Genomic DNA, 274,905 nt, shown 5'->3' on the forward strand with positions numbered 1-274,905 from the left:
AAAGTGTAGTAATTAATATAAACAAATGAACTGTCCCAAATTCTTTGGGTTCAAGAAGGACTTGGTTTCTTGAATTGCACGAAATGTAAATATGGACAGTACAGAGTGTTTGAAGAAGCTAAGCAACTGCTGGCGAAAGAACTCCTTCGATTGATTTTGTATCTTTTCTTTTTGTGCTGTTTGTTCCTATGTTGGCTGTGAGATCCTTTCCCGATTTAGCCGGCTCAAATTCACTTGTTGTAAGCGTTGCCTCAAATTGAAACCTACGAACCTTGCTGAAGGATATAAAAGAGACAGTAAAACCCGGGGCATCCGTGGCGCTGGCGGTGACCGGGCTACGTTGAAATTTAAAGCGCCTTCAGACACGTACGCTTTGAAAAGTTTCGTCCTGACCCCCACCATTGGATGTAGATCAAAAGGCATTAATGCGTTGGCTGGCTGTCTGCTCGGTTCTGAGAGTCGGTGCTCTAAGGTAGGGACTGTTTTGCACATTAGCGGTAACAATTTTAAGCTAATTTCGCATGTGAAACAGGTAGGAAGCGCATACGCGATGGTTTTTCACCCGTTTTCGGGGGAGCAAACGACTCGCGCAATTATTTCTCGACTATTTTATTTGATTGTGTGTGCGTGTGTATCTGTGTGAGGTTACGTGGCTGGCATTTAGTTCGTTTGATCAAAGCCTCGGCATACCAATCAAACAAATTGAATTGAGATCGATTTTTGCTTGGGAACATTTTCAGTTTAGTTAAACGTTTGCAGTCTTTGAGAAAGTGGAGGTCAACAGAAATATATATTAAAAAACATTTATTGGGTAAATCAAACGTCAATTGTTCTAAAATTTTCTAGTGTACCGAAGTCTGTTAATAGCGCAACCTTCAGGTTGATCCATTCTTCCAGTCATAATTGATAGCAAAAAGCAGCCAAAGAAATTATACTCAAAGACGCAGTGCTGTCGTTCTTTGCAAAATATGAAAAAGGACAGAACTTAGTCAAACCATGGCCCACATTGCTGATGACATGCACCACATTGACTAACCTCATTCAGCGGACATTACTCATGTCCCACGCGCCTGTTCATATTTGCCATTTGTCGTGCCACATTCCGAGGCAGCAGCTAGAGCCAGAGCCGGAGCCGGAGCCGCAGCCGTGTTGATCATTGTCATTGCTTGGCCCAAATGCACAGTGCGCATTAATCAGAGAAGGAATCTGCTCCATCTTCTGGCAGCAAATTAGTTAAAAGCCAAATGCAAATGCCGCGCAGGAGCAGAGGAACGGTGCAGGCAGGGAAGAGATAGTTAACAAACTGACAGCTGACTTGCCTAATTAGAAGCCAAGTGAAATAAAAATATTACACATACGCCATGCATGTCATGTTTCACTTTTTAATTTACGCCCCGGTTGTGGCTATAGATGGGATAGTGGTAAGGGAAGGGGAAGGGAAGAGAAAGGGGTAGCTATGGCGCTTGCTGCGGAGGCCCCAGCTCGACTCGACTCTTGGCTGCATTTCAATTGACATGGCGAACGGCAGCGGGAAAAAAATACTGTCGCTTGTTGCTGCCGCAGATGTTCTTGCTGCTGTTGTAATGCGCATTCGAAATGAGCACACGCATAAGAATTGGGGCCACATTAATACACACACACAAGCACACACAAATACACGCCCGAAGTGGGTGGAGTGATAAGGGGTAGGCGGTAGGGATATGGGGGAATGTTAATTTAGAGCCCCATCCAAAAACAGCAAAATGCAGATTCAAATGTGCATGCAAGAGTCCTGAGCCGAGCGCAGGCGACCATGCCAAACCGAGCCTGGGGAGCTGCCCGTTCAGAATCAGAACCAGAACCCAGGCCAGGCCCCAAACTCGAAACTAAAACTGCAAACCAAACCAACCACGAAAACCTGCCATGCAGGATGCTAGATGCTGGATGTTGGATGCTCCATCCTATATGTTGGCTCTGACAAAGCCCCACGCCCTCTCATCCAGCTGGAGGCCTCATCAGCATCATCGTCAGCCTCGTCAGCGTCATCATTATGGGCAGCGCTGCTGTAACTCTTTTCAAATAATAATTAACAATTTATTCCCCAAACAGAGCAGAGCGCACGCTCCCACTCCCACCACCATACCACCGCCATACCACACATAGGGACACGCACATTGGAGTGTGTGAATGATGCTGTCAACGTTAGTCATATCATTAGAGGCAACGTGTTGCTAGCTTTTTGAGGCTTTTCAGGGAGAGCGAGAGCTTGAGGGAAATCATGCCAATGATGCACTGCAAGAAAATTTCTAAGATTCTCTGACACATTTTACTATGGGATTAAATTGTAACTCAATTAGATCTGAGATCTTCAGTACGGAGTAGGACCATTAGTCGCAGACTAAATGAAGTTGTTAACTGACTTTTGCCAGACGGTTCGGTGATTTTGTCAGGTGTAAATAATATATTTACACTGACATGCCTGCCACTGCCACACTCTAGCACTGCTGTCTCTACGAGTATACGTACTCGTATTCCAGCAGGCGTTTCTTTCGTGTGTTTTTTTCAGCTATCGTGGCTGACATTTTGTTTGTAGGCGCTCAAAAGTACGAAACTATATTTGTGTTTTTGCGGTTTCCCTTTGTATTTATGCACTGCACACATCAACACACCAACACACACACACATGAACACTGACAGACTGCCATTGAGTAGAGTCAAATGCATGTGCAGAACATTCCACATCATGTCAAGCGGAAGTGAGTGTCTTTCATTTTTGTTTTCCCTCACCCTCAGCCAGCGCACTCAGCCTCTGCCCGTCCTCAGCCAGGCCGCGACGGATCCTTCCCTCCCTATGCATCCCTATCCATCCCTGGCTGTTTCTCTAGCCCTCCATGTTTGTTCTTTATTCCGCCGCTCTTATGGCTGGGACGCTTACTGTTAATTAAAAATGGGCGCCAAGGAACAGGCAAGGCAAGGCAGGCACTGGAAGGGGCAGAGTGTGAGAGCGAGGGCGAGGCCGCACAGGGCATCGCTGGGCTGGGGCTGGCAGCAACAGTAGCGCCAGATGAACGCATCGTATGAGTATTTTAATTAGTTTGCATAATTATGTTCGCTCCCTGGCCCATGCCCTCACACACCACCGCCCACCTATAGACCCTTGGTGGCCACAACACAAAGTTACAAATTCCTTTTCATTCTTTTCATTTCCTGCCGCCAGAGGAGCTCCCTCTCCAGATTCGTTTTATGAAGGTTTAACAACTTTTTGATACAAATTTGGCTGCCTTACTGCTCGCCTGCATGCCTATGCCAGCCTGCATCTGCGAGATTTCGTTGATTTTTGTAGTCCAAGGACACACAAGGATTGTGGGCGTCAGTATTTTTGCAGATGTGAGAGTTTGAGGGGCTGTAAAACCTCGCCTTTTATTGGTAAAGACATTGAAATTTGTGATCAGTCAAATAGTCAGTGCCCGAACGAAACCTAGCTGCCAGATTCATGATTGTTTGACACTCTGGAATATTAAGTGCGACACTCGACTTGTGAAACATCAAACCGAAAACCATGATTAAAAAAAATTCAATAGTGTCCGTTTAAATCTAACTCAAGAGGAATTTGCAGAAGAAAACGAAAGAAGACATGCCCATCTTGCATATTTTCGTAAATGTAGACTTGAATTGTGCCGCTTTCGAATGCGATTCCGCAAACGCCTACAAATATCTTCATCTTCATCAAATATCGGTTCATTGGCATAAGCTGCGCTGGTGCCAAGGTGAAATTGAAAACTTTGACTCATCCGACAGAGCCATTGTATTCGTTTCTCTATGGAAATACAATCCAATGAAAACATTTCATGGCGAATACACAAAATTAAAGCTATGTATAAGGTAACGGCACCAAATTCACCACCGAGCGGGCGCTTTGTTACACCACTTAACAAAGATCATATATTCCTTCAGATCTTTTTCGTTGGTGATAAGGCAATTGAACTAGATAAGTGCTGTGCACTGAACGTGAGATGATAGAACGATTGTAAAATTGTTTAAAGCCGCTTTGGATACAATGCATTCTGATGACCAGAGCAGACAAAAGACCCGCTGGAGGCCATGGAAGACAATTCAATGATCCAACTATCAATGAAATCCCACTGGTATTTGTTGACGAGAATGTGAAATGTCGCGATATTCTTCTCAGGTGCCTCGAGATGGTGGACAATTGCAACGCGTGTACGAGATTCTTCGGTTATATCGTGTCGTGGAGAGGATGGCTATCACTTCAATATAAAGATGGTCAATCCAACGACAGGTTTGTTTACAAGTCATCCCTTCTTGGACATTACAATATATCCGTGTTTTATTATAGCTCTGGAGTTGTTGCTCTGAATTGCTGCATAAGAATTAAGAGATGCCTTAAGCAAATCTTGTTAATTTTTAGTATTCACTTTCGAAAGCATGTGAGTGGTTTTGTTTTTTTTTTTAGTGAAAAATTAAACAAAAGGATATCTTTTTTAAATAAAGTTCAGATAACCTTTCGACAACTCCAGCAAGTGATTAATTAAGTCTCTTATCGCCAACCATCTTGGCCATACTTTATTAAAACTTCGCAGAGTTTTTCAGCTGTGCAACGACAATTTAATTTGCCATGAATACCCGTTCCCATATTGTCTGATTTCCTCTCATAGATAAACAAATAAATTAAGCGCTCATTTTTTGTATGTATATTTTTAGCAAATTTTTTCTGCACTGCGAAATGCACAAAAGTTATGAATAAGGGGGTTTCTGTAATCGGCCTGGTGGCATATTTAATAATTTCAATTGCCCGCACATTTGATATAGGAAATCTTTATAATGCATGGGCTTATTCATAAAAGCATATGCCCGCCCTCTTTTTACACATGAACTGTCAAAGTGGAGAGGAAAAAACCAAAATTAACATGGAAAAATAGAAAACAATTGACAGAAAACACATAAAATTATTATAAACAGTCGGGCACAAAGCTACAAAAGTAAGAAATTATATTAAATACCATTAAAACATTTGCAGTAACAGAATAAAAATCGAAAAAATGTAGTCTGAACATTTTAGCAATTAACATTCGCCAACAGATTACCCGATAAAGCGAGCATAAATAATTCAGATCCTGTCTGTAGGCGGAACCCGATTTAGGAGGCATGAACCGTGCTTGTGTGTATGTAACACATAATTAATAGAGCATAAAGAATGACAACAAAATGCCTTTGACAAATTATTCAAATTGCGGCTAAAATATTCGAAAAAAAAAAATGCCATGCGCAATCCGAAATGGCAAAGAATATGATGGTGGAATTATTGGTGGAAAAATAATATTTGCTGAAATGATCATGGGAAAAGGGAGCGCGTGTCCTCCTATCTCAATCAGTTGATAATTTATCAAATGTCGGAATTGATTGCCACTTCAGATAGATGTTCTCCTCTGCGCAGGGTCAAGTATTGCATATATTTACGGTCTAACAGCTACATATTCTGGTAACTTTGATATTGAATTCGTATAAACAGATATAAGAAGCTGTGGCTCAGACATCGATATTGTTTTTTTCGCTTGCATATCAGTTTCAATATGTTAGTCAGCTTGGCTTTCTTTTACACTTTTCAGATACAATTTTGCTGGCTGGCTGCGTGTTTTAAAACATAAATTTGTCACGAATAATGTCTCAGTGCTTCGACTAACAGCTGGGATATGTGTCTTGTGACGGCTACTTACGCTAATTTTTCGATCAGGGACAGAGAACGATTAACCCATTTTGGACCATTAGGTATTTAAATACAGTCATGAAAATTTTGCCTCATGTTTTCACAAACCGAATATGTCGCAAACAAACTTTGTGCGGAGCGAGCCTTTTCTGCGCTTATATTAAGCCTAAGACTAAGAATTAAGACTAAGATATTATATATTATGTGCAGGAATTCCCAATAAAAATCCATAGCTCCTAAGCTATTTAATATAAAATAAATCGGTTTTTACAAAAAGATGAAAGAAAAATAAATATGTTTTTTAAGCAAAAAATGTTTTAAAAAAATTCTTAATAAGCGAAACTAACTAAAATAACTTCATATATTTTCACTCCACGAAAGTCGAGTAAACGACATTGAGTGCAGGACAAGATTATAATTCTTTTCTAAATCTACATCTATGTTGTAATACCTTGCAAACTGGAATCTACAAATTATTAGGGAAAGAGGAGAGCAAAGAAGCCTCTTACGTCGACTTTGTTTGAAATTTTTTCCATGCGAACTGATTGCCGCCAACTGAATCAAATGGCAATATAATCATTGTGAGGAGGATGAAGAATAAAGTGCTATCTTTTATTGTTTTTTTTTTTTGTCGCTGTATTTTCCTTTATCTCATATTTTTCCCGTTTTAAGATTATTTTTCAAATTTGTCAAAACATAAACAGAATTTTTTTTATTGGCTTAAAATAACCAGTTTACTACATTTTTAACAAAGCTTTTATACTCGACCCAATCAATTTAATTTCTTTGCCAGTAGTTAGCTAAGGTCGCCAGCTTACCATAGATATGATATGTTCGCATATTATCACAAGTTATGAGTAAATAGCAAAATGTTGGCTACACCCGAACCATTTCACTTACTATTCGATAGTACATACCTCAGATAATATAGAAAACACATTTACTTGAAAAAATGACTTCCACTTCGAAAGAGCACATGGAAAATTGCAATAATCCTTAAAACTGGAGCTACCATATGTCAGGTTCGATAGCCGATAGGTTAGGCAAAAAAAAATTTTTTGAATTTTACTGTAGTGCGTAGCGATTTCGCAATGAATTTTGCGTGTGACTTCTGCCTTAGGATATATGAAATATCGTATAGTAGAAATCTAATTAAGTACATACAAAGATGCACACCCCAAACAAACCAGCGGACATACAGGTGAGCTATTAGGAACTAAGCCTTACCAAGTAGGCGTTCTGCAGCTGGCTACTATAACTAGGGCGAATTGGCTGGAATGGCCAGTATCGACTTGTGGATTTGCCTAAAGTATATGTATAAATAATATTTATATATATAATATATTAAATGTTCGTATGTGTTAGTGGGTCTTGAATTTGTGTGAGTTAGATGCCGCTATTGCTGGACTTTTTGTCGATAACTGTGTCGATAACTGGGCCGCTATTGAGGATGTTGGTAGGAGTCCAAATCCTGATTTTTTTATTGTGCTTTTTATTGGTGACTCTAAGTAAGACATATATGGGATTGATGGACTTCACAAAGTCATGCGAAAAATTAAGGCATGGTTGAGGGAATATTGTAATTTTAGGGTGTATAATTGCAGCTTGTGCTGGAGGAATGCCTAAATGGAACAGGATCGGAACAATAAAGATTTTCAGTGACCATTGGAATCCAAGTGCCATTCAATTTGGGCAGAATCCGAGCCCATTCCTGTTCCAGCCAATAAGATTTCGCCAAAAATTTGTCGTGTTTGGAGTCTGGCGTTTCCACAAATGTTTTTCAATTCGTCAAATTATTTCATTTTTTCCTGAATTTATCATCAAAAGAACATAATACATTTTTTGATATCATATTCATATAATTAAAATACCATTTTTTTCCATGTCACACTTTTTCCATGTTCATTTTAGTAATTTGACCAAACAAAGGAAAAAAATTGAGTAAAGTTATAAAAACGATTTATTCAACAAAAACTAAATTTCCCCAATGGTTATTTTGTTTTCTTTTAACCATTATTTCAGAATTTTTGTTTCAAATTATAAAATAATTAATATCTGGTGGTATATTTGACCCTATTCTTGAAAAAATAGAATTTTCCCCAATTCAACCATAGTTTTTGGCTTCCATTTTCCTTTTTTGGCAGTCATATCATTCTCTATCGGATTAAGGACTAAGGATAATTTCTTCATACTTTTTTTTTACTTACTGTACCTTTACTCATTATTAATGATTCAGTTTTATATTAAGATATGCATCCCCATATTATAATAAAAGGCGAATGCCTTATGGTGGCAATGCAAAAATTTTCGGAATAGTAAGTATTCCCCTCTTCTGCGGCGAACTGTGCGGGAACCATCCAATGAGATTAAATTTGGACTCAACCGAGAATATGATTCGTGACCACTCAGATTCAACCCAATTTTATTTTGTTGTACGCCAATTTAAGCTAGCTTTCTTAATTCAACTAGAAGTGACTTTTTGGCAGGTGTCCTTGCCATACATCCCATCTCCTTTATACGATCCTGAGTCTCGTTTAATAATAAGATTGGTACCACATAATATTAATTCATTACTAATTTAAAAAAAGTCTGAATTATATTCAATTTGGTATTAGTTTACAAGAGACAAACTAACTTGTTGGAAATTCATGAATTATTTGGTTCTAAAACGTTGTTTTCCTACTTAATTTAATTTGTTCCTCCGCTGGATCAAAAATACAAAAAGAGCGTTATAAAAGTGTGATTTAAAAACGAATTTATTCTAAGTATATTTCTATGATATAACAAAAAAATTAGTATTAGCTGTTGTTTGCAATCGACTTGGCGAAAAATAGATAAAATTACAAGAGAAGTAAAAAAAAAGGATATGGTTTTTCAGTGCCCCAAAGTTAGTGCATAGGACACCTAAATCTTGATGAAAAGTATGTATGCACCGACTGCTTTTAAATATAATTAAGGATGAAAGACCTGCTTTTCCCATAATGTCTCAATCTTGTCTCACCAACCCTCTAATTAGTTTTACTTAAACCTGTTGGAATATGACCATAGGCAAAACATTGTCAATTTAAACAAAAATGAGCCAACAAACCAAAATAAAAAAAGAGGGGACGTTGTGAGTTGCTGCTGCGACCGCAACTCTAGATATTCGATACATAGTCAGTATGGGTACATTGAATAACAACACCAGCCTTTGGCGAAAAATCGGCAAGTGTGTCAACCGTTGTGATGAATTTGTTCGATCTTTCCAATTGATTGAAATTTGACAAATTTATGGCAACAACAAACTCGTTTCCCAATACAATACAAAATTGAACGACTCACAAGATAAATGAAGTGTCGAGAATAGAAAATATAAGAAAATAGAAATTGAATACGTTTACCACAAAACCATTTCATATTTTCTTAGTTTTTGAGTATTGACAATATCAAATTCCATTGTCATTGCTGTGGGTCCGCGGATGGGTGGACGGAGAAGATGGTGGGTGATATGCGTGCTTGACACTGAAATAGTCAGCTCTTTGATCTTGATGACATCGACAGGGATGTGGATGTCGCTTTCGATGATGATGATGACATTGCGCAATTTCTCACCAGCAATTTTAACATCATCAATTTTTTGTTGTACGTCCTTTTGTTGAGAATGGTTTTTGTTGCCTTAGAACCTGCGTATGTATTTGTCCACCCTGTATGGAAAATAAAAAGACAATAAGTGGATGCATGAGAGCATCAAATATGTGTGACTTTGCGGAAAATGGGACAAATATGACAAACTTGGAACAAAATTTAAGCAAATGTGTCGAAAACTATGTTCCTTTATATTTTATTCAAATGTGATCACAATTTATGAGTGGATGGGTTGATTAAAACCACTTGTTGAAATTGGGTTGTTTATATGAATGTGTCGGAGATGCATGAGAAAGAAGGAGAAAGAGATGTATAGCATTAAGAAACGGTGACACTAAAGAAAGAATACGCTGTAGAGTTGTGTCTGTTATGCTTTCAATTCGTGTTTTGCTGAGAGCGAGGCTGGAGAGCGAGAGAGAGTCGTCTCGGCCCAGTGTGGCGCGGTGTTGTTGTATTTGAGAGAGCGAAATCAAAAAGGAATTGCGGAAGGAGAGCAAGTGAATCTGGCAATGCTGTGTCGAGCAATGCGAGAGCTGAGAGAGGCAGAGACAAGAATGTGCTCGGCAGTTAGCTCATGGAGAGACAACACCGCGACTCACTGCGCACGAGGCTAAAACGAAATGCAAGAAGAAGAAGAGCCCCCAGTCTCTCAGCCACCGACATATGCATTAGATCAAGTGTATATTATTAATAAATATAATGCAAAATTAATGAAAACATGATACTTTTTTGAAGATCTACAATAATACTACACATGTATTCTGTTAGTATTCTATTTAGTTTCTGGGGATGGCATTCTGAGAAAACATAGATTTTAGTGAATATCCAACTGGCTTTCTAACCATTGCTGAATCCCTTTCTTTTTATATTTTTACCAGATACCCGAAATACTTTAGATCTACTACTTCTCTTTATCGTGATCTACAGGAAGGTACATCCGGTTATGTGCGGGTGTACTGAACAGTTTCCTTTCATAGTTATCAGATGCCGTATTACGAGTTTGTGCACCACCACCTTGCTGGGCCAAAGCAACTTGCCACTCGCATAAAAGTGTGCAACATATTTGCAGTTTGTTGCAAAAGGCAGCCCATGATGACGGTGAAGACGTCGACGTTTGTGCAGAGTTGCGCTGCTCTGCGCTGCGCTCTTCTGCGTTGAGTGAATAAAGCAAGATGCTGATGAAGAAGAAGCGTACTTGGTGCAGGCGAGGGGGACGGGGAGGAGGTGGAAAAGTTTCCAGTTTCGAGTTTCACTTTCGTGCCCAAGTGATTTGTGTGAAGGTGTGTGTTCGCTTGAGGTGTACATAACAGTTAAGTAATGTCTTAAAACTTTAACCATGAACAAGGTAAGAGCATCCGCGAACCAAACTGGCCCAATCATACCCCATCCTCCCACACACACACACACACAACAAATGTGCAAATTATGCAGCCTCTGGGAAAATGCTTCGATGGGTGGGCGTGGGCCTAGCCTAAGCTACTTTTACCACAAACTTTATTAGTTGGCCTCACCTTTTTGGCTTTGCTTTATACCTTTTGCACAGCCATACCCCAGACCCCACTACCATACAAAAAAGTTCCCCGACTCAACCTTTACCCCGCTTAGCGGAGCAAAGTTTAATCAATTTTCTAGCGTGGCCGCAGTGCACTTTAAATATTTTATACTCTGCATATAGTCGATGAAAATTAACCAAGGAGCCGCCTTTTTTGTGCCATCAACTTGTAATTAGCCAACAAAGTACTTAATTTTTGTCGACTTTTCTTGCTCGCATTGAATGGAAAAAGTCCTTTTCCTTTAGAAAAAATATTTCAATACCGAAAAACCGAAGTTTTATTTAACCATTGGCTTTACGAAAGTTTACAGACAAGAGAAGAAAAGTTGTTCATTTTTGCGGGTTCATTAAAGGAAAAGAATGGAATGGCAGTGGATGCAGTTGGGGAAGTGAATGATACTTGTCTAAGCGGTAAAACAGTTGCAGATGAACGGTTTCTTTGATCGGTAAGATATTCGACTTAAGGTGATAGAAATTGAAAGCATTTCTTTCGCCCGCTATAGGATGACAGTTTTTAATACTATTGGATAAACACTATCTCCTGATTTATGCATTCCTAATTTTAGTTCTCGTTTATTACAAGACTTCATTCTCGCCGTCATTGCCATTACCAATATAAAAAACGTTGCTTCGTGAGATAACTTTGACATGGTACAAAATCAAGTGAACCACCAAAAACATAAATTATCCCAGGTAAAAATTGTTTGGTAATCACCAAAACATTATGCTGTTTGAAATTTCTCCATTATTCCTCTTTACTAAAAAAAAAAAGAAAATATTTCTGTAATATGTAGCTTTCACCAATTCGGCGCTAAAATTCTCAAAGTCTTACAATTTTCATGGGTATTTAAGTACGCATTGACCCTTAATGTGTTAAATAAACCAATGCGATCAGCTCATATATAATAGGGAGAATATAGAGTCGAATTTTTCTGTAACTTATTCTACTTGTTAGACGTGCATTGCTATTGTTTCGATTAAATTTGAAATTTTGGCGTTCTAAAACGAACGAAACAATTTTCAGAAAAAGTGATACTTTACTCACGGTTGGATGATGGCGCGACCACAGATCATTTTTATTTTCTTTCACAATTCACATTACTTTGTCATTTGTCACTGGCCGCGAAATGTAAGGAATGTAAAAATACGAAAATTTTTCAAGTAGCTGGCCTCGATTTTGTAGTAGCCAGCACAAAATATAGGGAATTGGTTATCTTCTTTCGTCTCGTGAGACCCCCTAGTGATATTTCGAACGATCAAGCTTTAGCCGCTCTTAAGGTTGGATCAAAGCCTTAGCCGCTCTTAAGTCCGAACGCCCACGAACACATACAAGCGACGGACAGTGGGAAGCATAGACGGCAATCGTACGATTGCACAGTTAAGCTATGCTGTGCATTAGACGATCGTTGTATGCTGCTGCGAATGTTCTGGATCATACGATTGCACAGTTAGTAAAAAGCTCAAAAGCTCTGCTGCACTGGCTACTCAGTCCATCGTCTATTACTGCTTTGAACAATATAAGAAAGTTGATCGATCTGTAAAGACGTGATAATTTCCGAGTGCGAGCAACATACATATTGCACACACATATATATAGTGCTATCCGGAAAATATATATATTTCCACAAATATATGCTGGAAGCATATAGTTACAAGTGCCGTACAGTTCAGTGGTCAGTGAATGACAAGAATTTAGTGCAGATATATTTGGGAAAAGAGGTACGTTTTCATATTAGTGCCGTGCACGTGCTGACATAACCTATGTTGCAGGGAGGTGTACCTAAGCTGCCCCATCGCGGTATAGTCTCGAGAAGACTACCCTGGGAGCTGGCTTAGGCGAACATTTGTCGAGGTTTCTCCAACTCCATCCATAATTCATCTTTTCTGGACCTTATATTGCCACCAAGTCGGAATCTCCAAAGATCCAAGTGGAACAGATCAGCCTTAATCGCCAAGAATATTTAGTGCTGCTCAGACATAAATAACTAAATACAAGCTTGGCGGAAGATTCGTCAGTACGGCCCGGAACCATATACATCGCACCTGTTGACCTCTAACCAACTTCAGGCGGTCAACAGTCTACAAAGCAGCAGCACAGGATCGAGTTTTGTCCAATTTACATTTAATTCATTATCAAGTTCCAACGCATAAACATCAGCAGTTTAACGTAATGTAACTGAAACTTTATTAACACCCCTCTTTGATGTTACGCGCGTACATACCTACATACATATGTGCATATGCACACTAAATTGTCTTCGTTTGCTACCTTTTGGTTCAATTTTCGCGATAGAGCATAACAATTAAATTTCTGTCTGTATTATGAAAACCAAAACAACTGACTGATGACTATGCGACGGTGTTTGTAGCGTAATTGTATTGTATGCATTATATATTTATGATTTCCATATTTTAAACAGCTGCGGTCAACATCTACGACATCATTGGGCCCAACGATCAGCGTAAGACAATAACGCCGGAGTGAGTAATTATGTACAGCAAAAAGTAGTTTGGTCAAAAGAGCCTATTAACTTGAAAGTGTAGATATGCATACAGTGTATAATGATTCAAACCCGTCTGCTCAGTGTGTATAATGCACCCCAGTCTGATCTAGCTTTTGTTTACGATTTCGATTCTTATTCTCTCGTTTATATATATATATATATCTATACCCTAATGGTTTTCATGCTTTAAAATAATGAATTTATAACTAAACTTATATGATAATTAGGATTAAGGAAATATTACCCACAAATTAGAAGCTAAGTCAATTGTTGTGTTTCTACAACTGCAACGTAATGAATATTGAAATTGAAGTCTCACATTATATTAAAATATGAATCTTTTTGGATTGAAATGAATCTTTAAAATCATAAAAATGGCCTGTCGAGTATCCGTGCCAGGATCTTATAAAATGTGGTAAACCTTAGTAAAGGATTGATCAAGGGACAATGCAAGAACTCGAACGCAATGTCATGGTAGGGAGGGTACAGAAGAGAGGGACAATCAACACCTAGGTTCTCTCTAAATAGAAATGGTTCAGTAGGGCTTTTTTTTTGGCGTGTCGGCGCTATCAGTATTTCAGTTTCCTTTGTTTTATATAATCACTTATAGTTCCCGTAAAGTGCACTAATTAAATGTAGTGGAGTACGATAGTACAATTAGGCGAGGAAGAACCCCGACCATCCGGCGAGCTAGACCCGAGCCTAGCAAGAGTGCACACGACCAACCCTATTTGTACGCCGTCCTTAAGTCAGTCATGGTCATCTGCTGATACCGAGGGCCTATATATCTGTTTACATATATATATATTTAAACTCTGGTACTCTACACATTTATGGCGCCCAACGTGGGGCCAGGCAACTTGCCTTAGAATCTAAAACCAATTCAGAGCCGATATTAAAATTTGGATTTATAGTGTCTTACTATATAGGCCGTTTATTTTAATAAGACAAGCAAATCTTGCCTTGGTTCTCCAAGCTCAACCGGTAATACATCAAAATTTCAACGACACATTTTCTTTTGCAAAATATTGCACAAAGGTTAAAGATTTCAAAATTTATACTTTGACTCGGTTTTCGGATTTAGCAACTGCAATTCATTTTATTTCGGATTGGTTGACCAAAACAGACCTACAGTATCGAATTGTGAGTATCAGAGACAGTTATGCAATATCATACAGTGATCAGAATAAACAGGAATTGTTTTAGGATTTAGCGGTTCCAATTCAGTTTATTTTGGATTGATCGACCAAAGCAAACCTGCTTTTTCACTTTAGGCATCTTGAGTTATTCGGATTTACAATTTTATATTGCCAAATCGCGATAGTTGTCCAATGATTCAGTGCACGAGGTCATTAACTGATAATTAGTCCATATTAACGAAAATAGAAAAGCCTACTGAAACCAAATAGATATTTCGTAAGTATTCTGGCATGTGGGAAAGACAGACATTATTATTACAATTAATACCTTCTTATATAATTTTTTTTATTATTTTTTTTTCTTTAATTCCTTAAATATTGTCTGATATACAATGGCTGTAAGGCGAAGTACAGATGACATAACAACTGCGTTGCAGGAAGCAGAACCATTTTGTGGAATTTGCAACGAAGTATTGGGAACTAGTGAGATTATAGCCAACACCCCGTGTAGACACAAATTCCATAAACTTTGTATTTTGGAACAGATTAGGACAAACCCAAAATGTCCCACCTGTTCATTAGATTGTTCTGCTCTGGCACTAACATTCTCTAACAACCCGTTGTTAGCCGAGCTTAACGCCGAAGGAACACGACCAACTAGTGCTAACGAATCTTTTAGCACAATAGACGGAACGTCTAATCGACCTAAAAAGGGCCAAAAGTTTATTAGAAGGGGTATGAATACGAGAGCAACTCAACGATCCAGGTTAGATCGCTCACTAACAGAAACTGAAACCAACAACACAACCCTTCCAATAACCTCTCAAGTGGAAATCGCTAACTACGTCCAGTCTGCGGTAAGCATTCAACAGGCTCAGTTAATGGAACAACTAACTTCATTTTTAAGCAAAACAATTGAATCTTCGATTCAAAGTCAATTAGCGTCACTCCAGCTGACGCAACCAGAACATATCTCTCCCGATGTTTCCGGTGACAATAACATTAACCAAACAAATAACGTGGGTATCGGTCAAGCACGAGATAGTCACGCAGAAGTTCTTTTAGATTTTTCAAGAGCGAGTGCAAATCGAAGTAATTCGAGCTCACACGTAGCACCAGCAAAAGTTTCCAGTATAATGCAGAATTGGCGCATTAAATTCGATGGTTCAAAAACTTGCATGAGGATGGATGAGTTTATTTATCGAGTACGTTCTCTAACGCAACAAAATCTTTATAACAATTATCAATTGCTTTGTGATCACTTGTATCTTTTATTCGCGGGAAAAGCTAGTGATTGGTACTGGAAATTCCATCGAAATTACCCAAACTTTAATTGGGATACGTTTTGTGTAGAGTTTAGAAGAAGATTTGAAGATGTTGAGACCGACTATGATATCTGGGAAAAGATTAGGAAAAGTCGTCAGGGCGAAAACGAATCCTTCGATGACTTTCAATATGCTATCGAAGATCTCGTGGATAGGCTTCATAATTCGGTTACAGAAGAAGATGTTGTGAATCTACTTATTAGAAATTCCAAGCCCACTCTTCACCACGAGCTTCTTCACTTAAAGATTGCCAATAGATCGTTATTACGACGAGAGGTACGTAAGCACGAGCAGTTTTATAACGATATAAGATCGGTCAAGCAAAGGACTCTTCGCTCATACGTATCGGAATTGTCAGGTCCAGACGATAGCGAGCAGCTATTCGATGACTTGGTCGAGCATAATGAAGTGTGTCAAATACAACGTCGTACTTCACAGTCAGTTCCAACTTGCTGGAACTGTGACAACAAAGGTCATAAATTTGACGATTGTGTAGGTCCTCGTAAGATCTTTTGCTACGGGTGTGGAACAAAAGATACTTACAAACCGGTATGTCCCAAATGTAACCCTCCGGGAAACCGGCAGAAGGATGTGTTAAACAACAACAAGCAGACACATCCTTAGAAAAAAGTTTGCAAGAATCACCTACTAGTTTAACGAACGACCAAAGTTTAAGGGAGCCTAAGATCAGCTCACAAACAGTAGAGGAAACCCTGCCTACGGCATATCATTTTTCATTTACTCCTTTACCTAAAAGGGAAACAGGATTGCTCATAGTTGTTGATCACAATACTAAGTTCCATTTTCTGTGTCCCTTGAAGAAATTTACAGCCCCTAAGATCTGTGAATATCTGGAAGGGTCTCTCTTTTATACATTTGGGGTGCCAGAAGTCATCTTGTCAGACAATGGATCCCAATTTAAATCTAGCTACTTTCAGGCATTTTTAAATAGCTTCGGTATAACACAAAAATGCACAGCTATTTATTCACCGCAAGCGAATGCCAGCGAGCGACTGAACAGATCCGTGATAGCTGCGATACGAGCTTATATCGGTAACGAACATTCCAATTGGGACTGTAACCTAAATGCCATTAGTGGTTCATTGAGATCTACCTTACATAGGAGTACAGGGTATTCTCCATATTTTCTGGCATTTGGTCAAAACATGATGTTGAATGGGAAGGATTACGCACTCTTGCGTAAACTAGACCTTTTGAACGACGATACTAGAATGGAGAACCCCGATTCCTTGCAGCTAATCCGGCAACAGGCTAAAGCGAATGTCAATAAGGCACACGAAGAAAATTCGCATAGTTACAATTTGCGCTGCCGTGATACACAATTAAAGATTGGAGATTTGGTATATGCTAGAAATTTCACACAAAGTAGTGCTATAAAAAAAGTTTAGTTCTAAACTAGCCCCTGTGTTCATTCCCGCTCAGGTAATTAAAAAGCGAAGTCCGTACTATTACGAATTGGTCGATGGGAACAAGAAATATCTCGGCGTGTATCATCTGAAAGACATTCAAATCAGGAAATAATCTCTCCTAATCAAGTTCTTCAGATAATTATTCGTCGAGCAGGTCTTGTATAATTATCTGTGGTGTAGTAGCCAGCACAAAATATAGGGAATTGGTTATCTTCTTTCGTCTCGTGAGACCCCCTAGTGATATTTCGAACGATCAAGCTTTAGCCGCTCTTAAGGTTGGATCAAAGCCTTAGCCGCTCTTAAGTCCGAACGCCCACGAACACATACAAGCGACGGACAGTGGGAAGCATAGACGGCAATCGTACGATTGCACAGTTAAGCTATGCTGTGCATTAGACGATCGTTGTATGCTGCTGCGAATGTTCTGGATCATACGATTGCACAGTTAGTAAAAAGCTCAAAAGCTCTGCTGCACTGGCTACTCAGTCCATCGTCTATTACTGCTTTGAACAATATAAGAAAGTTGATCGATCTGTAAAGACGTGATAATTTCCGAGTGCGAGCAACATACATATTGCACACACATATATATAGTGCTATCCGGAAAATATATATATTTCCACAAATATATGCTGGAAGCATATAGTTACAAGTGCCGTACAGTTCAGTGGTCAGTGAATGACAAGAATTTAGTGCAGATATATTTGGGAAAAGAGGTACGTTTTCATATTAGTGCCGTGCACGTGCTGACATAACCTATGTTGCAGGGAGGTGTACCTAAGCTGCCCCATCGCGGTATAGTCTCGAGAAGACTACCCTGGGAGCTGGCTTAGGCGAACAGTTGTCGAGGTTTCTCCAACTCCATCCATAATTCATCTTTTCTGGACCTTATATTGCCACCAAGTCGGAATCTCCAAAGATCCAAGTGGAACAGATCAGCCTTAATCGCCAAGAATATTTAGTGCTGCTCAGACATAAATAACTAAATACAAGCTTGGCGGAAGATTCGTCAGTACGGCCCGGAACCATATACATCGCACCTGTTGACCTCTAACCAACTTCAGGCGGTCAACAGTCTACAAAGCAGCAGCACAGGATCGAGTTTTGTCCAATTTACATTTAATTCATTATCAAGTTCCAACGCATAAACATCAGCAGTTTAACGTAATGTAACTGAAACTTTATTAACACCCCTCTTTGATGTTACGCGCGTACATACCTACATACATATGTGCATATGCACACTAAATTGTCTTCGTTTGCTACCTTTTGGTTCAATTTTCGCGATAGAGCATAACAATTAAATTTCTGTCTGTATTATGAAAACCAAAACAACTGACTGATGACTATGCGACGGTGTTTGTAGCGTAATTGTATTGTATGCATTATATATTTATGATTTCCATATTTTAAACAGCTGCGGTCAACATCTACGACATCATTGGGCCCAACGATCAGCGTAAGACAATAACGCCGGAGTGAGTAATTATGTACAGCAAAAAGTAGTTTGGTCAAAAGAGCCTATTAACTTGAAAGTGTAGATATGCATACAGTGTATAATGATTCAAACCCGTCTGCTCAGTGTGTATAATGCACCCCAGTCTGATCTAGCTTTTGTTTACGATTTCGATTCTTATTCTCTCGTTTATATATATATATATATCTATACCCTAATGGTTTTCATGCTTTAAAATAATGAATTTATAACTAAACTTATATGATAATTAGGATTAAGGAAATATTACCCACAAATTAGAAGCTAAGTCAATTGTTGTGTTTCTACAACTGCAACGTAATGAATATTGAAATTGAAGTCTCACATTATATTAAAATATGAATCTTTTTGGATTGAAATGAATCTTTAAAATCATAAAAATGGCCTGTCGAGTATGCGTGCCAGGATCTTATAAAATGTGGTAAACCTTAGTAAAGGATTGATCAAGGGACAATGCAAGAACTCGAACGCAATGTCATGGTAGGGAGGGTACAGAAGAGAGGGACAATCAACACCTAGGTTCTCTCTAAATAGAAATGGTTCAGTAGGGCTTTTTTTTTGGCGTGTCGGCGCTATCAGTATTTCAGTTTCCTTTGTTTTATATAATCACTTATAGTTCCCGTAAAGTGCACTAATTAAATGTAGTGGAGTACGATAGTACAATTAGGCGAGGAAGAACCCCGACCATCCGGCGAGCTAGACCCGAGCCTAGCAAGAGTGCACACGACCAACCCTATTTGTACGCCGTCCTTAAGTCAGTCATGGTCATCTGCTGATACCGAGGGCCTATATATCTGTTTACATATATATATATTTAAACTCTGGTACACTACAATTTTTCAAGGAGTTATTCCCCACTGGTAGTCCCTTTTCGCTGCGCACACAGACGAAAAAAAGTCGGAAAATGGAAAAAGGAAACAACTTTTGTTATAAAGCGTGTCCTGTGGCAAATTCCGTTCGCCTTCCACACACAGAGACACACATACACACACCCGTAATTGCAGTGTCTTCTTCTCGTTCTGTGGCATGGCTTCAGCTGTCAATTTTTTTGTTCTTTTTCCGTGTTCCGCTTTCAACGAATTAAATGGCATGAAATTAAAAGTTACTGCGAGAATTTTGTGCTGCATTTGCAGGAAAACGTGAGAAATTATAAGTACAAAAGCGTGGGAATGAAAAGGGAAGCGCGAAAACATGCCAAGCAAAAAAGGAATCAAAAGGGAAAGAAAGGAATGATAAAATATGAAAGAAAGCCCGAGAACGAGCGCCAGCCCCAGCCCCATGACCGTGCGCGTGTCCGGGTGGGTGGATGGTGAAACAGTTGAAAGACAACAGGCAAATCTACTTAAATATCCAGGCGAATAGTAAGCCTTTCTCTTTTTTTCCATTCTTTATGAATTACTCTCGCTCTCTGTCCTCTCTGTCTTTTGGCCCCCCATTCCCATTCGCTCTTCTGTTGGGATTTCTTTTGTCCCTTGGTTAAGTCCGTTTTGTATTTTGCTGGCCCCACGTTTGTACATTATGCAAGTTATTTTCGCAACCTTGTGGAAAAATATGAAATCAGCGAAATATATTTATGACTTATTTTGTTAGAAGGACAAAGAAGCGGACTTGTCCCAGAGAGACAACCAGAGAAACCGAGAAAATGAAAGTTGATGGAGTTTGGCTTAGCAAATGAAAGAGAAATCCGGGGCCAGGAGTGGAGTGGATTGTTTGAGATTAAGATACTTCAAATATTTTTTCTAGCCTTCGGTCTATGAGTGAGCAAAGAGATAGAATAACTCGTATAAGATACAGTGGAGAGGTTTTCGGGAATGATACGTTTTCGAGTCTATTGAAATGGGACTACAGGAACTAGTTTCTAAATTCTAAATTTTTGTATCCTTAACAATCTTCCATCCCTTTTCCTGTTCTTTTGTTTGTTTCTTTTCTGCCTTGGCTGTATGTGGAGCAACCCGAAAACAATTTATGTGTGTCAATGCGGGTCAGGGCAGTCGTGTTTTTTTTGTTGCTCTATACTTTGAGCCCGATCTTTGGCCGCTAAATGCTATCTGCCTTAGAACGTCTTTGGTTTTAATGCCTCTCATATTTCTGGAATTGGTTTTCAGCGTTCTGTTGATTCTAATACTCTCACAGTTAGGGTAGTCTTTTTTGTGCGAAAGTTTTCAGGATTTGAGACCCCACATTGTGGCCGTGGAACCTAGGTTTGAATCCTGGTGACGGCAATACTGAAATGCAAACATGCATTGTCATGGAGTCGGGTTTTCTCCTAAATCTGTTTTCTTTTTTTGTTAAATATAATTTTCCTGATGATCCAGATGAAACCTAAATGAGAACACCGAGCACTTTATTTCATTTCGAATAGTTTCGTTTCATAATTCAGATATAAAATTAGATACAGCATACCCAGTTTTTGTGACTTTTTCGGCAAAAGTTAAGCATGGACTCTGGATTTACGACTAGTCATACCGAATCCGATGTATATGAAAACAAATATTCAAGAGATGAGGAGAATATGGAAAAATTTTATGCAACTGTTGGGAATATATCCAGAAACATGCGTAAGGGAGATTGGACATATTTGCAACGCCATCCGGAAATTCGAGCCATAATACGTACCATAATAACTGAGGCCATTGAGAAGAAACCCAGCAATATTTTTCAATTTGCAGCTAATCTATTTCAGTGCAATAATGAATTGGAATTAGTGCGAAAGGTTGGTTTGTCATTTATAGTTTCGATAAATTTATAATAACGTCAAGTTATTTCCAGATTAACAAGCAACTGAAATTGGTTAACCAACAGTTGAGGGGGGGAAACTGGGGACCGGCTGATGGGGAAATGTTATTTACAGAGTCCAGTGATGTTTTTACAGAATTGAAAGCCGAGTGCAAGTCCAACTTCTTGAATCAAACAGTTGAACCGCAAATGAAAGAGACCCGAGACCCCGTGGGTCCAGAAAACTTTAAGCCCAGTTGTCCAGAAAATCCGGAGACCGAATGTTAACGCTTACAAAATAATATATCAAGCATTTCGACATTAAACCGCTCTTCTCTACCAATACTAATAGGCCGCCAGTGATGCTAGAGCCGGGACACGGCGTGCTGCCCTTTTGCGCCCCATACCCATACCATCAGACAGTTCATTTCGCATAATATTAATTGAGCAGTGTTTAAAAACTTATAAGTAGATATAAACATCCCCGAGTATTTTCGCTGTCGTACCCAATGTAGTAAAACGAAGGGCAATTTTAAATTTAGCGACTAGTACAGTTCTCCGGAGGTATGCGATATTTTGTAATAACGTGAAATGTATGGAAATAGATAATATAATCCACATTGGAGCGATTGTTAATTGTAAAAAGGGTACTAAGAACTTCGTTCTGCGGACTCGTTCATCTCTTTTTCCACTTTTTCGATTTGCTTGTTTTGACTCTCCGTGTGTGGGAGAGAGGCTGGATACAAATTTGTTCAATCATTTACTGATAGATTTTCGTTGCTGGTAGTGGTGCTTTGCTCTACTGCCGCTGGTGTTGGAGCTTTATTGCTGGGGGACATGGACCTGCCATATATGTATGTAGTTTAAAGCGTAGTAAATATTTGCGCTACAACAATGTTTGCACTCGGTTGGAAATTTGCAACCATTTTTTATGAACCCAAAACCCCCGCAGTTTTTGTGAATCCTTTGCTTGAAGCCGAAACGGAACGGGTGGAATGATTTTGATTTTTGTTGGTGTGGGTTTATTTATTATTTTATAGCTAGATTGTGACGTGGATTTAGTGGAGCGATATTTGGTTTAGCCCGCTAAACAAATATTGCATGAGAGCCGCGAATGTTTTCTGCAAAAGTAATTGCACCCAATCGCATATGGAATATTTACGATTCGAAATGTCAGAGTTAAAGTTTCAGACCGACCCTGCCCCCGCCCCTACCACGACGCACAGTGCACACAGTTTAATTGAGTTGGTCCCGGGTGGAGTGGGAAGGGGAGGAGAAGCCTTGGACCGGACTTAATTGAATTTTCGCTAATCCAATAGATTAAGGAGCAGCAGCAGCAAGACTGCTCCCACTGCTCCATCTTCTCCCTCTCCTGCAGTGCTGACCCTGCCCTGCGCCTCTGTTGGCTGTAATGCAATGCAAAAACAATAACAAAATTATGCTGGCCAACAGCAGGGGCAGCTGACAAGGCTAAGCCTCGTCCCAGCGGGTCTAGGAAGATGACCTCAAAAGTGCAGCCAAAGTATCGCCAAGAAAGGGACAAGTCCCAGAGCCACAGCCCTCTGCACTCTGTACAGGCCTGGGACCCGTCTCCAAGGATGGCAACAGTGTCTTTGCAAGGGCATAGTTTTCTTTCATCTTTCAATCCTCATTGTTTGCGAACATTTTTTTCTTGAATATTTCAGCATTCCTCGGAATTTAATTAGCCCGGCCCGGACCTGGACCCCACTAAGTGTGCCCTATGCTGAATTTAAATCATGCATAAATTAGCAAATTTTCCGCACACACAATTTCCGAGCGAGTCACATTTGCTTAGCGCATTTTCGGGGGCTATAACTAATTATATGTTGACATGACATTTATTTGACTTGCATAAATTAGGCAATTAGTTGATGAACGATGAACGTTAATTAAGTTTCTGGAAAAGCGCTAAGCCAGGTGTTGAGCTGTGGGCGGGAGGAACAGCAAGATAAGTACGGTTAACAAAAAGGAAAGTGCGAGGAAAATTTTAGGAAAATACGAGTACTTTTATCGATGTGTTTGAGTATGTCTTTGAGAGACATTAGTGTCTCGCAAAAGGATGTCCAAACTATTTTTATTGTCAGAGTTGCTCTCTTACCTCTTAGTTGAGGTATTTCTATAAGGTATTGATATTTAGAATACAAGAACTGTTCTCATGAAGACTACTATAATGTTATTCAATATTACAACTATGTGTACATATTAGATCTTAAATGTACGTTACATGCATGTAATATATATCTAGAATCAGTCTTCATCTGCCCCAAAAGCTTTCTTGCCTCATTCTGCTCATCTCAGAGGATCTACCCTTCATCTGAAGGGTATCAAAGCTGAACGAATGACTTAGGGGAGACAAATATAATTAAAGAATAAGTAGATAGGTTATACTTTTAGATAGAAATTTCGAGAGTATGAGAACGATGCAACTGTTTCGCGTACATTTTATCGTCTTCTCTCGGCGAAAAGGTGAATGACGCTGGACATAGAATATTTTCGACACATTGTGGCATCGTCTGTGGCAGGGTCCCACACTGACCTCTCTTTTTTTCGACTCTGTCGCGTGGCGTATACGCAATAAAGGAATGGTAGCCAAAAGCCCGGCCAAATGATGGGTTGAGTGCAGCCGACGGTTCCCCACTGCAGTTGGGCGACGCTTGTCATCATTAGATTAGAGTGCAACCAACAGAGAGAAAGAGAGAGCAACAGATATGTAGAATGAGAGGGAAGTTGCACACATACACAAGCGCATACAAAAGGGACAGAGACAGAGAGACAAAAATTAAACTATGGGGCGTTGCCTTGTTAGGATGTGCGTTAAATTGTAAAACAACAGAGCGGAGTGAGGAGTGGGAGTGGGGGCATGTGGGTGTGTGGGTGTGTGGGTGTGTCAGTGGTGGCAATGTGTACTACAGGACTGCACCCATCTGGCCAGTGTTATCCTGGCTGTCATGCTGTGGCCAGCTCTCGTTTATTTTGCGTATTAGACGCTGCTATTTTGTGCTTATTGTTCCCAGTCATTCTCCTGCCCCACCCATTCGCCGTCTATCTCTCTACCCCTATCTATGTAGCTTCCCCTACCCACTGTATTTCGATTTCTCTGTCTGTCCGTCTGTTTGTCCGCTTGTCTGGATGTCGCTACTTTAGCACCCATTCCGTGTCCTGTTATTTTTCGCTTGTTTGGTTTCTTTGGTGTCCCATTGTCAGCTCATTTGTAATTTTTGGCACAACGATTTCAAATTAAGCAACCGGAAATGAGCTGACATTTTGTATTGCTGCTGCTTCTGCCGCTTCTGCTGCTCTTGCCGCTTCTGCTGCTGTTCGTTTCCATTTCGTTCCACGCTTCTGTCGTTTGCCAGCTTAAGGGCACTTTTGTGGCATATCATCATCATTGAGTTGTCCTTTAAGGACACACACACATTCACCAGCTCTGAGAGAGATCTGCATTCAAGTTGTCTTGTCTATTATTATGACAATATTAATATTTACATTTTACAGTTATTGTCTAGCCAGAGCATCCTTTTCCACACACCACAAACTATCCATCTCTCGCTCTCCTTCCCCTCTCCCCTCCCTCTCCCTCTCTACTCCCGTCACTTCTTCTCTTTTTCCCTCACATGGTACACATGTATCCTTTCTCCGCTCTCCGTTCTACTCTATTCTATTCTGTTTTGTTTTGCCGCATGCCGTGCCTGCTGGCTCGTATGCATTTGGTGTTTTCTTGTATATTGCTCTATGCTACACCCGCTGCCATTTCTGCCTCTCTTCGCCACTCCACTTTATCGTCTTGTTTGTTCTTGTCAATATGGCTTCCATTTTGTATGTTGTGCATTACTTCCGTTAGATGTTAACCACTTTATCCCTTGTCCATTAAATCATGTTTCTTTGTGGCTTGTTCCCGTCACAATTCAACTTCTGTACGTTCTCGTATCGTCAGATGGCACATGAAATCTTCAAAGAACAGTTCTGCAAAGTGTGGCTGTTAACAAAGCTGTTAACTTCCTCAATCGTGCTCACATTTTTCCCATATTTCCCTCTGTTGACTTAACATTTCCCTCAGTCGCTTAACATTTCGAAGTGGAGAGCTTTTGCCTCAGTTATTCTCAGTCAGTTACATATTTCCCAGCAACACAGCAGCACTTCGGCTCGACTTTCGTTAAGTGGCGAGTGCCCTCTCACTGGCAGCTCCACCCGATGGCAGCCGAATCCTTCGGACTCTGGCAGCCTCCTGCTGCCGGCGACATCATCGTCGTACTGCTGCTGCTGCTGCTGCTGGGACTCCGGCTAGGGCCGACAGCTTCCTGCCGCTGATGCTTCAGTTACGTTGATAATGTCAAATCGCTTGGTTCGCTGTGCTGCTGCCTGCGCTGCCGTTGCTGACACCGCTCACGAGGACTACGACCACGACCAGTGCCAGGAGAAGGTCCAGGACGACTATTACTACGACAACAACGGTAGAGACACGGGCTTGGGCCACGAGGACGATGGCGACGACGGCCAACGAGTAAATAAATTAAGCGACGAGCAACAGCAAAGTAAATAATACGAGCAGCAGAAAACAAAGCAAACCAAATGAATTAGCAATACACAAAAAGTTGGCTATCTAAATACGAAAAGCAAACACACAGCACACTTGCAACTGCAACTCCAACTGCCGGCTAAAACGTAAAATGTAAAACGTAAAAAGTGTCAGAATTTGTGAAAATTAATATTTCACCAGAGATTTGAGTGCTTGAGTGCAAACAAACAAAACAAACCGAAAAATACCGAACAAAAACACAGAACAAACCAAACAGCAAACACATAACAGAGAACAGAGAACACAGAAGCTGAAGCCGAAGCCGAAACAGGACAAACTTTTCGGTTTACAAAAGTTTTATTTTACACACTTTTTTCACCCAGTTCCCGTGCTCGCGTAAAATTATGAAAAATATGTGAAAAATGTGCAGAATCCACAAAATACTCGTACAAGAAGAGCAGCAACAAAGGCGACACAAACAGCAACAACAAGAACATTAGCTGGGAGCCCGCCCCTGACATAGGTCAAGCCACTCCGAGCCGGAGAGGCACGAGGCATTTTTTCTGGTCTGTCCCGGAATCCCCTGACGTTTCTTTTCCACTCTGTGCGCGCCAGTGCCAGTGCCGGTGTTCGTGACTGTGTGCGGGAGAAGTAGTGCGGGAGTCCCTGTAACGTGCTAAAATTAGCTAATTTATTGCTCAGACTACAACAATCACAGCAATCACAACCAACCCAACAACAAGAAACCAACAGAAACAGAAACAACAAACGCTTGGCAGTCATAACATTTGCCGTGGCTGCTGGTGCAGGCCCCAAAGGTAAGTGGAAATGCTACTTGGCTGAGATTCTGTTTCCTTTACAAGGAAACCTAGTTGAAAGTTTGGGGCTGAACGGGGTGAAGTGATACTGCGTGAAGTGTAATGATAGTATCTGAATTGTTTGAAAAAATATAGATATGAATTACGCATTGCATTACTAACTAAAGCACTAATCACTCTCAAAAGACTAAGAGAGTGTATTTGTACTTTCATAAAGTATGTCTACAGAAATATTTGGTAAATATACAGTATAAATACAGACTAATGTTGGTAAATAACTTTCTGGATATGATTATTAACCATCAATAAAGCAAACAATTAAGTGTGTCTGCAAGTAAACAGAGTAATTTTACTACCTACACTGATTCGTTAGCCAAGTAAATAATTGAAATTATTAATAATTGGCTGTAATCTGTTCAATTAATTCGTGTTGATACCATATTGAAATTTGTTGTAATCGACACTTTCAATTTAAATTTGGGAAACTGAAATTTCACTCATTTTTTTTTCGAACCTTAGAACCTTGATTCCTTTCACAATATTCACGCCTCCCTTTCTAGACCAAGAGAAAAAAATCCTGAGCCCCGAATAGTTACACTAAGATTCTAATATTAATGCAATTATATTCGCCCCGAGAGTGGTAATATTAGAATGGAAATGTTTCCACTTGAATTTTGATATAAACATGCAAATATTTGATCTAAATATATTTCATACTTAAATTAGATAAACTTCCTACAAATTGAATATAAAACATTTGATAAAACGTTTTTATATTCAGATTAAGTTTTTATATTTAAGTCAAAGTGAATTCTGTTTAACTTCACTATGTTTGTATCTGAAAACCGTATACGTAATTTGAATAAGGATGTGTTTCGCTCAGTTTATTTCTTACTTAATCCAATTGTGGCAGATCTACCCATTGCTCAATTAAATGAAGGATTCTGGCACAGGCCTTTTCACACTCTTCTAGACTGGGGTACACCTGAGGATAGCAATTGTCTCCCGGTCGTAGGGCCAAACATTTGTCATAGGCAAAATAAAATTGTTGATTTTTCACATCATAGCTGTGACAATTTTGAACTGCCGAAGCAGTCAAAGGCATAAAGCAAAAACATTCATTGCATTCGTAGAGGCCAGCAGCTGCAATTGATTGAAATCGGACTCGGAAAATTGTCAGATACGAATTATGTTTTTCCAAAATTTACCCAATTCCAGTAGAATCAGCAGAGCTGGAAGCAGTAAATCAGACATTGCACGTCAGCAAATGGGAGCCACTAACGAAACAAAATTTAATTGGTAATCTCATTAGCGAAGCTGAATTGAAAGTCGTTAGTCATGCTCTGGCGCTTTTCCCCATCGGACGCTTTCAATTCGGTTCTGTCTCCCAAGGCATCAAAATGAGAAAATCTATTCCGTAAGTTTTGTATTTATTAGTTTTGAGCTAAGTCATTTTATACTAATATGGAGTTCAGTATATTAGCTCTTCTTATTTTATGGGAAACCAGCTCTACAAATCAATTGAAGGCTGAATTTCCCTTTATGGAAAGGGGCATCGGATGTGCCCGAATCAATAAGACAGTTCCCGCTGTAAGTTATATCTTCAACACGACTAGCAGAATAATTCATTTAACTTTTGGTCAGCCCCACTTGGGCAGTGAGCTGTGGATCATTACCAGATGGATGGAAAACCAAAAAATGAAACCATTTAGATGCTTTCAGGACGATTATCCACCAGACATACCTGTAGCCACCCATCAAAGCGTTTTTCTGGGCACTGACAATGTCACCTTTGCAGTGCATTTGATTTGTTTAGACGGAGTTTCCTCGGAACAAAAAGATGACAAACATTATTGTAAGTTTCCGATGGAAGAAGAAATATTTGATTGCTTATCAAATTTTGCTTAGATTTGGTTCAAACATACTCAACAAAGAAAAAGCCTGTACAGTCCACTATGGAGGCGATAAGGAAGATCCACGAGGCTCACGGTCTACGAATAAAATGGCTAAGAGGATGCAATTAAAAGTAAATACAATTGATTTATTTTTGAGCTGTCGTCGCCATTTGTGGCATTAATAATAAAAATATTTACCTGCAATTGAGATGGAATGTGCCGAAAGCGCCGAAAAGCGCTCCACAATCCAACTTCAACGATATGATACAGAAAACTGCGACTAATTTTCATATGTCACTACGCTTTTCCAGCACGCCGTGTTCTAAAAAAGTGTGTTCAATTGAACTGTCGCCTTCAGCTCACTTGTATCTAAAAACTTTAAAACCTATGACCTACATCAGTACATCGCGTAACCACAAAGATTGGAATATTTTCACACGGATATTTTTTTTGTTTTTAAAACAGTTTTTTGTAGTCTTTTCCGACGCAAAACCAAAACAAGCTATTTTCAGATTTTCCCCGTTTTTCCCCGCTTTTGTGTTGTTTTCATTCGAGCCAACCAACGTAAAGTTTTTCATGTGCACTGTTTTTTGAGTTCTGTTTTCTCGCTGGCTAACAAAAGTTCGAATGTTAAATGATTTTCAGGGCGGAACTTTGGCATCCCTGAAAATGGAACCGAGCCATTTGTTAGGCTGTCAGGCAACAAAAGAACACGCAAAAAATGACCATCTCCGCGTGACACGTGAATTTATTGCATTCAAAAATATGAAAAGTTTCATCAAAAGTGCAACAACAGCTAGGACAACCATGACGAGCGGGCGTGGGCAGAGCAGCAGGAATTGAGTTGTCGCCTCTGCCATCCCTAGTAGAAGGGTCCAAAGCAGCCACACTCGAAGCAGCAGCCGCACCTGTCGGGCACGAAGTAGAAGGGCGGGGCACAGTTGCAGGTGCAGCTGCCGTTGCAGTTCATGCACTTCATGCACGGCAGGACGGGTCCGACGGGACCACTGGTCAGGGCGTATGAGATCATGGCACACGGCTGTTGGCAACAGCAGCCTCCGCAGGGTCCGCAAGGGCCGCAGGGTCCACAGGGTCCACATCCTCCGCAGGGTCCACAGGGTCCGCAGCCTCCGCAGGGTCCACAGGGTCCGCAGCCTCCGCAGGGTCCACAGGGTCCGCAGCCTCCGCAGGGTCCACAGCCTCCGCAGGGTCCACAGCCTCCGCAGGGTCCACAGGGTTCGCAAGGGCCGCAGGGTCCGCTACAGCAGGGCTTGCACGGCGCACGGCATTTAGGGGGCGGACAGCTCATCGCAAATGTTGAGTTTTTCAGTGACTGATAGAAGGACCACCTGCAACCTGCTGCTTGCTCGTTTGCAAAAGACTTGGCGCAAAAAATGTGCTAAATATGCCGGGATAATTGGAAGGATTTCGGTCCGGTCTCAATTCCCCAATGTGGCAGATAAAGCACCTTTTTTTCGCTTCGTTTTTGCAAAATCCCTTCCAGAATTTATCAATAGTTTCCCAATAAGGTGTTGTGGCAAATGAAAGTGAGAAAAAAAGCAAGGCCCATTCGAGGGGAACCCGAAATTCACATTAAAATTAAGACTCAATATTGCCAGCCAGCGGAACAATTAAATTTCATTTTAAATTCTATTTACCCTGTGGTCCCATTTTTGGCTTATGCAGGATATGAATATCTTAACCAAAGCCACACGCATCCGCCGTACCTCAGTCGTACGTACGTTTATTTGCAGTAAACGATGCGTGGCATGGTGTGGCCGGGTACTCTAGTCCCCTATCGTCCCAGCCCAGTGGTATTCGGTCACTGTGGCTAATGTAATTGATTGTCTGGGGATGGGACTGGGGCTGGGGCTGGCTGGACAGGGACTAGAGCTGAGTGTGTGGCAGATAGGAGTACGTACAGAAAAAAAAACGTTGTTCACGGTTCGTTATGTGTGTGAGAGATATTTGCATGCCAAACAGTGGGTTACATTCGAGAGATTTGGATTTCATGGAGTCATCCAGGCACGGGATAGCCAAAGGTTTAATGAAGAAGTTAAAATTGATTAATTCATCGAAGTTTATAAAAGAATAGTGTATTTTAGATGGTAGAGATACATCTTCATATGCTCCCCTGTATGTCTCACTGTAATTTCTGTGTCACTAATCCCCCGGCCACTTCGTTCCTCTTTTGGCCAGACCTACGAAACGTTTTCCGACCCCTGAAGGGCGGCGTCGACCAGACTGTCCACAGCTGTCAAAGTGAAAGCCCCGAGCGCCTTCACTTCCCATTTCAGTTCGTTTCCTACCTCAGACCTAGTTAGACCTCAGCTCTCGATTTTGTGCTATCTCCCGGCGGTAACGCGAAAAAATACAGTAAAAAAACCGTAAAGCTCCAAGATGTGTGGTGGCTGGGCCTGTTCTTCCTACGGACTTGCCTGCTGCAATGGTCCGTTGTCGACACTTCGCTTCACGGGACGGTGCCTAACCCCTACGCCTTGCGGAGCCTGCGACAGCTGTTCGGCCTCTTGCGGAGGCGGATGCTGTGGCGGCGGGTGCTGTGGAGGCGGATGCTGCTGGTAGAGTTTTCTCGGTATCGAATGGTAAGCAGTTAGCATCAGAGAAATGATCCCCTGTTGGTCATTCCTATCCTAATTTCTACATCATCCAATAGGCCTTGGATATGCATTCTATCAACCATTCTATAAAAACGATGACGACTGATTCTCAGACTCAATCCAGTCGTTGTTATCAAAACATCTAGCGTCCTTTACTTGGTAAGATTTCACAAAGTTTTCCAGCAAAAAAAAATTCCTCATTGAGACGTCTCTCGCCTTAGTTCCGTTCTCAACTCCATTGCCAAGATGTGTGGGGGCTGGGCCTGTGCCTCGTACGATTTAGCCTGCAACAATCCGCCTCTGTCTACAGTGCGATTCACCGGCAGAGACCTAGTGCCCACACCTTGCGGGCCCTTCGACAAGTGTTGGGTGCGTGACACCAGTCGCCAGAACTCCAACAACTGCTATGTGCCACACAACATAGCTCCTCCCTGTCCCCCAGAGCACGGAGGACCGAAAAAGGAACCGCAAATATCCGAGTGCAAGTGAAGGACTTGAGAAAAAATAAATTTACGTATCCATAGCCCAAACATTATGAAATAAATTTTCAAGTACACTTTGTTGTGTTTTTATTTTGGAAAAATTATCCAGTCCGATCAGGTGCATGGCCATGAGAGCGATGGAGGTTTAAGGATGACAAGGAACTAAGATTCATTCTTCTCGACAGGAACCATATCCTTCATGGGGCTGTCCTTGAAGACTTGGAAAGCTTTAGTCCTGAAGACTAACGATATAAAATGTCAGATGCTTAATATCCAACTGATAAAGAAGAAATTGAGATATTTTCAATACATTATTGTTTATTGTAACAGCAACCAAAACTTCGCTCCTCTAATTGTGCGAGGTGTTTCGGCAACAGTTTGGTCTGAGACGAGATTCCTTCTACTCCGCTCCGCTTAGAGTCTCAGTAGTAGGGCCCAAAGCATCCCCATTCACAGCAGCTACAGCAGCGGTTGGGCGGGCAGGTCCAGGGTCCGCAGGGAGGGCAGGGGCCACAGCAGCAGTTGGTGTATTTCATTGCGGGTAGGGCGGGGCCCACTGGACCGTAGGCCAGGGCGTACGAAACCGAACCACAGGCAGTATTACACATCTTGCAGGAACGGAGGAAACTGTAAAAAAAGATTAACTGATTCACGAATAATTTTCAGAAATGTCAAATTTACACTTTGCCGTTTGCTAGAGATCTTTCGAAAAGATTCCAAAGTTTTTGGAGCGAAGAATTTGTTTTGCTTTTGTTTTTTACACGAAAATTTAGGAGATGTGTACGGCACAAGAGACTAAACTAGAATGAGAATATTCTACACACATCTGATGTACGTTTATGGGATTCCATCCAAAGGCACACTTGATGTCGAAAATTTTAAATTTTAAAACAAAAAGAGGATCCGGAAAAGTGGGAGCTGCCTTAAATATCGATCAATGTCAAGCTCTTGCTGTTGTTTTTGTTTTTGTTGTGGTTGCTGGTGCTCAGCTCATGGCGGAGTACGAATTTCACACATCAACAATTTAACATCGGAGCGACCGACAAATACAAAAAAATTGAATTTTTCTAACGACAAAACAGCAGCGCAACAGTTTCGCCCCTCTGGCAAAAATAAGAAATCATTGAAACATGTCTAAAAAGAGGGAAAAATAAGTACTGCGGAGACACCAGCAAAATGGGTGAGGAAGGGTGAACTGGATGCCAAAGGATTTTCGCAGGACCTGCTCTAAACTGGGGAAAAGTCGATGTCGAGTCGAGGCAGACATGAAAGTCTATTAGACTCAACGAAGCAACCTTAACGTCATTTTCCAGCTTCCTTCGGTTTCGTTTAGAGGGAGGTACATGTCAATGTGTGTGTGTGAGTGCGGGACAGGATATAGGACCTCTGTGTGTCTGTGTGGGTGCTGTGATTCACAAAAGCTGACAAGCTCATCGATCCCTGAACATTAGCTAAACATAAATTACACAGATGGCTGCACAACAATTGAGGCGTTTATTATAATGTGTGTTCACACTTGAGGCTTTCAAAAGATGCATTCAAGGCGATGGCAGGAGATGTGGAGACCTAGCAAAAGACACAAGTGAAAGAGGTGGTAGATTTATCTTTAGGAAACGAAAAATATTAATATAAATTAGGGTCTTGGCATCACGGAGCCAGCCTTCGTTCTGGCAAGAGAATTTTTGCTTAATTCTCATTTGTCTAGATAATTAATTGCAGAAATTTGAGGAGTAATACAGATAGAAATCTGTGTGCTATAATTAATTGAAAGTTTGTATCAAAATCTGAATTATGTTGCATAAATTAATAACAATTAAAAGGGACAAATTGATGAAACTCAAACCTGGAATAAGGTTGTCTTTTCTATTCAAATGATGTTCTGGGTGTTCAGCGAAATATATTTAGAATCTCTTCTTGTTATTATTAACTCAGTGTTGAGAAGTTAAATGTTTGCCATGTTATGCACCGCATTATTTATTCATACTACTTTCTTAAAAAGCACTACGCATCGATTTAGCGAAACAACTCGACTTAACAGACCTTTTCTATCTATAAAGACAAAAGACCGGAGACCCCCGGCATGCTAAAAACTATTGCAAAACTCATTTATAGACGAAAAAAAGGAGCGAAACTTGAAGACTGCAATTGAGTACGCCCCCCTCCTGTTTCTATAAGAAACAACACCCCACTTAAGATAATCTCATTGGTGGCATGCCAAAAAGTTTCCCCCACACCCCTCCTCTTCACTCGCACACAGCACATAAAAATGTCACCGCAAAACAAAAAAAAGAAAGCGGAAGGCAAAAAGAAAAACAGCAAAGCAAACAAGCAAGTGGAGAGGCTTCAACTAAAAAAGGTATTTCCTTTTAAATCAAATACAAAAATTGCTGCTGGGATTCCATTCCTCTGCTCGGAGTTCGCTTCCACCTCTCCCTCTCCGAACCCCTCTGTCCATCCCAACCTGGCTCTCTCGTCCTGGCCTTTTTACAAGTGGACACGATGGGCACTTCATTTCACTCCAAAAACATATTGAGCCGGGGCCTCTTGAGTGTGCGCCAAGAGATAAGCGCAATTATATGGCTTCAAGTGGCAGACCAGGACACGACTGGGGCACCGCAGAGACCACGGACAGCCACGGAGGTCGCACAGTAAACTGTATAAATTAGGTGAAAAAGAAAAAGGAACGTAACGTAACTTATGTGACACGGCCTTCATTGAGACAAATGTTGGGTCTTTAAGTGCATTTTTTCCGTTTCTTCAAGCACTTTAAACTTATATATTACAGATACATACTACGTACACATACTCGTCTCGTATTGAAAATATATACGGTATACAAAAGATGTGGAAAATTTCTCTGAACTTTGGCATCTCACATTTGTTCTCTCGTTCGGTCAAGTGCTCGTTATGGGCAATTTTTGTCCAACTGCTTTTTGTGGCCTTTTGTTTCGGCGGTACCTTCTTTTTTGTTGACCACATGCTGAGTGTGGGTCCTGGCCCGTGGGCGAGGCGAGGCACCCGTTGTGTGGGCCTCATTTTGAAGTGGCTTTGTGGCCGATCTCAAAAGAGAAAACTTGTCAAGCATCGGTTTTTGGGGAAATGCTCACAAGTGACCATTGAAAAGTTTACACGATGAAGATGTCAATATGTAAGAAATGTCTTCGAGTGATGCTTATTATAGCTTGCGGAAACTTTTTGCGAAAATTCTGCCTAGGGGACAAAAAATACCAAGTGCATATTATAAAAACATATGTGTACGAGTTAACTGTCAGTGAAGGAATAAATTGATTCCTTTAAATATAAAACTGTTATCAAGAATTTATAAAATGAAAAAACATAAAAGAAAAGCACCACGGCGCTTAGACGATGATTCGGATGGAGTTTTTTTGGTGAGCTATGCTGGTTTCCTTGATTTGGCCTTCCGGCTCCGGAAATTTGTAAATGACGACCCGCCGTTTGAGCTTTATCCCATTTTTTTGGGTAGTCGACCGAAAATTTCTTCGATAATTGATCAATTGATTCTCTAAGCTCGTTGATGCTCGGGCCGTAAGCACTTCACAATGTTTTGCTCTAGCAATCCCTTTGGCAGGTTTCTTGTCCGCTAAGCAACACTTATTGGCTTGCACCCATTTTTTCAAGAGACCAACAAATATTTATATGCACACACACGACGATAAATTAAAAGTGCAATGACAACACCTCAAGAGAAACGAAACCCTTAACATATTTGAGTAAATTCACAACCAGGTATCGAACTTCGAGAACTATAAAAACTACTTTTATTTATTTATTTATTTTTAGTCAGCTATTGCATAGCTGTCAACAAACACAACTCATAATACTCAGATCATTAGTACCGTTGTTTTCGCTTCACAAAATCATACGAAAATCGTCAGTACAAAAATTTGTTCTTATTTATTAGTTTTCCATTATGGGTACAGCTAAGGGGATCTTCAAAAAGACAGCAAGCAAGTCTCTTCTTATGTATCGAAAACAAAAATACGCCCGCACCACTAATAATGGATTCCTCAACTTTCTGAGGGAATTCAAAACAAAATACGTCGGTCTCCACCCCAACATAATGGTGCAGTATGGAGCGCTGTCATGGAGAACAATGCCTGCCAAACAAAAGCTTAAGTACAAAAATTTGACAATAACTAACAAGATTAGAGCTTACTGGAGGTATCTGCGGGCGTCTAAGATGAAGGTTGATAGTCGCTGGTCGCTGAAAAATCCTTGATTTGAAAGAAGTGTAGTGTTTTTTAGAGTTACAATTTTGAGTGTTTGATTTTGGATTTTATTTTTGAAAACTGTTCGTCAAGTTGGCATACAATAAAAGCTTCGAGTGAAATGGAATCCTATCCTACAAAAATGTATGTGGGGGGTGCCCATAACTAGAGCGCGCCCACAACCAGTAAAATTCCCCTAATCACAAAATGATACAAGAAATTACGTATTATTGTGAACCAATTACGTTGCTCCGAATTGAGTGTGCGAATTGGTTTCAGAAAGAGAGTTGAATTTGGATCCGTGCCGAAGAGCATGCTTCTAGTGGTTTCTCAATTTCAAGTAGTGGAACGACCTATGTTTGATTTTGAGCGCATTACAATGTGGACATTCTGTGGCCATGGAATCAACCAGCATTTTCGGATGAGCGGAATATTCAATATGCTAGACGAGTAAACGAAGCCGATTTAAATGCTCGGTGTACTTTTGGCTTCGTCAACAATTTTGTTTTGCATCAGTTCGAATTGTCGTTCTTAATTTCGTCTATCTCGTGCCTCTTGTGATTTAGATTTCCACAACCTCGACATGCTCACAAGCACATTTTCGTTAAGGAAAGGTGAAAAGTAGTTATAGCCTATGAGCATATTTAGTAAAAAAAAAAAGGCACCCTGGCACGAGTTTTTTTATATATTAGATAATACTCATTCATTATAATGAATTAAAACGCAATATCCCGCAAATTCGTATTTATTTCTAAATTTCTTGTGTTTCTTTTTTTTCTTCTATATTTCAAGCACAAAGTATACAAAGTCATCCTTTTTGTATCCCTACGAGACAATTGTTCAACAACAACCCATATATAACCTTAGTTGACATGGCTCAACCGAATTATTGAAATGGGTAAAGAAATGCCGGATTTAGCAGCGTCTCAAATCGCAAACAAACACTCTCCTCTCTCTCTTTTTTAGCCACTTAATCTCCCAGATACTCTCAGGCACTCGCACGCACAGACACCCAGTGCACATTCTGTAGAGAAACTCGAGTTTTGACTCTGGGTAAAAATTATGCGTATTGCAAAAATGTCCATCCTTCTCCCAATACCAAAGCTACGTCCCCTCCATAGATTACTCCTTTTGATGCGGCTGCTTCTCTGAAAATTTGACTACCCTGTAGTCATAGATCTTTGGAGTAGGTATTTTTGCTTTCCAATTTTCAGAGAAAAAAACTCTTCCTTTATCATTCCGTTGGAATTGTTGAATTTATAGGGCCCACTACAACTTACATTTCAGTACAAAGAAATTCGTCTTAGACCACAAACTGCAAACTGAAGCCGCAGCATTACAGATTCCAGAATATACAAAATATTAAAAGAAAGAAATTATAACAAATATAATCCGTACAGTTTTTTGATTCCTGAAAATGAGAGTGTAGGGTGTTCCATAGTCGAGATATCGCCTACACCATTCAAGTTATTTTTGCAGTCTTCGTTTTCTATTTGAAGTACAAAATATTTTTCGTTTATTTGCGCAACGTTCCCCATACCTTCGTACACACAACTTTTCTTCGTCCTGGCCCATTCCTCTCCTTCGTTTTTCCCTCCTTGTCGACTACTTGGCACTGGCGTGGTCTGCTGGATGGAGCTTCTACCACTGCTCCTTAGAGCCACTGCTTTTTGGTAAGTTCTTCTCGGTTGGGTTTTCTGGATTTCTGCTCGTGCTCGTGCAATTTTTTTCTTCTGTGCGTTCTGCCAGGCGGCGTCAAACGTCGGGCGGCGCCAACGCCAACGCCAGCGCCAGTACCCATGTGCGTGGGTGCGTATGAGTGATTCTTTTCCTCCTTGTTGCCTCCTCGGCTCATTCATTCCTTCATTCATTTTGTTCGTCTTGGGTTTGGTAAATGCTGCGAAACATAAAACATCAAATGTAAATTGAAAGTCGTTCGTGTGTGAAACTGAATGTGTCATCAGTTGAAGCGTTTATCATTTTTTTACTGCTTTTCGTATTCGTTTTTAGCTTCATCTGCCGCAGACCCAGACCCAGACCCAGACCCAGGCCCTGGTCCAACCCCAGTTCCAGAACCACTTTCTTAGGGGAGGCTTGCTTTAAGAAGTTTAGATTTTATTTGCAGGGGTGTCAAGTTGCCTTTAAACGATTCTGGGGGGTTCTCGGCGGGGCTAAGTTGTTTGCCAGCCAAAGGAGAGACTCCATTTTTGGTTCGGTCTGGTTGGGGCATTGACTGCGCAATGTTTTGTAAAATCTTTTATTTCCGTCTCAAAGACACGGCACATGTGTTGGCTGGGGCATCATATTTCTCGTATTTATTGTTCGCGTTTGTTGCTTCCATGCAAATATGAATCCAAATTACGTTGGGCATGAATAACTCAACAGAACGAATAACATGAGCCCGAAGTCATAAGGAAAGAGGTACTAACATATCCCCAAGTGGTATTATTGATCCGATTGATTGGTTCAAGGGGGAACAATAGCTGAGGGTATACATTTAAAATAAGAATAGTTGAGTCAAAATTAACTCCATTGGGTCCTTGAGAGTCTTTCTTAACGAGCTTCAAACGATTGAAAGCTTAATTTGTATGCAGATTAAAGATACAGATTGCTGAAGCTACGCAAGAAAATATTCAATAAATACCCCACACAAAATACTTCATAGATTATATTTCATCCAACACTAAACTATTCATCAGCGTTGCCAAACAGAAGATGTAATAATATTAAAGTTCAAGGTCAAGCTATAGTTGTGGCTTAAATTTATATTAAAAAGATTTTTACCATGCGAGACTCTTTTTAATATACTCATGGAAATATTTATTCCATGCGTTCCTACTTGTATTTATAGGTGAATTCGTTAATTTAGAAATATCGTTTATTTGAATTTTAATACGCATGTGCAACCAATTACAGTCACCATCTAAGGAATAACCACATACACCCCCTTCCATAACTATAATCTAGCTATTCAAGACGATGTTTTTTTACAATAAAACTAGTTCCGATCCTAACAGCCACTCCAAAAGCTTCAATGAGCAGCTATTGCTATTGATTGCAGCTGGTCAAATTCTGATCAACATTAAAATCACACATTGGGTAGCATGTCACAGGTCCCATGCAAATGTCGCAGAAGACAGTTTTCTCTAACGGAAAAATTATTCAAAGCATTCTTGATTTTTTAGTCTAGGCATGAAATTCACATAACTAATTCATTATTTATCGGCACCAGTATCTCAGTGCTTGTTATGATTGCCCTTTTAGTATTTATATTATTTAATCTATTCCAGTAATATTTACAGCTTTACCACGTGCCGTCAATTCGATGCTATAAGCATTTAGTAACACATCATTTCATGTGCAATAATTTGATCTTCAATTTATATGCATACGCAACCATGGGGAAAACCCTATTTGAGAGAAGTCCCCCTCTCAGAGAAAAGATATCAAAATAATAAAGGAATATAAAAGTAAGCTGAGCTAGTTTTTTTAGTTGTAAAACAATGTTACTAATTATTTACAATTTAATTGAAAATTACAAAATAATGGGAGTTTTTTCTGCTTGCTTGTTGCTCCAGGTTCGGGGTTTCTCTGGGGTATTTTCTATGCAAATGTCAAGCTCAAACAGAATAGGAGGGGAAACTGCAGCTGCAACAACATTTAGGACAACAACGACATCTGCCAGATGCCAACGAGAGAGCAGAGCTGTGGTTGCCTTCAGTCAAGTGGGGCTTGTTGTTGCTGCTGTTTTTTCGGCCGGGTGGCACTAACTTCATGTCAATCCTTTTGTGGCTTGCCAGTCGTTTAATTTGAATTTAAAATGTTATCCCGCCAAATGCAATAGACCCGCCCGCCCCTTTCTCACTGTACCACCATCTCTCTCAATCAAACTGTGTGGCACTCATTTTCCACTTATTTACAATTACCACATTTTATTATCCCCTTTGCTATCCGGTCCCCTCCCCTACTCTCACCACCCGACCCATCCGAATTGCATTTAACATTTCGCCATTTTATTTATACTCCCGTTTATATTTGTCACACTTTTGTCTTTGTTTTTGGCACCGTTTCCCCTTTTTCGTACAATTTTAACTGCATTTTTGTATGTCTGTCAAATCCCACACAGTTGCCCACACAGTTTTCCACCCAGTTTTTCCGACCCTCAACCTCCGAAACCCAGCTGCCCTTCACCGGTGGGCCAGACCTTGCAGATTTTGATTGTATTTTTGTTTATTTTGTTGCAATTTTAATTACTTTAATGAAAGTTTTAATTGCGAAATAGCAAAAACGCACCGAACGAGTGAGACAGCGCACGAAAAGAAAGACTCAGAGATGGTGAGAGAGAGTGAAAGAGAGGGGTACAGACCCAAGAAAGGAAGAGGAGAGGAGACGAGTGGAACCTGTAATGAGTTTTTGCGGTCTAAGAAAGGTTGGCAGCTGCACGACAACGATGACATGAGAACACTGAAAACTGTTTTCAATGTTGCTGCTGCTGCTGCTTGCCTGGAAAATTTCTATTTCAGGTATGTGCCAGGAATGCTGGGAGTCGCAGAGAGGTGGGGTTACGGGTAGAAGTGAACAATGAACGGCAATGGTCTGATTGATCAATGGTAATGAGAGCTCGCATAGAGAGTCAATTTGTACAGAATCAGGAAACAAAGTCACTCGGATTATAAGGCACACTTGGTAATAAGGGAGATGCCTTCACTGCATGGGAAATAATCAAAGCAGTCACAGTCCCAGGAAGTTACTGGTAAGCTGGGTTGACTTTCCCAGAGTACAGTTCTATTTCTAGGCAAATAATAGATTTCAATGATGTATGCTTCTGTGCTTTGGCAGAGAGGCAAAGCGGCTATTGGGGCATTTAAACGCCCTTTTAAACGGTAAAGATCACTGTAAGCTTACCGGTATCAAAGTCACCGCAAAATAAATCACAGTAAGTCACTCTGGTGACCGAAAGTCAACATCTTTAGCTTCCTGCTCATTAGCATTCGTAATCCGAGGGGAACTCTTTGATCCGGTCGTAATTGCAGTTGGTGGTTGCATTCAGACGCACATTTGCATATATATGTACATATATTTTCGTATATGTATACTCCTAAAGTACTTTATATGCCCCATACATACATACATATATGCCCCACAAGATTTCTCTCTTGACCCACAAAACGAGGCAAGCAAAACGGCACAAAAATGCATGTCATACGAGGTCTCGTTTACAACTCCATTGCCAGGCACAGGCACCGGGACCGCACCGAAGTTTAAATAAAATATGCAAACAATTGAGAAGCCACAAGGTATGGACAAAATGAAATAAGTGAGCCGTATCCAGTAGAGTAGAGTAATAGAAAAGAAAAATAGAACCGAAATAGAAATAGAATGGAAATCAGAGACGAGTTGGTAACTGGCAATGCCAATGATGCAGAGCATAAAAGATACAAATGTATCTCCTGTTAGGATAGGAAGAGGGGAACTTTTTCTCCACTTTACAATACATTACGTATGGCATAATAGAATCGTTGGTTCATATAACAAATGTAGCACATTTCACATTTCTTTTCAGAGATTACCGCACGCTGGATACAATGTCTTCGTTCAGCTATTGATAAATCTGTCTAGCTTAAGATTATGCTTTTTGCTATTTTGTCAATTGTTTATAAACAATATATATATATATATATATATAGAGTGCCTCTTCATTGGAAATTAATAATGGCAATTGCTTACGTAGCTTAATGCCAATTGCAATCGTTGAGTACCGGATGCAGAAATAGAATTTAAAAAATAAATAAATAAACAGTTGCAGCGCAACTGTCTCTTTGAACGCTATTAATGCTAACTAAATGTCCTTTTAGTGAATTTCAAGATGAAGTTTAAACCCTTTGTTGATATTGCGAGCAGGGTACTTTAGTGTCGCAATGCCTCAGGTAAATTAAACATTATTGGTACTTACATACCCACAACATCCCTTCCCCTAGAAACGTTTGCCCCTGGATTCTTCCGTTAGATAATTTTGGTATAAGACATTTCCAAGTTCTTTTTCGTTCCTTTTTTTATAGTTTTTCCAGAGCATCGTTAAAAGCATTCGCTGTCGCTGTCGGCAGTGGCCCATAAAATGCATTAATGCTTTGCATGCTGTGCCCCAAAAGTCCAAGTAAATATATACATATACATATACAGATATATTTAAATGTACATATGTACGTATGTATGTATATAGAGACGGAAAAATAAAAAGAGATACGCAAAATTGCATTTTTGGCAACAAGATTTTAATTGCATTTTGTATGTGCTCATTACCTTAAATGGAGAGTAAGAGAGAGGGCAATTCTACTTCCAGCTTCCTTCTCTGGCTCTGCCATACTTCGCTTCTCCTCTCCCCCTGGGTCCATGTAGCCATCTCTTTCACTGTTTGGCATTGGTAGCCGTTTTAATGCCAAACTTGGCAAACTTATTTGGAAAGCGACAACTTCCTACCGAAAAAAATTCAATAAAAATGTTTCAATCGAAGCTTCGACCACCAGATACCCTCTACTGATGCTGCTACTGATTGTAATTTTACAAATTAAGATGTTATAAAGAATATAACTGGTATTTTCTAGTTATATCTTATTTGTTTTATTTGATGTTTAGACCTTAAAGATCGCAACAATTTACATTTATAAAATCAGAGTACACCCTTTTACCAAAAAATGGCTGGGTATACAAAAAAAAGCCAAAAAAAGGAACAAATTACAACCAGGCCATATTTAAATATACAAAAAAATCTGTGAGAAGGAACAACAAGAAAGAAGATTCCGCACACATCTGTGTGAGTGTTTGCACTCATGTGTGTGATGGTGTACGAATATCCATGTGTGTGTGTGTCACTTTTGTTTCAAATGAGTGGCAAAGTGGCAAAACGAAATGAGAACCAAGAGCAAAGAGAATACGAGCATGGCCAAAAGTAAAGAGCCCACCAAAGAGAAGAAAAGGAAAACAAAAGCAAAAGAAGAAAGAAAGAAGTTTTAACGACAAAAACAAACAGGGAGAAAGGGGAATGGCTGTGGCCCATGTGTGAGTGTATCTATGTAAATGTCTGTGGGTGTGTGCTTTTTATTTAAATGAAAAATAATTAAACTGTGGATTGAAGACTCTTTTTTTTGTTCACCCTCCTTTTTTGGGCGTAACGGAAAGACAATTAGGAAATGGTCGTTTAAGCAGACGCAGTGGGTAGGGTGGTGGAAGGGTGGGCTAGTGGATCACTCGTACGAGTTGGTGGGGTGGAAGGGGGAGGGGGGGAGATGGGGATGAGTGAAATGCGTAGTTCTATCGGAGTGGAACTAAGAAGATTCCACCACCCCTCCACCGCCACCCCAATGGACTCTGGTCGACTTGCCTCTTTACGATTATTCCTCTATCCATTCACTTATTTTCTCTGTTCATTTCGCGTCTTTCTTGGCAGTTAATACTATTATTTTTTTCATCTGTGCAGTGCAACACACACGCGGATTAGTGTTGAAATTAAATCGATTTATAGTACATCCTCGTGTGTCTGTGTATGTGTTTTTATATCTGTGTTTGAAGCCATTTTTTAATTAAAGTGCAGCCGTTAATTGCATTAATCACTGTATTTTCTATGGGCGTCAGTGAGTGGAAGCGGAATCAGTGCGGAACGAAACGCATCGCTCTGGGGAGGGGGAAGCGACCCTCAATAGAATATTCAAATGATGGTTGCTTTATTATTTAATGTGCCATCAGAAACCAACGAAAGTTAGTGCGGGTATTTTGTTATTCAATATAAATAAGTATATCCATGCTTGGAAAATAAAACTAAAATCAATACAATAAAATTATATTTATATAATGACAATCGTTGCATAAAATAGTTATAAGGACTAGTACAAGCAGTGATTGTCATTATATAAACATACATACTACTAGAGATTATGTTGTGGATACGTGAACACACGAATTCCTCTCCAAGCAGTGAATATTCCATTAAAAAACGACCCAAAAATCGAATTTCCTGTCAAACTATAGATTGTTATGCCACAATTCAAATGTTCTTATAATTACAGCTCCACTCCAGGACGCTGAGTAGCCAGACTGGACGTCACTGAAGGAGGCAGATAGAAACCAAATACAATTGACATTTATTGGCCAATATATATTTATAAGGCCCGAACGGAAGTGGCCGAAAACCCCGAAAGGAGCGAGAGAATAGCCACACAGACTGGAGACTGGCTATAAGAGAGGAGCAAAGATACGAAAAATATATATTTCAATGCTGTCGAAGCTGCATAAAAACTGTCCAACGACAGGCCAAGGGGCAGCTCCTCCTCCACGCCACATGCAAATGTCCGCAAGGAGAGCAGCAGCGAGTGGGAAGCGGACGGCCACGATGCCGTCGCACCGACAACAAACTGGGCGGGGCTGCATCTGCTGGCTGGCCGTGATCGGACTTCTCGTGCTGGTTCCTGGTAAGTGAATTATATCCCAATCGGGAATGGGCCAAACAATGGGTCATTGGGCATTAGGCATGGGGCATGAGGCATGGGGCATGAGGCATGGGGCATGAGGCATGGGGAATTCTAAATCTCGGCTTATTCGGATGGCACAAAGTCCATGGGTGTAATAGGCGGACAAAAACGTTGATGAAATACTATCAAAACTTGGCCAAAGCCTCAAAATATAAATGACACTGACGGCCGACGGCGACTGAGAGCCCTTGGGCCCACTCCCCACTCTTGGATGATTCCGGGCCTTGGCGATAATTAATTTTTAAGCCGCGCAAAATGAAGCGCGGACAAGTGGCAGGAACGGGTGGCAAGGAATACTGGTGGCAGGGACAAGGGATAGGGACAGGGACATGGGCGGAAGGGAAAATCAATCGTTCGTAAAATAAACAAATCTTATTTTTCCGCAAACATTATTTCTCATCAACGGAGTGGAGCGGGATGCGGGCGCGGACGCGGGGGAGACATCTGCAATAATGGTAGCAGAGCATTGATGACAACAACATTTTTCATAAATGCGCGCATTCATCTGCATGAAACGATGACCAGGAGGGGGTGGTTGTCTCCAGGGGGAGGTATGGTGGGGCTATGGGCGCCTGCAGTGGGTGTTGATGCCAAGAAAGTCGTTGAATATTGCGAGGTTTGCTCAATTAATACGGGAGAAATACGAATACAAATACATTTTTATTTTAATTTTAAATTTCAAAAAATTCAGATACAAATTCTTCAACCCTAATTTGTCAATACCATAGATTCAAACCTAAAAATATGTACGCACTAAGCAGCTTTGGAGTATCTCATTAATGGAAAATGATTGATCGCCCATCGAAGAGCTCGAGCTGCAAAATTGATACGAGTAGAAGGATTATATATTTAATTTCCTAGCAACTGATTGGCAAACCCTCGCCTTAGAACTCAACAGTCTCGAATCATTGCGATTTCCTTCCACTCCACTCCAATCCAGAGACAGAGACAGAGACAGAGAGCCCTGCTCTAGCCCATTATCCACCCGAAAACGAAACCAAAATGATGATGTTGCAAAAGAAACTACGATACTAAATATCCATCCAATGCTTCAGACTGCCATTTTTGCTTTCCCATTCCTTCGAGTGATTTTGTCTGCTTTTTGCCTTTGTTTTGGCCCTGGCCAAAAGGCGCGAGTGGGACAATGTGCAAACAAGCAAAGCGAAAAGGCAACTTGACGGAATGGGTGGGGGTGGATATTTATGTATAAATATAGATATATACGCGTATAAACAACGAAAGCAATTGCTGCCTAGAGACAGAGAATATTTCATAATTTTTTGCGTGATAAAGTCGCATTTGTTGGGATTAAATGAGATTTTCTTGCAATTACCGAATGCGTGGGCTGGCTGGCAGAACTTTTATTTATTTTGGTCTTCTCTTCTGCTCTTCAGCTCTTCCGTCTGTGTGCTATATAGTAATTTGTTCTGCAATCCCCGAGTACTCATCGAAATTACAATTTCTGTCGGTTAGCAGCTTAGCCGAAAAGCATTCTTGTTGATATTGATTTGAAACTTTGGGCCTGGGCTTCGGAATGGCAATGCGAATACGAGTACGAATACGAATACGAATTGGAATTGGAAGAGTTTCGAGGCAAAAAAGTTGCCTTTTCAATTTCGCCACACAATGCGATCGATACTTTCTAATTTATGCTAAACACAAACAATGCAGATACGTATGCGGGGCCAGAGAAAGTGCTCTCCCTGACCATCCCATCCTTTTGGGAGCCGAACAATAAGCAATGCAATGCCTTGCATGTGGGGTCCTTCTAATACTCATACAAAGCCCAGCTCATCTCCTCCCAAAAAGCAAACTTTTCCATCTAACTTCGGCCTTACCCCAAAAAACATGCAACATGTTGTGTTGGCGCCCTCTCCTATCCTCTCGGCTCTCTCTTCGCTCCTACCACTTGATTTTGGCAAAACAAAAGCAAAAATTGGCTATATCCTTCAATATGGGCTGCTGCTGCTGCTGCCTGGAAAAAGTTTGTTCTTTGCGGGAACTTCAATCACAATGGCTGGCAGCAGCCCTGGCCGAGATGCGTTTTCAATTTTCCCGAATGCGCAAAAGTCAGTTAGCCTTCTCGACTGCACCTTCCCTATCATCATTATCAACGTCATCATCATCATCATCATCATGTTCTTAGCCCACATCACACAAACGCCGTGGTGTGCAAGAGCTTTACATGCCTGATGCTGCTACCAGGGGGCTTCTGTTAAGCATCTCCTATACGGGTACAGACACACTCACACACTCTATCTCTCTCTTTCCCTCTCTCCCGTATTTCTTCCCTTCGCACACACTTCACTTTGCATATCACATGAACTTGCACTTTGCAATTTTTCCTTTTTTGGGCCAAGACAGGTGGGTTGTTGGTGGCTGTGGGGTGAGTGTTGAATCGTCTTTGTCTAGCAGACATTTACCGTTTACTGTTTTGACATTCCAACTTGGCTGCAATGCAGGCAGGCGAGTGACGTGCCTTTTGTCAGCATCCAACCATTGTGTGAGGAGTGCGGTTGATGTCAGTCAGTTTGTCGAAATTCCCATGTAATGGCGCCCTAAGCAGGGTGAGAAAGTGCGGCGGAGACACAGACAGAAACAGAGACAGGGACAGATAAAAGGAGTAGAAGAGAGCGAGAGATAGGTATACCAGCAGAAAATATTCTTTTATAAGCCAGTGGCTAATATGGTTCGGTAAAGGGTTTCGTATTCCTTGCAGCAGGCTTAATTGCAAGGAGAGTGTCATGAATGAAGCCAAATATGAAATTAACTTCGAAAAGCCGGGATTGGAGCCAAGCTACTAGTCAAGGTCAAGTCGATTTTAAGAGCGTGTTAATTGAAGTGATCGCTCAGTTGATTGGATAACAACTCATTCGTTGAAAAATAAGCATTCCAATTTCATTTTTGTGCTCTGCCTATATCCAAAGTATCTTTATATCTGCACACTTTACGTATCTAGATCATTTGATCAAACAGATAAGTTCCGTGGTACACATTCAAGGACTATCAAGGACTCAAAAAAATCACTCTCTGCGCTAAGTATTCGTGGATCAATAAACATAATCTATCACCCTATTTTTAAGTCCCTGGCAGCCTCTGACGTAAAGACTTACTTAATTTAGAAAGTAATCCGTTTATTCATATCTCTAAAGTTGCCTTCATATGATCATCTTGCGAATATAAGGAATACTATATTTTCGACACATGTATTCTATCGCATTCGTAAAGGCCAATTTGCAAAAACTTCCCTATAGGTAATACCCTTTACATCCAAAAGAATTCAATTAAACAGTCTGCATGTCTCACAGCAAAATGAAATCCACCGCAATTGGATAGCAGATCTCTCGTACACAATTGAAAATTAATATGCCAGCTCTCGTTTTGTAATCCCATAATATGTATCAACTATTAAGTGGCCTAGGCACGTCACACCACGCTGAGCTGCACTTAAAACGTTTTATTAAAAAATAAAAACAGAAAAAATTGTGCAAAATTTGCATTTCATTTGCAGCATATGTATGCTCGTACAAGTGAAGAAAAATTACCTTAAAATACAATTTGATATACCTCTGTGTATGTGAATGTGTAGAGGTAGTATTTGTAAGAGGAGCGGTGGTGAGAGGATAAAGGCTTATGAAATATCATCAAAAAGATGTGAAAAACTGGCTTAAAATCTCATATAAACTGCCAGACAGACCAACAACAGCAATAACATAAAAAATAGTTGACAACAACACGCCAGCAGAAACTACAATGAAACAGCAACAAGATGGTCAATGTACCCGTATAATTGTATTGTAAATTGTATGCTTCTCTATATACTCTTTCAGAGGATATTCGTGACTTTCCCCTGGTTCCGGCAGAGCAGAGAAGAAATCATTTCTGATCACATTATATTATATAATCTTAGGCAAAATCAATATATAAAATTAAAGATCTTTTTGACTGAGAAATAGAGGGGGATTCAGAGAATCTGCCAGTATCGGAGCTCTTCATCATACGGGTTCCAAATTTCTTATACAAGTGCTGAAAATATTTAAGCAAATATCTATTCAATCATCAATAATTATCATTGGATCGATGGATCTGCAAGGGTATTTAAAGGTTCGGTCACCGAAACTCACTCTCCTTTCCTCGTTTTTTGGGCTATGAAATATGAGTCAAGTTTTCAATGCATGCCGGATGCATTCATTATACCGCTGACGAGACTTCCCGAGAGAAAGAGAGAGACAGTAAGAAGTGTGAGGGAGAAGCACACATGTTTGCCATTATGCAGTCCGATGTGCGTGTGTTCGGGAGGGGGATTTTCTTTGAGTTTTTTTTACATATATGACAAATGCATTGCACTCACAAAATGCACATACACCCACGGACACAGTCACAATCTTTATGATCTCATGCATATGTATGCGTTTATAAATGCCACTATACTGAGACAGATACAGATGCTATAGTAAAAAAGATAGAGAGAGACAGAGACAGACGGATAGAGAGAGAAAGAGATAGGGACAGAGACGGAGCTAACATTACTTTAAACCAAAATGGCGGTCGCTTTTGTGTTGGGCGATAAAAATCCTGTGGACCCAACATCCTGGCGAAAAGTATATTTTATGTAGTGAAAAGTTTGTTCTCGGCCAGTAGCACAAAAAATTTGAAAAATATTAAAAAATAAATACCAAAAAGGATTAAATAAAAATGAATGCACTGCTGTTGACCGTCTCGACTAGCGAACACACTATGATACTAGTAGCTGGTGTCATGGTTTTAATGGTTATTTCGTGGATCATGTATAGAGAAATCCGAATAGACACTTAACAAAAACGATTTCCATTATTTTCAATAAATGGAGCATAAGTAAGCCTTATATTATTTACCATCTTCAAAGCATTACTTCTTGTAGCCCTTTCGAAATTATACTAAATGAAAATTTAAGCAGAATAGAGCATACCGTCAGGTGCACAACCGAATCAAATCGATTCTGATCTGTTTTCCAAAAATTAAATGAGATTTGCCAGTGAAACAAATGGTATCCCATTCATTCGGGGATTGCAATAAAATAATGCATTGCATTCTCACAGGAGCGGGGAAGTCGGAAATTGAAGAGCGGAAAGAGCAAAAAAAGGTGTCGACAATGCCAAGTCACGAAAGGAGAGACGGCACTTTGCAAAAAGGCGTTTGCTAATTTTCTAAGACATCAATTCGAGGGGAGCGATGGAAGTACGTGTGACAATGTCTGGCTCTGGTTCTGTCCCCGACCTTCCACTTCTACCACCCCCATTCGAGGCTCTTTTTTTGCGCTGATTTTAGCACGCACACATTTTGCATACTGATCAGCAATCAGTGGCAACAATTCAGGGAGTTTGGGGGCTTCAGGGCGACCTACGTAGGAAGTGTCGAGTTCAAATTAAAATTCCACTTTGGCATTTGGGGAATTCAATTATTTTTGTGTGCCACTCCCTTGACTTTAGCGTCCTCTTCTGGTCATGCAAGCTGACAGTTTGTCTTCTTCCGTTGACCACGAATAACTAGGAAGTACTCGAGGCCCCCTTCCACGATTTTAACAAATAAATACCAAAGCATCTCTTACACATGCCCAGATTTATTGCCTCCCATTCCACCGATGACGATGCCGATGTCGATGCCAATTGTCGGGCAATGCAATCAGCGTGTTTATTGATTTGGAAAATTAAATATTTTTCCTTGATTACTCAGAGCACAGATGCAAAAAAGAAGTGGAAAAGCGTTTGACAAAAGGCGCGGAGCGGCGCGGCGCGGCCTATGCCCATAAATTACCCAATCCGATTTGCCATTGTACCCAGTACTTCGTTGCTTTATGAAACTTCCGGATGCCCTTAGAAACCATTTTAATTAGTTCAAAGTGGAGGGGTCTTATTTATGTCAAACTAAAAGAGGTTCGTGGCCGGAGAGGGTGAGTGATGGAGGGCCTAGGTGTGTGGTGTATGGGGGCACAGCATGGCCACATTGTTATTGTTTCCGTATAGCGTTCCGCTAAAAGCAAAAACATGTCGAGACAGAGCACAACAGAGAGGCAAAGAGGAGAGAAGACGAAAAAATATTGTAGGAATTTCGCTTGCTTAACGGAAATGTATAAATTGCATTTTGCGCCATGGCAAAGGGGCCTTAATGCGTGGCAGGTGGAGAGGGAGTGGGAGTGGGAGGAGAGAGTTGGGCTTGGCTGAAACTATAGCAGGTGCATCTGGAGGAATGTTGTGCTAAATTTTAACCACTACATACTGTCACACACAGACACAGACCTGGAGCTCCAGGATCCACGGAATTGGCGACAAAAGTGTCGCTGGCAATTTGAGTAGAAGAAGCGGTATTCAAGCGTTTTCGTTTTCAAATTTTTAGCTGAAAAATATTGAAATAAACGATTTATACATATATTTAAATTGAGAATCTTATACGTTCATTGAGTTCAAGATATTTCAGATTGAACAAAGCGCACTCTAAGAGACTGACAATTAATTTAGAATTTAATTCTCTGAATTTTTTGTATCGTAATAATCATTCACCCAGAATCCCTTTTCGAACTAACTTCGAAATTTCAGAGCTCTCTCAAATTTGTAATGTCGGGTGTCAGGTGGTAAACGCTATACAGTCACACACATGCAGGCAGCCACCGCATAAAGGCAAAAAAAGAAATAAAAATGAAAGAAGGAGATGGGAAAAAGATGGAAAGTGTTAGAGCATTTTAGCTCTTCGTCTCGCTCAGCACACAATTCGCAGACATTTTTCACCGCCATTCTCTCACATCTTTTTCGGCGGGGGAAAAGCACTTTGCACTAATGCACCTGAAAATTTAAAACATGTCATAACATAAACATTTATCCCTGCGGCAACCATCATCAGCGGCAGGAAAAGGATGTTAAATCTTGCATTAAACTTAAAGTTTCTCGATTACATCTCAAATGGGTTGAAAATGCAATGAGAACTTATTAGCATTTGCAGCAGACCATTCTCGATCTGATTAGTTCGCTTTCTCGTGGGAAGCGCACAAGAAATTAAGGACCTGGGAGCAATGAATGGAAAATCAGTGTCCTCAAGAAGAGTTGGGGGTATTTGGGGGCATGCATTTGTCTGCTGCAATATTCTTTGCTGCATATTCTCGTCCTGGTTGTAGGCCTCAAAAAACAAATGAAATATCTAAGAAAAAATTCGGGTAATCCCCAACATAAATGTATTCCACTGAATGTACTTGTAAAATACATAAAAATCCTCAGTAATCCAAACAAAGACTCGGCAACGCTCTACATTTCATAAGTAAGTAATTCTGAAAATTATGCATTTGATTCTCTATTAAAATCAGGCAAAAGCAAAAACCGAGGGGGAGTTGCCATAAAATGCTTTAAAATTTGCGCTAATTGATTTTCTCAGCAAATAATAAACACTTCTCCCACCCCACATCCACGTCCTTAATATTGTCTCCTCCTGCTGCCTTGGCCGAAAACAAATGGAATAGAGAAAACGAAGAACCCCCGAAATGCTCATAAATTCCCCAACGCCTCTAAAAAACAAACGAAAAATGTATTTAAGTGGCTCACAGAATGCTCTCGATTTTGGGGACTGGTGTGTGTGTGTGTGTTTGTATGGCTGGGCAAATATTTAATTTATTTCAATTTCACTTTTAATTTAGGCACTAATCTAGGCAATTTGTACACTTACACGCCATTAAGCGAGACATGGAAGGAGAAATTAGCGGAGATCGCGGAACCAAAACCATAATTAAAATACACTTTCCATGGACATCCAGGACAATGGAAGTAGTCCGGTAACAAGAAGCTATAGAAGTGAAGTTTAACATGGAAAGAAGATATAGCCGATCCATTCAACCTTTAATATATGTTTCAGTATTTATTGGTGTAAAAGAACTTGGTGGAAAGAACGTGAAAAGATCCAGATATCTTAAATTTATTGCAAATAATAAATTGAATTCTCAAATTCAAAATATTGTGTGCTAGTAACCAAAGCCTCAGCCTTACAAATTTGATTAGCCAGCCAATGTACCCTCTGCATATTAGACGTTTATCCCCTGGAGTGGATAAATAAGCAGCAGGCCCAAAGGAGAGACAGTCGACGCCTTGGTCCATCGCCTCCCAAGAAGCGAACATCATCTCCTGGACCATAAAATGCTCACGGAATATTTATTTGTTTTCATTTATTTTCAATAATTTCGAATTTCCATTACATTAGTTTCGGTTGCTTTTTTTCTTCGCTGCTTTCCCTTATGATGTCCTTTATGCCTCCGCACGAAAACAAACAAATTTCTGGAGATTTGGGGGAGCCGCCCCACCGCATCCAGCGGCACCGTCGACAAATTCTTGCTTTGATTACTAAACTAAATTTCACCCCGAAAAAGTTGCTACAAATATAAAATAAATGCCATCGGTCTGTGCCGGTCCGTGGTGGTCCTCCCCCACAACAGGCCAGAAGGCAAAAACTTTTCTCATTTCTACATCCACGGGCCACATCGATACTCGAAAAGAAGCAACGGCTGCTGGATTCTCTTCTCCCAGGAATCCTTGGCTACTTTTCGATATGTTCTGTTCGCTGCTGGCCACCAGAAACCCTCGTACACAAATCCGAGTGACATTTGGCACTTGCACCGAACAAATTTACACATCTTTTGAGTTGTTTTCGGGTTTCGTCTCATTCTTTCGCCTTTTACAGCTTCTTCTTGTTTCTTTCTTCTTCTGAGTTGCTTTTGTCGCATGGCTTCCGTTTCCTGTTCATTTGCTCACATTTGGCATGTCAGATGTGAAAATTTTTTTAATAAAACTGTCAACAGTTGATGTAGATTAAGAAATTATGGCAGTTCGCAGAAAGTTTTCTCGCATTCGGATGTTTCGGATGTTCGGTTTGTTTTTGGGGGGTAGAGAATCAATCAGCGACAAAGTTCTTGACTCAATGAACTAATAATGTGAGTGCGTCGCCATATTCGAATCATCTCTTTTGCTCCGCTTTAAGATTGTCATACCATAAATTCAAATGAAGTTCTCTTCTGCCCGGTCTCACCTCCTGTTTTTGTCGAGATATGCCACTGGGCACAGAAAACGCAAATCTACGGGGCCACTTATTGCATTTTGATGAGAATCCGATTTGGATTTCTTTGAATTTGCCTACCAGAACAGTTCCACCTCCCAGCTCCCAGTTCCCAGCTCAAAGCAGCCCAAGTTTATTGCCTCTCTATTCAGCTGCCAGGCTTCAGGATGTGCCTTGTCCAGCTGCAGTTTCAGTGCCCATCCTTCCTTACCACACTGTCCGACCATTCCTTTCCTGTCATTGCTACCTCTTCTCCACCACCTCCTCCTCTGGCTCGATTTTGCAGGCGATTGCGTCAAAATCATGCATAACTGCATTTTAAAATTACTATGAATGGGGACATGGTGTGGTCCTTCAGTGTGTGGTTAGCCTATCGTTTATCACCCTTCTGGTTGGATCCAGAGACTGGGAAGGTATTCGCAGGAGGAGTGCATTAGGTGGTCAACGCAAACATTGGATGAATTACGAGCCCTAGAATGTTTGCTGGCCGAACTGGCATGTGAGACATTCATTGAAATTAAAAACTCAAGTTGGTTTGTCTCTCTCCCTCTCCCTTACAACTTCCGGTTATTCCTAGTAATTAGTTTATACGAAATATCGATGCTTAATCTGACCAAATTGAAGGAGACAGGGATGTTCATTGTAGCTAGGGTATGCTTTATTATAAATTTTACTTTTCCACTTCCATTTTGTTCAATGCCCAGCCAAACTATCTCCGATTTGGCGCGATTTCCCGCACTGCTCATCGTAATCAGATTTCCACCAAAATATGCCTAATGCCAAAATAAAGACTCGTCTGACGCGGAGCCACTCGTGGATAACAGATACCCGACAGACGATACAGTTAAAGCTTTTCCTGCTTATCAAAACCGAATTACAAATCCCCCACGAACCAAAAGAATGGTGGGAGGACGGACAGACCCAAGGGCATAAGCCTGCAGAGAACAATGGGATGATTGAAAGGGCAAAGCCAAAGTCTTTTATCAAATGAATGTTCCATAATAAATGCGAACAAGACAAATGTGAGCAAAGGAAACCGAATCGCCGAAGCCTTCTTGTTCTTGTTGACTTTAAGTTAGACAACTGTACGGGCGGACGGATAGATGGACGGATGGGTCTGAAGGACAGTGCAAATCTCAGTCACTTGAACATAATCACGGCCCGAGCTAAGGCAACAAGACAAATAACACAGAGCGGGAACAGGACCAGGACCAGGAACAGAAACAGAAAAAAAAGCTAACAAACTAATAGACAGAAGGACACACTTCTTGTTGTTGGCTGACTATTGATAAGCATCGAATTCATTAATTTATATGTTCGATGAGTATCAGGCGCAGAATCACACAAGCAGAAGCCGAAAGGAGTCTGCCCCCTTCGTCAGGATAGCTTTGTAATGCGAAACTAAGTGATTTGAGTCAGACATGTGTATATGTGGGAGTGTGAGGGTTAGAGGAGTATCTGTGTCTATGGTGTGATGCGGTGTGGCTTTGGTGTGTGTATGTCTTGTTGGTGTGTGCGTGTCTATATATCTTCATTACAAATCCTAGCTGGCTTTTGCCTTGCGGATTTCAAATGAAATGTTCTGCCTGGTCTCTAAAGCTTCCATCCCATTCCCCCTTTGATAGTACAGTGGGACAATATACAGCAAGAAACCCATGCTTCATATCGTAATATTCCTAACGACTTATGGACTCCTATCTGAACAAATTAGTCAAGATAAAACCCTTTCACCATCCTTAGTCACATGTGCCAATTGCAATGAACCACTGTGCAGCAGCTCCCCTCTCGACAGTCTTTATGGCCAGTGCAGGGCTGCCTTAGACAGCTGCCTTTGCTTTGCTTTGGGGTCGGTCCCTCTGTAGCTTGACTTAAGTAGTAAATTCAATCAATTTGGACGAGGCACAACACACAGACACACCGACACTCCGACGCACCGACACACAGGCACACATATCCCATGGCACAAGACAAAGAAAGAAATCTCCTTCCGAGGGACAGAGAACAATAAAATCTCAACTTAAATATGTCACAGCAATTAATACAAAAGCAGACCCAGAACCCAACCAAACCAGAGCCCAAAATGCCAAGAGTGTAGAACAAGGACAATGGGTGGAACTGGTGTCAAAAGGTCTTGGAAATGAAAGTGAACTACTCGTAGTACAGGAAAATGCTGTAGGCCTAGTTGTGGTTGTCATGTGGGATGCGCTGTGTGGGGCCGACAAATGCGTCGAATGCGTAATAATGTCCAAGCCACATTTCCTTCTTCTCAGAGAAAGGTACTCACAGCAAAGCTGTACAAAATTTTGCATTTGACAGCTCATTTGTGGATTTCTTTCTTTGAAATTTACGATTTGCTTTTTGATAAATGCGTAAATGGTCAACTCAGCTTCAGCCCAAACCCCGGGGTCAGATGATATATGGCCAATCGATGATCCAAGTCAAACAAAAACCAAAACATTTACACAATTAGAAAATAGCCTTGGCCGCCAATAAATCAACCATATTTACATATATCAACGAGAGCCCAGTCCAAACAAAATAGTAATGTTATAAATCAAGTCGCTACAATCAATTAAAATGGGAAAACAAGGCAAGGCCATGCCAAGCTTGTGGTTTCTGCCGGCTCCTGGTCCTTGGCTTGGAAAAAGGATTCAGCTATGACAGAGACATGCAAAGTTTTGTGCTGAATTTTGATTTGAAATGTTAATGGAATGCAAAGTGAGATGGAAATCAATATGTAGGTTATTATGAGATTAAAATTGTCTGACATATACAAAAGATAGAACTGTAGTGGAAAGTGCATGAGATTGTTCTTGCTATCGATAATAGTTTCACATATGTATATTCTATATCTTAATCTGATTATTCACTCTGTAACATCTGAATATCCCCAACTCACCTGTAAACTTTATAATGTTAACGTCAAACAATCAACTTTACCCAACGAGCAATCAATAATCCCAAAAGATGCTCTATTTGAGTGGCGTTAGGAAAATATACAACATGCCTGAACAAAAAAGGTATTCGAAGGTACGAGTATCGTATCTATCTATCTGTCTGTCTGTTCCTGCCCTCATCATACATTTCCCCAGATTATAGTGTCCACAGATCCGAAAGATGCCAGCATGTCAAGTAGCAGCAGAAGCAGCAGCAGAAGCAAAAACAATGATAGCAAGGTGCTATAAAATGGCAGACAGCATCTCAAATTGCAGCCAGAACTTGGCATTAGGAGAGGCGTAGACTTCTCCCCCCACCACTCGGCAACATTGTTTTGTAATTTATTTTGTTTCAGACAGTTTTCCATACCGAACCGAAAGCTAACCGAAATCAACTTGCTACTTATGCGTCGTCATTGCATAAACAAGACGCTCCTCTCCAGCAGCAGCAGCAGCAGGTTTCTGGTTTCGTTTCCTGCTTCTTCGTTTCGTTTTTTTGAAAAATTGCAGCATTACGTGCCACAGGAGTTCTACAGTTCTGAGCACTGAGGTCCACTCCCACTTCGCATGCTAGGCATGCACCAGTCTCCTGGGCACTGTTCCGCTGCCGGACTAAAGATAAATTGATATTTTGGGACTCTGGCAACCTGATATTTACCTCTGTTCCAGTTTTCTTTTTTCAGCTTTTTGGTTTTTTGGTTAGGCAATACGCAAATGGGTAAACTGTCCATTAAAAAAGGAGCAGTAACAATATCGACGGGGACAAAAAGGTGGACAGCCGACAGGAAAAAGTTGCAGTCCTTTATTGTTCATTGTCGGCCATGGAGCGGAGTTCTCTATCAGAATGCCTTAATTAAGAACGCTCAGTCTGGCCAAAGAGTCAGACTTCGTTTCGATTTTTAACAGCACAGCTGTTACCAAAAGACCAGCCCCACCCCCACCCCCATCCCCATCCGCATCCCCATTCCAATCCCCACTTCATCCTGTCATCCTTTAGGGCTAGGGGTAGCAGAACAAAAAATGGAAGCCAACAATTTTCAGTTCACAGTTAAAAGCACAACAGAATACGATGCGACGCGACGGACAGAAGGTCCAGAAGGGAGTGCCTGGGACACGTTATTGGAAAAACACCGAAAATTGGTTTGTTTGACGTCCCAATGTCTGGGCAAGTAACAGAGCATATACCTATATGAATATATGTATATATAGCATACATCGCATATAGTTACCGTCATTGTAAAAACTCTCGGATGGCCACAGAAATGGTTCAGAAATGGAGAAAGAATCATTGACGGGAACCAGAAGAGCCACCAGAAGAGCGGGCCACCACCGATAGACAGCCAATCATGGCTTTTATACGCGCTCTTTTGTTAATAACTTTGTGGCAGTCCAGTCACAGTTTACGATTTCCATTTTACACAATTCAGTAACGAACTCTGACACAAAATTTAAAATTTAATCAGAGGAGGGAAAACTTTTTAATAGACAAGAGCGCAAGTTTTGGTAGCCAACTAAAAATATTTTCATGGCAATAAAAAGGTTGAAGAAGTTATAAATTTAATGCAGTCAATGAGAAGTAGTTATTATTTTTATAATCGCGAAGGAAAAAGGAACAGACCTTAGATGCATAACCGCAAAAGATGTCATCAGTATTGACCTTTACCTTGGGTATTTTATTTCTTTTCTTTCTCTTTTTTTTAAGAGAGATGGAGAATACTTTCAGTCGAGGCATGGTTGAGTAGTTCCTATTGGTGTTTAGTGAACATTTTAAGGAACGTTTTAAGAACTACCACTCACTTACTAGGCCATGTAAAAAGTACATTCCAACAAATTGATTTTGTATCATTGAAATGAAATTATTTCTGAAGATGGTTTTATTACGGCCTGACACTCCTTTTTCACTAAGTAGACACACATTTGAAGCTCCAATCTCCAGTCTCCGAAAAATGTCATGCCCATGTCCAATCTCTGCAAACATTTGAAAAAGTGGTTAGCAGTTGTTGAAGAATCCATGGGATCCCACTTGCAATACGAATTCTAAAAGTGCATATGGAAGAAATCGTTTTTCGCAGCAAATATTTACAAGAAATATGAGTTTTAATTTATGCAAAAGTCGAGGGGTGTGGGTCGGGATGGTATGGGGATGGTGATGAGGATGGGGGCCAAACAAATCGATCCATCACCTGCAATTGCAGCTGGCCATGCAAGATTTCTGGTAACGGAAACCGAGCGGGGAAAGGCAAAAAGTATATTTGTATCTATGCATTTTGCATGCGGGCTTTCAGCAACTGTTGTCTGTCAGGTGGTGGACACACTCTCGCACACACACATGGGAGCACAGTCAGAGACAGACCGTTTATGTCTATATTTGCCACGTTGCACACCCCAAGCCCTGTCCACTTGTCATCCAGACCACTCCACTCTACTGCACTCCCCACGACAGGCGGAATAAAATGGGAGAACAAACAGAAACATTTTTAACTGAGAACCAATTGTGTTGGGTCACCAGGGAGTGAATGGGTATACGAAAATGTCACACCAAGTCAGACTACAAAAAATATACTCGTACATGTGTCAAGAGCGACAGGAATATCATGCACAAATGGAGATCTTGTACCAGACATAGCTATGAACTGAAATGGCTGCAGATCGTAATGAACGAACAGAATGTTTTAATATAAACATATTCCATTATATGTTGAATTATTTCGGCGATCCTCTCAGTTTCCGGCATACCCTTTCACATGCAATAAGTAGACAAAGACCTCTCAAAGTTTTACAAAAAAGTTCCCAATGACAGAAGAGCGTTAAGGCCTTCCGAAGCCATTGCCTCATCCGTAGCTCCCATCGTCCAGCGCCTGGCTCCTTGCTCGCTCATTGCATATCAATGGAAATGAGTTTTTCCCGAAAGTTCTTTGCGACCGATGAAGTGCTCCTGGGGGTGGGGGGTCGAACTTTGGGTCTTGTTGTTGCCATGTGCGATGGTGCTTCTGGCGACGCTTTGGCGGTCGCCTACAAATACAGGCACACTCGGAGGGCGACACACAGACACTCATGCAAAACCCAAATGAATGCCATGCACAGAGTCCTTACGTCTATACCCTGGCCTGCTTTTGTAGTCGCTCGCTCCAAACACCCGACCACCCAACCACCCCCAACCATCCATCCGCTCCGTGGCCGCCCTCTTGCTCTGGTCCTGGAGATGACATGTCAAATGCATGACCAAATAGTCTTTGAATTTTTCTTTTGCTCTCTCTTTGTTTGACAGGCTTTCCCTGAATTTCCTTTTATCATATTTTTCAACACATCATATCGTAGATATAGATTTCTTTCTGATTTGTCATTAAAGATCATTTATTCTGCTGTTTCTCTTTCAGTTTTTTTTTACACTCGCATTATGATAAGTTGTTGCCTGGTTTTCGTTGCTTGTGGTTTGATAAATGGGAAAATAATGAAGCATCCAGCCACATGGGGAAAACATTCGTCATAAGGAGAAATATTACTTTTAATAAATTCATACAAATAGGTATTACTAAATAATTTTAAGCTAGACTTAGCTCAGGAGCCCTTAAGTGGACTTCGAACTAAAAGATATAACTGACTTAATTATCAATAAATAGAAAAGCTGATATTATAGTGATACTTTATAGTCCCTACAACCGAAATTTTTCAGCATGCCAGTATTCATGTGGGATCGATTCGAATCCCTATCCGCATTTCAAATAACCAATTTGTAATATTAAAACATTTACAATTTCAGGAAGTATCTTTGACATAGATGATCCAATATTTCCCAACATATCCTTTTCGTTCACACATTCAATCCTGTTGTACGGGTATTTTCCAGTACCGAAACACTCCCTCCTATGATTGCCCCCAATGCATAAAGGAAAAACATGACAACGAACAAGTGTCATGAGAAAAATTGCACAGATTTTCATTTAACATAATTCCAAAAAAAATATAGGCAAACCTGAATAGCGAAAACCATGCAAAATACAACAAAAAACGTATTTTGGTTCGAAAAAACCAGACCAAACACAACAAAAAAGGGCATTTTGGAGGGCTGGAAAAGAGCGGGTATTGTCAGGGCTCGAATTCAATACAATAATAATAAAATTTGTATGCAAAATAGGCGTTGAATGCATGCAAAGATTGCAGGGGAGGACACGGTCCCGATACAATGGTTCTGTGGGTTGGTGGCTACGACTGATGCCGATTTACATATACAAATATGCAGGAGAGAGAGTGCTGCTGTTATTGGGGGTTGGCGGTGCAGGCGTGCAGGCGTGCGGGTCGGGATGATGCCTCCCCTTGTTGAAAAATCGTAATCAAAAATTGCGCAATAATTTGCATGTTTATTTAATAGCCCCAGCACAGAGCGGTTCGCCTCCGCCCACCCAAAAACACACATCCCCCATTTTGAAAAGCACCACAAAGTGCCATTTTCCTTTGTGTGTGTGAGTGAATTGCATGTGCGAGTATCTGTGTTAGTGCTTCGCAGTGCAGTGACAAACATTTTTGGGCATGCAGCAAACTGCGAAAATCTGTTTTGGTTTTCCCTGTATGGGAGTGTGGGTGGCTGGGTCGCCTATTTTCGGCTACCCTCATCTCTAAGCCTTGCCCTCGCCCTCGCCCTTGGCTTCACCCGCCCTCTCTGGATACTCATTATGTGAGTGTTTTTTCCAACTTTATTCCATAATGAAATCGTCTGCGGGCTGAGCTTTTGCATCTGTGTTTGTTTTTGCATTGCGGCGCAGAGACCGAAAAGTTTGCGGCACAGTTTTATGACACTCCAAAAACAAAATACATACAACCATAACATTAAAAAAAAAGCCAAAACCAAAAAAATAAAAGAAAAGCCCAAATTAGCGGACAATTTTCAAGTTGGCGGTTCTGCGTTTTGGGAGTTTTTGATTTTGATTTTGATTCTGAATATCATATTATCAAATTCGCTTTAAATGTGCGACTCTCTTAGGATGCTCCAATAGCATAAACATGAACATTATTTGTCTGAAGATTATAAATTTCAATAATTTATGACACAGCTTAAATTAATAATCTGGAACAAACCTAAATTAGAAATGCCAATTATTTATCTATTAAAGCCGAATTAACAATGAATGATTTTATTTCAAAATTGCCCATTTTCTAAATAGAAATTAAACACAACATTTTTCCAACCCTCATAAAAGTGTTCAAAAAATCGAAATCAAGCCCCCTGCACTGTTCAAAAAATGAAAGAAAATATTGGCCCATAGTCATATACGAGCTCGCACACACTAGAGCTGGGCAAACAGAGCACAATATTTTGACTGTTTCGTAATTTATTTGACATATTTATGAGGTTCATAAATACAGATACATATAAAAATGCGTTTATTTCTATTTGGCGATTTTTTAGTTTTTATGGCAAGCAAATAAAAAAGGAACAAACAAAAAGCAGCAAAAAATCAGCATCAAAAATGTATTTATACGTGCAAGTTTGGACTACTTCCAAGTCCAGGGAGCGTGTTACACAACAACACCAGCAACACACAGAGTAGACTCCTCTTTCTGGCTGTTGCCTGGTCAAAGTTCCAATATCGAAACATAAAACATTTTTATGTAATGATTTCCCTCCCTCACCATCACTGCTTTCTGGCTGCTCCTTTTGGCGGGTCAGCTGCCCGAACTATTGACAGCTGATGATAAAAAATGGTTTAAAAATAAACCAAAAATATGGAAAAACATGGCCAGAAAGAGGGCGGGAGAAATGGGCCCCAGCCAGCGTGTGGTTCCAGTGGGAGGGCGGAAAAATGGTTAGATACGTTTAGTTTCAAAAAAATAAGACTTACACTGCCTTCATTTCGTGACTAGACTTTGACAAGTGGCTATTGGACCCATCGAAAATGACTTTGGGCTAAGGTTCAATGGACTTAAGAGTGTCTTAGTCAACGACATATAGGCAATGATGATCATACCTATCCTTATAAACGTAAGAAATCCATCACACAATATGGTACATCGGTTTTCGGGTTTGATCATCATTCGTATGGCGTATTCATTTATAAAGATTTCTCAAAATCTCCTCCCCCTTTGGAAGAAAATGTATTTGAAATAAGGCAACAGTCCCGCATTCAATATACCGAATTTATTCTCAATTGGTCCATTACAGCCCCTCCAGCCGATCCCTTCCATTTGAGTCCATCCCGACACATCCACTCACGCATTAAACATTTTTCGCCTTTACACTTTTAATTTATGTATTTACTTTTGGATTATTTGCTTTTCCTGCCGTTCTCCGCCTTGCAGACTGTGTACTGTGTTTTCGTATGCCTACCACCTGCGGCATTTTCGCTCACCGAGACAGAGGCTCTTATTGAAATTCCAAAGTTGAAATGACTGCAAAACGAGAAAGGCATGGGAAAGGTGGTGATGGTGATGGTGATGGTGATGGTCGAGGTCTGGCTACATGTTGACAGCCATGTCAGTTACAACTCCCATCGTCGTCATCGTCATCGCCATCGTCATCAGTTGGTTGCTGCTTTCCCGTTCTGCCTCCCTTTCTGGTCGAGTTCTGTGGTCGCGTCTTGGTCTGGAGTCTGCTTTGAGTCTGGCCTCTGCATATACATATATTTATATACATTTTTTGAAGGGCCTCGCATTGAGCGTGGCAATGGACCACTTACGAGGCAACTTGGTGGAGACCTTCTTTTGACACCCTCCCATTCCCAATTCCCAGCTCCAGCTACAATCCCTACTGAATGTTTATCTGGGATGTCTGCCCAAGCACTTTGTTTGGCTGCTTAACTTTTGATCAGTTTTTAATATAAGTTAATGTGCACAAATTAAATGCATTTTGTCTGAAAAGTTTTATTGCAAATATTTACTCTGGCGTAGGTCAGTGGCTTCGCCAAAAACGAAATCAAAACAACGAAATAATGCCAGTAAATCAGAGCATTAGATATTTAAATAAGCGGGCATTAACTGGATAAAAATCCGAAATTCAGAACACTAACTAGTAGAAATGAACACTATGTTGGTATTGTTATTTTCGCTCGCAGAAAATACAATTTTAATTTAAACAAAAATCCATTTTGGTGAACACACAAGTGATTTCCAATAATTATCCAAAACTCAAACTGATTTTAATAGAAATTCGCAAATTAAGAAATTATCCTACATCAATCTAGAAAAAACCAGCCAGAACGTTGGCGTTGAGGTATACTTACACGACATATGGGGTATTTTACTAGAATAGAGTCAGCCCTGAAGAGAGAGAATCGAAGAGATGGGGAGCGATACTCTCTTTGTGAGAGAGTTGTGCTGGTCCAAGAATCTATGTACTTTATAATAAATACTGACTCCCCGAATACATCGTGAATAGAAAATGTTGCGGAGAAATTTGAGGAGGAGATCTTAAAATACTTTAACATCGATATAGAGAGATACTTAAAGATACTTAAACTCCAAGAACTGTAGGGGCTATACAAGAGCAACAAACTCCTAATCTTCGCTTGCTGGCGGCATTACTGGGACTTATCAAAGTCATGGCAACGTTTTTGCCGTATGAAAGAAATACAAATAAAAAGTGCAACAAGGTTACGAAAAGCTTTCGATGCAAGGACAGGGAGAGCAACAAAAAAATGAGAGAAACCTATCCTTACCTACAATATAACTTAACTGCCAGGCAAGGGAGTACGCGTATGATAAGACTGGTCATTCCCATCGCCCATGGCCTGACTGTGGTGACCCTCTCTGTCACCCTTTGCCCAATAGACTCCACTTTATTTCAGTTCTGCTGGAGTTGGGGTTGGGGTTGGGCATCCCTCTAGCTAAATGGTGAACCATTAAAAGTGGACATTTGTAAACATAAACTGACAGATAAATACCGAAAGCAGACATGGAACTTTACCTGGCCGCATCACCTGCTCACCTCCCGGATCCCTGGGATGGTGAATAATACGAAGAGTTTCCCCTGCTACTGCTATTTTCATTTTCAGTGGTTTACATTACACTCGCAGTGGGGACGGGACACACATCTATGTATGTACGTAGAGAAAACCGTTAAAATACTTATCAAACGTAGATTGTAAAAGTTTTTTATAACAAAATAAAATGCCATGGACATGGTTGTTGTTCTTGCTGGGGTTCTTTGCTGGAATGGAATGGAGTGTAGGGCTTCGAATTGGGAGGTCAACAACAATGCTAAACAACAATGTGCAGCTGAAGGACAATTTTTTTCCACCTTCTGGTCCCTAGTCCTTCGCATCATTGCGATAAATGCAGCCACATCGAGTGGGGGGGGCAGAGCTGGGGCAGAAAATGTACAACAAAATGCTCGCTCGTTATATGGGTCAATACGGGAAACAAAAGCATTGGGCAAAGGTAGATCCGAAAAAAAAAAAAAAAAACGCAACAAAACCTGAAAAAATCATGGCATTGAAGAAAATTTCAGCAAAAAATAGTTTCAAAGAATCTTGGGGGTTCGATGGCGAACTTACCTATAAACGGAATTCGAAAGAACTAATAAGAATAAGAAAGAGTGAATAAAATGTTTAAATGCTCCTGGATCGAATCAATGCAACCTTGATGCCAGTCGAATGGCACGGCTTTAAAATTAATCAAAGATCGCTCACTAAACGATTATAACAACCAAATAAATTTTTTTATCGAGATATTGCTTCATCATGCCGCGCTCAAACACCCTGAGCGGAGCATCCGAATGAGCGGTGAAAACCCAGAGAAAAACAAAAGGAAAAACGAGAAATAGAGGGAACTAGATGACCAGTTCGGCTGGCACTTTGTTGCAACATTTTGTGTTGTCATATGAAGCATTGGCGAACGGAGCGGAACGGAACGGGGCACAACAACGGAAGCCGGCGGTCGGGTCAGATGCTTGCTCGCTTTTCAAAGGTATGGTTGGAATAGTAGTTAGCATCCAATTGGATTCATGTGGAGGTAGAGGCGGATGTGAAGGCGGACAGGTTGGGTGGGTGAAGGTGGGGTAGTGGTGGCGGTGTAGAAAGGTCAATTTTCTAATCAGGACAGTGGCTGGGGACTCTCGCTCTCCCCTTCGGTTAAGGTCAATTTTGTTATTGTACCATCACGAAATTGGTTCGGTAGAAAATAATAACAATACGCCACTAATTGAAATGTGGAATGTTTTGTCCAGTGGAGATTCACGATTTTATTTACTCTACCTGACAATACCAGATTTTGGAATAGTCCAAGCCGACTGTGGAGTGAATTTTCACAATTTCCTTGATGACGGAATGCTTAAGACTCTGCTTTTTTGTATACACCACAGTCTCAACTGAAAAATTGTGTCTTCGATTACTGAACTGAGCAGGGAGATGTCCACCTACTTCTGGGGTACTTTCCGGTATCGAGGCAGACATATTCCACCACATAGTTCTTGTCGTCAGTTCCAATAATTACCGAAAGCCTGTGCCTGTTCGACCTTCGTTTGATCGTGTCTGGATAATGGGACTTCTGACATACCCCCAGGTGGATGGGCACTGGATACCAAACGGCATACGTCACCAAGTTGCCTTTCAATTTCGTCTGCACGGATGGGGAAAATAATGGTTTTGGTTTACGAATTTCTTCAGCCGACTTGGTTGCAAACCTACACTGGGAATGGTTTTATTTGGCGTGTGGCAGATGGCTTCATTGCTTGGAAGAGCTAGGAGGATTATAACTGCTGCAAAACTGATTAAAATGGTTGAAGTATTAGGAAATTTATTTGAACCACCTACTTGAGCGTCATTACCGTTTGTCCCATAGGGAAAAAAAATCTGTCATAATATAGGAAAAGGTATTCTTATTTTCTATGGAAATTGAGGGGAAACAAATGGAAAATTCAGCTTGAAATTAAAATCTCATGCTGTCCAGCCTTGCTTTGACAATATTCAATCTTATGTATAGACTAGCTTCCCTGTGTGCCCGCGTCGCCAGAGGGGGACGGCGAGGACTCAAAACTCTTTTATGTAGTGGAGAGATTCTACGATTTGTAAAATTGCGTTTAAGAAACGATAGATTCATCTTTTTGAAGCATCACAAGAATCATCTGCCTTATAAGTACGAGTGTCTTTAACTTACAGTGTAACTCATTTTATTTGCAGATTTTATTGCGGCACTCAAGGATGTCTCCGTAATGATACCACAGGCAGTGAAACGTGGCAGTAATGCCTTGTTCACGTGTAATTATGATATGGAAAACGATACTCTATATTCGGTGAAATGGTATAAGGGTAAGCGTGAGTTTTATCGCTACACGCCCAAGGAGAATCCGGCCATGAAGGTCTTCGCCATGACAAGTGGTCTCAATGTTGAGGTGAGTACCACATGGAACACATCCCCCATGCATCCCTCTCTATCTCCATAAAGAGCACATGTTACTGCAGATGCGTGTAAATTATATCCATAATGGCTGATTGCCAGTCAACTGCCTCTCCCACCCTCGCACCCACTGCCATAACAGCATTTTCCCTTACTTTTTGCCCACTGCTCGCTGTAATTATGCCAGTCCATCCGTAGACGAATCCGTTAAAAGTTGTTGGGCGTGGCCAATTAGTCGCGCTTGCAATTGACTTGCGGCTCATTAAAAAACAATATATACAGATTGCATAAAGGACCAGCGACAAATATGGAAGAAGACCAAGAAGTGAGGGCTAAAAGACCCCACTTCAAGATACCCTGGCAGATTTGTGAAATGAACTCGTTTTTTCAAGTGTTGAGTTGGGAGAAGATTAATATTATCAATTTCGGAAATCCTTCCGCACAATTCCCCTACATTCAGATCCAAAGAATTGCACAGCATTTTAATTGTGAGTTGATTGATAAATATTCATATATCTTTTATAGACTCAGACATTCATTATTTCATGTTGTGTGCGCTACCCTCTGCTAGGGTATAATGAGAGAGTTTTTAAGTTTAATTATTATTATTACGTGGAAATGCACACGAGCCAATTAGGTATCGGTGCCAGCAAATTGGGTTAAACAGCCGAACGAACTTCAGCGAGTGATCCCGCTCCCGCTCCGCCCACACTAGCTGCTCTCATGCAAGTGTGACATATATGCCGCCATATTAAACCCCATGTTAAATGCAATTTATTAAATTTGATTTTCATTAAGTGAATTGCCATATGAGGTTTCATCATTTTCCACGGCAAAGATTAAACTCCAAGTACGAAATATTCCAATTGAGTATATGAGCAACTATTCCAGTGCTCAAGTGGATGAAGATTAAGCCCAACACAAATTGTGGGCAAGCGCATAATCAAAATGAATATGATAATGGCTTCGAGTCAAGCGAGGAATGTAAGGAATATTTAAAATAGTTTTGCGAGAAAGTATCACCTTCTGCAAAAGGTTCGATCTTCTTCTATCAATTAATCAATTTGTTGGGATACATTTTTCGTAAGTGTTAGATCCATGGAAGAGCTATTCGAAATGTAAAAGACCATTTTCTGAAGAGGATTAAGCCCTTCGACCGTGGAATAGCCCCACTCATGACCACGAGTCAAATCACTTTGAGTCAAAGCAAATCTTAATCAAAGGCAGACGACCCCTTCAGCCTTAAATTCAACTCTTCACCTTTATACCCTCAATTTGCAGTCACTTTTCATCAGCCAGGCAGGACCTCTCCTCCACCCTGCCCCTCCTACTCGCTGTTCACTTTGCCATTCATAACCAAGACGAAATTCTTTTTTCTTTCGTTCCTTTTCACTTTTGCCTTGGCAGGTGGGTTATATTCAATTTCTATGCACCGCGTCCAGCCAATTTTCGCCCAACTAATTTTTATTACGTTCTTCATTTCCTTTCACGTACCTTTCTTTGCCGTACCTCCACCACTTTCTTTGACCCTTCTTTCTCTCTCTCTCTCTCTTCCTCTTACTCTCTTTTCCCATACAGCGCAACCTTTCGAATCAAAGTCATGTCGTGCTGCAGTCGGTGCCGTTGAATATTTCGGGCAAATTTACATGCGAAATATCCGTTGAGGCGCCCACATTCCAAACCGCCATGGTGTCCGGCGAAATGGAGGTGGTTGGTAAGTAAAAAAAGCCCCTTCCCATACACCCATAAAGGGATATGCAATCAAAATATGTATAGGGTTAAAAAGTGCAAAAAGGAGCCAGAAAGAGAAGGGAACCAGAAATTGCGGCCGTGGCAAGCAAATTAATTAGAACAAACGTGTTGGAACCTGGCACTGGGTGGCTTCAGTTTCGGTTCTCTCCTCTTTTGGCGCCAAAAGCAAATTTTACATTTCCGTTCCTTGTCTCACTCCCCACTCTCTCGAACACTCTTTGCAGAGCTACCGGAAGAGCACACCGTGGTCACCGGGATACAGGCGCGCTATCGCATTGGCGATTTGGTCGATGGCAATTGCTCAATTAAATACTCGAAACCGGCTGCTAATTTGACATGGACTATTAATGGTATTGTGGTAAGTTTTGGTTTCGTTTACCACTGCTATCCGGACGGCTAGCTGGACACGCCTATTTCGCCCATTATCTTCAATTAGACGGCAAAGGAAAGTGAGCGTGCGGGCGGGCCAACGGGTTGATCGGTTTCAATTGATAGCTGGCAGTTTTTCAATTAGTCATTGGCCAAAGAGGGGGCCAAATTGCTGTGTGCCGACACTTTGGTTGGAGCTCGCATTCGATTGGGGTATGAATGTACGGGTAAAACTCGTTAAACAGTACTTGCATGTAAGACAGTGTGAAAGATTGATGGACTGAACGGGAGGTTACTGGAATGTGTAACTGAACTATATATTTTTATTATTTGTAATGTACTATTGTGACGTAAAATGTGGTCATGTTACAAGTTTACCTTAATTTATTAATGAAAATATTCTATGAATAACTATATTAAACCTAATGCTTTTGTGGTGTCAGGGGGAAGTTCTAGCATTTAAAGACATGATTGTTCTTCTTTCTAATAAAAGTATTAAATACTAGGCGACAAACACTCGTTTAGCTTGATAAGTTTTGATATATTTGTCTTTTGATCCCTTGCGAATTTTGTTCGGCTCAATCCACTTGTAGTCCTCCCTATTTTACTCGATCATCAATCGATCAATTTCAAGAAGCCTGAAAAATGTACTTACATGAAAGTTGGAGCATTGCTTTCCCCATCTTCTAGCGTTTAGTGTGTGATTTTTCATTTCTCGTTTGTTGCACACTTTTTGGCACCTGTGTGAGTGTGTGTTTGTGGGTGTTTTAATTCTTCCTCCTCGTCTTCTGCAACATTTTTATTTGCCTAGACTCATGCCCCTCTCTCTGCCGCCCTCTAGCTGTCTCTCCACACTCAGATATATATATTTTTTGATAGGCCGTCAGTTTTTATGCCTTTCGCCTTTGGTGCGCTGGATGTTTTATGGCCGCAACCACAGCCGTCGACTCCAAACGGAGGTCACACTGCCTCCTGCCAGTCCTCGCCCAGCTGCTGTCAGGCCGCTTCGCATGATTGCGCACAGGTGTCCGCAGAGGAGAGGAGTGTCCATGGAGTGGCTGTTGCTGGGGCTGGGGATCGGGGAGCCTGGTGCAGAAAAGGCTGACATGTCCCGGCATTTTGCGTTTGGTTTTTCAAGAAACGTTTAGGTTGTCAGCTAGTTTTTCCTTTGCGTTTCGTTTCGTTTTTATGGGACAGAGCTGTGAAGTTCCTCCACCGGGGGCATTACGAGCTCCCCAGACTTTCGGCTGCGGGAAGTGTTATTGTTGCCCCTACTGGGGGGAAGAGGGAGAGGAACGACGAGGGTTGGCTGGCAGCTGGAGTATAGTAAATGCGTTGTCAATGTCAAAACCCCACCTCCAGTCATAACTCATATTTGTGGCCTCTCTCTGTGTGTGTTTTGGGAGAGTTGGTTGGGTTTGCCGATTGAGTCGAACGACTCCATAGAAAACGAACATCTGAGTTCAAGATCTGAGGCCGTAAACAAAGTATTCTAGTCGAACAAATTTGCATTTGATTTAATTGATTGCTTTATGTATGAATCCATTTAAGTGTCAGACAGAAGAACATATAGGCATATTTTATAAAACACATAGTATTTTCTGTGTACGACAGTCTCCGAGAACTAGGCGCCCACCAAGATGGAATACACTGCTCATTATGGTTTCTTCACAAAATAAAAAAAAAATTTATATATATTTTTTGTTTAAGCTAAAAACAATGTTTACCAAAAATTTTAGACCATTTTTGTTAGCCATGGAAACGAATACTCGCAAAATATTTTAGTCAGAAACGTCAAAAACGTCTCAACTTCAATTTAAGATTTAATCATTATCAAAACAAGCAGTCAGCTAAAAAATAGATATACAAACATATGTGTTTACATATGTATGTTTATGATAAAAATGCAGAGAAAACTAACACAAACAACACTTAAGTGTTTCCTACACCATGCAGTGGGTGCGGCCACTTGATCTTTTAGCTAACGAGCGCATTTCAACAGGAGCACCGCTCTCCCCTCTACCCTCTCTCCGTTCCCTCGTCCCCAACAGGCCATCATGTGTGCTGTCAGTTGTGGGTGGATGGTTGGGTGGATAGATGGGTGGATGGATGGCTAGGTGGCTGGTCGGGTCAGGCAACGGTATCTGCAGAGGCACTTCTAACTAAACTCACCGCAAACAAAGTGGCCTCGTCTTCAGCACAGCTCTGCCATGTCCTTTGGCGCCTTACCATCATGGTGTATCACACCATCATCATCATCGTCCTTCCATCGCCATAGTTCTGGGCTCTCTGCTCTAGTTAATCACTCAAGCGTAAATCTATTCATCATTCATAAGTTATAAATTTGCCTGTGCTGTGGCATGGTTCCCTTTCTTTTTTGGGCGGGAGGAATGAGTAGAAGTGTCAGCTTTTGGGATAGTTCTTCCTTTCATATTGTGGGGCACAGCACACTTCATTGGCGGTCGGTCGCACTATCGAAGAGGCGGCTGCAGCTGTCCCATTGATAAATATTTATAAATTGATTTTGTTGGAAATTGGAGCATCTGCACGTTTGAATCGCACTTGACATTCTTCTCCTTGTGTTTGTGCTTTCACATAGGTGCCACCGCATCACATCAAGACGTATCAGATTGAGAAACAGGAGAATACCACACTGGAATCGGTTACAAGTGCCATACATTTCATGGTCACCACTCAGCACTTTCTCAAGGGCCAGATGAGGGTAAGAGCGAGACCCAAGCAAGACACATTCCCCAATTGGTTCTGTTCAGACTCTAATAAAGTTTCTTCCTCTCTGGTTGTTAGCTCAAGTGCACGGCCAATATCTTTGACATCTTCAAGGAGGAAATGGAGAGCGTTATTGAGGAGGACAGACCCAGGATAATGGCCTCCGGCAGGTCGTACGATATCAACAACTATCCGCTCGATGAGCATACGAATGGCGAGAGAGGCTTCGAGGATCACAATGAATCATATTTGACATACTATTCGGGTAAGTAGTCGAATAATTAACAATAATTGATCCAACAAAATAATAACTTATACGAGTAAATGGTCCATTGACTAAATTCAATAATTTACTCATTTTCCTTGCAATTTGGGTTGAAAGAGATTCCTTTGTGGCCTATCTTTTAGTTATTACGTTTGACTGGAATTGAATATGATTTTATTGTACGATCTTGTGATTTGATCTTGACGGTTCTGACTTCAGAAGAAGTACGAAGAAGTTGTTCAAACTTTCGGCCAGATTCATGAAACCTAGGGGACTATCTTTCATCTAAATAGATCATAGATGGCATAAACCAATTCATATGTAAATACTATTTAAGCATTTTGAAAGTTCATGTTATTTATTCCCTAGCTTATAAGACGATAAGTGTTGCGAAAGCATTAATATAACAGGTGCAATGCTGTCTTATCCTCACAAAAGGCATACCTAATCGGCCAATCGTCCTTTTTGGTTGCAGGTGAAAATGGGGACTTCTCTAGTTTTTTAAATATTTGTAATTTTAAGATTTAAAACCAAATGATATCTGATGAATATATTATTTCCCCGTGCACCTTAATCTCTTTCATCGAACGTTTCCATTACACGAGAGTCTTTGCACTGTTGAATTTCACCAAATTTCAGTAGTAAACATTGAGAATACATCGCAAATTCAGTTGCACCACAAAAAAGCAAGACAGCCTCAAGTATTCACCCAGACGGTGGCTCGAGTGGGTTCGTGTGTGTGTGTATTTGTGTGTTAAAAATGCATTTGCATAAAGTTCGGAACGGAGTACAAACTGGAACCGGGACATCCAATCTCCCCAGTCCATCTGCATCGGTGCTCCGCTCTGGCTCTGGAGTTCTCTTCGGGCGCTGCGTTTGAAAGAATTTTGCACACTCGTTTACGCCCCGAGTCCATGGCGCTGCCATCAGTCGCAAACTGAACTCAATTTTAAATACAATTTTCAGCTCAATGCGTTTACATTCATGTTATTCTTGGTGTTGATGCTTGGTGTTAAGTAAATGTTGCCTCAAGTAAGTGGCAACACTTCTCCCAGCCTCTGCAAGGGAAAGCGCAAAGGAAAAATGCGGAAAAACAGGAAGAGCGGAAAATCCTTTGGCGCACACTCCACACTCCGCACATCTGTGCCGCGGGCCCCAATCATCGGTTCCGTCCCGCACAGTCTGCCACAATTCCGCGACAATCTTTCATGTCTAAACTTAGTTTATACCAATTTGATTTGCCCACCATTTGATTCGATAAGCCTGCTCCGCCTCAGTGGCTTCCTCCGGTGCGGTGGCAGCCCGTAAAATGTTTATGCTGCACAATTTTATTTACATAATTTATATTGTGTGCCCTACAACGACAAAATGCAGGCACTCCACCAAGTTGGAGATCGTCCCATGGATTTGCGTGCGAATCGCAGCCAGAGGGGATTGCCCGACTGCCACCAATAAAACCATTTTTAAAATCTAATCAATGGATTTTTCAGGAAAATACATATAAATACGATTAAGGAATTTTGAGTTACAATCACTAAAGCTACCCAAACAGTGTAAATTGTACTTAGAACCTAATACAAAGAAGTACCAAGCCCAGCTAGAATTGAAAATTATATTTCACTTGTATCGGACCTACAGGACCGATATGACCGTAAAAAAAAGCAGTCACTAAAAAACTTCCATTCATTAGGGTAGCCGTAGCCCTCTATCAAGTAATTGTAGCCCTGAAAAACTGTAAATCCCTCTTATTACTTTACTTTTCACAAAGGAATCGAAAGAGAACGAACCAATAACGTTCTAAGCCATCACCATCTATGTCTGTCTCTCTCTCATTCTGTCTATCCATCTCTCTCATAGCTGTCTGTCTGTCTCTTTTTAGCGGATAATAGTGCATCAGGCGCATCGACAGCTGCACATGAAATCTTTTGGCACGTCTGGCCATCGAAGCTCGGGGCAGCACTTCGGATCAGACTCCACATCAACAGGCAGCTGGTGGGGGCGTGGCCGTGGGACGCACTCGGTGCCTGGATTACGCAAGCAGCGGAACCAGGAGCAGCTACAGCTCTTTTGTGTCTGCTAGGGCTGCTGGCCCATCAAATTATCAACTGTCAATACACAAAGAAATCGACAGCGACAGCAACAGCGACAGGAACAGCGATGGGGCAGCAGCAGCAGCAACCGTTGCCAGTCGAAGCGGGGGCTGTGACAATGTCAAAGGCGGCCAAATCCGCAGCTAGAGCGAGCGTCAAATGCTTTTATAATTGTCAAATGGCAATGGCAATGGCAACATACAATCCCCTTCCCCACATGAAAATCCAGGAGGAAAAGGATGATGTGAATGGAACTGGGACTGAGACTGGGACCGTGGAGGGAGACGATGATGATGCGAATGTTGCAAGTGTGGCAAATGCCGGCGATGATTTAACTGCAACTGCAGCGGGAATGGCAAAGGCTAAGGGCAAAGAAAGGGGAGCTGCAACAGTGCCATCTGGAGTTGCCGTTAAGCGACTGTCAGCGACACTTGTGGGCGTGGCACGGCCCTGGCTGGATCAACGATTATTGATGACTCGACGACGGAAGATGTGGAAGCCTGTTCTGGGGGACTCCGACTGCCTCTCGTGCTGATGCCGAATTGATGATGAAATCCATTTCCAAAAGTAGCTTAAGGTGTTTGCCCACTTGTGCTACAGTGAAGCCTCTCTCTCCTCTTCTCCCTGTCTTCCTATCCCCACCCTACCATCATTTTCATGCCCGGCAAAGTGAAAAGTTGGAGGAAATAATTAATATATATGAATATTAATTGGAATCGCCAGCTGGATGGCTGGATGCCTGGGACGCTGTAGTTCGTAGGTGTTATGCATAAGGTCAGGGCCGAAGAAGGAGCGAGAATAATTAAGTATAGCCAGAAAGGGAAGACCTTCGAGGAATCATTGAATAATAACAGGAAATATAGTCTTATACGAGTATGTATTATTGTAAGATGATGAAAAGGTATATGAAATATGCATATAACTAGAGGATAAAATCGGTAAAATAGTCTAAACATCGACCCTGGCACAACCCTACAGTTTGAGAGAAATGCGTGTGTGAATTAGTATTTTGTTGTTGCTGAAATTCAATTCAGAAAAAAAAACACTATGGTAACAGTCCCTTCAATTATTGTTATTATGTTACTATTCGTGAAAGGCTGTTGCCAACTTTAATATGATTTGTTTGGAAGTAATATGTAGGATTGCTTACGAATGATGACACCCTTTCATAGATTTATATATTTTAAAAATTGCAGTGATTCAAATGTACATATTCTACTCCGTTTGAGATTCAGTGTATTGAGAATTCAGCTGCACTCTTATAAGCAAATACAGCTTGCAAAAAAGCTTTTAAAGCTTGAGTTCCAAAGGGAGACAGAGCAAAAATAGTCAAACCAACAACAACCAAACAAAATAAAAACCTTGCTAATCGAAGCAACATCAACAACATTTACAGTTCTTTTTGGTTTTGTGTGTCGATCCTAAGTCACATATTAAGCTTGCATATTCAAAAAACAACAACGCTACAGTCGAACCTCGCTAACTTGAACTTGGCTAATGCAATTTGGTGAGAGTACATTATTTCGTCGAATGAGAAACCAGTTTATCATTAATCGAACTGTAAACGAATTACCTAGAAAATAATATTTCTTCACTTGTACATTCCTCTGAAAGGTGGTTCCATGTAGCGAAGTTTGACTGTAAAACGAAGAATAGCAATACGAAGAAGAGCGAAAACGAAACTTATACGATGTACAGCAAGTTGAATTTTGGACTGCACTTCTTAAGCTTCTTAGGCCAATTAAACAATGCTCTTGACGAATGTGTGACACTGACTTCTGACTGGCTACATAAACCTTATGGGAAAGCAACGTACTAAGAAGGAGATTAAACTATTGTTGCGATGGGTTTATACATCAAAATTGCTCAATTTTAAATGAATGGAATGAAATTAATTTAATAGTAAAGGATCACTGCTGTTACAGACCATTTTCCAAGCGAGAAAATTAATTATCTCCCAGTCGGTCAGCAGAATCGAAAGTAGGTGTCATACAGGCCTAGTAAGGCAAACCAAACGGTTTTTTTTTTCGTGATTATTCATTATGTAAATATATTTTTAGATCCAGACATTGAAATAATTGATCTAAATATGACACATATGATATAATAGAAGCACTGTATAGAAAGGAACTTTTTACGGGTTTGGAAAAAAGCGAAATTAATTATGAAAACAATTGACATTGATTTGTAGAAGACAGAAAATAGAACACAAGAATACTAAAATAAAATTAATTTTCAGCTTATTATTTGTCAATATATAAAATCAAAAAAATATGAAGATTATTTAAAAATTTTTGGCCAACAAAAATCCAGCGGTAAATAGTTCCTTTGCCTTGAAAATAAATCAATGTTAATGTAATTGGTAAACAAAAAAAAAGAGTACCGAAAATGTTGTAAATTGAATGGAAACCCCTAACGGAAGCAAATATAAATTAAAATATAAAAAATAAAATAATAATTAATTAAAGCTTAGCCTACATTTGTACATAGTAACCGAGAGAATGGAGTACTCTTGAGAGGAACTTCAGGATATGTAAATGTTAAAATAAAAATAAAATATACATATTTATGTGGAATGCATGCGCTCAGATTTTTCTAATCAAAACGTGTTGTGAAAGTTGTCTTCCCTAATTTACATTCTCTGCTCAATAAATTGTTGGTAAATTCCATTTTTACCCTAAGTTCTCATATGGTTTCGGTTATGTAATGGTACATAATCATAAAAGAGGAGACATAAAAGATTGTAACAAAAAATTCATTTAGTGTACATAGAAATACGATTATTGCTGCAATAAATGTACATCTTCATTTCGATGTTTTTCAAGCGAAAGAAAAATGCAGCCAAAAATAAATGTTGTTAGCTGATAAGACCGGAAAACTAGTTCTAGATTTGTAATGGTAACCAAGTGTAAGTAAATGGTAAAGCAAATGTGTTTTCCATTGAATATACAATATTCATATCCCAATCAATAACCGAACACGTGTAAAGCCAACATAGGTCTAGAGACGCCCTAGAGCCGTAAGTAATCGTACGAATAACAGTGATGCAAGAACGCAGAAATGAAATAAAACAGACCCTAATCAATAAAGCAGGCATATGAAGTAATAATTTAAAAAAAGGATTATTGTAAAAAGTAATTTGAACCCAGAAATGGAATATACTAATAGTACTTATGTATGTATGGCATTTGTTTGAACAATAAGCAGGCGAATTATATATATATATATATACATACATATATATATAAATAAACAACAATAAATATTGAATAATGTGGTGTGGGGTGTGATTACTTTACATTTTCACTGTTCTTTCAAAAGGTTGCAGCGCCATCAGGCGGACTAGCGGCGTACTTACCGCTGAAAAGCTCTACTCCACCAAGTTCTCTGGAGAAAGCTTTCTATCATTTTCATGTAAGAATCATATAGAATGCCATTTTCTGGTGTCTCCTACGTCTTGTCGAATACCAATTCATAATCTGCATTAGAGCGAGATATTTTGTGGCAATAAGATTATAATTAAAATTTATTAATTCTTTAAGGTCTATGGAGAAATTTGAAAAAATTCTTCCCGAAAGCTCCTCTCGGCTCTCTTTGACGACAGGTGCCGCCGTTACCATTTCATCTCTGTGTAGGTGCCATGTAGCACAATGAAACAATACAATTTTTGATTTTTAACTTAAAAAAAAAAAACAAATCTTTTAGAAAATTTATTTATTTATCATATAAAAAAGTATATATTTTTTGCACGTCGAATGTACAACACTTATTTATATCGATCGTATATCCCTCAAAAATCCCCATTTTAAATATTTTTCTTAAAAATTAAATATCTAAAAAGGGAGCGCGCAGGGTTTCAATTCCCTTTTCGCCTGTACTTCGTCTCTACCACGACAACCACGCTGCCCCATGATGCAATTATACAAGGTGGTCTCGTCGGCAAGACTTAGTCCCTTAACGTATGCTAGCAATAAGTGCGAGTGAAGGGCACATAGTATAGTGAGTGTGAGTGAGACGGTATATGTTAATGTTGATTAACCCTTAACAGGCCCGTGGGTTTTAAAATTTTAAAATAAAATGATTTTACTGATATATTAATATTTAAATGTTATGCAGCCATTAATAATTTTTCTTCAACATTTTTAGCTATATTAAAATGTTCTTTTACATAATAAATAAGGATACTTCTAATTCTGTGGTATTTTTTTTATATGCTTTTTATAATTTTGTTGTTGTCGGGACATAAGGGTTAAGAATATATCAAAAAATTCGTCCGTGAACAACCTTCATCATCAACAAGCATGCACTGACGATAAGGGACAACACGAACGAACTTCGGCTCCCGGCGAGACCACCTTGTATAATTGCATCATGCGCTGCCCTACGGTTTCGGCACGCAGACACTGACATGCTTTCAGTGCGCTTGTGTGTGAAGCTAAAAGCCGTACAGCTGCGGGCGAAACCGGTTTATGGCCGTGCCGCTAGGACATACACACATTTACACAACTACAAGCATATTTCTGGGTTGGCTCGAGGTCGTGCTGACCGAGGCATTGACGAAGCCGAGTAGCACTTCGGAGGCGAAGGTAGCGTAAAAGAGAATTGAAGTACTAGCCCCGCGCGACCGTACCATGAAGCGTCAAACGAAAATGGAAAAAGCATTTGTTCCTCATGCAACATCTTGGTATTGTATAGTCTTTGGTATTACGTACTTCAATATATATTTATGCAAATTTAATAGTGGATTAACTGCGCGTTACGTTTGCTGATATCTTGTAACCCGTCACACTGGAGGATCTGCCCGGAGCAGAAAAAAAGTTGGTGAAAAAGGCTTGTGCAAAAAACACAGTATGTATATTAATTGTTTGCAAAATGAAAAAAGTCACGCAAGTTCAACTTAAACATAATTATTTATTAGAAAAGGCACTTGTTTTCATGTTCAGTCCTATACAATGGGTTTCTTTAGTGTATTCTTAGCAAAATAGGTAACAAAAGAAAATGAAAAAGAAACAAAAACATAAACAGTTCATGAAAACAAAACAAAAACAGCAAATATCGTGTGTCTATTAAATCTTTGCAAAATGCAAACAGTAATTTTAAAAAATGTACATCTTTAAAGGATGCAGCTCTATTTGGCTAATATTTTGTGTGTCCTCCATTAGCATCCAATACTCCTCTGAGACGTCGCGACATCGATGATATTAGGACATTTATGTCGTAATATTCGGGTATTTTTAGCCACTCCTCGTTTATACACAGAATCAAATTACTTTTTGAGGTGGGGCGTCGTTTGGCCACTTTTTTTCCTTAACAAGGCCCACAAATTCTCGATAGGATTAAGATTCGTGTCAATCACTTTGTTGCAATTGTAAAGTAGCCAAGTGCGGCAAATGAATGATTTGTGCTTTGGATCATTGTCCTGGTACAGCTTGTATTTAAGTTTGCTGGTGTTCTGTGGATCAACGAAGCCAAAATTCTGCGCACTTTTTGTCAATCCATTCTTTAAAATGTCCAAATAAAATTCTTTTGTCATAATGTCATTGAAAATGCGTATTAATCCGAATGGTACTTCTTTGGTCGATTTGTAAAAAACTGAGGGATTCTATGCGTCGTAGTAATATTAAAGATATTCTATTAACACTTTCTAAATGAAGGATTTATGAATCTTACTGTTTTGTTATATTTTGATACATTAGTGTAAACGCCTTCATAAAATTATCAAACTTAAAGAAAAATATTCACTGTAGACCATTTTATGTTTGTTTGTATGTTGTATTTATATAAAATATAAAATGTACAGTCAAGGAAAAAAGTCAACATACAGCACCGATTTTTCAATATTTCGGGTTTTCGCAATGAAAATTAAAAAAGTTGGTATGCCATTATTTAGGACACTTAAAGTTATTATTATTTCAGTTTGGAAAGTTTAGTTTCAGCTTAAAAGTTTGGATCCTTATTTAAGTGCGCTTTGGCGAATTCCAGGCGCAAAATCCGATTCTTTTCTGAAATCAATGGTTTCTTTCGTGGAACTCGGCTCTTGAAACCATCCTGTGCAACAAATTGGCAATTGTTTTTGGGTGCACAATGACTTAATAAGTGATGATTTTTCACGAAAAACCATGCATTTAATATAAAAAGTAATACATTGTAATTGTTTATTTTTCCAATTATTTTTATTTATTATTATTCATTATTGTCTACTTTGAATTTTTTTTCCCTTGAGGTCTTCTGAAAATGACTATTCTTAATGTTGTGAATAGCCTTCCGAATCACTTTTTCTGCTGGCTCGTCGGGTATTTTCATCTTCACCGCCGCTGAAATAATTTTTTATTTAACACGCGTACAACACATATTATTAATTATTTAAAAACTGCACTTACCTGATAATAATAATAATCACAGATTACTTATTTTCACTTATGTATTAAAACTCCGTGTGACGATTGCAAATAGCAAAGAACAAAGCAAAAGAGTTCTGTCGACGCAGGCGCAAAGAAGACGAAAAGATAAAACGAAGTTCTGTGCTTCTGCGCACGGTCGGCAGAACCGAATTACGTTCGGCACGCGCGGAAAAGAAAGAAACAAAAGAAAAAACAAAGGGTTCGATTTGGCTGGCGTCAACGCCTCGATGACATTGTAGATGACATTCGTCATCGCTCAATGCTGGTACTGCAGGGAATGTAGATAAATATACAGTCAAGGAAAAAAGTCAACATACAGCACCGATTTTTCAATATTTCGGGTTTTCGCAATGAAAATTAAAAAAGTTGGTATGCCATTATTTAGGACACTTAAAGTTATTATTATTTCAACCAACAGCCTGGAGCCAGCTCTTAAATTAAGCAGAAATTAGGGCGTTACTTATTATACCCGATACTCAAAATGAGTGTTGGGGTATATTAGATTTGTGGTAAAAGTGGATGTGTGTAACGTCCAGAAGGAATCGTTTCCGACCCCATAAAGTATATATATTCTTGATCAGCATCAATAGCCGAGTCGATTGAGCCATGTCTGTCTGTCCGTCTGTCCGTCCGTCCGTATGTCCGTCCCTATTAGCGCCTAGTGCTCAAAGACTATAAAAGCTAGAGCAACGATGTTTTGGATCCAGACTTCTGTGATATGTCACTGCTACAAAAATATTTCAAAACTTTGCCCCGCCCACTTCCGCCCCCACAAAGGACGAAAATCTGTGGCATCCACAATTTTAAAGATATGAGAAAACCAAAAACGCAGAATCGTAGAGAATGACCATATCTTTTAGACTGCAGAATTTGAATAAGATCGTATTATTATTATAGCCAGCATCAAGAAAACAATTTCATTTTTTCTCGCCCTGTCTCTCTCTAACACACACGTAGCATAGCCGGCTTTGCTTAGAGTAAAACATTAGCGCCTAGATCTCAGAGACTATAAAAGCTAGAGCAACCAAATTTGGTATCCACACTCCTAATATATCGGACCGAGACGAGTTTGTTTCAAAATTTCGCCACACCCCCTTCCGCCCCCGCAAAGGATGCAAATCTGGGGATATTCACAAATCTCAGAGACTATTAAGGCTAGAGTAACCAAATTTGGTATCCGCACTCCTGTTAGATCTCACTTTAAAACGTATATCTCAAAATTTCGCCCCACCAACTTTCGCCCCCACAAAGGACGAAAATCTGTTGCATCCACAATATTGAGGATACGAGAAAACTAAAAACGCAGAATCATAGATTGTTTGAGATGCCAAGCTTTTTTGGCACCTATGTGTTTCAAAAATGAAAAGAGATTTCGGGTTAAACTTTATAATTCGTATTTAATCTTGGTGGCTTAGCGGAAGCCGATTGCTTGCTATTGCCAGATAAACCTTATGCGAGATCGATATGCAACCAATGCGCAGAGGGGTTAGCATAGAACTAAACTATAGACGACGGCGTTAGATCAAAGTGATTGCCGAAGTGGCGGCAGCAGATCAAAGTAGCTGCCGAAGTGGCGGCGGCAGAGAGCCCCTTTAACAATAATAATGTTAAAGTTACGGTTATTCTTCAGCGGCTGGCCCGAACATAGATAATGATCATATCTATCAGATTGCTGAATCTGGATCAGATCAGATCATTTTTATAGCCAAAAGGAACAAATCAATTTGCACTGGCTACGCAGCCCCCGACGTCACGCTCAGACTGATTTTCTGTCTCTCTCGCACGCACTCTTTGTCGTGTCGTTCAAATTAGCGGCGTCTGCCGGAGTGGCTCTCTCTCCTACTGACTTAGTATCGGGTATAACTGTAGAGTTGCGGTGTCCGCTGCAACTCACAACGTTCCCCCTCGTTTTACTATGTATTTATTGTCTTGCCTATAAATATTTTTGTTGCTATCCGAATTATAATCAAATCTATATTATTTGTTTAAGGTGTTTCACATATGTATGCAGCATATTTGCATATAAATATGTGCCCTATTCAATATTTTATTGCCCTCTAGAATCAGCAGAATATCAGCAGTAAAGCATAGAAGGCCAAAACACTGTAGTTTTTGATGGATGAAGTGCAGCTGCTTATCTGTCTTCTATCTGATTACCGTTCAAGCGCGCATAAGAGCTGTTGGGCTTTTCCTCATCTAAGTACTTCTTAAACGAAGCTTAGCTATTTTTGGAATGGCTAAATTTATAGGTCAGCGTCTGTTGAAACAGCTTATAAGTATGTACATATATGTATGTACATGTATATATGTATGTCTGTTCAGTCATGTTTTGCAACTGAATACTGACTAGGAAATGCAGCACCATACATGCATATACATATTAATATACATACTATATACATATGTATGTATATGCAATGATCGTTTAGGAAGTATATACATACTTAAGAAAAAGCTTTCGCCAGAGCCGTTATGATATCCGACAAAGCACACGCTGCTAATGGATCGAGAACCGCTCTGGCCGCCAACTCTCTCTTCTGCTCTGCGCAGGTGAGCTTTCACGTGAAGGTCAGTTGGGACGTGGACCAAGACTGAGCTTCAGTCAACGCGCTTCAATGACGACCACAGCACGCCCCGCACTTACTAGGAGACTCCGTCGCATTGCCTGAATAATACTTGAAAATCTATGGAATATACTACCAATTACTAAAGCGCGTTGCACAATTCCCTGACTTGACCTTCGGACCGACCACCACCTGGACAAAAATTCATTTTCGCTTTTCATTCAATTTGCATTCCTTTTTTCTTTTGTGTTTTTCGCACACGTGTTTCTGTTCCTCCCCACACATACACACACATACACACAGACATCATTTCGGCAGTGACTTTTTTTTTGGGTTACATTGAAAAAAAAGTACTTCGACTGCCAACAAAATCCCATTACGACCCGACCTCTAATTTGACCAATTGACGGAAAATTAATTGCGCTTAAAATTAATTAACAAAACTATGCATATTTTTTTAACGTGAAACGAGCGTGTTATTTGTCCATCTGATTTTATAGTTGATTGTGTTTAAGTAAATTAATTGAGCTATTTATGTTTTTGTGCTTCGATCCAAATTCAATTTGCGGTAAGTCGTGTGTTTTTGGCGGGAAGCAGGCTCCAAATTTCATTCTCTCTCATTCCTTCTTTTGGCGCCAAAATGAATGAAAATGTTGGGAAACATTTCGGGCGGACTGTAAAGGGACCGAGCTAGTAGCGCCTGTTAACCTGTGCTGCGCCTGTTCAATGGGAAGAGAGCTAACATACTTTACTGTTAACGTCTCTGTTAACAGAATTGTGCCCGAATGCGGAAGGAAGAGAAGAGAACTTACATATGTTTACATATTCTATGCTGGCAACAATCCAGCAACGTTCGGAAAAAGTACGATTTGTCGGCCCCACTGGCTCTGCCACTGCCACTCTCTCACGCTCTCACTCTTTTGCGATCCAAGTTTTGTTTTGTTTTTGGGTCTCTCCTCTCGGTTCATTGACCCAGCAACAACAACGCTCGGGAGATATTCTCCCACTCGCATTCATCGCGTCTACAGTTAGGATTTCCAGTGGTCATTCCAGGTCCCTAATGGGGGACCAGGCCGTTTTGCCCTCCCGAGAGCCGCGTTCAGTTGCCTTCGAGAAGTCATACTTAAAAGTGGTAGCCCCGAGGAAAGCTTAAGTTTCGCACGATCTAGTCTGACGCAACCCCGTCCACTACCACACACACACACGCACACACACAAGCAAACACGAAACAATTTGATACTGATATATAAATTGATATATACACCTTCGATCCACTGTGTAGATCACAATTTAAATGCCTTTCGTCGAGAGATTTCAACAAATACGAAATTTTGTTATGAACGTCTGTCTCGTGGAGGCCATCCAATTCGTCCAGGACTTAACGCATGCCATTTGCTTGGACTTTCAGGGATTGTTCAACCTAAAGTAGAGATCCCCGAGCGATCTCTCATCGGTAAGTCTCGCCGCAAAAAGTGAAAGTGACGGAAGAAGTCAAAAAGACAGTGAAATTACTGTTTCTGTTCGTTCTTTGCCTCTTCTACGACTCTGTCCGTCTGCCTATTTTACATCATTTTCGTTTTATATGATCTCGCTGAAAGAAATGGTGGGACGAACGAGGCAAACCTCATGGTAGGTTAAAGCCTGCCACAATCGTCTTGAGAGGTTAGGTTCTACAAAATTAGGAACAACAGAAAAAAGCGAATTTGATACAAAGGGATTTTAATATAAATTATATACTGTGTGTATTTATTAATATTTAAAACAAAGGTATACTACTAAAGAATTTGGAGACAAGATATTTATGAAAAGTAAATGAGGAGGAAACAGAATATAAGAGAAGTTGAGTTGTACATTCAATCTGCAATCGAAAGAAATAATTTGGATTTAAAATACCATTTATTTAGAGCGTTAATGAAGTTTTTTGTTTGATAGAGTATTAAAAAAACGTATAGTTTTGTATACAAATTATTCAACCAAAATCAAAATGAAAATTTAAGGTTTTAAGAAATATTATATGACTCAAAAAATTTGTCTAATTTGCATTACCCTTTAAAAATCTGTACATTTATTCATCTCTTTCTAAGTAGCTTTAAATCTGCATATCTGTGTGTACAAATCAAACTGGATAATGTCGATATAGGCCACCATAGTCTTCATTGCCTTTCAAATTTCTTTCGCAGCTCTCTTCATCAGTACACCTGTAAGCAATATTAACACATTACGCATCCCCTCGCACGCATCGCACATCGCTGACCAGGAACGCATCGACCAACTGGAGAAAGCCCATTAGAAACACCCCTGAGACGGACATTTTGATTGGTTTTAAAAACTAAACGACTATTCGAAACACCTACACCCACACGCACACCCTCAACTATTGACCTCTGACCTCTGAAATCTTTGGTAGAGCCCCGACCACCGACAAGCAACCGCCGACAAGCACGATGCTCTCCTGTGCCTCATTCAACAAACTGATCTACCCCTCGGCCGCGGATGTGTCCGCCGTGGCCAGTGGCAAGTCGTCCACCGTGGCCGTCAATGGCGGTGTAGGTGCTGGTTCTGGCGGCGGGGTCAATACTATCGGCATCGGGTCCCTGGCCAGTCTCCAGGCCCTGCCATCGGGTACCTCGGCCGGAAGCGGTGCACCCAGCGAGACCCAGAGCGAGATCTCGTCGGTGGACAGCGATTGGAGTGACATACGTGCCATTGCACTGAAGCTGGGCGTACAAAATCCAGACGATCTGCACACGGAACGTTTCAAGGTTGATCGACAGAAACTGGAGCAGTTGATAAAGGGTAAGACTGCTGCGAAAACTGCCTAATCCCAACTCCTGCTAATTGTAATTATAATTTCTTTCCAGCGGACAGCGCCATCGAGGGCATGAATGGGGCTGAGTATTTCTTTCATGATGTAAGTGGAGACTCTATATTACGATGTAATGTTATAAAGACACAATAAGATCCTGAATCTTTGAGAATAGAAAATTAATAGAAACTAGCAAGTTGTACTTTTTTAAATGGAAAATGTAGTTTAGCTTTTGAAATCTTTTTCCATAAGCCTTGTAAACTGTACAACTCAATCAATCAATACTCAATCATCTTTTTCATCCTCTTCCACACATGCTCTATTGATTTCTGTTACTTTTCCTAGAATCTGTATGTAAATACCCCTATTCTTTAGCTCTTATGTTAGTATATTGTGTGGTAGTGCCCCCATTTAGGTTTATTCGATTTGATTAATTATACACTTTGTACATGTATTTATTGCATTTCGTAGTACATCATTCATATTTAAAGTCTTAAAAATATTTATTTTAGATTGCAATGATTCCAAAATGAGTTGTAGTATTTTTACCTACATCATTAATTTAATTGTTTTAGCATTATTATTCAGGATTTATTGGAAGAAAAAATACATTATAGACTTCATTGAAAAGGATTTGCTTTAGATGTCATAATAAGACTTTAGCTTCACTTAAATCTAAAACCTTTAGCGTGCGAACAAAATTTTCAGTATCAATGGTTGTTTTTTTGGTAAATCGACAGTTTATAGCATACATTTTCAGTGAATAACGCAAAATTTTTAGTACCTTATGATTAAGGGAGTGAAAACTGATTACTGACTGACGATTCAAATTGTAATTATTTTTATTAGATCATGAACACAACAGATACGTATGTAAGCTGGCCTTGCAGACTCAAGATCGGCGCCAAGAGCAAGAAGGGTAAGAATATTACATAATTATACAGAGCTATAGAATGTCTTCATTACGTACATGATTATATCTCTTCTCTTTTTTGGGAAGATCCTCATGTACGGATTGTGGGCAAAGTGGAGCAAGTGCAGCGTGCCAAGGAGCGCATACTGAGCAGCCTTGACTCGAGGGTAAGATAAAGCGTAAACGATGAGGCACTACGTAAAACCATCTAAATGTTGTATTTGATGGGTATTTGCAGGGCACTCGTGTGATCATGAAGATGGACGTCAGCTACACGGACCACTCCTACATAATTGGACGCGGCGGGAACAATATCAAGCGCATCATGGACGACACTCACACCCATATCCACTTTCCAGACTCGAACCGTTCGAATCCCACTGAGAAGTCCAATCAGGTGTCGCTGTGCGGCAGTCTAGAAGGAGTCGAGCGGGCCCGTGCCTTGGTGCGTCTATCCACCCCATTGCTCATCTCGTTCGAGATGCCCGTGATGGGTCCTAGCAAGCAGCAGCCGGATCATGATACGCCCTACATCAAGATGATTGAGAGCAAGTTCAATGTGCAGGTGTGTCCATCACTAGATACATACTTCTCATTGTGCACTTCATTCTCTGATCACTGATCTCTCCTCTAGGTAATATTCTCAACACGTCCGAAGTTGCACACCTCGCTGGTCCTGGTGAAGGGCTCCGAGAAAGAGTCTGCCCAGGTCCGTGATGCCACCCAGCTGCTGATCAACTTTGCCTGTGAGAGCATCGCGGTAGGTTTTACCCACTTTGCTGATCTTGAAAAAAGGAGCGTGGTGAGTGATTCTCCTTCTTGATTGTTGCAGAGCCAAATCCTCGTCAATGTCCAGATGGAGATCTCTCCGCAACATCATGAGATCGTCAAGGGCAAGAACAACGTGAATCTGTTGAGCATCATGGAACGCACGCAGACCAAGATCATATTTCCCGATCTTAGCGACATGAACGTAAAGCCGCTGAAGAAGTCGCAGGTGACGATCAGCGGACGCATCGACGACGTCTACAAGGCGCGACAACAATTGCTTGGCAATTTGCCCGTAGCATTGATATTTGACTTTCCCGACAATCAGAACGATGCCTCCGAAATAATGAGTCTCAATACCAAGTACGGTGTATACATCACGCTGCGACAGAAGCAGCGCCAAAGCACACTGGCCATCGTGGTCAAGGGCGTCGAGAAGTTTATAGGTAAACGAATGTCAATTGACTTCGAAATACGAGTAGTAACTAAATTATTGCTTCCTAACTTACGTGTATGTATGAGGTTTTTTGAGGAATATTTTTTGGAAAGGGTTCAAGGGAATCTTTCTAGTCACTGCAGGCGCCCAAGTATATTGCTTTATAATTATATATTTTTTATAAATTAGACCTCCGTTTATGTCTTATTACCATCGCCGTGTTGGCTTCGATCACCATCTCCGCCTTTTTCATAACGATAGTTTCTTACTCGATATGTGCTATTGATATCTGTCATAAATAACATCGATATGGTGGGAGATACCGACGCGCGCAACATATTAATTGAATATTTGTTCACACTCTCGATCTTGTTTACATGTTTCTACTGCTACTACATTACATTTTTCCCGTCCTTTCCTGTCCGGGTTTAAGCTGATTTTATGAATCAGCATTCATATTCATTTATAAGATTAGGCAGCAGTTTATATACACTAACCAATCATAAAGCACAAATGACAAGAATGTTTGAATTTCCACTTCGATCATCTGTATTATAGTTCCATTACTAACATTGTAATCTTTGATCATCGTTTGTTATCAACATCAGATCCTTATAATTCCCTTTTGTTGCTCTTCGCAGACAAGATATATGAGGCTCGCCAAGAGATCCTTCGCCTGGCCACGCCCGCTATCAAGCCAGAAGTCCCCGATCACTACTTCATGCCCAAGGACAAGGACCTAAATCTGGCCTATCGCACACAGCTGACGGCTCTTCTCGCCGGCTACGTGGATAGTCCCAAGACTCCGTCGCTGCTGCCGCCAGCACTCGCGGGACAACTAACGCCGTACGCCAACAACAACCATCTGCTGCTCAACGCGAATGCGGCGGTGGGTGGCCTGGCCACGCCCACCGGCATCTGTGCGCCCACCCAGAAGTACATGCAGCTGCATAACAGCGCTTTTCAGCACCAGCAGCTTCAGGGACAGGGGCAGGGGCAGGTGCAGGTGCAGGGACCGGGCCAAGGACGTCCTGGTCCTGTGCCCAACCACAACAACAACTATCTGCAGGTTCCTGGCACGGCTAATGCGGGTGCGGGGGTTGGGGCTGGAGCGGGCATGCTGAAGCCACCTCCTCCGCCCTCGTCGGGTGTCGGCGGCGGAATGAATGTCTCGCCGAGGAACAGCTGCAGCCAGAATACTAGCGGCTACCAGAGCTTCAGCAGCAGCACGACCTCCTTGGAACAGTCGTATCCACCGTACGCCCAGCTCCAGGGAGCGGTGTCGTCCACCTCGTCGACGGGCTGCGGCAGCCGGGCCCACTACTCGCCGGACTCCACCTACAGCAGCGAGGCGGGCAGCATTGGCGGGGCCACTCGTCTCGGACGGCGCCTCAGCGACGGAGTTCTTCTGGGCCTGGGCAACTCCGGAGGCGGCGGAGCCCACCTGCTGCCCGGTAGTGCAGAGAGCTATCGCAGCCTGCACTACGACCTGGCAGGAGGCGGCGGAGGTGCTAAGCACCAGCACCAGCATGCCACGCATCGCGCCTTCGACTTTGACATGAAGCGCGCCCTGGGCTTCAAAGCCATGGAGCGGACTCCGGTGGCGGGAGAGATGCGCACCCCCACCCCGGCCTGGATGGGCATGGGGCTGAGCTGCACCTCTCCGGCTCCGATCGAGACGGTGGACGACAACGGGGCTGCTGGCGGCGGTCAGGGTTGGCGTATGCCCCCACCGCCGCCAGGACTCAGCTCTCCGTACGGGCTGAGTGCCACCACAGGACTGCTGGATGCCACGCCCGTGAACCGCCGGATGCAGCTGTCGCAGCACAAGGACATTCAGACACTGCTCACAAGTCTCGGCCTGGAGCATTACATCAGTGAGTAAATAGGAAATATATGGGATATTGGAGAAGTACGATTAGTAAAGTACCGTTTTGATACAGACTGGGAAAATTAAACTCAGTTTTCAGGAGAGATATTCAAGTTAAAGCTTGACAAATAGGTGTCGCAAATGCGATTTGTACTGGATTCGTATGATCGGATCCCCATGTCAGTCACTAAGAGTCAAGAATTTAATGGTATGAAGTGCAGAATTATCCTCAGATGAATTTACAACTCCATTCTGTCAAATCAGATGAACTTTTTTCAAGATTACGGTTCAATTGTTCATAAAAAGATTTCATTGCGAAAAAACAATTGGGTTTAGAAAGAATAGAAATACTCCCTTGATAATATTTATCTATATTAGTTAAGATCTATTAATCACTCGGTAAGATAATTCAGTTTCGAGTTACATTGCGATGAAATATGGAATCAACGGTTTCTATACTACAATCCCCATTTTTACCTGCAGAGATCTTTGTGCTCAACGAAATCGATCTGGAAATGTTCACCACGCTGACCGAGGAGAATCTAATGGAACTGGGTATCACGGCATTTGGAGCCCGAAAGAAGCTGCTGGCGGCCATACACACGCTGCTGGCCAACGAAGCGGCCTGCAGCAGCATGCCCAGCAGCAGCTCCTCACAGAACTCCACATCGCCGCGGTTCTCCGGCAGTGCGGCCCCAGGCGCTGAGCGCCGTCCCTCCAACCAGTGGTGATCGGCGATCGATTATCGACTCCCAGAGAACACACGTTTATTTATTATTCAATCGCACCCTATCATCCTTTAGTCATATTATTCTTAAAATACTTTTTTTCCTGCATGCAAAACTATTCGTTTTTTGGGTAATTCTAGACTAAGCAAAAAAGATGGGAAACCATTCCGGAAAATGTTAAAAAAAATTGAATACTTTTCAGAACCTTCCCTTAATTACGCCTGTGAGAAAATATCACACAAACACACACTCACACACAGAGAGAGAAACTCACACACAAATGCACACAGATTGGCCTTGACCTTGACTTATACTCGTTTTTGTACTCAAATTCTAAGTAACAAAGTGCGCAGAGGGCTAAGGGCTAGGGGCGGGACGAGTATTCAGTATCCCACAATTACCTATTTTTAAGCGATTTATTTATTCCGAAACCAACTATTTATAGAAAACCCTCCCAAACAAAAACATATTGTGAATTATTTATGAAATCTAACTAAACGAAGTCCCCATATTGTAAGAAATGAATTTATGTAAATTAACTGAAAACGAAAGAACCCATACCATACGAAAAGAAGCAACGGAAACAGCCACACATTTTATATGAATAAATTGATGTCATGGAAAAGCTATCAGCTGTTTGTTTCCTTTAATCGTGGATGAAAAAAAGGCGGGACTTTCTACAAGACTATGTATGGTATCAAAATTTATAGGTAGTTATTGTGAAAGTTTGTGTATTGCTCTATTCTGCGTATGCTCTTCCAGAGGAAATTATGATCGAACCATAGTAACTATATGTAGATCTGCAAGAGTATCAAATGTTTCAACCCCGAAGCAAGGCTTTCTTTTTTTGCTGAAATTTGTTTGCATTGATCTCTTACTATCTCTTAGATTCCAGTTTGGATACAATTTTTGTGAAATATTTAACATTTTCTGCTCCATTATCGACCAGTTTTCCGCCGAACTCTTCGTTCGAACTCGTTTCTCGCTTGGTGAATGGTGAGCCATTGCCACTTGGCATCCGGGATGGGGCTAATGACTTTATTGTCTCCAGTTGCCTGCATAATTTGTATTGCATTATTCCCATCGTCATCGTCGGCAGAGTTCGAGGAAGCCCTGCCAAGAAAAATGCTCGTATCCTGAGGCAACAAAATCTAATGTGTGCTGCTGTCCGTACACGGAGCTGTGTCTGCATCTGGAGGAAGGAACAGACAGCAGGCAGGAGGCAGGAAGCGGGGCTGGGCTAATGAACTGGAAATGTTTTGCTCCAATTGTGGGGATGGATGCTGGAGGCTGCTGCTGCTGCTGTACTGCGGTCATCAGCATAATTGCAAATTTTTATGATTATGACATTTTGGGGCCGTAAGTGTTTCTGCCAATGCCAATGGGAACTTATCCCAGCACCCAACTCCGTTGCCCGTTGTCCAGGGGTCATTTACATGGTCGATGCTCCACTTGAGGTTCGCATCGAGTGGGCTTTTTGGAAATTTTTGGCAGGCGGTTTGATTTACAATTATGCTGTATCCCAATCGGGAGTCTGATCCCAGCCAGAAAGACGCCTGCTGTGGCCATTCCTGGTCATGCACCAAAGTCGGTTCAGAATTGCAAAGATACTCGTAAGTGCATGCAATGGTGCTGGAATTTTGACTTACGAAGATTTTACGGTGGATGCAGCAGGGGTATTGTGTATGTTAAATTGTGGATAAATGTCGGCTACTTCTTTGATTTGGTTTCAATAAAGATACATCTCTAAATTTAAAAAAAAATTCACCATGCACATCAAAGGTATAAAGCAGTGCATCCGAAGGAGAAGTGTGGTGATTGTAATAATGCACTGCTTGTGGAGGGGTACTGTTAAGATGGTAAGGCAGTTCATTCATCAGTTTGTATAAAACGTGATGGAGAAAAATATACTGAAAGGAACGTAAAAATCAATAAACTCAGTATATCTAGTAATAAGCACTCCAAACAGATCTATTTCCGCATAAATAATCCCTGTTATACTCGGATCATAAATTTAGATTATCATTTACCCCTTTACAGCAGCTTCTTCCAACATTTCTCCTTCTTAATAAATTCAAGCAGTTTTTACTAGGTGAAATCACGGTTAAAAAGCAGTTTACAGGGGTAAGCCGGGTGGGGAAACAATATTAAAGCAGTGCGCATAAAAGGGTAATGAGAATGACAATTTATGGATAATTTTGTGGCAGGTCCTACGATAACTAAAAAAGCAAGAAGCAATATGGAAATATTGAACAAATGTGGAATTGACCGAAAACTCCATTAATTTGTTGTTGTTCTTTTCCATGTATTTTAATAAAAAATATACTTATTTAAAGCACACTGAGAGAAAGAGCACTAAAAAGAGACAGACCCATATTTCAATAAAATATTCGGTCTTAAAATACAAATGCATATAGTTAAATTAAAGAGAATTTACACCTTGTTTAAGAATAAATGCATTAAAAAGTATTTTTAATACAGACCACATATAATCTAACTATAAGTATAAGTATAACTATAAGTAGGAAAATATGTATATTTAATTAAAATATGTAAATATTTAATTTAAATATGAAAGTATTAAATTGAAGTTAGTAAATACACTTTAATTGTAATAATTCCACTCTCGGTGCAGATGTATACATATTATTCATTTGAATCTGCGCATCTGGAAATTTGGTTATTTTTAAAAGAAATCAAGGAAAGCGCATTATTCATAATTCGGCGTGCACATGACCTTGTTTATAGCAGCATTAAAAGGCTAACAAAGAAATACTGTCCCACGAAACATTTTCATTAGCACATGTCAGGAATATAATTCTCGAGATAGGGCTAGTCCTGTGCAAAACGGTGTCCGAGAATGGTGTCTATCCAGTGGCTTAATTCTGACTACATTCTGCGGTAGCCCTGACCCTGCTCTTTGTTCTCCGGCTATGCGGTAGCCACAGATGATAACCCGCGACTTGGTCTACCCCCGAAGAACCACAATACAGTAAAATTCTGATTGCACTGCAGTGCAATAATTGACGAACGTCAATTGCCGTGTCAACCCCAAGCTCAGCCCCTATAAAACCCGTTCGTCGTGCCGGTATGATCTGCCAGTCACCAGAAAGCTCATTAACACTCTCAATGGAAATACGGTAGCGGCTACAGTAGAAGACGTGGCGGAACCTAAGAGATTTGTCAGATTTTTAAAACGCTCAGCGCGTAGTAGGCAATTTTTTGAAATTTCCGCATTACGGTCGAGAATACTCGCTTTTCGCGTAAAGAATAATAAAGCATGCTAAAAAACTTCACCTACCCTATAGTTCGGAGGGGAAAAAGAGCTGGCAACCGCTGCAAGCAGTGATTGTGGCGTTTCCACCACATTTGGCACTCTCCCTTCATGCAACGGACACACGCTGTCTTGTTGCCTTTCTGTCTCTCTGTTTCTCTATTTACTTACTCCCCCACTGCTGGTCGCTCTCTCGGCATGCTTCGTCCTGGCCTCGTCGTGCTTCGGTCGTCATGTGCTCTGGTTCCCCATTCGCAGGATATCGCAGGATATGGGGCTCGGACTCGTGGGAAATCTGTGCCTTGGACTCGACGCTACGCGAGGCGACTCGGGTTTGCCGTCTGCTGCTGCAGTTTACATTGCGTTGTCTTTGCGTGAGGACGTGCGTAGATCTTGTTTTTCCCATTCCCATTACGAGCGTGCTTTTTCCGTCGTGCGTCGGAATTGCACGGAATAAAAATAATAAAACCCAGAACCAGAACCTTAATCCGATTCCGAGTCCAAGCTGAAGCGAACAGACAGACCGCAGACAGCAGAAAATTGCGAGAATTCGACTGCTTCATTGTGTTTCTAAAATTGCATTCAAAGACCTGAAATCTAAAAAAAAAAGCACAGGACCCACCAAGATCCGGCCGGGGATCGACAATAGCTGTCCTCTGTTACTGTGTGCGATGCTGTTGCTTCCTGTGTCCGTGCCAATGAGTGTGTGCGTGTGTGTGTGCAGTCACGTGTTCTAAGGTGATTTTAACGAGTTCCGTGATACGCGAAATGAGATAAGAAATAAGCGGAGCCAAGGAGGAGAACAGAGAGAGGAAGAGAGAACAGCGCAAAAGAAATCCCCTTGCCCCTGGCCAAACACACAGGATACCCGCTCGTTGGCGTTAGCTGTCGCCTCGCTGCCTCTTAAAGGATTCGAGGACAAATCACCCGAAAATTGCATAAAACATAAAGCAAAATTGTTTGGAAAACTGTGCAGAAAAAAGAAAACCAGAAACAACGGGAAAACAAAAAGATAAAACAGAAAAAATCTGCGACTTTTTATCAACGGCAATTTATTGATCAACAAAAAATAACAAAATCTTAATCAAATACATTAGAAATATATGATCTGAAGGTAGGAACTGGATTTCATAGATATTATATTTTGTGTATAGTCAATAGGATAAACCGACAATTAATAGTCTCATCACGTTGTTATGAATTATCGTTATCACATTATACATCACTTATGTACATCCAGTAACTGCTGGAGAAAATTATTCATCATCGGGGGGAAAAAACATCATACCTTTACGGTCCGCTAAAGAAAAGCTTAAAATGATCGCCAGTTCCCAAAACAAAATTAATTTAATTAATTAAATTAAATTAATAAATAAAAAAAAAACAAACAAAAACACGACATTTAAAGAATTTTTTCAAGAACATAATAATATAATTTACCACTGTACAATGCACAGTCTTATTCAAATAAATCAAAAACGGCAAAATATATCAAATATTTATTTACTTGCCGCTTTATATGTCTTTGAGTGCTCTACAATTACATATATGTATGTACATACATACATGTATATATACACTTTTATTGTATATCCATTCGGAATGTATAATTTCCATCAAATCCCCCAGCCAATTTCAGCGATAACCTTTCACATCCAAAGCAGACAGAGCCAAAGATAGACAGACAGAGGGGCGTGCCCGAAGTTATCCGAAAAGCAAACAAAACTTGTCAATTGCATCGAGACGTGTCCCTCTCTCCGTGCTTTTCCATATACCTCTCCCCGCCTCTCATTGGGCACATTTGCCATAGTTGTTGGGAAACTACGACTACGAGTATGCAACAATGTCTTGGGCAGGCTCTGCTTCTTCCGCTTTCCTCCTTCTTTGTTGATGGAAAATGTCAAATGCCTAGCAGAGTTTTTCCCGCTTCCTCTTGCTTTTTTGCCCCTCCCCATATTTTCCTGACTAGGCAAAATCGTATTTAGTGGGACAATCAATACTGGCCGGGGGACTGGGGGTAGTAAAAACATTTATTTGATTGACTGATTGATATGTGAAATGATTTATTACTGCCGAGTGGGAAATGGCGGAGCCTTAAAGCAAACTGTCCACACAGAATACTGGCCCAGAAAGACTTTCCAACCAAAAGAAAAAGGAATTTCTTAACCCGTGGAGAAGGAACATTTATTTCTCTCTTTCTCTATCTCCTCATGCTTCTGTTCTTCTGTTGGTTCCTGTGTTCCTCTGTTTCTCTTTCAGTTTCAGTTCAGTTGCACTTTCTGGGAGCCGTAAAAATGGCTCCGAAAAAAGTTCTTCGTGCGCTTTATGTGAGAATAAAGTAAAATAATGAAAGCTATTTAGCACAGCCAAGGGGCGCATTAAGTCGTCGGCAGCGTTTGCGGATTATCCTTGAAACAATAACAACAGCAACAACAACGGCAACGGGCTTAAAAACAGAAGCGAAAGGAGGTAAGGTAGCCGTAGCCTGTGACAGCGTTTAATGAGCTGTGCCCCGATCTGGGCTGCGGATGACCCGCGGCCCCTGCACCAGAACGAGGGCCTGAAACAGCCAGAGTCATCCCATCCCGCTCTTCACCCAAAGACCGAAAGACCTGAGGAAATTTCAACAATTTTTTACTGCCACCTGCAACGGCGTCGCATTCTTCTCACGGCAAGGCATTTCTCTTGTAGCTCCTGGTCTTTTATTTCCCTTCTTTTTTTTCGGGTTAGGTCGGCTGTGGTTTATGAAAAAGAGTGATTTTCTTTTTTGTGTATAGGATTTAAGGAAATTCCTGTGAAAATGCTAACAAGAAGCTGAGCCAGGTGCTTTGGAGTGGGCTGGGCGTTAATTAGTTTTCGTCGCGTCGTTGTGGGAATATACATATTTTTTGGAATTTATGCCAAACTCTTTTTGGGGTATCTTGAACCATTTGGTTCATAATTAATTTGAGTTCAGTTCAAAGGGGACTTATTTCAAAGAGAATGGGAATGTGTTTAGCAGGCCACACATCCTGTGTGGGAAGAATTTAATTCATTCTTATTTTTGATCAAGTTCAAGATGCTCTTTATTGAATCTGACTACATTACCATTTATTAACTTAATTATGGCAAAACCATATTTTGGTTATCATTTTCAAGAATATATATTAAAATGGGATTGGATTTCAATTTGAAGCATTATTTAATGGGAGAAATTGTATAAATAAAATGACAAATAGACATTTATTTTTAAGTACTTATTTCATGATTCAAGCTTATTGAATAAATGATGCGGCGACTTATCTACAAATTATTCCAATGGAGTTCGCAGGTCAATTACTTTGAGCTCATTTGGTATATGGTTGGTATTCGATGATAATTCATAAATGATTACTAAGCGGCCTGAGATAAGTTTACTACTAAGTGGCTTTTGACTTACAGACAGTTAGTTGGAAGAGCTAATAATTAATTAAACATGCATACCCACGATTAGGGGTTAGTTTCAGGTATTAATTTAACATTTATCCTTAGTCCGACAATGTTCATTTAGGCATTAATTGATTAATTTATAAATAAGCTGAGATTCAGGATTTGATCTTATATTTTGGTGAATCATCAAATTTTGTAAATTCATTTGCAAATTTGATTGCAGTTGGTTTTTTTTTTTCAAAGATTATTACCATTAATTCGAAGTTTTATTTTGGCTCGAAATCTGAATCATAATACAACGTGTCGTTTCACATTCCCTTGGCTGAAAATCTCAATATCAACAAAAATATTCGCTGATGCAGTTCCAGGTTTTGTTTAGACTTTATTATTTTTCATCACTTTTCTCAGCAATGTGTCATATCAGAAAAAAAAATCGATCCAAGAAAGACATCCTGTTTTCACATCCACAGCGAACACTTCACTTAGAGCCCGAATCCATATCTCCAATAATATATGTATTGAAAACGGAAGAAACTTTACAAATTTTCTCCTGTCTGGAAGTACAACTTTTCTCCTTTCCAGCGCTGCTTGTGCTGGCAAAAAAAAAACTCATATCGAGGGAAACTTCGCCTCAACAAATACACATAACCACATGCGCAGGAAAAACCTGTGGGGCGATTGAAAAATATTTTCGTATGAAAATCTTTTGTTGTTGTTACTGGAATGGCCATCGGCTCTCTCCCATGGATATGTGGGTATTCTGCAAGGAGTATGTGTGTAATTTTTGGTTCCGTTGCCTACTTTCAGTCGCCGGGGCACATCTCAAGTGCAACATTCAGCGAAAAGTGCTTTCGAAAAAGTCTCTATATGTATGTTGGGGTCGGTCTCTGTACGAGTATGAGTATGTGTACCTAGAATATTTGTTGCTCTGTCTGTGGATGCAGAAATTTTGTGGCATGTGGAAATTTATTTCATAATCTCTACAACAACAATCCCATGCAACGGAAAAAAGGCGAAAACTTTGTGAATTCGAGTAGAGGCGAAAGGGGGCTGAGAACTATGAGTAGCTAAGCATGTAATTTATATCCTTCTCCTCCTGAGGGTGTGGTATCTGCATCTATGCAGTTATTGTATGTGGCAAAGGGCGTAGGCATTACGATTATCGAGGGGACCACTGACACGAAAAATAGTCAAGTGAATCTCATACGAGTACCTGACTTTTCAAATGATATTTTTTAATCCTCGTTATATATTTTTCATGCCATTGCCTTACATGAAAGTCAGAACGATCTGCCAAAATCTGTAGCTCTAATTCCTAGTGCAAAAATACATTTCGTTTCGTTGGTTTTGTTCAGCTAACGATTATGTTTTGGGCTTTCCTACATTCCCCAATTAAACAACAAATATTCCTGCCTCAGTTTCGGTAATCGGATGTTTTTGGTATACTTTTGTTACGAATATTTCACTGTGGACTCCCCCCTCTGACTACGACGCTGCTCGGATTGCATATATCTTTTATTTTTATATTTTCTGCTGGCTGAAGTTTTTGCCAGTATTCTGGTATTGGTTTGAGCAGCCATAAATTTGTTTCCGTTCCTGCTGTAGCGTCTGGCTCTTCGGCTGCTGCTGCTGCTCCTGCGTTAGCCTTCGCTTTTAGCCAGCTCCACTTCAGTGCTATTTTATTTGACCACATAAATTGTTTACCAATTTTCACAAGTTTGGCTCAACCCTGCCTCCTATTTCCCCTCCCTGTTTGTGTCTGTGTATGAGGATTCACGTTGTTTGCTCTCAGTGCTAAAAGCGGTTTAATAGGTCTCCTTCTCCTCCTCCTCATCCTCCTCCTCCTGGAAACCCTATTTTGATTTAGCTCTCAAAGCCGAGCAATCTATCTTGGTAGGCAATTTGGGCATCCCTTTGTTCTATCGGTGGATTTGTAGCTATTTTGTAATTGAACAATCTGTGAAATGCCGGAACATCAACAGCACAGCAGCAGATGTCAAGCCAGTCCAACCAAATGATTGGACATATTTATTGGAACGGAATGTCTGCTAATCGTCTTCGTCGATGGGAGACCGACTAATTTGATTGGAAGATGGTTGATGGATTTATGATTTATCGGAGACTTTTTAATAGATGTTTCCACTTTGTTCTATGAAGTTTGACAGTCTTTAGTGTTCAAAATAAGTTCCATTTATATGCCCCTTTTTATAATTTAAGCATCAAGATTAGCATACAATTAAATGCGATTAAGCTATATATTGAGTAATTTATGAATTTCTTTTTTTGAAATGCTTAAGTCTTAAACAAATATATTTCCACATTTTACACAATTCGCTGCCCAAACTATAAATAAGTCTCTACATAGCAGCAATTTAAGATATAATACTTACGAGTATATTTAATACTTAATAATACTTAAGTCAAGACCATCATTTTCACAGCCTTGCTTTGCTCAAAGGACGCATAAGCCTGTTTACAAGTCAGTCCAATCCTTAAGCTCCTCCCGAACCGAGCTCTGAACCAGATGAAGCTTTCTGCAGACCCCCTTTTTGTGGCGGTCAAGTCGGGTCAAAGGAACGATTTACGAATCAGTTCCTTTCTCTCAGTAGCTTGCTGAAGATGCAATTAAAAAAGAGTACTGGGGATGGCGAGTCGACGTTTTCTATTTTGTTTGTTTTTTTTCCGGTTACGGTTACCCTCTCTATAGGGGCGATAGTGTCTGCCCCACTGAACTTTCTCTGCTGCCGCAGGAGTGTCTGAGAGTGCAGTTTTTGCGGCTTATCGCATTGGGAACAGACTTGGCTCCTTTGCTTGTCCTTCTGTCCTGATGTCCTGCTATCCTTCTGCCTGGCCCCGGTACTAGCTCGGCCCAGACCAAGTCCCATTTGGTCGCTTAAGTTTGTCAATGCATAAATTAAAAAGTTAAAAGTTTTTACCCAATTCTCCCTTTTGGTTTTTCCTGTTTTCGGTTAGTTTTGTTCTGACCTTAATGAAGCCCAAGCAGGTAAGCCAAGGTTCTGCAAAGTTAATGGAGTATACACCAAATAACCATTCGGCCTCCATGTGAGGAACCACAATGGGATTCCGCTTCGGAGATGGTCCTGATCCTTGTCCTCGTTTTGGTCTTGGCTTTCGCCTTGATGCAGAAATACAATTTGCTGCCATAAAAGATTACAACTTGTTAAAGTTCTTCATCGCTGCTTCTGAAAGCCCCCCGCAGCCCGATACTTTCTCCCATATCCTGCTGACCGTTATGGCTGACCAGGGGATTATTATAATCCGATTTTCAACTTTAAATGTGCACCAAAAAAGGGAGAAGAATTTATGGAAAAATGTTATACTCATGCTCGAGGAGCAACCGAACATTTGATGTGCAGTTTGGCAACAATGTGTTTGCCAGCCCCATCCTCTCCCGTCTGCTTCCTCTCGCTCCTTCCCTGCTTCCCTGCTAATGGAAAACTTTTCACTCAAAGTGTTGGTGTGTGTGCGAGGGGACGAGAAAAATCGCTGCAGTTTTCTTTATAGTTATTACTTTATAGAGTTTTTCCTTGTTCTTTTCTTTCTGATCACAAAATTGCTTTCAATATTTTGCCCAAAAGCTGGCAGCCAGTGAGTGTGCGAGTAGGAGGGCGTTTGCCCTGGTGGAGGTTACAAACCCACTTTCAAGCACCTGCCCGGAAACCTGGAAACGTTGCCCCGTTAAATGCAGTGGGCCTGGCCCCGTACAACTTGAGGTACGTGTTGCAGCAAAAGTTTGACGCATTAAGAACCAATGTTGTGTCTGCCCTGCCCGGTTAAAGGATGGGGTTATTGTTGCTGCTCCTGGTTTTATTGCTAGTCGGAAAAGTATGTTTCTGAAGACCAGATAAAAATTCAAGTCTGATCACGCTGGAAATAAGTTTGATTTGAGACACCATGCTTTCATTTTATTAAAAATTTTAAAATTAACAGAGCAGATCCTTTTGATACCTTTATTTCTCTTTTGAAACACTTTCTTGTAATGATTAAAACTAATTATCTCTCTTATTGAAAGTCTCTCCAAATCAAACAATCAAAACAATATTTTTTAGTTCAATGCGTTGTTCTCTAACCTGGGATATTCCGATCCGCGTTAAATTTTAGATCTTCAATTAGTTAAGTAGTTTTTCAATAAACCAAATATATATCTTGTTTCACTCACAGCAGTCAACCATGGATTTGTGTTAAAAGTATTTATTAGAAAGTGTTAAAAGCCTTGGTTCTTTATAGTATGTATATTATCCGTGAAACTACCCAGAAGAAGGTTGAATATTATGTGACCTTCTTGAAAATTCTTGGCGACTGGTTTTCCAAACCTCTTTCCAATCTATTCAGTAATTGAATATATATTTCCTCTTTTTTGCAGAAAATAAAAGTGAATTTTTCACCATGCGGTTTCCCCAAGTTGTCTATCAAATGGCCTTGACCACAATCCTTCTAACAATCACGATAGGTAAGTTAAATGTACATTTTCCAGGAAAACATTTGCTCTCTCGACGTGTGTAGAATTTCTCGCAGCATCAAAAGAGATGTTGACGAAGTGAATAAGTATTTTTGGAGCACATAAGTTACCGGTCAATTACGGCTAGAAGGCAAAAAGGTATCCGCTGAACAAATTGTAGATGTGACAGAAGAACAGACCGACTAAAGAATGGTCACAAAATAAATCAATGAAGGTCTCACCTCTGGTCAAATTAACAAGTTCAAAGAAAGGTCAAATAAAATGATAAAAAATCAATGCACTCCATTAATTCTTAACATAAGCAAACACTGGAAAATATTAAATGAAATTTGTGGGAAAACATTAAAATGCCATTATGATTGAGAGTGCATTAAAAACCATATTTATGTGTGTTTAATGATAATTGTATTTCCTTTACGGAAGATAGTGAAAAATTGCTCACTCGCCGAACACTAATTAGCGGCAATTAAATCCGATGTCATAGAAATGCGGCGCGATTAAAATTTATGTGATTTGGTCCATGCGTCAATGCAGATCAAAAAATCAATTTAAATATTTGTTTATTTTTACAATATATCCAGATATTTTCCAGTAATTAATTACGAATAGGAATATATTTATTAATAAAGGAATGAAACTGTATTATTTTATGGAACGTTTATCTTGTTGCAACATTTGCAGTGAAAGGCAGGTGGAAGAGAACAGTTTGAGGCGTATCTTTTATTATCTATAAATAAGTCCTACCATACCAGGTTGACATTCAAAATTTTTATTTAAAATACATTAAAAAGAAAACTAAACAAGTCTTACGAGAAGTGAGTCTTCATTCTTAGTCCTTCATGGGTGTTGCCACATCATAATTCTCTAATCTCATTTGGAGTGTGACCACCACATTCAAATCATACAACTTCGAGCCAACAACTCATTCTGTCAGCGTCTTCTACTGCGTTTATATTCTCGTACTACGGGTCGTATATACGAATATGTATGTAGGTCTGGCCATGCTTTACACACTCTTCAGATTTTTATTGCCTCGTCTTTGCGGCTTTCGCCGCCATTGGAGGTCTCAGTATATTTACCGAGAACATAAATTTAAAAACCGCACGCACACATACATAGCTACATACACACTCGTACTCGCACTCGCACTCTCACTCGCTCTCGCACATGTAGATATAAATATTTGAGCATCTGTTAGTTGGGTGGAAGTCGGAAAGGGGAGTTGTAGGGGAGACTCGCTCCCAAACTGATTTATTCAATAAATCACACAAGTTGCTGCGGCTTCCTCTACCTATTCCTGCCTTCAGCCTCACCTGCCTTTAACCCGGGAGCGTGTGGCGTAGATTTAAATTTGATCTGCATCTCCCGACCGTTGAATGAGTCCCGGGCCTGCGAGACCAGATGGGCAGAGCAGGACACATGTCAATAAAAGGCGGAAATATGTCACTTAATGCATTTACCCTACAGACGTAGGCGTTGACTGTACCTCTATCCGAGGTATTGGGATTGGGGTAGTGCGAACAGATGGAAGGGTTTGAAATGGGAAAGTGGGGGATAGAAAGTTGATTTTTCTTCCATCTATCGCTCACTCTATCAACTGAAACTTAAATGACAGAGAATACATCAAACGACATTCAATCCTTTCGCGTGACTAAAGTTTTCGACTCTTTGTCACTCCGAAAAAACCATCCCCAGCCCAGCCGTGTCTCACGGGCCCTCCTTCTGTCCTTCTTCGCAGAGTCTCTCGTCTCCTCCTTGTTAGCAACACGGCATCTGTGTGTCTGTGTATTGGTGTGGGCGTGTGTTCGCTTGATAAATGTTGCTAACGTGCCTGGCATTTGTTTTGTGCTGCCTACCTTTTTGGGCTTTATTTATATTCTCCACTAGGAGCACACACATCTATTTGTGGGGGGCCCAGGCTATCCCCGAATGCTGTGACAAGTGACTGCCGGGCTTAGTTTTTATTATATTCCACGCAGGCTGAAGGCAAAATAAAAACTGCTTTAAGTTGGTTTAACGAATGGATTACAATAGACTTTACTTGGAATACCGAGAATATTTGTTACACTCGTAGCTAAATAGGGAGCAAGGGTAAATAAAATGAAAGAGAAATGGATTGCCGAAGGGAATAGAAACTGTAGACAATATATTTCAAAATATTCCAGGCCAATGGAAGGCAAACGCTTTACAAACATATTTTCTTTACCTAAGAAATCATTATTTGCGTTATTTTAATTCTATGAAAAAAGCTTCTCAAATATCGATTGAACCGCGATACGCTCTGATATACCTGAACCCTATGCATTGCGAAGTTCAGTCATCCCACTTCCATGAGTCTTGGGTCAGCTCCCACATGAGAAAGAGGAGGAGGAGGAGGAGGAGCATTAGCCATGCAAAAAATACTGCCCATACCATTCCGTCTGCCACTCGTATGTCTCGCCATGCGTTCAATGTCGCACAAAAACGTTTATTAACCTGCCATTATTGAGGCGAACCCCAGTGCACTCAGCGTAGACGACATTGTACGAGTGCTATGAGTGCGAGGATCCGGGGACCTTCAACCTCCCACTCGCACCCAGGTCCGGGCAACGGGGACCGATACAAATCTCCAACACGCACAACAATCACACAACAGCAAAACGTTTTCACTCGAAGGGTCTGGTCGGGTTGGGGTTGGGGTTGGGGTTAGGGTTGGGTCTGTCGAACAATGCGACAAATCCCACACACACAAGTGCCTAATTAGTCTGGGGTCCTAGGTCTGGACTTCGTAAATCGGTCGTGCACTTGATTTACTTTTAATAACCACATGGTAGAGTCGTGGCAGCCCTGATGTGCTTGCAAATTTGTAACAATATTATTTCCATTTCATTTTGTTTGAAACTTTTGTTAATGTCTTAATGCCCGGATTGTATTGCTCGAATTGTTTGGGGAAATGGACATTTATTTCGGCTTTGGTTGAGCCTTGAGGTTTGTCGGGGGAAATTAGTGGCTATCATGTATAATAAATAGGCTATAATTTGTGTGAGTCGTAAATGTGAATTAAATTGAATGGGCAGCCAGGTCAGGTCAAGGGAAATGTATTGATTTCTTGCACTTCATTTCAATGATCAATTACAGGCGGAGTGTTCGGACTAATTGACATGACAATACAGGAATACGACTTCGGTACCTAGATGGTATCCCTATCTTTGTGTATAACCTGGCAAAGGATTCAATGCGTCCAAGTGTCTCTCTAACGAAAAATAATCATCCATCACTTTAAACTGTCTTCACAGCGAGCCCGTCACCATCTGCCCTCAACGATTTCTTCTTGCTCAAAGCCCAAAAGACAACGAACCCCTAGCATAAACGAAAGCCACCACAACCAGGTCACAAATTGTCACCTGAAGTGACGTTTACCTTTGCCGGCTGCTGCTCTTCTCCTCCGCCCCCGCCTTTAATTAAATCCTCTGGAGCAGAAGTGCTGGGTAAAAATCAATCGCTGTATATATTATCGAACCAATTACAGTGCATCCAGCAGCATAGAATTTTTGATCTCACGAAACCACTCTGGCACTCGAGACACGACACGCCACGCCAAGCCAGGGCGCAGTCCCCTTTCAACGATGCTTGACTTGACTTCGCCTTTCGCTTGGCGTACTTAAAACTAACAGGCAAATCAATGGGGAACTCGGGCCAGGGACTCGGGCTGGAGAAATATGAATAAAAAAGAGCTCTCGCGAGTGTTGGGGATCAGGAATTCGACTCGTTTCCTCGTTTACTAAAAATCATAACCAAACGCAAACGCCAAACACCAAACGCAGACCAAACCAAATCGAACCGATGGGTACCCCCGAACACAACTATTATGGATGCAGGGACCTGTGTGGGAGGGGGGACATGGGACAGGGGGATCGTTACATAAAATGCATGAAAATCTCGATTCAGCTAAAAGCAAAAAAAAAAAAAAACAGGAAAGAGAAATGGGGAAAAAAGGAAAGGGAAACAAATTGAAGCTTTAGCCACGACTGACAAACTGCAGCTGTAACGGCCCAAAGTTTTTGGCCATTTTATTTTTCATTTTCGCTTCGTTTTCGTTGTCAAGCGGATGGGATGAAGCTTAACAATTTTTATGGGGATGCACCCCAGAGGAGCAGAGCAGGGCACCGAAAATATGGCTCGAGCGAGGAGAGGGTCAAGCCCTGGGTTAAGCGGCTTAATTGCTCTGGTAAGGTCAATTCGGGGATACGAAGCCCTCCAAAAGGAAAACTATTTTCATGCCATGCTCCCAGCCGGAAAGTGCGGGTAGCAGCCATCAAGGAATTTACATAATAACAGGAAACAATTTCGTTGTGTGCGTGCCCGATGCGACCATATTGGGTCCCATCTGGCAATGGCCATAGCTATAGCTACAGCTATTGCTGTGGCTCGCTCGTAGTATGCACCGGAAAATGATGTGTTAGCTCGATAAAATGCATCATGAGCACAAATTACGGAAGGGGGAAGGCAATACGAAATATCTTCAGATAAAATTCCTAGATACATGTATATTACATTCTTATAGTTTGCTTTCGAATCAAAAGTTCAAATACAGTCAGTACTCAGGCGTCGTTTGATCAAATCCACTTTGAGAAGCTTGACAAAGGATATGGATGCAATGATATCAAACTTAACCCCTAGTTATTCATGATATAAACCTAAAATATTAGTCCCATTTAAATTATTGAAAAGAATAGGAAAAGTGATGGATATAAATCTCGCTTTCCCCACATTGCTTTATCATACGGAAGTGCAAAAGAGAACTTTATAATTTATAACATTTGATAGCCCCCTCGGCGCGTTATTGTTTTAAAAACACACAATTATCTCGCCGCTCTCAGGGGCAAGACAGACTTACATTTCCCACTCTCTCTCATACATACGTACACATGTGTACATATTTTGTATATGTATGTGTATGGTATAAGCTCCTATGCCATTATCTATTGTTGTTCCTCGGCGCTGCTCGTTTGCCGCGCTGGCAAATAGTTAATAATGATTATTAATATTTACGCGGGTGAATGTCAGGCGTATAATGGCAAAACGTTGCACACACGCCACCCGAGACACCGACCCGACCATTTTCAACTTCGACATTCAGCAGCCATAGCCACCCACTGAGGCGCAGCAAACGAAACATCCCGTGACCCCCGCTGCCATTCTCCACCACCCGCAAAAAGAGCATTATATGGTGGCTTTACCTTTCCTGGTTTTCACTACCTATAGTTTTCCGGTCAATCCGTGGCCAATGTGAGTATTCCATTTTTAAATTAATAGCGGAATATTTCTATCGAGGCGATGCCAACGCATTGAATTGTAAAAACATTATGAAATAAATTAAAACCTAAGATAAAATATGTTATAAAAATGTATTTTATGTAGATATCCTCGTTATGCTTATCGAATCCCCTATAAATATCCCCGTGAATACATACGATTTCTCTAAGTCGGATACACACTGTTCAATGTGTGCCATCAGTCGATTTATGGAAATTTATCTATTGCACTATTTTTATATACCATATTTAAAATTGATAATTGCAATTATTAAAAGCACTTAAAAATTGTAGCTAAAAATTATTGTCCCGAGTGAAATTTAATTGTGATTTGTTTTTAGCCGTTAAAATATTCAGAATATTCGAGAATTTAGACGCACCACTACGAACATATTGCATGTATTTTTTGGTAGAGAATAAAAAAAATTTAAAATTCATTGCTTTCGGTAGCTCAAATGAAGTGTCGAAGTTTAAATCGTTTGCTCATTGTTCATACTTTGGATATTAAATAATAAATGCGCTCCGGCTCGCCGGAATTAATTAACACTTTTGTGCGAGGGAGGAGCTGAAGTGGTCGCATTAAACAATAGTAGAGCTGTTTCGTGGTATTTGAAATAGAAAGAATTCTCAGGAGAACTCTCAAAATATGCACATATTTAGGTAGAGCTGGTAGCTCTATTTCGACTATTTATTTCACATAATTACTCTACAGCCAATTTGGTTTTTGCTTTATGACTGCCATAACAAAGAGCGAACATTTTCACCGCAGCGGAGCTCCTTTCCAGCATTTTCCGTTCGCTACAGTCTCTGTGGTGTTTTTTCTGTGTGCCACCGAATTCTTTCTGTATACTTCTACCCATTTTAACTGCCACTACCAAATGCATTGCAATTTATAGCCAGTAAAGAACGCGGGAGAAAGCCCCGGTGGGAGTGAGAAAATTCTTGGGAGGCAACAGTTCAATCAAGGGTCAGTACAGGACTTTTGCATTTTAAGGAACAGTACGGTTCGAGTATCACCTCCACCTCACATATGGAATCATCGCTGACATTTACAAGTCTGGCCAATCAACAAACGGCAAAAAAAGGTGACCGACTCACCTGTCGCCCATCGTCTTTCACCTCCGCCTCGCCGCAGCAATAAAAACGTAATGAAAGCATTTAACATGCATATTTTCCCGTTACGAATTTACGAGACACTGCAACAGGAAGCAGCTGAACAGCAGAACAGAACCGTGACAACAAGGACAATAAAACAACGCGAACGAAGAGGGTGCAGCAAATGGAGATTGCTGGCTGGGGCTTTGTTGCACAGGAGAGGGAAATTAATAAACTTGACTGGTTTGCTCATTCTCTGCCTCGGAACCGTACACCCTTCATCTGGTAATGGCTGAAACAGCAATAACAGCAATAACAGCAATAACATTCAAAGCTATTGATTAAAAATTGCATGCACTCAATGCGAGCTACCATCGTCGAATCGTTGAATCGTCGAGCTCTCTCGGTGTTCATTCCTTAAAAAGTTTGCAGCAAAAATTATTGCACATTTCGTCCTGGTTTCTGTTCGTGGATGGTGACCTCAAATAATGAACGTGTAACCAAGTTGCCAATAAACACGTACGTATCGAATGCCACTAATGGTTCGCAAGGAGAACTTTTCCGAGAACTGGCATTTGGCATTTGTCGATTGCGATTGACACTCACCGGGAGTCGGGAAGGGAGGCAGGACCAAAGCAGGGGCTGTGTAAAATGGGAGAAAGTAATGTGCTAAAGAAGAAAGATTGTTATTAATTAAATAAATATTGCATGATACTGAGAGTCAAACTGATCCTCGTATACTCTTCAGTGTTATCAGACTGAAAAATAATTATTTTTATTTCAAAATAAATGGTGACCCTTCAATGATTTAAGAACGAAATTGAAATGAATATCCTATAAAAGCCCACTTTGATAATTGATAAACGTTAATCGATCAAAATAAAATTTAAATACTTAAGCCTTAAAGTCTTTGGATAGTTGAAGATGTATTGCCATCTACCGTACCATTCTGATGTAACTGTTTAACAGCACGCCCCTGACTTTGCTCTGAAACAACCACAACAACCAAGACCCCCTATATTTCTTCGCCCAAAGACCCACACACATACTCGTAAACGTGAGAGCATAGGAACACCAACAAATCAATGAATAAAACTTCACACAAAACTCAATTTTCAACAACTTTTCCGCATTCTAAACACATTTTTCTTGCCCCCATCCAGTCGGATGCCTGCCACGTGGCACGGAAGCAACAAACAGTTCCAAGCTGCGTGGATAAGGCGACACAATGTGGCCGACACCAGAAACCCAGAAAGAGACTGAGACGGAGACTGAGAGTTCCACTGTGACTGGGACTGGGACTGAGACTGGAAATTAAGGCCAAAACGTCATGATAAAACTTTTGTTCCTTCCTTCCTCGCCTTCAATTCTTTCGGTATTTTTTGGGTGTTGTTCCTTCTGGTTTCTTGGCTTCCTCGTACTCGTAACACGCCAACTTGAACTTGACGCATGTTTGTTGGCAAACAATCCGACGTAACGCCCCCAGTCAAACCAGTCAACCCGGCTGTTGGGCTCATTAAAATGCGCGGCGTTGGTTCGGTGCCATCAACAAAAGTTAAAACCAGAAGGACCGAGGAGAAAGTCTGCAGAAAGTGCGCAAGAGACATCCTGGGCGGGTAGCCCGACCTGACCTGACCCGACCCGGCCCCAGGCCGACCTAGAGCGACGCCCACGCCTGGCATCTTTGAACGTCAGCCAAACAAATCTTATTTAATTTGGCTTTGGCGCATTTCACACCAACCAGCCCGCGATGTTCCATTCGATTGGTTGGAGATGGTAGCGTGAGAGAAAATTGAAACCTGGGAGCAGCACAGCACATTCGATTGAATAGTGTCTTACTATCGACTTCGAAATTGATTGGCCTATTGTCCGGTAGTGTTTTTCACTGTAGGTCAAACCGAATACGATTCAAGTCTGGTTACTCTAGATCGATTTTTCATGTCCCATCTCTCAGACAAGGGCCATTTAAATAGCTACCCTACGTCTGATGTCTCGACAGCATTCATCATACACAGTATCATTAATCATCCTGCTTTCTAATCTCGATGAGCAAATAGTTCCCAACCAATCTCCAACTTTCCCACCAACTGCCAGACATTGACAATGCCCATCACGTCACGCTCCCATCACTAGCAGGCATTGACAGGAGCGGAGCGCTCTCTGCTAGGCGCTCGCCCCACCTCATTAGAAGGTCGCAGCTGTTGCTTCGGGAATTTCAAGTGCATTTGAATGGCTGCGGGAAAGCCGACACTCGGAGACTTGGAGCCTTACTGGCTCACTGGAGCACTAGCCTATCCCTAACCCGCCCGACTGCTGTTTGCCAAAGTGTTAAATGTCATGAAGGGGAGCGCAGCTGGGCCTTTGAATTTATGGAAATTTCACGGCGCATTTACATTTACTACATGCCATATTTATTATTTATGCCCTTAGTCGTTGTCGGGAAGTGGATGGGCTGGGGCCTCGATTCCGACTGCCAATAGTCCTCGAGCTGACAAGACGCATTTCCCACTGATGTCTGACTTTCTCTCTTCCGTTGTGCACTCCCTTCCCGGTTTCGTTTTCGCTTTTTATTAGTTGGAAAAGTTTTTCATTTGCCTGCTCAATATTTTATGACTGTTGCACATATTTTTCGCTTGCATTTTTCATGCGAGTACATGCAAATATTTCATGATAAAACACAGTCAGAGGCCAGTAGAAATTAACATGCGCACCTCCGGTTCGTTTTCGCTGTTGAAAAGTCTAAATTGAATTTACGCCAAAAAATTATGCAGCACTGGTTCGCACAAGCGTTCTCCGCTCTGCTCCGCCTCACTCCACTCCCCTCGCTATGAAGCGAGTGCTGGCATATTAATTTAAGTTAAATTGATTTCCTGCAGCTGAAATGGGAAGGGTATTGCGGAGCAGGACTTAAAGATTGACAGACTCAATTAAACGTCAGATTGGACATTAAGTGGTGGACTCTGATCGAAAGCATCGATGAGGTTAAAGTTGAAGCTCGCTTTAAGCACTTTTCAAATATAGAAACACATTTAAAAATGCTAAAATAATGCACAGACCAGACCCTCTTGCTTGTATCCCTCCCAACTCTTCTTTACAAGAATGTCAGCTATTTCTTGCATATAATGAAAAGGAAGAAAATTTCAACGATTTCATGGAAAATGCCTTACCCTCATCAGCTCCACTCACCCCTCGTTGGAGAAATGCCTGGCAAAGTATGCCACGGCACAGACGGAGACGGAGACAGATACAAGTCCCCAAATAACATTTCAACAACATTAATAAATTAGTTCAAGTAATTGAAACTTTGTGGTCCTTGGAGCACCCTTCTTGGGGCTTTGACTTGGGCAATTGGAAAATGGCAAAGTTTTTTTTTTTGTTTTCTTAACAAACGAACAAATAGAATTGTTGTGAAAATAAGCAGAAATCGCATTGTGACAAATCGTTGAAAAGCCTCCAGCTCCGGCGATACTTTGGGGAATCGGAATCGACAAAAGATTATTTAATTTTCCAGTCTATCTTGGCCGACAGTCGGCTGCCCTATGGGACAGTCTGTCTGCAGACAGTAATTGATTGTGTGCAATGGAAATCTCTCAAGAAGCCAAAGAGATAGAGATGAGAACAATGCGATAATCTTGGGGATTCGTTCAGGTGTCAGCGGGGCAAGCATCAAGTGACCAATTAGCTTAATTCCCCCAGTCAATAAACGGAAGTTAATTAAGCGACAGCTTGGTTTAGCTTCTCGCCGTCACCATTGTCATTTCCAGTAAGCTTACCTTTATCAATTTCGCAAAAACCAAATTAATCATTTATACGCTCATTATACTTTAAACGTAGCTAATTTCAACTTAATTTGACGCGACTCGCAGTCACCGTCTGCTCCGCTGACTATCTGTCTGCCTGTCTGCCTGTCTTCCTGTCCACTCTCGTCCTGGAATACTAGGGCGAGTTTTCGGGCGTGAAAAATGTGAAGGAATGTCATGGCGGTGTCTGGTCTCCTCTCTTTCGCTCGTGCTTGCGGCTTGGCCAGTCCATGGATGTACGTTTCTGTTCCTGGAGGTGGAGGCCCGGTGGGTTATTTGAACCGGCTTCAATTGTGCTTGAAATTTGCACGATTAGCGGAACGCGCTGACTGGCTAACAGCCTGGGGCCTGGACTGAGGCTGGGTCTAATCGGCCATGGCCGGGGCTGGGTGTTGAGTTGAGTCCTAGCCATCGAAATCCTTTGGAATGTTGAGAGAATGTCGGCCTAGCCAGACACTTGGGTACAAACTTTCTCGATGACTCAATGGAATGAGTGATTACTTTTGATCGAATAAGTTTCAATTGGTTTAGGGCGGTGATTTGTGCGAAACTAAAAGATTTTGTGGATGCGAAATTCAACAGCCTCAGAGTGGAATCAGATGGAAGCCAAAGGTTGGCTAAATATGTAACTGCAGATGAACTTATATTTGAATACACATAGATTAATTGTGTGCCCTTTGAAATCATGTACTGCTGACTATCCAGATATCCATAGCAGTGCAAAATGAGTGCTGGAGATAGATGTAGATCGGAAGGATTAGAGAACTCGAACATCCTCTTCAATATAGCCCACTCTACTTTCCAGACGCTGTCCTTTATCTGGTGCAAGCAGATAAGCCGTTGATTCCACACCTCCACAGACATAGACAATGCCGGAAAATTCCGCTTTTGTTCCCACTCACAATTACCGCCATTAACATTTATGGGGTTGACCTCAAACAATAAAAAAAAATTCCCACAAGCCGACACACCCACCAAAACCCGTTAGGAAATTAAGTAGAAAATTGCGAAAATTAACAGAAGGAAAAGGCTAACTGAAGGAAGGAAGCTTTCCTTCCTGTTTTGGTTCTGCCAGATTTTTGGCTATGCCATAGCCCCAAGCGTCTTAGACTGCTTAAGGAAAATTAATTAAAAATAAACATGGCACACGCTTGTTCTTTAGGAATGCCAACCAAAATAGACCGCAGGCAAGAAGAAAAACACAAAAAAAAGAAGAAAAACAACGGGGAAGGAGAGCGGCAGTGAGAGATTGGGATGTGAGGAAATAGCCCATGACCCATAGCCAGACAAAATAAGAGAGAGAAAAAAGAAACCCATGCTAGCCAAATTCCAAACAAAAGCTCACGAAACATTTTGCGGCCAAATCCGAGACGATAAGAAAATAAGTAACATAGAACAACAGAAAGAAAGAGAGAGAGAGTGAGAGAGAGAGGGATAATCGTAAGGGGGGAAAGACTTGGTGGCCGAAGCTTGACATACCCTTAGATTCATGATTTTTATTACAGCACCTTCCATCTTTGATGTTCCAAAAAGTATAATATTTGACAAAAATTAGAAATATATTTTAACGAATGGGAGATTATGTTAGTCGGCTTAAGATGTCATTTTTGTATATTACAAATAGTCGGAGTACCCACTTTGCTAGGAATGTAACCTAAATTCTCTCAGAATAAACTCTTACCAATAGAAATCAACTATTGGTCTGATATGCAGCTGGCTGACATTTTTGGCGACTATCTCCGATTCCCTTCTCTGCGTTGCAACCGAGTGGTCATGACACCTTCTGCAAGGGTATAAGTAACATAGAAATGAAAGAGAGAACAGAAAAAGTGAGGGGAAAAGGACGTTGGCAGGATGGCGTAAGCGACGAAACTATTTAGTAATTACGTCAAGGGAGAAACAGGGAGTGTGGGGAGGAGGTCTCGTTGGCCAGGCGAAAATTGCATTAGAAACGCTCCAGTGGAAGACGAGGCTTGTCCCCCATGAACTTCTCCTAATAACTTGAGCATGCGAGCGTCCATAATAAGTGTACGCCTCTATTTGCCGCATCAGCTATGCATGTTAGGGATGGTAGGATCAGCAGGTGGTAAAGGCGATCCGGCAGGGTGCCAGGTGCCAAGGCTTTTGGCCAGCCATCGCATCGCCATCCAGCCATTCAGACACATGAAAACTTTAGCACTCAGGAAACAGGAAACTATTGTTCTGCGGCGACTTCCATGGCCTCAACGGTGATTGTCCAAAGGGTGGCAGCTGCCCACTTTTATTGTTGTTGCGGTAGGCCGAGCCACGTCGAATTGTTTGATGTTTGATGCACGTGTGTACGTCTTCTATATATAGGTATATAAATATGTATGTACTATATATGCTTGGGGGAGGGATATGTTTTATGTTCCCTGCAGGTAATTTGACTTTAATTTGTCGGCAACTTTGACCCCTTTTTGAGGTGTCATGCTGGGGCAACTGCATTTGGTGCGGGGGATAGGTGCATGTGACATCAGTTGTCCGGGTCAAGGCGCACACTGAAGTTAACTGTTATCTAACTAGCCTAGGCAATATTTTTCATGGAAATAGAGAATGAAAGTATTACGCCGTTGAGGTTACTTTACCTTCGTAAAAGTGGAACAGATTATCATAACAAAATACAGGACTGCCTTAGATGTTGTTCCGAGGACCACTGCGATTTTAGCACCCCAGGTTAGCACAATACTATTTTTTTTAAATTAATACCGTTTTTAAACTTTTTATTGCCGAATCATCAACACAAGTATGCAAAGAAGAGATAGAGCTTTGCTTTAAATTTTAATAAATTCTTCTGTAAATCCGAAGTGAGCACAAATTACTTTTAAAAGATGAACAGAATATTGAATATTTGTGGCATATATTGAACAATCCATATCAAAATGCAAATAACCCTAAACATGGCTATTTGTTTACACATAATCCCAATAAAAACTACCACTTACGAAAATACTGGCAGAAGTGGGAAATAATTACACTCAACCGAAAAAAAAATCATGAAAAACTGATTTCAAACAAAATAATATTTATCTATGAGGCAATAAAATGAAAAAGAAGGATATCATACCATACTGAAGGCAACATTTTGTTGTTAGACACATCATAGATTATGCGAAACCAAAGAGAAGGAGAAAGGAATCCCAATGCATTTTGCATCAAACTAGATGTATAATAAAATATTAAAATAATTCAAGAGGAAAGAGAAAACGTACAATATAAGCGAAACAAATAAATACTCGAGGGATAAGCATATTTCTAAAAGAATATTACACACATGCACGAGGACCTTTTATATGTGTGCTGGGTACTAAAAGCAACCATATGAGCGGCTTATCAGTTTGTGTGCTTTTTTATGATTTTGATAAGATTACTTTTTCGATGTAGAACCAGAAAAAAATGTCTAGGAGTGGAAGCATTTTTCCCAAAAGAAGGGGTAATAATGTGGCATAATTTCCAGATTTATTTGACTAGAAAATAACAATAAATATTCCCCAATGTATTTGCTGTAATTGTTTCCTTTCCAAAAAGGAAACGCCAAATAGGCAACGATAAAAAATGAAATCATAGAAAGTTTTATTTAATAAACTCAATATATTATGTAAATACTATGAAATTAATTACACATGTATTGAGAACGGATAAATGATTAGTTCCAACTGAAGGCGCATCCGATTTGTATCAAAAGTTCCCTTCCATTTCCCCATTTTCCCTCTGAAGTTTCGCCATTAAGCAGTCGGTACAAATCAAAGCGAATTAAGTCCTGTCAGCTGAGAGCCAGAAGTTCGTCTTTCAATAAATTGTCTGAAACCCCTCCTGAAAGCCAGACAAACCCAATTTCAGCAGATATTGCCATATTGGTTATTTCTGCCATTCAACTGCAGCAGCAACAGCAGCAGCAGTAGTGTGGAGTGGAGTATAGTGGAAATTAACGCAAGCCGCTTTAATTTGCAATTTCGATTCCTTCGGCTGTCGACAGGGCTCTGCTTTCGCCCTCCCGGGCTGATGGCTGCTTTCTGGCTGATTTCTAGACAATAAGGCACATTGGGAGTGCATGTCGAGCATTAATATATTAAATGGGGAAGCATTCATTCCCACTCGGATTTCCGCCCTCCTCCGCAAAGCAGCAGAATCAATCCACCCTGGGCCACAAATCTTCTCCAACCTCAGACCTCTCCCTCGCTCCATTGTTCCATCGCCCCGTCGCGTGTCTGTGCCAAATTTTGGCTGGCAATCAAAACGCATTGCCAATCAATTGATTTACACAACGAAATGCTTCATACACCATCCCAAAGCCCCTCCCTTACAACCAACCCCGCTGCTCTTGTCTGATTTGGCAAATAGCTGTCACTGGGTTATCATAATGTCAGTCACAGTCTGGTCGCCAGAACATCGCGAACATCTCCATTTCTTTTTCGTATACTCTTAGAGGGTATTGCATTTGTAAGCGAAGAGGAGGCTGAACTGTATTCAATGTATATTCTTGGTTTCTTAGTACTTTCCTAAGTAATTACTGTGTAACTCTGCTAAAATGTGGCAGTATCAGCAGAATCTTTTCTTTGGGTGTTGATCAATAAATTAATTGTTGCCGAACCAATAATGATTTGTAGACGAGTCTTGATGAAAAGTCATTTTATACTCTGCAAAATAGCCGCCAAGATTTCAAATTGCTGATTTGATTCAATTCCTACTTTCCATTCAGTTTATTTTTATAATTAAAGAACTGGTAAATTTAAGAGATAAAAGATGTCAAGGCTCATCGCTTTGCTCGTGCGTTTTTTTCTCACAAAAAAGAGATAGTTATATGGAAGGGAAATTATTTGAAGTATCATTTCAACTTCAGTCATTTGTGAAAAATTTTGTGTGATTACATGTGTAGTCAAATAAAATAGGAACAAACTACAAAAACTAATTTAACCTTTTTTATTATTTAAAATAAAATTAAATAATCGCATTTATTTTGTTTTGTACATTCGGAAATTTAATAGTCGAATTATTCTTTGTTTATTAAGAACTGGATTACATGCAATTTATTTACTTGTTTAATTTATTATAATTGTTTTTGCATTTGATTGGACAGCTTAACTTTAAATAACAGCTTATCAACTGTAGTTCCATTGTCTACCTTAAGTTTCGCAATTTCTAATTTATTCTAGACAATTATTTTGCGATGGAGTCGGAAAATTTCATTAAAAATTTAAATGTATTGGCCAACTTTGCGGGCTCAAAACCTGACCGGTCAAAGTGACCACATCTATCTTAGTTCCTGTCACTTCTGTTCACCTAATTAAACTAATGCAATCCACTGCCGAAAATCAACAGCCGAAGTGTTAAGTCAAGCCAGAAGAGGAGTATATGTATGTAATGGGCTTCTGGTCAAGACAAAGCCTGCTCGACCAGGACAAATGGGATAACACAGCAACACAACAGACCAGGCGACACAACGGGCGCCGAAGATGGGAGAATAAGTTTCACAAAAGACTAAGTTAAATTTATAGGCATTGAGACCAGGAATTGCAACTTCCGGCACTGACAAGACCCACACATCCAGAGGGAGAATACATTCAATGGAATTCTCATTCCCCCCATCCAGACGGGGAAACTTCAATGTGGCCTGGCGACTTCATTTTGCAGGAGAAGGAACTTTAGAGAAGTTCGCTTCAGCAGAACCGTCGACGACGACGACAACGACAAGATAAAATATAAATGGCTTCGGTTTACTTCGAGTGGGTTGTGGGTGGTGGGTAGTGGGTAGTGGGTATTGGGTGGGCGGATGTTTTGGGCAATGGGGAAGCGGAAGTGCCACTGATAGCCGTCACATGTTGAAGATTTACTTATTAATGCCAGTCTGAGCCTGAGCCGGCATCCTGCCAAGGATGCGGATGTTTGGGTAACTCTGGCAACGTTCTGTACTGTGTTTTGTTTCGAAGCATTTCGTGTTGCTCCTTGGTGCTCTTGTGTTTTTTCCCTACTTTTTTCGGTTGCTCCTCTGTTGACTTTCCACACCCTTCTGTGTATTTGAGACATAATTTGTGCCCAGAAGGAGGTCGCAGGACAAAGGACACCGCCGACAAAGGGCAGCAGGGAGCAGGGAGTCGGGACAGGCTGTTGCTTCTTGCTTTTAGTGACTTTCACAGTTTTATACGATTTATGTCATGGTAAATTAAAAATTACGCGTGCTCCGTGTCATCCCCCATCTATTTATCTCTCTCTCTCTCTGTGTGGGGGAGGGTTAATCTTCAGGGTGAATTGCGGGGGTGTAGTCGGTACAATGCATCGAGTGGGGAAGATTAGAAAATAAAGATATGTATATAAAATAGCATAGGGGTTGCTTGGGAATGCTTCCAATTTTCTTGATCTGATCTCTGAAATAGTTTTTATGGTGCAATATTTATGATACCGAAATTTCCCCCTCATATGGCCATAAATGAAGCCCATCTAGGTTTAAAATATTTGAATGTAAATAGCTTGATATAAAATAAAACGTATTAAAAGCCTTGCAAAGCTAAGAAAATATATTGAATGTATTATATAAAAAGATCACGTAGATAACAATCACAAATCTCTAGCGTCATCTTTTCCATATATCAGCCATTCTACAAACTGTCCGTTTCTTTTTTTAGTTCTCCCATATTCCCATCGTACCTCCGTCAAAAAATGTATATATAAAAGTTCACCATCGAAACTAGAACGTTAATCTCTTCGTTAAACTCAAGTTATTTACAGGTCAACAAGTCAGCAGCTCTTTTCGCCATGGAAAAAAGCCAACCAAAAAAGGGCACCTTGGAGCGAGCCAGCAACAGCGTCGCCAAGGCAAACCGAGTCCCCTCGGCCTAAACGACCATTTAACAGACACTTGTGTGTTCCATTTTGTCCGCTTTGCCAGGACAAATTGTATAAAAAATAAAATAGAATGGCTTTCGGAAAAGAAGAAAAAAAGCAAATTTAACAAATCCTCAAATAATTTGAACGTCTGGCCGCCGCGGCGGCTAGTACACACATACATAAGTGTGTGGTTGTGCGCTGTTTGGGCGGAGGCGTGGCAACACGGTCACAATGCGAATGCGAGGGGTATAAATTTTCACCTGGGCACCTCCATACGAGGAAACACGCTGGCACTGCAATTTTCGCCTCTTGGATCGGAAAGGAATGCAAAAGCGTGCAAAAATCCTCAAAAAAATAGAGAAGGCCAAGCATTACATACAAAAGCGCACATGACTGTGTGTGTGTGAGGGGTTGAGAGTGCGACAGTGTGAGTGTGTGAAAGGTGAGAGCTTAGATGCAGACAGACAGAGAGAGGGGCGAGAATGGATAATAAAAAGCTCATTGCAACAAATTCCTGCACAATTTTCAGTGTTGGATTAGAAACGCTGCACAAAAGAGTGAGTCGTAGGTGCAAGGTGGGGATCGCCGAGAGGATTGCAAAGGGTTGTAAGGGGTGGTGCAGAGGGTGCCACAGATACGAAGAGACGACACATGATACGTTGTTCACTTCTTTTTTCACTGGTTCTAGATTCTACAATTTTTCGGGTTCTCTTTTTTATTATTTGGCTCTACTTCAGACCCCGTCTGTGTGTGAGTGTCTCTCTTTCATTTGTTTGATTCTTTACACTTCTTCATAGCATTTCACCTCGTAACCTACCCCCAACTATGCTCCTTACTGCTCGCTCCTTCCTGCCTTTCCCTTTCTCTATACTTGAAAATTTCCCACGTCTCTTTACACTAGTACACTTGTTTGTAGGATCTTATGAGCTTAGCCGGCGATTTAGCGAAGCTTGTCTTATTTAGTTTTTAAATAAATGGCCAAGGATGTTGGCTTGGCTTAGGGCTTCCCACTAAAGACGAGTGGCTTGCAATTATTGCATCTCGTCCACTCTCGCTCTCTTATGCCCTTTCGGAAGATTCATTGAGAAAATATGAAGAAATGTAGGTATTGCTATACAAATCTTGGCAAACGGTTCGTAATGAATTTGATTGCAATCATGAGATCTAAAACATTTGATTCGCTGAACTTGCAGAAGTCTGAATTGTGGAGAAGTATTAAGTTTGTTGATTAAAACACATGTGTGTTCTCGTTTTGATATAAAACCATATTGGTCTATTGAAAAGGTAATAAAATACAAATCTTGAATAAAATAATAAGATTATATGCCTAAGAAACTTTCGAGTCGTGAATCTTAAAGTGCATAAGTTACAAATTTACATTGTCTGAGTTATGCACCTTAAGATTTGTATTTAAGTGTCGTTTTCAATTAAACCTGGATCCAAGTCCGCTGGAATATCACGATTTTTCTTAAAAGAAAAAATTTATTTCTAAGCTGACAAAACATTTTTGGTACATCATTCACATCTCCGGAAAATATGCCGGTGAAAATTTTCAATGTTGAATTGGGTCTGAGTCTTTGTGCTATTGTAACCAAAGCCATTCTCACAATTGTGTTACTTTACCATTGACATTTCTATTCAAAAAATCTGTTCACAATTACAGAACTGAATGCATTAAATTTAATGAAAAATCCCCAACCCAAACGACTACAATTTGTCTGTGAGGAAAGCGGAAAATGTGCCATTAAATGGCAAACACCAAAACCGAGACAAATGCAGTACTTTTAAAGCGGGCGATGGGTAATGGTGATGGGTGATGGGCGATGGCTGATGGGTGAAGGGTGAAGGAGCGTCCTCGACTATGAGAATCAACAGAAAAGGGACGACATGGCAGGCAGCCAGTCTGGCAGGAGGTTTTTGTGCTTAAATTTCATAATCAACACAAAAGGGGGATAGACACAGAGACACAAAGGGCGCTGGGAGACATGAATATTGTCGTTGAATGGCTCCAACGAGGCGGCAAAGACAACAGGGATAACCGACTTGGTCAGAATTCCGAGTTGGTAGTACTGGAAATGCACGAAACGAGTGCCGCACATGTGGGAGGAGTCCGTTCCTGACTGACTGAATGAGTGAGTGAGTGAGTGCCAGTGTTTGAGAAGGACAAACAAACGGAGCCAGGGCTCATGGATGTGCAGCAGCAACAGCAGCATTCATTTTCGCCAACCAAAAGAAGTGACGCAAAAATGCATTAAGCAGAAATTGTCAACAATTTTTCAAGCCACCCCATGGAAACCCTCCCCCCCGACAACGAACCGTCGAGGGGAGCATCCCCGACGCGATGGCGTCAAGTCCGCCTGAATAAACAGAACTTCCCCCCTCTATGGGGCTTTTGGAAGTGCGGATATTCGGATTTGGGGATGTGGGGATGTGGGGAGAGAAGGCTGATAACCCCAGATGGCAGTCAAATCTGTCTGAATAATGACTGCACTGTACCGAGGACACAAATAGTGCTCGATACCTTCTGCCGGACATACCCGGACCCCATTCGGTTATCGGATCAGTTTTCTTGGGGTTGGATTTGCTGTCAGTTCGAATTACATTTTCGTATGATTTTCAATTTTTAATGTCCTTACAATGGCAGTACAAATGATGATACATTTGGCGACAGATTTCGCAGATTTCCCGACACTCTCGAGTGTCAAAGATCCAGATACTGTAGGGTTGAAGGGTAATTGTTCCACAATTCCGAAAAACCTCACAGCCGGTTGCAGCCCAAGTTTTGTGTGCTTCCTTGCGCTGCTAAATTAATTAAATGCCATGTCCTGGCCAAGAGTCTGGGGCTCTTTGCCCATCTGTTGCATAAGTGTATCTCGACGTTATGCACATTTCAAAAGCCAAGCTCCATAAACTTGGACATTGCAAAGTTTCCACTTGATCCAGACTCCCTTTCCTCTCGAACGGCAAACTTATAGCTATTCGCCAGTTACTTCGTAAAAACTGTGTGGTCACTCAGGCAAACGCTGCTGCTCTCGGCCAGGGAGTTCATGCGGAAGGGAAATAATGTGGAAGTTTAGGTCACTCTTTTACGGGGTCTTCTACTCTGCACCAAGTTTAATTTTCATATTTTTTTGGTTTTTTTTTGTTTGTTTTTTACGCAAAGTTTTAATAAGCTGGCATTGGGGTTCGCAAACCTGTTTGACAGAATGTGCCATCATTTTTGCAACTAGAATGAAAAGCACTTGGACTGAATTTTGGTAGGGTTTTCAAAAGTGTGTCAAGGATACCTACATTTCCCATATGGATCAGTGATTAATTAAAGACAGAAGATCAAGATTAACTGGATTCAACTGAATCTTTTTACTTAGCTAAAGCCCGAAAGCTTCACAGAAGTAACAAACCTCAGAGAAATCTGTTAACTAAAGCCACTTGTGGTGAGTGTAATCCCAATCTCCACTCCAATCTGACTCCGACGGTGGTTTGATGGTGTAAATCACGCACGGCTGTGGCAGCAAGACTCTGCCGGACATCTGTTTGACACTTGAGCTGGAGCCGAGTCTGGACCCACACTCGGAGCCGCCACAGCTGGCCAGTTCTTAAAATATGCCATGCATGTTGCATAAACAAGACTTAAACAAAAACGAACGACAGAAGCCCAGGGCCCTTCGCCCCTCTTTTGGTCATAGCAAATATTTGCTGCCGCGTGTCGCCAACAATGAGGTGGGATGCTCCCCAGAGGGATACCCCCGGTAGCCTCCAGCTCCAGTCCATTGCTGAGTGCTCTGTTTTGTGGGCTGGAGCTGCCTTTTCACTGCCAGCGTCGAGTGCGGTCTCGTTTCTACTTTGTGTGCCACTCACGTTGTGCTCGTTATTCATATTTATTGCACACGTTGTGAGGCGCCTTTCGGAGTAGACTCCACCTTCACTTGGGCTTGTACTCTGCTGCTCCACAGACAAATGGCCGGGTTGCATGTGCATTGTTCTTGGGGCAGACGCTTTTGCCACGACCCAATGTGGCTGTTGCTGTTGCTGTTGGTAGGCGTGGGCGTGGGTCTGGGCCTGGGCGTGCGGCCCGTGTCTAGCAGTAAAAACTTTGCAATTACAGTTATTTGATGGAATTTACAGTACACCAGCCTCACACTTCCATACCACAGTCCCTCCTAGACAGATTGTTTGGACATTCATTTGCTTCCGCATTGTTACAACCTTGTCTATTTGTGCGGCATGATACGATCCCCAGATAAGCCAGATCCTGAAAAAAGGCGTTAAATGACAGAGGAGTCAGTCCAGTCCCCGCAATGAACGGCCATTATAACGGAAGGCAAGGCCAATGTCGCAAGGGTAATGTGGAACTGTTCCTGATGTTGGATTGAGTTGATAATGTATTTTGTAAATTCTAAGACACATAAAATGTGTCTTGATGGATAAGGACAATTTAGGTGGGAAGAAGTTCGGTGAAAATGGGATCCATCTAAATGAATGTTAGGGACGCCGCACAGTGGGACATTCCGCCGTTTTGGCTTACAAAATTAATAACTTCTGAACAAATAAAGATATCTTCATATAACAAACTGCATTTGAAAGAAAAATCTTTCAAAACTAAATATGCTGAAGCTTCCCAATAATAGGCCGAAGTTTGTGGCCGGTGCATATTTTCCTAAGTAAAATGCTCAATTTTTTAGATCGATAAAGTACTTTTAATGGTAATTTGTACTAAAATATATTATTTTTTATTTAATTTTCAACTTAACATAGTTTTTAAAAATTTAAATTAAAAATAAAAATATTTTTTATTCTGAAAGATGGTTGAATTTTGTTGTTTCTGTAAAATAATCCTCTATGTTCTGTTTTGTGGGAAGAATATCTAATAAACTTACCATTTCTGAAGAATAACTGCTTGCCGGTTTTTTTGTGATCTCACATATCCAATGGATGAAATATATGCTTCTGAAGAGGCTGACAACATGTTGAAAAGAACTTGGTTTTGCTTAATTCGTGATTTCTTGCTAGTATCCTGTATTTTTTGAAATCTTTGTTTCTTGTTTTCTGGGCTTCCTCTGGCATCTTACCAATTGGTGGGCTCTAATGTTCAATTAAACTTTGACCGTGTGGCAGAATTTTATGAAGCGTGGGAGTTAGCTTATTTTCAGGATATTTTTCCAGTAACAGCTTTGCAGTCTTCGAGGCATATCCACCAAACTTGCGGGTATTTATTTTTTCTTTGCAGTTTTAAATATTCAAAATGATACCCAATCTTTTGATAATGACAATATCCACCCCAGTAATTTCTACAGTAATTTCGTATTTCTCAAAGAATGTCGGTGATGAGTTTCCATCATTTGTGTTTCCAAATCCTTTACCAATGTAATTTCGTCTATCTGAGCCAATAGCATTTAATGTAAGGGTGGCGGCATGAAATTCAAAGAAAATATTATGCAAAATAGTAAATTGAATAAAACTTTTTCATACACATATGAAATCCCAGTAGGCCAAAACAAAAATTCGATCCTGGGGTTTGAATAATGTGTATGAAGCAATTATTCGATTCATTTCGGAGGCGAAAACATCTAAAAAAAACGAGGGGAAAGTTGTGAGTTGCTGCGGACACCGCAACTCTACGGTTATACCCGATACTAAGTCAGTATGGCTCTCCTCCGGCAGACGCCGCTAATATTAAACGACACGACAAAGAGTGCGTGCGAGAGAGACAGAAAATCAGTCTGAGCGTGACGTCGGGCGCTGCGTAGCCACTGCAAATTGATTTGTTCCTATTGGCTATAAAAATGATCCGATCTGATCCAGATTCAGCAATCTTATAGATATAGTCATTATCTATGATTCTGCGTTTTTAGTTTTTTCGAATGTGCAATATTATGGATGCAAAAGATTTTCGTCCTTTGTAGGGGCGGAAGGGGGTGAGGCAAAATTTTGAGATATACGTTTTATAGTGAGATCTAACAGGAGTGCGGATATTAAATTTGGTTACTCTAGCGTTAATAGTCTCTGAGATTTGTGGATGCCCCAGATTTTCCTCGTTTGCGGGGGAGGAAGGCGGTGTGGCGAAATTGTGACACAAAATGGTCAAGGTCCGATATCACAGGAGTGTGGATACCAAATTTGGTTGTTCTAGCTCTTAAGGGTTCTGAGATCCTTGAACTCATATTTTGCAATTGGCAAAACCGACCATGAAACCTGTGTGAGAGAGAGACAGAGCGAGAAAGAATGAAATTGTTTTCTTGATATAATATATAATTATATATATATATAATAATTATACGATCTGCTTCAGACTTTGCACTCTAAAAGATATAGTCATGCTCTACGATTCTGCGTTTTTGGTTTTCTTGTATCTTTAAAAATGTGGATGCCACAGATTTTCGTCCTTTGTGGGGGCGGAAGTGGGCGGGGCGAAGTTTTGAAATATTTTTGTAGCAGTGACATATCACAGAAGTCTAGATCCAAAACATCGTTTCTCTAGCTCTTATAGTCTTTGAGCACTAGGCGCTGAAGGGGACGGACAGACGGACGGACGGACAGACGGACGGGCGGGCAGACATGGCTCAATCGACTCGGCTATTGATGCTGATCAAGAATATATATACTTTATGGGGTCGTAAACGATTCCTTCTGGACGTTACACACATCCACTTTTACCACAAATCTAATATACCCCAATACTCATTTTGAGTATCGGGTATAAAAACCTCTAATCGAAAGCACATAAAATTTCAAGAAAATCGTTCAAGCCATTTCGGAGAAGTTCAATAACAAACATTTTAACCCAGGAATTGAAGAGGGCAGAGGGTCAATTTGAGTCGTCAAACGATCAAGTCTAGAACCATGCGAGATAAAAGAGTACGAATTTCAGGTGAACAACTCCAAGAAAACAATGCAGATGAGTGTGTGAGCGCGTTAAAATGCTTCGGGATCCATCCGCCGAAACTTTCTCCAAACAACTTAGCGATAGGAATGTTGCTGTACATGAAAATACTGGATGCATAAAATTAGAGACGGACTACTTTTAAATTCATTGGATTTGCCAGGCATGCAACCACAGTTTGTTTGTGTTGGCTAAAGACGGACTAACCAAAAATAGTGTATGCTCTATTGCGCTGAGAGATTAATCTTTATTGTTAGGTAATCTTATAATTGATAAATAAATCCCCGCATTCGTATAGTAAATAGTTCTTTTTATTGAACTGATAAAATGATTCCCAGAAATAATATACATGGCAAAACAACGTTTTCCGGCTCATCTAGTCTATATATTTCAATATATGCATATGTATTAGTATTATGTTGTATTTGACAATACTTATAATATCGAAATAGAGAATACGCCAAATGTAAATATAATACACGGTGCTCACGAACACCCTGTGTTATGTAGCACAATAAAACGAATTATTAACCAAGAATAGTGTATGCTCTATTGCGCTGAGAGATTAATCTTTATTGTTAGGTAATCTTATAATTGATAAATAAATCCCCGCATTCGTATAGTAAATAGTTCTTTTTATTGAACTGATAAAATGATTCCCAGAAATAATATACATGGCAAAACAACGTTTTCCAGCTCATCTAGTCTATATATTTCAATATATGCATATGTACTAGTATTATGTTGTATTTGACAATACTTATAATATCGAAATAGAGAATACGCCAAATGTAAATATAATACATACACATCACCGCAGGTGCTCTGTGTTATGTAGCACAATAAAACGAATTATCATTCTGCTCTGTTACAACATTCTTATAATCCACACGTGTGTTATTTCTTCCCCACATATCATAGTCTCAAAAATTTAAATTTGATATGCTGGTAATAAATCGGTTTACAATTGGCCATGGCCAATTATATGACCATGATAACATGAATATAAGATACTCGTATACGGCCATGAGACTCTTATTAAGAGTGCGGTGTGCCGTATCGACAACCAGCCTGCCATAATGTGGTGGTGGCTGCTGCTCACTTTTCCTTGGACTATTCATTCTCAAAATGAGGAATGGTGCGATCCAAGCTTGTGCGAACAAGAATTGCACATACTGTGCAGGGATACTGGGGTACGTACTAATCACATACATACAAATACCGATCATTAATTAGGGAAAGACCCTTCCGACGGGATAACAGAATTTTTACAACTCGTGCCCACGAGATCAGGCAAAACTCATCCCAATGACAGAAAAGGCCATAACGATGTTCACGCATGTGCATAACGATTTGAGAAACAAAGTAGCAGCTGGCTACAAGGATATGCCAAAGGCAGCGAGAATGTTGGAGATGCAGTGGGATCGGGATCTGGCGAAAGTGGCCGAGGCGGCTGTGAGGCTGTGTAGATTGGAGAAGCTCTGGTGTGCCACAACGCCAATGTATATGTGGACAGGTCAGAACGAAGCCTTGGATATGTCTGACTGCCTCAGGAGTAGTGATTTGGTAATAAGAAAACACCTGGACGAGTGGATCAGACAGGGAGACTATTCACGTATGAATCATTTGACTAATCCTTTCTCTGGGTAAGCAAGCATGTACATAGACGAGCTCACATTTGTATTTAATCAAATATTATATAGGGAAACCGCATGGCACTTTCTTCAAATGGTACGCGATAGAAGTGACCGCTTTGGATGCGCCGTCAGTCGCTATACCGATAGAAATATAACGCATCAGCTGATGAAATGCATGTATAAATGCAGCATTGCGGTGTCCAACACCGTAAATCCCGTGTACGAAGTTGCACACACACACGGAGGTGAAAAATGTGTTTCAGGCCGCAGCACTGGTTACAAACAATTATGCCATAAAAGGGAAAAGGCTAAACCATGTTGGGAAAAAGATGCACCTACCCCTTCTCCCAATCTTTGTGATCCTCCTTTTCCAAAATGTAAGCCTGGTTCTCCTGGTCCTCCTGGTCCACCAGGTCCTCCTGGTCCACCTGGTCCACCTAGTCCATCTGGTCCACCTAGTCCACTTCCTCCCTACCCTCCGACAGATAAATACGTACCACCTCCAATACCTAAGAACCCCCCTATTCCCCCACCTGGACCTTCTTATCCCTACCCATCACCGCCTCCAATGTATGAGAGCCCCCCGCCCTGGTTCAATATATTAGGTCTCCGGACAGGTGGAGCTCTGCCAAGAAAAGCCCGACCGAGGCCTCGAATAAACTCAAAAGTGTTAGGCAGCGCGGAGTATGACTTCTCCGATTACGTACAAGATGTTGATCCCTGTGACAGCTGCACCTCGTCATCATGCAATTTAAAATATCATTGCTTTTAATTTATTCGCAAGTTTTGTAAATCAGAATCAGCCAAATTAGCACCTCATACTATTTTTAGCCAAGACAAGTCTTTAAGCAAGTCTAAAAATTTTTAGATAAACTGGAAACTGTAAACATAAAATATTTAAGATAATGTTCTACATTGTTTTTTTTTGGTAAAAACACATAATAAACATGCAAAAAAACTATTTTTATTTTACTGTGCGCTAACATTAGCGAAAGCAATTTATTTCAATAATCCCAGCTTATTTGTGAAAATTATACACCTTTTTGCACCGGGTGAAAATTGGCACTAAAATTCGTGTGTATGTGTACATTGCTCGAAGTTAAAAATTTAACAAAAAATTGATTGGATTCATGATGTATTGTCAATCCAATAGATTAAGAAAAAAATGTTTTTCGGATTTTGAAAATTTAGTTTATATAATTTAGATTGGTCGTTTGACCCACTGTGAGTCGGAGTAAACATGACTGCAAGCAACCATGCATACAAAGGGTTAAAAGCTTAGCTTTGATATACGTATGAAAATATGTGCATAAAGCATAAGCATATGCACCTGCATATGAATAAAATTTTTTTTGATTTGCGACCTTTCACTTGCTTATTTAGTATTGTAAGGGTTTTTTTTCTTAAGAATAAAATCTTAACAAAACATCGTTAACAAGAATCCAAGTGTATAATCTCCTTATTATCACTATCTTAAGAATCTTTTGAACTATATTATAACGACTTAAAATGAATTACACAGCCCTGTCTTTCTGTCCGTCCCTATCAGCGCCTAGTGCTCAAAGACTACAAGAGCTAGAGGAACGACATTTTATATCCGGACTTCTGTGATATGTCACTGTTACAAATAATATTTCAAAACTTTGCTCTGCCCACTTCCGCCTCCACAGATACGAAAAAACTAAAAACGCAGAATCATAGAGAATGACCTTATCTATCCGGTTGCTGAATCTGGATCAGAGCGGATCATTTTTATAGCCAAAAGGTACAAATCAATTTACAGTGGTTACGCAGCGCCCGACGTCCCGCTCAGACTGATTTTCCGTCTCTCTCGCACGCACTCTTTGTCGTGTCGTTTAATATTAGCGGCGTCTGCCGGTGAAGAGCCATACTGACTAAGTATCAGGTATAAATGTTGAGCTGCGGTCTCCGCAGCAACTCACAACGTTCCCCCTCGTTTTTTTTGTGGGGATGTGTTATTGTTAGATGGCTCTTTGATGGGTTTTAGAACACAGATGTGCAGCAAAGTATAGGAGGTAGGATGGGTATAAACGGAGAAGCCTGACAACTTTGTTTATCCAATTTCAAATAGGGCATAATAGATCTAATTGAGTTTCTGTATTGTCTAGTCATTCCTTTTTCTCTGTCTACGATTCTATTATAGTTTTATTACTAGCATACAATCTACGCCAATTTCCCTAAGCGGACCTTTCCAACAAGTACGCATAGCGTGCATCCGAAACGACCCCGACCGTGTTTGCTACAGTGGGAAGTGCGCGTAGTGAACCATTATGATTTAGCTTTTATATTCATGGGGCTGCCAAACACTATTGTGCAATTGGATTTCCTTGGAAATGCAATCGAAAAGTTAAACAAGCGGATATCAATCTTTTCGGTTTTCTACGGAATGAACTTGTTAGTAATATATTAATTTATTTTTACTTTCCTGTAAAAAAAAATAACAAGATGATAAATTAAATTAAGACTACCATTTTGCTTTATTATTTATGTATCTTGTTATAGTCTCTGTCTTCAAACTGAAAAATTAAAAACAATGATACTTTAATTTACATGGTGTCGTGGTGCAGCTGTCACAGGGATCCACATCATGTACGTAATCGGAGAAGTCATATTCCGCGCTGCCTAACTCTTCTGCGTTGATTCTAGGCCTTGGTCGGGCTTTTCTAGATGGAGCTCCACCCGTCCTCATACCTAAGCTTCTCCCCCAGGGCGGGGGGTGCTCATACATTGGAGGCGGTGATGGGGCGGGACGAACAGGTCCAGGTGGTGGAACTGGAGGGTTATTTGGTATTGGCGGTGCTATGTATATCGGGGGTGGTGGTGGAGGTGGTGGAGGAGGAGGTGGTGGTGGTGGTGGTGGTGGTGGTGGTGGTGGTGGTGGTGGTGGTGGTGGTGGTGGTGGTGGTGGTGGTGGTGGTGGTGGTGGTGGTGGTGGTGGTGGTGGTGGTGGTGGTGGTGGTGGCGGAGGTGGTGGTGGGGGTGGTGGTGGTGGTGGTGGTGGTGGTGGTGGTGGTGGTGGCGGAGGTGGTGGTGGGGGTGGTGGTGTTGGAGGCGGGGGAGGAGGTGGAGGTGGTGGTGGTGGTGGCGGACCAGGAGGACCAGGTGGACCAGGTGGACCACCAGGACCTGGTGGACCACCAGGACCTGGTGGACCACCAGGACCAGGAGGACCACCAGGACCAGGAGGACCACCAGGCCCACCAGGACCAGGAGGACCACGTTCACCATCAGGACCAGGTGGACCCGGGGGACCAGGCTTACATGGAGGACCAGGTGGACCTGGTGGACCAGGAGCACAAATTGGATGACGAGTGGTAGTCAAAGGGGTCGTTGTAGTTGTGGTGGTGGTTGTAGTAGTGGTAGGTTCATCTTCATCTTCTTCAACACAAGGTATAGCGGATTCCCTTTTATGACATAGTTGTTCGTAAACAGTGCTGCGGCCTGAAGCACATTTTTCACCTCCTTGTGTGAGTGCAACCTCGTACACGGGATTTGTGGGGCTAGAAACCGCAAAGGTGCACCGATATATGCATTTAATTAGCTGATGCGTTATATTTCTATCGGTATAGCGACTGACGGCGCATCCAAAGCGGTCACATCTATCGCGTACCATTTGAAGAAAGTGCGTCACGGTTATCCTATATAATATTTGATTATATCCATATATATATAAGCTCGTATATGTACATGCTTGCTTACCCAGAGAAAGGATCAGTCAAATGATTCTGACGTGCATGGTCTCCCTGCCTGATCCAGTCGTCTAGGTGTTTTCTTATTACCATTTCGCTACTCTTGAGGCAGTCAGACATCTCCAAAGCTTCATTCTGACCGGTCCACATATAGAGTGGCGTTGTGGCACACGAGAGCTTCTCCAATCTACACAGCCTCACAGCCGCCTCGGCCACTTTCGCCAGATCCAGATCCCACTGCATCTCCAACATTCTCGCTGCCTTTGGCATATCCTTGTAGCCAGCTGCTACTTTGTTTCTCAAATCGTTATGCACATGCGTGAACATCGATCTGACCCTTTCTGTCATTGGGATGAGTTCTGCCTGATCTGGTGGGCACGAGTTGTAAAACTTCTGTTATCCCGTTGGAAGTGTCATTCCCTAATTAATGATCGGTATTTGTATGTAAGTGATTTGTACGTACCCCAGTATCCTTGCACAGTATGTGGGCACCGTTGTCGCACAAATTTGGATCGCACCATTCCTCATTTTGGGAATGAATAATCAAAGGAAAAGTGAGCAGCAGCCACCACCACATTATGGCAGGATGGTTGTCGATGTGGCACACCGCACTCTTAATAAGAGTCTCATGACTGTATCCACGTATCTTATATTCATGATTTTATGGTCATATAATTGGCCATGGCCAATTGTAAACCGATTTATTACCAGCATATCATATTTAAATACAAGTAAATATGTTCAAGGGCGTACCCAGGATTTCTCGTTTCTCTTAAGTAGAGAGCATAAATAGAGCAATATTTACTTCTCCTTATCATTGCATGCTTTTTTCCAAAAGGTTTTTGCTGGTCTCACTCTCTTCGTGCCGAATTACGTAGCAGTATTTTAATGTCAAACGAATTTTGGATAGAAATTGTCCTCTTTGTAAGCGGAAATCAAATCCGTACAATCAAACATGTATTTTTTATTAATGGCGTTGATGGTGATGCTGAGTTGTAAATTTGAACAGTTTTATTTTTAAAATGTATGTTGTATGGTATAGATACATATTACTGGATTTTATGATCGATTTTTACTCCATGTATTGTTTATGGGATGGCCTTTCGATTCCTGTTAATTTTCATGAACATCTTGACGCGGTCCGGTTGAGATGTGATTTGCATGTGTATTTTACTTGTGACGTGACTTGCTGTCGGGTTCTGTTTACGTTCATGAACAGTCTGCATAGTCTTCAAACTGAAGAAACTGATATATAAAACTCTCGAATAAATTAAAAACAATGATGTTTTAATTTGCAAGGTGTTGTGGTGCAGCTGTCACATGGATCCACATCATGCACGAAATCGGAGAAGTCATATTCCGCGCTACTTAACTCTTTTGAGTTGATTCGGGGCCTCGGTCGGGCTTTTCTTCGTGGTGCTCCATCTATACTCTGAGCTAATCTTGTTATCCATGGCGGGGGGTGCTCATACAGTGGAGGCGGTGATGGATAGGGAAAAGCTGGTCCAGGTGGTGCAATAGGGGGGTTCTTTGGTATTGGTGGTGGGAAGTACGTGCCTGGAGGAGGGTGGGGAGGAAGTGGATCACCAGGATCAGGAGGACGATCGGGACTAGGAGGACGATCAGGACTAGGAGGACCAGGAGGACCAGGTGGACCTTTTGGACCTTCTGGACCCTCTGGACCAGGAGGACCAGGAGCACCAGGTTGATTTTCAGGACCAGGAGGACCCTTTTCACCCTTTGGACCTTCAGGACCCTCTGGACCAGGAGGACCCTTTTCACCCTTTTCACCTTTATCACCTGTTTCACCTTTAGGACCAGGTGGACCTTCAGGACCAGGTTCACCGGGCGCACCAGGTTCACCTGTCGCACCAGGTTCACCAGGTGCACCAGTCTCACCAGGTGCACCAGGTTCACCAGGTGCACCAGTCTCACCAGGTGCACCAGGTTCACCAGGTGCCCCAGTTTCACCAGGTTTACATTCACCAGGAGGACCAGGTGGCCCAGGGGGACCTGGTGCACAGGTACAACATATTACGTTAGGAGTGGTAGATTCAGTGGGAGTGGTAGTGGTAGTGGTAGGTTCATCTTCATCCAAACATGGTATAGCCTTTTCCTTTCGATGACATAATTGGCTGTAAATAGTGCTGCGGCCTGAAGCACATTTTTCACCTCCATTTTTGAGTGCAACCTCGTACACGGGATTTGTGGGGCTAGACACCGCAAAGGTGCACCTATATATACATTTAATTAGCTGATGCGTTATATTTCTATCGGTATAGCGACTGACGGCGCATCCAAAGCGGTCACATCTATCGCGTACCATTTGAAGAAAGTACGTCACGGTTATCCTATATAATATTTGATTATATACATATACATATAAGCTCGTATATGTACATGCTTGCTTACCCAGAGAGAGGATCAGTCAAATGATTCTCACGTGCATAGTCTCCCTGCCTGATCCAGTCGTCTAGGTGTTTTCTTATTACCAAATGACTACTCTTGAGACAGTCAGACATATCCAAGGCTTCATTCTGACCGGTCCACATATACATTGGCGTTGTGGCACACGCGAGCTTCTCCAATCTACACAGCCTCACAGCCGCCTCGGCCACTTTCGCCAGATCCAGATCCCATCTCATCTCTAACATTCTCGCTGCCTTTGGCATATCCTTGTAGCCAGCTGCTACTTTATTTCTCAAATCGTTATGCACATGCGTGAACATCGATATGACCCTTTCTGTCATTGGGATGAGTTCTGCCTGATCTCGTGGGCACGAGTTGTAAAACTTCTGTTATCCCGTTGGAAGTGTCATTCCCTAATTAATGATCGGTATTTGTATGTAAGTGATTTGTACGTACCCCAGTATCCTTGCACAGTATGTGGGCACCGTTGTCGCACAAATTTGGATCGCACCATTCCGTATTTTGGGAATGAATAATCAAAGGAAAAGTGAGCAGCAGCCACCACCACATTATGGCAGGATGGTTGTCGATGTGGCACACCGCACTCTTAATAAGAGTCTCATGACTGTATCCACGTATTTTATACTCATGATTTTATGGTCATATAATTGGCCATGGCCAATTGTAAACCGATTTATTACCAGCATATCAAATTTAAATACAAGTAAATATGTTCAAGGGCGTACCCAGGATTTCTCGTTTCTCTTAAGTAGAGAGCGTAAATAGAGCAATATTTACTTCTCCTTATCATTGCATGCTTTTTTCCAAAAGGTTTTTGCTGGTCTCACTCTCTGCGTTCCGAATTACGTATTACGGTTATAAATAAAAAATATTTAGATTTCCATTCAGACATGATACAGTCGTAGTTCTTACCCAAGTCTTCACTCTTCTCAACGTACTGAATGACCGTCCCACAGTATCCATGGTACATGGCAGAGCTATCAGAATTTTTAGGTCAAACGAATTTTAGATAGAACTCGTCCTCTTTGTAAATTTTAGCATTTTTAGCACTTTTTTAATGTTATTTAAATAAAAAGCAGATACAAAAGTGGTGATTATATTATTCGTGAAATCGTTGTTTAACAGATTATAGGGAAAAATATTGATCTCTGGTAATATGGATCTCTGCCACTATGTTAAAGTGATTGTGATCGGTGTGATTGCCTTAAAATAATTCGTGGTGTAGTAATTTGAATCGAAACGCTGTGTACTACTCGAGTGGATTCTAAGAAAGTCATTAAATATTACATCAGCAGTATTTTTAGATATTTATTTGTTTTATTAACAATTATCTGCTAGAAATGGAACTTAGTTACAAAAGGAGGAAAGAGGAAGTTAAAAGGTGACTATAATTATTACATGCTCTTAGCTTAAGGGATAGTTCAGGGTATAAGGTATGACAGAGGGAGTTATAGTTGTGCCATATAACCTTAAAGGATTCATGTTGGGCATAATTATACCTACATATGGGTAAGCGGATTGGCCTAAAAGTACGGGTAGGTCTAAATGGAACGGCAAAGTAAATCTGACCCAAGAAAGTTTGGGAGTCAGCAATCCCGAGAATGAGCTTGTGAGCGAACAAGCTGCAACCTGCAACGATGGCAGGTCAATAAGATTTAGGCTAGATCGGTAGGGTGGAAAGATTCTACCCGAGTCCCAGTTTAAGTTAAGCAGAGCAAAAATTAAAAATTGCTTTTGCACCGATTTAATAAAAACCTGCTGCTTTGTATACTGCGGGCTCCACACAATAACAATACTCCAATATCAGACGTACTAACGAGATATACAGTTGGTTCGTCCCTTACGGGTCGTCAAACTCCTTGGACCAACGCGTGATGAATGCTAAGACACCCTTAGCTTTATTTACTGTTGGCGCTATATGACTGTTAAAACACGTCTTATGATCAAATAGGATTCCGATGCAATTTGAACTCGAAGTTTGCTCCAGGACATGATTTCCTAGAACGTATTTGACGTATGCATTTAGAAAGGTTCAGAAAAAGAATATTAGTTGAACGCCAAAATAGTAGTTCACTTAGATCCAGTTGAAAGCGTGTGTTACTTGCACACAGAGTAAGGCAGACAGATTTTAACATCATCAGCATACATAAGTATAGTAGAGTATATTATAGCTTAAGGAATGTCATTCACAAATAAAATGAACAAAAGCGGGCCCAGATGACTTCCCTGCGGCACTCCTGAAGTAACATTAACGATATTTGACAACACATTAGAAAACAAAACACGCTAAGTACGGTTAGAGGAATAGGACAAAATCCAATTTAGAAGATTCTTTGGGAACCCTTATAAAGATAGCTTGTGAATAAGCAGAGCATGGTTCACAGAATCGAATGCCTTGCTAAATTCCGTAAATTTCGTCTGCAAACCACTTTGAAAACCACGGCGGATTAAGTTAGAAAACTCAAGAAGTTTAGTGGATGTTAAACGATGTCTGAGAAAACCGTGTTGCGACGGAGATATCAAGCTGCAACAAAGATTTTGCAGTTGCCGGGTGACCAGGAACTCAAGAAGCTTCGGGATGGCGGAAAGCTTTGCGATACCACGATATTTTTCAATATTTGATCTTGAACATTTTTTGTGAAGCGGAATGATGGGGGACAAGACTGTTCCAAAGAGAAGTTAAAGAGAAAGGTCAAGGGATTGCAAAGGTACTGGGCACAGTGTTTAAAATACAACTTGGTACATTATCTGGACCCGCAGAAAACGATATGTCCATAGATGACATACCTTCCAGAACAACGTTTTCCTCGAAAATAGGCAGAACGAGGGGGAACGTTGTGATTTGCTGCGGCGACCGCAACTCTACATTTATACCTGATACTTAGTCAATATGGCTCTCCACCGGCAGACGCCGCAAATATTAAACGACACGACAAAGAGTGCGTGCGAGAGAGACAGAAAATCAGTCTGAGCGGGACGTCGGGCGCTGCGTAACCACTGTAAATTGATTTGTACCTTTTGGCTATAAAAATGATCCGCTCTGATCCAGATTCAGCAATCTCATAGATACTCTATAATTGTGCGTTTTTAGTTTTCTCGTATCTTCAACATTGTGGATGCCAAAGATTTTCGTCTTTTTTGGGGTCGGAAAAGGGTGGCGCGAAATTTTGAAATATGCGTTTTGTAGTGAGATCTAACAGAAGTGTGGATACAAAATTTGGTTACTCTAGCCTTAATAGTTTTTGAGATTTTTAAATATCTAGTGGTGTGGCGAAATTTTGAAACTAACTCGTGAAGGTACGATATCACAGGAGTGTGGATAAAAAATTTGGTTGCTCTAGCTTTTATAGTCTTTGAGATCTAGGAACTCATATTTTTCAATAGGCAAAGCCTACCATGAAACCTGTGTGTTAGAGAGAGACAGAGCGAGAGAGAATGAAATTGTTTTCTTGATTCTGGCTATAATAATTATACAATCAGATTTTGCATTTTAGACGATATAGTCATTCTCTACGATTCGGCGTTTTTTGTTTTCTCGTATCTTTGAAATTGTGGATGCCACATATTTTCGCCCTTTGTGGGGGTGGAAGTGGGCGGGGTAAAATTTTAAAACTTGTAACAGTGACATATCACAGAAGTCCGGATATAAAATGTCGTAGCTTTTATGGTCTTTGAGCACTAGGCGCTGATAGGTGCGGACACACAGACAGGGCTCAATCGACTCGGCTATTGATGCTGATCAAGAATATATATATACTTTATGGGGTCGGAAACGATTCCTTCTGGACGTTACACACATCCATTTTCACCACAAATCTAATATACCCCAATACTCATTTTGAGTATCGGGTATAAAAAATGCTGTTAGCGTAAGGTAGCTGGTTCGTATACGGAGTGGATGCGCTTTAAATATGAGACGAGTACATTGTTTGGAAAAAGGTAGAGAATAAATTTTCAATACCAACAGCAGAAGCTTCTGTTTTGTTCTGGTAATGCAGGGAAAGAGGAAAAGCATTTGACTTACGCTTAGTGTTAACGAACGAAAAGAATTTTTTACGATCACTACGAAAGTTTATACTACAATGTGAAAGGTATTGATTATAACTCTGACTATTAACGGCAAAAAAACGGAGAGCGAGCGGAGGAGTATAGAGAGAAGGCCGACGTGGAGCCTGTCTTCTGGTACTTTTTATAGAGCCTGGATTTATTGTTTTTTTTAAGTACAGGTACCGTGATTTCTGGAACAAATTTATTAAGGGCGGAGTAAATAGAGCACTAAAACGAGTTGACAGTTGCGACTATGTTCGGTAATGAATAAAGAAACGACCAATCAAAAAGCGAGAGTTGTAGATTTAAATCAATAAAGTTTGTTTTTCGAAAACACTTTATGCGTCAAGGAGCCATGGAGGAAGGAGGAAGGAGCGCCACCAGATCGGGTGCGCTCAAAGGATAACGACAGAGTTGGACGGTACGGATCTTCAGGAAATAATATTGGGCTTGCTCTGAATACCGTTGTTAGAGAAGCATCATTAACAAACATAAGGTCAAGAAGTCTTTCCCTAATGTTTTTAACGACATTAATTTGGAAAAGGGAAATATCCGTTAGCCCATTGATAAAATTATTGTGGCTATTGGCAAGCAACAGGTTGGCGTCATCGCAAGGCAGCCAAGAAAGAAATGCTAGGTTAAAGTCCCCCATGACAATAATTTGATCATTGCAACCTAATGCAGATACGACAGTATTAATTGCAGAGAGGTGATATAAGTAGTAATGTAGGAGCAGGTTAAATAGAAAAATGCCGACACAATACGAACTTTGACTGCATCAAATTCTATTCCATGGATGTTATTGAATGGGAATCAATGAAGTTGTCAATGAAAAGGTATGATCATTGATAGAAGAGCTTAGCCAGATTTCAGTGAAAGCGATGGCGTCGAAATCAAAAGACTCACTATTTGTATGAATTTGACGCAATTTGCACAACAATCTGCGTTCGTTCTGATAGTGAATAGAAAAATGGTAAATCAGTTTTTTGGAGCAGCAGATTCTGGGACTCGGGATCGAATCTTTGTGAAGGAACTCATGCATTATTGTATGCTCAGGCCATATTGACGGTTCAAGAGATTTAGATAGCAAAGAATCAGGGAGAAGAATTTTAAAGGATATATTTTTCGCTAATGTTTAAATGTAAATTTAGTCACAATTATATCATCAGGCGAAGCGTTTAGTTTGGAGGAAAGATGTTGTTTAACATCCTCCGTTGTAGCCTCAGGAATAAGACGGGAAACAAATATTGCTTTCCGAGGGACCACTGAAACCAACACACCCGCACTAGGAGCACTCACCACGTCGGTAGTGATGGCAGCAGAAACAGCAGGGATGGGATTTATGCTGAAGGGAACTTGGATGCTCGAAGGTAGCACATTGTTCGGCTAAAAAAACACCGGACCACACGGAATAACACATGGTTCCGATGAATGAAGGTGAAAAGCAGGCGTACAAATCGGATCAGATTGGTATCATTATGCGGAATTTTCCGTCTTGGCGATTCGCTCAAGAGTTTTAGCCCAAGAAAATGCGATTCAAGGGCTAGAAATTTATCGTTGAGAGCCACGAATTTTTTTCGGACATCCAGAATCCCAATTCGAGTCTGTCTCATAAAAGTGCGCATTTCATCCTCAATCTCCCGACAAGCCAAACATGACCAAGACAGACCCATACGTTTCGAGATGAGATCGTTTAGCCACCTTTTATATGGGTAAAATTGTCGCACAGCCAGCAGCTAAGGAATGAATAAATTGCCGATAATTACTCCACCGAATTCGCATTTCTTTGCACTGCAAACAATTGCCATTTTTGACAGCAGTTGAATCACTGTGCACGAATAAAAAGCACACAGTGAGGCCGCACGCGAAATGGGAGAGCATACAGCAGAGCGATCCAACGAAGTACAAGGAACGAACAGTGAACTCACCAAAGCAGGAACAGCAAAATAATAGTTCAAAAAGAAGAGGAATGTAAGCAATCCAGAGAGTGTGAGAGCAAGAATACGAGCAACAGGCCCTCTTATGCTTTCAAGATAGAGTGTAGGCGATGCAAACGCTGATGCGTGAGAACAGTGCACACCGAAGAAACGATGATCAAAAGCAGACTGGATAAAAGCAATAATAAATTGCTTGCCCGTTATTACGTTGCGATATTTCATTTATATTAAACACTTGATTACAAACGAAACACTGGTGATCAACACAATTAATAATCAATATTAAAGAGATTCGATGATATACCCAAACAAAATGATAACAATGTTGTATGATATTTTTGAACGCCTCCAGTTTTACGAGGGCTGCTATTTAAGTTTCTGGCTTAGTTTTTAGCCTTGTTGGAACCCAATTGTAATAGAAAAAATTATTTTGTAATAAAAAAAAGGACCCTATGGTTATGCTGTGATGCTGTAGAAAAAATAATATATTATTATTATAAATATAAATATTATGACGTCCAACGACGAGATTTTCCTCGGTTCCACACAATTTACAAATCGGTAAAAATGAGGCTCGTGTCGATTAAAGTAAGAAAAGGATACAAAAAAATAACGATCATAGTGCTCAAAACGCTGCGTTAAACATTTTTTGATCGGAAGTTCCAAAGTTTCAAGTTACAAGCCACCAAATACGGATTGTATTTTATTACCACAATCCGAGCCACTGGAAACGAAGCTGAAGAGAAACGATAATGAACGGGATCCCCCTTTCGAGAAATCCTGGGTACGCCCCTGCATATGTTAACGCTTATTGAAAAAACCGAACAATATGTGCACGACGCCGCTGGTTGTAGCGGTTGTGGAATCGAAACTTATTCTAGCTTACATGCTAATACAACGGTGAGCGAAGTGCGGATCGTAACTGCGCACAGACCCGAGAGAGTGAGAGCGAGGCAGAGAACGATGTAACTGGCTATTAACTGAGCGCGGTACCCTAAAAAGATAAGAGGCTGTTAGCCTGGGGTGTTAACAGCGCGGTTGCCCTGTTACGGCTGCTCCCCTGAACACACATATTTTTTTGTGTACTACAAGACACATATGTACAGTTGCGCTGCTGGGTCGCTATCGAGTTCTTCTCGAGCCGCGTCATGAGCCGAACGTGACGCAACCAGAGCCGAATTTATAACACCCCAGAGCCGAAGACCATGGGGCCGATTGTATGAACTGGCACATCTACAGACTGTATGGTTAGTAGTTTAATCTATTATATTTGGATTTTTAATTCGTGCAAAAAGTCACTTAGAACGAGCAACAATTTCCAATTCACAACAGAAAATTGTTACCAAAGTGAACACAAGCATTTTCACAATCAAATGTGTGTTTAAAAGATCCCGAAAATTATGAGAAAAAGCTTATAGAGTCCAACAAAATTTAAAAATTGCACGCAATTTCCAAGGAGTCTCGCTATGAAAAGATTTCGTGTGCACCTCTATCTATGCTGTGACTAAGCTCGCCGGATTGTCGGGGTTCGTTCTACTCTCTCCTATCGCATACTGACCCATACTCGCATACTCGCATATTTTGTTAGGTTTTAAAAAAAAAAAGGAACAATCATAAAACTAACACCAGAACCCAGGTTTGTGGAAAGTGGGGATCTTATCAATTACTCTATTCAACGGGTGAGAAACTCCGCTGTTAGTGAGTGTCTCTATCTTCTCCACACTACCAACGTATGGTATACAGGTAACCTGACCGTATAGTCCCTTGAATAACGTTATACAGCTATCATCATCCCAGTTCAATCATGGCTTTCTGAGAACGGACTCCTGAGTTTAGAACATATTATAGTTATACTTCAAAATCCATTAAATTACTATATATATATTTCAATAAATCCCTAATCATAATCAAACTCTTGGGAGTGTTTGGGGGTGTTCATTTTTCTTGTTGAGTCTCCATAGCTTTATATATTAATAAAGATATGAATGAATGAGAAGAAATACTAAGATGAATAAAGATATAAGGACGACAACCATAAATGGGTAATAAATTCTAAGGGGGTAAGAGGTACCAATACATTATGCTTACGGAATTATAAAGGGGATATCAGTAGAAAAATATGGGTAACACGCAGGATATTTCTCAGCTCAGTGCATATATGTACATAATTAATCTTATTTACAAACTCACAACGCTTTTGGTTGGCTAGTACCGCTTACTCCATCCGTGATCGTTGAGCTCAATGATTACGTGGGTGCATACTTCTGAGGAAAAGAAAAGATATTTAATACGAGTATATGAACATGAGCGTACTGGTGTGTACTGCTTTGTAATCTCAAGGAAAATTAATGTTAATGTTAAATGTAAAACTGTGTACATCGTATGGCGACAGATAATAGTTTTGGCCTGGCATAAGAAATTTAGAGGAAAAGATAGCTATGTGTGACACCGACGAGTAATTACGATCTAATCGCGAGACATGTCAGCCAGGCTAAGTGCACTTTCACTGATGGCTTGATAAACGGGTGGCGCTTCTTGTTTTTCGCCATGCATCCACAAGGTTCTTGAGGCTTTCGACGGCCAACGCCAAGCTGCGGGTTTCGCTTAGCGGTGTTCGTATGCGACTGATGATCGCATTAGCAGTACCGTGGTTACGGGCCGCCGTCCTATAACAAAAATTCGTATATATATATATATTACCCGATATGTTTTTCTCTTCACTGCTTTGCTGGGCAATTACTCATGACTCTCGGTCTTAATTGAAATTCCGATCACAAGGTATTTATTTATTCCAGATTATGTTCAACTATTAGGCGAAGTTCTTTTTGATTTTAGGGGAAAATGTTATGGAAATTCATGGACATTTCAACATGACAGTGCTCAGATACATGTCTCGATGTACTCCAAACAAATATATTCGTGTGGCAATTTCTTTCTATCGTTTTCTGCCACCTCGACTTTTTATTAACTTTGTTTCATTTGAATACTCTCATCACTTGTAATTCATTAATATAAAATTTTGAGACCTTTGAATACTCATCAACAGCTCGTATAAACATTTTGAGGTCTATTCAAAAAAATGGCTCAGGAAATTACGACAAATGTGCTCGGCTTTCGACTTTATTCAGCTTTTATGACATTCTCCATGAAAGGGATAAAAAGGAGTTTTAATTTCATCACACTTAATCAGGCAACGATTTATTCATATTTTATTGGGGAAAGCAATAAATTCAAACAGGTGAAGGGTGAAGGTGTGAAATCGTGAAAACTTTTTTTTGGTTGGTTATAGGTTGATTTATAATGGCAGGCTTGGCCTAAAAAACGGGAGCTCACTGACAATAAAACACGGCTTCGAACATTTGCACGAAAGTCAGTAGCATGAAACATACTCGTACATCTATACACAAAAAAAATGTATATGTACATATATGCTGACAAAATATCTACACCAGAGGTCTTAGGTGCTTCAGTCAGTTAGAGATTTGTGGCATAAACCATGCCGACAGTCATGTCAATACGTGATACGAATAGATATTAAAATGGTTCATGTGCCATCAGAATAAGGTGGATATGTGGATACACTTTCATATATTCCCATATGTGCGAATGATAACTTTCGGAACAAAACAACTGAGAAGGAATAAATGCACGAAACTGCCTTACATATCAATCAACATATATATCATAAATAAAGACCGAACACGAATTGTAAAATCTGTAGATACTCGAAATACCAAAAGAGTATTCACCGAAACGCACAGCTGTCAAAAAGGTCATGGGACTTGTCGAGTCAATAAAATTCGTTTGGGATTTATTTAATAAAAATTCCAAATAATAAAACAACAAATTCACATCATAAATTATGCGCAAAGCCGTAAACCAAAATGAAGATACAAAAACAGAGCAACAGCGAAAAAATCGAAATTGATAATAAAATAAATGCAAATTGTAAATTAAAAATGAGAAATGCGATGATTTTTTTCGTCGCTGCGAGTTGATTTTTGTTTGATATTACCCGAGGGTGCTGTTTACTTAGTACGATTTCCGCCACATCGCGCTGAGAGCATTATAGATTTAAATAATTAAACGCAATTGTCGAAGGCCTATATTCATGACTGCCTTTATTGTTTAATTTCAGAGCTAGCAAGTGCCCTAAGAGATGTCCGGGTGCGAGTGCCACACGCAGTGCGGCGTGGAGAAAAGGGTATTCTAAAATGCTTCTACGACATCGAGGACGACAGTCTGTACTCGGTGAAGTGGTATAAAGGTAGACGCGAGTTCTACCGATACACTCCCAAGGAGACGCCGCCCATGAAGGTTTTTCACTTTCCGGGTGTTAAAGTGCGTGTAAGTCGAAAATTCTTAAACCCTTTGGTCCCTAAACATTGGTTGCACACAAACAGTGCTGCAAACGATAGTACATTAGTACAGCACAACACGTATCGTCAGTGGAAATATTTCAGCAATATTACAAATTGAAAATAAGAAAATTATGCCTAATGAAGTAATTAACTAATTTTTCTTTCCCTTCAGCTATGCAGTTAATTTGTGATATATTTAAGAGTTCCATTGTACTTTGTACGAGTTGATCCGATTTGATTATCTTGCATACTTTGATTACACATCAAGGCTGCCACCTGACCCCAGAATGACAACCAGATTGTATTCCGCAGCTGAGGGCTGTCCTTGAAAAAGAGTAACTAGCAAAGTGTGATTTCGGTTCGTTCTTTATTTGGTTGTAGACACAATGGCAATCTGAGTGAGAGTAACAAACAGGAAATGTGGCAAGTGTTCATTCCACATACAGACATCCCGAACAAAAGACAGCCCGAGAAGGAAATGTATTACGTCACGAATAGGGAGAGGGGTAACCAAATAACAATATATTTTTAAGGTGCTAGAATTTTTTGTTTGTTTTTACTGCTTGTATTTTTTGGTAGGATTCTGAAATTGTTATTAGAGTCCTGATCAAAGCGGTCGGTAAATGAACATACATACATAGTACGAAAATCGATGCAAAAACAACATTATTTGTTTATTGGCTTCAGATACGATCTTATCAGTATTTATTTTATATTTTTTGATGTTGGAAAAAGTAAAATTCAAATTATCAAACATCAAAAGGACTTGAAAAGGAAATAGTTATGAAATTCAGAGCTTCAAAACACTTTACTTATTGAAGAGCCACACATGTTTTACTCTTTTTAACATATTCTATCATAGCTAGAGTTGTAGAGTCCTTTTATTCAAATAAAACCCCCTAGTGATATTCTGGCTTTACTTTTCTTTATGCCATTTGTGCAGCCAATAAAAAGAACAAAAGCACAAAACTAAATAAATTAAACTAAACTAAACGCTCTGCGGCCTCAACAATGTAAAACATTTGCATTTGGGGGGCATTCGAATTGAACCAAATGCCTCAGTTAACAGCGGGGTATGCGGAGGATGCGGGAACAGGGAGCATGGGCAGACACATGTGAAATTTCGATGCGCAATCAAATCAAAACACGGTTTTTAACTTCCGCTTGACGGCAGTTACGTAGTCGGAATACCACACATACACTCCCGAATGTTCGACTATTGAACATTTTAGAATCCCCGTTTGGGTCTTGAGCTTTTTTTGCAGTCACGATTCGGGATCGGGCTGCGACTGGCACTGGTCCTGGTTCTGGTACTGGGTCCGTGGGAGTGCTTCAGCTACAAATATTTTTCAATAAATAGTGGCATTTTTAACTTGTTTCACAATTTTCGAAAATTATTCAGGCATATAAAGAATACGTTGACGTTTTATTTATTTGGACTCCGCTTTTGCGTGTATTCCCATTTTGCATTTTCCATACCCATTTCTCTTTCCATTTCATGTGACAGAAAAATAAGGGGAAAAGTAGAATTGGATTCTTTTGCAGTTAAAGAATATTTCAGCACTGCAGCCGGGCAAAAATAGCCAGAGAATATAATAGAAATGTTTGCTCCAAATTGGAATAGGAAAAACCAACGCAGCGAAAAATACAATATATTTTGGGAAAAAAAAATGTTAAAACAACATTCGAAATGTTTTTTATGGGCGCAACAATATCCGTTTTTGAAGTATGGGGAAAACAAAAATAAAATATTTCCCAATCTAAAGGTTGTATGGAATTAACGAGTTCTGTAAGCTCAATATTTGATGTGGTTATAGACTTTGGACAAACCCAAAGAGCTCAAAAATGTCACTTTATTATTTACAGGGTGTGGTGCTGTTTTACTACATTGTAACAAAAATATTGAAATAAAGACATTAAAGGTGCGGTGTTTTATATTACTTATTCCTGTTTTTATTTCATTAATATACGAGTAGGTATGTGCTATATATGTATATACAAAAAAAGCGTGCATCCAAATAATAACAAAAATATAAATGTATAAATGAGGGCCACCGATGAAAGTTTTCTCAAAAAAAAAATACATCCACATGCATGCTCGTATATTTTGAAACCGGAAGGAATATAACGAGATACGTTTGTGGGACCATTTTTCAGACAGGCAGCATACACGATTCGAACACATACTCGTACCCGTAAATAAAAAATATATGTACTTATATGTTTGTTCAGTACAATTTTTTAAGCAAATTTATTTCGGTCACTTCCTCATCGTGCTGCTTTTTCCTTGCCTTTTTTTCAGCGCGTATCCTCGAACGAGAGCCAAGTGGTGCTGGATGCGGTAACAATGGCAACATCCGGTAAATACAGTTGCGAAGTTTCGGCGGATGCGCCCTCATTTCATACATTAATAGCGGCTGCCGAATTGGAGGTTATTGGTAAGTCATAAAGGCAATCGCATAAAGGAAAGGAATCGTCAGATACCAATTTTTGGGCCATTATTGTATGCCTGTGATATCTTTGAAAGAGTTTTTTGCGGAGCAGGAAGTCACCAAGTGAGCAATAAACAAGGCGGGGAAATACTAAAAATAACATTTGAAACCTTTAAGGCGAAAAAACTCAAGTAATTTTAATCCTTTTAGCCATTCAATGAAAAACAAAATCAGTTTTCAGTTCAAGTTTTTGATACAAGACTTAGAAATCAAACTAACCCGAGCCGGAGGCCATGACTGGGACAAACTTGCCTGTTGACCAGCTGCCATATGTGGTGGACCGAGGGGACGAGTTCAATTGGCCAGGACAAAACTGACGTGGCCAGAAGTAACTGGAAAGCTTGTGTGTGAACATGACAACTTAAACTTAAAAATAAACTCTTGAAGTTCGAATGTTTTGGCAGTTAAGCAGACAAAATACCAGGAGATTTGCGGGCAAACGAGACGAAGATGAAGATATTTAGGCGAGCAAACAAAATGAAAGCCCGGAGTGCAAATGTTTTGCCAAAGCCAGAGACGGTCAATAAACTGTCGAAGTGGCTGTGACTATGGCTATGACTGTGACTGTGTGTTTTTCAGTGGAGGGTTTTCAAGGGGCATTCGATATGTTGACGGAGGTAGACTCAAATTGGCTTGACAAACTTTTGGAAGTGTCTATTTCATGTTTACATATATGTCTTATGTGCTGCCTGGGGGGAGAGTTTGTTTGTAGATTCCCATTTTGACTCTTATGGATAATAGACAGACAGTAAGTGAAGTGACTTTGACAGCTTTATGTGGATAAGCATTTGTTTTTTATTGCTAAGAATATTCAACGTTTTATTCCGACTGAACGGACGTTCCGACTGGATTTTCCAGTGCTCACAAATATTTAAATTATGAAATGGGTTGAGGCACATTCAGAAACCAGGTACACACACAGCGATTCCAATTGACAGTCGGACAGCTGGACAGCCGGACAGCCGGACATCGTTTCAGGTCAGATTCGGGGGTTTCTCAATGCCGCAGTGTATCAGAAATATAGTGACCATCGATGGTCAAGCCGGGTCGCCCATCCCTTCCAGTATACAGGTACATACATACATACATACTTACATACATACCTACCTCTGATATCTGATGGCATCTCTTTTACTCTACCGTTTACAGAGACACCGCACAATGCGCCATTCATAACGGGAATACGTTCCCGATACCGGGTCGGCGACATATTGCGAGGTAATTGCACATCGCGACACTCCCGGCCCGCGGCCAATCTCACATGGACAGTGAATAATGAAGAGGTGAGTACCATTGAAAAGCCCCACACCCGCAGCCCAGCCCCGTCATGCGCCCCGTCATCGTTCGCACTAGATGCGCCCGAAATTATGCAAACACAATTTTCTTGTTTTTAAGCGTTGGCATCTGGCTGGAATTTATGCGTCTGTTTTTGGTCGAATAGCTGTGGGGAAGCGTGGAACGGGGCCACAGGGAGGGCAGGTTAAGCCCACTATGTAATTACCAGAAAAACACACGCATTCGTAGAGATCAACTACGCACTGGTGACACTCCCATCCATATCCATACACCATACACCCATTCATTATGCCGCCCCGGAATGGATCGAACGTCAAACTTAGTCCGTCCATTTTTTTTCTCCTACACTTTCGGGAAACGTTTTAAATATACGGTTCCGTTAGCATTTGGGGAATATTCCGAGTGGGGTTTGGCATTGTGAAATGGGCCAAATTGAGAGCTAAAAGAGCACTCGAGTCGGCAAACAATTTTCCCAGTTCAGCGTTTTGCATTTTACATAACTCCGTTTTTTTTACTCCCGAGGCATACGCCTACTAATTGTTGGTGTCAATTGCAAACAGATTTTTAAGTAGTCGGAGAAAGATAAAGGTAGCTCGAATCAAATAATTAAGCACAACTTTAAAAGAAAATTTTGAACTTGATGTTTTCTGACAGATTGCATTTTTGAAGAGGAAATAATGGATTAAATTGGAAACAATTTATATATATGCAATTTGAAATTTGTAATTTTTAATATGGATGTCATGACATGCATCTGAGAGCAATACAAAAACAATGAATACAAAGTGTTCTAAAATTAGTAATTTGCATAGATGGAAGATATTTTTTTTGTCTCATTATGTTTATGCATTGATATTTTCCTATGCTAAATATGCTAGCGATCCATAAAATATCAACCTCAAGGGGTAATGTGACTTTCCGGGAAAGCAAAACACAAAATAAAAAATAAAAGATATAAACTTTTGCCTAAATAATTAGTTTACATATTTACATATGTAAATATATATATATGTGAAAGAGAAAGAGATATGTAGGAAGAGGGAGAGAGAAAGAGAGCTAGCAAGAGAACAGCAGGCAGCGCCAATTTCAACGTCACTCAACGGCTAACAATGCTTATTGATGCTGCATAATAGGAGCACAGAGGAAGGTGGCAGTGAGGCGGTGGTGGCAGGAAAACAAAACACACACACATACCGACACCCCCTCTCATACACATACACACGCATACCTACAGAGACCGCAATTCCGCGTTGGGTGCACGAATTGGTTGTCGAGCTATAGAGTCGGACTTGGCCATGGTCGATGGTCGAAGGCCGGTTGATTGGATATGCGGAGCTGTCGCTATTTCTACCCTGCAACAGCCCCCGTCCGCTCTGTTGCCCACAAAATCCGCTTAAACAATAAGCCAGAGAAACATACCACCAAAATCAGTCAACAATCAACTATTCCAGCGAGAGAACAGAACAACTGACAAAATAGAGGAACAAAAGGAAAACAAGCTGGCATTCCCTTCCGAAAGAAAAACCTCAAGTGGTACCTTAAAAGCGGTGGGGTGGAGGGGAGGAAGATCGCGGTGGTTGCGGGGCAACAGACAAATTAATTTGCAGCCATGAAGTCAATCAAAGTCAATGCCCCGGCAGGGCATCCCCAATCGCCAAAAGGGATAATGGCCCAGGAATTTGTTTTAAAATACCTTCCCTTACGAGCGCAGACACCTGCCTGGTTAGCTGTTGCCTAACGCCACTGTGACCCATATTTTGCAATTCAGAGGGAATTTCATCTATGGTATTGGTCTTTGCTGCTTTGGCGCAGTGGGTGAAATGACCAATCTAGGGAGAAGGAGCAGAAAACCTCCAGCTCCCAAGATACTGAATATAACATACATCTGGTTTTACAGAAAGATGTAGAAAAAATTAAAGTAGTTTTAAACATTTTAAAGAAATATTTTGAAACTTAAAAATGAAAAAAAAATTGTTTTGCTTAGTTTTTAAATGAATTCGCAGGAAAGTTAAACAAAAAAAAATAAATTAATATTAATTATTGTCATTGTGTAGATCAGTGAAGTTGCAAAAGTAACTTTTTATATATCTATTTTTTTTAACAGCATCAATTTTTGCCCGATATTTAGGGTATTCTTGGTTTCTAAATTTACTTTAAGTAACTGTCGTAGCTACTGTAACAAAAAACACATTTACTTCAAAATATGGCTTCCAATTTGAAATCTGGGTAGCTGAAAGAGTACGTGGAATATTGAAATAAACCTTACAGCTGCAGCTTGCGTACCATGTCAGATTCGAATTTTTGAGCATTAAGTCAAAAAAAAAGTTTTTGAAATCTCGCATTGCACAAATTACGTTTTTATCCTGTTAGCTTGGTCGTTTTACCCGCTATGCTTTGGGTAGGCTGTAGAAACTGAAAAGGATTGGTAGAGAATAAAATGTATTGCAGCTATTCTCAATATCTCAAACTTAATTTAATTTAATTGTGAATTTGTTTGATGTTTTGAAAAATCCTCCATAATTGTTCCAGGTGAATCCCTCGCACGTGCGGCATCACAAAATCGTTGTGGAGACTCGCAACGATATGCAGACCTCCATTGTGGGCATCCACTTCGTGGTCACCGATCAGCACTTCGACAACGGCAAGCTAAAGGTGAGTCGAGGATGTCCAATATGTGTGCTAGAAATGGCTTTTAACCCGCTAATTGGTTGACCCTGCAGCTCCGGTGCAGTGCCCAGCTGCACGACGTGTACTGGAAGACCACCGAGAAGACCATCCTCGAGGCGGATCCATTTACCAAGTACGGCAGCGGAGGGGCCAGCGGGAACCGCGTCAGCCCCGACGAGTTCTACGACCAGTACACGCACGAAGACGAGCAGTTCCACAGCAAGAAGAACAGCTATCTGACACAGCTGCAGGGTAAGTAGAGCTCCAATTAGAGAAGCCCGAGTGGACGAAACACACATAATACAGCACACAGCCGATACACACACAATAGCACTGACAGAATACCTGCCCTCGTACTCGTAAGAGACGATAAGTAGAACAAAGAACAACCAGAATACATACATCGAATACATGGCCTGCATTTGTCTGTGTCTTTCTCTATTTTTCGCTAGACTTTCTCTTTCATTCCTCAGGCGAAGAAGACGACGGAGCCGAAGGAGCGGAGGATGGTGGCGCCGCCTGGCGGGGCGTGGGCTCGGGCTCATCCAGCTGCTGTCCGAGTCAATCTTTGGCAGTCAGTGGATCGCTGCTGGCGGTGCTCGGCTGGACGCTAGGCAGGCAATTAGTGTCGCAGTTGCAGGCGCTAACAAGCGGCGCCGGCATTGCAGCGAGTGGCACAACCAGCAGCAACAGAAGGTGCACCAGCCACCGGACACATTCCGGACACATGCGGGTCAGCGCCACAAAGCAACGGCAGCGGCGGGTTCATGGCCTCCGGGCGTCCGACTGCAGCTGGAGAGGATGCACAATCGGCAGGACCAACGACAGCAACAACAGCAGCAGCAGTTGCATCAGGCAATTAACATGATTCAATTGTCATGCAACTCTTGTGCCACATGATGGGGAGGGGGAGATGAACGGTATGCGAGAGTAGGGAGCGCGTTGGAAGGAGAGCTGTAGCAATACATATACCCGTAGAGATGCCAGAATGCGCAGAGCAGAGCAAATGCGATGCTGAGGAGGTTAGAGATGTGAGAGTTCAGCCCTAGGCCAAGACCCAGAAGCAAAAGCAACCACTGCAAAATGTATCTAAAATATTTACACATTCATACACTAAAAACACAAGACACTCGTTTCAGCTAGCTCAAAGTAACTTCGAATGCATTTATGGGATACAACAAAAAAAAAAGATATAAAGACACACAAAAGCGACCCATTATAAAATATGGGAGCTATTTCATAAAAAATGCAGCGATATATTTGTTCATTTCTTCAAGAGACAAAAGGGGAATTGAAGAGGTGTTTCCAAAAGGGGTTCCCAAAAACCGTATCGAGTCCTTTTTGGAACCACATCAAAACCGCTCCATTTCATCAAATGATGAAGAAAAAACGGAAAATGTTGTGCTAAGCTTTTCACTTTCAGTTCTCTATAAAAATATATTTATATATCAAAGTCAAGATTATTTATAATTGATATAAATGATATTTATATATATGTATGTATATGTGCTATATAAATTTATATATATATAAATGTAATACCAAAATAATGGAGGATCCACAAAGACAAAAACGAATTAAGAGGATTGGCAAAGGGCAGAAGAGCAATTAGATTGTAAGTCTTAATATTGCCTATAAGTCTATAAAAAAAAAAACATATATAGTATGTATTGTACTTGTATATAATATATAAATGAAACGAAAACCAAAAATCGAGATATGTATGAAATAAGTATTTACGGTAGATAATCAAAATAAAAACCAAAAGCGAAGAAAAATAAGAAGTTTTTAATTTGGTTTGTTGAAAAATTTGGGATACAACCGAAGGAAAGTAAGTAGACGGTTGCTTCATAGTACATATTGAAATAATAATATAATGGCTAAGAAGCATATACGTAACTCAATGGAAAATGTATAGATTAATAATTTGATCTCTTATAATAATAATCTGTGTACACTGTCCTTTCAACAAATTAGTTCTTACACAAATCTTCTGTTTTCATAACAAGATTGGTCCGGTAGTCCATTTCCAATTTGCTCGTTCTTCCATACAATAAAATAATTAATTAGAATGCATTCGTCAACGCCTCACGCCCACCCGGCCAGCACCCTTAATGGTCCCAGGCATTTCACTTATAACAAATGACACACAATAAATGCGAGCTGGAGCCATCGACCGACCGCCCAGAAAAAGGACATCCCTCGGTTGGCCATTTTCCTGGCTTACTTGTAGTTGCTGCCCCTCAAACAATTAGCATAACTAAAACGCTCAATTAAGCGCCTAAAATGCTGCTGTGGAAGGCAACCAAGCACCCTCAATTTTCTTGGGAAACTCCACTTTTCTCTGCTCTTCAGACTAATGCAATTTTCACCTGGCTGCTACTCTCATTTTATTACACATTTCTTTGCCTTTGCTGGCTGCTTTTTTCCTTTGTCTTTTCGTTTTTTCCTTTCTTTTTTTTCCTTCGTTTCTTGGATTTGTGTAACATTTTTCCTTCCATTCTCTGTCGCCGCGTAATGTTTATTTTTAATTATATTTTTTTCGCCCATTGTTTCTTTATATTGTTCTGTCTTTTTTTTTGGTTTTCCTTGTTCCTGTGCTCTTTGGTTTTTGCTGGCACTTGGTGGGTGTAATAAACGTTAATGGCGGTTGGCCACAAAGAGAAATGGTCGCACTTCGTTCTCGGCCTCCTCCTGATTAGCCCTTGCACACACAGAGACACACAAAGATACATTAGGTTTAATTGTGCAACGTTTAATTGGATATTTGTTATCAGATGCTTAGTGGCTTAATTATTTGGCATAGCTCATTCCAGGCTAAGAAATATAAAATCATATTTCTACAAGCAAGAGAATTGTATGCCATTTCAAGCGTATCGTTGGTCGCAAAAGTTCGCAACAAAAAGCGGCTAAAAGCATTTAACAGAAAACGTCGAGCCAAAAAAAGTGCAGGAAAGCCAAAGAACTTTCTATTCATTTTCGGGTAGTTTTTTTGTTGGCTGAAGCTGGTAAAAAGTTTTCTTTAGAAAAAAAATATTAAACAAAAAAATCAAGAAAGTTGGCTTCTTAGAGGAGACGTAAAGCGGCTTTTAAAAATGTTCCAGGCGCAACTTGGCTTTGGCTTTTCACTTAGCAAACAGCAACACCAACAGCACCAACAACAGGCAGATACATTCAGGAGGATGTAGCTACATATTCATAATGCTGATTGTCCCTGTTGTTGCTGCCTGTGTCCGTCTCCCTCCTGCTGTCGCCCTTCTACTCGTTGTCCCGGAGATGGAGATTGAAAATTTATTCAAAAGTCTGCCGAGTTTTGTGAAGTCTGGCGAGGGACAGGCGCAGGCGGGCGGACGAGTCTTGCAAGTGGCGCTGCCTCGGGATAATAACTTTAACTTGAAAAGTAGCTAGGCAAGCCGCTTTCCCTTGTTAGTTTCTCGCATTACCAACCCTCACCACGGAACTGAAATTTACATTTGGGGATACGTTTAAGTAGAAGAAAGTAAAAGCTGTCGCTTGTCATAATTGTGCGGCAATTCTCACAGAGTCAAGATGTTTGCCATGAATACTATACGTCACTAGGACCTCTCAAGGGCTCATGCATTCAAACTCAACGCACTAGAATTAGGAATTAGCAAATCATCCGTCTTCATTTAGTGTAATTTTTACTTAGAGCTTTAAACTTAAATGATTAATTTCGTGGAAAAAAGCTTTTTAAATTCCTTATAAAACTGTTCTCTAAAGATTGGTAAATATATTGAAAAACCTGTCGAAACTTTAGTAAGGGGGGGAGGAGGATTCTTACTAGGTTTGTTGGATGTACACTTATTCAGCTAACAATTAGTTTCAGAGATTATTATTAATCCTAATCAAAGATCAAAGCACCATGTTTTACAGAAATTCTATAGAATGGTTAGCCAGATCGCGACATAACCTCATATTTTGAAATTACTAAATAAATAGTCCGATAAGTGAAGCTATTGGCAGGTTTCTTTTTTAAATTATCAACTCCTACCATCGATTTTTATACATTATACATAAAATCATATGTATTATTAGGTATACAGAAGGTTAAATTTGTATTAGTCCAAGAAAAATTACAAAAATCGAAAAATATTAGATATAAACGTGTATGTTCCCATGGCGGATGGGAACAGTTTCCCAACAGGATGCTTACATAACACTTTCTATGTGTCTGTCCCCACCTGCTTATCACACGAATATAAAATGAAGCTTTCAACAGATGCAAGTGCAAATAAAGTCACGCATGTAGTATTCGCCGCACCGCCAGCACCGTCCCCTACTCGAACTACCCAGCTCTGTGGCATGACTTCGGGGTACACCGCACACCGGCAACCACATGACACACAGCCAAACAAACAAACAAACAAACAAACAAACGAACAAACTCACGCACAAACACATTTAAAGTCATAAATTTTTATTTATATGATGATGACTTAAGTTCTACGTGCGTAACCTGTATCACCTTAACCACCCACCCGAAGCCGCAGAGAGCACCGAAAGCACCACCTGCAGCTACAGCTCTCCTTCTCCTCCACCAGACAGTTACAACTTCCTTTGGCTGGGCTTTAGTTAAGTGCATGATTATGCTTTTAGTGGCATGTTGAGGTTTTGTCAGTCAGTTTGGCATGCTGGCTTTTCACTTCGGCCATCACACATCACCAACCCCCCACACTGAAAGACCCCAAGCCAGACCCCAACTCTGATTCAGATTCCAAAACTGAACTTCAAATTCTTTTTGTTGCACTGCAAGAACCAGGACAGGTGTTGGTCGGTCTTCGGCTCTGGCATACGTGGGCTAATAGGAAATTCCCTTTAGAAATTTTCACCCCGCTTTCTTCTTTATGGATATGGTTTTTCATTTATTTTTCGGTTTTAATTTCGAGTTCTATCCTTCAATCTCTATTGCAAACCTCGCCAAAGGTAACTCCTTAGCCGCTTCCGTGCGAAGCTCCTGTTAGTTATTTTTTAAACTAGTTAGTTACTGAAGTCAGTACTGGAAGCTGTTTTTCGGCTGGGGTTTGGATTGGTGGTTTTGAAACACAAAAACTCACATTATTTATATAAAATGCTTGTAACAATTAGGAAAATATAGACCTGACAAAAACCAAACTTTGTAAAATTGATAAAGTTGTAGCATAAAAGATATCTTAAAAAATATAGAATAAAAAGTTTGAATAATGCATGAATAATTGCATGAAGGGAATGACAGGATTATAGCTAATTCCAAAGTCGCAAACCTCATAAAAATCACTAAACTATAGAAGAGAGCAAAGTTATGGCCAGTGTTTCATATCTATTTTTTCGGCCTCGTTGATAGAATAATAATAATAAAAAAACGTATATACTGCATAGAACATAAATTTAGTGCATACTTTTGCGGTGTCTTCGTCCAGAAAGTATGCAATCAACTTTGATGGTCATATGTTAAAGAACGAAAATCACATATGTACATACTAACATAAATAACAAAAAACTACAACTCAATGGGGAAAAAGAGACATTCAACCCAAACTGGCAGTAAAAAAGACCTATGAATCATCCAGACAGAGCAACAAACTAACAAAATGTCATATAAATTTTAATAAGCGACTCAATAAAATATACGAGCATAATTATCGGCGAGAAGGCAAGTCAAACAAAAATTTTATGGACGAGCAAACAGCTGGAAGTGTGTAAATTATTGTGTCGAGCCAGAGGAATTAAAACATTTGCCGGAGAGAGTGGCACTGCCACAAAGACCAGACAGACAATCCAGACAGTGTCTGCCAGGCCCAAGCCCAGGCCCAGACCCAAGCACTTCCTCATGAGTCATGCCAGCGCAGAGCTTGCCAAATATGCAGCTGACGTAAAAATAAGCATCAACATAAATTTAAGTCAAACAAAGCGTAACGCGTTCCTTTTTTTACATTCTCGTACATACTTGTATAAAAGTAGATTTTTCTTCGAGTTTCGAGTTGGGGTAAAAGCAAGTTTGTCGCGTTGCCAAGAGCCAAACTAGATTCTAATGTGGCCGACGCAGTTCGTCTCTCACTCTGAAAATGTTGCCTTTTATAAGGCGTAAACACTCACAATGCGAATGCGAATGCCAAACTCGCACTCCACTCGTGTGTACTTTCTCTATATTCACGAATGCTTTTTCCCTCTGTTGGGCTTTAACCCACCGCAGCCCTACACCACAATTATGTGAGAAGATTCGAGAAGGCCAGCATTTTCTCTTGTCGCCAGAACAAGCACAAAAAGAGACCAAAAAAAACTAGAAGGAATGTAAGGTTTCATCGACCCGAATGTCGAAATACACTTGCTGCTCGACTAAAAGGATAACCCATTGAGCGACTCGATTAGATAGAAACTTTAGGTAGGACACTACTATATCTGTAAATGCTTTTAAATTTCTGCTGTGCAAATATCTGGGAGTGGTTGTAATACCCTTTGAAAGGGTATCCAGAAATCAGAGCCTTAATGCGTTGGCATGCGTTATCTGACTGGGGTTTGGCGGCAGTGCGACGGTGTGGCGGTGGTTTTGCGTCGTCTGTGGTGAAATGATGCGACAAAGTAAGTAGAAAAGAGGGTTGCCGGTGCTGCTCCGCGGCGGCTGCTGTTTCTTCTACTTCAGCTGCCTGCTGACTGTGTTTACTGCAACATAAATCAAAATCAAAGCCAAAACAGAAAAACAACACGCCAGAGGCGAGCACTGAGTTCGAATATTTCCCCATTTTCGGGTTGGCCTTCCTTTTGAGAGCAGCAAATGCGGCCATGTACCCTAGCATAGTTAGATCTGTGGAGATAAACAAATTTTCCGCTTTGGGGCGGGGCGGACAGATGCAGCGCGACAAGTAGACAAGTTGATGTTGCGTGTAAAGTGGAAGATAAGTGAAATGCGCTCTCGCTGGAGAGTGCAGCGAATTGCAGTTTGATGTGATCCCAGGATGGGAGATGAGAGCAATTCAGCAATGAAGTGATCAAGGGATCATACATATATTTTTCAAGATAGATTTAATAGCTTTTGAAGTTATTTAATCAAAGTTCGAGAGGTTTCGAATTAATACACTGAGCTCAAACGATTAAGCGCGAAAGAACGTCTTACATTTAAGGATATGACGACTAAATATCGGGCTGGGAAATCCGACAAGTAATATAAACATAAAATTAACTTTAGTTGCACTTGGGTGGAGTTATGTACAAGCAATCGATTATTTACTTTTTACATACTTTTGGTTAAAAATATCGCTGGATATCAATAACATATTACAGTCTATCAGCCAAAAGCTGAGTAGTAACATGAGGAAACTCTATTTAGCAGGTGTCAAATATTCAATTTGTAGTTAATTACATTTCGATAAAGTTCTGCAACTTATTTAGAGCTGTCAAAACAGTGGGACCACGACCCAATTAGTTTAAAACTTATTACTGAACTGCAAAATAGAAAACTGAAAACTAAACAGCCAACAAATATGTACAATACGCTGAAATATTTTCAATTCATTTTCGATGCACGCGCAGTCAGGCCTCGGGCAAGACAAGCATCAATTTCGAAACACAAAAATATAATAAATGGAAAAATATCCAATGGAAGGGAGTATCCAATCCGCGTATTAGCGGTAGGCACGCACATGTGAGGCCCATCCGTATACCCTCCCAGCCGTTTATTAATGATGGGAGCACCTGAAATCATTGCCCATCTATTGCTATATACAATATGTACACATATACTTGCATACGCTTACTCGTATCAACGTAAATTGAACGAAATGAACGCAAAGTGAAATGAACTCAGTTACAGGAAAATTTTAGTTCTTTCCACACCCGAGCTGAACAAAAAATAAATAAAATTACATTACATTACGGAAACAGAAAACGGAAAAGTGTAAAAAGCAAATGCTTGCATTTAAAATTTCGCACCTGTTTTGGGCGTTGAATAAATATTTTATTAGGCCTACCGTTCCGCTGAAATGAGTTTCGGGAACCAACACACGTTCCACCAAGCATTCTGACGCACATGGAGAGTAAATGAAACCGAATATGGCGACGATTTTGTATCTAACTGTAGCCTTCTGTTTGCTCTACAAAATATGCAATGACGTTGACGCCGCTACACGATATGCGATGCCTCACTGAATGCCGTCTAATGAATGGACACGGAGGCGCACAAAATCACAATCCCACCGGAAACAAGGGAAATACCCTCTCTTTTTTCTCTCTCTGTGTGCATGTGTGTTGGCTTACACGGTACTCGTAGATATCAATGGTATGCTCGATTCAGAAAAACCATGTAATTGCAAAACAAGATTCAGTTTTCGGTAGAAGCTTTTTGGTGGCTACACGGCTTCGTCTGTTCCTCAGTATGCCTTGGGTAGTTAAGTCGTCACACAATCCTACAAAAAATACAGCCTTTGCCGAGGCACAGTCTCGAAGAAAATATGCCTCGTCATGCCCATGAAATATAATCTTTTATTTTTCTATTGGGCTTTCCGCTTTGATCTATTCGCCAAAGACTGAATTTGTTGCTGCATATTTTCAGACCGAAAGATCCTACGTTGTAGGATTCGGGGACCGACTTAGCTGCCCCGACAAGCTGAACCACGAAACCGAGTAGCCGTGAGTCGCGGTCAGTAACGAAGCTTTGGTGAAAAGGGAATTGAGAACCCGTGCGCGCCCTCTACAGTGAACACCATAGAAGACCTTTTTGGTCCCCATGCCATATATTGATATTGTATAGTCTTTGGAAATAGGCAGAAATAGAAATAGGCCTTTTACAAAAATGTTCTGTCTGAATGACTGAATGTCTGTTTTAGGGCTATTCATTATAATTTATAAAACAAGCCACCATTCCAGCTTAAATAAATAGCGTGATATCATTGGTAAAATTATGGCGATAGTTTTTCTTAAAATTACTGCACCTTTAACCCTTTATCCAACGATTTTGTATTCCACTAAGTAAGTATCGGTATCGTCTAGTCGAAGCACTCTCGTCTTCCGCCTTAGTTTTTGTGCATTCAGCTTGTTTTCAATTCCATTTCACATGCTGCTGCCATAGGCAGACGGCAACACTCTTTTCTGCGCTGCCTTTCGGTGCATTCCTCAGTTTGTCGCTCTGCCATTTTGCCTATTATTATGGCGTGTGGAAGACGCAGATTGCGTTTTTTCCCCATTCTACTCCTATTTTTTTTTTTCGTTTCGGTTTTGTATATGTTAAGCCAGAGCGATTCAATTTCAATGGTTGTTTGCTCGGACTCTTTGTGGTCTCGGAATTGGATCAGATTATGTCTGATTGTTGTTGGAAACTGAGCTAGAAGCTGGACGAATAATGATAACCCAATCATTGTTCAAGTAAACTCATAATTCTACTATTGTTGATTATATAATGATTGTAGTTCTGTGTCTATGTATTTTCAGCAACCGAGCACTTTAAATTTATTATATTTTTTAAATTTACTTTTAAAAGCTTTTAAAAATATATTCAGCACTGTGTATAATCCTTGTTTATATTTTCGCGTCAAATGGTTGACTGATGAATTGCAACACAGTAAAAAGCATGTTTCGTATAATTACATTTTATTAATTTAAATTCACTTTCAAGAAGTATTGTTTGTACACTGTACAATGGCCCCTAGTTGTCTCATTCAAAGAAAGCTAAAATTCAATAATTTTTTATTGAACGCAAACTCCCTTTGGTCGAATTCTGGCGAAATGTTTATTATGCAAATCGAATGACAAAGGCCAAAGGGGCAATATCAGAAAGAAAGAAACGCTAGGGGGAACGTTGTCAGTCACAGCTACGACCGAGACTCTACATTTTTACCCGATACTTAGTCAGTATGGGCGCACACATTGCACGACGAAGGGTGTGTGAGAGAGAGACAGAAAATCAGGCAGAACGAGTAGGCCACTGCAAATTTATTTGTTTCTTCTGGCTATATTAATAATGCGATCTGATCCAGATACGGCAATCAAGTAGATATAGTCATTCTATGTTGCTCTGCGTTTTTAGTTTTCTCGTATATTCAAAATTGTGCATGCCACAAATATTCGTCATTTGTGGAGCGAATCGGGGCCGAATGATATTTTGAAATACACTTGTAACAGTGCGGCATCACAAAATTTTGTTTTTCTAGCTCTTATTGTCTCTGAGATCTAGGCGCTCATAAGGACTGACAGACGCACATGGCTGAGTCGACTCGGCTATTGATGCTGATCAAGAATATAGATACTTTACGAGGTCGGAAACACTTCCATCTTGGCGCTACGCATATCCTCTTTCCCCACAAATCTAATATACCCCTATACTCATTTTGAGTAGCGGGTATAAAAAGCAAACAGGAGCTGCAACGCACCCGAGATGGGCCAGAGCTAGGGACACACAGGGAAATAACCAAAAGCATTAATTAATATTCAAGTGGCCTTCTCGCCGTCCTGTGCCCCCTTTGTTCTTATTTAATTTCATGCAGCCAGGAGGGGAATGCGAATACAGGGAGCAACTTCTTGTGGATTGCCCGGGGGGAACTTATCAGTGTCAACGTTGTGCCAATAAAAACTATACTAGTATGCAAATATTTCCACAATCAAACAAATAGCTGCTAACAGGAACAGGAGCTGGAGCAGGAGCTGGAGCTCCAGCAAACACAATACCAACAAGGATGTGCAAACAAAAGCTGAAAGAATCCCACAGGACGAGGCGCCATGTGAAGCATGCAGAAATAATGGCAGAAGCCGTCGAAAGGAAAGGGAAGGAGCAGAAACGGCAGAGCGTGGCAAGTGCTCGGCGCTAGAGAGCAGATGCCTCACGTTTCCTTCTCCCCAAAGCAACAGGACATCACGGGACTGGCTGTGGCCCGCTTCTTTAGCCGCTTTCCGCTTACGCTCAGACATTCGGCTTTGATTTGCCAAAGAAAAAAGTACGTACACCAGAATCAGCAACAACTACGAATTTGCATAGCGCACTGCAATATTTCCATTCTCCTGTTTTGTCTCAGTTCCAGAAACCTCCAGCTCTAGAAACAACATCAATTCCCCTGGTTCCTGTCTTTGCATTTCCTTTTATTTCACTTCTTACTTTAGTGGTGGAAAAAACGCGCGAACAAGTTGCCAACTTTCATACGCCATGTGGGACGCTTTTTTTTCTGTGTTTTACATATATTTTATGAAAACCAAAAAATAAAAACGAAAAGTAAATAGAAAAAAAAAAAATTATTTGCGAGCTGATAGAATTTTGGGTATCCCTGCGCTGACCTTTCCATTGTTACTCTCTACCAAAAAGAAAGATATATGTTCTGAGGCTCGGTGAAGCTTTAAATATTTTCTTTAGCAGCCAGCTTTTAAGATAATTATGTATTGATATTTAAGAGATTTTTTTTTTCACCTCAACAGTGAATTAGTAAAGGAGTTCAATTAATAAACTATAATTATTGTTTTTAGAAGATTTTGTTAGCTTTACTTGAGAGAAAATTTGAGAAAATTTGGAGAAAACTAAGCCTCAATGATCGACGCCGAATGTTCGTTGCTGAGCTTTCCCTCCAGCCTTCTCTTTAAGTTAACTTAAAGTTTAAGTCAGCAACCATTCCAATCACAACGAATCTTAATTAATATGCATTAATTAAGTGTAACTACGGAATAGCTGGGGCCACATTTGTTAGTATCTAATCATATATTTCTATTTTTATCGAGGAAGGTTCCAAAAAAGATGAGCTGCATTTAAAAAATGGTTCATTGCATAATTGTGTGATTTCATGACAAACTTGTAGGCATTCCCAAAACTAATGCAGGTACTCTGAACTCTTGTTATGCACACCACCATTATTATCCCACTCTTAGTCAACTAAAAATAAGATGTTGTATCTTTATATTTTCTATTAATATATATTTCCATAATAATTAGCTACAAGGTATCACTAAACCCTCTCATGTTTTGAATTCATTTCAATGGGTGCCGGTGAAATTGTTCAAGTTTTTGTTTATATAAGTCTATAAGTCTGCAATTCTCTATGCGCCACAGATTCGACCAGTTCCTGTTCCACTCCACTGTCTGTGCTCAACAATTTATCATCCTAATCGAAAAACAGACTACGTACGAGGGTAACTTTTTAATTGGCCTCTCTCTTGCACTCTGCCTGTCTTTTTTCGCAGTGGGCGCTTAACGCATTTGTGCCAACTTAAAAACCATAAAAGCCGCAACAGTAGAAGCTGCCTCTATAAAATATATTCCTTCTCTGCTCGACTCGACTCTGCAACACTCTATTCCATTCCGCCATTCTGCCATTCCCATAGGAACATAAACCAAGCATTTACGCATTTTATGCAAACTTACGCATTTGGAAATGCCTGACGGATTGTGGTATGGGTGGAGGAGTCCTGCCTGCATTACTCCTACCGTAGGTGCCTCTGCAGTAATACGAGGCGTGCCAGAGATGGAGAACCTTGGCTTGATAACCTATAAGCCACAAATTTGCATGGAGCTACTGCTGCTGCTGCTGCTGCTACTTTTCCTTCGACTACAAATTGCCATTAAATGCAGCAACAAGAGGCGGCTGCTCTTACCGGAATGGGCGTGGTCGTTAACGAATCTATGTAGTCCCATGACTGCCCTCCGCCCTACCTCCAAACTATGTACTCCAGTTGAGGTTGAGTGGCGCTACCTGGGTTCCCGGAGACTGGAATTGCCAGCCAGCCCAACAATAACTGACACCAGTTGCTGCTGCTGCTTTTGCTTTCCACTTTCCACTTTGTTGCAACAATTTGCGCGCCCCGAGGCGCCGCAAGGATACGCTGTGAGAAAGGACGAAAGATGATGCTCGGATGCTGCTTCATTGCATTTAATTCATTTTTATTGCAGAAGCTTACAGACAGATAGAAGTAAGGGATACACATAGGTGGGGTCGGACGGACGGGCAGAGCAGTGTGTCGGGCCAAAGGCCACTTGGGTGTGCTCCTTAAAATTATATTGGGCAAAATTTTATGCAGTTGGAGATGCTAAGCTAGTCGAAGGAGCTGGAGCCAAGGATGCAGCTAACCAGCTGCCATTCCCCCGGTTTCATCCCCAATCGCCTTCTTGTGCGCTCCTCTGGCGTTGCATGCTATACAAAAGTTTTTACAAAGTAGCTGCGGCAGCTGCTGCAAGTTTGAGCGGCATCGCAACCATGGGCATGGTCGCCAAGGATGGGGCATGCCACGGACAGGACGGGACGGGAGCGACAGACAGACAGGCATTTTGATGAAGCTGCTTTATATATTGGGTGCGGGTTTTGGTTGGGTGCCTGGGTGCCTGCCGGGTCCTTGCAGTGTCCGGGCTGCCAGCAGCAGCAGCAGCAACATAATTTAAATAGCATGTAAATTAGACGGAAGTCTAAAACGAGTGCATAATGTCTGCTAAAAGTGTTCTAAGTGATTGTAATTTAGGTAAAAGTTACAATGAAGGCGCGAGGAAGCAGACTTGTGGCTTAGAAATTGCTTTGGATGATCAAGTGTTCGACTTGAGGCAATTGCCTAGCAAATTGATATCGAGATTAACGCATTTGACAAAAACATAAATGATCTGCTGATGAGATGAATGCAATTACATTATATATTAATTCATTAAATATTAATACCTAATTGTACAAATTAAAACGGTTTTGACAACCGATGATAAATTTTGTAATTAAATGAATATTTTATCCCAAAAAATAAATTAAATTCCTTGTGTGAAATGTTTTTAATATTTTTGATACATTTTAAGGTTGAAATAAAATTTAATTTTCAATAAAAAATTCAATGCAAACATTTATTTCTTGATTTTATTAGTTTTGTTTTGTTTTTTATATTTTTTAAGTATCGTAACGAGTAATTTAATTCTGGTACAGAGCATTCCATAGCGGCATCGATACCCATATAGCTACGCGAAAAATATCCCATAAAGTAATTTGGGTGCAATTCTTTCAACCTTCAGACCGTTTCTTAAAATATCAGAAAAATATATTCTTGTCTGGCCTTTTATTTTCTTAAAATATCACAAAAATATATTTTTGTCTGGCCTTTTTTTTATAACACCCAGTTACATTTTTAAAGTATACACTTGAATACTGATTTTAAATCTCCAGTCTGTCCCCCTAATTTGTGTCACATTTTCCTCACAACTGCTTTAAATGGTAGAGAAAAAGAACAAAAATCGTTTACACTTCCAAGTGGGAGTACTCTTCATTGTGCAGTTCATTGTGTTTCGCGCCCCTTTTTGAACTATCCTCGAACTGTTTTCTTCGTTTTCATTTCCCGGCTGAAGAAAGGGGAAACAAACCCTTGGATTTGAGTGTGAACCAGGAACAGGCGAAACAGAGCCGAAATGAGTTCGGGATAGTGGAAGCAAAACCCAAAACTGCGTGGCCGTGCTAAGACCTAGCTCAAAGTATTCTAGGATTTGCTTGGGTCTTAACACCATTCACTTCCGTATTTGCCCTGTGCACTGATCCATGTGGCCTAGCTGTGTGGCCTCAACAGACAAGAACGGAATCCGTATTCGATTCTAAGTGGAATTTCCTTTGGTGCTGCGATTTTTTGTGCGTGTGAGCTTTAGATTGGGCCTAGGAAATTTTTACGGGAAATGTTCTGTTTTAAATGGTTAAAAGGGCTTCCAATTTGTAGCTTTCAATACTGCTTTCATTTCCAAAAAGGGACTTAAAAATTCGAAAAGTAAAACAATTTGTATTTGCTGTAATTCAACAGCGACATTTTTTATACATTTATTCAAAAAACACTCTCTGGTGTCTGATGAATGTTGCTTCATAATGAGGACGAAACATGTTTTACGATATTGTTTATTTTCAATTGCATACTATACTCCAACAAGAAGTTGCTCAATAGAGTCTTCTCTTTGTTCGTAGGTTAATTAGCTCCCAACGTCTGGCACTAACCACTTCAGGCACCTCTTCAGCAAACCTCCGCGCAGTGCTCCAACAGAAACGAGAATCTAAAATACTTTTACCTTTTAACGGCCACTCTGCCAACTGCAGTGCAAACATACTTCCAGATCAACTTTGTTAACTTCGGCACTAAAATGCTTAACCCCGTTTCGGGGCCCAACATCAAAAACAAACCCACTCGAGGCGCACTCTAATCTATCAATAATATTATTACTTGTTCCCGGCTAGTGGGGTTCTCTCTTGTTCATCTTGCAACACGGCTTGTTGCACTTGCCCTGTCTCCTAGAAGTTTTAACTGTATAACCCGAAGCCTGTCCCAGTCCCAGTCCCGATCGAATCCCTCCAGGTAGGCAGCTAGCTACTCAACGAGCTTGGGTAATTCCTTAGGTAAATTTATAATTACTGGCAGAAACTTGCACTAGTTACGCCTGCACTTGAAGTCCGTTTCCCCCTGGACAGGTGTGTGTCCATTGGGGCCAGAGGAGTTGGGTCTGTGCTGCAAAAGTTGTATTAAGTTGTTGTCTGGGCCGGCGACCAAGGCGACCAAGGCGCCAAGGCAATCTAATTTCCATTTTCCCGGGCAGACGGACCACCTACTCTTCATCCTCCACTCATACTACTGCCGCTACTTCTCCGTTTTCATTAGTTTTTCATGCTGAGGCAGCCGCACCTGGGAGTGGCTAAAAAGTTCATTCTAAGCGAAATTAAGTGCCATTTTTATTCGATTTTGTTTTCACTCGTTTTTGGCTATAGAACAGTCGGTAGCCCTCGGTAGTTACACAGAGTTTGCGGAGAGGAGAATTTTCCCTGGAGTTGTTTCGGGCTAAAGTTATTTCTGCTTTGCAACTCGACTTTTTTATTTTTCATTGGTTTTAATGAAAATGCAATTAAAAATTTAGCATACTCTAGGGTATAAGTGCATTAAAATTAACTGAAAAATGATTTATAGCGTGCTTGACATTTTAATTATGCTCGTCGACGAAAACAAACAATCATATAGATATTCTTATGTGCGTGCGGGCGAGAGAGACTTTCACTGAGGTGAGGTGGTTTAATTTTTGTTGTTTGGTGTTCAATTTTTAATGTTCAATTAATTGCATTAAATTATGTGCAAAATTATGCACTTAAAATGCAATAAGTTTCAACCTACAGACAGACCTGACCCAACGGATCATCGGAAATCTGAATCAAAAGTGAGACTTTTTTTTTAATGTGGAGGGGAGGAGAATCGTACCGAATACCCATTCTATCTCATTATAATTTAATTGATTCATTTCAATTAATCAATTACAGTGCATTATGCACGCTTCATCGGAAACAATTCTTACATAACTATTATAGCAAATACTACTTTTGTTGGCAATGTAAACCCATCTTTAATGGTTGGCGATCTGTAAGTATCAAACATACTTTCGATACCATCGGTAGAAATGCATTAGCATTGAGTTGGAAGCATTGTTTGCATTGCTTTCATTATTTTAGGCTTGTCAATATGGAATTATTCCAGGGGCGATTATATTGCATATCCACGTTCACTACACTAATGTTTTAGATTTAGTGATGTATCATAAAATTTAACAGATTTGCATATATGTTTACTATGTTTTTGGGAAAATAACTTTTTACACATTTTTCTTGCAAATTCCAGAAGATTTTCAGTCATAAATCTAAGGGGATTTCCTCCGGCCAACCTTCAACTATGGACCTAGTTTTTTCATAACATGCCGTTGGTCTAAGCTCAACAGAAATTCAGTTTCATAAAGTCCAATCTCCTAGCGTTTTCCCATCGCCAGCTCTCCCTGTCCTGGGCAGCCCATCAAAAACCAATTAATTTTTATGTTCCAGCTTTGTGCTCTTTGTTGTTGTATATTTTTTTGCAACAGAAGCAGCAAACAGCTACAACACTGTGGCGAGAGCATCCTGGACAGGACATACGCATACAGAAGCAATTAGTCAGAAAATTTAACACAGTTCATTGGGCAAATTCGAACATGGCCGAACCTAATGACATAATTTCGCCATTGACTGGATTAGATAATGCCCACAACACACACAAGCATCCAAGCACACGGACACGCAGACTCTGAGAAGAGGCCTCCGCCCTAATCCACCAGCAACGACTAATTGTTATAGGTCCTGGCTGGGACACAAGACAATCTGTTATAAGCCTTCAGCTAAAGATTAATGATCAGAAATCCCCTAATGAAGTTATTCGGGAACAACGTGGATTGCGATTGGATTGCGTCTGCCCGATGAAGTGATGATGACCGTAATGACAGCAGAAAGAGAGGACCACAACTAAATGAAGGATACGAGAGCACCCGACACGGCTTTGGGCTGAATCTTCTTTTTATTTATGATGCATTTAAATTGTTGCTCTTTTGCATATTTACCTTGTTATTTTATTACGTGCCGGAAATGAACAGAAATATAAAATAAAATAAAAATAAAAAAGTACCCCGAAAGAGACAGAGACCCCAGCGAAACCGACCCCAGCATAAACAGCGCGAAAACATTGTCACAGCATGAAGTCGAATGTTTTTTATATGCAAAAATATTTCATTTCCTACAGCAGCGAAATGTTTAATAATAAAAAGAAAACAACAACGGGAAGAGCCGGGAAAATCAGCAGGAAAATGAGCGACAAAGTAAAATTCATAGTGGCGGGATGGCGCAGAGACAGAGAGGCAATGAGCCAGTGAGGCTGGGAGGCAGGGTGGATACGGAGCAAATAAAAAAGTGCAATAAAAATCTGTTTAACATGAAGTGCGGCAAACGCACAAAAGTATGCTCCAGCGACAACTGCAGAGAGAAAGGATCCGAAGAAAAGGGAGCTGCGAAATCATCCTGTTATGTTCCGACTCCTCCCATACACTTTACAACTTATGAGTGCTAATAAAATTCACTCGGCATATCCCTGACAATTCACAGAAAAGTAAAAGAAGAGAACTGTGCGCGTCCTTCAAGGTGTGCGCTTTGATAAAGAAATCGCCCCTCAACCAGGTCCGTTTGATGGGGACAAAGAATGGGGTACATAGCTGTGGACTGCATAAAATGCAAGGATTTCATTTTAAATTTCACAATTTATTGTGCCAGACATGGTCACAACAGTTGCTTTGTGCCATTTTTGTGATAATTCAGCATAGAATGGAAAAAACGACACTGCTTATGATGATGAAAACCCACTCTCTGATATCCCCGACGCATAGACTAATGATAAGCTTATTGAGAATTTTAACTAGAATACAAACCTCGCTTCGACAGTGCGCCAACTCCCGGCTCACTCTCTTCGCTCGTTTGGGATAAGTAAAATATCGGGAAAACCACGAAAACTGCTAACCCCTGTTATATTTTATGAGTCTCAGGAACGTATGACTCAAATGTCACTGCTGTAGTACTTCTACTACTATTACTATTAATGTTAACCGGTAATGTTACCGGGTCGACCACGGGAAAGCCACAAAATTTTGTATGAGTAAAATATAGGGACCAAGAGTGCATGCTGGAAATTTTCGTACAATATTTTGACTCACTAGAATGTGGGATCAAGAACCCCTGGCCAGTTCACTTGGAGAATTGTCGTTTCAGTCAAACGTCAGGCGAGCTTCATTGACAGACTAGAGCATTTTGATAGCCATGACATCGAAAGGGACACTTCTGGCAACTGTGCTACTGATGGTGCTTATCCAGCTGCCCATCTGCCAGGCCATTTGGTTTCCCTGGTACTTCCATCGCTATGGACTAGAGCCGCACTCGGCTCGGCACAAGGGACCCGGCGGTGGGACAGCTGCGGCAGTTCCCAGTGGAAAACAGCCAATGCCCGCGGACGGAGCTCAGCCCGGCACGAACAAGAACAATAGCAAGGGTGGTTCGACCTGTCCGCCTGGCTACGAGCCAAAGGACCCTAAGGCTGTCCGGGAAGCGGGATCGACAACTCGTATCTGCGATGATAACCCCGTGCTGATGCAGCTTGCCCGTCTCTATGTGGTCAGTCCGGAGAGGATTGTGCTGCTGTTGGCCCAGGCCTCCTTGGTTGATTCGTGCGCTGAGATCTACGATGTTCTCGGGAACATTCACGCGGCAACCAGCAACTGTGTACTGGCCCCAGACAATATCTATGCAAAGCTAAGCGATGGACTGGACTACTTCAAGGAGGTTGTATGCGCAACCGACTGTGAGGCCAGCCCACGCAAGCGGTTTGCTGGGCTCTTGGAGTCCCAGAACTGCATCCGAGAGATGCGCACCGATATGATCGAGTGCGAGGCACCACCCGATTGGTATGAGACGCAGAATAAATCCAAACTGTGTCAGATCTACAACGATGTCCTGGACTGCTACTACACCAGGGCGGCAATGCTGTGCGGCATTGAGTCGGCCAAGCAGCTGAGATCCTTTGCTGCTGATAGCATGGGCCGGGCAATGAACCATAAGTGTGAGGTCAGCAAGAAACTTCCGAGGGTGGACAATGCCATGCCCTCGATGACGTCCACCTCTTCGCACATGGGCATGGCTCTCTTTATCATTTTTTTGAATCTCATAATTTGTTAAGGTTTTTTTCGAACACTTATATTTTCTTACCAGCGAAACCGTGTGAAAATTGTTTAATAAATTAGAACACTTATTAAATGTTTTGGTTAGATATTATGTTCATTACTAGATGAATTTGCCCTCGAAAACGTTCTATTTCTAGGACCAAGCATAAACATACTCAAATAAATGTTTACATATGTATGTAAAAAACTATATTTACTAGTATATAACTAATTTATCTTCGCATTGGCCCCATTGGCAAAACACTTAAGTGTTTGGCTATTTTCAACTAAATTTCAATAAATACCCAACGGACTTAAGCTGTCGACAAAATAAGCCAATTTACTAAGGTGTGTCGGAGCTTGTGTGAGCGTGGGAGAGCCACAAACACACAGCAACACACACACTCGCAAGCTGCGGACAGGACACCAGGAAAGCCAAATGTCGGCGCTGCCTCTTGCTTCGAGCAAAACTCATCAATTATGTTGATGCGACTTGCAAATGTATGGGCGGTCAGGTGGTTTCCCTATGTGACCTTTATTAATGACACCTTAACCAATCGGTTGTGCAGGAGAGAGGGACATCCTACCGTTAGGGGTGGCCTTTTGTCGCTGTCCATTGGTCGGAAACACCTCGAGCACTCGCATCGCAAGAGATGAGAAAATGAGAGGACCGAAGGCCTTCGTAATGAGGGCATCTTATATTAGTTACTTTTTTTATTTTGTTTTTTCACCAACAATACCTTCAAACTAGTTTTAATTCACGATAGATATCGATCTGGTCGATAAAGATATAAACCAAAGATATTGCGGGACGAACTTATGAAATAAAACATCTTAATGTCTATGTATATTTTCCATAGGCTTATACTTTTCATTAATTTGCTAGACAAAACTAGTTATGAACGCCTTTGAAACGCAAAATGAATTTCCAACACATTTCAACTAAACCATAATAAACTTTAGTTTATTTTCCAGTGGGAGCTGTATGTAATGTGATTATCTGTTAGTATTTTAAATGGAACAGGACTCAATGATCAGTGGCTTGGTTGCAGGTCCGAGAGGGGATTGACCACGTTAAGGCGTATTTAAAGCCGACATTTTTGCTGTTGAATGAATCCCCCTTTAGTATCGGACAAAACAAAAAGACAGCTACGCCACTGATCCGAAAATAATTACGAAAATATTAAACCGCTTGCCATAGCTAATAATCGAATAATCTTGCTCCAATATACGTATTAATTTCAATTATTTCCACAAATTGCCATCAATAAAACGAAGGTGGCAAAAAGTTATGAGAGCCACTACTAAAAATTTAATGCCATAATTAAACAAAGCGAAATGGGTGCCAAATGGAAAGTGGCGATGGAAAGCCACCAGCTCGAACCCGATAAAAGCATAGTGGTTATAGAGGCAAATCCTAGCTGACAAAAATGGGCGTGGTTTTGGGCGAGGGCACAGGAGCAGGATGAATCGAGTGGAATACATGCCATGAGCATGAGCAGGAGCCCGGGCAGAAGCAGACGGAATCGACTGTATGTGGCGCCCATTTTGTGTCGCCATGGCTGACGTTGTCTACTCCATTAAAATGAAGTTGTGCTTTTTCTCTGTGACTGCCTCTGCTTTTGTTGCTTGGCGCCAACGAGACGTTGAAAACAAAAAGCAGATTGTTCACAAACAAAACACGGGCCACATTTCAATGGGGTTTTACCTGTAAATACTCATGGTGGCACCAGGCAAGAGGGACGACTGGCAGAACTGTAAGCCGGACCATCAGCACGCAGCTGTCCCCCTGCAGACAAAGTATCTTTTTTCCTCCTGTTTTGTTTTCCTTTCTTTTTGCTCTGTTTTTCCTTGGCTAAATAAAAATAAGTGCTTCGGAATACAGACCATCCCCTCCTGTTGCTCTCAATTGACAATAAACATGGAAACTGAACGGTGCGGCCAGTCGGACAGGACCCGGAGAGTAAAACGCTGGTCATTCCCTCAGATGAATGTCTCTTTGCCATGTGTGTGACTCAGCCGATGGTTCCATTCACCGCCATCATTGTGCATTTTATAGCTAACAAAGGTCCGGGGTCTGGTCGCTGGAACCAGAAAAATGCTTCCTTAATTCATCCGTTTCGATATTTTTAGAATAAATATATTTTTTGGACGTTGATATGTAATGACTGCATCCTTCAAGTGGCGATGCAATTACTTCACTATCAAGTGACCTGTGTGACACCCAGCCATCCTCCCGCCCAACCGAACGAGGGGCTCTGCCCCTCTGAACACGAACATGCAGGATATATAGCTGCTAAACTATTATGCGTGCAAAATTATAGCTAAACCTACTAAGAGAACTAAGCATGCATTCAAAATAAAAATACAAATACAATTACTAATTACGGAAAAGGTAATTTAATAATAGGAAGAAAATTAGTGGTGGATATAATATGGTAGAGGCAATTATAATCCGAGCATAAGACCCTAAACGGTTCATTTCAGGAATAATACGTTATACCAAGTGGAAGAAACAGCGGGATATAGTTTCTGGTGAATCTTATAGGAATCATGAAGTTTATGTAGCGCAACAAATCAGGGATATATACATCACCCTTGGTCAAGTTGTGCACAAAAATCACACCTAGCTTTTTTCTACGATTGACTAAGGATGGTAGGTTTATTACCTGCGTCCCAGTTAAGGCCGAACAGAGCAATATGTAAAATTTTTGTATGGACAGATTATATACGGTCCTGGTGTACTTTGTACTGAGGGCACCATAAGAGGAGCCGTATTCTGAGATCGGACGAACCAACGGGGGATAGAGAGTCTCTGTCAGAAATGTGTTCAGAAAACTTTATCTTGTCGTCTAATATAACACTAAAGTCATCCACCAGGTTTATTATCTCAGGAGAACCATCGCATAGGGTATCAGGAGAAACTGTAAATAGCTGTAAAACTCTTTTGTGTCCTGTGAGAAACTTAGCATCAACTTCATCGCTTTCCGAAGTCCAAACAGTACCTGGCCAGTTAAAGTCACCAATAACTATCATAAGACCTTTGTCTAATAGCGAGGAAAAAGTATTTGTAAGGCACACAGGTCCTGCTCATAAATTGAGATATCCACAGAAGGTGGAATATCCGATTTCGTAATGAAGATAGCAAAGACGAAAAGAATCAGTTTTACACATAGGAACTCCAGTTTATTTTGAACCTGGACTGTGAAATGTTCTGACGTGAAGTTTGAGTGCACTGCAATCAGAGCACCACCTGCGCGTCGAGACGAACCAGCATTTCTAAAAATTGTGTACCAACCTGAGAACACAAAGAATGTCAGGTTTTAGCCAGGTCTCGTGAAGCACAATAATGTAGGATGCAAATGCAACACTATCTCGCAAATAGGGTGTAGAGCTTACTGCGTAAGCCTCTAACAATTTGGTAAGTTAATAAGATGGAAGAACGTTTTTTGAATGCGTAGAAGGTTGATGGAAAGTTGTGCGTGGCAGGTTGGGCTGATCTGTGAGTGTTGTGGGGGGCCATTATTTTTCGTAGCCTTGAACTCCTTCACAACCAAATGCTCCAGCCAAAATTAGGCAAAGCATATGGTTGGGGAGACCCTTATCTTAAAGGAGGCTATCTCATTACATAAGAGAAGTTAACTTTCTCCACCTTTAAGCCGACAGCTTTTATGTTTCTTTGTATTATTGCGGGTACATCATTAGATGTGTGGTCAGGGGTCAGGCGGGGAACACCAACTTTCCGCTTTGGTGGGACCCCCACTAGTGGTTTTGGCACCACCGGCCTGGTGAAGGCAATTGCATTACCAGCACCCGTCAGTGCGTTTAAAGTGGCAAACGATATCAGCTGCTGCACACTTGCAGCGGTCGGAGTTAGTTTTTCAGCAACGAGCGGCTGAGGGACAGTTCGCACTTGCTGAAACCGCGGAGTTACCTTTTTCGCCTAGAAGAACTCATTGCAATTGCAAACTGCTAAGGTGAAATTCCATGGCTAAGAGCCGATCCTATTGGTTTTAGAACTCCACGGTCATGGTAAAAATTACCATGTCTTTCTCAACCGCAAGGCATGCCTCGCAACTGTAATGAAAGCCATTAAATTTCGCGTTAGCATCCCCCAAGAGGCCTGAAAACCCAGAAAGCTTCGTGAGCGAGAGAGGAAAAACTAACTAAGTTGGGTACTAGGACAAGAGAGTGATAGAACAGCAAATTCTACTTGAGAACGGGCTAAATACAAAGTGAGTAATCAAAATATACATACTTACAGACAGCCATATAAACAAATAATTAACACGAAAAAAAATAATTAATTTATCTTTTTACACTAATAAAAAGGAAATCACTCGCGGTACGTCAAGATTTTCATTTTTATAGGCTGATTATAGTGTTAATAATTAATTAATGTTAAGAATTTATCATGTGTACCATTAATAAAGTAAAAAGTAGCTCGAAGGCGATATATTCTACATATATTATATTCGCTGTTTTCAAATTTCTTGATTAAAACAGAAAACAGCAGCATACGGACGCGAGTCAAGAACGTAACATTAAGAACTTTTGTAATGGCACATGCCAGGCCATCGCGATCAATATACGAATGAGCAATCTCTAAATAATATCTTACATGTTTGTGAACTTATTTAATTAACTAAAACCGGTCGAACCTTTTTGGAAATTTTTAGATATTAGAGTATATCTGTTTCCCTTTTTTTAGACTTTTTATTTACATCTGTCTCGTTTTTTTCCATTCTCCCACCATTCCCAATCTCGCACACTGCACGACGAAGAGTAAGTAAAAGAGAGGGAATGGGTAACGCGTAGAATGCGTTGCGAAGCCACTGAAATTTTATTTGTTCCTATATTAACGATCCGATCTGATTCAAAAGTCTGCTAGATAGGGTCATTCTCAATGATTCTGCGTTTTTGGTTTTCTCCTATTTTTTAAATGGCGGAACCCACAGACTTTCGTCCTTTGTGGAGGCGTATTGCAAAGTATTGCAAGACGGCGAAATCGGGCATACACAGGGAGACTTTATTTTCAAAAGAATTTGTGTATTGTTCCAATAGTGAGCCTACTTAGTCTGATCATTGGATGCAATAAAATTAAGAACCATTGCCTTATTTTTCATCCTCTGATGTCAACTCCTGTAAAAACCTTTTTATGAATACCTTCTCCAGAAATATTCAACCTGCCATAATTCTTCTTCTTGCAGTAAACCCATTGGGATCCTCCACCAGCCAAAATCAACGCCTGCCGCCATTCTAAGCTAACTCAATCACTCCCTCAACCTCACTCACCTCTAATTCGATCAACATCAATTCAACCACACAAAACGCTACACCACAAACCCCCACCCGGCCGAAAGACATTTGTTTATGCTATTCTTTCCATTCAAATGCCACAGCACGTATTCCATTCCGAAAAAAGGGCAGAACAGAGCTGGAAGAGCATTCCTGAAAATGGCGCAAAAGCAAGAGAATTGAGCATATTTAATAAGTTGACAAAACATATTTCACACGCACAAATGCGTCAGCTTTCCGCTGGCTTCCATTTGTTTGGCCCTCGACTTACTGCCAGCTGCCTACATATGTCAGGCATCATTATTAACAGATTTTTGGGTGCGACACGCACGAAACCCGAAATATCTGAACTCTCAATTTGGCCCCGGGCTGGGGATGGTCTCGCTGGTGGCAAGGTGGGGAAGAAGGACACACAGCGTGTGAAAATGTTATTGACATCTATTTCAATATTTATAAACGCGCCCTGAAAGTATTACCATACCCTAGGGGTATAAGGGGTGAGATTTTGGTTTCATTAAGTATTCCACTGGGCTCCGAGTGGCTGGTCCTTAAATAAAGAGTTGTATTGTCCAGGCATTAAAGCCCAGAAATAGAGACCCACAGAATGAACTCCGAACTGACAGACTCATGCACAGTCCATCAAAATCAATTTAACATTTCAACATCAATCTCTTAAAGGACATTTTCAATTGTTGTTGTGTGTGTTTTCCTTGAGTGATTTTGTCCGTTGCAATTTTTACCACCAGCACAGCACACTCCCCCACGCAACGCAATCCAACCAAAGCATGTAAGTCTCATGAAATATGCATCATTTAACATTTACGAGAGGTAGGGTCCGAGCAAGCCGGAACCTTCAGTACATCCTGCGACTGACAGGGGAATTGGCGGAGCTGGTGGCGGAGCTGGTGCCTGGTGGCTGATGGCAGGGCAAAGCGGATTCCACCTTCAGTTATGGTCCCTGGCTGGCCGCAACATAAATGCCACAGCATTGGAGCTGACACTAATACGCAAAGCCTGGTTGGGCAACTAATAAGCGTGTGCCGAGGTGTGCCAACCGGCCAATGCGCAGCGTCACCCCACAGGACAGAAGACAGTGGACACGACAGGGGATGGCCATCAGTATGGCCGAACCTGACTGGGTGTCATGGCCACGCTGTAGTTCTATGGGGAATGGGAATGGGACGGGGGCTCAATCTTAAGGGTAACCAATCTCTGGAAATGCAGCAGGCAAATTAAACCCATATCAAACTAAAAGCATTGAACTGCTATAAGCCAGGCTAGACATGGTTGCTCCAAATATCCCAGGGATAGTAAAACGTGCCCAGCACCAAGCACTTTCAATGGAACCAGAAAAATGTGGAGCACAATCGAAGGACAGTGGATAACATGGATAAGATGTGGAGAGTGGGAAGTGTAGCAAATAAATGGGGAATCTCTATTTAGTACGAGTAATCGCAGTAATTCGTAATAGGACAGGAAGGAGAATCGATAGTTGATAGGGTTTCAATGTACCTAAAATAACTGAAAAAGCTATGCCAAAGAAAAAAGGTGACATTTCTACAGAATTTGAATTGTTAAACGTGATGGGAAATTAGTTATGCAGCGCTCAGAGACAATCAGTGCTTTGTAAGATCGATTAAGCCACACTAAATATATATGTACATAAAATAGAATAACTACAAGTTTTGATCGGAATAAAAATTATAATTATATTATTATATATGTTACACTAAGTGGATTCAAGATTCATTACATTAACCAAAATTTGTGTAATTTTCAAGGTCAAAGGATTATTAAATCATCTCGGGATATGTGAATTTATTTTGTATCCATTTAAGTAATAATGAAAATCAGATCATCTTTAAAATGTTCACCTTCTACTTCTAATCGATAGTACGAGTACTTTTTTGCTTCGTCACTGAGTTTCCCATAGTGCAGTTTCGTCAGACCTTCTTAGAAATTTAAATCAAGGCAAGAGTGAACCCAATACCGAAGACACGTCTCAGACATCCAAAAACAAAATGAAAAGGAGAAAAGTACGTTGCAAAGAGCACAACAGAGAGAAGTGGGAGAAAATGCCCGGGAAAATACTCGAGCAGAAGCCATATCATTGGCATATCTATGCACAGTTTTTTCTGTTCGAGAGTTCAATGCATTGATTATATCTCGATTACGCATACGCCACGACGGCCAGGGCAGAGTGAGTCGTTTGCAGATTCAAGATTAAATTAATACCTGCTCGAGTGGGCCCGGTGGGCCAAGTTCAATAATTTATTGATTTCTCCAGTCAACCCGCAACTCAAACAGAACGTAGAACTGGAATCGAAAACAGAAAAGTCGCCGCTGGTTAGAGGGGAACACAGATCCCGGCAGACAACCTTCAAAACAGGCTGGACAAATTATTCCCCCCCCCCCCCCCCCCCCCCCCCCCCCCTTGTGGGCTCATTGCTTGCCGCTGTCATGGCACTTATTTAATTTATAATCAAAATCAGCAAACCCGACCCCAGACCCCCAGACCACGGACCAAGCCCAGCCCGAGTCCGAGCCAAGTCAGTCAATAAAAGTCAGAGGAGGTTGGAGTGGGGCTGGAGAAAACTTGTGGCATTTGTGCTTATTTGGACATTCAAATTGCCTCAAGCATGAATTATGTTCGGAGAGCGAATCAAATTTGACTCGAATTCATTCCCTGTTTTGTCCTCCATTGGAATGAATGTAAATAAGCGTAAAGATTCGCTTAGTGACTTTGATTCCAAATGTTGGCCTTTGTTCACTGATAAGTAAATTTAACTTTCCTTTAGTTTCGAGAGCTGCGAGAGTTCAAAGTTGATCAACAATGCTTCCAGAAATAAAGGTATAACTAGGTTTACTTAAGGTTTATTTTTTCACAGCCCTCCAAGGTTCAAACTCTGTATTGTGCGTCTATATACTGGAATTCTGTACAAAAAGAATTATCGGTGTAGTTGAGTAGTCTCAGCGGGAACTTAAAATTCCGCTTCAGTGCATTCGAAATTGATGCTATGGTTTCCGCCGTGGGCTCACGTTCCTTGACAAAAATGCTGATTGATCCTGGAATATTTATCAATGTTGAATATTTTACGAAACCCAAACCCAAAACGTTGGATGGGATAGTACTTACTCATATGCTGAAGTTTGTTGGACCGATTTTTATCCTGATAGCAATAATATTGCACTATGAAATTATCATTATCTGTTATGCCAAACTGCGACCAAAAGCTATAGCCCTGAAAAGTACGTTTTACGCACTTTTCTTGGAGATAGTTTGGGTGAACTGCGTACAGAAACCAACTTCCAGTGAACTTTGTGCGAATGAAGACTGATAAAGGTAACGATTTTTTTTGTATTAAATATATTTAATTTAACTTACCGCCGTCTCTTTGGAAAGCTCATTGGGTAGGGGCATAAATTTCGGACACTGACCGTCAAAGGATAGCCTATGCTCCTTGCTTAGAGTTCGGCCAACCACCAAGAGTGCACTTGAGCGAGAATTGTCATCGAATAAATGGCTGGTTGAGGTTTTACATTTTGTGACTTACCAAAGAATCTTCAGCATGGTAAAAGCGCTTTGAATACTCCTCTCTACAGCGAAAACGAATATCAAGTACCACAAATCGAGTTAGTCACACTTTGTTGAAGCATTTGCGGAAATAAATTGTATAATTTGCCTAGAATCGTAACGCTACTCAAGTTTGTGGCATGAAACAGGCAATGTTAATATGCAACATTTGCATACTATATATTATACATACATAGGTCAGCTTCTATAAGTCCCTTCGGTGAACAATAAGTTATACCCGCAGACCTTGACCGCAATCCTTCCAGCCGAAATCAAGCCATTTTCTTTCAAAGAATAATCAATTATTAAAATGCGTTGAATATCACTCCGCGGTCCTCATTAAAACAGAGATGCCCGACAAAACCTCAAAGACCACACAGCCAGCCAGAAGAACAACCTTTCACCGAAGATGATGCGGCTCAAGAAGGACTGTCACTCTCGACGGGTTGCCTCCAAGTAGTTACTCACTTTCCACTAATGACATGCAATTTAAAGGACTTTAAATAGTGTCGCCTAAAAGTGTGCCAGCCGCTTGCGGCATGTCAATGTCATTATGCAAGAAATGGCAGAGGGACGACGCGACGGAGAAGGAGACGGCGACGCAAATGCAGCCGCAATCGTCATTTATTTTTCAGTTGCTACAAATAAATGTTCATGGATACATCCCAAAACAAACAAGCAAATACACAAGTCCATATATATGTACATATGTACATTGATGTATATATATATATTTCTTATATATAAAACAATATAAATGCATTTTTAACACACAATATATATGTATGTATGATGTATGAGCATATGCGTGGCTGCATTTGTATGGCAACTGGGCAGAGGAAAGCCGAGACGAGACGAGACGAGCGCAGCGGAGGTCGAGCGAGTTTGTAAAACAATTTTTATGCTCCAATTTACAATCAAGACACGCACCAAAAATTCATTGCCACCTGAAGCATGTGGGAGAATAAAGCTGAAAGCGAACAACAAGGGCTGACGAGTTGAATTGTGCCGGCCATCTCTCGATTCTCGTTTCTATACTTTACAGAAATTTTGTGGCACTCGAAAAAGGGTCTTTGGCGTTGGTAAGACGTGGTAAAGTGAGCTTAGATTGGCCAAGATTGCAGAGGAATTACAGCAAGAAATCAACCGCAATTACAATTTCTGAAATAAAATCAATGAAGCCGATTATTATATGATAACATAAGGTAAAGCGTTCATTTTTAATTTACAATATTTACATACTGGAATCCTAGGTCCGAAAAAGCAGAAAATAATAATCTCATATACTTAACAAAAAGTTACCGCGATATATGTTATCGATTCTGTGCTCAAATTCATCAAGATTTATAATTTTCGTGCACCCACAATAAAAAAGGCAATGCAGAACTTAAAAGGATTATGCTACTCCAATATCATTTGCGTCTTTTTTTCCTTATTATTTTCTCACAGCCCTCACAACAAAGCTCTGAGATGCTCGAAAGTGAATTATTCTCGGAATCCGAAACACACTGAAGTTCATTTCATGTTTATTTTATTTCCGACTCTAGGCAAATTAATTAGGAATAAACCCAATGCGATAGGCAACACTCGCGCACAAATCGAAGAAGCGAGCAGCCAAAAATGTTTCTTCTGCAATTTTGTGTAGTGGCAGTGGCAGTCGAGTGGGAGGGAAAATAATTACACAGCACGCAGCAGACAATGCGAGGTGAAAGTTGCATTTGCCAGAGCCAGAGTGGGGCGCTCGAGAGAATGATGGAGATGGCTAGGGCTAGGGGCCATAGTACGAATGTGCGCGAATGAGGGCTTTGGGTAGTACAGTAGTCGCATTACATGCTTCTTAAGTATCTTTCGCCTCATACGTGCCTCGCGTCGGGGGCTAAAGATATTTATACGAACTTGTTGGTTCTGTTTCGTTTGCAGGCAGGAAGAAAGGCGGATGGAGGATGTAAAAGGGTAGCGAGAAAATGCATTTAACGAAACTTGAACAAAATTGTAATGTAAAGAAGGGGAAATTATACAACTTGTTGTTGCTGCTCCTGCTCCTGAAACGGAGCAAGTCAAGAAGTTGCCTGCCTGCTCCTTTCGTGTCCCTGTTTATACCCTCCAGTTGTACGACTATGTGGAGCTTTCTTCCAGTTTTTCGTTGTTTTTTGTTGGGAGAAAGTGAAGTCTTGGCACCTTTATTTAAGAGACAGCCCCAAGGAGCTTTTGTTGCTGTATGCAGCAGATTGAATAGCAAACGTGAGAGGAGACCTTGAGAAGTGCTCGGGAGGGGGAGGCGACATATGTTATGTCTTCTCCGTTGCCTGAGTCAGGATGGAAAATGGCGCCTCCGCCAGCATAAAGTCATTAAGTGGGGGAAATGAAAATAAATTTACGCTTGGTAAATAAATCTCTTTGATTCTGCACTTCTTCGCTTCGTTTTCGTTTGCCGAACTACTGAGAAATACTTTAATTAAATTTTAATAAAAATCACACCCGAACTAAGTTCAAGGGGAACGTGAAATATGTAGAAACTTTCTGCATTATATTTCAGATAATCTTTATCAAGTAAAATATTATGAATATTATTAACTTATGTACTTTATTTTCTTTTCGTTGGGACAATCTTTCATATCGAAATTCCCTTTATTGACTACTATTCAATTGTTGAAATAATTTTCCACATTTCGTATCTAATCGAGAATTGTTGGGATGGATGATTTTCATACTCCTAGAAGGGAACGTACACAAGCTTCTTAGACAGTTTCGCCGGCACCTCGCTTAGCCCATTTCAGCAAATGCGTAAACATTTCACGTAATCGCTCAACACCTAATCAGCATTCAGCTTCAACTTCAACCCTTCTGCCGCTCTTGGCATTGTGATGCAACAAAGTTTGCACTGGGTAGCATGGCTCAGCCCCAGCCCCAGCACCAGGCCCTGCCCCTATGAGATGTTACGAGTGCCAGCCAGCATCCCATCAGCATCCCCATCCCAGGAACAGAAGCCACAAAAGTTGATGCAATGAAGAGAAAAGGGAAACGAGCAGAGCCACGTTTATCGCAGTTCCTTGTTGCTTCAGAAATGATTGTTGTGTTTGTTGCTGCTGGTAAGCATATGAGCATAAAGGATATACGCTGTAAATTTTCATTTTTATGAAGTTACACAAAGTACAGAAATGTAGTTACATTTTGGATTAAACTAAGGTAAGTATGCAAAATGTTTGAGTATACCAACATTACATGCTTGCACTTATTTCTTGGCACAGCCAAGGACTATACAAAAAACAAGTAAGCAAGAAAATCATCCCAACTAAATAACGAAATTAAACTAAAGCAACCAAAGCTTGTAACCACACCCACAGCCTTATGCTGCAGTTCCAACAACTCTATTAAAATATCATTGTTTTATTTTTTGCAGAGTGATACACTAAGTATTATCTGAACTTAGGTGCTTTCCATTTTTCGCGAATAATATGAAGAGGTGGAAGGGACTCCATTTTTGAGGAACAGCAGGGATATTTTTTGGCTATTGAGTGCATTGATATTCCTCTGCACTATTGTTTGTTCTTAAAGATTTATTTGTATATAAATAAAATTTCTCTTAAATGAAATCCTTTCAAATGAAAAAAAATATCGCTATGAATACCTGTTGTGGTGTAATACTATCTGGTTCATACTAAAAAGGACCTCCAATGAAAGTTCAATCGCTGATATATTTAAGCGTCACCAAGGACTCATCTATTACCAAACACGAGTATGCGGACTCCAGCTGCTTTTCTCTCCAGGCGACAAAACCGCAAGAACTTTTCAGCGATTCTTTCGATTTTCAGCTGTGTCTGAAATGCGGGGTACGCTATGGTTGATTTATTTTACATGTCACGACATAAGCGCACTTCCAAGTGCCAATCGGAGGGGTCCCTGCTGCCTGCTGGGGCAAATGTGACACGTTTGGGTGTTTTCGTGCGTGTAATAAATTTTTTATATGTACTGCGCAAGACAAAAAAAAAAAAAAAATGCTAAATTCTTAATCGACACCTGTCAATAAAGCATTCTTCTTCCATTGTCGTCTGGTCGTGATGGGACTGATGTGTTCTCTCTGTGCGCGAGTGTGTGTGGATTCTGCTAGGACTGGGACACATCTTTCCCTTTTTAATATGCCTCCCATGAGTTTAATACACATCCATGCCCGTAATGCTATGCATACTCTTATTCCTAGCTGCCTGTGGGGCTTCTCTGATTAATATCCGCAAGTATTGACAGCTGAGATTTCCTGCCATGTTTCGAGTGGCCGACAGACAGAGACGGAGCCAGCGTTGAGTTAATAAAACATCGAGTGACATGTTTTAGGAAGGGATCGTGCGTGAAATTCTTAAAAGCGCAAATCCTTTGCGGTTTTGTTCCCGTCCTCTCAAGCCGCTTGCCATTGTACTACGCTTAGCTCTTAAATTATTGTCGGTACTTTTTTTTATTAAACATTGTGCATTGTGTGCATCTTTTATACAGGGCGTAAGTAAACATAACTCATACGCTGCGTATGCCGCAGTTACCACAAGGCTCGGGTGGAGGACTTACTAGAGTCGCTGTTGACCTCAACTCTACACCTGGACGGGGTGTTAGGTAAGCTCCGAAGGCTGCGGCCCAACAAACAAAGTCTAATGACAGAGATTTATGCTGTAATTGCATTTAGTGGGTCGACGGAGAGAATGAAACAATGTTGGGTAGGGCCAACGATGAATACTGAATACACTTGCTAGGATTTGCTATTATTTGAGGGGTGTTTTTATTTCAAGGAGTACCCTGGAGCCCTACCTCTGCAAACTCACATCCAACCTAAAATTGGCTGAGCTGCTTATATTGCATGTTTGCGAATCGCTGCACATATCCGATTGGTCCATTCTTTGAAGGTAAAGGGTATTCGTTTTGAAAGAAATGCGGCATAAATAAGCACTGAAACCAATTATAAGTTTTGTTTTGCTGCTTGCAATTGCAACGGTGCCCACTGCACATTGGCCGGTGCCTGCTCGGTGACGGTGACATCGGGCAAATGGCTAGGCACAAAGTTTAATGAAATTGAAAATAAATGAGAAAACATTTTACACGACGTTCCGTTCGAGATTGGTTGCAGAAGCGGGAATGGCGAGAAACTCGTTTGGATTCAGTATTTTAATTGCAAAATGGCAAAGTTAAGCGTACGCTTAAAATGAGGTGCACAAAGTACAAAGCAAGTAGCTGGGCTCCCAACCTCATCGCTAGTCACAGAGGACCATCCTACTACTCCGACAACTCCCATCATCGTCGTCTGCAGAAGCAGACCAAAACAAATGGCCATATTAGCATAGTCCAAGCTCCTTCTCCAACATCCAACCCCCATTCCCATTCCTCTTGTCCAAATACTCCCACACACACGTGCGCACTTCACTTGGACTTCATTGCACTCGGGGAAGCACGTGAGGAGAGCTCAGAAGAGGGGAAATGGGGTTTACACACTTGTGAGTTTTATGGGTCAAGTGTTTATTACGCCCACGGGCGTGGCACGAGGATGCGAGCCTGCGAGGACGTAGCTCAAAGGCGATGCTAAATTGTAACACATTGTTCCGAGAGCTAGAAGACTGAAAGTGCCTGTTTACTTATGTAATTGTGACGCTTCCGTGGCCCACTCCCTCTGCTCCAGCCACGCCCATCTCCCACTCCTAAAAGCGAGTGGTGGGTGCGGCTTTTGTCCAAAAACAGATTCACTTTAATTGAAATTTAATTGCGCGAATAGGCGACACTTTTAATTGGAGATCTGTCCTTGAGCGCAGTACAATCAGTTCATCATTTATTGAGTATTGCAGCATCATTTGCCAATGACTAATTAAGTGCAGTCAAGTGAAACAGGCAGACTCTCTGGGTACCCATCTCCGCTCTCCATCAGTCTATTGCTTTGCCTAATAATTGCAGTTAATTGAGGAAAATTGCCGTTTGACCAATATGCTGAGGGGAGCCTTTGTTGTCTGTCTCCTCCTCGTACGTATGAGGCATGTAAGAAAAATATTTGTAAAGCATTGATTGCCAACCATCCAGGCGGGTCCCTTCGCAAACGATAGTGGAAATCTTTCTGTTGCCAATCTTTCTGGATAGCACAAAAACATGCCTGAAAACGAAGGTAATTGATAGCTGGGCTCCTTGAGTGCGTGACAAATGGGTAGACAGGCTGATTGAAGACATAATTCCCCTTGTCACAGAAACGGTTCCTGTCGTTGGGATCCTTTAGAGAACATACATGTTGTAGAGAACATATATTTAATATCTGAGTTGAATAATCGAGTAGTAGCTAAATAAAGAAAAGCAATACACTCTATAACTCTATAACGGTTCTATGTAGCGTCAATTGGCTTGATTATGTAAGTACCTACTACTGTAGTGGATTAATTGAGTCAAAGTAAATGGTTTTCGCAAAATGAGTAGCAAATAAAAATGAATCTTGATAATCCCTCATTTAAACCCACAAAACCCCTTGTAAAATCAGTCACATCAAATCCCATTTAATCTTTTATTTCATTACGTATTAACACACTCATATAAAAGCCTGCTGTTTTTGTTATTTTCTTTTTGTTGCTGCTGGTTGTTGATGCCGCACGACGGTGACATAATTTACGCTACAAACACAATTTACCAATTAATTAACGAAGTGATTAACGGCCCTGAGCCTGCAGCTCGGGGCCACGGAGGCGTGCAAATCAATTTGAACGCACTCTTGCTCTTTTCATAACTCCAAATTGAAATTAAACTGTGCGTAGAATTCCACAAATAAAGGGATAGAGACGGAGAGAAAGAGCGAATCGGAACCACTTTCAAGTTCAGACAGCCATGAAATGACAGGACACTGTGCATCCTTTCGCATGTCATTCTGGCGGATAAGCGGGAAATTGTGTTGACAGTAAAAACCTGACGTTTTTGTTTAGTGATTTTTTCCAACAGAAAGTTAATGAGAAAAGCTTTCGGATGTACGAGTCAGTGAAGCCAGAATTGATCTCAGATTTTGCTTTCTTAAGTTTTGCCTCTTTAAATTTCGCAATTTCCGAACCCCACTAAGCCTACCAATAGCCAGAAGTGGGGTTCCAAAGATGTTCATTAAAGCCCCATAAAAGTAGAAACAGAAATCACCTCCATCGCCAGTTGTTGATGTTTGACATTAGACGGGAAAACTTTACCCCGAAAAATCCACTAGAGAAGCAGGCGTAGCAGGCCGTCCCAAGCCATTGGGAAATTATCTAATTAACTGGCTAAGGCCACAAGAAACAGGAAACAGACTTCTCTTTGGGCCATTCTGACCCAAAAAGCTCATCCTCGCTCATTCAGAAAACTAATGACAATAATTTGGCAACTCTCATCACCAGTTTGCCGAGTTTATGTTTCTGGAGTACAATAAAATAAATATACTCGAGTCTATTTCGCCACTTACATACATGTCATGGAAGCAACTTTCGAGACAGTCATTGTCTCTATGGGGATTATGGGGCAAAGTTTATCGTGGTGCAAGTGGGAAGCCAACTTCCGCATTGAGATACGTGAGGTATTATGCGTGGAAATCACCTCCTTCCGTTGCCACGCTCCAAATGAATGTGGGAATGAAAATGAAACTGAATGAAAATTCGGTGCATTAGTTGTCACGTTTGCAGTAGGCAAATAAATACGAGTAGTTTGCATTGACTGCACAGCGTCGCGCATACGTATACGTGATGTTATTTCGTTTGACATCCTCGCTATCCTCATCATCATCATCATCGTGATCAAAACCAGTATCATAATTGGCCATCAGCGGCCGCAGTGGCCTAGCCATGTCATTGAGCTTTATTGTTTCACAAATCGAATTCATTTGTATTATACGCGCTCCGATTGTTTTTGTGTCTTTGGTGCTTAATTTATGCAATTTGTGCATTAAAATTTTCACATTGACACAAAAAGAGGACTAGAAATAATGGCTTTGATTTTGCAGCTAGAGGCTGGAACTACACTTTGGGATCCAACTATTCTATTGTGTTTAATATTCAGCCGATATTCTTGGCATCTTCCATGTGTCGAAAATCGTTTAACTCGAAAATGGAATTCGCAGTCGGGGCTTGAGTAAGAGAATTTAGTAACAAACTCCTAGCCTTATTTGCAATACCCTCTGGAAGAGTATAGAGACTGTGCGTTTTTGTGCATTTGTGGGGCTTACGAGTGTTTGTCATTTCGGTTTGCTTGTGTATGATTTGGGAATGTACGATTGCCATTTTTGAAAAAGCCACAAATGTGTCCTACATTCTTGTTATTTATTTTCAGAACTTGATGAAAGGATTGATGATCCAGTGGCATTCTGTTATTGAATGCGCAAGCAAATTTTACTCTAGAACACCATGAAGAAGTCATTAAATTTCCTTGTATTGATTGATTATCCAAAAAAACCAGCCTATTAGTGGCCTGATTTGGCAGCAAAAAAAAAAAATGTCTACAAAATATGCTTGTCAAAAGTTAATATCCCATAACGTGGCCATTATGTCGGCACAGGGGCGAATAAAGGACCAAAATGAGTTCAAGTTACGCTCAAAAACGAAAGCGAAATAAGGGGCCTGGAATTCGCATCCCTTTGGCAAATGTTGGAGCAGCCCTAATTGTCTGGCCGACGTCCATCGGCAGCCTCGTGTTGGCCTTTGTCCGCCTTCCAAACTTGCCCCAGCCATTGTGCGCTGGCTCTTTCGTTCTTGAATGGAATATTGAATTACGTCTAATGGCCAACATCCCATATAATGCTGGATTACAAAAACCCCAGTTAATAACAGCGCAAGAGAAGAGGAACACACACTTTTTTTCTTTTTTAATAACAATAAAGAAATATTTTAAATATTTGTCAACCTTTAATCTTTTGCCCAAAGCACAGGCATAGCCACTGAAGATATTAAAGCAGCAGCAGTCTATTTGAAATACGAACTAGACCAAGAAAAGTCCACTCGAAATGTATTTATTCTCTTGTCTCGAGTTGAGGCTGGGTCGGTGCAGATCGAAGGCGATGTTTATTTGATGGGAAGTGAAGCTCCAATACCCTACTGAAACGTTTAGTTCATGTGGTACAACAGTAGACATTGAACAGTTTTAATTTTATTATTTTCTTTACACAGGACTACTTTTATTTTCAGAATTGATCAATTTAATTCTATTCGAACATCTTTTCTACTCAGCAAAGTTCACGGACTCATGGCAAGAATCAGACTATGCTTAAGGGATGCAGCCAGGACCTTTGTGTGAAGGTTCTTCCCGAGAATAGAGAAGCTCATTGAGTGGATGGCATGGCTTTTGTTTGATGGCATAATAAATATTTCGCCTGCCCTCAGTAAATAGTGCAAACAATGGCGACCGCTCCACTCCACGCCGCTCCACCACTACGAGTATCCACCGTTCGAAAGTCTGTGCAAAACGCAATGTCCAAGCCGTCCACACAAGCGGAAGTTCAATATGTTTGCATAGGCCCAAGGAGCAGATTCTGTGGAAAGGCATCTGCGAAAACGGGGTAAGGATGGGTACGAATGGATGAGGTCAAGGGATGGAGGCCTTTTGTCAAAGCCAGCTCAAAGACAGCAGCCCTAAAATCGCTTTTTTATATGCCATTGAGTCGTAGCTCTCGTGGTTTGTTTGTTTCTCTGACCTCTGCTCCTCGCCATTTTGATGGGAACTGTTTGCCTTTGGTATGTGTTCGATTCGAGTGGGGGTCCCTAAAGCGAGGATAGAATCAACCATCTAATGGCAATCAATTAGCAAACATTGAGCTGCCGAGCAGCATCGGACTGCTCATAAAGGGACAACGAGTTTTTCTCTGCGCATTTCTGTTTTGAAGTGTTTGCCTTCAAAAGGCGTTTATGCTACTTCCTATCGGCTTTTTTCCACCGTAAATACCCCAAAGTGAAGGGGCGATAGGTGCTAAAGCTAAATAACAAACTTGTTTCGGATGATTCTCCATTCTGAGGTTCTGTTCTCCTTTTCTTTTCAGACTTTTTCCCCAACCAAATAAAAAGTTCGAGTGACAATGGCAAAGCAGGGAGGAAGGAAAAGGCTACGCACACGGAAGTTGCCTTTCATCGAGGTTTTCGGCTTCTCTCCTCTTTTCTTTTCTTTTCTTCTCTTTATTTATTTTATTATTTTGTTGTTGTTGAAAAGTAAATGAAGCCGTGTTTGTTGAGGGTTTTAGGTCATAATAAAGATAAATGATAAGAAAGTGATAAGACCTTTTTTTTAAACACCAAGGAATATGGGATGAAGGTAGCCAGGAGGGCTTGAGATATTCAAAAAGTGTTTAAGGGAACAGTGTGTCAACGGTTTGAAAGAAGGATCCATTCATTAAGACAATAAGAATTATGAATAAGCGGAGATTGCTGGGTGAGTTCCTTCCATCAATAATTCTTATAAACATCTCAATATCTGGATAATATCCCTTCAGGTAGTTTTCCGATCTATCAAATCTAGTTGTCAACGTAATTACCAAATTCACACCACTGTGCGATTTCTTTTCCTTTTCATTACTTAGCTTGTGTAACACGAAATTCAGGCCGCAAATATTTGGCAAACAAGCGTTAATCCTTTTGAAATTCGGAGCCGCGGCTTTTTAGATGACTTTCCAGCCAGCCGTAAACTTTGCTTACATTTCGCCTGAGCCACACAAAGCGGCTTAAAGCAAACAAAATTCGATTACGAAAGAGCAATCATAAAGCCACTGAAAAAATATGAAAGAAGGCCGGAAAAGCGGTTGGTGTAAACAACAAATTGATATAAACGATACGACAGATGAAGACTTTGGCAACGGCAGGAGCATGGCACATAAAAAATGTCTTAATAAAGTAAATGTTTTAAACGCAGCCGCGGGCAATTAAGTCATGATTGGGAGCGGGGAAGAGAGATTCGAGCGTTGAGGAAACCCGAGCGGACAGAGCCAATATCCGATTCTTGAAACAATGCCACATGGAGGGGAACCTGGCCGTAGCAAATATTTGCCAAATAAATATCAAAGGCCATCCATCAGCCACCCTCGCCTGCAAGGGCTGGATAAATCAATTGGTTGTCGTCGTTAGGATTTAACTTTCTTAGCCCACCCTTGCCGAAAGTCCACAAGGGGTGGAGCACCCCAGTTTTAGAGGCACGCGTCTGTAATACTGTCGCAGGAATTATGTGCAACATTCGACTTCGTCATGCTCGCAGTTTCCGCTGGGGGCTCCAATATCAAATGTATTAATTCCGTTCATCCAGAGGGCTGGGGGTGGAATTTGGGCTCTAATAAAACTGCAAATGTCTGTCCGCTCTTGGGTTAAGCAACGCAAAGTAGTGCTGCAAAGTCGTTGGACAAATGTCAAAATTTGCGGCTATTGATTTGTCTTCCTTTCAGGGACATTCGGAGGGTGCCGGGAAGCGGAAGAAGGAGAGGGAAATGACGTCTGTTCTTATAAAGACATACGAGCACATAGACAAATTGTAATGTCCTGGAAGAGCGTATAGTGCGAGTGTGTTTGTGCACAGAATGCATTTTAATTTGTGGAAAAGGGGGTGGAATTTGATAGAGGGTGCTGTAAGCAAACTGTGATGGTGTGGGTGCTAATGGTTTGTGACCATTATAAATGCTCAAATTAAATTGCTCGAACGTAAAGTTAAGGTTATGGCAAGTAGTTTAGAAGTGGAGATGAGAAAAATAGTGACGGATGAAGCTATGAGATGGTTTTAGGGGTGGCAATGTAATCCTAATGGGGGTGGAATTCGGTGGGAAGTTGTACTTAAATATGGAAATTTCCATAAACGAAGATTGTGTATCTGTCAAATTTACTTTCGTTTTAAGCATACCGTCCTTAAGGCCTATTATTTAGATGCGATCAATTACGAAAACGTATCCCATCTATGTGTAGAATATTAGAGACTTCCCGCTCTATGACCGATACTAGGTGCCCTGGTTTCTGTGCCTTGATTTACAACGTTCACAGAATTTTTAATTAGGAAGTCTCAATAGACTTCTCCCCTGGTATAGCGGCAAATTCCTCAAATTGGACAAGGTTTCTCCGATCATGTTCACTTCGGGCGACACCAATTCCTGATGGAGATGGTGTCCCTGCCAAATCCTATTGGCACCAATCAATTTAACATCAACTGTTCCACCCTTGCAAACCCTTTCTGGGGAAAAAATCCTGTCAACCATCTCACGGCTCTAATCCATTTGCGAGCTGGGGCAACAAGCTCGGTATAAATCCCAGAAGCTAAAAAAAAACATCAAAACTTTGCACCAACCTATCCCCAAACGGAAAAGTGAAAAGCAAACCGTCAACGCAGTTTTGGTGGACACTTTAAAAATTCTAGAGGGAGATAGATGTTGAGGACTGCCATGGATAGTTCCAGTTCGATAGAGAGGGAAAGCCAAACACTTTAAATGCGATTGCTGTCACGCTGGATGACGACTGGCTCCGCTACGTTCGAGATGGTAAACAACGAAAAACTTGAACCCAATGGCTCTACACCGTCGCTATCACTGGGGTGGGTCCAGGTCCAGGCCTCACTAGCACTGAGCCCCACCGATGAGGCACCATCCCCTAGCCGCCTCCACCTCCGCCGTACGTAGAGTAATGTCAGCAATGCGATTTACGACCATTATTCAATCAGTATGACTGTTTGTCATTTTGTGCGAGCATTTTTTTCGTCTTTCGCCTTTCGGTCTTCCAGGGGCGATAGAGATGGAGATGGACGTACAGATGGAGGTGTCTCCTCTGGGGGAGGCTAGCTTGTGATGTGGAAGTCGACTTGACGCCGTCTCGTCTGTTGCATTGTTGGAAAAGCTTTTTCTCGGGGTTTCTGGCTATGCTGTCCTTGTCGGGCTGTCTGTTTTCTGGTCCCTGCCCTTGGTCCTGTCCTCAGTCCCAGTCTCAGACCCTTTCCCGATCCTGTCCCTGCCGCATAGTCAGTCAACGTTGACGCGCGCTTTTAATGCATTCTTATGTCATTTTTTGCACTGCACTGCACTCGAATGTCATTTCTTTTGTATGTTTGGAGCACAGAACAACTCGCTGCTTTCCCAGCCCCGGAAAACCCCAATCCCAGCTCCAACCACTGAGTGCCCCGCACCACCCTCTTAACCACTCTTCATTGCTGCCGTTGTTGTTATTGTACTTTTCGCTTTTCATTCATTTTATACTTTTAGAATTGAGCAAGAGAGAGAATGAAGAGCGAGCGAGAGCGAGGACGCGCCGTCGCCAAACTTGAAATTGTGGGCGCATTTCATTTATGTTGACAAAAGGGCTTTCCCGACCCATCCGTTTGCCACCCTCCTCCCTTTGTCTCGCCCAATTTGGGGACTCTTCCCGGACCCCTTGCGCCCCTTGTTTGGGGAGACCCTTTTTTTGTTTCGTGGCGCATTCTGGCTTCATTTGGAAAAGTTGATGCTTTGCGCTTTTGTTGCCTGGGGCAACATATGACATGCTATCCAGGGAGGTAGGAACAGGAGTGGGGAAATTCTTTCCAGGGTTGCTCAGGAGTGGGGGAAGGCCATCTGGTGAATTGGAGACCTCGTGTATCTCTGAGAGGAAATGAAATGGCAACAATCGGTAGCTTAACGTTGGGTGAGTTAATTGATTTTGATTGAGATACCGAACCACCATGGATGAATTCCAGATTTAAGAACACACGTCCTGGGAAACGGACAAGGGAACCGTTCAAAAAACAGGAATATCAATGAAAATTCATTGAAATCGATAAAGAGAAATGTATTTGAATTGGTTGGAGGTATGGATACTGACGGACTATTTGTAAACGCCAATTTCTATTTGCAATATTCTTCGGTTGTCGTGCAGTTTTTTATTTGAATACCCGTTAGTTTGAAGATACGAAAAAAACGCAGAACCATAGAGAGTGACCATATCTAACAGATTGCAGAATCACGATCAGTTCGTATATTATTATAGCCATCATTATTATAGCCAGTATAAACAATTCAATTTTCAGTGGCTACGCGACCTCCTTCCACGTGATTAGTTTAGTTTTTTTTTTTAAAACATGTGTACATATATGTACATACATACATATTACAGACTTCTAACGCTACAGTGTTTCTACTTTATGGCAATGCGCTAGCCACAAGGAGTTCACAGATCCATCGCAGCACAAAGTGCAGTACAGTGAACCGATTTTTTTTATTGTTTTTGTTATTGTGTTTTTTGTATTTTATATTTTCTGACTGAATGTATTTTAGTTTTAAATGCTTTTTATTTATTTTTAGTTAATGTTCTATTTTTTTTTAAGAGTTTATTAACTACATATATAATTTATTTCTTCCTAAATTGCGTTGATCTGCTGATATTTTTAGTGTCACTTACCTAGTGATCAAAATTCGAATAGAATTTATTACAAATTCTTTTGATTTAATGGTCAAGTTTGTACAGTGTGGCTCAAAGTTCTAGTTGACGAAGCAAAGTTTAATCTATGCATTCTCTCTATCATACACTATTCATCGTGCAGTGTGCGCTCTCTAACGGAAGGCAACGTGAAATAGCGGCTGGTAACAGTGGGTGAAGAGATCGAAAGATGTAGCGGAATAAAAAACATGTGCGGAAAAAACAAATAAAATATTCTAAAACGCTAATCAAATAAATGTATGTCAGTGGAAAGGGGACAAACGAATACTCTTAAATTAATATTTTATATTATATTAATTTAAATATTAATATTATGAACTGATTTTTCGAAAAAATTGTTCAAAATTGCTGTTTATTCTAATTTTTGCATAAATATTAATTAAGATATATATATATATATCTTCTCATAGTGGTATAATAAGAAAAGAAAATGAAAAAGAGGAAACTTTAAATTTTTGCTTTAAGCGTTATTCCATTGAAAACAGGGACCGTAACTGCTTTAAGTTTTAAAATAAAAATTGTACGATTCAATACCTTTCATATGATACATCACATGTCCTTCAAGGACAAACACCAACAATCCTACTCTTTCTTTTTATATTCCATATTTTCTTCTACATTCTATGGCAGTATATGTAGTATTTATTGGAAAACAAAATACCAAGATATACTAAAACTAACAAAAAATACCACAAAATTCCAAATTACAAAATATTAGAAGAAAACAATTGCATCAAATTTGTGCTAGGTCGAAAACTAATAATTTACTTTTACATCGATTTTGCTATTGTATGTGTGTTTGTCTGTTGCATTAGATACTGCAATACATTCACTCTGTGTACTCTGTACTTGTCTGCTCTGTCGTATTAGACAGAATAAGTCGATTCGGGTAAAATATAGAAAATCTAAAAAACAAATATACATCCAATCAAGAGCTGAACTCGCCGGGACACGCCAACTGGTATAGAAACTGCACCAAAGTTCTAGTGGGACGTCCTGTCATTTGGCCCGCTCGGAGATACGGTATCAGGCCGTACGTCGACATTAGCCCTGTGCCAAACGTGTCCAGATGAGCCCAATCGGAGCAGGGGACCAGCTCGTGAAGCACTGCAGCCGCCAGACAAGATGAGGCAAGCCCATCACCATCGTTCGAGAGATCAAAACTTCTGTGATTTGCCACCCGGCGCTTGTAGAAGTCCCACAGCGGGAATCTCCACAACCGATCTCCGGTGAGTGACCCAGCCTTCTGGAACTGCTTCCAGACGTAGTGCGAATTAGACCAGATACCCGTTGCACCGCCGCCCACGGCCTTCTTGATGCCCTTGCACATGGATCCGATGTCTACAACCAGTCGCGGCTTGTATGTCTGCTGGCCATAGATCATGGGATCCGCAATGACCACTACGCCAGCGCGGTCCATATTTCGAATTGCCATGGTCTTGGCATTTAGGAGGGTGACCACGTCTCCTGGCTTGACGGCCATGCCAGAGGGCATGTTCTCGCAGAGGGGAAGGACGGCCGTTATGTTGATGGGAAGTGACAAGGCAGCAGCCGCTCGCATGGCCGCCAGGATGGAAGCAGCTCCATTTACATCGCCACGAAACTCAGCCATGCCCTTGCATGGACGCAGATTGATTCCGCCCGAATTAAAGGTTAAGCCCTGGCCCACCAGCAAGATTGGCTTGTCCTCGGGCGAGGTGCCGCAGTAGGCGAGCTCTAGTACGACAGGAGGCTCGCAGCTCCCCTTGGCAACCATCAGGAAGGAGTGCAGCCGCTGCTGCTCGATCCACTCCATGGTGCGCACCTCCACGGTGATGCCGCACGGGCAGAGCATATCCACACCAACCTGTGCCACAGCGGTGGGTGTCATGCAGTTGGCCGGAGCCTCGCTGATTCTGCGTGAGATGTTCTGCGCCTCCGCCTTGAAGAGGCCTCTCGTCCAAGAGTCAGTATCGGGCGAATCAAATAACTCCAGCTTGGGCTGGATCGAGCGTAACTTTTTGGACAGATTCTCCTCGAAGCGCCAAATGGCCAGGGATGCGCCCTCGGCCGCCTGCTCCGGGTAGTCCATGCTATCCACATGGACCTCAATACATTCGACTTCTTGCAACGCCCTGGCACCCACGCCTGCGGCTACGCGGACATTCTCCATGCCCTCGTCGAGCATCTCCAGTTCATTGAAGCCTATGCCTTCTATACCAACGCCCACCACGCACACCGACTGGAACTCTTCGTCGATGTTGTTGAAAACCTTGCCGCGCCCCAGGCGACCACTGATCTTGGTCTCGCATATCAGCTCATTCAGTTTGCCGTTCAGACGGTCGTCGATCTTCTCGCCAGCTGGCGTCAGACGTGGCCCCTTTTCCGCCTCCTTCTCGTACAGCCCCAGGACGAGTCCTTTTCCTCCCTTATGGGCGTCGGCACAGGCTATCGATGCAAGATGCCGCTGGTTCAAAACCAGACGGCCGATCAGGTCGTGGCTCACGCTCTTCACCACTGACCGGGCCATCAGCAGTCGCGAACTCATGATTGTGTATAGTCGATGTGTGCTGTGTAAAAGTAAATAAGGATTATTTATAGCAGAGTCGTAAAATACAAAATATGAATACTAACGCAAACTGAGTTGATCGTCAGCTTTTTGATTTATGCTTTAGACTACTTTTCCAGCAACTTCAAAGAACATAATTATTAGATAGATCAGAAATGTGGCAGCTAAATGGATTTACTATGATAGTGTAAGGGACGGTTACAAATATATCTTAATAATTGCGTAAAAATCCATACCAGTCTATGGTAACATGCTGAAGAACTTTCACTAATTATGTAAATATGGATTTAATTTATAGTTTAGCTTTTTGAGTGCACCCCCAAACACCTATCTAAAGACACTAAAGATTCTCCTATTTATTAACTGCTTACAAAAGTCTCTATATCGCTTTATATAAGTGGGGATACGTAGTAACTGGGCTTAAACTCACCATCAAGTAAAAACGATGATCAGATTAGGGAGGATCGGAAAAACCTCTGATCCTTTTGAGCTGCTGCAGGTCCTGCAGTTGTGAATGTTTTCTATATTTCGATCAACCGAATCGCTATGCAGTACTGAAGAAATCGAGGCCGAATGTCAGGAAGTTTTCGTGTTAAGGAAATGTGTAAAAATACTTGGTGTTAAAATATTTAGATATAAAGTGATTTGATATCGTATGCAGTGCTTACTAGGATTGTTATACCCAGTACTCGAAGAGTTTAGGGATATATTAGTTAGTTTTGTGGTGGATGTGGATGAATGATGCGATTTCAGCTATATATTCTTGTCTATCTGTCTGTTTCTCTGTCTGTCCATCCGTCCCGATACGCGGTTAGTCTCCCACCAGCCCCGTTCCGCCTCAGCAAACGACGAACATCTCTGACATTCCAAATTTTAAAGATGCGCAAAAACCAAAAACGCATATTCATGGGGAATGACCATGATTACTGGTCAAAAGATGGAAAGAGGATAAACAGATGAGTACCGAATAATGCCGCGACACGCAACGTTACAACTAGCTAATTTTATATTTATTTAATTAAGAACATCCCCTAATTTTAAGCATTGCATGTGAGTTGGATAAATCGTCTTTCAGAATTTAGATAAATTCTTATCATCAAAAAATATACATTGTTATGATCTTTGGCCATTAAATGAATGTGAGCGTAATCGGATAGTCATAGTCGTGGAAAGAACCGAAATGAATGCATTTTCATAATTTTCGATTGAAGGAGCTCAAATAATAAGAAAACTAATATGATTAAGTCGAAAGCAAAGAACATATGTATTTTCTGCAATCAAAAAATCAACAAACCACCTTTCAGATGTTCAGCGCAACTGCTGTTGGGTTATGCAGCCCAATATTAGCCAATAGTCCAAAGATTATAGATTATTATTGGTTGTTTTTTGCCTGCAAACTGTACCACATTGTAGTCTACATACTATGAGAGTGAAAAATAAATACTTTTTGGATGTTTTACTTCTCCAAAACACGAATTTATTTTCCTGATGCGCCATTTAGAATGATCGAGCGTCGAGCGGCTTATCAGTTGCGGCGGATGGCGCATTGATAAGATTTCTAAGAAAACTAGTTTGGCCTTACGCCTGACGAGGACACTGGGAGCACATCCAAGCCCCGAGGAGGCCGAAGCCGACAGGGCCCGATTCATGAGGGTGCTTCTAGGGGATCCAGTCGAGGATCCTCCAGTCGAGGATACTCCAGTCGAGGCAACGAATTCCTGGGTAATTTCTCGGCTAATATAAATTTCCAAATCAATGAACTTAGCGACTGAAGTCCCTTCCAGTGTATGCCTGATGAGAACAAGAGCAACGACGTCGTTTTCATCTTTCTGCAGTTTTTCTCTCACTAAGCCGGAGCCTATATCCGCCCGCAGCGAGCTCCAAGTACGCGGTTATGTCTGCCGACTGGGATGCCACCAGTGCCGCAGCGGGAGAGAGCTTCAAATGCTTCACCTTAGGGCGAGGGGGCCTCGGCTACCATTGCTTCAACTACGACTTCGACTTATATTATCAGGAAGTGGAAATAGATGGCATTTATATTTGGGGCTACATCTCTGAGCCCCAAGAAGATCTTGGCGGTGTTAGCAACACCCCAGTGCATCGCCAACTGATCGGGAAGTGCACTTGGCCCGGAATCCAGTCGAACCTGATACCACATGGATACTGTAACGAGAACATTATTGATTAAAAGTACTGTAAAGAAGCTTACGAGCTGGTTACGTTAAATTACGCTCCCATGCATTACACGAACACAGGACGAAGTGTAATATCTCCACTATTCTCAATGCGTACCGGAGAACATATTGGTGGCTCTGACAGCAGATAAATAGATCATATTTATAGAACTTTATGCTATCATTGTTATGGTTCAATGTTTACCTCTAAGCTTTCACTTTTTTTCAGAATTCAGAAATTTTATGTCTGTTTTCGGATCCTAATATAGAACCGTCACAACCAGAATATGGTTCTTAATGATATTTTATATTTTGATTTGTATTCTATGATTCAATGATTTATATAGTACACAAAAAATATGCCACTATTATTGGAAATGATTCTATGTTCTTTAATAAGTTTTTAAAGAACTTTTTTTTCTTAGAAGGCATTACTCTAAAACGAGAATTCTTCAGCCTCTTTCGACGTGAAAAATCGAGTATTGGGTACAAAAAAACATCGATAGGTGTGCGGTCATGGCTAAAATCCGGATTACCCATTAAGTCGATGATTCGAAAATTTTGTATCCTCAATAAAAGAGAGAAAGATGAAGATGCTTACTAAATATATATGTTCTATCTTAAGGCTAGAGGCGAAAATAAATACAAATTGAGAGAAGGTGTCATCACAATTTTGAAAATATTTTATTTTTCAGCTTGGCGACAAAATCAAATTTTAATTGACACAATGGGTCCCACCTCCTCTTCCTACAGGGTTTTGTTGTCAAACCACAAGCAATATTCACCAGCAAATCCTCGACAAATTCTTAGTTTCCTAGTCGAGTCCAGAAGCCAACGTGGTCTGCATAAATTGAGGTCAATAAGAGGCAACAACTCGGGACACAAAAAGAAAAACTCGTCTCAAATTAATACGAAAAGTTTCTTGATTATTTGCGAATCACCTGAACAGCCTGGAAACAGAAACACAAACACCAAAAGCAACAGCAAGAAGCCACAAATGTTTTCCATGTTTGAAAGCTAACGTCACATGAGACACAGTCTACGTCGCAGTCTCTCTGGGGAAAACTTTTAGCCAAAGAAGACGGAGACACACCAGGGAACGCACTAGGGGCCAGAGATGTCAAGAATCTAACTAATCCGCCACTCCCTCTGCCGACTCACAGGGTACACGGCTGGTTAGTCAAACAGAAAAGATAAAGAAAAATTCTTAACTCGGTTTGATTTTACTCGCAGGCAGAAATTTGTTGGCGGCTTGTTGCGCGTGCCATTTAAAATTGTGCAACCGTGCGTATGCTTAATGTTTTTCATATGTATGAACCACCGACACGGCCACGGCCACGGGCACGGCCCCTGCGTGACAGGCCACCGAAATTGAAATTCAACATACATCACACCCAGGGACTTCAACCGAATTCAGTCGAGTCGAGTTGAGTTGAGTTGACTTGACTTGACTCCGCGTCAAGTTCGAGTAGAGTTGACTTTTTGGCTGAGTGCACCAAATGATGATGTTTTAATTTTTTCGGTTAACCAAAAAAACTTCGCAGCGAAATTTTCCTTACCCAACATCGCTTTCAATCTCTCTCGCCAGCATTCGTTCCGGAAAAAACTAATTTGTATGCCAGGCGGCAGAAGTCGTTAAGTCGTTTCAACCAGCCAAGGAACCAACCATCTTGACTTGTCTTTGAAGTTCTCAGTTTTACAAAAAAAAAAAAAAAGGAAAATGCAGCCAATTTCTGTGTTAGGACTTCTCTTACTCTGGTAGTTGTCCTCTCTCTTGCTCTACCGCTAGTGCAAATTGAATTAGTTTTGCTTGGGGAAGAGCTAATTAAAATGCCGCACATCATTTACTTGAAAATGCATTTTAAATTACACTTGAAAAATTATGTGACAATTTGCCAAAAAAAATAGCGACTGTTTGCTTCCAAAACATAAAGACCTTGCAAAGAAAACATTCTGCAAATTGAAGTCGCGAATTTTAATTAAAATTCCTGCTCCTTAAAAATAAAACAGACAAGTGGAAGAGAGATAAATTCACTGGATGCTGGGAGAATGTTTTCCTTGATGAAATTTCTGAAAATTGAAGAAGTTGGTGAAGAACAAGTTCTTTTAGTTGTGGATTCTGCTAATGTGTTTGTTGATCTAAAAAGCTTGAAGACGCGTGTGTTTTTTTATAATGCAGAATATAGAATTTTCTACCAATTGTTATGACATTTTTCAGCATTTGGTGATGCACATTAAACAAAAACTACTTAGGCATAAATATTTGAATAAATAATCAAGATAAATAACTTTGTGCACACCTGAAATTATTCGGAAATTATTCGGAAAGCTGATTTAGAATGTTTTCCTTCAAGCCAATATGCAAATCAGGCAATAATATTTCGAAATTGAACATATGTAATTTGATGAGGAGATGCTTGTGCTTCAGCTCCTGCCACTTAGGCTCCTGCCACTGCCAGCAACAATTAATTATGCAAAGTAGCTGGAAAAGCGCCAGTTCTGAATGCTCAAAGTAGCTGCCAGGCAAGAAGACCATCAGGTTGCAAAAAGCAGTCGAAATTTTATTACTGCTCAATTGTACTGCTCTGGCTTGTGCAGAAATCAAAGCCCATTTTGTTAGGGTTCCCCAGGCCACTCACCAGCCATTCACCCAGCCTTCAATCAGAATCAGAATCCCAATTCGAATTTCTCAATTTGCTACCCATCCTCAATCATTCAATCTGGCAGAACAAAATGCTTTGCGTGTCCTTTGCAATTTTCTCATACATCAATTTCCATATTCATATACTCGTATGTACATACATACATACTCGTCGTATCTACATATATGTATGTTACGTATTGACTCTCATGTATTTTGCAATATTTTTTGCTCTGAGACGAGAGATGTAACGACAAACGATTTTCCTTTGTTCGCATTTTACGCACGATTTCATTTGCATTTGTGTTCCTTTGGCTTATGGTTCTCTCCCTTTATTTTTGGTTGGTTTTTTGTCTTTGGCTTTGGCTTCCCCCAAAGTCCCAAAAGAAGAGCTAATCGGTTTTAATAAAATGAATTAAGTCTCATCTGCTGTAATGGAAATGCTCAGTTCCACAAGGGTTCGATTGGCCTAAGATTGACCCACTGCCGAGGTGGTATTCGGCTCGAACATAGATGCATAATGAACATAGAAGTTTTTCAATAAATTGTGAATCGCTCTTATTTTTGGGTATTCGGATAACATAAGAAATTAAATTTATGTAATAAGAAAATCTTCATGTCTATTCCACGATTTAAATAATTGTGTTTTTTAATATGTTTTGTGGTTTAAGAAATTGCTTATATTTTGTTATGTGTTTGAAACCAGCACATACACTTTTCACATCACCAGTACTATTATAAGCTTAGTTTCTATAATAATTGATTAATAGTTTTAATAAAATATACATGTACCAAGCTAACTAACTTGTTTCAGTCAATAATTTCAGTGCCCTACCGTTAACAGAAATCGTATATTTTTTCGTTAAAATGCTACATTGTGCGCATTCCAAGGACAGAGCATCTTCACTTTGATGGCTAGTTAACAGTGAGGACAGTGGACGAACGAATAGAACTCGTATGAGCTAAAAATCGTCATTGTAATACCGAAATAAATCAAATAAAAATTTGAAAAATTAATGTACATTTTTTAAAATCGATCGAAAACGTTGTGAGTTTTTGTTCGGCCGCGTCTCTACATATATACCCGATACTTAGCCAGTATGGCTCCCTTCGCAAGAGGGAACAAAGATTAAACGACAGAGGATGTGTGAGAGAGAGACAGAAAAACAAGCCAGAACGTGCAGGGCGCAGTGTAGCCAGAGCAAATTGATTTTTTCCATTTGTGTATAATAATGATCTGATTTGATCAAGATTCGTCAATTTGCTAGATATGGTCATTCTCTATGATTCTGCGTTAACAGTAACAGTGAAATATCGCAGGAGTGTGGACACCAAATTTGGTTTCTATTGCTCTTATAGTCTCTGAAATCTAGACGCTCATCGGGATGGACAGACAGACATGGCTCTATCGCCTCGGCTTTTGAAAATCAAATATACCCCTATACTCCTTTTGAGTATCTGGTATAAAAACTCAATCAACTGAAATTATTCCACATATATAAATTTCACAAAAAAAAAAAAAAAATACTATAAAAACTAATTTTGTAGTTAAAATACACACATTATGGTATAATTTCATTTGCATTCATTTGGTTATTCTAGCTATCGCGGAATAGCACGCCCATTTTCGGGCGATTCGATTAATTTGTTTGGCTTGGGGCCGCATTTTAAAATGATTGAAAATATTATTCCATCATTGACAGCTGCGGTATTGCATATCAAATTTGCATTTATCATACCGACGTTGGACATAAACCTATATTTGCCGAATAACAAACAATTGACCGCATTCGGTTACAGCAGATGAAGGGGCAGCGGGAATCAAGTGCCCGTCAATGGCTGATTGAGGCAGGGATCTCCAATTTAGATGTGCGGTAAATGTCCGATGCAGTGAACATTTGTTTATTGTACTTAAATGGATACTAAATATGGATACCAACAGTTAGTTGCGTATGTGGGCGGACTGGTTTTTAGGGTTAAGAATTCTGTAAATAATATAATAATGAAGTTTTGACAATAAGTTATGGAATTTCCGAGTGAATGAGGATATATTGGTAGCTCTTATGAATGCACCAGAATAAAAAGAATATCGGTACGCTTCCACTCGCAGTTAAACAACCTAAACAAACTCTCATATAATGTGCTTAATCTATTCAAAAAGAAACTTTAACTAATTTCACAATGAGACTTTGCTTTTTCTTCTTTATACTCCCTTGTGGTGGTGAAGGAAAGGAAAATTGCGATAAGCGACTCTGACAAACATTTATCTGCGTCGCATGCAAATTTCCCTCCATCTTCCGCCGCTCTTAAACACACCCACACACACACACACACGAATTCAAATTGGGGTCGCTGGAAACTTTCGGCTGGAGTGTCGAAAGGCAGAAGCGGCAAAAAGTATGCCACATAGATAAGAGTTCCGAAACCGGCTAACTGAAATGGGTAAGCGCAACAGAAGGATGGCATCGTCAGAAGGGCGGAAGGGCAGAGGTCGAAGCGAAGGGAGTGGCAAATGTCATGCTCATTGTTTGCGATACAATTGAAAAGTATAATTAATTAGACAGACGCAGTGTGAGGGAGGGGCAACAGCGGGAGATAGAGGCACACACTCTTGAACTCGTATAAATGGCACTTCACTAAAGCGGCTTAGGCCCAGACAGAGGAGCCAGAGCAAGGCAGCAGACCGATCCTATACAAGTACGAGTACGAGTACGAGTACGAGTACGTCTCTCAATCTGCACAAATCCCCTGCAAAAATGAACGACCCAAACGCATTGCAGTCCCACACATAAGAGTACACTTCTGGGTATGGGGCATAGAGGAGGGAAACCATGGAGCCATGGAGTCGATGCGGACCCAAAGCCCCCTCAGCATTGTTGCCTGCAGTGTAATTAGCATATTAGACAGTTCAGTCAAGGGTCCCACACCACCGATGGCAGTAGGGTTGTGGGAATGGAGCAAATCCGAAACGAAGGCGTTCAACCTGCCCCGATTCAATGCAATTAACGTGAGGCGCTATGAGCAGGCAGCAGCTGGAGCAATCTCGACTGTACTCTGTGCTCCGTACCTGCTGGGTTCCATCTGTTGATATGACAATTCTGATTTCCAAATTAGTCCACATCTCCATTTGTGTGTCAGCCAAGGGGAGAGTGCAACTGTTTCACACATACCAAGACTCAAATATTTGGCCACTCAGTCACTATATAGAAATAGAAACAGAGCTGAAGTCAGTGGAGCGAAATACACACATTCAAAAGGGGGTCTTGCGTTGGATAGTTAATTTTACAGAGAAATTTCATCTAACTTGATTCCATGATTACAAATGTACCATATCCTTTTTTTATAAAAAAAAAGTATTGGTCGTCGTCCGATATGTTACCAGCGCGCGCAAGCGAAGCGAGTGAGTCGGAGGTTGACGCATGAGTGAAGCGAGTGGGCTGTGGGCTTACCCCTAGTTTTAAATACAATTTTCATTTCTTCACCTTAATTCGGTGAATCGCTGACCCATTCTATAAATAAAATAAATTCCTTTTTGAAAGGAACAAGCTGAAAAGCAAACCCTTTGGGCTACGCCACTGAGTGGCGTATAATTTAGGGCCAAGTCAATTTGTTGGCTTGCATTACAAGGCAGACGAGGACTCGGTCCACACACTTGGGAGTACCAGAGAAATGCAATTGTCTCACTGTCTTACTGTCTCAGTGTGAGTTATCCTCCGCAATTGAATTGTAGCCCTCTCCCGCTGGGAAGAAGAGTCAGCGTCGGGCAGATAAGAAGTAGAGAGTAACACAGGCAAGCATAATGCTCGTGTTTAAATTATAGACATTTATGCATAACACTTGGGATACAAGACCCAAAGTTAGCCAAAGCCCGGACCGCAAACAATCAGCCCAGAAAACAATGCCAGATGTCCATTCGAGGGGAAGAAAAACGAAGCGAGCTTAGTCAAAGGATATTCAAAATGAAACAATAAATGCGTCAACTATGTGCATGGCGGCAGGCAGGAGCAGGGTGTCGGGAACATTGTCCAGGCCAGGATAAAGCGCACCGAATTGCAGCGCGAAACACTTGCAGCGAATGTCCTTTTGAAGCGCCACGATTGTTTCAGTGGTCCACAATGGGGTCCGGTCCGGACTACGTGGGGTAGGGGGATTGTTCGAGCATCACCAGTCCAGTCAAATGTTGCAAAAAGTATGCGTTTTATTTCCATTGGGGTCATCTAGCTGAATGCGTCTGGGTATTGTTTGGTTGTCTGGTCAAAGGTCGGGGTCGCTCTTCCCACAAACGATTCACTAGATAGCGTTTTTCTTTTGACTCTTGTTTTATTGGACTCTCGCAGACGATTTGGTGGTCTTTTGTGTGACTGTTGTTAAAAGAAATATATAACTGACAGACCAAGTTTTCGTTGTAAGTGAACTTTTAGTTGATACTACTTATACGAAAGATAAATTGATTCTGAAGCAATACTGCAGGGTTGGGAAATTAGCTGCCCATCTTTCTCTTTTATATTCATTAATTCATTATATTAATTCATATTCTCACTTTCCCTATTCATATGTCAATCATTTTACATAAGCGCTGAAGCATGCTTATAATTGTGTTGTTATTGCCAGTGTATGAAACTAACTGTAACTCTTTCACATGCACAGCCAAAAACCACCTCTGCACACGCGTACAGCGATGGTTTCCGTTTTGGCATTGAGACCGTCGCGACGTTACATCGCGTGATCGTTCGCTCAACTTCTTTTCGTGGCGTGGAGCTAGTCGAAATCGCCTTCGAACCGCCAAGTCATAGCCGCTTCGCTACTCAGTTAAAACAAGTTGTCAAATGGCTTATTAACCACTAATATTAATTAGAAATAAAATCCATATGTTAAAGGGATAATAGAGCCCACTCACTCGCAAACAAAAATAATGAGAAATCTTGTTGTCCTTTGGTTTCCATGTTTGCATCATACTTTATGAAAGCATACTGAATAGGTAACGTCCTATCGAATTCGTGGAACTCCGTACCATTTCTCAGAAATTATATCAACCCTCTATCATGCCTAATGGTATCTGATAAAATTCAACTTAAAGATGCAAGCAAAACGCACATATCTCTGCCACAAACAAAGACTGTAACTCAAATTAACTTTTCCCGAGGCACACACACACAACAATTTGCCCTTGGCCACAAAATAATCCCAGACCAAACCGAGGACAACATGGATCAACGATAAAACGCCTGCTCTAATTACACACAATGGGCAATAAATAAAATATTGACAAATCAAGATGTTTTTGTGTCTGCTGAAGGACACTCCTCCAAGCCTACTACTTCCCCAAAACATAAGATACAAGGGAAAAACACACTCACAAAGAAATCGAAAAGCTGAACACGAAGTAGAAGTAGAAGCAGAGGAAAAAATACGAAAGCAAACCCAAAGAGCAGACCTAAATCACTTGATTATGGGGATACTTTCCCAATCATTAATCTTCGAGAGGAATACGAGTGTGTGTGTGTGATAAATGACCAAGGAAAGCTATATTAATAACTAATAGATGACAGCATAATTGTGATTTACAAGAGCGAAATAAATAGATTTTTATTAGCCAGCGAGAAATGGCGTGACGAAAATGGGGAGCAATATGCAGACAATTTACGCAATTGTTTTGAGTGGAGCTTTCTTCCTTCATTCCCCATAAAGTCCACTTTCTCTCATCCTGAAAATGTTCAAGTAGCCGCGAGCAGCTCTTCAGACCAACTCCATTCCATTTAGCCATCATCAAGTGAACCTGTTGGCAGTTTAGAATGCGAAAAGTGCATTTCAGCAGGTTTCCTCGAAAAGCTTAATGGACATTTTATAGCACCCTCCATCCCTCCATTCCTCCGCACACATACTCATACACATGCACACACACATACGCATACCCGTACGTACGCGTACGTTCCAGAAAAAATAACAGAAAAGAGTTTTAGTCTGGCCAGGGTGCCATACATCATTTTAGCATTTCAAATATGTAGGCACATAAAAATCTCTTAACACCAAGTCGACGGCAAAAATGAAGCAAAACAAAATGCCAAACAGAGAGGCAGAAAAAACTGCAATTGTAATTCAACTTTAGTGTTTCCAAACTGTTGGAATGGCGGCGACCCGAGTGGGCAGGGACCGAGAGCCGGCAATCTGACTGCTCTCAAAATGAAAAATTGAATTTGTTGCCTGCTCTCACACTCATCGCAGCGAAAACAGAGGAGGAAAACCAAAAATAAAACCGAAAGTCTTTCTCTTAAATTGAAGCGCTCGTTACGCGCACTTTGCATTGTTTGTATGCGTGAAATTCGCCTTGATTTATGCAACAATAGGGGTTGAGAGGGAAAGATATGCAGCTCTCTCAGAGCTGAGCCCAAAGTGCATAAAGCATAATAGGAATGAATGTGAAGTTATGAAGAACACATAATTGAATTTTATGGATGCAAACTGCAGGTTAATGCGAAGGGGAGGGAGACTTGGAGCCACGATCTTGAAAAATAGACTCGGTTGAAAGAGTTCTATCCCACGATATTTCTCGATGGTACGGACTGTGCCTTGTATGTAATTAAAAAAAAGAATTTATTTTAGTAAACAAAAATATATATTTATGCATTTTTTTTTTTACTTTAACAGCTAATGGTTTTAGCTATTAGAGGACGAAAATGTCGGCAGACCATCCTTGATAATCATCGCAACCGTGAAGTTAACTTCTGTATCTTGTATCTGAGTCTTCTGAGAGCAAGCTGGGCTGCATGGACACATATTTGTGGACAGGCGGTGCCAATTTCTTATTGGTCTGTAGCCTCTGCTCGGAGTCATCTGCCTTTTCTTGATCGCGCATCGAACTCTTACGATCTTCAGAGTGTCGCCTCCCCAAAGCAGCAAGGCCGCGGCTACCGTATTCTCAGCGTATTCTCGGCCCTGCACCGCAGAGGAAGAACAGAAACATTTGCTCGCTGCAGAAACCGCCACAGGTAATGACCCAGCTCGTTGATGTGCTTGCACTCCGGCTGTACTGCTGCATCTGGCACATCCGGGATCGGTAGACCATAGCATTGCTTTGCTTTCAAACTGCGGTGTATTCTCGGAAAGGAGTATCGAAAATATGCCACCTTCTCCGGCACCGGGTAATCGCTGATTTAAGTGATCGTATCTTTGTAGGCCTACGATGGAACACAGTCGTCCATATCCTCAAGGCGCTAATTTCGTTGCACGCAGCCCCTGGGCCTGGGCACTTGGGTCGCTCACATCGTACATGCGCTTGCTCGTTGCTTCCCTCATTGAGGAAATACGCCCTCCTTAGCTCCAGAGTTAGCTGATACTCGTAGTAGTTTTTCATTTCAGAAAAGCAATGCTCTAGAGCCGTATGCCATGACCAACTACAGTCATTAATGTTGCACCAGTACCATCCCGTTGTACATCTTTACATATACTTTTAGTTCTTAAAACCTCTGTAATTGCTTGAAACAAATTAGCTCTTAAGCCCACTGTGCTGTACTCTCAGTACCAACGCATATCTGAATATACTCCAGTTGCAGAGAGCGCATAGAATAAGAAACACTAAAAGCGAAGAATAAAATTGAGGGCGAGATCAGTTTTGGAGCGAGCAAGAAAAAATACGTGCCGAACTCAAGTTCCAGACTATAATATTTTTAAATAAAACTTAAATAAATAGTTTTTCGTAGCTATCTAATCAAGTAGCTCTTGTTCAATCTGTAAAAAACATACTTGTGTCAGAATATCAGGAATTCAGTATTCGAAACAAGCATCCAAAGAAAAATATACCCACATAATTGACAATGAAGAATCCACTGTATTTCCTTTTATGGCTAATTGTCTTGCTCTGGCTGTCGTTCTTTGTGGCCTTTTTCGGGGCCTTCTTCTATATCTGGACTTATATGTTCTCTCAATGCACTGACTGCTGCGAAGTGAGTTTATCCACAGCCGCAGTCTTACTATAACTAAAAAGTTAATCATTCCAGGGTATTGCTACATTTTTCCTGAAGTGCGTTCAGTTTCCCGGATACTGTGCTGCAGGTATGATGCAGTGCAAGAAACCGTGCTAGAATCGACGAAGATGGCAAGGGGCGGCCACCCGCCACCCTTGATGCGGCACAGTGTCGACACTCACCGTTTACCACTGTAACATAATTATGCAGTTTTCTTACTTCACTGTCGGTTTGTATTTGATTGATATTCTCCTCTTCAATCCTTCTCCGAATCTTTCGTTCTTATATTACTTAGATAATGCCAGAAGGTCTTCCTCTGCGTCTGAACTTCCTTCAACTGCAAAACTACCTGCAATATACTTGTGTTTTAACACAGTTTGCTTGCTTTACTGTCGGTTTGTATTTGGTTTTTGTTCTTCTCTTCAATCCTCCTCTGTCGCGTCTTTTACTTACATAGATACAGCCAGAAGATCTTCCTCTTCGTCTAACCTTCCTTCATTTAAGAAACCATCTCCGACATCGTAAGCAGATTACTTCAGAATAATAGTGACTAGAAGATCAGTGGATGATGACATTGAGAAAATCTATTTTATTCAACAGTTTTATGGTAGAATTGCTTAAATTTTTCAACACTTATCGGCAATTAGCATGAATGACTTATTAACACAATCCTCAAGTTTTTAAGACTGCTTTGTATCCGGCGATCAAAATAAATTTAAACATGCGAATCCAGCAGTGTGGAAGGCTTAATTGGTATTTTCATTGTTTTTAAATTTGAGCAAAGTTTCATATTGGAAATATTGGAAATGAAATCTGATGGTTTTACCGCAAGTCTAATAGATTGAGGATTGGCCTGAGCTACCATCAAAACCATAACTCAAAGTCAAATCTGCAGCCAAAAAATGCACGCCTTGCTCTAGCATTACATATAAAATAACTTCATCTTGTATGCAAACAATTCTTTTAGCAGTGTGAGCTAGAAGACTTTGAATTTTTCCGCTTTGATTAATCCTTTATTTCGCAATACTGATCATTGCTTTGAAACGCAGGACTAACGCCTCGCCGTACAGCATTGCGAATTAATTTAGCCTTTTCTGGGCAGAAGGATACTACTCTTAAAACAAATGAGAAGTCATATTTGCCTACAAATACCGCCATGTGGCCAGGCTTTCCCTTGAATCAATAAATTGATGTTTCTCCTTCGGATACTGCAAGATCTGCAGCGTGCCTTCTTCGTCCTTAATGACTTTTCTTTGAATATGATAGTACAGGGAGTTCTACTGACCTGCATATAATCCATTTTGTTGCAGTACGGTAACAAACTACTCTGGATTGTTGAATTTGAGGTTATGATCTATTAATGCATATTCCAAGAAATGTGGTCAAACGTGGAATTTCTTACCCTACGAAATACGACAGGCTTCAGGGTTGGACTAGGTAGGACATGTTTAACATCCCTTTTTGAAAAATTGTTTGCGGATTACGTGTTCAGCTAAAACGTTTCGTTTTAAGGCTCTCCAGTTTTCACAAATGTTTGCTGATTGCACCAAAACGAAAATTTGTATTGCCCTGGCCAATTTTTTCCGAGCCAAATTTGAGGTTGGGTTGAAATAAAATTATTTATAAAGAAAGCAAAAGTTAAATTACCCTGATATAGGGTATAAAATGCCGTTTACTTTTCATTTCGTCAACGAAAATGTTTTCGTTTTGAAAACGAATAAATCTTGCAGAATGTAAAAATGTTATCCACAATTTATGTGTATTTAAAAGTAAACTGGAAAACTTGTTTGAATGTGAAAAACGAGCCTGTCTGATTATCTCATGTTGAATAACAATTAGAAAGACATACCATTTTATACCCGATACTCAAAATGAAGGTTTTACGCTTAAAGGCTAATAATCAAATTGTACTTTATAATGAAAGCACTTCTTTGCTGGGTATGTTCACAATTTTTAGTTTCGTATAGTGTAATTTAAATTTTATAATTTAATTGTCCTCCTAGCTGTTCCAAAATAATTTCAAAGTAATATAAAATTCGCAAAGAAAATATTTTATTGAGCAATTTCAGTGCAGTTTTGATTTGTTTACCATCTGCAAAGCGAACAAGTATAATTCTTTTTCAATAATTTAGTCAAAAGATTATTTCTTTTTATCCTCTCAGAAAGTTTTTCCTGCATATTAATCCACCTCCACGACGGGAATGTTTCCTGTCCCCCTTCTTTCTGCGAGATGCAGCTTGCAGCAATAGCAAAACTATTAAAAATTATTCATTAAATACAGAACACAATAAGGCGTACAACAACAATGGCAGAAAGTGCAGTCGGAAAACATGGAAATGAAAAAGTTGCCTGCCTCCCAGCACTACAGCTCTATAGCTCCTTCCCAGCCAGGCCAAACAATTGCGAGGTGCCGCCTTTTCAGAGTTTTTATGCTCGGAAAAGTATGGAACGAAATTACATCTGTACGGTGCAGTGTGGCCGAGGTGTGAGGAGGCGAGGTGAGGGTACTCTGATGGGACGGAGTCGAGTCGGAGCTGAATCCATGAGCACAAGCAGCATTCGGAAAGCCACCGTCGAGTAGTGAGCTGAAAAACGCCAAACTAACTAGACTTTCACTTTATTATTCATGAAAAGTGAAAAGCGTGCATTGCAACAGCCAGCAGAAGATGATGGAGAAGAAGGAGCTGCAGGAGGCGGAATGGGATCAGTGGGGGATTCCCGAAATGACTAGCCAGAAATGATGTGATGTGGGGCGTGGCTGGAAATTAAATGAAATTAAATGCAGCAACAGAATGAAAAGCCAGAGCAGAGTGACAGAGGGTCGCTCTCTCAGGGTGCACTCAGAGAAATGGTATAGATAGCGAGTGTACAAGAAGGAAATTTTATAATCAAAAGTCGGTGTAAATTGCATGGTATTCATTTACTGATATAGAGCTTTAAAATATTTGAATGTCTTAGTAGCAAAATTCAGTGGTCCTTTACTATTTTTTCTGTTTTTTTTTGTTGTTTTAAGTGTGGGGAACACGACCCTCTCTAGGTATTCAAGCAAAATGAAATTATATTTAAATGAAATTGCGTTTGCCTCTTTCATTTGACTAGAACGCCATTGCAGAGCGCACAAAGCGCACGGCTCACACACCTTTAATCAATTATAATTAATTTGCCAGAAAATGTACGAATATAATTTTTATAAATAAGAAACACTAATCGTCGCACCTCCGCCTCACCATCGCACTACTGCCACAGAACATCGCAATAAAGCTAAAGGCCGGCAATTTGTTTCTATTAACAAAGCTGCGCCTACAAATTGCCCATCATTTATCAAGACCGGCTAAAAGCCGCAGTATGGAGAGGGTGTGTATATCGTTGAGGTGTGTGAATGGTGTCAAATGGTCAGGGACAAAACACACCTGAGCAATTGGTAATGGTGTGGAAGCCACTATCATGAAAAACAAGGAAGACAAGCTGACTAAAGAGGAGGCAACGGTCTGGAGTATGCCCTGCAATCAATTAGCATGTGAGCAGAAATATCGAGAAACCTACAGTATGCTTCACTTTCTAACTAAGAAGGAACCGAAAACTTTAGTAATTAAATTAACATTTATATTGTTAATTGAATCTATTAAAGAACCTCCGCGATCTCGAGTTCCAGTTGAGAGAATTAAAGCAACTATTAAAATCAAATTGTAATATTTTTATCAGGGACCGTAAGCAAAGATTATTTTTTTATTTTTGTAGCTTTAAAAATTACCCACTTAGAATTAAATAGTTTTTAAATTTTAAATTAGTTAGTTAATATTATTATTATTTATTATAATTAATTATCCGTTATAATTACAAAGGTTTGAAACAAGAAACTTAAAAATGAGTTTTACTTTTCGCTCAAAAAATATAAATAAATCATCGGAAAGGGAGAAATCCTTTTATCACTGATTGCACAAGTTTCTTGTAGTCTCTTCAAGTCAAAATTTGAATTCTCCCACATTTTTGTTGTATTTTAAAAATTGGAAAACCACAAAAAATTCCACATCCGACGTACATTTGTACATATACATTCATATGTACCACATGTACCGCACATGCGAGTCTCAGCTACAATCAAGACAAAGGAAAGACAGCGAAAGTGGAACTCACATCATATTCAACTATATTCGAGACATCCACACATGTGTTCTGCCCATGTTATGGGGGCATCAGATACAAAGGCTACACGTAGATGCCGTCATCATCAGAGATGGCCAATTTGAAGTCATCACTCAGCGCTGACAAACAAGCGTCCGTCGTTCGTGGTAGGTGGTCGGGGCGGAATCGGAGATGCCTGTGGCACCCCCCGGCCCCGTCGGAGCTGGTTCGGTCCGATAGCACGCGCCACGCACACACTTCAGAGCGACCAGACCGGGACAGGGTAGGACAGGTTCTAGGACAGGACTAGCGCCGTGTGAATCGGTCCCCGGGAAAGTCGGCAAGTCAGCAGAGTGCTCATTGGACGGGCTCCAACATAACTCACAAAAACACATCAATTATGCGGGGCCTCCAAATATGGCTGGTGAGGGTATGAGCACTGTGCCCAGTGCTCTTTATTAATGACAGCTAAACTGTCAGGGGCGAGTGCGGAGGGTGTCTGTGCGTGGCCTGGCAGGTGGGAAAAGCCAAGTCCTGACCCTGGCCACGCTTCAAGTTGTGCCCTCACTTTGAGTAATGTTCGCTTGTCAAATTGCAACCGAACTGGACAGCCATAAGTCAAGCATTGCCTGACGGCTCTGAGGTCGGGTTATTTTTTCCAGCCACTGGCCAGCAATTGCAAATGTCGATGGGAAATGGATTTGACTCGCTGAAAGATACGTCTCTGCCAGTTCTATAGTAATTTGGCATTGGTCATATGTTCAAACATATAAACATTATATTATTCTGAATATTTTTGCATCTTTCATCTCTTCGTTCTTTTATTATCCAGGGGAAAATGAAATAGGTTGAAACGCTCCTTCAGAATCTTTAATCTCAAGTTTACATCGATTCAGCGAAAATCCTTCATATCCATTCTGTTCCCCATCGGCTTTCCTTAATTCATCAACTTTGTTAAGAACACATCTCAATCCTAGCAGGACGGGCTATTAAAACTTAAATCGACTTCTTTTACAAAACAACCAAATCCCATTCATTTTAATTGCTATCCGAAGAACAACAGCAGACTGAGCCCCAGCAGCCACACTTCTGCGTACTCTATATTCCACCCTGCACAGTATTCACGTACACCAATCCCATTCCGAGCACTATCTGCTGTGCAACGCCTAAGAGTATGCAATAAATTTTATGCCTACCACGCGACCTGCCGGAACTTCTATGGAAAACACACACAGAAACCAAAAACAAAAATACGAAAACAAAAGAAGACAAAAAAAGAAGAGGGAAAATGGAAAAACCAAACATATGAATGACTTTCATTACTATTTTGATGCGAAATGCTTTAGCATCCGCACCAGATGGGGTTTCCGTTGTCGAGCCCTCCCATTGTATATCGTGTCCTGGCATGGGCATAGAATGCTTATCCATTGTTATGTAATCAATGGCGGTCCCAGATTGAGGCTGGATGTTCCCCCTCTGCTCCTGCCCCTGCCGCCTGTCCGCCTCCCTCTCCGCATATCCTGCATGTCGGCATGCAATTCGCCGTGGAGCAGACGCAGGAGCTGAAATCGTTAAAGTTCATTGAAAACAAATGATGGCATTACTTTGATTTGATGTGTGCTTTGATTGCTCTCCCACACAGAACCCATCCCCGGGACGGATACACACAAATGATGTTGAGGCAGTACGCAAAATAGTTGCAAATGGCCCACACACATGAAAACAAGCAAACTGACGCAGACATGCCCTCTGCCTCCATGTGTGACGTTTTATTTTGTTGGTTGACTGATTTAGCTTGTCATTCAATTTCATGGTCAGTGGCTTTCGCCTCCAGAAGAGTAAGAAGTCATTTGCATTGTCCAGGGAAACACAGCAATTGATTTGGAGGTGAGCGAGACGCAGCTGCGACAGGAATGCAAGGACTACAAATAAATCTAAAATTGCCAACCGTAAAACTTTGTGGTTTTTGCAATGCACTGTTCACCCTTCAGGGATTTCCCAAAGCTCTGAACCAGCTACTTGTATTTTCTGGCCTCCACAAATGTAAACTAAGAAACAAAGGAAATATTTGGTTATGGCTACTCGTAACAGCACGAAAAGCCTATCGAACATTCCACTCCCCGATCGGAGCACGGCACTGATGCCAGACCACTAACTGCATTAACGACAAGAACCTCAGATAATCCCCCTCTACCCTAAGAAATATCTACGGATTAGTTCTGTTACAGTTTTAAGTGTTTTCATCAGATTGAAGGACTATCCAGGCAGAACAACGAACAGGAATGAATATCTTTAAATAAATATAGATCGAATGCTAATCATAATAGTGCTAATGTTTCCTTAAATTTTAATCGGAAACTGAAGAGTGTTTCGAACAAATTTTGTCTCGACACAAGTAATGCACTAAAATTTAAACGGATTATGGAACTAAAAGAAGAAGAAATACAACATAACTTCAATTATATCACATTATTTTATTGCAGGGCACGATCCCGAATCATAAAAAATAATAATATAGTTAATGTATTAATTTAGCAAATCGAATGGTCCAGTCACGCCCTTTGCTTTCGTGCAGATGGGGGTTAGTTTTGTACAATTCGGAAAATGTTGAGTGGGATTGGGACTAGGATATCCAGGAAGATTAATCCAGTTACGTTGACATTGCGAATGTTCAGTTGCAGGTGGCTCCTTGGTACTTGTGGCTACAAAGTGATTTATGTCATCACCGACTCCACTTAGCACCCCTTTCAAGGTGAATTATTCACTAAGTGCTATCATTAACTATTGGAATGACTAGATTCAGCAACAGCCTCAGTCCTTGCTTTGTATGCCGGGCACTAGCCTACCCACTATTTGGTTGTATCCAACATCATCGTTAACCAATATCCCCCACACATCCGCCACGAACCAGCGAACTTGAAGTCCGTGACCGTGAGTGCATCAACAATGGCCAATCACTGAACAACAACGAACCACAAAAGTGCGAACAATTAAATCATGCTGAGTGACTTACGCCAAAGGACATCACATAAGCTGCGGGAGCCAACCCAACCTGCAACAACAGCCCGAACAACAACAGCAAACACTCTGCAGAGAGGCATGAAAAGTTGTGTGGCGTTTCACTTTTAATAAACACATTAAGTACTTAATTGCACACTTGAGTGTGGGCGTCGAGTGCGAAGCGAGTGTCCTAGAGCCTGCCGACCGGAGTGTTGATGTGGTAACATACGAGTATTCCCCGCTGACAGTTTCCATAGAAATCATAGAAAAAATAATGACAAAGATAGCCTTGTAGCCGAAGGCTGAAATACCCTCTCGATTCCGCATTCCCGCTAAAATAATTTTAAATTGTCAAGCGATTTTGTTAAAATTTAGCGTTTCTGCCCAGTTACATGCTTCATCTTAACATCGCTTAGGCCACTTGAAGATGCAACCATTGCAGGGCAACGTCCTTATACCTACAAGAGACAAACCAAATAGTGTCAGTCAATGGAGTGATCTACACTGCTTTAAGTCAATGAAATAATCGTCGCTGGAAGCTTATTGTGAAAACTAAAGGATAGTCCGTAAGCGTATATCAAAGAAGCACTGAGGAAGAAGTAAGTAAAGCTGTCGCCATTTGATGTATATCCCCGCTATACAGTGCTTTGGGTATGCTTTGTCCCTATAGACAATCAGGTTCTGTCATCGCTGGTTTGTAATTATTTTATCTATATGACTGCGTAACAGCGTGCGTGTGTTGGTGTGCCTGCATGCGTGCGTGCTTGTATCTGTGAATTCAAACAATGGCGAGCACACTTGAGTTGGTCTCGGCTCCTACTTCTACTTCTGCCGCGCGTTGCGTGCCTTGAAATGTTTCAATATTTACCGTTTATTAGCTGCCACATGGAGGAGGGGCTGTGCGGAAGGGCGTACCGGGGAAGCAGACAATTGCGGACAAAGAGGTGTTAAGGTGTGGCAAGTGTCTAAATGTTGCATGTGCCTGGTGTGAAGTACTTGTATTGTAAATTGGTTTAAATTTCTAAGGCAAAATATTGGTAGCAGTATACAAATATTGAAAGATATTGAAGATGATATCCCATTTTGAAAGATTCTAAGCTGTCTGTCACTCAGAAGGAAGTATCGAATAAACAATGCTGCATCAGCTTCTTTCGGCGTCGAAAATCGTTAGCCACTCAATTTTGTTTATATTTTTTTAAAATATGTCTGATATGCTATGCAGACTCTTTTTTGGGGAGTCAAAATATCTGTTAAGTGAGGCGGTGTTTGAGAGCTCAGATTATCATAGTAAAGTAAAATCCGTGTTTGGAGGTTCGATTTCCTCAATTATCCAAGACTGCCGCCCAAAAACTGGTTTCAGAATTCATCTTCCCACTTTTTCCTATCAAAAAAATTGCGATATGACCAATTATTGTGGACTATATTCGAAAAAAGCAGGCGACCATTTGGTTTGAAATGGTTTCTCATAACAATTTTCTTGTCATTTGATTCGCTGTTTTACTGTTTGTTTTACACTCATATCTTCAAGTTCTGCTTTTTTTCGTCGTGTACATATATAAATGGGGAATATATGGCTTCTTATTTTAACTATAAATAAAATCCATTAGTCAGACTAAAGATAAATCGGGATATACAAGTGTACAGTATAGTTCTTTAATAGACCATTACATTTTCCTTAAGAAACCATTTACATAGTTCGAGTTATACGTTTTTTTCTCCGTTCTTATAGTCTTCCCCGATGCCCCGTAAACTATTTGAAATTATTACTCGTATCTTTATGATTATGACCCATGTTCTTCTTCAAGCCAAAGATCATTTAAATGTTTACGGCGAGCATAACTTTTTCCATGTGGTAAAATAGTTTTTATCATTTTTACCGCACACTTTTGTATGACATTAGCACATACGCAAGCATATTCTTTCTGGAAGCAAAAAACATTTTGTCCTTTTTTTTGGGTCATTTGTTTGCAAAACTGTTTCACTTATGTTTCATAAATAAATGTTGAGCAGAGCGGGAGGCGACAAAAAGTTGCTGCCCCTCACACACAGGAGGATAAACATATTTTTGAGTTGCATTTAATGCTATTACATAGCCATAGATAGACATATGCACATATACACACTCATACACATGAACACGCTGGCAGAACATCTCAAAGGAAATGCCTTCGTCTGGGGTTTGTTGCTCGAGTTAAATTCCACATAGGAGAGCAAGAAAACATATTTAACTTTTGTAACAGGATATACGGCACAATAGTTGCAGTTTTGCTCAGATACTAGCTCTCGTTGTTGGTTTGCTCTATTTTATGGCATGATCATTTCTACTTGAACATTTTTGAAGTTTGGGCCAGCAAAAGTTTTGACTTAATAATATATGACATTTAAATGCCATTTCTATACATTATAATTGAGTGCAATATGTAACCAGAAACCCAAAGAACCCTCGGCGAAAGTGGCTATGGGAAGGGACTTTAAACTTCAGTGGCTGGCAGTTCTCAAGGAGTATGCAAGATTCCCTGACTGGTGCAGCGATGGGGCTAAAATGAGAGCCAAACAAAAGTTTACGAATATTATTATGGAATACGCACATAAATCAATAAAATTAGAAGTATGTCAATCTATATTTTAATATGGGAAACGACAAGTATTTTGCTGATATTACAGAAGTGAAGCCTTTTAAAGATATTAATTTACAACGATGCAATTTACAAAAGACTAAAACGTATGTACATACTTTTTTATTGAAATGTTTCAAATGAAACATCGCTTAGATATTCTACATCGAGTCAGCAAATGAATCAATAAATTACAAATATATGTGCACTACAATAAATAAACCGTGAAGTGGTATACAGAAGCTGTTTACCCACAGAAGATATTACCCTATAAAGTATGTACATATATTCATACATACATACCAATATAATATGTAGAGTCTTCTTTCAAGAATAGTCAGATGATTTATCGGAATCGGCCAGTTCGTCCGAGTATTTCCATAGCTGCCATAGAAACGATCCGTCGAAATGATGAAGATCGATTTTTTGTATAGTTTCTAGGGTATATCATCTTCGGCGCCTCGTGACTTAGCTGGACTTTATTTATTACAAGATTTTGCGTGTAAATTCCGTTGAAGTTTCTGTTAATTGAACAATCACTTGTCAGAGGAATGCAATTTTCCGAACACTATTGAAACTTTGAGGAATTTTAAATATACATACACATTGTTTATTCCATGTTCTTCCTCCTTTATGACTTAATTTAAAGCACACGAGCAACAAAGAGGACAGTCGTATTAAATAAATGCCGAAAAATTCCATCTATTTCTAGTTCAGACAAAGCCAAAACCCCAATCAAAATCCCAAAGCCACCCCACGAAAAACGTCTGAAAACTTTTAGGAAAGTCAAAGCCACAGACAGCAGCAGTGGCAGCAGCAAATCGGGGCAGTCAAAAAATATTAATAAACCGCAAGCGCTGTCTCGCTTCTGGCTTCTGACTGGGCTCCGCTCTCCCCCTATCGCTTTAGGAATGATATAAACCACAGGATAAAAACTCAAATATGCAGCATCGACAATTTTCCACAGCCATGTGAACAAAAAAAGGAAAACTATGAAAACATCATAAATTTCCCACAGTCGGAAAGGTTCTAGAGAGCTGACTCACCCACAAACTGTAGAAGCGCTAGGCTGTGGCTGGGGGAGGGGGATATGGCTGATTATCCAAATGATGCATTTGCAGCCCGAACCACGAGCCACGAGACCCGAACCAGTGAAAATTGCGAAAGGCTTTCCTTTCGCAATTAATCCTTCGATTGGAGAACGATGCTAGTGCAACAAGTCCGGGCCGGGGCGCACTTCATTGAATCGGCAGCAGTACCAAACGAAACCCGACTCACAAAGGTCACAGAATTACGGCACTCATTTGGGTTAGCAAGCAATTTGGTTGATGAAGAGCTGCGATAGAGAGAGCGCAGCGCTCCTATGTCGGTGGGGGTCTATGGGGTTAGGGGCTAAGACTAGAAGTCAGCATGAGGGCGAACTGGGCGAGCGGAGTGGACTCCTTAATGTGGTTTAATTGAGTGAATTTTAAGATCCTAGCGCTTTGATAATACCGACTGTCTGTGGCTGCGTGAGTATGCGATTTAGATCCATATAGGAACAGGGCTGAAAGAGGGACAACTACTGGAATACTGTCTATTGTTTTATTTCTTTAGCTCGGCCAAACCACGAAATGACTTCATCAAACCCAATTTCATTATTTGTAATAAATATTGATTTTGTTAAACTACCAGGGCATGCATTGAAAATTGAATTCCACAGTTTTGGCTCCAAAATTAAAAGTTCTATACATTAGTACCGTCTTAATTAGTATGCAACATCAGTGTCAATTTTTGCCAAAACTTTTGGTTAGTAATCGCAATAGAAATCGGAAGAACTACTAATTTTTAGTGTCTGAGCACTTACGTACACTGCTCACTCATAATGATCTCACCACCATTAAATTTGATTATTTTCAATGTCTAGGGTCTGCTCTAGGGGAGACCCAACAAAAATATTTGCCACCTCTGATATTTTCCTTCACCGCCGCAACCTCAACCCTTCCATGCAGGAAAGCATTGCACACTCGTTGAACAAACAGCTACAGCAACTATTATGCCTTTATTATTTATATTTTTTGTGCTCCAGCGTAATACACACTTAATTATCAGTCGGAAAGGCGGAGCACAAACAGCAGAAAGCCACAAACGGAATTATTGTGCAAGAGTCCTACAAAAACATTATTAGCGTGTGAGGGTCACACTCGCAGGGGTCTGCCCCACAAAGGCTGAACAAACACACACCACACGTACGATGGCGGGGGTAGGGGCAGGGGCAGAGGGTTGTGCATTTTACAGAAAACTTTCGAGAAATTCTAGCGAACATTGTTAGTCTCGCGAATTTGGCGCCACACACAACTTTTTACCATAAATCCAAATTTTCTCCTCATAGAGGTTTCCTTCTCTCTGGCGCATACGTACGAGTACTCGTATTTATTTGTTTTACTATAATAATCTGTGCCAGTACCCAGTACACCCAAAGGCAGGCACTTGAAAGCGGAAGTGCAAGTGCTGCGAAACTTCTTGTTTGTGTAAAAATAATTTCGGCTGCTCTTACAGAAATACTTTTGCTCTTACGAGTACGAGATAGTATTATCAGTGAACATGTTTATGTTAAATGTTGGAGAATAATTAGTTGTCTTGAATAATATATTTTCACTGGCAACACACTAAATATAAACCTGCAAAAATATTTTGATGAACGAAAACTCCACCAATACCCGCAAACTTTCAAGGAAAATAAAAACCAAATATAAATAAGCAGCAGATTAGAAATCACTGTCCAAGCAATCAAGGTTCCTGTCTATGCCACAACTTCACACATAGTACACATCATTCATGATTGGACTTCCATTGAAGCCAGCTCCATCATCAGTCAGTCCGTGAGTCAGTCCGTCAAGAACTTTATCATCTTTGCTGAGAACCATTGAAGCTTACACTCATCAACGAAATGCAGTAGGAGAGTGGGATGGGGAGGCGGAGGGAAGACCAGAATAAAGGAAAAGGAAAAATACATAGCTGCACAAATATTATGGCACTGGCAATATTTACACTTTCCACGCTTTTAACATTTTGCTTTCGACTTTCCATTTTCTCACATTTTGGCACTTGCTCTATCCACCTCTCCCTCTCTCCTGCATGTCCATCCATCCATACATCTGTACATCCAACCATCCATTCCGTCGACCTTTTCTTTGCACTTTGCTCTTCTTCGACGCTTCGTTTGCCAAAATAATATTCGTAAATAATTTTTGCACCTTGATGTGATTTGTGCGCAAAAATATTTTTCCAAATGATTTGTTTACTTATGTATTTACTTTTATCTGTGCTTTTGGCCAATTTCTGGCGTGAGTGCGAAAGCGACAGTGCGAGAGTGCTGGAAAGAGATGGCAAAAGCAGCAAAGTCGTATAAGGAGCTGCACCAGGAACAGAAACAGGAGAAGGAGCACTCACTGTAATTGTATTTGCTTTCGGAGCTTCCTCCGCGCCATTTTCCCGCCACGCAGCGAAAGTCAAACACAAATAAATAAACCGTTAAAGAGAAAAAGGCATGTCCATGGGCGGTGGGCGGTGGATGTCGGGGGAGCCGAAGGAAATGTGCGCTGGAAAATGCCGATGCACATTGATTAAATCAAACAAAAAGGAGGCAAATAAGAAAATTGGATAAAGGCAACACAACAGTTTTAGTTCATCAATATGAAAACGCTTTTGAATAGTCAGAATTCTTATCGTCCTCAGTTGCCGATAGATGATACATACAGATATAGAAATACATACAAGCTGTAGTCTTAATAGACATTCGGCTTCCTACTAATAAGCCTCCAATCTCAGAGGCTCTTAAAAAGACACATACACGCTTGTACATATATCTCTATAGACGTGTATAATTTTACGCTATTCCATGAAATAGTTTAAAAAAATGCGCTCCAGAGAAAAAGGTATATTTAAAAGGCATTTAGCAGAAAGAAGTTGGGTGTGATATAGACTCTAGATATGCACTCTCTTCTTTTGGATCCTATTTGGTATATTTTCTCTGTTGGTTTCGGCAAACGTGCCACCAACTATTCCAAAGGAACTCCATAATTCGACAAACAATTTTCATGCCCCACGAGCAGTCAATGGATGCGATCCACATAGAGAGGAGTGTGAAAAGCGCGTGCATGTGTTAAAGTCGGGAAAACGTGCGTGACGCGGATAAGTCTATAATTTAAATGTGTTGTTACACTTTACTGTAATGGTCTAACGTATGTACGGTACAAATTGTCGGGTTCAGGCCACGGGGAAAATGACTGAATAAAATTTTCAACGGACTGCGTCAGAGGGCTATAAACAGCTTTAAAGTAATCGAGTCGCACAATAAGCATAAAATATAATGTTCATATGAGCAAACAGTAGCGAAGAAGAGTGCACTGGCAGAGGGTAAGCCGAGCTAAGGCGAAAATAAAATAAAACTCCATGCGAAAGTTCTTAGCTGAAAATTGTTTACCACTGCCGATGATACTGAAACTGATGGTCATGATGATGTCATCAGCTCTACGCGAGGGTGTTCCCGAATTATGCATCATGGTGAATGTGAATGTGTCCCCATTGAAGGATTCCCTGTTTTCGTATACGCACACCCCAGACACACCCTCACAAAATCAATAGCAATAACAGGAGTTGGAGTTGGAGGAGGAGAAGGAGCTGAAGCTGGTGCTGGAGCTGGAGTAGTCATCGTTGAGATGAGCCGCAGACGTCGCCGACTCTCCGGCCAGACGGGCCGCCAATGTGTCGCCAATATTTTTTAGCAATCTCCCTTCCGGTGGGGGTTGATTTTCCTCTGTTCCATCGGTACTGTTCTCCTTCCGCCTCCTGTTTCCCACCCCGTATGTGTGCGGTTCCGTCTGAACTTTTGATGCTTTCGGTTTGGGGGCTTTCCTCTGATAGTTTTCACAGTTGCTCTCTGAACTTTTCATGCAGACTTGGCAACTGCTCCTTTTTTCAGCCACTGACTCATGTGCAATGAAATGTTCTACTCTTATTTCCAAACATTTCCCTTTGATGCTCGAGCTCTCCTAATGAGATATTTGCGGCCTCGAGGAGTGGGATTTTTAAATGAGAGGGGTTCGAAAATATTGAAAACTTTGATTAAAAATTCAGATACATTCTTATGGTCTTTGTCTAATTTTTTACTCCCTGCGGCTAGCGGCAAAATTTTAATTTTCGATTTCACTTTCATCTTTTAATTGGCCTCTGGTGTTAATTGAATAATATTAATTACTAACTGACAATCACAGGTGCTTTTCCCCATCCAAAATTTAAGTGGTGTAGACATCGAATCGACTCTGGGCAACCAGTGATGTTGAGGTAAGCGACATAATTTTTATAAAACAAAGAAATTTAAGAAATTTAAGTGGTTCTTAGGAAAAAAAAAAACAGTGGCGAAATTAGTAAAGTACAAAATTGACACAATATATTTAGGAACCATTTACTACGAAATGCCATACACAAGGAGAACTGGCGTGATATTTGTTTGTGGATTTTCTGCCCGTTTTCTTACAATATTTCTCCATTTTTGGACTTGTAAATTTACAGATTTGTACATACATATGTACTACATCTTACATACATCTGTCCATTTTCCAGAGCTATTATTTATAGAATTTAATTAAATTTCTTTTTGGGCTTTTGAAACATCTATTAGGTTTCTCCTTTGTATCCAAACAAATTTGATTACTACACACCCAAATGGTCCCCACTAATTAAATAATAAATTTAAGTAGTGACATGAACAAATCTTGTTGTTGGCGTTTCCTCTCGGTCCGTCCCTCTGGCCCTGTCTCTTTTGGCCAGCACATTTGTTTTATGTCATCGTCGTTTCATAAAAAGCTTTTGCAGTGGTGACGATGCCAGTGTCGCCACGGCGGCAAGGACGACAAGGACAACCTGTACTTGCATTCTGCCATTGCATTCACGATGCGCTTCTCCTTCTGCCACTGTTTCTGCTTCGGTTTCTGTTTCTGGTCTGTGGTTCCTGGTAATTACTCAAGCAGACGTCGAGCACTCGTGGAGGACTTGTCGGCTGGCAAACATAATGAACGTATGCGGCACAGTGGCATAAAAAGGTTTGCTCCTCCACTCCAAATGTCGCCGCATAGCGAAAAGTGGGCGAATGCAGCGATTGCACAGAAGAGGCGTGGCCAGGGCATTACGCGCACATAATTCTAATTAGTGGCATATGTCAGCGGAGAGGATATCTCATAGACCATGTCCCTCCTTCCTCTCTCCACACGCTCAAACACAAAAATTATGTTATTACAGCTTTCGAGTACAAGGGGGTTACGTTACGCGTGGCCGGAACCATGGATTAGGAAACCGAAGCTTTAGTTACCCTTGCATGTTCTTATAATATCCAATACGTGTATGATATAGTTTTTCATAGAGAATTGGCCGTACAGACACACCTTCAGGCCTATGTCGTCTTGGGTGTTGGGACGGGCATCCCTAAAAGGGGGACACTCGAAGCGGTGCCGCTCTTTGCTCACTGTCCGATACCCCCAATCGATACCACTAATGCTTTTCACACAGCACAATGTATTACGTTTGAGTCCACCCATTATAATAAAATATTTATAGATATTTTTTTAGTTTAGTTTGGATCTTTGAGCAGAAGCTCCTGGTCTTAATTAAAATACAACTTGGAGATGTATAATTACATTATTTTCTATTTATATCCAGATAATGAGCTCCAACGGGTTCTCAAACTGGGTCAGAAATTGGGAAATTGAAGCAATATCTTTTTGGAGTTTTCTTTAGAAAAACTTCAAAATGAATAAATATTATTATTAATATTAATTATTATTCCGGGCCATTTAACATTTTATATTTGGGTGTTGCTTCTTGAAAAGACAACAGCGATCGTATTTCGTCATATCCGTGAGCATTTCGTGATAATCCTGCTGCAGAATGATGGTCAGTGGCAACCTTCCTTGGGCTATTGACATTATATTATAAAATAAATCAATCTAACATTATTGGCTTTGATATATAATTGATTTATATCTGATCCAGATTCGGCTATCTGGTAGATATGGTCATTCACTATGATTAAGCGTTTAATTTTCGCGTATCTTCTAAATTATGGATGCCACAGATTTCAGTCCTTCTTCTTCGCTTCCTTCTAGACGTTACACACATCCACTTTCACCACAAATCCAATAATCCAATAATTGGTAGAAGAAGCTCAGATCGATGTCCGTGGTGCTGTAGTGAATTTCATGAAAATCAATGGCCTTGATGCTGCCCACCGTGACAACGGCGTCCTAGGGAACACTGTTCCGTACGAAGGTTCAAAAGTAGGCTGCGATTCATCGGAAGACGAGGAGCATAGACGCTCCATGAGCTGCGGCTCTAGTCTATTTATTTCTCAATATCAAGTAGGCTCTTGTTAACCAATAGTCTTACTGTCAATTTCAGACGTGTTTCTCCAAAAATAGATATTTCGCAGAAAAATTTGAGTAGTAGGAAAAACAATCCGAAAGTTTTGTTCCTGGCAGAGACTAAAATATAAATACAAATATACTAAAATGTCCAATCTCGAAGATTTCTTTTCCAAAAAGGATAACAAAAAGTCAAAAAGATGTCCCGAATATTTGGCGGCTGAGGAGCTGTACAAAACGCTCGAAGAATCAACGAAGTATTCGTCGGAGGACAACTCCAACCTGGAGGATGCCTTTCAATCGGAGGCATCGGGAACTGATTCTAAAGGAGCCTCAGCTTCGCTGAAATTCGGGATCCGTTTCTCAGATGAGGCCTTCAGCGAAGAGGATGAATGGTCTGACTTCACCGAGGAGAATCGTCGTCAATTTACTAACGTGCCACGCACCTTATCGATCGCGCTTACATCTCCTGCCCCTGTACCTGGCCCATTCGCTGGTGGCGATCTGAAGGAGGAGCCGGAGCAGCTGGACACTGGAGGTGATGGCGTTGATGTGGGATCAAAGGAAGGGGAAAGCGCGCTCGCCACAACATGTCCCTGGCAGAAGTCGGAGCAGGACAGCCACGAGCCGTCCAAGCAGAATGAACAATCAGACAGGAAAGCGAATACCCCGGTGGTCAAGAAAGAAATCTACATTCCCCCGGCTCTCCGTCAGAGCCAGGGCGACTTTAATAAACGCAAGGCGCAGCCACTTCAGCGCAAGGCTCCGTCTCCGATGCCGTTCAGGCCCCAAGCCCCCGATCTCAATAGCCTGGAGTACTTTCCGTCCTTGAGTGACTCAAAGATACTGAAGCGCCCCAAGTAAGAGCCGGGACGCCTCTACTTTTTTTGTTCAAATTTAAAATCAACCACAGCTCCCTTAATAATAAATACAACAAGAAGACTCACTCTCCCTATTTTCACCCTGTATATTCTGACAGACAAATTGGCACTCCATAGACCCATTAGCATTACACGACTCGCTGGTGTGCCCCGATGTGTCATTAGCTCTAAACGAGCCAAATATTTACAATAAAATCGGCTATAGCCTTAAATGCACCCCGTGGACTTCGAGCAAAACCCAACCCAACAGCAGGCCTGAAAAATTGAACTCCCCAATACTAGCTTGGTCTGCAGCAATCGGCAAGCTAATGTTGGCTGTAATTTTGTTCTCTACTTCTTTTGGCTAATAAATTGAGGTTGATGGAAGTGAAAGTGGTTTGAAAATGAAAGAACAAAACGGCTTCGTTATTCAGTTAGCTAGATGTATGTAAAAGGTACTTTTTATTCCCATCGTAATGTGAGTTTAATGTTCTCATGCTACAGCTGGCTTGACATGGGATTACCAACTCATACGAGCACATCATTGGTTTTAATATTATTTATTCATCATTCTGTAGAGGATACAAAATGAAACGAAAAAAGTTAGTTGGGATGGAGAAGCAGAAGGCATTGTTGATTGGAGGATTGGTTGATTGGGTTGGATTAAGCGTAGTTCGTGGGAAGATCAAAGTCGAGTGTAGCAAGCAAACTTAAGTTTGCCATTTGTTCCATATGAATTATCCATTTTGTACCTATGGAATATAATATTATTTTATACTTAGAAAAATGTATTATCCACTAATTTCTTACATACGTTTTTGTCGGGTATTACTGGTTGTAAGGTCGTCCAAAGTCGCGGTCCAGGGCGTATACTACATCTTGCCCATTTTGGTGGCCATGTCCACAATTACTTCCAGATTACTCTTCAAAGTCTTCACTTGGTTCAGTACATTCGAGTCCAGTTGCATGAGCACCTCACGGTTCACCTGCTTCATTTTAAGGGGATTTACCATGAACACGCCCTTTTTGGTGGGTATGTGTACGTCGGCACAGTTCTCCCGCCGATCAGTCTGAACAGCCAGCGGGCTGCCGCCACTGGACAGCACCAACTCTCCGGCGCGTGGAAAACGTAAAAAAGCCATGGGTGGCACTTTCTGTGGGGTTCTTCCACGCTTAAAATGACCCCTGTCCATCGATTGTATGAGTGAGCGCGGCAGAAGGGAGGTCTGGGGAGTACGCGAACGTCCGCGATCGGTGCTGCGTGCTCGGCTGGTTGGTGGCTCGGGAACTGAAGAGGATAACTGTGAGGCCGCCATAGTAGCAAGTATTTGCATTCACTTACCCTTCCACTTGTAGTCGGTGAAATATTTCAGCTTCATATTCAAAAACTCCGACATTTTCATCTCAATTAAATGCTTGTTAGTCCGGGCGTGGATGAGCTTGATTTGAGTCTCCACCTCAATCTTGGCGCGCATCTCAAGCTCATCGACCTGCTCCAGAACTGCATCGATCTTGATTTGAGTTAGGCGTACCTTCTCCTCTTGGTCCGCTTTCTCGCGCTTCGCCTGACGCGTCACAATTCGGGTGCGAGGCATCTTTCTCAACTTCCGACCGACTTATGAATTATGATACTTGCTACAATAATTCTAACGAATACAATAATTCACAGGCTACTTGGTTATGAAAAAACACAAACTAGTGCATAATTTCTGAACTAAACTTTAAGGAAACGTACTAAAATAAATTACATCTAGATACGATTTAGCATGGGCCACTACTTGAAGCCCACCTGGCTGGCCTGGTCTCAAAGGGTTTCCGACGTAAATTGCATTTCAGCTAGTGCAGAAAAAAATGCAGTTATGTACATATATTGTAAATATCTAAATGAGCGTAATGATAGCAAAGTATATATATGTATGTTGTTTATTTATTGTCTCATATTTCGGGTAAGCTTTTGATTGGCAGAATGAACATGAACTCTGCTATAATCGCCTGGTGTGTGTGGAGGGAGGACATGGGCTGAATAAACTCTGTCATAACTTTGCTTATAGTTTCTTAGGCAAAAAGGTATTACAAAGGATATAACATCTTTAAATGGGAGTTTCGCATCTGTTCGCTGAGATGGGGCAGGTATATATAGTCCTCGAAACCTACAGTGTGAATGCCCCCAGTCAGTACGTCGCGCATTCCGTAACTGGCCGACATGTGAGACGGATAACCCACACGACTAGCAATCATGCGATCCATTTGCACCGTCACATCACAAAACATCACACATCTCGGTCTTTTAATGATTCTGTCGTGCCCCTTGAACATGGAAGGAATTTATTTATTCAAAGGGTCTTGTTGAATGAGAAACAAAACTCAAGGATGGATCGATTTTATCAGTAAAATATTTGTTTTTTTATCTTATTTCCATACATTTGAGCTATGGTATTTTTGTCTTTTCTTCCGAGGGTTTATTTTTACAAAATATTCATTTACTTTTTGCATTCATCCATTAGATCCACTGACCTGTGGTCTGTGTCCCCGACAGCACGAATAACTCCTTGATGTCCTTAGTGGTTTTTTTTTAAAGTGTTGTAGTGTTCAGTCTTCGCCAGTGAGTTAGGGCCAGAGCCTATTTAGGCTCTAACTCCGACATTGGCCAATAGATGGTTTTTTTCTGACCTCATGTTAATATGAAGCTAGGTTCGAAGGCGCGCATTTTCGCTGTGCTCGGGTCCAGCTCGTCGGATTGGTCGGGGTTCTTTCTCCCCTAGCTACAAAGTTTTCCTGACACAAATCAATATAATGCGCTTCAAAAAAAATTAAACAGGATCTCGACGTTAATATCAATAACCAATAAAGAAAACTCATTTCTACTCTGCGCCGATACGCATTTAGAAAACGCTTAGAAAAAGTGTAGTTCGTCTTCTGTCTGATGGAGGGAACAGCGGTGATATATGTCCCTAGTCTTTACCCACCCAACCATGACAAACGCGCTTACATTCGGGCGTTGTCCCAATTCAAAGATCCAACATCTTCTAGTGCATTTTGAGGGAGATAAGCATAAGTACTTGACGGACGGAGACAATATTTAGTTTAGGCAGACATATTCATGATTACCAATTCATTTTATTTTTTTATGTTAAATGTCCCTTACCATAAGATATTGTATTGATATTTTTTACATAAATTACAGATATAATCCGATACCTTACATTTACAAATAAACAAAAATATACAAACTTCCTTCTTCTTGGATCAGCAAAAAAAAACTTAATTATTTGAGCATTTGAGGGGGGAAATATTCTTTCAAATCAGTATATATATATCTACTTTAACAAACTTACGCCTGCATTGGTGTATAGGCATTGTGGTTTCAGTCACTAGTGGTACTCACAGTAATTGGTTAAACTCATCGGTGTATCGTTGGGCCCAAGATGACTTTGACGGATTCATTTGTATACGCTGTGTAATTTAGAGGTTGGTCAGTATAAATGTATATATATATATAAAGAGAAACACATTATCCCAAACTCATATTGCTCAGATTTCAAAATCTTCAGTTACTTTACAAATTTACTCATTGGAGGAAGCTATTTAGTTACTACATTAATCAACACAATGATAAACGAGATATGAATATGTGGATCTAAACAGCTGGTTCTTAGAGCAGCAGCGTATAGATTTTTATGTGATAATGATAAAGGCAAACGGGAACTTGCACTTGAAATTTAACTTGAGAAACACGGGAATCAAAATAAAACAAAAATCTGCTGACAGCAAGAGTGGTTCTGAGGCAATGTGGTTTAGGCTAGCCTAATTACTCAATCCTTTGTAAATTTTCGTAGGTTGGTGACGATTATGTCCTCCGGCTTTTTGAGATCGGCAGGTTCAAACTGAAGTTCGGACATCCAGCAGTGGTGTATGGTGGTTGGTCTTTCACGAGCCGTAAATGATTTCCAATATTGAGCTAGCCCAACGTCAACGGTTCAGCCTTCACTTTGCCGCCGTGGATGTGCACTGCACTAACTCCCAAACGGTCAGCTTTGTTGTTTTAGTAGTTGATACCGTAGATTGGTTGGCCGGCTTGGCTGTATTAAGATTTTCCAGTACTCCTATCCCTAAATAAAACTGTGTCAGAACCTTATCTTTCCACGGTGGACTAACGTACCTTTTCTTCTTTCAAGAATTTCACTTTATTTGCACTTTTCCCTCGGGTAGTTCAGCTAACGCCACTCTTCGGATTTATTAATCCAAATAAACAGTGGATGATTGGATAATAGCGAAAAATTTGAAGTTATGTAACTCCACGTGTCTTCGCCATTCACTCTGCGATTGCTATCACGAAAATCTATATATACGTGTGCCGTAAGTGAAACTATGCAGGGGAATGATTTCACATGAAAAAAGTCTATTCGCCTGTACCTATTGCATTCCCAAGCTGAGCTTTAAGCTTTAACATAACTGTGCAATCGGATGATCTTCTGGATCTCCTGCATTCCACCAATTTCTTCGAGCTATGCTAGCGAAGGCGGTATGAAAAGTATCTTTCTAGAAAGTGTACCTAACTTGTACGACCTTTTCCTTTTTCTTTTGATTTTCGAATAGTTGGACACTACAATCCCTAAAAGGGGGACACTCGAAGCGGTGCCGCTCTTTGCTCACTGTCCGAAACCCCCAATCGATACCACTAATGCTTTTCACACAGCACAATGTAGTACGTTTGAGTCCACCCATTATATTAAAATATTTATAAATATTTTTTTAGTTTAGTTTGGATCTTTGAGCAGAAGCTCCTGGTCTTAATTAAAATATAACTTGGATATCTATCTAAATCAATCTAACATTATTGGCTCTGATATATAATTGATCTATATCTGATCCAGATTCGGCTATCTGGTAGATATGATTGTGCGTTTAATTTTCGCGTTTCTTCTAAATTATGGATGCCACAGATTTCAGTCCATTGTGTGGCCGGAAGGGGGTGGGGCAATTGTAACAGTGAAATCTAACAGGAGTGTGGATAACCAGATGGATGCTGATCATGAATATAAATACTTTATGGGGTCGGAAACGCTTCATTCTGGACGTTACACACATCCACTTTCACCACAAATCCAATAATCCAATAATTGGTAGAAGAAGCTCAGATCGATGTCCGTGGTGCTGTAGTGAATTTCATGAAAATCAATGGCCTTGATGCTGCCCACCGTGACAACGGCGTCCTAGGGAACACTGTTCCGTACGAAGGTTCAAAAGTAGGCTGCGATTCATCGGAAGACGAGGAGCATAGACGCTCCATGAGCTGCGGCTCTAGTCTATTTATTTCTCAATATCAAGTAGGCTCTTGTTAACCAATAGTCTTACTGTCAATTTCAGACGTGTTTCTCCAAAAATAGATATTTCGCAGAAAAATTTGAGTAGTAGGAAAAACAATCCGAAAGTTTTGTTCCTGGCAGAGACTAAAATATAAATACAAATATACTAAAATGTCCAATCTCGAAGATTTCTTTTCCAAAAAGGATAACAAAAAGTCAAAAAGAAGTCCCGAATATTTGGCGGCTGAGGAGCTGTACAAAACGCTCGAAGAATCAACGAAGTATTCGTCGGAGGACAACTCCAACCTGGAGGATGCCTTTCAATCGGAGGCATCGGGAACTGATTCTAAAGGAGCCTCAGCTTCGCTGAAATTCGGGATCCGTTTTTCAGATGAGGCCTTCAGCGAAGAAGATGAATGGTCTGACTTCACCGAGGAGAATCGTCGTCAATTTACTAACGTGCCACGCACCTTATCGATCGCGCTTACATCCCCTGCCCCTGCACCTGGCCCATTCGCTGGTGGCGATCTGAAGGAGGAGCCGGAGCAGCTGGACACTGGAGGTGATGGCGTTGATGTGGGATCAAAGGAAGGGGAAAGCGCGCTCGCCACAACATGTCCCTGGCAGAAGTCGGAGCAGGACAGCCACGAGCCGTCCAAGCAGAATGAACAATCAGACAGGAAAGCGAATACCCCGGTGGTCAAGAAAGAAATCTACATTCCCCCGGCTCTCCGTCAGAGCCAGGGCGACTTTAATAAACGCAAGGCGCAGCCACTTCAGCGCAAGGCTCCGTCTCCGATGCCGTTCAGGCCCCAAGCCCCCGATCTCAATAGCCTGGAGTACTTTCCGTCCTTGAGTGACTCAAAGATACTGAAGCGTTCCAAGTAAGAGCCGGGACGCCTCTACTTTTTTTGTTCAAATTTAAAATCAACCACAGCTCCCTTAATAATAAATACAACAAGAAGACTCACTCTCCCTATTTTCACCCTGTATATTCTGACAGACAAATTGGCACTCCATAGACCCATTAGCATTACACGACTCGCTGGTGTGCCCCGATGTGTCATTAGCTCTAAACGAGCCAAATATTTACAATAAAATCGGCTATAGCCTTAAATGCACCCCGTGGACTTCGAGCAAAACCCAACCCAACAGCAGGCCTGAAAAATTGAACTCCCCAATACTAGCTTGGTCTGCAGCAATCGGCAAGCTAATGTTGGCTGTAATTTTGTTCTCTACTTCTTTTGGCTAATAAATTGAGGTTGATGGAAGTGAAAGTGGTTTGAAAATGAAAGAACAAAACGGCTTCGTTATTCAGTTAGCTAGATGTATGTAAAAGGTACTTTTTATTCCCATTGTAATGTGAGTTTAATGTTCTCATGCTACAGCTGGCTTGACATGGGACTACCAACTCATACGAGCACATCATTGGTTTTAATATTATTTATTCATCATTCTGTAGAGGATACAAAATGAAACGAAAAAAGTTAGTTGGGATGGAGAAGCAGAAGGCATTGTTGATTGGAGGATTGGTTGATTGGGTTGGATTAAGCGTAGTTCGTGGGAAGATCAAAGTCGAGTGTAGCAAGCAAACTTAAGTTTGCCATTTGTTCCATATGAATTATCCATTTTGTACCTATGGAATATAATATTATTTTATAGTTAGAAAAATGTATTATCGACTAATTTCTTACATACATCTTTGTCGGGTTGTAAGGTCGTCCAAAGTCGCGGTCCAGGGCGTATACTACATCTTGCCCATTTTGGTGGCCATGTCCACAATTACTTCCAGATTACTCTTCAAAGTCTTCACTTGGTTCAGTACATTCGAGTCCAGTTGCATGAGCACCTCACGGTTCACTTGCTTCATTTTAAGGGGATTTACCATGAACACGCCCTTTTTGGTGGGTATGTGTACGTCGGCACAGTTCTCCCGCCGATCAGTCTGAACAGCCAGCGGGCTGCCGCCACTGGACAGCACCAACTCTCCGGCGCGTGGAAAACGTAAAAAAGCCATGGGTGGCACTTTCTGTGGGGTTCTTCCACGCTTAAAATGACTCCTGTCCATCGATTGTATGAGTGAGCGCGGCAGAAGGGAGGTCTGGGGAGTACGCGAACGTCCGCGATCGGTGCTGCGTGCTCGGCTGGTTGGTGGCTCGGGAACTGAAGAGGATAACTGTGAGGCCGTCATAGTAGCAAGTATTTGCCTTCACTTACCCTTCCACTTGTAGTCGGTGAAATATTTCAGCTTCATATTCAAAAACTCCGACATTTTCATCTCAATTAAATGCGTGTTAGTCCGGGCGTGGATGAGCTTGATTTGAGTCTCCACCTCAGTCTTGGCGCGCATCTCAAGCTCATCGACCTGCTCCAGAACTGCATCGATCTTGATTTGAGTTAGGCGTACCTTCTCCTCTTGGTCCGCTTTCTCGCGCTTCGCCTGACGCGTCACAATTCGGGTGCGAGGCATCTTTCTCAACTTCCGACCGACTTATGAATTATGATACTTGCTACAATAATTCTAACGAATACAATAATTCACAGGCTACTTGGTTATGAAAAAACACAAACTAATGCTTTTCACACAGCACAATGTAGTACGTTTGAGTCCACCCATTATATTAAAATATTTATAAATATTTTTTTAGTTTAGTTTGGATCTTTGAGCAGAAGCTCCTGGTCTTAATTAAAATATAACTTGGATATCTATCTAAATCAATCTAACCTTAATTGCTCTGATATATAATTTATCTATATCTGATCCAGATTCGGCTATCTGGTAGATATGATTGTGCGTTTAATTTTCGCGTTTCTTCTAAATTATGGATGCCACAGATTTCAGTCCATTGTGTGGCCGGAAGGGGGTGGGGCAATTGTAACAGTGAAATCTAACAGGAGTGTGGATAACCAGATGGATGCTGATCATGAATATATATACTTTATGGGGTCGGAAACGCTTCATTCTGGACGTTACACACATCCACTTTCACCACAAATCCAATAATCCAATAATTGGTAGAAGAAGCTCAGATCGATGTCCGTGGTGCTGTAGTGAATTTCATGAAAATCAATGGCCTTGATGCTGCCCACCGATACAACGGCGTCCTAGGGAACACTGTTCCGTACGAAGGTTCAAAAGTAGGCTGCGATTCATCGGAAAACGAGGAGCATAGACGCTCCATGAGCTGCGGCTCTAGTCTATTTATTTCTCAATATCAAGTAGGCTCTTGTTAACCAATAGTTTTACTGTCAATTTCAGACGTGTTTCTCCAAAAATAGATATTTCGCAGAAAAATTTGAGTAGTAGGAAAAACAATCCGAAAGTTTTGTTCCTGGCAGAGACTAAAATATAAATACAAATATACTAAAATGTCCAATCTCGAAGATTTCTTTTCCAAAAAGGATAACAAAAAGTCAAAAAGATGTCCCGAATATTTGGCGGCTGAGGAGCTGTACAAAACGCTCGAAGAATCAACGAAGTATTCGTCGGAGGACAACTCCAACCTGGAGGATGCATTTCAATCGGAGGCATCGGGAACTGATTCTAAAGGAGCCTCAGCTTCGCTGAAATTCGGGATCCGTTTTTCAGATGAGGCCTTCAGCGAAGAAGATGAATGGTCTGACTTCACCGAGGAGAATCGTCGTCAATTTACTAACGTGCCACGCACCTTATCGATCGCGCTTACATCCCCTGCCCCTGCACCTGGCCCATTCGCTGGTGGCGATCTGAAGGAGGAGCCGGAGCAGCTGGACACTGGAGGTGATGGCGTTGATGTGGGATCAAAGGAAGGGGAAAGCGCGCTCGCCACAACATGTCCCTGGCAGAAGTCGGAGCAGGACAGCCACGAGCCGTCCAAGCAGAATGAACAATCAGACAGGAAAGCGAATACCCCGGTGGTCAAGAAAGAAATCTACATTCCCCCGGCTCTCCGTCAGAGCCAGGGCGACTTTAATAAACGCAAGGCGCAGCCACTTCAGCGCAAGGCTCCGTCTCCGATGCCGTTCAGGCCCCAAGCCCCCGATCTCAATAGCCTGGAGTACTTTCCGTCCTTGAGTGACTCAAAGATACTGAAGCGTTCCAAGTAAGAGCCGGGACGCCTCTACTTTTTTTGTTCAAATTTAAAATCAACCACAGCTCCCTTAATAATAAATACAACAAGAAGACTCACTCTCCCTATTTTCACCCTGTATATTCTGACAGACAAATTGGCACTCCATAGACCCATTAGCATTACACGACTCGCTGGTGTGCCCCGATGTGTCATTAGCTCTAAACGAGCCAAATATTTACAATAAAATCGGCTATAGCCTTAAATGCACCCCGTGGACTTCGAGCAAAACCCAACCCAACAGCAGGCCTGAAAAATTGAACTCCCCAATACTAGCCTGGTCTGCAGCAATCGGCAAGCTAATGTTGGCTGTAATTTTGTTCTCTACTTCTTTTGGCTAATAAATTGAGGTTGATGGAAGTGAAAGTGGTTTGAAAATGAAAGAACAAAACGGCTTCGTTATTCAGTTAGCTAGATGTATGTAAAAGGTACTTTTTATTCCCATTGTAATGTGAGTTTAATGTTCTCATGCTACAGCTGGCTTGACATGGGATTACCAACTCATACGAGCACATCATTGGTTTTAATATTATTTATTCATCATTCTGTAGAGGATACAAAATGAAACGAAAAAAGTTAGTTGGGATGGAGAAGCAGAAGGCATTGTTGATTGGAGGATTGGTTGATTGGGTTGGATTAAGCGTAGTTCGTGGGAAGATCAAAGTCGAGTGTAGCAAGCAAACTTAAGTTTGCCATTTGTTCCATATGAATTATCCATTTTGTACCTATGGAATATAATATTATTTTATAGTTAGAAAAATGTATTATCGACTAATTTCTTACATACATCTTTGTCGGGTTGTAAGATCGTCCAAAGTCGCGGTCCAGGGCGTATACTACATCTTGCCCATTTTGGTGGCCATGTCCACAATTACTTCCAGATTACTCTTCAAAGTCTTCACTTGGTTCAGTACATTCGAGTCCAGTTGCATGAGCACCTCACGGTTCACCTGCTTCATTTTAAGGGGATTTACCATGAACACGCCCTTTTTGGTGGGTATGTGTACGTCGGCACAGTTCTCCCGCCGATCAGTCTGAACAGCCAGCGGGCTGCCGCCACTGGACAGCACCAACTCTCCGGCGCGTGGAAAACGTAAAAAAGCCATGGGTGGCACTTTCTGTGGGGTTCTTCCACGCTTAAAATGACCCCTGTCCATCGATTGTATGAGTGAGCGCGGCAGAAGGGAGGTCTGGGGAGTACGCGAACGTCCGCGATCGGTGCTGCGTGCTCGGCTGGTTGGTGGCTCGGGAACTGAAGAGGATAACTGTGAGGCCGCCATAGTAGCAAGTATTTGCCTTCACTTACCCTTCCACTTGTAGTCGGTGAAATATTTCAGCTTCATATTCAAAAACTCCGACATTTTCATCTCAATTAAATGCGTGTTAGTCCGGGCGTGGATGAGCTTGATTTGAGTCTCCACCTCAGTCTTGGCGCGCATCTCAAGCTCATCGACCTGCTCCAGAACTGCATCGATCTTGATTTGAGTTAGGCGTACCTTCTCCTCTTGGTCCGCTTTCTCGCGCTTCGCCTGACGCGTCACAATTCGGGTGCGAGGCATCTTTCTCAACTTCCGACCGACTTATGAATTATGATACTTGCTACAATAATTCTAACGAATACAATAATTCACAGGCTACTTGGTTATGAAAAAACACAAACTAATGCTTTTCACACAGCACAATGTAGTACGTTTGAGTCCACCCATTATATTAAAATATTTATAAATATTTTTTTAGTTTAGTTTGGATCTTTGAGCAGAAGCTCCTGGTCTTAATTAAAATATAACTTGGATATCTATCTAAATCAATCTAACATTATTGGCTCTGATATATAATTGATCTATATCTGATCCAGATTCGGCTATCTGGTAGATTGTGCGTTTAATTTTCGCGTTTCTTCTAAATTATGGATGCCACAGATTTCAGTCCATTGTGTGGCCGGAAGGGGGTGGGGCAATTGTAACAGTGAAATCTAACAGGAGTGTGGATAACCAGATGGATGCTGATCATGAATATATATACTTTATGGGGTCGGAAACGCTTCATTCTGGACGTTACACACATCCACTTTCACCACAAATCCAATAATCCAATAATTGGTAGAAGAAGCTCAGATCGATGTCCGTGGTGCTGTAGTGAATTTCATGAAAATCAATGGCCTTGATGCTGCCCACCGATACAACGGCGTCCTAGGGAACACTGTTCCGTACGAAGGTTCAAAAGTAGGCTGCGATTCATCGGAAGACGAGGAGCATAGACGCTCCATGAGCTGCGGCTCTAGTCTATTTATTTCTCAATATCAAGTAGGCTCTTGTTAACCAATAGTTTTACTGTCAATTTCAGACGTGTTTCTCCAAAAATAGATATTTCGCAGAAAAATTTGAGTAGTAGGAAAAACAATCCGAAAGTTTTGTTCCTGGCAGAGACTAAAATATAAATACAAATATACTAAAATGTCCAATCTCGAAGATTTCTTTTCCAAAAAGGATAACAAAAAGTCAAAAAGATGTCCCGAATATTTGGCGGCTGAGGAGCTGTACAAAACGCTCGAAGAATCAACGAAGTATTCGTCGGAGGACAACTCCAACCTGGAGGATGCCTTTCAATCGGAGGCATCGGGAACTGATTCTAAAGGAGCCTCAGCTTCGCTGAAATTCGGGATCCGTTTTTCAGATGAGGCCTTCAGCGAAGAAGATGAATGGTCTGACTTCACCGAGGAGAATCGTCGTCAATTTACTAACGTGCCACGCACCTTATCGATGGCGCTTACATCCCCTGCCCCTGTACCTGGCCCATTCGCTGGTGGCGATCTGAAGGAGGAGCCGGAGCAGCTGGACACTGGAGGTGATGGCGTTGATGTGGGATCAAAGGAAGGGGAAAGCGCGCTCGCCACAACATGTCCCTGGCAGAAGTCGGAGCAGGACAGCCACGAGCCGTCCAAGCAGAATGAACAATCAGACAGGAAAGCGAATACCCCGGTGGTCAAGAAAGAAATCTACATTCCCCCGGCTCTCCGTCAGAGCCAGGGCGACTTTAATAAACGCAAGGCGCAGCCACTTCAGCGCAAGGCTCCGTCTCCGATGCCGTTCAGGCCCCAAGCCCCCGATCTCAATAGCCTGGAGTACTTTCCGTCCTTGAGTGACTCAAAGATACTGAAGCGCCCCAAGTAAGAGCCGGGACGCCTCTACTTTTTTTGTTCAAATTTAAAATCAACCACAGCTCCCTTAATAATAAATACAACAAGAAGACTCACTCTCCCTATTTTCACCCTGTATATTCTGACAGACAAATTGGCACTCCATAGACCCATTAGCATTACACGACTCGCTGGTGTGCCCCGATGTGTCATTAGCTCTAAACGAGCCAAATATTTACAATAAAATCGGCTATAGCCTTAAATGCACCCCGTGGACTTCGAGCAAAACCCAACCCAACAGCAGGCCTGAAAAATTGAACTCCCCAATACTAGCCTGGTCTGCAGCAATCGGCAAGCTAATGTTGGCTGTAATTTTGTTCTCTACTTCTTTTGGCTAATAAATTGAGGTTGATGGAAGTGAAAGTGGTTTGAAAATGAAAGAACAAAACGGCTTCGTTATTCAGTTAGCTAGATGTATGTAAAAGGTACTTTTTATTCCCATTGTAATGTGAGTTTAATGTTCTCATGCTACAGCTGGCTTGACATGGGACTACCAACTCATACGAGCACATCATTGGTTTTAATATTATTTATTCATCATTCTGTAGAGGATACAAAATGAAACGAAAAAAGTTAGTTGGGATGGAGAAGCAGAAGGCATTGTTGATTGGAGGATTGGTTGATTGGGTTGGATTAAGCGTAGTTCGTGGGAAGATCAAAGTCGAGTGTAGCAAGCAAACTTAAGTTTGCCATTTGTTCCATATGAATTATCCATTTTGTACCTATGGAATATAATATTATTTTATAGTTAGAAAAATGTATTATCGACTAATTTCTTACATACATCTTTGTCGGGTTGTAAGGTCGTCCAAAGTCGCGGTCCAGGGCGTATACTACATCTTGCCCATTTTGGTGGCCATGTCCACAATTACTTCCAGATTACTCTTCAAAGTCTTCACTTGGTTCAGTACATTCGAGTCCAGTTGCATGAGCACCTCACGGTTCACCTGCTTCATTTTAAGGGGATTTACCATGAACACGCCCTTTTTGGTGGGTATGTGTACGTCGGCACAGTTCTCCCGCCGATCAGTCTGAACAGCCAGCGGGCTGCCGCCACTGGACAGCACCAACTCTCCGGCGCGTGGAAAACGTAAAAAAGCCATGGGTGGCACTTTCTGTGGGGTTCTTCCACGCTTAAAATGACCCCTGTCCATCGATTGTATGAGTGAGCGCGGCAGAAGGGAGGTCTGGGGAGTACGCGAACGTCCGCGATCGGTGCTGCGTGCTCGGCTGGTTGGTGGCTCGGGAACTGAAGAGGATAACTGTGAGGCCGCCATAGTAGCAAGTATTTGCCTTCACTTACCCTTCCACTTGTAGTCGGTGAAATATTTCAGCTTCATATTCAAAAACTCCGACATTTTCATCTCAATTAAATGCGTGTTAGTCCGGGCGTGGATGAGCTTGATTTGAGTCTCCACCTCAGTCTTGGCGCGCATCTCAAGCTCATCGACCTGCTCCAGAACTGCATCGATCTTGATTTGAGTTAGGCGTACCTTCTCCTCTTGGTCCGCTTTCTCGCGCTTCGCCTGACGCGTCACAATTCGGGTGCGAGGCATCTTTCTCAACTTCCGACCGACTTATGAATTATGATACTTGCTACAATAATTCTAACGAATACAATAATTCACAGGCTACTTGGTTATGAAAAAACACAAAAAACACAGTGCATAATTTCTGAACTAAACTTTAAGGAAACATACTAAAATAAATTACATCTAGATACGATTTAGCATGGGCCACTACTTGAAGCCCACCTGGCTGGCCTGGTCTCAAAGGGTTTCCGACGTAAATTGTAAATTGAGTCCATTTCAGCTAGTGCAGAAAAAAATGCAGTTATGTACATATATTGTAAATATCTAAATGAGCGTAATGATAGCAAAGTATATATATGTATGTTGTTTATTTATTGTCTCATATTTCGGGTAAGCTTTTGATTGGCAGAATGAACATAAACTCTGCTATAATCGCCTGGTGTGTGTGGAGGGAGGACATGGGCTGAATAAACTCTGTCAAAACTTTGCCTATAGTTTCTTAGGCAAAAAGATATTACAAAGGATATAACATCTTTAAATGGGAGTTACGCATCTGTTCGCTGAGATGGGGCAGGTATATATAGTCCTCGAAACCTACAGTGTGAATGCCCCCAGTCAGTACGTCGCGCATTCCGTAACTGGCCGACATGTGAGACGGATAACCCACACGACTAGCAATCATGCGATCCATTTGCACCGTCACATCACAAAACATCACACATCTCGGTCTTTTAATGATTCTGGCGAAAGTACTCCTCAGACCACTGCGAAGATGTTACCAATCGAATTGACATTAGTGACCGCCTCTTGGTTGTGGCGACCAGCAATGTCGTGCCCCTTGAACATGGAAGGAATTGATTTATTCAAAGGGTCTTGTTGAATGAGAAACAAAACTCAAGGATGGATCGATTTTATCAGTAAAATATTTGTTTTTTTATCTTATTTCCATACATTTGAGCTATGGTATTTTTGTCTTTTCGTCCGAGGGTTTATTTTCACAAAATATTCATTTACTTTTTGCATTCATCCAATAGATCCACTGACCTGTGGTCTGTGTCCCCGACAGCACGAATAACTCCTTGATGTCCTTAGTGGTTTTTTTTTTTAAAGTGTCGATGCTAGTTTTAGCTCTAAAGCCCTCCACAAAAGAATATTCAGAAAATGTGTGAGGAAAAAAATTGCATCAAATAATTTATTTACATCAGTCTTCTTTCTTGTAGATTTTAATCAAGAGAAGTTCGCTAGAGAACGGCCCTTTTTTGGGCACATTCCAATTTGGTTCCACTTCTGTCCAGAATGTATTTTCTTCTGATCCAAGGTCTCGCGATTGATTTTGGTCATCGGTGGTGGATCCTACTTTCCTTCTAAGCAGGCTAACAGTGTCCCCCATAGGGCCCATAGCAGGAGCAGCAGCCATATGGTCCGCACGGGCCGCAGCAGTGATTGATCGACCGGAACCACTGGCCGTTGTAGGGTCCACACAGGAGGCACGGTCCCAGACCACCAGTAGGTCCACAGCAGGTGCCGGGCATTGAACGGAAGCAAGGATTGCACATCTTGGGAGTTCTTTCTGCAATATAAAAGAAAAAATCAAAATCAAAAAATTTACACATTTTTTCCACTTTTTTTAAATAAATATTTACGTTTGCCTGTTTACGGAAGTAGGATTTAAAAAAAAAACAAAAATTTTTATTTTTTTCCCAAAATATGTTTATCGCTTGAGATCTCAGACTAGAATGAAAATCGGTGGAGCTCACACAGGCTCGAGAATTCTATAAAAAAAATGTTAAAATTTCAAGGCCTACCTATTTGGGGGAAATTTTGGGATATTTATTACAATTATTACTATTCTCTGATATTTCTGGGATTTCAAACAGAATATTCCCAGAAATTTTACCCAGAAGAAACCGTTGTGGTTATCTCAAAATCAAATAGAATTCCACTTCACCGCGTTTTTTGAAATATTTGATGCTGCCGCTGAGGGCTCTCCTCCATCGCCTCAATGTCATAATTTAGCTGGAGGCGCAACAAGTTGGGAAAGCTGGATATGGTACGCGACTCATTCTTTGTTTCGTCCCTCGCTTTTTATTGTTTCAGTAAGAGCAGAGTTTTCTTAAGCATTTCATGAGGGAGAAGTGGGAAACAAGTACACGCAAACATATATTTCATCCTGGCCGGGATTCCATATTCTGGCTGCCGGCCCTCCACTTGAGCTGAACGCTGGTTGTGTTTACTCTGGACCAGGACTGGGATTCCCCGTCAAAGTGAAGTAAAGTCATTTGACAAGTTTTGTCACGTGCGTCACATGTTGGAATGCTTCTTCGGTCCCTGTTTCCCATCGCTGGTGAGCCTTACCCGGGCTTCTGCACATTTCAAGCAATTTTCCAGGCATGTCTTGTTGCTCTGGTTGTTGTCGCCATTGTTTCAAAATTGTTGCGCTCACGTTAATGTTGTTCTTGTTGTTGACCCGGTTTTCCTCTTATTTTCTTTTTATTTTCCCGCTTACACAGCAACATAGCGACGTTCGGTGGTCGCCTAGGAATGGCGTTGAGGAGTCGTTGTTTGCTCAAATGTGTTTGTGATTATTTAGTTATGGCATCTAATTGAGTTTTGTGTTTGTTTGGGACTTGGAGAGGGCGAAGTTGTGGTGCTGTGCGGTGCTGGGCTGCTGCTTATGCGACGGCTAATTGAGTTGATTACTTCAACAATTCTCACGTTGTCGTAGGATGGAAGGGCACACGAATGGAATGAAATGGGAGGTACATTGAGAGCGGGGCACTCCCCGTGCTTTGTGGAATTTATACTCATTGATAAAGCATAATTAACAGCTTGAAAGTTTTCTTTTGCGCCTCACACATTCCGCATATTTGTACAGAATTATCTCATCTTTCTATCACTTTACACTCCTTCAGTCTCTTTCAATATAAGCTCTTCCGCTCCTTAAGTTTACCCCCCTGGTTTAGTAGCCTTGCCTGCTTTTTAAGCCGTACTCGTACATATATGTATGTTGTAGATTCCGTTCCGTTCCATCAACCCACAAGCTCGTCCTAATGCCCCATCGCGTGCCGTTCTCGTATTACAGCATTGCATACTTGCAGGCGTGCAGCTGTTCCCATTCGATGTGGACTCTGGGGCGACTTTAAAGAAACGTCAGACCAGACCCGAATACGTTGTGACTGTGAAGTTTAATGTTACGTGTTGATGTTGCCTTTTTTGATTATTTTCAGTTCCGTTTGGCTTTTCTTTTTATTTTACATTTTTAGTAACGCCCTCGGCAGCTTGCTGAGAAGTTCAATGTCCGCCATTTTTCAAGCGTCCGTGCAGCGGAAGTTTAGCGATAACTTTTTTGTTGCTTATATTTTTGATTTATTTATTTGTATGTAAACGAAGGCATCTAGAGTTGAACGGAACTCCATTAAAATTGCAGGGCCCTTCTTAAACCTAACAAGGAGAGGTTCGCCCGCCACTTGACTGCTGAAATAATCCAGGGATAAAGTACACAGATGATGAGGTATACATAGGTATAGGAGCAGTGCTTTCAGCCAGACAAAAGCCAGCCCACTCAGTCATACATTCAGTCAGTCGATGGCATCCTTATCTGTTGTTGTCCATACATCCACATCCACAACAACATCATTATCCTTGGGAAGGAATTAGTGCGAGTCAAGTGAACTCTATCACTCACTCCCTCTCTCTCGCTTTTTCCTCTCTCTCTCTGTCTCTCTGCCTCTGTGGCTCGACAGCGAAGCATAACTTATGCCCATTGTAGTTATGCATTGAATGTTTTATTGAAATGTACAACCCAACAAGTCACTCAGTCCTCAGTCAGGCAGTCATTCACTCTGCCATCCAGCAGCCAGCTAGGCAGCCAGGCAGCCCCCAATCGAATGCACAAAAACCTCTGCCATGTGAAGACGTTTGTTGATTTATAAAGCGTTGCATGCAATTATCCGCTCAAATGGAGTTTGTCCATTGCCAATAACGCATCCCGGGATAAAAGAGCATTGTGTATGTGGGGCATTGTTCCGTTTACGGGGGCAAAAAGCAGTATTTTGGTTTCCACAAAATTTTCCCTCAAAATTCTGGAGTCTTAATCGGACTGTTTGGATGGACAAAAGAATTTTTGGCGCTCGTCAACAAGTGGTCTATTAAACGGAACTGCATACGAGCCAAATGATGAATGAACAGAATCAATAACAGAGATTAAGGATCAAGTGACTAAAATGGAAAGCGATAATGCAATTTCCATAAAACACGCGGGAAGGCACTGCCATCTCTATCTCTTAGCACAAGCCGATCCCGCAGGATTTCGCTGTACTGCCCGTGAGCAGAGAGATCACTTCAAAACGACCAGTGAAATAGTAAAAGCAATAAGTCGTTTCCTTGATTCCACAAAGTATTCAATTTAGTCTCCCACATTTTAAAAAATATCGAAAAATTGCCCCAACATTTGCCAAGAGTCTCTATTAACAACCAATCATTCAACCACCCTTTGCATTCCGTATTTGATATGATTTGAAAGCACCGCCACTGCATCGATATTTGTATATATAAACACACAACATTCGAATCTATTTTTTCTCCCATCAGCAAATTAAATTGATTTTCCACTTTGGACGGCAATAGTTTGCAATTATACAAAGAGGTTTTTTTAAGGCAACAAGTTCGAGCAAACAAATTGAAATTCAAGTGCTTGAATTTTCTGAAGACATGAAAATGAAATTCTAGAAAAATGGGCAGAGGATCAGGAACAAATTCGCAACATTTTCCTCCGGTCATAAATCACTTAATTAATTAATCTTAATTTGAGGCACCAGAACAGATGTCTCCACCTACACATAAATCTTATAAATTGACCCTTTAAAGTGTCGTAAAATGCATGTTGAGGGACAGAAGTTTTCAAGACATTTAACCCAGAATGGACCTCGGCCCAAGCTGGCTGAAAGAGTGCAAGAAAAAGTTTATAATTAAAACTTTACGCACGTTTTGGCTAAGTAAATAGCACAATAGACGCAGACGCACAGGCGCTGCCAACACTAACGCCAACACAAACACAAACGAAAAACACAAACAAGATGGCTTTGGTTTCGGTATTTTTGGTACGCATGCAGCGTACGAGAATTTTGTGCTGCATACTTAAGTGGACGCCCTCTTGGCGCACACACCACACCCCAGACTCAAGGAAGAACATATGCGAGCGCCGATGGAGTCCTGTGGGGCAGGGAAAGGAAAAGACAGCCAGTGACACTAATTATGTGACCAGTCCCTTTCGAGGGAATTCACTAAAAACTTCACATTTAGTTGTACAGAAGTGCGACTTAAATCCCCAAAAACTACTTAAACTTTGGTCTGTTAACCACTTGCCCTTGCCACTTTAGCGATTATGTTGAATCTTTTTGTCTTATAAATAATGTATTATTTATGAAGAATACGATTATAACCCGATGCCATTTTATTCGAACGATGAGATTCCTTTATTGAATTTACAACCAGAGTTTAAGAACAAAATTGAATTGAATATCCAAGCTGCACTCATTTTCAATCGTCCCGTACTTAATGGATACATACCATATCTTGCAGCTATGTAACCAACTTGTAACAAGCAAACATATTATTCATGGGGAGTGCCGCCCGTAAAAACAACAGGAACAATGACAACAAAATTGTAAGCCAAATGAAAGTTCATATGTAAATGTTTTGGCCATGTTTTGTTTGTTTTAGAGTGTGGCCAGCCAGTTTGAGTTTGGTCAGCTGATTGTTTGCTGCTGTTGTTGCTGCATAAATAAATGCAAATGCGGCTGGAAGGGCCAGGGCCAGACTGCTCGAGGTTTTTTCAGTTTGGCTTTAAATGAATTTGGGAGAATTTTAATTGCTCTGATTAAATGATTTTCGTGCCTGGAGTTGGAGAAAACTTGTAATTAAGTATTATTAACGCTGTAAGCTAAGATATTGTTTAATAATTGTTTGCGAAAAGGCTGAGGCCGCAAGCATTGCGGCCTCTCAACGGTCAAAGGCAGAGATAGGGCCATTTTCGAGTTAATTGTCAGGGAAAGGCTTGTTGGCGTTCGGTTGTTGCCACTTTATTTTTGTGAATTGTATGTAAATTATTGTAAATTGTTGCGGTTTTGTCTTTTGTGCTGCACAAACTGGTCATACATGCAAAGTACCCTGTGCGACGGGCAGGCATGCTCAAGTTCAGTGACAGTGTTGAAAGTTGCTAAAGGATTCATATTCAAAATAGCTTAATACAAATACTATTAACTCACAGCAATTACGAGTACTTATCAACGCGTGACCGCTTGGAGAAATCGATATAGTAAGCGATAAATCATTCGAATAGCTCACACCTGGGTATCGTATAGTCTACCCGCTGCGCAAACGGTTCTTCTGTTTCGCGGCATTAATATTTTTCTCTTTTTCTGTAGGCCAGCCTGTCGCTTTCAGTGGCTGTGGCCCATTATGGCCAGGCCTGTGTTTAAAGTTTGTTGTTCTGTCGCTGTCTCCGTTCTGTTGCTGGGAAAAACATTTATTACACAATTCGTAGTCTGCCGCCTCTTCCCCTAGACCCACAAAAATTGTTAATTTCATATATATGTATGTATGCGTATACGTACTGTGTACATTTTATTTGCATTTTCCATGCACAAGGCTTTCAGGTGGTGGTGGCGCAGCAACCCAAAAAATGATTGCTTATAATTACATAACATGTGTTTGCGTCATTGTTCTTCCTGTAGGCATGTGGGATGTGCATGTTTTTCGATGCGGGGTTTTAGTTAAAAATGGCCGGAGCATTCTATGAATACCAATTTGAATGCAAACAATTAAAAACTGGCATGAATTAAGTGAGAAATGTTTTATTTTAGTTTAATTGGAAAATATTTTCGGGTGGCAAATTCAATTTACTAAATGGATTGGCTTCGGACCAGAATATCTATTTTAAAGATTGATTTAAATACTGAAATTAAATTTCGGCACTTTCTTTTGCACTGCCAACTCATATGTGAATATTAAAAAATATTCTTATTATTATTCAGCTGTCATCAACACGCGGTCTTCCCGGATTCGCCGACAGTGAAAAAATGCTCAATGGCTACGGGGAAAGATAGAAAAAAACGTTAAGCGACTTTTTCCTCAGCATCTGGAACATCATTATTCACATGGCACAATCCGGGATTATCGCACCGGGCAGTGAAAGGACGCAGTGAAGTGGAGGGAGCGAAGCAAAGACGGGCTCGAGTGAAAGTCAGGAAGCCAGAAAGCCCACCAGTAAGTAATGGGGGAAGTAGACCAGGAATATTAAAAAAAAAATATTGACTCAAGTCGCAACAGGAAGAGACCCTGAAAAACTGAACATGGATAACTAATAGTCAGGGACAAGCCTGCCACGCAAAAAGTTTGAGCACTTTTTGTGCATGGCTTAGCGGGAAAGATGTCCATTACGAGGTTTCCTTGATCGGTGTCCTTCATTTCATCCAAGAGCCAACTTCATTAATTCAAAAAAAATGGGTGAGAAAATGCATTTTTGGTATGAGTATTTTTTGTCGAAAAAGCATTTGGGTATTTTCCAGACTTTTGATTAATGTTATTCAGGACTTGGACTATATATCAGAGTGGGATTACTAGAAATTTTTGCAAATTAGGGTATAGCTTAAAAAAGAGAGTCCAGGTGAAATCTTTGGATTCTGAATAATGAAATATAAATTACTTACACCCCAATGTCATGTATCCATGGTTACTTATTGTCTGTCTGACAGTCTGATAGTCAGAGTCTGAAAGCAGAGCAATTAATGACGCTAATATTACTTTTAAGAACAAGAACATTTATTTAGAGCCAATCCCCCTGAGATGGTTCCCGACACCGACAACTGCACCAAACAATATCACCATCAACAAAATACAGAAAAACATAAAGACTAAGGAGTATATAAAGACAATGTCCGGCTGGAAGACCAAGGCCACCAACCCAAATAAAATATTTCTAAAAGCGGAGGGTCAGAGTTGATGGGAAGTATTCCAAATTTATAGACATCTTTAAATAAATAATAATTGATCATTGCATTATTATGATGCATTGATTATGCACCAAAGTAATCGGATCTTTTCGATTTAGCGAGCGTATTAGATTCGAATACTAATAATGTAAGCTTATTTAACTGGCTATTCAACGTATCCTATTCACCAAACAATACTTACCAAACCTTTCCCGGACCTTATTACTCTTATGTACTTTTACCTATTGCCAAATTTCTCCTCCTTAACTCTCTCTATCATCATTACCGAATGGCAGATAAGCCTACTGAACATAACCCCTCAAAGTCATAACCCCTCTGACACAAATCTAACCACTCCACTCTATCCACCACAATCTAATGCAATAGCCCCATCAAATGTCACACAATTCGCATCAGAAGTAGGTATACAACAGCCAGACATCCACTTAACCCCGAATCGCATTTCGCCAGCTTCCTCTCGCATCTTAATCAACCTTTAAGTCATCCTCACGAATCACCACAGGACACTCTGGCCAACCAGCAACCGCAACCTTTAAGCACAAACTTTCAGACCCCTATTTTCGTGCTGGGCCGGAGCTCGGCCATAGGAGCAGGGCGTGGCAAATATTATCAGTGTAATGTTGCATGGAGCCACAGCCGTCCACAGCAATCTATCAACAGGAAAGCAGATAGCCCTTTGTGCAGGTGGCCAAAGTGTCGTCGGGCCTCCAGCTCTGGCTAGGATGGGTACGGCAGGGATAAGGACGGCGCCGCAATGGAGAACGCATGACAGAGTTGCCAAATGCAGCAGTGGTGGCTACCAATCTGCAATCACCTCCTGTTGCCTGCTGCTGATGATGCCAATAAAGTGCCTTTTGTTGTTGATGTCGATAATGATGTATCCTCCCCGGCTGTAAAATGAGCTTTAACCCAAGGCATGCCCTTAAAATAGGGCCTACCCGTAGACAATGTCAGAAACGACTTCTTTATTTGACATCTTAGTGGAAATTGTGCGCTAACCTTCAACCCTTTTTGTTCGCAGTTAGTCAAAGTTTATGACTTTTCCATGCAAATTGACTTGATCCTAAGCCATTTGCTGACCATTTACTAATGTCTTCAGCACACTTCTGGTTAATTTATGAGATTCTCAGACCAAAACGTAATTCAATGAAATGTTCAAACTACCCATTTCGTGGATATTCATTCGACATGTAATTTCACGACAATTATGCATTTTCGCTGTTGTGAAAGTTCACAATGTTCATTTAATTTGTATTTATTTATTCATATGGCAAGCGTTTTATTGCATTGCTATGACAACGCGTACATGAAGGAACTTACCGGAAAATGAGGCATACGATACGGGAGATGTAGCTGAAAACTTCACAGTCAATATGCACTTCATTTAAATTTCCAAAGAAAACTGGTAGGATTTCAGTAGATATTTTATAAGCATTTCAGATGAGCTTCGAAGCAGTGAAGTCTGATGAAATGAAATACTTCTTTTGTGCGAATAATTATCTAATTGTCTAATAAATGCAATTCATTTAAGCCCAGTTTCCAGGCTTTTTGAGAGTATTCCCTGCTAGCATTTATCCAATTTTTTTGTTAACTATCTGTTAATGTAAGAAATTTTTGCATGCATGTATTACAAGCAGCGAACAACGGCAACTGCAGCATCGGTCGTCCTCATTCTGCAGTTGCAACAATAATAAAATTCTTTAATGTAAAAACAGACAAGAGGAGAGACATAATAAAAATATATACACGCAGATACATCGCCACATGAGTATAAATATATAATATTTTATATGGCGGCTTTCCAAATGTTCAGAGTTGCATTTTTTTTACGCTCCCACGTCCACGCACAAAAGTTTGCACTCCCCACTCGATCACGCCCCATTCGTCTGTCCGGGCATCATCTGTTCAGACCATGCCGTGCTATCCTGTCCCATCCCGTCCCATACCAGTCCATCCATGGTCTGGGCAGGGCTCATGCAAATGAAGTTATCCTGCGGTTATTTGTGGCTGTCGTTATGATGTCAGTGAGGAGCAGAGTGCGGGCGCAGCAGATAGGGATGGGGACGGTACAACAGGATATGTACGTGGTTCGCAGTTGGCTTGCCATTGATTAAAGCTTAATTGAATTTAAACTCAAGTCGAGAACTTTAAGGATTAATTACAATATCCGGGACAGGGCCATATCAATGAAATTGATGAGTCTCGCCATTCTTTGGCCAACATTTCAGCCGCAATCGTCTTACCTCTTACCCAGCACGCAAGCCGATAAGGACACGACATCAGGTTATACATATGCACTGCCGAAAAAAAGCTTCGTAGATATAGAATCTACTTGCACAAACGGGACTTACTAAAACATATAGTAAGAAAATTCAAGAATGGAGTGGTCCAGAACATACACTTATTTGAATCAGTTCTACTCTTGAAGAACTCCAAGCTCTTTAGTATAGGTATTCAGTAATTTGTCTCATGCTAGGGGTTTTTCCCACCGTGTAGTTTCTGCTTTCAGATATATCGTGTATATCTGCAAGTATGTTGGAGCAATGTTTCGTTTAAACCTAATTAATTATGGCAATTAATTGCAAAATGCATTTGCCTTGGCCAAACCCAACATTCCACACCCCGATTCCAGCCAGCCCCATAACCCATGAAGGAACCCATACCAACGGCTATGCCCACAGACAACTGACAATTGACCGACTTTTGCCGCAAGGCTGTCGACTGTTTATTCTGGCCGGCTCGTTTCCTTCTTCGGACTCCTGGGCTTTGGGTGTCATACGAGAAGGTCGACGTGATTAGATAATGAAATGTGAAACTGATAATTGTCCAAGCGGCTAAAGAGAATGGGAATAAATACTTGGCTTTCGACATTGTTTGTCTTGACATTAGTCTGGCCAGGCATTGTGTCAGCCGAACCGATTTAAATCTTCAGGATATGATAGAGAACGTACGTAAATTTGATCTTGCTCTAATTCGAAATGCAAGTACAAGACTATTTTGGAAACGAAAGCTTAGATTGGGAATGAAAACTAATCATTCCTAGTCGAGGACCTATTTTCTAAGTAACAAAAGTAAAGGAAGACAACAAATTCTTCAAATCACGACACTAACACGATGCCAGGTTAGAGGACCGGTGACTCGCATTTGTTGTGTCAATATGTGGTGTGTGGTATGCATTTTTTATCACAAAGGACATTTAATAAAAATGTATATATGAATATAAAAAGTTTGTATATAATTATTTGAAAGTAATTTCATATATTGAGATATGGAAACATGTTCAAAAATGTTTAAACTATTTTTTAATAAATAAATACTCATGGTAAAGTTTGAAAACATCATTTGATTTTTTAATTTATTTGCTCAGTGGGATTAAAGAGAGACGGTAGTAAGCCGTAGCTATAATATCTTATGGATGAATTTAAAGGATGTTCTTGCTACCTCACAATGCCATACGAAAACATAAGTTCCGCACTTCCAAAGCAAAAAGAACACTGTTCCAGGACAGATCAACCTTCACCTTGATACCCGACGTTCCTTTTTCCGGAGCTCCTGTCTCTGGTCGGAAATTAATACACTTCCGGCTTGGGGTCGGCTGTCGCATTACTCAAAATGTGTTTGTACCCCTATGCCCCCGCACAGAGACATAAAAATTAATTTGTTTTTGCAGCCAACACTACGTCGGGCTGCCGGAAGCACGTTGTAATCAACCGACAAATAAATTAACACTTACAAGACTAGGGTTAGGGGTCAGGGGCAGCGTCGGCGGCAGGGAGTAGGCAAAATAGGGCGCAAAAGATCGGCGGCTCGCTGTTCGAATTTTTACGAGCGAAGCGCCTGGCAAATTGAGGTTTTTTTTTGGCATTTCTGACCTTTTCATTTGATTTCCGTTTATGACTAACCTTGTGTAAATTTTTTCAATATTTTTTCAGTCCTCTGGTATTTAATTTTCATGAGCCAGACAGGGTTCAGCGTTGGCTGCGGAAAATAAATGTTTTTTAATATGCGGAGCGCGTCACGTTTGGCGGCATTTTTCAATAAGCAATTTATGCGACAAGTGGGTTGCTGGGTTGGAACAAGTAAATATTGAATTCGCGGGGTGGCACAGAAATACAAGAAAAATATCACCCAATAAATGATTAATTTTTGGAATTTTTTCTTTATTTATCGCACAAAAGTAATTCATTTGGAATACAAAGCAAAAAGATTAAGCCTCAAGCTATTTCTGGATCTATAAGTATACAAATATAGATCTATGTATAACGGTATATATGTATATATAAGAGGAATGAATCCATAAAATATGCCCAAATTCAATTTTTAATAGTTTGAGGGCAACTAACGCCCCACCAACCCACCGACAGAGATGGTGGATGGCACATTCGCCCACAGCCAACCACCAATTACAAGCCAAAAACTAGCCGCAACAACAACAGACACGGCCGGCAAGCAACAACCAACAAGCAACAGTGCTACGAAAAGATGCTTAAAATGTCGACGTAGCGTACATTAGGCTTAATTATAGGCAAACAGAGACAAACGAAGCGAATGGCCGAGAGAGGACGGGAGAGGACCGGCCCACCAGTGTTCATAGCTGCTGCTGCACTGCCGTTGTTGCGGGTTTCAACCCGTTTTTCGAAACGTCACTTGCATAACTCACGGACGAGCTGATGTGACCGAAGGACAGGGCAAAGTTTTGGCCTTTAATTTTGAAACCCTGCAACGGTCACACTGGCCAACGGGACAGGGGTGAGATGGGTGTTTAGGTTTCCCCCCACGTACATGAGTGTTTGTCACTTGCTGTTGCTGTTCCTGGTTCTGGAATCGTCGTTGTTGGTGGTGTTGTGCAATGCAAAACTTTTCCTGCATCTGCATCCTGTGCGGCTTACTTGCCGTTGCCGTTGTCGTTGTCGAAACTACTTTCGACCCCATTCCTCCCTCTCTTGCACTCGTCCTCGCTCTGGTGTGACTTTACCACTGTTGTTGTTTGTGTGCCTCATTAGGGCATTAATCATAAGCCGAAGAAATACTTTCCTGGAGGGTGTGCCCGGTCACGATTGTACCACTTTAATGGCATCACGTCGACCATCTCAATTTCTTTCACTCGGTTTGCACAAAAATATGAGAGCAAATTGCCCACACACAATCACATACTCTTCGAGGAGGGCATGTGGAACATTCTCTTACGAGATTTTGTTAAATGGAAAGGTACAGCAGGTAAAGCATGTGAAGAGGGTGAAATAAGCCACGATTTCAAGAAAACTACTTTTTATAGTAATATGCTTTCATACTATTTGTATTATTTAGCAATACTGAAAAAATTCCTAATATCTGGTATTATTTTATGAAGAATTTATTCAACGCACAGTGGGGGATATTACCAATCTAGCACGAACTCGGAATTTCAAATTGTTTTTGGCGGAATCAATTTAGAATTCTTCCAAGAGATTTGAGCTCTTTTTTTTATATGCTTATATGCTTTTTTTCTACATCTTTCAGTAATGTTATATTTATGTTATAGTCAATACTTCAGTAGCTAGGCTTTCTCCTGCTATATTGGTCACTTCACCCACTGTTGAAGGATATTACAAAAACAAATTCAATCATATTGTCCCAACACTTCTTATGTAATACTTGTAGAGAGTAGAGTACTTCGTTTTCGGTCTATCAAGGCCTCGCAATTTCTTTATTATTTGTAGCATACTTTCGTGGGTCGCCGGCTAATTGTTTTCCAGCTTGTTGCTCGACTGCCTCCTACTCCCTCATAATTCTTAAATGCTTTATTACTGACACACATCACCCACCTACTCGCACACATATATAAAGTCACCCATACTCGTACACTCTCCGACACACACACACAAATTGGCCATGAGCATCGTCGACGGCAATAAAAATTAAATAAAACGCATTCGCTTCCTACAAATTTCTTAATGTTGTTTGGTTGTTTGTGGGTGCCTCTGGTGTATATGTGACAAGTCCTTTTGTTGCTGTTGTCTTAATACCCTTACGAAGGGTACTATGAATGTGGAAATGAATCATCTCGGGCCCCCAAATTGTATACACATTCTTGATCTGTTCAAAACACAACCCAAGTTTTTTATATGATAGTCACTCAATTAATGTCATGGGAATGGGAATGGGAATGATCGGTCTTAAAAGTATGTAATCTTCGGCTTTCGAAACTATCCTTCTGTTTTCTTTTTCTGTTGTTGTTTCATTTTTTATTTTTCTTCTTTTTTGGCACTTGTGTGCGCTGCTGTGGTTTTTTCTCCGGTCTTTGTCATTTCCTTCTGGGAGGGCGTGTCGCCCTCGCGGGACTTGACATTTATAGCAGGGACATTAAAAGTCAAGAGTGGCAAACGGGGCTGGAGCTGATGGGGGTTTGGGGTCTTGTGTGTGAGTGTGTGTGGTATAAAGTCACATAAGGTTTGTCCGGGGCATCATAAATATCAGAGCGTGGGTAGGCAGAGAGAGGTATTCAATTATTTAATTAATTAGCTAGGAATAATGAACCTACAAATATTATTTTCAGAAATCGAATTGTATTCATTTTGGCTAGATAGTTAGTGTTAGGTATTATATTAATATCTATATACGGTCACACCATCCAAGGGATATAGAATAAAAGAGAATCTTGAAGACAACGCGTGCTCAAGTCTGAGTGTCAATACACTACATAATTGGCGACGAGCATAAAATAAAACGTATTAATATACATACACATGTTAAAAGTGCATATAATATATGAATAGCAACATGACGAAAAATGAAGCACCAACATTCTATCAAATGGCAACAATTGCTGAGTTTTCGCCACACCAAGAAACGTTCTGCATTTGGAAGGAAAAATTCGACATACATTTGTGCGAATTGAATGTGAAAGAGGAAAACACAAAAAAGGCAGTTTTGTTGAAGTCGATCGGTACAGCGGCTTACACTGTACTACATAGTTTGTGCAATCCGGTATCACCCGTATCAAAAGCATACAAAGAATTATGTGAAATTTTAAAAACACACTACACACCACCTACACTCATATTCAGAGAAAGAAAAAAATTTCACATGTCCACAAAAAGTGAAGATGAGACTGTAGCGGAGTGGTATGCTCGAGTTAAACAATTGGCATTGGAATGCAAATTTGGCTCAAATCTGGAAGCGTTTGTATTAAACCAATTTGTGATGAGCCTTCCCAACCCTATATATGAAAGAATATGTGAAGAAGACGAAAATCTAACTCTGGCTGATGCACTCAAGAAGGCGATGATCATGGAGACGAAGATCAGCACAAGGAAGACAGAACACAACGTCAACTACATGCATCAAAAGAACGGGACTAGTCAATGGCAGAGGCAAAGAGGCGAGAACAGAGATCAAGCAAAGAGCAACGGCAGAAGTCATTTCAAGGGCAACCGAAACGTGAGTTACAGAGGCGGCAGAAGCGACGGTGACGGCGACGGCGAAAACGACTGCGACGCTGGCAGAGAAAAGAAGCAGCAGCCATGCACACACTGTGGCTGGCGAAATCATAACTCAAACAATTGCAAGTATAAGGCATGCAAATGTCACAGCTGTGGAAAAATAGGTCACTTGGCGAGCATTTGTAAAAATAAATCAAAAAAATCCGTAAATTATGTATCTCAAACAAAACATGACACCTATTCTGATAATAATTTTGATAATGATAATTATAACTTTTCTATCTATAGCGTTGATACAACCTCAACTAGTGGAGTATATTATTTACCTGTAAAAATTGATGGAAACATAACGAAAATTGCTTGCGACACTGGTGCACCGTGCACATTGGTTCCAAAAACATTTTACGAAAGCTTAAATACCAGCAGACCACTTAGAAAATGTCTAGTTCCATATGTAGATTACAATGGAGATTCAATCAAAGTTATTGGTGAGTACGATGCAACGATCGAATATCGAGGTCTAAAAAAACAAATTGTTGTTGTTGTAACCAATGCAGTGAGTCCACCTTTGCTAGGTAGAACATTTTTGAGAGCTTTTAATTTTGAGTTAATGCAGGTGAACAATGTGTACGTAAATGAACCAAATTCTGTAATTACAGAACAGATTAAATCGGAGTTTGCTGAAGTTTTTGAGCCTCGTTTAGGTTCATATACTACGAATACGATATCGTTACTATTAAAAGAAGATGCAAAACCAATATTTTTCAAGCCTAGGTCAGTACCATTAGCATGGAAAGAAAAGATTGAAGTGCAGTTACGAAAATTCATAGATGATGGAATTTTAGAGCAAGTTGTTAGTTCTGAATGGGCAACACCTTTGGTACCGATTTTAAAACCAAACGGTGACATACGAATTTGTGGTGACTATAAGGTTACATTAAACCGGTCTTTAGTCGACGTAAAGTATCCACTACCTCGAATAGACGACATTTTTGCAGCGCTTGAAGGGGGTACACTGTATTCAAAACTTGACCTGTCAACTGCTTACAATCAGCTAAATTTAGATGAGCAATCTCAAAATTTGTGTACTTGGAGCACACATATTGGACTATTGAAAGTTAAACGCTTACCATTTGGTATAAAAACTGCAGCAGCTATTTTTCAAAAAACAATGGAAGGGTTGTTTCAGGGTATGCGAGGAGTTGTGGTTTATCAAGATGACATAACAGTTACAGGACGAGATCTTCAAGAACATATTTCAAACCTAAAAGCTGTACTTAGAAAACTGAAATCAGTTGGACTTAAATTAAATGACAAGAAATGTGAGTTCTTTAAATCCAAAATTTGTTACCTAGGATTTTCAATTGACAGGATAGGACTGAGCAAAAACAATGATAGAGTTGCGAGTGTATTGTTTGCACCGGCTCCGGAAAACGTATCACAGCTTAGAGCTTTCATAGGCATGGTAAATTATTATTCAAAGTTTATCAATAATTTCGCTCAGATAATGAGTCCTTTATATGCATTATTAAAGAAAAATACAAAATTTAATTGGACACGCGAATGTCAGAGTGCATATGAAGAGGTAAAGAAAGAAGTAACTTCTGAACAAGTTTAAGTTCACTACAACCCAGATCAACCGTTAGTATTAACGACTGATGCTAGCAGTCATGCAGTTTCAGGTGTTTTATCACATAAATGCAATGAAGATATCAAACCAATAGCATTTGTATCAAGAGCATTATCCAAAAGCGAGCATAATTACAGTACAATCGAGAAAGAGGCCCTGGCTATAGTGTTCTGTGTGAGTAAATTAAGACAGTATCTTTTAGGAAACAAGTTCATCCTTCGAACAGATCACAAACCATTACTAAGCATATTTGGAGACCTGAAAGGACTTCCATTGATGGCCTCTGCACGAATGCAAAGATGGGCACTGACTTTGTCAGGTTTTCAATATACAGTTGAACACATAAAGGGGACCTTAAATATAGCAGATGGACTCTCAAGAATGCCTCAATGGGAAACGGCTGTACCAAACGAAGACTATAATTACATACATTTTATACAGTCCGAAAAGGTGTTCAAAATTAGCTTCAAAGAAATAGCTCGTGAAACACGACGTGACCCAATATTATCAAAAGTTTGTGAGGCAATTAACACTGGTTCGAAGACAAGATTAAAAGGCAGCGAGTTTTCTGCCTACATCTCTAAAACAAATGAACTTTCAGTGGAATATGATTGTATCTTATGGGGACACAGAGTAGTAATTCCAACCAAACTGAGACAAGCTATTTTAGCAGAATTTCATGCATCGCATTTGGGAATAGTAAAAACCAAAATGTTAGCACGTTCTTATGTGTGGTGGCCTTGCATGGATTCTGAAATTGAGAAATTAATTCGAGATTGTATTCCTTGTCAGGAACTACAATCAAGTCCAGAAAAGAGTCTGTTAATACCGTGGAAATCCACAGGAAAGGCTTGGAGTCGAGTACACATAGACTTTGCAGGACCAATTAGAGGTTTTCATTTATTGGTTATTATAGATTCTTATACCAAATGGGCAGAAGTATTCAAAACGAAGGAAATAACTTCATTGTTTACTATCAACAAGCTTAGAGAAGTATTTTGTCGATATGGTTTACCAGACGTGTTAGTTAGTGACAATGGACGACAGTTTACTTCTGATGATTTTAAAACGTTTATGAAAAACAATGGTGTTAATCACATTTTTACTGCTCCAGGACATCCAGCGACTAATGGTCAAGCAGAAAATTTTGTAAAGACTGTTAAGAAATCACTATATGCAAACATAAAGGCTAATGAAAGACAAGATTTTAATACAATTTTAAATAGATTTTTGATCGATTACCGAAATACGATTCATTGTACTACGGGCGAATCTCCTGCTAAATTATTTTTTGGTCGTACACTAAAAACAAGATTTTCGTTGTTAAAACCACCTACGGTCGAAAGCATAATAAATAAAAAACAGACTGAGTGTGTTGTAAATCACAAAGGTAGACGAAGCACAGAATTTTTAAAGGGTCAAAAAGTTATGGTTAGGGACTACAAAAATCCTAACAAAGCAAGCTGGACTCAGGCAACTGTAAAACAACAACTGGGCCCGCGTTCGTATTGTTGTATTTTGGCGAACAATAACAGAGAAATAAAACGTCACCTGGATCAAATTAGAAACCAAAGCACTAACAATCATACATCGCCTAATGCGAAAACACCTGATGTCGAAAGCAATTGTTCAGTAGATGACAATTCCAAAACCAACAATGAACAAATAGTTTCTCAACCAACACCCACCAGGAGAGAGTTGAGACCACGTGAGGCAGGGAAGGTAGTAAAGCGTATTTAACAATAAAATAATATAAAGAAAGGAATTATGAAATCAAATTATGTACAAATTAAACACTGAAACAAATACTAAACAGATTAAGAAGAAAGAAAAATACGAAATCACATAAATTTTATATACGCTAATTAGATTAAGTACACAAATCAAATTGTTATAAGAAAATAGATTTGTAAATGACATGTATATTAAACATCTAAGGAGAAGCGTGTTAGGTATTATATTAATATCTATATACGGTCACACCATCCAAGGGATATAGAATAAAAGAGAATCTTGAAGACAACGCGTGCTCAAGTCTGAGTGTCAATACACTACAGTTAGAAATATATACACAGAAGCAAGCACTTGCTTTTAAATTATAAATATTGCTAATCAGCATCAACCGAATCTTAAACAAAAAACAATGGCACAATACCGCTACTGATCTGATCCCTATCATATATCCATCCCAAATACGATCTTTGTGAATAAAGGAAAAAAAAAGATAGCCCCAGGTGGGACTCGAACCCACAATCCCCGGCTTAGGAGGCCGCTGCCTTCTCCATTAGGCCACTGGGGCTTGCGTTTAATGTTAGCTACAAGTCCATATGAACCTTGAAAATAAACATATTTTTCTGGATTTGACAGTGTGACCTTCGGACACAAAATACTATACACCGCTGAAGATCTTTCCCTGAGCCTCCCTGAAAAAATTTCATGAAAAACAGGATGTGAAATCTAGGATGCGAATTAAACAGATTTTGAATTAGACACCATTAAGCCTTCTACTCAGTCAGATCAGCAAAATTTTGCATCGGGATATTGCCATATATTTAGCTCGGGGACCAGTGTGACCAGATGCTCATGCTCCACGGTTACACTAAAAAGTCAAATTTGATATGAAAGCAAGCCGAAATGTATTATTTGGGGGCGCTGTGCCGTAGGAAGCGAAATTATGAAATACACTTGTAACTCCTATGACAGAAGTCTCATTAAACTATTTGCATTATGCGCCATAATTTTATGAGGTCAGAAATGCTGTCTGCTAGTCGTTATACATATTCAAATCCACCACATAACGTATAAATCCCTATACTCTTCAAATATCCAGTATATGTAACAAATTTCTTCTTCCATATATCCAGCAGTGTCTTTATTGCCACAGTGGTCCACGAAAATCCACATATATACGATTTGTCTAAAGTATTTGTTTGAGGGATTTCAGGGGGATTATATACAGCTGTTTTTTTTGTCATTGGTGGTGAAAGTTGCGGTGATCCGCAAAAAGAGATAAACAACGCAAAAATAATCGAATAATGCGAAAAAGCGTGCCTGCGCTTAAAAATAACGCCACGTTTTGCCACCACTAGACCCACATACCTATGTAAAAAGAACAGCGTTTTCGGCAAGACACATGAAGATAGTAGTAGAAGATAATAAAAATTATGTATTAAAGACAATAGAAATAAACAGCAAAAAGTACATAAGGATAGGTTAAAAATTTTTGTTTCATAAGCATTTTTAGTGTGGTCATACATAAGTATATTTTACCATTAATAGCTCAATGCAAAATTTTTTTACATTTCTGCATTTTCAAAAAAAAAAAAAAAAATATTAGAATAATAAATAAAAGAAAAATATGTTTGAAGCTCACAACATGAATAAACGCACAAACGAGAAAAAAGGAAAATATAAACTATAGATTAAAAAAAAAAATTAATTATAATAAAATTTATTTTATAAGTTTTGCTATCCACTATAAAATAACTTCATGTAATTACGTTATTTTTCAAAAAGAGGTCGTATGCACATATCGAGAGAATACTGTAATCAGTAATTGTCAAATATACAAACTCATAATTTATAGACCTATTCAGACGCCCAGCCTTTCATTTAAGTTAGGGCCTAAAAACCCAGAATCAGTAATAAATGGGAACCGAACAAACTCGATCAAAATAAAAGCTCAGCCGAAAGGTCTAATAATTTCACCTATTACAAATGGATATATTGACATACTAAATGTTTTTTCTAAATTTATTTGCATATATTAATATTCGTTTTCCACTTATTTTACGGGGTTCATTATTTATTGGTAAAACTTCGATGACCGTTATGCAAACATTGATGTCACCGATGCTTCTGTTTCAAAACCAAAATAAATTTACCAACAGGACTAGACAGGGACAAGTAACAGGTAAGAATTATAGAAGTAAGAATTTTTATTTAAACATCTCTTAAACTCTCTGTCGACGAATGAGCTCTGATTGAGTTGCCTTCGTAATCGCCCTGCGTTGGTGTGCGTGGCCGAGTTCATATATCAGATCACATAACTTGTGCATCCATACATATATACATGTGCACTTGTACTGTGTTAATTAAAATCCAAATGCGACTTTTAATTGAAATTAACCTGAGTGGAAATCAGCATGGGCCATTCTCGTTTGCACTGACATCTGGGTGAGGTTCAAATTGCAATGCATAAATCACAAAATAATCAGACATTTAGCGTCACTGTTCGGGTCGGGTTGGGTGTGTTGCAAGGGGAGAGAGATATCAATCTCGCAAGCCAATTGTCAATTGGTGCATTACAATATCGAAATCTGGCAAATATTTCCGTTTCGATTCGTATGGCCGATACGGGCGACGGACTAACTGCCAACCCTCTATTCTGGGCGGCATAAATACTTAAAATTGTATGTACATTTTGCTGCAGGCTCTACCATTCGCCCCTCCTCAAATTGCACACAATTACAAAATGCTATGCGTGTGTATGCAATGAAAATTGATTTATCACGCACACAGCATTTACGGTCACGCATCCAACATAAATTTTCATTCACTGTCTTTTTCGGAAGCAGTGGGCCGCATTGTTTTCCCTGTTGCTGCTCTTGCTGCTAGGGTATCTGAGGCGTTGGAAAATTGTTTTGTGCGCAGCATAAATTGCAATTCCATATAGAACCAACAAGGCTTTAGCCGATCCGCACACACAAATAACCGTAAGTGTAGGTGGTTCTCATCCGCAGTGTAAAATACAATTATGGCACTGTTTTTGGCTGGGCATTAAATAACAATAAAATTGGAGGAGTATTGCAGAGAGTATTTACAAGTACTTTGCGGTTGAGCAAGACAGCTCATAAAATATTGTAGGTATATGTATTGCGTTGGCTTATATTAATAGCTTACGGAGCATCCCATATTGACATTTTCGGTGAGTAATAAATATATGTACATATGTATATGTGTATAGAATAATACCGCATGTTTTTTGAGTAACGATTTCACTAGCTTGTATTGTGACTCTTTTGATTAACATTAAATTGATTTGGCCCCTATTGTCTACCAAACACCGTTTCTTATATTCTCAAACTCAAGCAAGCACGTGGCATGGTGCCTAAACCCTTCTTAGATCCCAAAAAGCGACGGACGGAATGCCGCACAGCCATAGCTGACCCCCAGTGAAAGCAGAGGACGAGCAGGGACGATTGGAGTTATAATAGCACACATTACATGCAAGATTTGCATGCCAAAAATTCATTAGCACTTTAACAATGACAATTTATGTTGTACACATTAGGTGCACCCGCCCACCATCATGACACCCGTCCCAATACGCCCCGACCGATTACCCACCGCAAAATTCAGTTCAGTATCCTCACAGACGGATATTAGATTACATGCCAGTCGTAATTATTGCTTCCTGAGGTAACAATGCGCATTGCATAATACATTTTAGATGAATGCTTTCGTATGTTGGACTCTGAGTGCATAGATTGCCAATTACAATTCATTTAACTGATTCATAAGGCTATAGTAAATTTCAATTTTAACAACCAGAGACACAGACATAAAAGGTACATAAATCACAGAGGAGTGGAATATTAAGTATACGCCACCGATAGCCTTCAGTGGACACTTCACTTTGCTTTCGGCCGTCTTCAGTGAATGTCTCCCCAGAGGCCACTAAACAAATTAGCGTTAATTTAATGACAGACATTTTCGCCCTTTTCTTACAGTCCGACACAATTTATAGGTTTCCACCGTAGATGGCAGGCTAGCCTGGCCTTCTTTTTTCCAGCCTTAGCAGGACTCTACTCTTAAGCGATGCCGAGACCATAAATTTCATTTGATTTCTTCCAAAATGTTAGCCTGCAATGTCAGCACCAACTGTTGCGTGGGCGTGGCACGGTCCTGAATGGCAATGATGGCGACGAAAATGAACTTGTCGCACGGAATGTTCGATAGAAGGCGATGCTGTTGAAATTTATAATTTAAGGCTGAAAATTACGCAAAGTTCTAGACAAGCGCCGGACTAAGGGGTTTTTAAGCAAACTTTTTCACACACTCTATGGAACTATGTTTAAATGTTTCTTTAAAGTGTTTCATGGACCTGTTGAATTTTAGAAAAGATTATTTGAAATCAACGAAACTTTTTGTTAAATCATACAACTCCATCAGGTAGTGATCATAAACCGACTAATCATTTTCGGTTCTTCGAGACAATCGCTTCAATGGAAAAAACAACGGCAAATGCTCATGAAATATGAAAAAATGATTTTGATTTCGAATCGACTCATGACCAATACCTGCAGGCAGGCTGCAGATTCAAATTCAAAAGCGAATTGCCTTCACTCACATTGAAGAATATTGTATGAGTATATATAGCACTAGCACCATCGCTTGCATAGTGGCTGCCGCCAAAAGTCGCATCCAAGTTTCTGCACCACACCATTCCCGCCACCCATAAGCTCTCTGCCCCCACTGGCATGTAAATAATAAATCTGTTGCAATTCTTTGGACAGACAAGCCAGTGGGGCAACATTCCCAGACAGAGAAGACAGGATGACTGCATTTTAGATGCTGCTGCTGCTTCTGCTTGTGCTACTGCTGATGCTCCTGACTGCCCTGGCTGATGTTCTACTTAAAAATCGTGACTGGGCTGCAATATTCAAACAATTTGACATGCATATTTTAAACTTTGCTTAGCAGCCAGAAAATTAAACAGCAGAAAACGTACGAAAATTGAAATGCAACGCCGCCACTTTTTCCAACAACAGGAACAACTTTCAATGTCCAAAATTATTGAAAAAAAGAAAAATGGAAAAATATTTATAAGGGAAAAATATAGAAGTTTTTGAAAGCATTTTTTGCACAGGTGTGCACGAAAATGCTTCGCACCTTCTCAGTTGGGCGGGCTCCTTTGGCAGTTGCTTAGTTCCTTAGTTCGGCAGAGAGTTTTCTGCTCAGCTGACAGGGTGAACCATCCACAAATTTCTATTTGCGGGTTGCTGCTGCTGCTGTTCTTTTTTCTACAGGGGCTGCTGCTGTACATAAGTTCTGCTTCCCTTTACAGAAAACTTTTTGCATACAACTAATGTGCACTTCCGCTTTCTGCGCGCTATTTTCTTTTCAGCTTCTCCATCCCCTCCGAAGACTCCTCTGCGCCACAACACTCACCGTGCAAAGAAGTTGAGGAAGGACCGAAAAATATGCGTTGTGTACGATATTATTTTGTGCTTCGAACTTTTGTTTGCCAAGAAAGGTATCGAGGGGAGGGTTCGGCTCGTGCAAGTGCTGGATGAGTGCAGAGATGCGTGTATTTATTGCCAAAGTTTGTGCAGCCCTCCAGGGGATATACTCGAATAGGGCCAGCGAAAAAGTTCAATTGGAAACGGTGACGGAACAAATTTATCTGAAAGCATTCTCATTGAAATTCTTTTTTAATTATTGCCAATGTGCGAAGTTTATGGTGAATGGTGAATGGTGTTACAATTTTGAAGCAATTCATAACAAATTAAACTGACAATTGATAAATTTGTGAAGGGGAAAAGGAAACTAGCAGAATAACAGAATATCCACAAAGTCGTATAAGCAACATAAGACAACTTTAAGAATGGCCTGTTGTGTGAGTGAAGTTTTATTAAAGCTTTGTCTTAGCTATTCAAAACTGTGAGACGCTGTGACGGAAGCATACAATCAAAAATATTTCATTTCTTTCTAATAGGAATTTTAAATTTTAGAAAACAAACACTCTTGAAGAAACAGAAATCTCACTGAGTGAGAAGACACTGACAGAGGAGGAGGATGAGCATCCTGCAGGCAAACATATTTAGGCCAATGGAAGGATATTTCTAGCACCTGGCGAGGAATGCAGTAGTTGGTGTGAGATGCAAATAAACGAACTCAATGAAGATTCAAGCCCATCTCCGGCTCTGCCTCTTATGCATGCTAAACAAAACAATCAAGGCACGCATATTCCAACTCCTACTCCCGTCCCCCGTCGCCCTCCTGGCAAGTCTCCAACGTGGAATGGAGTCGGAATGGAGACGTGGCCAATACGAGTGTCTGTGTGGTTAGTCAATAAAAATGCTGCCCAAATGGAATTAACACGCACTCGACCAGATCACCAGCTGCAGCAAACGAATCTCAGGTCGGTCTTCCTTTTTCCTACCCGCCCGCTTCTGCAGCACATCTACTCCGCATTGTCACAAAACACTTTGTCTCACTTAATTTTTTCCCATCCAGGTTTTTTCGTTTGCTTTGCTTCGACTCCGCTCTGCTCTGCTTTACTTTTTGTAGTTTTCGTTTTGTCGTTTCTCGTTTTTACTGCCTGCTGTTGCGATGCGGCAAACAATTTCAATTTAAATTGCCAGCTTTGCTTACCTTTTTGCCGTACTCTGGGCACACTTATCAGTGTCAATAAAAGTCCAAGGGGAACGCTTCTGCCAAAGGAAGTAGCCCCCCCAATGGAGGGACAGAAGGCGCAAGAAGCAGAGCCAGCTGTGACGCATGCAGCTGAAAAAAGTGCAAGTCGGAGCGGATGTGGGAGTACGAGTATATGATAGCCTGGAATAGGCGCGGGAACGGGAACAGGAATGAACACCTACACGGACACGGACTGCTGCCCACATGAATGCTGCTCCAACTACAACTTGGGCTTAAAGTGACCGAGCGGAATGTGGTTGGTTGAAAAAAATGATTGCTAGAGAGACACTACAGGCGAAAGAGTGTGACTGCTGACTGATGCTTAGAAACTATTTACTAGACCCATTTCTATATCCTGTAAATTAGTGAACCCTGACATTTAATTGTTACTAGTGACTGTTAATGGGTATTCAAAATTGATAGTGGTTATGGTATCTAAGGAAATAGTTACTAATACAAGCTAGTAAAAAGGTACTGAAATCGAATAGTATGTGCTCCTTGGCATGTCTGTCAGAAACTGTGTGGTTCATTCTATTTGGTTTATCATGCAGTGAAAATATAATATAATAATATATAAAATTAAGTACATTTTTCGAACTAAAATTCTGAAAACAGTAATATGATTATCTGAGGAATATTTGCAGATCTGCTGCTAATCGCAGCTTGTGTTTGTACAATGCACGCCCTTTCTAGCGAGGAGCATCCTTATGGATATATTGTGGCTGGAGTTTGCTTGGTCGAAGGCATAGCGGGCCTGCTGCGTGCGTTGCCAGTTGCGGATGATGACGAGGGCGGATTCGCATTATCATTTCGTCAACCATTTTGAAAGTCATCTCATTGCCCATGGCTAACATCGAGATGCATCTTAAATCGGATCCCTCAGGAGTGGCTATGTTCCATTTGTTGACCCTTGTACCTCTGATCTATGATGTGGTCGACAGGCCTATCAACGATTCGGACTCTGGCTTAAAGATCATGCACTATTGGGGAACATCGGTTGGACGTGGTATTTGGCTGTCAACGAGGGAAACAACACCCTGTACCTCGGAGTGATCGGCATATCATTCATCGGAAGATTTGTGGCAAACCATATTTGTTTTCTAGATGGTTTATCTGATAATCTGGTTATTGTGGCCAACTCTGTAACCTTGTCCTCAAATTTACAATAAAACCTACTTAAATGACCTACGCCCTCACTCACGGCAAATTTACAATTTAACCTGCTTCGAGCAGATCGGTTCAATTTAAATCGATCGGTCTTAAGGAGGTAAAAAACTTCAGTTTGCGATTTTCTGTCTCGTTTTGTCTCAAGTCTGCGTATTACTTTTTAATTCCAATTTTACAACATGTATATTTCGAAATCTGAAATCTACTCTGCAGATGACGAGTAAAAATTATGAACGTGCGAAATCACCAAATGATTTTTCGAGTATATTGCAAAATCCAAGTATGAAGAAGTCATCTGCTCATCCAGGCCTCATCATCCTTGTCTCGTGCTAAATACAAAATGACAGGCACACAGTGTGATTGCTCTCAAGCCCAATTGATTTTTAGTCTCGCATTTAATAATTAAAGTCACTTAGAATAATGATTGTGACCAACTACTTAATTATCCTTCAGCAATTTTGGCTTGAACCCTTTATTTATAGCAATATAAAGTGTAAACAGTTTAAATCTGATTTAATATTTTTATTTCATGCAGACTTTGATCAATGTACGACAAAAACATCCCATGGTCTGGCACCGTCATCGCCTAGTGCTCGGCCAAGCCACATTTTTGTTCTTTGGTTACATTCAGGCTCCATGCTCCTTCCTTGGCAATGAAATAAAATCCTTTGTTATAGCCACGCTAATAATTGCTAAGAGAAGAAACACTCTGTGGGTAGGCGTTGTCTATAGACAGAGAATGTGGGATGAAATATGTGTGTAGGTGATATTTGTATGTTTATGTGCTCCGCGTGATGTCGCTTAATTAAGCAATGAGCCTCGTACTCGATAGGGGAGAAGCTTGGGCTAAATGAGAGAAGGAAGCTGAAAATACACATATGATTTATGGTGCATGAAATGGAGGAGAGGGAGACTCCGTTAACTGGAATTTGGACAGCTGGGTGCCGAGAGGGCACTAGTTACTTATTCTCGTACGAAAAACTTAAGCGAAAAAGCATATTGTAGTAGGATTTTGTACAGAGAAACAGAGCTGGCAAGATCCTAGAAGTGAGAAGTATCATAGAAGCGATCTTCATAAATCCGTAAAGCATAATTTTTGGAAAGATGGACATGTGTACGTTTTTCCAGACCTTTATACCTCGGACACCTACAATTGAAATAAAAAAGACGGGTAGAAGGGGAACGAGCACCCAGGACGATAGTATGTAATCGGAAATGCGTCTAGCCATGGAAGAAATATAACAAAAAAGATAAAGAGTAAAGAGTAAAGGGCCACTTCCATGTCTGGTTGCCCATCCCTGTGTCGTGTCTGCGTCTGGCTCCGTAGTAATACCCCTTGCATCGCTTTTTTCTTTCTCAAAATTCTCCTTTTCTCGTTTCTCGCTTTCGCATGAAAACAAATTCTGCGGCTTAAGCTGTGGACTGGCCGTCCCTTTCGTATTTGTATTTCCCTTAATTCCCTCCCTAGCCGCCACTCGTTTTTTCCTCCGCTTTCTGTTCCCACAAAAGCAATATTAAAGGACATGAGCGCAAACATTCCAAGTGTAAATATGAAAAGCGCAGAGGGAACACAAAACAACGAGGAAAAACTCGATTGCGTCATTAAAGGAAATTGAAAAGCAGTTGTGGACAAATGAAAAGATATGACGGCTGCTCAATGATTAAAATAGAGTAAAACTTAAAGATAAAACAGAAAGATTATAAAACGGAACTGAATGTTGATGCTGATAATACAAAAAGGTCATTGCAAGTTAATTTCCTTGCGACTATTCCATTCGCTCCAGCAGCGATCAAATACCAAACGAGGGGGAACGTTGTGAGTTGCTGCGGACACCGCAACTCTACAGTTATACCCGATACTAAGTCAGTATGGCTCTCCTCCGGCAGACGCTGCTAATATTAAACGACACGACAAAGAGTGCGTGCGAGAGAGACAGAAAATCAGTCTGAGCGTGACGTCGGGCGCTGCGTAGCCAGTGCAAATTGATTTGTTCCTTTTGGCTATAAAAATTATCTGATCTGGTCCAGATTCAGCAATCTGATAGATATGGTCGTTATCTATGATTCTGCGTTTTTAGTTTTCTCGAATCTGCAATATTGTGGATGCAACAGATTTTCGTTTTTTGTGGGGGCGGAAGGGGATGGGGCGAAATTCTGAGATATACGTTTTATAGTGAGATCTAACAGAAGTGCGGATACCAAATTTGGTTACTCTAGCCTTAATAGTCTCTGAGATTTGTGGATGCCCCAGATTTTCGTCCTTTGCGGGGGCGGAAAGGGGTGTGGCGAAATTTGGACACGAAACGGTCAAGGTCCGATATCACAGGAGTGTGGATACCAAATTTGGTTGCTCTGGCTCTTATAGGCTCTGAGATCCTTGAACTCATATTTTGCAATTGGCAAAACCGACAATGAAACCTGTGTGTTAGAGAGAGACAGAGCGAGAAAGAATGAAATTGTTTTCTTGATTCTGGCTATAATAATCAAACGATCTGGTTGAGATCTTACATTCTTAAACATATAGTCATCCTCTACGATTCTGCGTTTTTGGTTTTATCGTATCTTTAAAAATGTGGATGCCACAGATTTTCGTCCTTTGTGGGGGCGGAAGTGGGCGGGGCGAAGTTTTGAAATATTTTTGTAGCAGTGACATATCACAGAAGTCTGGATACAAAACAACGTTGATCTAGCTTTTATAGTCTTTGAGCACTAGGCGCTGAAGGGGACGGACAGACGGACGGACGGACGGACGGACAGACGGACAGACGGACAGACAGACATGGCTCAATCGACTCGGCTATTGATGCTGATCAAGAATATATATACTTTATGGGGTCGGAAACGATTTCTTCTGGACGTTACACACATCCACTTTTACCACAAATCTAATATACCCCAATACTCATTTTGAGTATCGGGTATAAAAACCGAAACAGAAAACATACAAAAAACATTCACTATTTTTTGTCGAAACATCAATATTTTATTGGCCTTCCTTCCAAATCCAGGAGCACTCTCATTGAGTTGCTCCTCATGCAGTTCCTGGAGTTTCACATAAAAGTGAAAGAAACACAGCTAAAATCTCATTTCAGCACAATTTTCACATTGCAACACAAATTAATTTCCTTTGAGATTTGCATTTTGCGCAACTTTATCGAGAGTCCTGTGACTGCCGAGTGGCGTCCTTGCTGCAGTAACGTTTATGTATACTATTCGCCCGTCTCTCGCCCGGAAAGGACCCCCCACAGAAAGGTCGCAAAAGTATGAAATGTCACTTTACAGTTAAAATGTCCAGAAAATTATCAAGTTTAATATTTTGTTGCTTCCTCCTCCTGCAGCGAGAGATAGGAAATATAGTTGCCCCATTTGCCTGCTTGGGTGGTTCTCGGCTGCCGCAGCCGGCAACTTATAATGAAGTCCGCCAGGACTCTGCGAAGGACTCTGTGACCCTCCCAGTCAGTCAGTCAGTCAGTTATTTTAATGCAATTAGGTTGGCAATTGCAGAAGAGTGTGCAAATGTGTGGTCCCACAAAAACCAGCAAGCGATTTTTGAATATGTTCGTTCTCGCTGGCAAAAGAAAACTCAGATAGCAGGCAGCAAAAACTTTTAATTAGCCGACAAGTTAATATCGTGCATACGCAACGTTGAACCGATGAGAAGCAGACGAATTCGCGAAAGTACGCGTCCTCAATGCAAGGGATACTCAGAAAAATCATTCACAACCTGTACTTATTTTTATTAAATATCTTTTGAAGAGATGATAGAAATGTTTCTTCGACTTTGCCATTAACATTACATTAACATTAACTCTTTCAAGGAGTTAAAATATTAGAATTGTCCTCGGCTCAAGCTTAAGGCTAGCATTAATAAAGAAACTCAACGGATCTGAATTTTCTTAAGCTCCGTGTCTCATACACCCCAAACAGCGCTATGGAGTATTGAGAGAACACCTATCTGTTCACCTCTTGGTACGAGTACTCGTAGGCCTGGTATATCCCTTGTTATATCATTAACGAACGCATAATTATATTCATAAGCTTACACAATATATGTATGTATAAGCAGGCAGTTGGCAAGAGGAATCCCATCCATCCCCAGTGCAGAAGGACAATCTGTGCGGATTTTCCTTTTCCTGTTGGCGCAGTTTTGCTTACAAGTTCAACTCCTGTAAATATGCTACGTGTTCCAAACGAACACACAACCAAAGTTGGTCTTGCCACCGTACTCCTTGCTCTCCGAGACCGGTGTTCCACCGACATAAGCACATATATAAATATTGTTTGAATTGTACGTATCGTACAGCATGGGGTCTGTTTGTTGCAGCTTAGATTTTGTAGCACTGTTTTTGCTTTAGTTGGTAATTATAAAAGTTTTGTTTCACTTACCTGTTATTGTGGGGAGCTGCATGCACCCACAGGCATTGAGTGGCATTCGAAGCGTAAAACTGAGGCAGATACAAATATTTTGTAAAAATAGATAACCATTTCAAGGAACTCCAGATTCGCATTGATCATACATACAATTATTTGACTTTGTAAACGCTTTCAGTAATAGCGTATCAATTGCTCCAGATATATTCCTGGTTACATTATGTTAAAATCAGCTTGTGTTAAAATTAAAAAAAGCTTCGAATGTTAACCAGGCCGAAAGAGCTTTTGAGCTTTTTTATGCGTTAAGTTTGGGGAATACACTATTCGAATAGATCATATCCCTGATCTTATTCGTTTATCTGGAGGCTTACTCAGTTCTTAAGTAAAAACCAAATGAAATTAAATTCCCTTTTATTAAAATATATAAATATACTGAAAAGTCTTTTTAATACGGCCCATAATTAATTCAAATAAAAAACACTTTAAAATAAATATTAAATATTAATTTTTTAGGAAATCTGTTTAAGTTAACTATGAAAATGAATGATAAAATGTACATGTGAAATATATTTTTTTTAAACATGAAATATATTTGGACCAAATATTTTCATATTAATGTCAAAAGGTAAATAAGAACACTTCCATTTTAATGTTTTCACTCTTGGTGCAAATATATTGGCGACTCAGGGCTTTTTTCTCTGGGTGTACGCATTTTTAATCAAACCTAAGTGATATTTATAACCTTTTATAAATACCTAATTGCGAATTCAATTACTATCCAATAACATTTACACACCGGTCGATATAAAGGGGGATCTGTGTACGCTCTTCAGAAAACATTCGCTTGCATTAAAGACGACTGTAACCTAATAAAATCCTAAATAATACCAACAAAATCAACGAACCAAAAAATACCACCTCACAGAGTACACCAACAGCCATGGAATGGGAGAGGCACGACCGATCTCACCAATCTGACAGTTCTCGGCTGATCGTTGGCGTGATTTGGTTTAGTTTTGGTTGGCTCGGCGCATCAGAGTTCCGCCAACCACCGTGCTACGCGCTCGTGTGTGTTCCGATTTATTTTTAAGCTACACACAGAAAATATTTTTCTGTACGGGTGAAGAAAAATTGACTTTTTCGTGCCGCTATCGCATATATAGCCCAAATTTTTAGACTTATCTGCTTGGGAAATACAGTTTTGAGTGAAAAGAAGTTGCCCAAGGAATACCAGTGTAAAAGAGTTCAAGTGAAAGAATATATTGAAAATATATGTATCATTTTGTGGGATGAATCTATATTATACAGTGAGCTGGCATACTTAAAGCAGCTATATATAAAAATATATACAAAAGTCTGTGTGTAAAATAAATTGAGAGAATAGTTTATTATTGAAGAGTGTCTGTCATAAGAGCTGTAACTATTAATTGGTTAAATGATAAAATCGGTGGAAAGTATACAGCATACAAAGCAAAAAGGGGAATATATATTGAGCTAAAGAGAAGATATTTCCCAAAAAGTTTAAAAATACCAGCGCCACGTATGCTGCCTGTGCCTTTTGGCTCGGATTTTGGTACGCACGGCCGCCCCGCCACATGAAAATCGCGGGGTGTTTTTATTGTTGCCACGCGAAGGAGACACAGAGGGATCAGCGTGTAAGTGAAATGTTGAACAAGCTACCCCGCCATTTACTTGATCGGGCAGATACTTGTACTATACAATTTCGCTTAGAAATAGGAATTTTAAGTGTTCCATGATGATCAAACTCTTGCAGTGTATATTTCAGTATTTGCACATTTTGCCGATTCTTATTCAGATAAAAGGCAATACAATTAGGCTAAATTTAATTTCATTGTCTGCTGATCGTTTTTGTTGCTGCTGCTTTTCCGAATTGGGGGCTACAACGAGAACAACAACCGCAATAACAACACTGCCGCATCGACAGATCCAACTACGTGTGCTTGTTCTATATTTAGGCGCCGAAAACATCTTCTGGCCCAACGAAAATGACCGACGAACCGACTCCGAGCACCGATCCTACAATAAGCCTGCCCCTCAGTCCACTTTTCTCTTCGGCGATAGTTCTTTCCCTCTGACGATTTTCTGTTGTTTTTGATAATATTTAGCCACACACATTTTTCAGCCAAACAGCATTGCATGCGACACAATAGAAACAGATCTCACTTCTACTGAGAACTGTCTTGTAAAAGGCACTATTCGATGGCTCTTTTATGTTTAGAATGAAATGATGGGCAGTCGTTATGGAGTTATTTTTATTGTTTCTCCTCTAACTCGTGGATTAATCAATTTTATTAAAATTCTTCTGGTGAAAACGGAAATGAAAACCTAATTGTTTTATCTTTAAAATCTCTTTGTTTTTTATCTGAAATAGTATTAAGCTGAAACCATTCAATGGTAGAGATTTATTATAATGGAAGCGAAGTGGAATTCCAGAACCATATGAACCATTGTTTACTTCTTATACAGCCTATGCAACAAATCGCAATCAAGAATGTTCTCAAACCAGAAAAGAAAACATCCAATCAATCAGTAACAAATGTCTTCAGAGATATGTATATGTATTTGAACATTCAGCTTTAAAAATGAGTATCCTGGAACCAAAACACAAATTGACACGACAATTTGTGAACATTTATTTCCAAAAAGATGTTGGAAAACACCAACAAATCACCGGGCCATTTCCTACCGGATATATATCATTAGCCAAATTGTATACCTCATCGGGCAACACACCCAGGGGCGAAAAGAATTGAATTTAGATTATAAATAATGATAATATATAGCTAGGCGTCAGAAAATGTTTCGCGATGACTCAGGACACTGCTCCCAGAGGGAAAACAGCGAACAGAAAATGCCCATAAAAACGACAGAACCAATTTTCAGCATTCGAAATTCACTCCCAACCGGTTCTCTCTCAGCATGTCAGTGCCAGTCTCTCCGGATCTCTCTTCAACTGTCAAAATCTACGTGTGGGCATGCGCTCGACCAAATCAGCTGTCTAACAACAAATGCGAGTGCAAGCGGGATGAAGACACTCACTCCGATCGATTCAGAAATCTTGCAGCATCGTCTGTTTTTTTAGTATCTATAGGGACTGATGCTGAGAACAAACAGAAAAGCCCCTAAATAAAAATAAGTAAAACATGAATGCCCAGGTTTTCCATTATACGGAAATAATTCCAATTGCGATTTCGTTGGGTAAACAAATCGTCTAGGGCTAAGCATGATTGAGAACCATTTTTGAGAATAGTAAGTGCTTACAAATGGTATAGGTTAGCTTCATTATAAGATTACCTTTTTGCGCTAGAATCTTTTGAAATATTCACTAATTACCTTCATGAAATCTTTATTTATCATTTAAATAAAATCCACATTCACTGAATACGCATTTTATAATTCAGTGATTTAATTTTACGGTACAAATGCGATATTTATTAATACTTAATTGACTAAAGGAATTCACTT

General features: G+C 40.8%; 24 protein-coding genes, 6 long non-coding RNA genes and 1 other non-coding gene across 40 annotated transcripts; 17 read left to right on the forward strand and 14 right to left on the reverse strand.

The window, feature by feature from the left end:
- Positions 1–2,596: 2,596 nt before the first annotated feature.
- Positions 2,597–4,490, forward strand: LOC117188993. Its single transcript, XR_004473047.1, has 4 exons — positions 2,597–2,735; positions 3,197–3,861; positions 3,934–4,279; positions 4,337–4,490. It is a non-coding gene; the product is annotated as an uncharacterized LOC117188993 (long non-coding RNA).
- Positions 4,491–21,122: 16,632 nt separating this feature from the next.
- LOC108161520 lies at positions 21,123–22,120 on the forward strand. Its single transcript, XM_017295797.2, has 2 exons — positions 21,123–21,486; positions 21,543–22,120. The coding sequence occupies exons 1-2, from the start codon at positions 21,211–21,213 to the stop codon at positions 21,774–21,776; spliced, it is 510 nt and encodes a 169-aa protein (XP_017151286.1). The 5' UTR covers positions 21,123–21,210; the 3' UTR covers positions 21,777–22,120.
- A 3,650-nt stretch (positions 22,121–25,770) lies between these two features.
- Positions 25,771–75,506, forward strand: LOC108163910. 2 transcript variants are annotated; one of them, XM_017299438.2, is made up of 8 exons: positions 25,771–26,843; positions 44,128–44,529; positions 66,698–66,909; positions 68,493–68,628; positions 68,891–69,024; positions 71,635–71,757; positions 71,841–72,027; positions 73,907–75,506. In XM_017299438.2, exons 2-8 carry the CDS (start codon positions 44,334–44,336, stop codon positions 74,650–74,652), a joined length of 1,734 nt encoding a protein of 577 aa, XP_017154927.1. In that variant the 5' UTR covers positions 25,771–26,843; positions 44,128–44,333; the 3' UTR covers positions 74,653–75,506. The 2 variants fall into 2 exon arrangements, with proteins under 2 accessions (XP_017154927.1, XP_033249253.1); XM_033393362.1 differs by lacking the exon at positions 25,771–26,843 and adding an exon at positions 35,144–35,227.
- Positions 29,463–30,308, reverse strand: LOC108163911 (keratin-associated protein 5-3). The gene has a single exon (XM_017299439.2). It carries the CDS (start codon positions 30,045–30,047, stop codon positions 29,601–29,603), a length of 447 nt encoding a protein of 148 aa, XP_017154928.1. The 5' UTR covers positions 30,048–30,308; the 3' UTR covers positions 29,463–29,600.
- Positions 30,992–31,503, forward strand: LOC108163915 (keratin-associated protein 17-1). Its single transcript, XM_017299443.2, has 2 exons — positions 30,992–31,341; positions 31,413–31,503. Exon 1 carries the CDS (start codon positions 31,139–31,141, stop codon positions 31,319–31,321), a length of 183 nt encoding a protein of 60 aa, XP_017154932.1. The 5' UTR covers positions 30,992–31,138; the 3' UTR covers positions 31,322–31,341; positions 31,413–31,503.
- Positions 31,423–31,912, forward strand: LOC108163912. The gene is made up of 2 exons (XM_017299440.1): positions 31,423–31,515; positions 31,578–31,912. The coding sequence occupies exon 2, from the start codon at positions 31,603–31,605 to the stop codon at positions 31,843–31,845; it is 243 nt and encodes an 80-aa protein (XP_017154929.1). The 5' UTR covers positions 31,423–31,515; positions 31,578–31,602; the 3' UTR covers positions 31,846–31,912.
- Positions 32,137–32,647, reverse strand: LOC108163913 (male-specific sperm protein Mst84Dc). Its single transcript, XM_017299442.2, has 2 exons — positions 32,520–32,647; positions 32,137–32,465 (listed from the first exon to the last, which is right to left on the reverse strand). Exon 2 carries the CDS (start codon positions 32,444–32,446, stop codon positions 32,261–32,263), a length of 186 nt encoding a protein of 61 aa, XP_017154931.1. The 5' UTR covers positions 32,447–32,465; positions 32,520–32,647; the 3' UTR covers positions 32,137–32,260.
- On the reverse strand, positions 65,727–66,364 carry LOC108163916. 2 transcript variants are annotated; one of them, XR_001775742.2, is made up of 4 exons: positions 66,332–66,354; positions 66,206–66,276; positions 65,939–66,137; positions 65,727–65,886 (listed from the first exon to the last, which is right to left on the reverse strand). XR_001775742.2 is itself a non-coding variant. In XM_033393363.1 (4 exons), the coding sequence occupies exons 1-4, from the start codon at positions 66,355–66,357 to the stop codon at positions 65,765–65,767; spliced, it is 426 nt and encodes a 141-aa protein (XP_033249254.1). In that variant the 5' UTR covers positions 66,358–66,364; the 3' UTR covers positions 65,727–65,764. The 2 variants fall into 2 exon arrangements, 1 of the variants encoding a protein (XP_033249254.1); XM_033393363.1 differs by having other exon boundaries at positions 66,206–66,284; positions 66,332–66,364.
- A 3,255-nt stretch (positions 75,507–78,761) lies between the features above and the next one.
- LOC117188956 lies at positions 78,762–79,071 on the forward strand. The gene is made up of 2 exons (XR_004473015.1): positions 78,762–78,801; positions 78,859–79,071. It is a non-coding gene; the product is annotated as an uncharacterized LOC117188956 (long non-coding RNA).
- Positions 79,072–80,334: 1,263 nt separating this feature from the next.
- On the reverse strand, positions 80,335–80,632 carry LOC117188969. The gene is made up of 2 exons (XR_004473027.1): positions 80,498–80,632; positions 80,335–80,431 (listed from the first exon to the last, which is right to left on the reverse strand). It is a non-coding gene; the product is annotated as an uncharacterized LOC117188969 (long non-coding RNA).
- A 2,481-nt stretch (positions 80,633–83,113) lies between these two features.
- On the forward strand, positions 83,114–85,294 carry LOC108163690. The gene is made up of 3 exons (XM_017299121.1): positions 83,114–83,650; positions 84,365–84,535; positions 85,263–85,294. Exon 2 carries the CDS (start codon positions 84,377–84,379, stop codon positions 84,509–84,511), a length of 135 nt encoding a protein of 44 aa, XP_017154610.1. The 5' UTR covers positions 83,114–83,650; positions 84,365–84,376; the 3' UTR covers positions 84,512–84,535; positions 85,263–85,294.
- Positions 85,295–85,394: 100 nt separating this feature from the next.
- On the forward strand, positions 85,395–91,232 carry LOC108163689 (protein bicaudal C). Of its 2 annotated transcripts, XR_004472881.1 has the most exons (10): positions 85,395–85,878; positions 85,944–85,993; positions 86,738–86,807; positions 86,889–86,968; positions 87,040–87,366; positions 87,436–87,561; positions 87,634–88,015; positions 88,647–89,882; positions 89,949–90,274; positions 90,359–90,451. XR_004472881.1 is itself a non-coding variant. In XM_017299119.2 (9 exons), exons 1-9 carry the CDS (start codon positions 85,527–85,529, stop codon positions 90,604–90,606), a joined length of 2,871 nt encoding a protein of 956 aa, XP_017154608.1. In that variant the 5' UTR covers positions 85,395–85,526; the 3' UTR covers positions 90,607–91,232. The 2 variants fall into 2 exon arrangements, 1 of the variants encoding a protein (XP_017154608.1); XM_017299119.2 differs by lacking the exon at positions 89,949–90,274 and having other exon boundaries at positions 90,359–91,232.
- A 2,988-nt stretch (positions 91,233–94,220) lies between these two features.
- LOC108163893 lies at positions 94,221–152,018 on the forward strand. 2 transcript variants are annotated; one of them, XM_017299412.2, is made up of 8 exons: positions 94,221–94,991; positions 101,670–101,756; positions 143,574–143,782; positions 146,099–146,234; positions 147,438–147,571; positions 150,114–150,236; positions 150,305–150,503; positions 150,704–152,018. In XM_017299412.2, exons 2-8 carry the CDS (start codon positions 101,693–101,695, stop codon positions 151,117–151,119), a joined length of 1,281 nt encoding a protein of 426 aa, XP_017154901.1. In that variant the 5' UTR covers positions 94,221–94,991; positions 101,670–101,692; the 3' UTR covers positions 151,120–152,018. The 2 variants fall into 2 exon arrangements, with proteins under 2 accessions (XP_017154901.1, XP_017154902.1); XM_017299413.2 differs by having other exon boundaries at positions 150,725–152,018.
- LOC108163894 lies at positions 126,707–128,205 on the forward strand. Its single transcript, XM_017299414.2, has 3 exons — positions 126,707–126,867; positions 126,938–127,320; positions 127,378–128,205. The coding sequence occupies exons 1-3, from the start codon at positions 126,754–126,756 to the stop codon at positions 128,081–128,083; spliced, it is 1,203 nt and encodes a 400-aa protein (XP_017154903.1). The 5' UTR covers positions 126,707–126,753; the 3' UTR covers positions 128,084–128,205.
- Positions 152,019–168,559: 16,541 nt separating the features above from the next.
- Positions 168,560–169,774, forward strand: LOC108161494. Its single transcript, XM_017295769.2, has one exon. It carries the CDS (start codon positions 168,797–168,799, stop codon positions 169,706–169,708), a length of 912 nt encoding a protein of 303 aa, XP_017151258.1. The 5' UTR covers positions 168,560–168,796; the 3' UTR covers positions 169,709–169,774.
- Positions 169,775–177,848: 8,074 nt separating this feature from the next.
- Positions 177,849–178,651, reverse strand: LOC108161647. The gene is made up of 4 exons (XM_017295949.2): positions 178,545–178,651; positions 178,376–178,484; positions 178,127–178,307; positions 177,849–178,056 (listed from the first exon to the last, which is right to left on the reverse strand). Exons 1-4 carry the CDS (start codon positions 178,559–178,561, stop codon positions 177,890–177,892), a joined length of 474 nt encoding a protein of 157 aa, XP_017151438.1. The 5' UTR covers positions 178,562–178,651; the 3' UTR covers positions 177,849–177,889.
- Positions 178,652–193,674: 15,023 nt separating this feature from the next.
- LOC108164242 (cytosol aminopeptidase-like) lies at positions 193,675–196,129 on the reverse strand. Of its 2 annotated transcripts, XM_033393984.1 has the most exons (3): positions 195,915–196,129; positions 195,550–195,606; positions 193,675–195,485 (listed from the first exon to the last, which is right to left on the reverse strand). In XM_033393984.1, exon 3 carries the CDS (start codon positions 195,461–195,463, stop codon positions 193,865–193,867), a length of 1,599 nt encoding a protein of 532 aa, XP_033249875.1. In that variant the 5' UTR covers positions 195,464–195,485; positions 195,550–195,606; positions 195,915–196,129; the 3' UTR covers positions 193,675–193,864. The 2 variants fall into 2 exon arrangements, with proteins under 2 accessions (XP_033249875.1, XP_033249874.1); XM_033393983.1 differs by lacking the exon at positions 195,550–195,606 and having other exon boundaries at positions 195,915–196,128.
- Positions 196,130–196,767: 638 nt separating this feature from the next.
- LOC117188945 lies at positions 196,768–198,346 on the reverse strand. Its single transcript, XR_004473010.1, has 3 exons — positions 197,864–198,346; positions 197,705–197,796; positions 196,768–197,647 (listed from the first exon to the last, which is right to left on the reverse strand). It is a non-coding gene; the product is annotated as an uncharacterized LOC117188945 (long non-coding RNA).
- A 9,661-nt stretch (positions 198,347–208,007) lies between these two features.
- On the forward strand, positions 208,008–209,012 carry LOC108161579. The gene is made up of 4 exons (XR_001775477.2): positions 208,008–208,239; positions 208,294–208,489; positions 208,556–208,655; positions 208,718–209,012. It is a non-coding gene; the product is annotated as an uncharacterized LOC108161579 (long non-coding RNA).
- LOC117189103 lies at positions 208,861–210,013 on the reverse strand. The gene is made up of 2 exons (XR_004473158.1): positions 209,663–210,013; positions 208,861–209,587 (listed from the first exon to the last, which is right to left on the reverse strand). It is a non-coding gene; the product is annotated as an uncharacterized LOC117189103 (long non-coding RNA).
- A 15,423-nt stretch (positions 210,014–225,436) lies between these two features.
- LOC117188840 (protein CDV3 homolog) lies at positions 225,437–226,349 on the forward strand. Its single transcript, XM_033393314.1, has one exon. The coding sequence runs from the start codon at positions 225,542–225,544 to the stop codon at positions 226,256–226,258; it is 717 nt and encodes a 238-aa protein (XP_033249205.1). The 5' UTR covers positions 225,437–225,541; the 3' UTR covers positions 226,259–226,349.
- A 449-nt stretch (positions 226,350–226,798) lies between these two features.
- Positions 226,799–227,927, reverse strand: LOC117188842 (borealin-like). 2 transcript variants are annotated; one of them, XM_033393317.1, is made up of 3 exons: positions 227,597–227,927; positions 227,069–227,542; positions 226,799–227,006 (listed from the first exon to the last, which is right to left on the reverse strand). In XM_033393317.1, exons 1-2 carry the CDS (start codon positions 227,847–227,849, stop codon positions 227,127–227,129), a joined length of 669 nt encoding a protein of 222 aa, XP_033249208.1. In that variant the 5' UTR covers positions 227,850–227,927; the 3' UTR covers positions 226,799–227,006; positions 227,069–227,126. The 2 variants fall into 2 exon arrangements, with proteins under 2 accessions (XP_033249208.1, XP_033249207.1); XM_033393316.1 differs by having other exon boundaries at positions 227,065–227,542; positions 227,597–227,849.
- A 3,804-nt stretch (positions 227,928–231,731) lies between these two features.
- LOC117188706 (protein CDV3 homolog) lies at positions 231,732–232,448 on the forward strand. Its single transcript, XM_033392949.1, has one exon. It carries the CDS (start codon positions 231,732–231,734, stop codon positions 232,446–232,448), a length of 717 nt encoding a protein of 238 aa, XP_033248840.1.
- A 540-nt stretch (positions 232,449–232,988) lies between these two features.
- LOC117188841 (borealin-like) lies at positions 232,989–234,133 on the reverse strand. 2 transcript variants are annotated; one of them, XR_004472891.1, is made up of 3 exons: positions 233,778–234,133; positions 233,255–233,723; positions 232,989–233,196 (listed from the first exon to the last, which is right to left on the reverse strand). XR_004472891.1 is itself a non-coding variant. In XM_033393315.1 (3 exons), exons 1-2 carry the CDS (start codon positions 234,028–234,030, stop codon positions 233,308–233,310), a joined length of 669 nt encoding a protein of 222 aa, XP_033249206.1. In that variant the 5' UTR covers positions 234,031–234,130; the 3' UTR covers positions 232,989–233,196; positions 233,259–233,307. The 2 variants fall into 2 exon arrangements, 1 of the variants encoding a protein (XP_033249206.1); XM_033393315.1 differs by having other exon boundaries at positions 233,259–233,723; positions 233,778–234,130.
- Positions 234,134–234,929: 796 nt separating this feature from the next.
- LOC117188707 (protein CDV3 homolog) lies at positions 234,930–235,646 on the forward strand. Its single transcript, XM_033392950.1, has one exon. It carries the CDS (start codon positions 234,930–234,932, stop codon positions 235,644–235,646), a length of 717 nt encoding a protein of 238 aa, XP_033248841.1.
- A 540-nt stretch (positions 235,647–236,186) lies between these two features.
- On the reverse strand, positions 236,187–237,321 carry LOC108161136 (borealin-like). Of its 2 annotated transcripts, none has more exons than XR_004472893.1 (3): positions 236,976–237,321; positions 236,453–236,921; positions 236,187–236,394 (listed from the first exon to the last, which is right to left on the reverse strand). XR_004472893.1 is itself a non-coding variant. In XM_033393318.1 (3 exons), the coding sequence occupies exons 1-2, from the start codon at positions 237,226–237,228 to the stop codon at positions 236,506–236,508; spliced, it is 669 nt and encodes a 222-aa protein (XP_033249209.1). In that variant the 5' UTR covers positions 237,229–237,321; the 3' UTR covers positions 236,187–236,394; positions 236,457–236,505. The 2 variants fall into 2 exon arrangements, 1 of the variants encoding a protein (XP_033249209.1); XM_033393318.1 differs by having other exon boundaries at positions 236,457–236,921.
- An 801-nt stretch (positions 237,322–238,122) lies between these two features.
- LOC108164073 (protein CDV3 homolog) lies at positions 238,123–238,839 on the forward strand. Its single transcript, XM_033392951.1, has one exon. The coding sequence runs from the start codon at positions 238,123–238,125 to the stop codon at positions 238,837–238,839; it is 717 nt and encodes a 238-aa protein (XP_033248842.1).
- A 540-nt stretch (positions 238,840–239,379) lies between these two features.
- On the reverse strand, positions 239,380–240,495 carry LOC108164075 (borealin-like). 2 transcript variants are annotated; one of them, XR_001775776.2, is made up of 3 exons: positions 240,169–240,495; positions 239,646–240,114; positions 239,380–239,587 (listed from the first exon to the last, which is right to left on the reverse strand). XR_001775776.2 is itself a non-coding variant. In XM_017299659.2 (3 exons), the coding sequence occupies exons 1-2, from the start codon at positions 240,419–240,421 to the stop codon at positions 239,699–239,701; spliced, it is 669 nt and encodes a 222-aa protein (XP_017155148.1). In that variant the 5' UTR covers positions 240,422–240,495; the 3' UTR covers positions 239,380–239,587; positions 239,650–239,698. The 2 variants fall into 2 exon arrangements, 1 of the variants encoding a protein (XP_017155148.1); XM_017299659.2 differs by having other exon boundaries at positions 239,650–240,114.
- A 1,066-nt stretch (positions 240,496–241,561) lies between these two features.
- LOC108164076 (male-specific sperm protein Mst84Da) lies at positions 241,562–242,149 on the reverse strand. The gene is made up of 2 exons (XM_033393319.1): positions 242,041–242,149; positions 241,562–241,967 (listed from the first exon to the last, which is right to left on the reverse strand). The coding sequence occupies exon 2, from the start codon at positions 241,951–241,953 to the stop codon at positions 241,771–241,773; it is 183 nt and encodes a 60-aa protein (XP_033249210.1). The 5' UTR covers positions 241,954–241,967; positions 242,041–242,149; the 3' UTR covers positions 241,562–241,770.
- Positions 242,150–259,686: 17,537 nt separating this feature from the next.
- On the reverse strand, positions 259,687–259,759 carry Trnar-ccu. Its single transcript has one exon. It is a non-coding gene; the product is annotated as a tRNA-Arg (tRNA).
- A 1,500-nt stretch (positions 259,760–261,259) lies between these two features.
- LOC117188578 lies at positions 261,260–265,075 on the forward strand. The gene is made up of 2 exons (XM_033392559.1): positions 261,260–261,373; positions 264,590–265,075. The coding sequence occupies exons 1-2, from the start codon at positions 261,283–261,285 to the stop codon at positions 264,820–264,822; spliced, it is 324 nt and encodes a 107-aa protein (XP_033248450.1). The 5' UTR covers positions 261,260–261,282; the 3' UTR covers positions 264,823–265,075.
- The last annotated feature ends 9,830 nt before the right edge of the window (positions 265,076–274,905 follow it).

Source organism: Drosophila miranda, chromosome 4, assembly GCF_003369915.1.
Source record: "Drosophila miranda strain MSH22 chromosome 4, D.miranda_PacBio2.1, whole genome shotgun sequence".
NCBI classification, from domain to species: domain Eukaryota; kingdom Metazoa; phylum Arthropoda; class Insecta; order Diptera; family Drosophilidae; genus Drosophila; species Drosophila miranda.

What these genes read in the sequence shown, in the direction of transcription:
- LOC108164076 (XM_033393319.1), bottom strand. Translation starts at nt 241,953, where the DNA reads ATGTGCAATCCTTGCTTCCGTTCAATGCCCGGCACCTGCTGTGGACCT.
- LOC108161136 (XM_033393318.1), bottom strand. Translation starts at nt 237,228, where the DNA reads ATGCCTCGCACCCGAATTGTGACGCGTCAGGCGAAGCGCGAGAAAGCG. An exon ending in CACCGACTACAAGTGGAAGG is followed by an intron (nt 236,922 to 236,975) that starts GTAAGTGAAGGC and finishes TATCCTCTTCAG; the next exon opens with TTCCCGAGCCACCAACCAGC.
- LOC108164073 (XM_033392951.1), top strand. Translation starts at nt 238,123, where the DNA reads ATGTCCAATCTCGAAGATTTCTTTTCCAAAAAGGATAACAAAAAGTCA.
- LOC108163910 (XM_017299438.2), top strand. Translation starts at nt 44,334, where the DNA reads ATGCTGTCGAAGCTGCATAAAAACTGTCCAACGACAGGCCAAGGGGCA. An exon ending in GGACTATTAATGGTATTGTG is followed by an intron (nt 69,025 to 71,634) that starts GTAAGTTTTGGT and finishes GCTTTCACATAG; the next exon opens with GTGCCACCGCATCACATCAA. An exon ending in ATATTTGACATACTATTCGG is followed by an intron (nt 72,028 to 73,906) that starts GTAAGTAGTCGA and finishes GTCTCTTTTTAG; the next exon opens with CGGATAATAGTGCATCAGGC.
- LOC117188578 (XM_033392559.1), top strand. Translation starts at nt 261,283, where the DNA reads ATGACCGTTATGCAAACATTGATGTCACCGATGCTTCTGTTTCAAAAC. An exon ending in TAGACAGGGACAAGTAACAG is followed by an intron (nt 261,374 to 264,589) that starts GTAAGAATTATA and finishes TTTTCTTTTCAG; the next exon opens with CTTCTCCATCCCCTCCGAAG.
- LOC108161520 (XM_017295797.2), top strand. Translation starts at nt 21,211, where the DNA reads ATGGACTCTGGATTTACGACTAGTCATACCGAATCCGATGTATATGAA. An exon ending in AATTGGAATTAGTGCGAAAG is followed by an intron (nt 21,487 to 21,542) that starts GTTGGTTTGTCA and finishes AGTTATTTCCAG; the next exon opens with ATTAACAAGCAACTGAAATT.
- LOC108163894 (XM_017299414.2), top strand. Translation starts at nt 126,754, where the DNA reads ATGTGGTGGTGGCTGCTGCTCACTTTTCCTTGGACTATTCATTCTCAA. An exon ending in TACTGTGCAGGGATACTGGG is followed by an intron (nt 126,868 to 126,937) that starts GTACGTACTAAT and finishes ACGGGATAACAG; the next exon opens with AATTTTTACAACTCGTGCCC. An exon ending in TTGACTAATCCTTTCTCTGG is followed by an intron (nt 127,321 to 127,377) that starts GTAAGCAAGCAT and finishes AATATTATATAG; the next exon opens with GGAAACCGCATGGCACTTTC.
- LOC108163690 (XM_017299121.1), top strand. Translation starts at nt 84,377, where the DNA reads ATGCCTTTCGTCGAGAGATTTCAACAAATACGAAATTTTGTTATGAAC.
- LOC117188707 (XM_033392950.1), top strand. Translation starts at nt 234,930, where the DNA reads ATGTCCAATCTCGAAGATTTCTTTTCCAAAAAGGATAACAAAAAGTCA.
- LOC117188840 (XM_033393314.1), top strand. Translation starts at nt 225,542, where the DNA reads ATGTCCAATCTCGAAGATTTCTTTTCCAAAAAGGATAACAAAAAGTCA.
- LOC108161647 (XM_017295949.2), bottom strand. An exon ending in AGCTTTCCAAAGAGACGGCG is followed by an intron (nt 178,308 to 178,375) that starts GTAAGTTAAATT and finishes ATTCGCACAAAG; the next exon opens with TTCACTGGAAGTTGGTTTCT. An exon ending in CAACAAACTTCAGCATATGA is followed by an intron (nt 178,057 to 178,126) that starts GTAAGTACTATC and finishes TAAATATTCCAG; the next exon opens with GATCAATCAGCATTTTTGTC.
- LOC108163912 (XM_017299440.1), top strand. Translation starts at nt 31,603, where the DNA reads ATGTGTGGGGGCTGGGCCTGTGCCTCGTACGATTTAGCCTGCAACAAT.
- LOC108164242 (XM_033393984.1), bottom strand. Translation starts at nt 195,463, where the DNA reads ATGAGTTCGCGACTGCTGATGGCCCGGTCAGTGGTGAAGAGCGTGAGC.
- LOC108164075 (XM_017299659.2), bottom strand. Translation starts at nt 240,421, where the DNA reads ATGCCTCGCACCCGAATTGTGACGCGTCAGGCGAAGCGCGAGAAAGCG. An exon ending in CACCGACTACAAGTGGAAGG is followed by an intron (nt 240,115 to 240,168) that starts GTAAGTGAAGGC and finishes TATCCTCTTCAG; the next exon opens with TTCCCGAGCCACCAACCAGC.
- LOC108163913 (XM_017299442.2), bottom strand. Translation starts at nt 32,446, where the DNA reads ATGTGTAATACTGCCTGTGGTTCGGTTTCGTACGCCCTGGCCTACGGT.
- LOC117188841 (XM_033393315.1), bottom strand. Translation starts at nt 234,030, where the DNA reads ATGCCTCGCACCCGAATTGTGACGCGTCAGGCGAAGCGCGAGAAAGCG. An exon ending in CACCGACTACAAGTGGAAGG is followed by an intron (nt 233,724 to 233,777) that starts GTAAGTGAAGGC and finishes TATCCTCTTCAG; the next exon opens with TTCCCGAGCCACCAACCAGC.
- LOC108163915 (XM_017299443.2), top strand. Translation starts at nt 31,139, where the DNA reads ATGTGTGGTGGCTGGGCCTGTTCTTCCTACGGACTTGCCTGCTGCAAT.
- LOC108163893 (XM_017299412.2), top strand. Translation starts at nt 101,693, where the DNA reads ATGCGGTTTCCCCAAGTTGTCTATCAAATGGCCTTGACCACAATCCTT. An exon ending in TTCCGGGTGTTAAAGTGCGT is followed by an intron (nt 143,783 to 146,098) that starts GTAAGTCGAAAA and finishes CCTTTTTTTCAG; the next exon opens with CGCGTATCCTCGAACGAGAG. An exon ending in TGCCGAATTGGAGGTTATTG is followed by an intron (nt 146,235 to 147,437) that starts GTAAGTCATAAA and finishes TACCGTTTACAG; the next exon opens with AGACACCGCACAATGCGCCA.
- LOC117188842 (XM_033393317.1), bottom strand. Translation starts at nt 227,849, where the DNA reads ATGCCTCGCACCCGAATTGTGACGCGTCAGGCGAAGCGCGAGAAAGCG. An exon ending in CACCGACTACAAGTGGAAGG is followed by an intron (nt 227,543 to 227,596) that starts GTAAGTGAATGC and finishes TATCCTCTTCAG; the next exon opens with TTCCCGAGCCACCAACCAGC.
- LOC108161494 (XM_017295769.2), top strand. Translation starts at nt 168,797, where the DNA reads ATGACATCGAAAGGGACACTTCTGGCAACTGTGCTACTGATGGTGCTT.
- LOC117188706 (XM_033392949.1), top strand. Translation starts at nt 231,732, where the DNA reads ATGTCCAATCTCGAAGATTTCTTTTCCAAAAAGGATAACAAAAAGTCA.
- LOC108163916 (XM_033393363.1), bottom strand. Translation starts at nt 66,357, where the DNA reads ATGGGACAAACGGTAATGACGCTCAA. An exon ending in CAAACGGTAATGACGCTCAA is followed by an intron (nt 66,285 to 66,331) that starts GTAGGTGGTTCA and finishes CATTTTAATCAG; the next exon opens with TTTTGCAGCAGTTATAATCC. An exon ending in CAAATAAAACCATTCCCAGT is followed by an intron (nt 66,138 to 66,205) that starts GTAGGTTTGCAA and finishes CCATCCGTGCAG; the next exon opens with ACGAAATTGAAAGGCAACTT.
- LOC108163911 (XM_017299439.2), bottom strand. Translation starts at nt 30,047, where the DNA reads ATGAGCTGTCCGCCCCCTAAATGCCGTGCGCCGTGCAAGCCCTGCTGT.
- LOC108163689 (XM_017299119.2), top strand. Translation starts at nt 85,527, where the DNA reads ATGCTCTCCTGTGCCTCATTCAACAAACTGATCTACCCCTCGGCCGCG. An exon ending in ACTGGAGCAGTTGATAAAGG is followed by an intron (nt 85,879 to 85,943) that starts GTAAGACTGCTG and finishes ATTTCTTTCCAG; the next exon opens with CGGACAGCGCCATCGAGGGC. An exon ending in TTGCCTGTGAGAGCATCGCG is followed by an intron (nt 87,562 to 87,633) that starts GTAGGTTTTACC and finishes TGATTGTTGCAG; the next exon opens with AGCCAAATCCTCGTCAATGT.